At 45.5% G+C, this 288358-nt stretch overlaps 2 protein-coding genes and 1 long non-coding RNA gene across 4 annotated transcripts; 2 read left to right on the plus strand and 1 right to left on the minus strand.

The window, feature by feature from the left end:
- Window positions 1-3455: 3455 nt before the first annotated feature.
- Window positions 3456-84298, plus strand: MAN2C1 (mannosidase alpha class 2C member 1). 2 transcript variants are annotated; one of them, XR_013215675.1, is made up of 27 exons: window positions 3502-3713; window positions 5038-5163; window positions 8218-8341; window positions 11820-11890; window positions 12113-12290; window positions 25258-25447; window positions 27907-28013; window positions 29203-29313; window positions 30259-30351; window positions 30455-30571; window positions 31447-31542; window positions 31823-31968; window positions 32779-32902; window positions 33988-34109; window positions 34523-34608; window positions 46516-46677; window positions 62077-62159; window positions 62772-62866; window positions 63782-63886; window positions 63960-64116; window positions 65241-65384; window positions 74580-74689; window positions 78255-78334; window positions 79123-79268; window positions 81030-81133; window positions 83112-83421; window positions 83793-84298. XR_013215675.1 is itself a non-coding variant. In XM_077263963.1 (26 exons), the coding sequence occupies exons 1-26, from the start codon at window positions 3601-3603 to the stop codon at window positions 83227-83229; spliced, it is 3108 nt and encodes a 1035-aa protein (XP_077120078.1). In that variant the 5' UTR covers window positions 3456-3600; the 3' UTR covers window positions 83230-84298. The 2 variants fall into 2 exon arrangements, 1 of the variants encoding a protein (XP_077120078.1); XM_077263963.1 differs by having other exon boundaries at window positions 3456-3713; window positions 83112-84298.
- On the plus strand, window positions 39374-40542 carry LOC143775624 (uncharacterized). Its single transcript, XR_013215676.1, has 2 exons — window positions 39374-40308; window positions 40383-40542. It is a non-coding gene; the product is annotated as an uncharacterized LOC143775624 (long non-coding RNA).
- Window positions 84287-237556, minus strand: LOC143775620 (long-chain fatty acid transport protein 2-like). Its single transcript, XM_077263964.1, has 10 exons — window positions 236997-237556; window positions 200403-200612; window positions 196421-196579; window positions 194672-194796; window positions 191578-191772; window positions 190948-191038; window positions 188416-188614; window positions 102070-102167; window positions 100718-100848; window positions 84287-84631 (listed from the first exon to the last, which is right to left on the minus strand). Exons 1-10 carry the CDS (start codon window positions 237499-237501, stop codon window positions 84455-84457), a joined length of 1890 nt encoding a protein of 629 aa, XP_077120079.1. The 5' UTR covers window positions 237502-237556; the 3' UTR covers window positions 84287-84454.
- Window positions 237557-288358: the final 50802 nt, after the last annotated feature.

Genomic DNA, 288358 nt, shown 5'->3' on the forward strand with positions numbered 1-288358 from the left:
TTTGACGGTCAGAAGGATTATTGACTGATGAACCGTCGGACAGAGATACGACTGTTTTGGATGTAAGTTGCGATACAGCAGGATCCACAAAGGAGAGAAGCAACTCCATCATCAGATCCTTGGAGAAAAGATATTTAACTTGCGTGGCCTTTTGAGCCGTAAATCGCTTCTCCGGGTGTTCCCTGTGCTTTTGGACAATGTCCTGAAACTCAGGGTGATTAGCAAATATCTTTTGAACGCGTTTAGTCTTTTTAAAAGACACGTGTTCCTAAGTGGATACCGATTCCTCATACACCATTAGTGTTTTGTTGACTGCCTCAATAAGGGAGTCAAGGGTCTCCTGACCGATAGAGTCTTGGGTTAAAGATTCCTCCGAATTGTATTCGGAGTCATGTACGCTGCGACCCTCGGGGGAGCGAGAAGATGAGCTCACAGATACTGAAGCTCGAGCATGGACGGGAGATGAGGGAAGGGTTCTTTTCCTGGCAAAATATCAATCAAAAATTAAATGGAATAGGGACTAATCAGACTCGTTATGTACATGTAATCCCTTTAAAACTAAGCTTTTAATATTATAAATATAAAACCCTGACCCAAAACAAACCTTGGTTAGATACCATATATGATAAAAATACCACCAAATAGGTCACCTGTTAAGGTACTACAATACAACCTACTGCTCACGCCTACCTTGCTGTGGTTGGCACCCTAAGAGACGATTTATTGGCGCCCCCACTCAACGCAGGCTGTCTCTCTCTTCCCTGATATCCCTCTCAGTGTAGGTGGGAAAACACAGAGAGGGATATCATAGGGAAGAGAGGGACCGCCTGCGTTGAGTGGGGGCGCCAATAAATCATCTCTTAGGGTGCCAACCTCCACAGCAAGGCAGGCCTGAGCAGTAAGTTGTATTGTAGTACCTTAACAGGTGACCTATTTGGTGGTATTTTATCATATATGGTATCTAACCAAGGTTTGTTTTGGGTCAGGGTTTTATATTCTTTTCCTGGCACCCCGAGATTCCCGTAGTACGGTACGCCCCCTGTGGTCGGACGGCCCCGCACCGGCTCCAGATTCCGTTGCAGCCGACGGAGGTGAGTTCTGGCTTAAGGAGGACCCTCGGAAAGAGTCCAATGCCTTGACGAAGGAATCCATAGAGCGTGACAAGGACGCGGCCCTCTCAGGAGGGTTAGGCTCGATGGGGTCGGCGGAGACATTGGAGGTGGAGGCAGGAGGCGGCTGCGCACAGGCTGGGTCACAGTTCTGGCACAGAGGAGTATTATGGGCAGTTGTGGGCAGAATTGCAAGTGGCACATGAGGTAAAAAAACACTGTGCTTTTTATTGCCCCTTTTGGCCTCCTTAGATTGAGACATAGTGTATGTCTATTCTCCAGTAAACTGCTAATAGCAGTGCTATGGGTGCAGAGAAGGGGTTAAGCTTTTCCCTATAGAGTGGAGCAGCTTACCCACGGTCCTGTGCTGGTGTCCCCAGGGAGGAAGAGAGGGAAGTAGCGTTTTTGGCTGTATTTCCCTGCAGCAGTGAAGTCCCAAGATGGCGCCTGAGATTTGCAGGGCTCTTCTCGATCAGAGTGAGAAGCGCCTGAGTAGTGGGCGGGGCTCCGACGGGATTTTTGAATTGCGGCCTAGTCCGGCTGAAGAAGCCGGGGACTAAATTAGTGAAGCTGGCCAGCGGAGCGTGCCGGCGGCCGCGCCTAACGATCGCCAGATGCCAGCGGTACCTCTCCCCAGGAACCCGGACCGCATCTTCCCACACCGACAGCGTGAGGAAGATTAGTACTCACTGAGGAGCCACCTCCAGCTCAATCGATCCTCCCTATGCTGGGGGACGGAGAGCCCTATGCCGGGGTTTTCATCCCGCGTCCAGGAGCAGGTTGGTTCATCCATCATATTGGTCTCTTTCCCCCTCTTTATATTGAGACTTTTTCCCTTTTGTCTATGGCTGCAGCTTTCCTTCCTATTATGGTATTTAATTTGCACATGCTGTGACTATATGTCATAATATAGTGAATAATACTCATTACTCAATCCCAGTATATGGAAACTGTGTCTTATATTATGTGCCCCCAGTGAGGTTTTTGGTATAGTGTAGTCGCCACTGTGGCGCTTATTTGTATCACATATATTGCACTATTGGCACTTTATATATGTTTCCATTATCTGATGTTATACATGGATCTGTGATGATATTTTGAACCATTAGTCCACATATAGTATTCCGTTATCTATTTTCATAATTTTTTTGTGGTATAATTTTGAGATGATTTATTTATGTTTATGAGTAGTCCTTATGAAATACGTAGTGGCTAATACTTGAAACCTGTATTGCTGTTTTCCTACACATGGTACTAGGTTGTTGTCCATTTCTTCTATCTTGCGTCCTAACTTTATTATAAATTTGTAATGGTTGTTTGAGTATAACTTTTAGAGTATTCTCAATAAACTTTCTAATATTTTATTAGCTCTAGTGTCCATTTTCTTTTGGGTTCTTACATTGCATTAAAATGAAATAACAGGCGATCAAAAGATCGTATCTGCACTAAAATGGTATCATTAAAAACGTCAGCTCGGCACGCAAAAAATAAACCCTCACCCAACCCCAGATCACGAAAAATGGAGACGCTACGGGTATCGGAAAATTGCGGAATTTATTTTTTTTAAACAAAGTTTGGAATTTTTTTTTCACCACTAAGATAAAAGAGAACCTAGACATGTTTGGTGTCCATGAACTCGCAATGACCTGGAGAATCATAATGACAGGTCAATTTTAGCATTTAGTGAACACAGTAAAAAAGCAAAACAAAAAACAATTGTGGAATTGCACTTTTTCTGCAATTTCACCGTACTTGGAATTGTTTTCCAGTACACGATATGTTAAAACCAATGGTGTCATTCAAAAGAACTTGTAAGGCAAAAAAAACAAGCCCTCACATGGCCACATTGACGGAAAAATAAAAAAGTTATGTCTCTGGTAAGGAGGGGAGCGAAAAACGCAAAACCGAAAATACCTCAGGTAATGAAGGGGTTAATGCCCCCCAGGAGGAACTGTTTGCGACCCGCTCTGGTTTGGGGGCCATAAGGAAACTGGTGAAGGGAAGAGGGCGCTGACCCCAAGGTAGCAGCAGCAGACTAGTGAGAGGTGCTGGTGTTTCACCAGAGTGGTTAGAAGGGACCAGGTGTCCTAAGATGGGGTAAATAACAGGGCGCAGGTGATCCAACTGTTACCTGTCCTCCAGAAGATTTGCACTTGTTTAGTAACTGTACAGCCACGCAACCGACCACATCACTCATCGTCCTACACTAGAACATGACAGCTTGGACCTAATGAGTCGATTGGAAAACAGCACATCCCGCTATTATTACAGAGGGGACTGGGCACATAATCCCAGCACAACTGCCCGGCTTTATTATCCTGCCATCTGACTAGCCGCAGGTGTACACTACAGTGAAGCCCGACAGCATTGCACACCCTGTCAGCAGCGCTATTCCTGCTCCGGCACTTCCGCTTCCGGTGGCTGCGGCAGTGGCTGCTGGCGGTCACGTGATGATGTATAGCTCGGCATTCAGGCAGGCAGCAGCTGAGCTATGGAGGAGCCGTCATCCCGGCTCCTGGTGCAGAAGAACAGGAGGGCGACTCTGGAGCGGGTGGAGAAGTTCATCTCCGAGCTGTACTTCACTGACTGCAACCTGCGGGGGAGGTAACGTGCCATCACTGCTCCCCACCCCCTCCCATGTCTGTGCAGTTTAAAGGGAAAGTTGTAGTTCCTTTTTAATTTAAAGGGATTGTCTGGGTTTATTTAAAGAGCGCATGAAAAGTTTGAAAATATATATACCATTATTCACTTAAAGGGGCGTGCCACTACTTGACCCCCTTGAATAGGTCCAAAATCTTAATAACAATGGCTTTTCCACTATACAGTTTATTACCTGGGCATATCGGTATGGGTCACATGATCCTTTGTTGACATGCAGGCACTGCTTCCTGTCTGATCTGCCCGCCATCTGGGCACAGGGTTCTGATGTGATGACAAGAGTGCGTCATTCTGCTGCAGGCGTTAGATGAAGGGGCCGTCCCTTTAAAGCGTTGTCAGGATCCATAGCAGCTGATCTGAGCTTGCACCTCAGTAATCCACATCAGGAAGCTGCAAATACATCATGTCTATTGGTCACATGACTGCTGCAGCCAATTACGTGCCACAAGGGTTATGTGCATACCATGTAGGCATCCACAAAGAGCACTGATTGGTTGCTGAAGTCACGTGCTAAGTGGGCATGACATTGTGGGCGATCAGTGGGGACCAGCAATTACTGGGTTTATTAGGTGATAGCCGGTGGTCTCCTTGGTTGCCACTTTAGAGGAGCTCAGACAAATACATCTGTCCTCTCAGTCCGGCCGAGCCACCCCATGGGATATTCCAATACATGACAGACCCTTTGTGCTCTCTAGACCTTTATTCAAAAAATCACAAGTTATCCCCTATCAGCAGGAGAACATGCTTATTGCATAAGGGTCTGACTGATGGACACCACTGATCTCGGGAACAGAGCTCTGGAGACCAGAGAACAAAGCTGTGCAGTCTTGAATGGAGCGGAGCTGCACATGTTCTTCTTCCATGTCAGTCATTGCCTATATGACCTGTCGAAACGGCTGAACTCGGTATTCCGCTTTCTCTGGAAGTCCCATAGACAATGGAGTAAAGGGTTGAGCATACAAGACCGGTCCATATACGTCTCTGCGCTATACAAGACAGGGCACTGCAGAGCCACTTTCTCTGATTTCCACAGAAATGGCCTTGACATTGTTGGAATCCTCTATGGGTAAGTTATCGTTGTAATATTCCTCACTTTCTGCTATATTCGCTATGGCCAGGGCTCTTGTAGTCCATATTAAATAGTTTGTAATTCCTTTTTTCATGGGTACAACGTGTTTCACAAGCAGATGTGATACATATACATAATATAGAATATACATATTGTCGCATAATCTCGCATTAGTGACTTTGATTTGGGTGTATTCCACAGGCTGTACGGGTCATCGTGCCCAGTGGATTCTCTCTCTTGCTTCCTAACAGAGAAGAGGATTTCATATGACGATGCGGTGAAGGGTGATTTTCAGACGGCTCATGTTGGACAAACCTTTGGCCCTACGTAAGTATAATAAAATCGTGGACAATGTTTATTGGGGTTAATTATTATCCTGTGTTACAAATAAAGGCACATAAGTCCATGTATATGTAACGGAAGAAAGAAGTTCCAGCATCTATAAAGTATAAAACCTCCGAGCATTAAAAGGCTGCGAGGTCACCACTGACGCTTTTCAGGCAAGTCGTTACACATAGCATTCGACTGAACAGCATGGACAACATAGCAAGGAAACTAATTCAAAAAGCTCATCGACAGTAGAAAAGCAACCCAATGTAACATCAGGAAATGTAAAAAAGCAAATCACAATAAATGTCTGCCACACGGGAACTAATTGATGTTTAAAGGGTATGTTCTCACGACATCTTTCTCAGGCCGGTACCCTCCATAACCCGTCTGAAAAGCTGTAAAGAAGTTAGTTTTCCTGTAGTGTCTTGAGAAACTTGGCGGGTTTGCCCCAGTTTAGAAGATGTCGTGCGCACATACCCAGATACTGTAAGATTGAACTCTGCCTGTGGTCTCCATCACTAGGGGAACAAATTAACGTACTTTTGGTGCCTGGCATTCGGAGTGCTGGTGTGTCTCCATGATGCATTACTGCCACCTGTGTGGGAAAAAAGTGTCCAGCCATCATGTTGTTCGAGTTATGAGATGTTTCATGTATTCTTTTCCAGTATGCTGGATGTTATTAGCTGGCACCTATCTGTTTATAATAGAGACCAATATGCAGATGTGAGCAGGGAATTACCCTGTGAATAGTTTGGCTGCCATGATTTCATTGTGCTAGCCTTACAACTTATTTTTAAGAGTTAAAGAGGTTGTCTTGTCTGAAATGAAAAGTCTGCAGTCACTCTGTGTGACTGCAGATTTGTGAATTCCCCTATCGCACGCAATATGTCCTGCGTTTTCTGGCCCGGGAAGGGCCCAGCTATTGGGTGCATCTTTGCACCCGCCCGCAGAAACTTAGGGTGTCAACCTCCGCTGTCAGGTAGGGACTAGTATTAGGACACCTGACAGGGTAAATTAGTTTGTATTTTGTTCTTTGAGCTGTCTGTATTTTTCTTAATATCATTGTTTCTTATATTGGAGCAAACTGTTTTTAGCTTTAATAATTATTAAAAGTTATATTTTAGGGATCCTTGTTGTTTTTGGTCGTTTCTAGGATTCTAATATTATCTGTTTCGAGTGGTTTCTTTTTTTTCCATACACATGTATTCAGCGAGGCCATGGCCGTCCAGTGGGTGCACCCACCAGACATATTCTGGCCAGGAGTAAGTATAACGCATACATCCCCACCGTCCCCGGCTCAGAAACCGGCGAATCCTCACAGCGTACAGTGATTGCCCTGGGGGGATTCTAAAGTCTGCAGTCACACAAAGTGACTACAGCCTTATCACTTTAGACCGTAGAACCTCTTGAACTCTTAAACCCATTCAAATGGCTTCCTAAGGTGTTTTGTTTTTTTAATTTTTATATACATACAGGTGCGTGCTTCTCACTAAATTAGAATATCATCAAAAAGTTAATTTATTTCAGTTCTTTAATACAAAAAGTGAAACTCATATATTATATAGTCATTACAAACAGAATGATCTATTTCAAGTGTTTATTTCTGTTAATGTTGATGATTATGACTTACAGCCAATGAAAACCCAAAATTCATTCTCGGTAAATTAGAATAATTAACAAAAAACACCTGCAAAGACATCCTAAGTGTTTGAAAAAGCCCCTTAGTCTGTTTCAGTAGGCTCCACAATCATGGGGAAGAGTGCTGACTTGACAAATGTACAGAAGGCTGTCGTTGACACACTCCACAAGGAGAGTAAGCCACAAAAGGTCTGGTAAAGAAGCTGTCTGTTCATAGAGTGCTGCATCCAAGCATAATAGTGGAAAGTTGATTGGAAGGAAAAAGTGTGGTAGAAAAAGTGCACAAGCAACCGGGCCATTCAAAAATTTGGGTAGATTCACAAGTAGTGGACTACAGCTGGAGTCATTGTTTCAAGAGCCACCACACATAGACGTATCCAGGAAATGGGCTACAAGTGTCGCATTCCTTGTGTCAAGCCACTCCTGATCAATAGACTACGCCAGAAGCGTCTTACCTGGGTCAAGGAGAAAAAGAACTGGACTGTTGCTCTGTGGTCCAAGGTGTTGTTTTCAGATGAAAGTAAATTTTGCATTTCATTTAGAAATCAAGGTCCCAGAGTCTGGAGGAAGAGTGGAGAGGCACACAATCCAAGCTGCTTGAGGTCTAGTGTGAAGTTTCCACAATCAGTGATGGTTTGGGGAGCCATGTCATCTGCTGGTGTAGGTCCAATGTGTTTTTTTAAGACCAAAGACAGCACATCCGTCTACCAGGAAATTTTAGAGCACTTCATGCTTCCCTCTGCTAACAAGCATTTTGGAGATAGAAATTTCATTCTCCAGCAGGACTTGGCATCTGTCCATACTGCCAAAAGTACCAATACCTGGTTTAAAAACAACAGTATTACTGTGCTGGATTGGCCAGCAAACTCGCCTGCCCTTAACCCCGTAGAGAATCTATGGGGTATTGTCAAGAAGAAGATGACACACCTGACCCAACAATGCAGATGAGCTGAAGGCTACTATCAAAGCAACCTGGGCTTCCATAACACCTCAGCAGTGCGACAGGCTGAGCGCCTCCATGCCACGCCGCATTGATGCAGTAATTGATGCAAAATGAGCCCCAACCAAGTATTGAGTGCATTAGGATAACATTTCGGATTTTAAAATCATTTTTCAAGCTGGTGTTATAAAGTATTCTAATTTACGGTACTAAGATAATGACTTTTGGGTTTTCATTGGCTGTAAGCCATAATCATCAACATAAACAGAAATAAACACTTGAAATAGATCACTCTGTTCGTAATGACTCTATATAATATATAAGTTCCACTTTTTGTATTGAAGATCTGAAATACACAAAATTAGAATATCAAAAAAATTTTTTATCTGTATAAAAAAAAAAACAAAAAAAAAAAACAAACTTTCTGTGAAAATAATTTACTGTTCCCATTAAATTGGTTTATTCTCTTTAAGATGGTGGACATGCTGGTTTAAAGTCCAGATTCTTATCCCAAGAGAATGGTCGGGACTAGAGGTTCATCTCATATGGGAAAGCGATGGTGAGGGTTTGGTATGGAAGGATGGCATGCCAGTACAGGTAGGAAATGATTCCGGACATGTTCCTAACTTTTTCATATATAAAACCCTTTTCAGTAATCCTAGATGAGCAGATTATTTAATAGAAAAATGAAGGACTTGCCGCCACGGCTGTCATCCAGCACATCCACACTCTTATGACTTGCTTGATTCTCAGCAGATCCGCAGCGTTTTTTGAGGTGCAGAAACGCTGCAGATCTGCAATTGATTTACAGTACAATGTAAATCAATGAGAAAAAAAAATGCTGTGCACACTTTGCGGAAAATCCGCTGCGAAAAAGTCACTTCTTTTTTGTGAATCTGCAGCGTTTTTGTACCCATTCCATTATAGAAAACCGCAGGGGAAAAAACCAGCAAATCCGCAAGAAAACCGCAGCAAAAATGCACAAAAAAACGCTGCGGAACCGCACAAAAAACCGCAGGTGCGTTTTCTGCCAGGAGAGACAGAATCCGCACCAGAAATTCCTAAGCCTAATCCGCAACGTGTGCACATAGCCTAACACTGTGGATTTCTCTCTACTACTTTTACTTCTTTGGAAGGTTTGCCAATAAAAAGCCTCTTTTTCTCCTAAAATGAACATTGCAGCACAGATAAAGTTGCATCTTATTAAACCACAAGATTTCTGTTGCAATGTCCTTTGGACAGACTAGACCAGTGTTCCCCAACTCCGGTCCTCAAGAGCCACCAACAGGTCATGTTTTCAGGATTTCCTCAGTATTTCACAGGTGATGGAATTATTGCCTGTGAAGGTGATGCAATTATCACATGGGCAATACTAAGGAAATCAGTTGGTGGGTCTTGAGGACCAGAGTTGGGGAACACTGGACTAGACCGTGATGGTTAACCTTTTAGAGCCCAAGTGCCCAAACCTGCAACCCAAAACCCACTTATGAATCACAAAGTACCAACACAGTAATTTAACCTGAATACTGAGATTTTAGTTTAGAAAAAACAACTCGTATAGAGAGCAGGCGGGGGCAGCAGAGAGCAGCACAGACAGGAGCAGGGGTACCTTACTGCAGATATAAAGGAATATGCTTCCTATCCTGGTAGATGCTCTCTCCAATCTATGTATATGTACCCACAATTCATGTATATGCCCATCATATGCCCTTCATCCTGATGTATATGCCCCTCCCATCCTTGTAGATGCCCTTTATCCTGGTTTATGCTCCCCCGCCCCCCATTCTGGTATATGTCCCTAATCATTGTATATATGCCTCCATCCTGCCGACGCTGCTTTTTAACGCATAGAAAGACAAAGAAGAAACGCAATAAACATTGCTACTCACCTTTCTTTCTTCCTCTCCTCCGCCGCATCGTCTTCTGAAGCTGGCATCTGACTTCAGCGTCCAAGCAATGGGGGGGGGGTATGATATCACTGCCATGCGCTCAGTCGCATGTATGCTGACTTCAGCTGCTGGCCGAGGACACAGATCCAGCTGAAGTATGGACTGGTGTTGCCGGGCTCTTCACCCGCCGAATCCAGTCCACTTATTCGGAACGGCGATGGCACGCATGCCATAGGTTCGCCACTGCTGGACTAGACCACAGTGGAGATGTTTGACCATAATGCCCTGTGTCACCTTTTGGCCCTAGACACCATCCATGCAGTAATGACGTTCATCATGAACTTCCTTGTGTAAAATGGGCGTGCGCTAGCCATGTGCCATCATTGAGTGACGGACCCTCGGACGCGGGCTGCAGCGTTTCCGGGTCCGTCACCGCTAGCGCAGATAGAGCATCTGCGAGCTCTATCTGCGCTAGCGCGGTCATGTCGACACTTGCGTTATTGCAGCCCGTTTAACGCATGTGTTGAACGAGCTGCTTTAACACAATGTGAACCTAGACTAACAAAGAATCTTAGAGTCAATTGTGAGGCCATCTATTCAAAAGCTAACACTTGGAAAAGCTGGTTCAGGCAACAGAAGATAGATCCATAGCAAATCTACATCAGAATGGCTGCAAGAGAAGAGAATACAATTGTTGTAATGGCCCAATCATAGTCCAGATTTCATCCCATTGAAATGCTGTGGCAGAAGCTTTAATGGAATCTTTTATCACAATTTCACCCCCCATTCTATTTCTCTTCACATGTATCTCGTTCAAAGACAAGTCCAGTAATGTGTTTTACAGGGCCAGTCCTTTCCTCTATTACTCAGAAATTGGCGTTTGAATTCATATGCAAATGAGGTTGAAGGACTACGGTAGATCCTGTCACTCCAGCTCTATTATTTGCCATAGGCTTCTTTCTCCTGCTTGACTGACAGCCTCTATGCTGTTTGACGTCAGGCAAAGGAAAGATATGTAGACTGGTGAAGTCATTCAGAAAATAATTCCTGATCATGCTGGTAAAGGTAGTTCTGCAATCTATTGATTCATGGGGTGTACTACATTTTTTTTTTTTTTTTTTTCACGCACTGCTTTAGCATGTTGGCCTAATATTTCCTAAGTACAGTATATACTCAAGTATAAGCCAAGGCACGGAAAACTGGGTAAGCTTATTGACTTGAGTATAAGCCGGGTATACATTGTCCCTGTCATTGTATGCGTGGCTCCCCCGTCCCTGTCATTGTATGCGTGGCTCCCCCATCCCTGTCATTGTATGCGTGGCTCCCTGTCCCTGTCATTGTATGAGTGGCTCCCCCGTCCCTGTTGTCATATGCAGGCCTCCCCGTCACTGTATGCAGGTCTCCTTATCCTCTATCCCTGTGTGCATGTTTCCTATTGGAAAAAAAAAAGACAAACATCCTACTCGCCTACCTGGGCGCCCTTGGTGCTGGCACTGCATCTCTTTCTGGCCGCCGGCGCCTGCCTGCAGCTCTTCCTGTGCCCAGCGGTCACGTGGCACCGCTCATTAAGGTAATGAATATGCGCTCCATGCCTATGGGAGTGGAGACGCATGCATATTCATTACCTTAATGAGCGGGCCACGTGATCGCTCAGCAGGAAGAGCTGCAGGCATCGGTGGCCGGAACGAGATGCAGTGCCAGCACCGAGGGTGCGCAGGTAGATGTGTATGATGTGTGCTGGAAGCCGTCGGCTAATACCTCTGTGACACGCCCCCTCCCCCGCCGGCTTTCTGGACCGTGACTCGTGTGTAAGCTGAGGGGGGTGTTTTCAGCACAAAAAAATGTGCTGAAAAACTCTGCTTATATGAGTATATACGGTAAATAATATTCTGTTGTAACTTGTCGTGTGTTGCTGTTCATCTGAGAGTATTTACCAAATTGTAAGATTTTCTAAGAATAAGATGTTTTTTTTTTTTGTTTTTTTTTTTGTTGTATCCTGACATGTTAAACCATAGAATTCATAGAGGATGTACTTAGTTTTTAATCACTGTTTGAAACTCCTTACTGTATTGCTGTGTCCTTTTTTGTAAAATTGGGCATGGTGAATGGATACAAGCTATGTATATTGGTATTAGTGGTTAGCATAAGGCAATGAAACCTAATATCTTGAATTTTTCTGTATTCAGGGTTTGACAAAGGAGGGTGAGAAGTCCAGCTTTATATTATCCCGCCATCTGAAAACAGAGGATCCATTAAGGTAAGATACTTTTAAGGAATGTGATTGCAAGTGGTGTCATCAAATGTGACCACCTATCTAGAGGTCATAGGGCGCTATACATGCAGAGCTCTAGACTGGATGTCTCATTGCGTGATCACTTCTTAGATTTTGTATAGTATTGGTAAATCCATTCTGTTTCAAAAATTATATTCATGAAAATTTATCTTTTACACAGTTTTTGTTTTTTTACCTCTTTTTCAGCATGACCCTGTACATTGAGATGGCTTGTAATGGTCTTTTTGGGGCTGGTCAAGGAGGCATGATTGCTCCTGTAGATCCCAAGAAAACATTTACACTACAAAGAGCCGAGCTCGCTGTTTTCAATCGTGATGTACAAGAGCTTCTTCTGGACTTTGAGATTTTGTATGACATGGCCAGGGTAAGATGGACAGAGATATATATGTATATAGCAAATTTGTATTTGTTTTACTATGAGGGCAGGCTCGGGCTGGTCCACAGGGGAACTGGAGAATGCTCCGGTAGGCCCCGGTTAAGGAGTGTTAATGAGCAGTGCTGCTACACTTGATTCACAACTGGCTGAACAAGTTTTATTCTACTCATTCATTAAACAAGCAAAATTAAATGTGTACTAGGATCATGTTATTTTTGCATGTAGCTGAACAGTCGGCCCCAAGAATCATTGTTACTGGTGGGCCTTTGCCAACCCAGTCCTACACTATGGGGGACATCATGACTCATTGTTGCCTGTTGGGAGGGAGTAATGTACAGTGTTGCATAATTTTCAACCAGTGTTATGTCCTTCTCTAGAACTATTAACTGCTTTGCCTGCCCTATGCCAAGCGTCCTGCTGTACTGAAGTGTTACTGTACCACGCCATAAACATAAAGCACGAAGGTGGAGTGGGCTCAGGAGCTGTGCCCCCCTGTACCATCCACAGTAGGAGCTAGCTGCTTAATTCAGCTAGGCTCCCTTTAAAAAAAAAAAAAAAAAAAAATGTTTCTTAAAAAAACAAACAAAAAGCAAGCCACAAATCCCGATTTTAAATAAGTGTTTATTTTTATTTTGGTATTGCTGCATCCATAAGGACCCATTCTATAAGTGATTCATTATCTTTCCCAGATAGTGAACATCACAAAGAAAAATAAATTGAAAACAATGGCAGAATTGCGTTTTATGATGTTTTGCCTCTCAAAAAATGAAGCAAAAAGTAATTAGTCGCGTGCACACCAAATGCTACCAAAAAGAAGTGCAGCTCGTTACACACAAAAAAAATCTCTTATACAGTTCTATAAACAAAAAAAAGAAATGAAAATGACTTGCTGTAAAAAAGAGAATTTCTTCTACAAAAGTAGTAAAAGATAGGAGACAAAATATACCGTATATAAATTCAGGGTCACTAATTCTATGGAAAAGCAGAATACTGCAGGATGAGCACTGTAGGACAAAAAATATATATATTTTTTTTTTATTCATCCAAGGTGATAAAAAAAAAAAAAAAAGTCAGATCCAAAAATGGTTCTAGTATAAACTACACTTTGTCCTGCAAAAAAATAAGTCATATAACCGCTATGTCTACAGAAAAATAAAGTTAAGGAAGGAAATGCTTTTTAATTTTATTTATTTTTTTTTATGTGCAGAAAAAGTAAAAAATAAACTGTGAATTTGGTATCCTCACAATTGTATTGATCAAAAGAATATAGGTTACATGTTAATTATACAAAACATTGAATGGTGTTCAATAAAATAAAAAATGTTTACTATATATACTCGACTATAAGTCGACCCGAATATAAGCCGAGGAACCTAATTTTGCCAGGAAAAACTGGGTATGCTTATTGACTCAAGTGTGGTGTGTGTATGTGTGTGTGTGTGTGTGTGTGTGTGTGTGTGTGTGTGTGTGTGTATATATATATATATATATATATATATATATATATATATATATATATATATATATATATATATATATATATATATATATATATATATATATATATATATATATATATATATCGGTCGTCCATGACAGCACTACGGAGAGAGGGGATCCGCCCTTCAGGAACAGGAAACCTACAGATACATAAGGGCGGCACCTCTCCCACGCATCAGTTGGTTTCCTGTTCCTGGAGGACAGGATTCCCTGCAGATACGACTTCGTTTCTCCTATCAATACCCAGGCCGGCTGTCCGACCCAGGTAGCGAGGGGGTCTCCTACCTCGGGCAGTGCGGGTCCCTGGAAGCGCCACGGTGGGTCCGGGTAGGGCTCCACGACAGTGAGCGGTGCAGTGTGGAGCGACGTCCGGAGGAGGTCCATCCCCAGTGGTCAGCAGGTGAGTATGTCCCCCCCCGGGGTCCGCTCTCCCCCCTGGGCCTCGGTCTTCCCCACTCTGATCCCCGTCGGTGCGGTGCAGCGCGGCGTCCTGTGTGCTCCTTTCGATTCGGGACCGGAGCTGGGGGTCGGACGCCGGCCTCTGCCGCGGTCACCGCTGGGCTGCGGCCGTGGAAGCGGCGGTGGCGTAGCGGGGGGGCGGCTGGATGGTCCGGCGGCACCGTTCCCCGGCTTCCGGGCACGTTTCTGAGCGTTCTGCCCGAAACCGGAAGTGACGCGCAGGGGGCGGGGCCAAAACCGGAAGTCAAACGCCGGCCGGTTTTTTTTCTAAAAACGCCGCTGTCCTGCATGGGGCGGGGGGGGGGGGGCGTTTGGGTGCAGGGGGGGGTGGAGCAGTCACCTGCAAGTCGGGGGGGTGGATTTGGCCACACACCTGCACTGATTCCGGATCCGGGGGAGGGCTATTTATAGCCAAACAGAATGCTGCAGCACTGCTTGTGAGCCCATCTGCAGCTATGGATGAGCCGGAAGCTGCCGTCGGTCTGCTGGAGCAGGAGCAGGATGGATCCTCGGAGAAGTCCCATGCGAACCCCCAGCTGAAGACCCGCGGACGCAGTAACCAGACCAGTCGCAGATCTAAGCAGAAGGATCTGGACCGACCCCCCCCAGTAATCCGGTACCTACCGCTACTGCCTGGGTAAGAGATCTTCGTGAATGTACCCTGATGCAGTCTTTTCCTATGTTTATTTCCGTAGGGGAAAAAAAGCGCTGGTAAATCAAAAAACAAGGAGTGCGCGCTATGCGCTTGCCCTTTGCCAGACGCCTACCCTAAGAGACTTTGTCAGTCGTGTGTACGGCAGACGGTAGGAAATAAATTGATGGGAACACTGATAGCGGTAGCGCCAGATAAATTACATAGCCTTTTTCTCCGCTCCCATAGGTGGCGGAAGAGTCTCCTGATTTCACATCAAGCCTTAGGGAGATTATCAGGAAGGAGGTGAAAGATTCCCTGAAATCCCTGTCCCGGGGGGAGTCTTCAAAAAGAAGAAGGGAGCCTAGCGCCTCAGAGTCGGAGTTGTCCGCTGGCCCTAGTAGGGAGAATGAGTCAGACGCCTCTGTCTCCTCAGCGTCCTCTTCGGAAGAGGAGTCTAACCGGTTCTGTTTCCCATTGGACCAAATGGACAAACTTATTAAGTCAGTTAGATCCACCATGGGGGTGGCTGATGAAAGGCCAGAACTCTCTACACAGGACCTAATGTTTGGCGGTCTAGACCCTAAAAAACGTAGGTCTTTTCCGCTCAATGACAAGGTCCAGAACCTCATCAAAAGGGAATGGAAAAAACCGGAGAAGAAAGGCTCTTTTCCACCTGCCTTTAAACGCAGATATCCCTTTGAGGACCCCATGGTGAATACATGGGATAAGGCGCCGAAATTGGACGCAGCGGTGTCTAAGGCGTCTAAAAAATCATCTATCCCCTTCGACGACATGGCTTCCCTAAAGGACCCTCTCGATAAGAAGGCTGACTCATTCCTTAAAGGGACATGGGAGATGTCGGCGGGTGCCCTGAGACCTGCTGTAGCTGCGACATGTGCAGCCAGATCGATGATGGTCTGGCTGGATCAGCTAGGGTCTAAGTTGGAAGGCGGTGTTTCCAGAGACTCTATGTTGAAATTCCTGCCAACAATTCAGAATGCCGCTGCCTTTCTCGCGGACGCATCTGCGGATTCGGCAAGAATGGCGGCTAGGGCGGCCGGACTATCAAACGCAGCACGCAGGGCCCTATGGCTGAAATGTTGGCCAGGTGACCTTCAATCCAGATCCCGTCTGTGCTCTATCCCATGCGAAGGGGAATACCTGTTTGGTCCAGTCCTAGACGAACTGCTGGAGAAAGCTGGAGACGAGAAGAAAAAGTTTCCCAATCTACCAGCTACCTCTTACAGGCGTCCCTTCACAGGGAAAAGATTCTTTCGGAGGAGACCAGCCAGAGACCAGAGCAGATGGGATGAGAAAAAGAAGAAAGGTACTGGATTTATGTTTGGAGGTGGAGGACGTCAGGAGCCATCCCGTGAGGTCAAAAAACCACCCCAATGACTAGTCGCCCCGGTGGGAGGTAGACTATCTGCCTTCTACCCGGCCTGGTCCAAAATCTCCAGTAGTGATTGGATTTTGGGGTTAATAGCCACGGGTCTGCGGCTAGAGTTCTCCTCCATCCCTCAGAACTTCTTCAGAGTTACCCCACTCAGGTCCTCTCCAGCAGAACAGGCGGCCCTGGAAGCAGAAGTTCACGACCTGCTCAGTAAGAATGTCCTGTCAGAGGTTCCGGAAGGAGAACAGGGTAGAGGATTCTACTCTCCTCTATTTCTAATAAGTAAACCTGATGGCTCCTTCAGAACAATTATTAACCTTAGGGCTCTTAATAATTTCCTGACCGTCCAATCATTTAAGATGGAAACTATTAACACCGCAATAAAGCTGCTGTTTAAAAACTGCTTTATGGTAGTATTGGATTTGAAGGACGCCTATTACCATATCCCCATTTATGCAGGTCACCAACGATACCTGAGGGTGGCGGTAAGGTTGGATGGGGTAATCAGACACTTCCAGTATAGGGCCCTCCCCTTTGGTATATCGGTCGCCCCTCGAGTGTTTACCAAAGTTATGGCGGAGGTTATGGCTCACTTGCATGAGTCCAACATTCTAATAATCCCCTACCTGGACGATCTCCTTATCGTAGGTAAAACGATGGATCACTGTCTGGAACAGTTACATAAAGTGATGTCTGCTCTGGAGCGTCTGGGGTGGATGCTAAATGTCAAAAAATCACGCTTACAGCCCATGACGGTGCAGCGATTTTTAGGCCTGACCCTGGATTCCCAGGTTCAGGAATGCCGTTTGCCTCAAGAGAAAATTGATCGCCTGCACCTTCAGGTGCTGAATGCCTCTAAAAACCCCACCATGTCCCTTAGAAGAGCCATGTCTCTGTTGGGCTCTCTCTCGTCCTGTATTCCAGCGGTCCGATGGGCCCAGTATCATACGAGGATACTTCAGGGCGAGGTGCTGTTACAACAAAAAATGTTGGGGGGATGTCTGGAGAGCCTGATGACCCTATCCCAAGACGCTATTATATCCCTCGGATGGTGGCTAGTCCAAGAGAACCTGTCCACAGGGGTCCCCTGGGAATATAATGTAACTCGTATAGTCACCTCGGACGCTAGCCCTTCTGGATGGGGGGCTCACATGGGGGATACATTGATCCAGGGGCTTTGGGATCAGGATCAGATAGAAATGTCTTCCAACCTAAAGGAGTTAACGGCTGTGGAACAGGCAGTTAAATCACTCCTTATCTATCTACAGGGCCACCACGTGCGGGTATTCTCGGACAATCGGGTCGCCGTGGCATACATAAATCACCAAGGCGGGACTCGTTCCAAATCCCTAATGTGCGTAGCAGATCGTCTATTCCATCTAGCAGAGCAACATCTTCTCTCATTGACGGCTCTTCACATAAGAGGGGCAGAAAACACTACAGCGGATTTCTTAAGCCGCAACACATTGAGGCAGGGGGAGTGGTCCCTGAACGACTCCATCTTCAACCTCATCGTGGAAAGATGGGGTCAACCAGAAATAGACCTGTTTGCCACAAAAGAAAACAGGAAAGTGGCACAATTCTGCTCTCTCAACCCCAGAGAAAATCCTCTGTCAGTAGACGCCCTCCTCATAGACTGGAACTTCAGGCTAGCCTACGCCTTTCCTCCCCTGTCTCTACTTCCTCTGGTGGTGAGGAAAATCAGGAAGGACAAAGCCACAGTGATAATAATTGCCCCCTTCTGGCCCAGAAGGACGTGGTTTCCATGCCTGAGGGCTATGTCGATATCCGACCCATGGGTCTTGCCAGACATCCCGGATCTCCTGTCCCAGGGCCCAGTCTACCATCCTCGGGCGGTTGGCCTTCATCTGACGGCGTGGATTTTGAGCGGGCGCTGTTAAAGGATAGGGGGTTCTCTCCGGGCCTCATTAACACTCTACTGAAGAGCAGAAAAATAATCACCACAAAGATTTATGTTAGGATCTGGAAGAGGTTCCTTCAAAACTCGGGGGTAATAGCTGGTCAGTCAATACCAATAGACCAGATTTTAGAATTCTTACAGAAAGGGTTAGATATGGGGTTATCCCCAAATACACTTAAAGTGCAGGTATCAGCCTTAGGGGCCCTCTTTGGCTGCAACATTGCTGAGAATCACTGGGTCAGCAGATTCATCAGAGCGACAAAACGGTCCAGGCCAATGGTGAAGAATAGGGTCATGCCATGGGACCTGAACCTAGTCCTCTCAGCCATGACAGAGGCCCCATTTGAGCCAATTGCATCAGCCTCTATTAAAAATGTATCACTTAAAGTAGCCTTCCTGGTGGCCCTAACATCGGCGCGTAGGATAGGCGACATCCAAGCATTATCCAGGGTTCCCCCTTACATGCAGCTTAGGGATGATAGAGTGATACTATCCCCTGATCCAGCATATCTTCCTAAAGTAGTGTCCAGGTTCCACAGAACACAGGAAATAGTTCTTCCATCCTTCCTCCCCAATCCTACTAACGATAAGGAAAGGAAACTACACACTTTAGATGTAAAAAGATGTATCCTGGAAAATCTGGCAGTAACTGATCCCTGGAAGATAGATAACGCCCTATTCGTGTCCTATCAGGGTAGTAGGAAGGGTCACAGGGCATCAAAATCTACTTTAGCTAGATGGATCAGGGAGGCTATCTCGCTGGCACACATCTCAAAGGGCAAGCCGGCGCCTGAAGGTCTGAAAGCGCATTCCACTAGAGCTATGGCGGCTTCGTGGGCGGAAAGATTGGAGGTGTCGATCGACCAAATTTGTAAGGCTGCTACTTGGTCTTCTCCACACACATTCTATAACCATTATAGATTGAACTTGGGTGCCTCTTCTGACCTTTCGTTTGGTGTAAGGGTGCTGCAAGCTGTAGTCCCTCCCTAGTTAGTTACTCTCTGTAATTCTCTCCGTAGTGCTGTCATGGACGACCGATAAAGTCTTAGTTACTCACCGGTTAACGGTGTTTTTCGGAGTCCATGACAGCACCTGTACATACCCTCCCGTCTTCTTAAGTTCTGGGTGTATACCTCTTCCTTTATTTATATAATTCACGGGTAGTGAATAGTTAGTTATTTGTATCATTGTTTATTATGCATGCTATTAACCTTGGTGGTCCTCTTGTGCTCTGTAAACCAACTGATGCGTGGGAGAGGTGCCGCCCTTATGTATCTGTAGGTTTCCTGTACCTGAAGGGCGGATCCCCTCTCTCCGTAGTGCTGTCATGGACTCCGAAAAACACCGTTAACCGGTGAGTAACTAAGACTATATATATATATATATATATATATATATATATATATATATATATATATATATATATATATATATATATATATATATATTAATTCTCACGTCACAGCAGAGGCAGGTGATCGGCGCCATCTTTGTGGAGCACACAGTGTATCTGTGAGCTCCCCTATGACTTGAGCTGCGCTGTTATAGGAGGGACAGCTCCATCTGTCTCCCCCTTCACACAGTCAGCAGTGGCTATCTTGTGTGATAGTCTGTTGAGCAGTGTATCTAATCCTATACTGTGATACTGTCTTCTGACCCCTGTATCTAATCCTCCTGTAGAATACTGACTGCTGAGCCGTGTATCTAATCCTCCTGTGTGATACTGACTGCTGAGCCGTGTATCTAATCCTGTGTGATACTGACTGCTGAGCCGTGTATCTAATCCTCTCCTGTGTGATACTGACTGCTGAGCCATGTATCTAATCCTCTCCTGTGTGATACTGTCTGCTGACCCATGTATCTAATCCTCCTGTGGGATGCTGACTGCTGAGCCGTGTATCTAATCCTATCCTGTGTGATACTGTGCTGAGCCGTGTATCTAATCCTCTCCTGTGTGATACTGACTTCTTAGCTGTGTATCTAATCCTCTCCTATGCACTCCTCTCCCCCCTGCATGTCTTTCCCCATTGCACACACAACTCAATGCGTGCGATAACAGGAGCTGCGGGGGTAATGATGTATTATGGCATTATGTGAGATCTATATGACGGTATTATGTGATCTGTGTGGTGGTATTATGCTTGATCAGTATTGTGAGAATTATATGGTGGTATTGTGTGTGTGTGTGTGTGATCTATATGGCAGTATTATGTGAGATCTATGTGGCGGCTTTATGTGAGAAGCATATGGCGGTATCGTGTGATCTATATGGCGGTATTATGTGAGAACACTGTCAGCATTATGTGGGATCTATATGGTGGTATTATGTGAGAACACAATGGTGGTATGAGAGAACACTATGGCGGTATTGTGTGATCTATATGACGGTATTGTGTGATCTATATGGTGGTATGTGACAACTGTATGACAGTATTGTGTGATCTATTTGATAGTATTGTGTGTGATCTATATGGTGGTATTATCTTCAGAAAGGGGACCCAATCTATGGTGGTTCTGGCTGAGCACCTGCACACGGTCTGGGGTACTAGAGGGGGCAGCATGACCTCCAGTTAGGTGCAGTCAGGGGAAGGCTGGTGACGTAGCTGAAGAGAGGGGTCTCATTTTTATCGTTACTATATGGCTACATTTCCTTCCCAGCGTCACCCTGTACTTTGCCTGTCGCCTCGCTTTCACACATCGCCAGGACAGGATGGAGAAGACAGGATCTGAGGAGGGGAATGGGGTCTGCATGCAAAGTCTGGATCAGAACAGGCCATCAATCCACAGAAATATTTCCTGGATTTCTGTGGAGCAGATGGTCCATCCATGTGTATAAAAGACAGTGCTCTATGTATAATCCCTGGCTGCTCCGCACACCAAACAGGGGGCCCCCCATAGACCAGCACACTGCTCTCCTGAAATACTCTGTGCTGCTGTCACCCTGCTCCCTCCACCACATATCTCCCAGAATCCTTGCTGCCTGCCATCCTCGGTGACTGTCTACTTATCAGTATAACTCTGCAGTCACCAACAAAATGGCTGCTCACTGTGTTCCTGAATCCTCTCATCCCTTAGCAAACACATGGAAGGAGAGGAGTGACATCACACACGTCAGCAGACTCCGCCCATAATTACTGCAGTGCTGTAATGTGAGCTAGTTGTACACTAGGTTTTTGTCAAATTTCAGCAGCTGCTCCCCCTAGGTTTAAAAGTGGAAATTCCAAAACTTTTCAAATTATTTTTCATATTTTGTTAAATTATAAACAAATGATAATATTTTTTTATGAAAATGTAAACATTAATTCTTTACATTTTTTTTTTAATTTGCTGTAAAAAAACACTTTTTTTGATGGCACCTTCCCTTTAAGCATTTTTGTAGCGGTCAAGGTTGAGTCAGGAGACTCATGGCCAGTCTGAGCATTACTATCCGTATTTGTACCTTGACACATGGATATGTGAATGCAGCATAAACTGAGGTCTAAGGGTGTGTTTCCACGGTCAGGAAACGCTGCGTGTTTGACGCTGCGTAGAGCCACAGCGTCAAACACGCAGCGTCCAGATGTAACAGCATAGTGTCGGGTATTGCCTGAAATCCCGTCTCCACTATGCGTTAAAACGCATGCGGCAGACCCGTGTAAACGGACATGCAGCACGTCTTTTCAGAATGCAGCATGTCTGTTTACAATGCGGCGTCGCTCCGTCGCCACACCTTAAATTTCCCATAGATAATCATTAGATGCGGCAAAACCGCATCTAATGATTAGTCACGTGTGTAATAACTGCGTAAATGCAGCTTACTACGCATGACTCTTAATTTAAATAAGGTCTTACCTGTCACACCGCCAGAAGTCCGCGTCCACTGCAGTTCTCTCGATAGTTTGGCTTACCGCGAGAACTGCCGTGCATGTGACCATGGGTTATCTCCGGTCACTAGTCTGGTTCTTACGGTCAGCTGATTGGGAGAACACTGCAGTGTAGGTGATCGCTGGAGAGTTATCTCTGGTGGTCATCTGTCAGGCATCCAGATGTAGCAGAGCTGGACTTGTCGTGGGACACTCGTTATTAAGGACTACGTAGGACACAGTGGAGTATACTGTTGGTTTATTATATTTTTTTGAAATATTTTTCCAGATGATCGAGGGCTTCGCTTGGATTACCAGTTTAATAAAACTGTGGTGTTTAATTTCATTAAAATACTTTATTCCATTAAAATACTTTATTCTGCATGTGTGTTTTATTAACCCTTTCACAACTATAGGATTAGTAATGGTAGGTATCTTACTGACGCCTCTCCATTACTAAGCCAGCTTAATGTCACCTTACAAAGGTGACATTAACCCCTTATTACCCCATATGCCACCACTACAGGGTAGTGGGAAGAGAGGCTAAGCGCTGGTATTGATGCTTCTTACAGATGCGCCATTTCTGGGGCGGCCGGGAGCTGGTATTTGTAGCCAGGGGGGGCAATATCCATGGTCCCTTCCTAGGCTATGAATATCAGCCCGCGGCTGTCTGCATAGCCTTTCTGGCTATAAATTATAGGGGGACCCCACGTCATTATTTTATTTTTATTTTTTTTTGGGGGGGGGGGGTCCCCCTATTTTAATAGCCAGAAAAGGCTAAATATACAGCTGCGGGCTGATATTCATAGCCTGGGAAGCTCCATGGGTAATAACCCCTTCCCAGGCTACAAACATCGGTCCCCCAGTCGCTGGCTTTCCCTCTCTGGCGCAGAAAATTGCGCGGGAGCCCACGCCATTTTTTTTTTCTTCAAATTAAACAGTAATTGCATTTAAGGTTGGGGTCACACTTGCGAGAAACTCGCACGAGTCTCTCACCTCAATACCCGGCACTGCCGCCGGCACTCGGACCGGAGGGTTCAGCTACATAGAAATACATGCAGCCGCACACTCCGGTCCCACGTGCAGGCGGCAGTGCCGAGTATTGAGGTGTGAGACTCCATGCAAGTTTCTTGCAAGTGTGACCACGGCCTAACGCAGATTTTGTGTGTATTTGTCTCTATTTAAGGCCGGGATCACACATGCGAGAAACTCGGACGAGTCTCGCATCTTAATACCCGGCACTGCCGCCTGCACTCAGGAGCAGAGCGTTCAGCTGCATAGAAATGCATGCAACCGCACGCTCCGCTCCCGAGTGACGGCAGCAGTGTCGGGTATTAAGATGCGAGACTCGTCCGAGTTTCTCGCATGTGTGATCCCGGCCTAACTCTTTATTACCATTGTATTATGATATTTATTACTAAACAGATAGATATCTATAGATAGATCTATCGTATATCGATAGATCTATCTATCTAGTTTATCTATCGATAGATAATAGATATATATTGATCGATAGATGGATCTATCGTATCTAATCTATCGATATATCTATCTATAGCTACAACTAGCTATGTATCTATCTGCGTGTGTAAAGATTATTTTTCAATGGAGATTGTAAATGAAGAGGTTGGACAAGAAATTACATCACAATTTTTTTTTTTTGTATATTTTTATTGAGCTTGCAAAAACACACACAAATCTGCATTTAAAAACACATCAAAAACGCAGGTGACCTGCCAGTGACCTCAGGTGCAGATTTGGTGCAGATTTTACCTGCGTCAAATCCTGATGCAATCCTGACCGTGGAAACATACCCTGCCGCCACACTATCAGTATTTGGTCAGTATTTTACCTCAGTATGTGTAAGCCAAAACCAGGAGTGGAACAATTAGAGGAAAAGTACAATAGAAACATATGTACCACTTCTGCATTTATTACCCACTCCTGGTTTTGGCTTACACATACTGAGGTAAAATACTGACCAAATACTGATAGTGTGACGGCAGCCTAAGGCAGTGTTCCCCCAACGCCGGGCCTCAAGAGCCACCAACAGGTCATGTTTATAGGATTTCCTTAGTATTGCACAGGTGATTGAATGCTTGCCTGTGTAGGTGATGCAATTATCACCTGGGCAATACTAAGGAAATCCTGAAAGCAAGACCTGTTGGTGGCTCTTGAGGACCGGAGTTGAGGAACACTGCCCTAAGGGATAACGTTTCTCCTTGTGGAGAGTGACATACCACCTCTACCATGCCAATGTAAGGAGACTTGTTCCCTGTGCAATAGTTAAATATACAAATTGTCTCTTCAGAGAGGAAAAAGACTAGAACTCTATAGCCTCACCTGTTGGAAGCAGCGATCCTTCAAGTCACTATCAAACTTTTAACAAGCCTTGCAATATGCCAAAACAGAATCTCAATTTGCAGACACTGAGTTATGGGGTATTGTCCATCGTCAGTGCATAGTATTAGATCTGATTTGGGTAGGTGCGAAGCTTTGGACTGAGCATAGGGAATATGCCTCCTTACATTGATGTGCGAGGGCTGGTATGTCACTCTCCACAAGGAGAAACGTTGCCCCTTAGACCTCAGTCCATAGCCTCTCGCCTAGCCAAAGCAGTTCTCATAATTTGCACTGACGAGGTGCAATACCCCAAAACACTGTGTCTGCAAACTGAGATTCCAATTTGGCTTTTATCGTAAGTCATATTGCAAGTCTCGTTAAAGGGTCGATGGTGACTTGTAGGATCGCTGTTTCCAACAGGTGGCGCTATAATTTTCTAGTCCTCTTCTTCGCTTAAGAGGCAGTTTGCAGTATAAACCTGACACATCCTTAAGTGTACAACCTCTGTATCTTCATTGTATTTTTATGAAACATGTTATTTAACTATTTCACTTTATATTGGAATATTTTCTAGAGCCATTTATATTACATGTAGTTAGCTTAAAGGCTCATTCAGATGTCTGAGATCGGACGGCAGTGCACCGACTGGCTGCTGGTCTCCTGACCCGAGTGCGACAGCTTCAGATATTTTTATGAAGCCATCAGGCTTGCGTTGGAGAGCCACGGCCAGTCTGAGCATTAGCGGTCCGATTGCCACGGACGTCTGAATGAGCCTTTAGAGTGATCCTGGCTGTCTGGCAGGAAATATTTAACCTTTAATACCATTGCAACACATAAAGGCTTTTTTGTGATATGTTTTCCAGTTGCTTGGTGAAGATAACCAAAGAAGCTTCCAGGCTCTTTATGTGGCCAATCAAATGGTTAATTTATGTGATGTCAACGACCCTGGCACCTTTGCCACTGTCCGCAAGTTGTCTGCTAAATTCTTCAGCCAAAGAAATGGTGACAGCCAGCACACTATCCATGCCATGGGGCACTGCCACATTGATTCTGGTAATTCTGACATTATGAACGTGGGCCTGTGCCCTTTTTGCCTTCCTCCTGAAAAATGGCTGTGCTTTTAATTATTAAGATTATTAAGATTATTATTTCAGTTAGCCATTAAAAGGTATCAACCACTGAGGACTCTCAATTCTAATTATTAAGACTGACATTCGACAAGTTCCATTCATTCTGTTAAGCTTCCAGATATGCTTGGTTAAAAGTCCTGTATACTGTTGAAGGTAGGTTTCTGTGTTATTCTTAGGGTATGTGCACATGTTCAGGATTTCTTGCAGAAATTTCCTGACAAAAAACGGACATTTCTGCCAGAAATCCGCATTTTTTTTTTTTTTCCGGAGGTTCCCAATGCATTAAATAGCGGGAAAACTGCGAAAAATCCGCAAAATTAATAAACATGCTGCTTTTTTTTTTACCGCGATGCGTTTTTTCCGCGAATGTGCATGTGCACAAAAATTGCAGAATGCATTAAAAATGATGGGATGCTTATGTATGCGTTTTTTTAAGCGTTTTTCCCACGGAAAACGGCCAAAAAAACTCGAAAAATCCTGTAAGTGTGCACATACCCTTAAAGGGATCCTGTCATGTCAATAAATGCCATTTATCTGCAGATATGGGGTCATTCTACAGGTAAATATTGGTAAAATCATGGCAGCCTTACAGGAAGCACGACTACCTTTAGTCTATTGCTTTCAGTCATTGGAGCGGTTACCGTCACCTCTGACTATACTGAGTGCAGCTGTGATCACTCCGCTGTGAGTGTGTGCAGAGCAGGCTGTCAATCAATATGCCGGGGAGTAATAACAATGTGCTCACTGCATAGTCAGCTGTGAGTGTAACCGCTCCTTGCACCGCCTCAATGATTGAAAGTGAGCGGCTGCTGGGAGAATATAACTTAATTTTCTCCCTGTAAACACTGTACTCTGAGGCAGGCAAGCATGAGTTTGATAATTTATCTGTAGATTTTCCCTATTTATGCAAGTAAATAGCATTTCTCTATGTGACAGGTTACCTTTTTAAAGGTTTATCATCGGTTGCTGCGATCCAAATGAGAGCGTAAACAAGTTGGATTTTCACTGTGTACTCCAATTGGAGTAATATAATATAACTTTTAATGTTTCTATTAAAACAGAACAACAAACTAGGTATAAAATGTCACAGGGCCAATTATGCATATAGTATCTCAGTACAGCCATAGTGTCAGCTAACAGTGTCTCACCATTAACTAGAGTAAGACACAGACTAAGAATTAATGCTTGCTACACTTGATACTTTTTATTATCACTGATTATTATTAGTTTCCCTATTAATACTACTAATATGGATTTGTCATTAACCCCTTTGCGACAGAGCCCTTTTTCGTGTGTTTTTTCGCTCTTTCTTCCCAGAGCCGTGACAGTTGAATGGCCACCAAGGTCTCCCAATCTGACCCCCTTAGACTTATCTTTTGGGGCATCTGAAGGCAATTGTCTATGCTGTAAAGATACGAGATGTGCAGGCTTCTGAAACAATGGATACTGGAAGCCTGTGCTAGCATTTCTTCTGTGGTGTTGCTATCAGTGTGTCAAGAGTGGGAGAAGAGGGTTGCATTGGCAATCCAACACAATGAGCAGCACTTTAAACATATTTTATAAGTGGTCATAAACTTGTAAATAACTCATGAAAGAATAGTCACGTTAAAACCAAGCACACCATTGGTTTTTCTTGTGAAATTCTCAATAAGTTTGATGTGTCACATGACCCTCTTCGCATTGGAAAAAATAAAGTTTGATCCAAAATGACTGACTTCAAAATGGCCGCCATGGTCACCACCCATCTTGAAAAGGCTCCCCCCCCCCAATATACTAATGTGCCACAAACAGTAAGTTGATATCACCAACCAGTCCCATTTTATTTAGGTGTATCCATATAAATGGCCCTCCCTGTACATGAAAGCATAGCCTATATATACATTTGTAACCCTTTCTACTCCGAAATAATGGTTCCAGCAAGCCAAAAATCAGATCAGATACAAATGAAAGCAAAATGAATGGCTAGTTAGTGGATCCATTATCCATAGACTTCAATGTTAAAAAAGCAGATCCAGCAGAGATCAGTTATTTGAAAGCAGACTTAAAAGTTGTCTGCACATCTTTTTTTGTCAACTGATTTCTGCTGGATCCATTCTAGTGGATCACTACTGGACATGTGAACATAGCCTTACTTCTATATATTGGGTCTCTGACTTGTTCTATGGCATTGCTTGATATACTCGAGATCAAAACAACTCTAAGATTAGAAGCGCTACTTCATTTTCTTACATGGATTACATTTATCTCCAGTGAAGAAGCCAAGAGTGCTGTTACAGGGATCGCAGAGTATATTTTATGCTTTGGATTTCTTTAGGTCTGATCTGCACTATGTATGTATCACTTTGCGGTTAACACGGCATTGCTTTTCACATCTTCTTCTAGCTTGGTTGTGGCCTTATGAGGAAACCATAAGAAAATGTGCCCGCAGTTGGGTAACTGCTGTACAGCTGATGACCAAAAACCCCAGTTTCACCTTTACATGCTCTCAGGTACACCTAGTGTCATGATTCTTTAAATCCAAACTACAAAAGTCATTCTCAAGACGCAGTCAGACGGCTGTATAACATGGACGATGATCAGAAGGCAATCCTTGGACTGGCCGGCGGCTCTCCTGACCCCAGCGTGCCAACATGTATTTCTATGCAGCTGTCGCGCTCAGCTTAGGTGACCTGCCGGCCAGTCCGTGCCCTGAGATTGGATAGTCATCCCAGTTACACGGCTGTCTGACTGCGCCCTTAGGGTATGTGCATGCGTTACTTGTTTCCTGTAGACATTTCTGTCTCTTGGCAGGAAAAATGTTACATAAAAAAACACCTTATTTTACATCATAGATATATGTAAGAATATCACATACAGTGATGCTTGAAGGTACGTGACCCCTTCAAAATTTCCCATATCTTTGCATAAATGTTACCTAAAATTACATCAGATTTTCAAACAAGTCCTAAAACAGGATTAAGAGAATGAACTAAAAAATATTAGACCCTGCCATTTTTAACGAAGAAAATTACTCAATATGATTCTGAGGTGGAGGCGGATGTGGTGGCACTTTCTATTTTTATTTCTGACTGTTGCATCTTTATTTACTATTGATTCATTACATTGCACCAAATTTCTATATCTCTGACTTTCACATTTGTATTGTAATTAACTTTGTGGATATACATTCATGCCTCTCATCATGCCTTGGTTTTCTTATCTTCATTATTTTGTTTCTCCTCCCCCTCGTCTTGTTTTCATTGCTTCTTGATCTTAATTTTAAATTTTTTTTATTGTATAGTCGTGTAACTAAAAAAAAAAAAAAATTGTTTATATACGGTAAGTTAATTTTTTTTATTATTATTTCTGATTATTATGGAGTAACACTTCTAATATTTTAATTACTTTTTTGATTTATAGGTTTTTTTCATTTATCGATGATGTATCGGAAGATAATTTTGGTGTGATATAAATAAATGCAGTGATAATTCAGATCTGTGTTCCCATTTTGTGCGGCTACTAAGGTTCTTCTTGTTTAATGCCAAATATCGTAATGTAAAAACTGTGTGATGATTGGGGGAATTTACATATCCGTATCTCTAATGTAGCCTCGCATATAGAGCAGTACACTAGGTTTACTGTGGATTATAAAATCACGTGGTTATAATTGACACTATTTATTAATATTCAATTTCACAGGCTCAGCAACTAGATTGGGTGAAAACGAGGTATCCAGGATTATATTCACAGATTAAAGAGTTTGTGAAACTTGGCCAGTTCATACCGGTTGGTGGAACATGGGTGGAAATGGTAAGGCCATACATTATCTTTAGAAAGTGTAAATCAGAATACGAAGTAATCAGACCTATGTTATTTATTCATGTTGCTTGTACAGCACCAATATATTTCCATCATGCACACTTCTTCATATTCATAGGGGGTTCCATTGGATTTATAAAATACAGGCAGAATATGTTCTAAAATAACAATTCCTTACTTAGTCAATGCCCCATTGGTCCCACAGGGATGATGTGACTTCTGCAGCCTATCGCTTACCTCAAGGATGACTTGCATTTACGGCTTGTGATCACAGAGGCCAGCGATTGACTGCATTGAATGAATTGTGTATGTGATGTCATCGCTGCAGGGACCACCAACGTTTCGGCCCTGGTGTGGCAGGGAAATGATAGTAAAAGTAAGCAAAATCAATACTATTGGGGTTCGTTCACACGAGCGTATAACACGGAGTGTTATCTGATGTTTTACCATATAGCACTTGGCCCATTATTGTAGTATAGGGCAATACCGACTAACGCTCTTTATCTCAGGCCGATTCGGCGTGAAAAAAAATTGCAGCATGCTGCAAATGCATCCGATCGGATCATGCGCACCCATACAAATATAAATAGCTTCATAGGTTTGTCTTAAATACTTATCTTCTTGAGCATGTATTTTTGGCTGAGAGAATCGCATCTTTGTGGAGCAAATCATGATGATGACCATTCTGTTGCCAATGACTGAACAATTGTTTGCTTAGCGCTATTCTAATAAACTTTCAAGCAATCTAGATTTGCAGGTGTGAACCGTAACATCATATTGGTGGATCGCTTTCAGCATGTTCTCTCAGAGAATCTCCTAATGTATACGCCACGTCTCTTATTATAGGCCTGATGTGCTCTGCAAAAGTGTCCTTCTACCATTGTCAAGCAGTAGATATTCCCTTGGATTACAGTTCTGTGTGACTTCTTCTTTTAGGATGGCAACCTTCCTAGTGGTGAGTCTATGGTGCGCCAGTTCCTACAGGGTCAGCTCTTCTTTCAAGAAGAATTTGGAAACTTGTGCTCTGAGGTGAATAGAGAAGCAAGATGATTTAAATTAATGCCTTAAAATTTATTATTTAAATAATTATTTTTCTGGTATAATTTTGTATATATTCTCATCTTTTTCCTAGTTCTGGCTACCGGACACTTTCGGATACTCTGCTCAGCTGCCGCAGTTGATGAATGGATGTGGGATCCATCGTTTCCTCACTCAGAAATTGAGTTGGAGTCTGGTTAATGCTTTTCCTGTAAGTCAGCTGGAGACCAATGTGTGCACCATGTCTCTCCATCTATTTGTTAGATAGTGGATCGTATATAGCATTGTTACAGCTCCTATTGCCTTTATACCTTAGAGGCTGCTTTCTATGGTGCTCATTAAAATGGCTGTCCTTGTAAATCATAACGAAGATGAAAGAGCTTTGTGGGGGCTCCTCTGTGAGCATTGGAGGGTTGTCCTAAGCAGAAATCCTGTAGTTGATGTTCCTGTCTTCTAATAGGACATATGGACTAGGGTAGTATAAATGGAGACAACCCTTACAAGTTGACATTTGTCTGGCATGTCATGGAGGACTTATTTAGGAGCACATGCTCCATAACCTTTTTGATATGAGATGCTCTGAGCTACCTTATACATACACTATGCATTAGCATACCGCGATTAATGAATACATGAACTCCAAGATTGTTGTAAACGTTTAAACATAAAATACTTGATTAGCGTTTTTTATATCAAAAAGAGCAAAAGCCATGCAACCACATCAAGGTGTACCTAAATATGGATGAACCCCATCATTAATGACCTACCTCATTTGAAAGGAGAAATGAAAACTAGGTATAGCTCGCAATTAAATTCTTGTCTCTGAAGGATGGGTACATAAGAATGCTACTATACAAAGGAATGAGATTGTAATGCACCTGCACTTTGGATTTGCTCGATTTAGTGTCTTTCCACCCATTCACGTAAGGTAGGCAAATGTCCGCTGCTTGTAGTCAGGCTTCTTTACACTGAATGAGCACAGCAATGATAGAAAGTGTAGTATTGCATGTGGAGATATAATCCTATGTTTGTAGACATTTCAGGGAATAATCCTTAATTTTATTTTCATTTTTTATTTCCATGCAGCATCATACGTTTCACTGGGTTGGCATTGATGGGTCAAGTGTCCTTGCTCATTTTCCTCCAGGGGACTCTTACGGGATGAAGGGTACAGTGGAAGAGGTCAATGTCTTTATTTTTATCTTGAGTTTATCAACTTATGTGTTAATGTTTACTACATTAATTTAGGACAATTGTGGTTATTTCATGTATTAAAATATGAAAAAAAAATTATCACCATGACTCCTGCTCCCATGTGAACCTCGTGGGTGACAACTTGGCTCTACTGTATACAAACATAGTCCATTGGCAGTGGAGCAGAGGTGCACTGTTATTGTTCCGTTCTACATTCTGCCTTGTCTGGCAAATCAGAAGTGTGATCATTTACTGTATGATTTTTCAGATGCTTAAAACAGTCAAGAATAACAGAGACAAGGGTCGTGTCAACTGCGGTATTGTCCTCTATGGGTATGGTGATGGTGGTGGAGGTCCAACCGAGAAGATGGTGGGAAGACTTGAGCGGATGAAAGACACAGACAGTTTGCCGAGGTCCGTGCATGTCACTAGAATTACTTGTTACAAGGTAGAATTATTAAAAAAAACAACTAAAATTGTTCTGCCGCAGCCGTATTCCAAATCTGTAGTATTGGTTTGGTGTCTTGAACTTCTTACATCATGAGATTATTATACATTTTTACAGGCCTTTGGTTGTAAGGCATATCACACAGGATTACAACTGTACATAATTAAGTGATTCAGAATTGAAAATGATAAAATCCCTTCATGTAGACGCCTGTCATGATGACATGATGGCAGATAGGTTATTTGGTTTAGACAACCCTTAGCCATATGATGTATGGGGGAAATATGGATGTTATAGAAGGGGTCCCTCACTCGGGGGTTTCCCTATTAGTTAGGGTGGAATACCCATAGAAAAAGAGCCGCACCTCTGGAGCACCAAGCTCATCTTTACACAGCCCACTGATCTCATTGTGTGTCAAATAATGTTTCATTTGGCTGCAGAAGAAAAAGAGGACGCGTGTCACAATCAGCTCCTTGTTGGGAGACCTTTGTTATACACCTGTGTTTATGGTTGTTAACCCTATTTTTTAAGTAGGTAATTATTTTGTGCACCCTTGTGCTGGTTGTTACATTTTTCTTTTGACTTATGCAAGGGTCTTGTAAAAAAAAAATACACTGGTTAGTAATGTGAAAGCTGACCTCTATCTATGTGAAAATGCTCCTCAGATGTACTAGGCATACACTATGACATCAGTTTGTGAAAGGGCTTCTCAGAAATATTAGGCATACACTATTACTATTTGTCTCTTAACCGTCTCTCTTGTTTTCACACAACAGAGTTCAGTTTTCAACCCCGGACCGGTTCTTTTCTGCTTTGGAGACGGACACTTCTCAGCTCTGCACTTGGGTTGGAGAACTCTTTCTGGAGCTGCACAATGGCACATACACTACACAGGCTCAGGTAACGGACAGATGTGTAGGACATGTGCCGAGCCTCAGATGAGGATCAGTCACTATTACAAGTATGGTCTAAACCAATTGCTATTATATTTTTAAAAGTTAAAGGGGTATTCCCATTGTCAAGATCCTATCCCAATATGTAGTAGATGTAATAATAACAATATTAGCAAATGGCTCCAATTAAGAATGTATAGTTTTCCTGATTAGCTATGTTGTTTACCTCATGTGTAGCGCATTGTTTTAGCTTGGGTATCCAGGGTTACGACCACTCATATAGTGACAGTAAGTTGCTAGTGGTTGTAACCATGGATATTTAAGCTACTGCAGTGCCCTGCACATGGGATAAGCGACCTAGCTTATCAGGAGAATTATGCTACATTTCAAAATGGAGCTATTTGGTAATATTATTATTACGCCTAATATTGGGATAGGATCTTGGAGATGGGACTACCCCTTTAACTCTTGTTAAAAATAAATTGGACATGAACTCTCTGTAGCCTTGGGCAGGAATTTATTCTAGTTCCTATATGGACTTGCACAGAATGACTGTATGAGCATACTTATTGGCTGGTAACTAATGCATCGCTTATGTATTAATACTCCATTGTGCAAACAGAAATCCAAGAATGTGGTGGATTCTTCGTGCTTGTTCTTGTATCTTGGAACTTCATTTCGAGTGGTGATCTAATTTAACCTTTAGTTTAAAAATTGTTGGCAATTGTTTTTGAGGAGTTGCATATTCTCAGTATCTATCAAAGGGGAACCTGTAGGGTTTCTTGTATTAAAAGGATAGTGCAAAATAAGTTCACTGTGGGAAACTTTTGAGTGGAGATACATGATTTTTGGGGGAGCAATGCACTGAATGAGAGAGTACATGGTAGAGGAACGCCTTTACATGTACTTGTGCCTTTTAGGATATGTGGAGCTTTTCATGCAAGTCTTCATTTGGCGCTTTTTGGGGGATGGATCATTCAGTACAATTGCAGAATTTGCTTTGTTGCAAATATTTGGGCACCATTTAGAACAAAAATGTTATGTAATAAGTTGCTATTAATGGTACTAGTGCAAATATTTGTTTTTCTTTAGATCAAGAAAGGGAACAGACAGTGTGAGCAGTTATTACATGATGTGGAGTTGCTCAGCTCAGTTATTCTGGCCCGGGACAAGAGCTTCATTTACCCAGAGGAGAAGCTTCAGCATCTCTGGAGGTGCAGATCAATTTTTCCTTTCATTCATACCTGGCATTAATTAATCACTGCTGACTGTTGGAGTTTCGTTTTTGTCCAAGGAACCTCCTGGTACAGTAGCAATATATGTAGCACTGTTTTCATGTCTTGTTCGGCACTACAAAAAAAAACACAAGCAATCCTGAAAGTAATGTACTATTACTATTATTTATTTTTAAAGCACCATTAATTACAAGATGCTATACATGACAAAAAGAGAATTAATAAGTCCATCTAATATTTATTTATTCCAGCCAATTCCTGGTATTTTCGTACATTGTTTTTGACCTGAAATACATTCTTATTTTTGTATTACATGTGTAGTGGTTATATCATGTATAGACAATATTACATAGTATCCCAATAGCGTGTGGTTTTCTCCATTCACGCAAAAGGTTATTGCTGTTGAATCAGTTCCATGATGTGCTGCCTGGCAGCTGTATCCAGTTGGTGGTTGAAGATGCTTTGAGATACTATGAAGGTAAGATCGTTTATTTCAGCCTCATAATGTTTAGGTTTTTTTGTTGGGTCACCGTTTTTAGTGAAATTAGATTCACCAATATACCTTTAATAATCTATGTCTACCAATGCTCCGCCAAGTGATTTTGTGCTTTTAATGGGGAGAGTAAGATCATCCAGGTTATTATTCAGGGGAATAAAAATATCAAGCATTTGTAATCGATCTGCCAAACCCTTTTCTCTCCCGACAGAGACCCTATATACATTTAATGCCCCTGAATTTGGCGGGTCTGGGCAATTCCAATCTGATGTGTATCAATGGCTTTACAGACCTTGAAGCTAATACTGGTTATATGTAACAGGATGAGGCTTTGGATATTTCATGACAAGTGTTATAATAATCTGATTAATGAAGTTCAGTGGAATAATTGTTATAATAATTTTCTTTCTCGCTTCATTGGGGGACACAGGTAACCATGGGTGTATGCTGTTGTCACTAGGAGGCTGACACTATGCAAATAAAGAAGTAACTCCTCCCCGGCAGTATTCACCCTCCGACAGGCACCAGGCAACTCAGTTTTTTCTTAGTGTCTGTAGGAGGCGGACCTGGATCTAACCCCAGATCCGCATTTCTTTTACAGGGATTTGTTTTGTTTATTAACCTTTTCCCTTTCTTTTTCAGATTTTTCCTTCAGGGTAACGGTGCAGTTTTCTCACCCTGTTTTCCCCACTTTGAGCGACCGAGAGAGCAGTGTGGTATCACCCACATCGCACCCTCTCTGACCCACTGGGCAGGACTTCGTCCCCTGTCACCTATTCGGGTGTTCAGGGTGACTTTCCTCGGTGGCCAGTCCTGCCCGTTTTCCCCTCCTCATACCTCTCTTCTGCGCCGGAGAGTTCGCGGCGCGGGAAGGAGGACTTTTTCCAGGACCCTCCATCTTCCATCTTCCAGGGATCTTGATGTTTCCTCATCTTCAGGTAGGGAGTCTTCAATCAACAAACCATCCCCTCCCCCCTCCACCACCTGCCCAGCAGTGATCGCCTCTTACCAGACCTCCTTTCTGATAAGGGGACCGAAGAGGGAGAGGGCCGCATTCTCTGCACCGGGACGCGCTATCGCCGCAGGAAGTGGAGCAAAATTGCTAGCATCTTTTTCCCCCTCTTTATGCAAACTTGCAGGCGCGCGCCCGCCATTTCTCCCTGTCTCTCCCGGCTTTTTCTTTCTTTTTGGCGCTTGAGCGCCCTCTTGTGGCGGCCGGCGTTATTGCGGCCGGGACGTTCAGCGTCTCCCTGTCTCAACCTGCTTTTTCTTTTTTTGGCGCTTGAGCGCCCTCTTGTGGCGGCCGGCGCTATTGCGGCCGGAAAAAAAAAAAAAAAAGACCGGATTTTCTCTGGGAACACAGGCACCTGCGGCTACCGCTGTTGCTGTCCGTCAGCAGGCTCAGCGCTACTAAGTTCTCCACCTGGCAGTATTTCTCCTTGGACAAGGTAATATCCACCTATGTCCGACCCCACCCCGGCCTTTGCCCCTTCGGCCATCCATTATGCCTGCGCTCACTGTAAGAAAAAGTGGGCCTCAGGTCAGCCTTCTCCTTTCTGCCCGTCCTGTGTTCCTCCTACCATGTCAGTGCCCCAGGAAGCTTCTAGGTCCCGGGATGAGTGCACCCCCCCTCCCCCGGAGTGGGCTGTTGCAATGTCTCAATCAGTGTCCGACCTGACTAAGGTTTCTCAGTCCCTGGTCCAGGCACTTGAACGTATCCCGCTTCTCTCTAATGCCACCAGTGCCACGAACGCTTCACACGGCGATTCGCTCGCACCTGTCCTAGACCCTCACAGAGGCAGACCGGACAAGAGAGACAGAAAACGGACCTTATCTAGATCCTCTTCCAGTTCCCTGGACGGGATTCCCCTATCTGCCCGTTCCCCCTCCTCGCAGGCGGACGTCGGGTCTGACCCTTCCTCCCAGTCGGAATCTGACTCTGATGCAGATCAGACTTCCGGAACACAGGAGATGGTTTATAGCCTTATTTCAGCTATCATTCAGACGCTTGATCTTAAGGAGGATGAAGCGAGCTCTCAGGACGTCTCCGTTGCGTTTAGACGGATTAAACGTCCCTCTAGGTTTTTCCTAATCACAGGGAGATTGACAACACTACCTCTACACACTGGGAAAACCCTGGCAAGCGTTTCCCTGGCAGGAAACGGCTTGACGTGTTATACCCTTTTCACTCCGACCTTGTCTCCAAATGGTCCGAGTCTCCTAAGGTCGACCCACCTGTGTCTAGGATATCCTCTCAGATAGTTCTGTCTATCCCGGACGCGGCTTCCCTTAAGGACCCCACGGACAGACAGATCGAGGCACTAGCAAAATCGGCATTTGAGGCCTCCGGAGCCTCCCTTTGCCCTAGTTTCGCCTCGTCATGGGTAGCCAAGGCTGTATCAGCCTGGGCCAAGACCCTGCGCAGGGGCATTTTAGCTTTTGCTCCTGCTGAGGAACTGTCTGAATTAGCGGATCAGATTTCGCAGATTTGATGCAGCGGCCTGCTCTACCAGGGCTAACGGCAATATTGTCGCTATTCGCCGGATTCTTTGGCTAAAGGCGTGGAACGCTTCTAACCCCGCTTCTAAGAAATCGCTCACTGGTCTACCTTTCCAGGGTTCCAGACTCTTCGGCACCCAACTAGATCAAATGATTTCGGTCGCTACGGGTGGTAAGAGTACCTCTTTAACCCCAGTCCAAGCCGAAACGTCCCTTCATCAGGAGGGGCCCTCAGTCCTTTCGCCCCTTTCGGTCCTTTGCCTCTTCAGGAAATCCCACCCAGGACCGTTCCTCATCACAAGGGGACAGAAGAAAACCTTCTTTCAGGCCTCCACCGCGTTGGAGAGCCAAGAGCCACCCCGCAAAACAATCGGGATCTCGGGGCCACAGGTTTTCTAATAAATGACGCGTCGCCCCCACCTGGAACTCCTTCCAGGGTGGGAGGCCGCCGCCTTCTGTTCTCAGAAGTTTGGCTTTCAGTAGTCGACGACGCCTGGGTCAGGGAGATCGTCACGTCAGGCTACAAAATAGAATTTTCTTCGTCCCCAGGAAGACGTTTCAGGCTCTCTCGTCCTCCCACTCAGCCCTCTCATCTCTAAGGGCTTCTCCAGGCCGTCGAGTCGCTCCTCACCTCAGGAGTCGTAGTACCTGTGCCTTTTTGCGAACGGTTCTCGGGTTTTTACTCAAACCTGTTCGTGGTTCCAAAAAAGGACGGCTCTCTACGTCTGATTTTGGATCTCAAGCGATTGAACCGCCATCTACGGATTCGGCACTTCAAAACGGAATCTCTGCGCTCGGTAATCGCGTCCATGCAGCCGGGAGAGTTTGTGCTCAGTGGACATTCGGGATGCGTACCTTCACGTTCCGATTTGCGTACAGCATCAGAGGTTCCTCCGGTTCGCGATCCAGGAGCATCATTACCAGTTCACGGCCCTCCCTTTCGGGCTGGCGTCTGCTCCCAGGGTCTTCACGAAGGTCATGGCAGCTGTCATGGCCATTCTGCGCTCAAAGGGGATCCTAGTAATCCCATACCTCGACGACCTCTTGATCAAGGGCTCGTCTCATCTGGATTGCAGCCAGAGCCTCCAGCTTACTCTGGACACGCTAGTTCGCCTCGGCTGGTTAATCAACTACCAGAAGTCTTCCTTGATTCCAACCCAGCGTCTGGAGTCCCTGGGCATGGAATTCGATACCTTTCAGGCTCAGGTCTTCCTCCCCAATGGGAAGTTCCTTTCTCTTCGTCGGGGTGTCAGAGCACTAAAGGGCCCGAATCCTCCGCCTCGCTATGAGGGTTCTGGGGAAAATGGTCGCTTCTATCGAGGCGGTCCCCTATGCCCAGTTCCACTCTCGTCCCCTCCAGCTGGCCCTTCTATCTGCTTGGGACAGGATTCCGTTTTCCCTGGACCGTCCGTTTCGCCTCTCTTACAAGGTGAGGCAGCCCCTCTCTTGGTGGACGCTGTCCACCTCCATTCTGCGCAGGAGATCATTCCTCCCTCCCCACTGGCAGGTGATTACCACCGACGCCAGTCTCCAGGGTTGGGGAGCGGTCTTTCTCCACCTCACAGCCCAGGGCCGCTGGACGGCTCAGGAGGCGTGCCTCCCTATCAACCTCTTGGAAATCAGAGCCATCTTCCTAGCCCTCATCCGCTGGAGCCCCTCCTCTCGGGAAAGCCGGTCCGCATTCAGTCGGACAACGCCACGGCCGTGGCATACATAAACCACCAGGGAGGGACTCGCAGCAGTCAAGTCATGACGGAAGTGGCAAAAATTCTCAGATAGGCAGAGGATCACGTCCCCTCTCTGTCAGCCGTCCACATTCCAGGGGTGGACAATTGGGAGGCCGACTTTCTAAGTCGCCAGGGCATCGTTGCGGGCGAGTGGTCTCTTCTTCCCGCAATCTTCAGCCAGATTTGCCAGTGGTGGGGCGTTCCAGACGTAGACTTGATGGCCTCCCGGGCAAACCACAAGGTTCCCCAGTACGTCTCCAGATCTCGAGATCCGACGGCCGTCGTATGCGACGCTCTCGTGATCTCATGGGCCCAGTTCCGGATGCCCTATCTGTTCCCGCCTCTCCCCTTGATCCCAAGGGTAGTAAAAAAGATCAAGACAGAAGGGGTCCCCGTCCTCTTGGTAGTGCCAGATTGGCCTCGCAGGGCCTGGTACACAGAACTGGTTAACATGCTATCGGACGTTCCGTGGAGGCTTCCGGATCTTCCGGACCTTCTTTCTCTATCCCCATGATGGCACCACGGAGAGAGGGGTCCGCCCCCAGGGACAGGAAACCTACAGGTGAAAAAGGGCGTACCTCTCTCCCACATCAGTTGGTTTCCTGTCCCTGACGGGGAACCTACAGCACGTACCTGAAGGATTCTTCGTGGAGTTCCAGGGGCTGATGCAGTCGACTTTCTAACAGGGGGCGCCCTGTTACGGCTGGATCAAGCGGTTTTTTCCTCTCTTTTTCTCCCTTTCCTGAAGCACCACCACAGGGGTCGGCGGGCCTCATGGGTGAGTGGAGGAAGGCAGTGAAAGGATCCAGTCTGCCTTCCATGAAAAAAAAAAAAAAAAAAGAGAGGGGGGGTAAGGAGCAGGTGACGGCGGTCACCGGAGGACTCTTAATGATAATATGGAGGTAGCGGCGGCTATCTTTCCATAAAAGGCCAAGTAAGACGGGCCAGAGGACACCGGCGTAATTACCGGTAAATCGGTGTGGGCGTCGGTAATGGAGCGCTGGTGCGCTCACCGGCGCCATCATCGCGAAAACGCAGCGCTACTGCGCGCGCGCCGGCGTCCCAGTACATTCATTCCCTCATGTGAAGCTGGCAGAGAACCGGAAGTTGGGCGGGCGCATGCGCAAACAGTCACTTCCGGTTTCGCCGGCACTAATGCATAAAAGCAACGCCAGCACAGGGAAAATGGTGGCAAATTCAAACTCCAAGTGCACCTTACAGTGCGGAGGCCACCATGAGCGAAAGCGAGCAGCAGGTTATGCAGGAAGCCGTCCAGCGATCTCCTGAGCAGGCACAAGTGCAGCGGCGTCTGCACCCACAGCAGCAGCGCAAAGGAAACTCGTCCTCTGTACAGCGCAGCAGCAGCGGACGATCAGAGTCTCAACGCAGTCGGGGGTCTGCAAAAACCACACGGCCGGCGACGATTCCAGCGGATACAGTCACCAGGCCTGAGACGGTATCTCTGATCCACAGGGGGTGAGTGATCTACGTGAAAGTGCTGACTTTAATGTAGGGCTCTTTCTGTTCTAGGGGAGGAAAAGTACAGCCAAAACTAAGCACAGAGAATGTGCCATATGTTCAGACGAGCTGCCTTCCTCCTGGGAGAAGAGACTATGCAGCGTCTGTATAAAAAAGACGATTCAGGAGGAAACCCCATCATTTGCATCCGAATTAAAGTCACTAATAAAAAGCCAGGTGGAAAGTGCCATTAAAGGCATTAAAGCCACAAAGAAAAAACATAAGAAAACACCTGAGTCCCCCGTATCCAGTGCGGACGAGTCAGAGAGTGAACTATCTGACTCGTATAATTCGTCAGATTCTGACACCTCTTCAGTATCCTCTGAGGGGGGGCGCAGTTGCTTCCCTATCGAGGAAACAGACGCTTTAGTGAAAGCGGTCAGAGCAACAATGGGTCTAGTGGAGGAGAGACCTAAAAAAACAGCGCAGGACATAATGTTCAGCGGTCTGGAACAAAAAAGAAAAAGAGCATTTCCAGTAAATGAGAAAATTCACTCTCTAATTAAAAGAGAGTGGAAAAAACCAGACAAAAAAGCTCTCCTCACCCCCAAAAGAAAATACCCGTTTGATGACCCAGCCTGCTCATCCTGGAGTAAGGCACCAAAATTAGATGTGGCCATAGCAAAGGCCTCAAAAAAGTTTGCCCTACCTTTTGAGGACATGGGTACCTTAAAAGATCCGATGGACAAAAAAGCCGAGGTTTTTCTAAAAAACTCTTGGGAAGCGGCAGGAGGCGGACTTAAACCAGCGGTCGCGGCCACCTGCACAGCTCGCGCGCTAATGGTGTGGCTTGAGCACTTGGATTCCCAATTAAAAGGGAAAGTCTCTAGAGACACGATTCAAAAATCAGTGTCCGTAATGAAAGGTGCAGCAGCCTTTTTGGCGGATGCATCTGTAGACTCAGCCAGACTAGCAGCCAGGGCTGCCGCCTTTTCGAACGCCGCAAGACGTGCCCTGTGGCTAAAATGTTGGCCAGGGGACCTTCAGACAAAGACAAAACTATGTTCAATACCCTGTGAGGGGGAATTCTTGTTCGGCACAACGCTAGATGACATCCTCGAGAAAGCCGAGGACAAGAAAAAGTCTTTCCCTGGTTTCCCCAACCAATCATACAGACGTTCCTTTCGGAATAAAAAATTTATGCGGAGAAAACCTCCGAAAGGGAACAAAGAAACATGGGAGGAAAAAAGAAATAAAACCAGAGGGTTCCTATTCAACAAACCCACTCCCGACAACAAGAAAACTCAATGAAGGTGTCCCCCAGGTTGGCGGGAGACTAACAGAGTTCCTCCCAGCCTGGGAAAAAATTTCAAGCAGCCCCTGGATACTAGGCATAGTACGAGAAGGGCTCAAGCTAAAGTTCCGCATTCCCCCCAACAACCTCTTCATGGTGACACCACAGAGACAGTCTCAAGAACAGTCGGCTCTTCAGGAAGAGATTCTAGGCCTAGTCCAGAAGGAAGTCCTACAGGAAGTCCCTCACCAGGAAAGAGGCATGGGCTTCTACTCTCCCCTCTTCCTCCGAAAGAAGCCAGATGGATCATACAGGACAATAATAAATCTCAAAAAGTTAAACAGTTTTCTCGAGATCCCACACTTCAAAATGGAGACAATAAAATCTTGCGTAAAAATACTCTTTCCCAGGTGTTTCATGACTGTTCTAGACCTACGAGATGCATACTATCATGTACCGATCCACAAGGATCATCAAAAGTACCTCCGGCTGGCAGTGAATATCCAGGGGGAGGTGAAACATTATCAGTTTCGGGCCCTCCCTTTTGGGTTAGCTATCGCACCCCGGGTATTCACGAAACTAATGTCGGAAGTGATGGCTCATATACGAGAGCAGAATATCCTGATAGTCCCATACCTGGACGACCTCCTTGTGGCAGGGACATCATTCCATCACTGCAAACAGCAGTTGGATTTGGTTATGACTTCTCTGTCAAGCCTAGGTTGGCTGTTGAACCTTACCAAATCCAAAGTAGTCCCATCACAGGTACAGGAGTACTTGGGGATAGTCCTCGACTCGACCACACAAACGTGTTATCTTCCTCAGGGGAAGATTCAAAAGATGACACAGGCAGCGGTACAGTTGTCATCATCCCCAGTCACCACACTCAGGAAAGCCATGTCCCTGCTGGGCTCCATGACATCCTGTATCCCGGCAGTGCAGTGGGCACAATGCCATTCCCGAGACTTACAATGGGAGACTTTAAGTTCAAGCCTGTGTCTGGGAGGAAATTTAGACGGGCGGTTAAGCATATCACCAACTACGATACACTCCCTACAGTGGTGGGCAGATCCGATAAATCTTACCAAGGGGGTCCCCTGGTCACTACCAACAGAGAAAATCCTAACGACCGATGCAAGCCCCTGGGAGTGGGGTGCTCATATAGACGGTCAGGTGACACAAGGGAACTGGAACAAAAATCAGGAGCTAACCTCATCAAATATGAAAGAACTGCTAGCGGTAAAACTCGCCCTAATACACTTCCAAAACATCATCCGCTCCCACCACGTAAAAGTCTTTTCGGACAATCAGGTAGTGGTAGCATACCTAAACCACCAAGGGGGCACCAGGTCACAAACACTGATGGAAGAAACCCGGTCTATCTTCTACATTGCAGAACACAATCTGAAGTCCCTAACAGCCCTTTACATAAAGGGTTCAGAAAACCAGACCGCAGACTTCCTCAGCAGAACACGCTTGAGACAGGGGGAGTGGGAGCTGAAACAGTCGGTATTCAACCAAATAGTGAAACGTTGGGGAGAGCCAGAAATAGACCTATTTGCGGACTTTCAGAATCGGAAAGTGAGGAAGTTCTGCTCAATCGACCCCCGGGGAGGGCCAGTAGCTCTGGACGCTCTCACAGTCCCCTGGAACTATCGCCTCTCCTACGCGTTCCCTCCAATATCCCTCATTCCCCTAGTCTTGAGGAAAATTCGGGAGGAGGGAGCAACAGTGATAATCATAGCTCCATTCTGGCCTCGCAGGATATGGTTTTCTTGGCTGAGAAAGATGTCCTTAGACAGTCCGTGGGTTCTACCAGACACGCAAAATCTGTTATCCCAGGGCCCAGTGTGTCACCCCAATGTGAAAAGCCTACATATGACAGCCTGGCTTTTGAAAGGAAGCTATTAAGCAGCAAAGGGTTTTCATCCAACCTGGTGTCCACATTACTACAGAGTAGGAAACCCGTAACCACCAAAATATACGGCAAAGTGTGGAAAAAATTCATGTCTGTATCAGGGGTTGACCCAGGGGGGGAAATCCCAATAGATAAGATTCTCGAATTCCTGCAAAAGGGTTTGGAAAAAGGGCTAGCTACGAGTACTCTAAAAGTTCAGGTAGCAGCCTTGGGAGCACTATATAATTATGATCTAGCCAGAAACCGATGGATCGTGAGATTCATCAAAGCCTCGGGTAGATTAAAACCGGTTCCTTTGCATAATGCCCCTCCATGGGATCTAAACCTTGTTCTAAATGCACTAACCAAATCTCCTTTTGAGCCCTTGGCAGACGCACCCCTAAAGATTCTATCTTTAAAAACAACACTCTTAGTGGCCCTAACCTCAGCCCGTCGCGTTAGTGACATACAAGCATTGTCCGCGGGCCCTCCCTTCACTCAAATTCTTGAGGACAGAGTCATTCTAAAAACGGACCCGGCTTACCTCCCAAAAGTCGCGTCTCAATTTCACAGGACACAAGAGGTCTCCCTGCCCTCATTCTGTCCCAACCCCAAGAATGAGGGAGAAAAAACACTACATACCCTTGATGTTAGGAGGTGCCTACTCCAATACTTGTCAGCCACTAGAGAGTGCAGGAAGGATAGGGCTCTGTTTGTCTGCTTCCAGGGTCCACGGAAGGGACAGAAAGCGTCAAAAGCTACGCTAGCGAGGTGGATAAGAGATGCCATCGCCCTATCCTACTCTTCCAGCGGGACGGCCATCCCGGAGAATATAAAGGCGCACTCGACCAGAGCAGTGGCATCATCCTGGGCGGAAAGAGCGGGCGCGTCAATACAACAGATATGTAGAGCGGCCACTTGGTCTTCCCAGTCTACATTTTTCAGACACTACCGCTTAGACTTGACCTCCTCTGATCTCACCTTTGGTCGAAGGGTTCTAGAGGCAGTGGTCCCTCCCTAAAAAATTACAATCTATGTAAATCTCTCCGTGGTGCCATCATGGGGATAGAGAAAATCGTAGTTACTTACCGATAACGGTATTTCTCTGATCCCATGATGGCACCCGTATATTCCCTCCCTTTTCACACACAGGTGTGCACACTATAATGTATAGTTAGTTACCTTTAGCCACGGTGCCTCTGTTAAGTAAAAAATTGTTAAGTTTAATTTGTGTAAATATCAAATTGCAGCTGAAGTTCTGTATAAGGCTCTGTTAACCAACTGATGTGGGAGAGAGGTACGCCCTTTTTCACCTGTAGGTTTCCTGTCCCTGGGGGCGGACCCCTCTCTCCGTGGTGCCATCATGGGATCAGAGAAATACCGTTATCGGTAAGTAACTACGATTTTCGCAGGGGCCCCTCTCCCAACCGAATTCTTGGTCTCTGAATTTAACGGTATGGCCGTTGAGGCCGCGGTCCTGAAGAACGCGGGTTTTTCGCATAGCGTCATCCAGACTATGATAAGAGCGAGGAAACCGGCTTCCTCGCGTATTTACCACAGGTGTTGGAAGGCCTTTTTCCGGTGGTGTCAGGACAACAATCTGTTTCCTATGACCTTTTCCCTTCCTTCCCTTCTCAGCTTCCTTCAAACGGGCCTAGATTCGGGTCTTTCCCTTAGCACCTTGAAGGGTCAGATTTCCGCTCTATCCATTCTTTTTCAAAGAGACCTAGCTTCCCTACCCCAGGTGAGGACCTTCATCCAGGGGGTTGCTCCCCCTTACCGTTCTCCTGTCGAGCCTTGAGATCTGAACCTCGTCTTAGACGCCCTCCAGTGGGCGCCCTTTGAACCGCTTCAGGACGTTTCGTTCTCGCTTCTATCCTGGAAGGTAGCCTTTTTGGTCGCCATCACTTCCATCAGAGGGGTGTCAGAACTGGTGGCATTATCCTGTCGTTCTCCCTTTCTAGTCCTGCATCAGGACAAGGTGGTTCTTCGTCCGGTTCCTTCCTTCTTACCGAAGGTAGTCTCATCCTTTCACATCAACGAGGACATTGTCCTCCCTTCCTTTTGCCCTTCCCCGGTTCATCCCTTGGAGAAATCGCTTCACAAGTTGGATGTGGTCAGGGCTATCCGGATTTACCTTGCCAGAACTGCCTCTTTTCGTCAGGCCGATCCTCTGTTCGTCGTCTCGGATGGGCGTCGAAAGGGACTTCCCGCCTCCAAGCCCACGATTGCTCGTTGGATCCGTTCGGCGGTTCTGGAGGCATACCGTGCCCAGGACAAACAGCCTCCTTCGGGGGTGAGGGCTCACTCTACCCGGGCTGTGGGAGCTTCCTTGGCAGTTCGTCACCAAGCTTCGGCCTCGCAGGTTTGCAAGGCCGCTACGTGGTCATCCATGCACACATTTGTTAAATTCTACGGGGTGCATACTCAGGCTTCCGCGGACGCGAGCCTGGGTAGGAGGATACTGCATGCGGCGGTTTCTCCCCGGCCGACCTAACTCCTCTTTTTCTGCAATACCCGCCCTAGGGACTGCTTTTGGACGTCCCATGGTTACTTGTGTCCCCCAATGAAGCGAGAAAGAAAGAGAGGGATTTTTGGTTCTTACCGTAAAATCTTTCTTGGAGCCTTCATTGGGGGACACAGCACCCTCCCTTGAAGTTGTACCGTGTTGGCTAACGTGCCGTTGTTGTGGGTTGGTACATAGGTTGAGTTTTATACTACCTGTTCCTACTACTGCTTTTGTACCAACTGAGTTGCCTGGTGCCTGTCGGAGGGTGTATACTGCCGGGGAGGAGTTACTTCTTCTTTATTTGCATAGTGTCAGCCTCCTAGTGACAGCAGCATACACCCATGGTTACCTGTGTCCCCCAATGAAGGCTCCAAGAAAGAGATTTTACGGTAAGAACCAAAAATCCCTCTTTTCCACACATTTAGAGGAGTAATGAACCCTGATGGTTAAAGTGATATTTTTTGTATTCATCATTGAGCATTCGGCTTTTTTTTCTTTTTTACAGAAATCAGAATAGACGGCACCAAACTTCTCAGTGACGCAATGCAGACACTACTAAAGACCCCATCCCAACCTGTGAGCAGTCAGTCATTCTGTGTAATAAACACTTTGCCATGGGAGCGCACAGAGGTTGTTTCCATTCCTGGATCAGCGGAGCAGCATTTGGGTACATTTCTCTAAGATATTTTCTAATATACTTTAAAAATTCCCAACCATTCATAACTACACCGTGCATGCTGGGATACTCAAATAGATAGTTAGGAGCAAAACCATCCCTTTAAGCCATATTCATCCTCCCCTATCCTATACAGATAACATTTCAACACTGCCTAGTACCTACTGGCTGGGCCTCCTGGTTTTGTCCGTGACACACCGGAAATGTCTGTTCAGCCAATCACTGGCCAAACCTTTTAACAAACTTTCACCAAAATCCACTGGTACATTCATGTTGACTATTAGTCATATAAGGGAGATTTAGCACACTAAATGTTCCAGAATTCTGATGCAATTTACGACAAATTGTATTTCATAACTTGCACTATAATAAGTGTTTTAAACCCTTTGCAATCTTGGACATATAGTTACATCCAAGGTCGTCACCTTGCTCTTGCAACCTCCGGCGCCTAGTCTTCATCTTTTCCTGGCACAGGACAGCTGATTTGATCAGCTGTCACATGCCTCTAACAGCCACGGGTGGAATGGCAATCCTCGCACTACTCTTAACATGTTAAATGTCAGTGTCAATATTTCACAGCAGCCTGTAACTCGCACGAACCGGAAGTGCGTCATAAGACTCGTCCATTGGCAAACCCTGTCACGTGATTGCAAGGTGCTAGGGGGTTGCAGAAGATCTATCAAAGTATAGCGTAAATTAATCTGATCTGTAAACGGCGTAAAGAAAAACTCTAGAATAAGGTTTTGGTTTTGTTTTTGTTGCATCTACATTGCAATAACAGGCGATCAAAACATTGTATCTACCCCAAAATGGTACCGGTAAAAAATATCAGCTCAGGGTGAAAATAGTTATATGAAAAAGTTTGGGCACCCCTATTAATCTTAAGGTTAATGTTTTATAAAAATTGTTTTTTTTGCAACAGCTATTTCAGTTTCATATATCTAATAACTGTTGGACACAGTAATGTTTCTGCCTTGAAATGAGGTTTATTGTACTAACAGAAAATGTGCAATCTGCATTCAAACTCAATTTGACAGGTGCATAAGTATGGGCACCTCACCAGAAAAGTGACATTAATATTTAGTAGATCCTCCTTTTGCAAAAATAACAGCCTCTAGTCGCTTCCTGTAGCTTTTAATGAGATCCTGGATGAAGGTATTTTTGACCATTCCTCTTTACAAAACAATTCCAGTTCAGTTAAGTTTGATGGTCGCTGAGCATGGACAGCCCTCTTCAAATGATCCCACAGATGTTCAATGATATTCAGGTCTGGGGACTGGGATGGCCATTCCAGAACAGTGTAATTGTTCCTCTGCATGAATGCCTGAGTAGATTTGGAGCGGTGTTTTGGATCATTGTCTTGCTGAAAGATCCATCCCCTGCGTAACTTCAACTTTGTCACTGATTCATGAACATTATTGTCAAGAATCTGCTGATACTGAGAGGAATCCATGCGTCCCTCAACTTTAACAAGATTCCCGGTGCAGGCATTGGCCACACAGCCCCAAAGCATGATGGAACCTCCACCAAATTTTACTGTGGGTAGCAAGTGTTTTTCTTGGAATGCTGTGTTTTTTTGCCGCCATGCATAACGCCTCTTTGCATGACCAAACAACTCAATCTTGGTTTCATCAGTCCACAGGACCTTCTTCCAAAAAGAAATTGGCTTCTCCAAATGTTCTTTTGCATACCTCAGCCAACTCTGTTTGTGGCGTGCTTGCAGAAACGGCTTCTTTCGCATCACTCTCCCATACAGCTTCTCCTTGTGCAAAGTGCGTTGTATAGTTGACCGATACACAGTGACACCATCTGCAAGTTGATGCTGCAGCTCTCTGGAGGTGGTCTGAGGATTGTCCTTGACTGATCTCACCATTCTTCTTCTCTGCTTTTCTGATGTTTTTCTTGGCCTGCCACTTCTGGCCTTAACAAGAACTGTACCTGTGTTCTTCCATTTCCTTACTATGTTCCTCACAGTGGAAATTGACAGGTTAAATCTCTTAGACAGCTTTTTGTATCCTTCCCCTGAACAACTATGTTGAATAATCTTTGTTTTCAGATCATTTGACAGTTGTTTTGAGGAGCCCATGATGCCACTCTTCAGAGGAGATTCAAACAGGGGAACAACTTGCAAGTGGCCACTTTAAGTAGCTTTTCTCATGATTGCATACACCTGGCTATGAAGTTTAAAGCTCAATGAGGTTACAAAACCAAAAAAAGTGCTTTAGAAAGTCAGTAAAAAGTAGGTAGGAGTATTTAAAACAAGAAAATGATAAGGGTGCCCATACTTATGCACCTGTCAAATTTTGTTTGAATGCAGACTGCACATTTTCTGTTAGTACAATAAAATTATTTTCAAGGCAGAAACATTACCGTGTCCAACAGTTATTAGATATATGAAACTGAAATAGCTGTTGCCAAAAACCAATTTTTATAAAACATTAAGCTTAAGATTAATAGGGGTGCCCAAACTTTTTCATATAACTGTAAGCCCTCACTCAGCACCAGATTCCGAAAAATAGAGATGAAATTGGCCCTTTTTGTTTCTTACCAACTTTGGATTTGTTTTTCATCACTGAAATAAAAAATAACCTAGACATGTTTGGTATCTATGAACTCGTACTGATCTGGAGAATCATAATGTCAGGTTAGCTTTAGCATTTAGTGAACATGGGAAATAAAAAAAAAAAAAATTGTGGAATTGCACTTTTTTGATATTTCAACGCACTTGGATTTTTTTACCCATTTTCCAGTACACGATATGGTAAAATCAATGGTGGCATTCAAAAGTACAAGTTGTCCCCCAAAAAACAAGCCCTCCCATGGCTACATTGATGAAAAAATAAAAAAGGTTATGGCTCTGAGAAGAAGGAGAGCAAAAACAAACGAAAATGCAAAAGTGGTGAAGAGGTTAAAAACTTTCTGCTCCTTGTCCAATGTGGGGCATTATCTAAGATGTGACACCACTATCAAGAATGGTGGTGCACATTGCTGGCACAAAGTATGCCAATGTATCTGTAGATATTTATAAAAATGGGAACTATGTATTTGGAATCTGGAATGTAATTGTGCAAAAGACATTACCGTGTTTTCTCCTTCGCCTCATTGGGGGACACAGACCGTGGGTGTATGCTGCTGCCACTAGGAGGCTGACACTAAGTGATACAAAGAAAGTTCGCTCCTCCCCTGCAGTATACGCCCTCCTGCTGGCTCTCAGCTAACCAGTTCTTGCTTAGTGTCCGTAGGAGGCACTTGGGTCTGGTTCAGACCCCAACGTTTTTATTTTATTTTTTTACTTTTCTGTAAATGTTTATTTTTTTAATTAACGGAGTGAAGGGGGCAACGGATACTTTCAAGGTTCCGATCTCCCCCGAATCATCAACACGCGAGAACGCGGAGAGTTTCTCCCCGCACCCTCTCCTGCGACGTGGGAAGCCATGCTCAGCTCACTTCAGGGGCGACGGTTCCTTCAAGTCCCGATCTCCCCACACCAGCAGCAGGCGACCACATGGAGTGTCGCCTCCATGTATTCTCTGCTGGAGCCAGGCCTAATGCCGGACAACTGGCCCTGTCCACCCGGGGGCTGAACTCCGTGGATGTACAGAGGCCCCTCTCTATGGCGTCCGAGCAGCCCCCACTGTCCCACCACGGTTAAAGCGAAGCGGATGGCACAAGGAGTTGGACGGTTCCTCTCCACCCCCTAACAAAGGGATGGTGGATTGAGGTTTATCCCTCTATCCCTGCACCTGCAGCAGAACAATAGCGTGCACGCGCTTTCCTCGGCGCTGAAACCCAGTCATCCGCGGCGGCTCCATGCCGGGACGTGCACCGATGGTGAGTGAATCCAGTCAGCGATGGGCCTCTGCAGTGGGATATTCAGGCAGCCTCAGCTTCCCTGTGGGCCACCTCCCTGAGTTAACGCTCCGGCCGGCTGCAAAAATGTAGCCCCCGGCTTCAGCCGATGTGTAGGCCGCATCCCGGAAGCCACACCCGCACTATGGTGCGCTACGGCGGCTCCGCCCACCTTTTCTGGCGCTTATTCCCTGGCACAGGAGCGAACGCTTCCCTCGGCAACGCTGGTATTGCTCACGCCGGCTGCAGAAATTTAGGCCCCGGCTTGGGCCTATTCATGGAAGTCATGAGGCTCCGCCCACATAGCGTCTGTGGCTCTGCCTCCCAAATTGGCGCCTCTCGCTCTTTGTGAGACTTTACCACCTCTACAACTTCCGGTGGCCATCTTGGTCCACCCTGCCAGCACACACATACACACACGGCTATGGTTTTGCATTAAAAGGGAACAACGACTCTGCAACCGATTAAGGAAGTACTGCATAAAGGTACATGACCCGTATTCCCTGGTCTTAAAGGCACATGACCCGTATTCCCTGGTCTTAAAGGCACATGACCCGTATTCCCTGGTCTTAAAGGCACAGGACCATTATTCCCTAGTCTTAAAGGCACATGACCCGTATTCCCTGGTCTTAAAGGCACATGACCAGTATTACCTTTTCTTTAAAGGCACATGACCAGTCCGAAGCCGGTCACCTTAAATGAGCTCTGGAGCCCTCCGCCTCCTATACCAGAGTACCTAGTTCCCTGAGTGGGCATCGTCACTGCCGAAACCCATGGATTCTCTGACAAGAGATTGAATCCCTCCGTGAACCCTATGTGGCTCAGAGTGCTCGCAGGACCAATATAGATGTCCCTTTCCTTCATGCAAGCCGTCGGCTAGCAGGAGCCACAAGTTTTCTAGAAACGTACAGGCGTCTAGAAGTGTGCACACGCCTAGAAAACGGAAGTTTTATTTCCTGATCCCTCACCAATGATTTGCTGAGAACAAGTCTCTGAATATGGATCGGATATTGCCTTGGTTCTGGACTCACCAGAACTTCAGAAAAGGATGGATTCACCTATTTATATCATCAACCAATCTCTGTAGATTGACGAGGACTTTGGTTCTACTCTAGATCACGCAGCGTCCCTCATGAGGAAACTAAACTCCCTCGCAGAGCATTTGCTATTCACCCAGACAGGGAGCGTCCGGATAAGCGATCCACTAGACAGAAACCTCTGCAAGCGCGGTATCCTTTCTTCAGCCAATATGCAAATGCGGGGTGTCCACTCCACGTATACCCACCTAAGACATGAGATGCCATGCTTGGTCTGATTCTTAAGGGCGACGGGTCCTTTTAAAGGGCACCGATCTCCCCACACCATCCATAGACGAGCACATGGAGTGTCGCCTCCATGTATCCTCTTCTACAGCCAGGCTTAACGCCGGACAACCAGCCCTGTCCACTCTGGGACCTTAACTCTGTGGATGTACAGAGGCTCCCGTTTTGGTGTCCAAGCACACCCTCTGCATCTCCACTATTTAGCAGATGATGAAAGAAGGCGGACGATCCCTCTCCACTTCCCTGTTAAGAGGATGGTGGATCGAGGGTTCATCATTTTATCTCCGTACCGTCAAGAGTGGCAATAGTAAGAGACGGATTTTCCTAAACTTCTGCATGCAGCCGCGCATTCTGCCACTTGGCATATTAACCGGGTAGAATCTCCTGTGGTATACCTACCAGTATCCCTACCCGATGGGTCATCAATTAAAAATACAACACTGTCAGATAGCAAATCTAGTTCGTTCTGTCTTGCGGGCCTCCAGTTAAGCACTCTAGCCTTCCTTAGCCGCCGCATGTGTTGCTAGAGAAACAATGGAGTGCATGTCCATAAATAAATTCACATTTTATTAAGTCACAAGTCACAAGAAGCAAATAGGTACAAGTCAAAATAGACAGACAAAAATACAATTCATTCAGTTATAGAGAGCCGGGTAGCACAGACCAAAAAACTAAGGTGGATCATCCCAGACGTCATATATTGCCATAAAGTGCATAGTGCAAAAATATGTGGGCGTTTACCCGAGGGTATAGTAAGAGCGTGATAAATACGTTTTAATGAGCCCTGTACACAGGCTCAAAAGCGTCATAAATTGCCCACCAGGTTCTTACCCATATGCTAGCGTCAGGCAGGGATCCACACCGTTGCCCCAACGCGTGTTTCGCGTCGGCTTCGTCAGGGGGCGGTGCTGCTGGATATCCGGTGGCATTATTTATAGGTCCCCCACTAATAACTAGTGCTACCACCAGTTGCGGCGCATGTCAGCCGCTAACCCGGCCAGGTGATGTATCACAAACGGCGTCCAAGATGGCGCTGCGTGTTGTGGATTCTGTTTGTGGGCTCCCTCTGGTGGTTACTGCTGGTACTGGGTGACTTTGGTGGGTTGCGGCCTTTGGTTTCCACCTGTCCATCAGAGGCTGGGTGTTTCCTATTTTACCTGGCCTTTCTGTCATTCCCTTGCCGGCTATCAATGTATTCAGATGTGCTCTGTTTGGTTCCTGCCTACCTGCTCCCAGATCTTTCAGGATAAGCTAAGTGCTGATTTTCAGTTGTTTGGTTTTTTGTCCAGCTTGCTTATTATGTCTCTATGCTAGCTGGTAGCTCTAGTGGACTGAGGTTCTCCCCATGTGCCATGAGTTGGCACATGGGTTCTTGTAATCTCAGGATTTTTTTTTTGATTAGGGTTTTTTGCTGACCGCTCAGACCCCTTTTGTATCGTTCTGCTTTCTAGTTTACAGCGGGCCTCAATTTGCTAAACCTATATATATCATCTCTATGTGTGTGCCTTCCTCTCATTTCACCGTCAATACATGTGGGGGGCAACTATACCTTTTGGGGTTCATCCCTCTGGAGGCAAGTGAGGTCTTTATTTTCTCTGCAGTACTAGTTAGCTCTTAGGCTGGTGCGTGGCGTCTAGAACCAACGTAGGCACGCTCCCTGGCTATCTCTAGTTGCGTTTGTCAGGCGTAGGGCAGCGGTCAGCCCAGGTTCCATCACCCTAGAGCTCGTCCGTTATTTATTTTGCTTGTCCTGTGCTATCCCTAGCCATTGGGGATTCATGACAGTATAGCCAGCCCACAAAGTGTTAATTGTTTGGGCTGAAGCAGGAGAAAAAGAAGTGTTTAAGGGAAATTTATTTATTTATTTTTTTTTTTTTCCCTTCAGAGTTTTGCTGCCTAGCCCTTAATTGCTGTCTAGCTGCTTCTTACCTCCTCTTAACCCTTGAATGGCTCTGATCTTAGCTGTTTAACATGGATGTCCAGAGTTTGGCTTCCAGCCTGAGTAATCTCGCGGCAAAAGTTCAAAACATACAGGATTTTGTTGTTCACACTCCCATGTCTGAACCTAGAATTCCTATTCCAGAGTTCTTCTCTGGAGATAGATCTACCTTCCTGAATTTCAGGAACAATTGTTAATTGTTTCTTTCTTTAAAATCTCGCTCCTCTGGAGACCCTGCTCAACAGGTCAGGATTGTAATATCTTTCCTGCGGGGCGACCCTCAGAATTGGGCATTTGCATTGGCACCAGGGGATCCTGCATTGCTCAGTGTGGATGCATTTTTTCTGGCATTGGGATTGCTCTATGAGGAACCCAACCTGGAGATTCAGGCTGAAAAGGCTTTGTTAGCCCTCTCTCAGGGGCATGATGAAGCGGAAATATATTGTCAAAAATTTCGGAAATGGTCGGTGCTTACTCAGTGGAATGAGTGCGCCCTGGCTGCAAACTTCAGAAATGGTCTTTCTGAGGCCATTAAGGATATTATGGTGGGGTTCCCTACGCCTACAGGTCTGAATGAGTCTATGGCTATGGCCATTCAGATTGATCGGCGTTTACGGGAGCGCAAACCCGTGCACCAGTTGGCGGTGTCTTCTGAACAGGCACCTGAGACTATGCAATGTGATAGAATTCAGTCCAGAAGTGAACGGCAAAATTATAGGCGGAAAAATGGATTGTGTTTTTATTGTGGTGATTCAGCTCATGTTATATCAGCATGCTCTAAACGCACAAAAAAGCTTGATAAATCTTTTGCCATTGGTACTCTGCAGCCTAAGTTCATTTTGTCTGTGACTCTGATTTTTTCACTGTCTTCCATTTCCGTTGATGCCTATGTGGATTCGGGCGCTGCCCTGAGTCTTATGGATTGGTCATTTGCTAAACGCTGCGGTTTTAGTCTGGAGCCTCTGGAAGTTCCTATTTCTCTGAAGGGAATTGACTCTACACCATTGGCTATGAATAAACCGCAGTATTGGACACAAGTGACCATGCGCATGACTCCCGTTCATCAGGAGGTGATTCGCTTCCTTGTACTGTATAATTTACATGATGTACTAGTGCTGGGTCTGCCATGGTTACAAACTCATAATCCTGTCCTGGACTGGAAAACAATGTCTGTGTTAAGCTGGGGATGTCAGGGGGTTCATGATCATGCACCTCCGATTTCAATCGCTTCATCTACTCCTTCTGAGATCCCTGCGTTTTTGTCTGACTATAGGGATGTTTTTGAGGAGCCTAAGCTCAATTCGCTCCCTCCTCATAGAGATTGTGACTGTGCTATAGAATTGATTCCTGGCAGTAAGTTTCCTAAGGGTCGTTTATTTAATCTGTCACTGCCAGAGCATACTGCTATGCGGAATTATATTAAGGAGTCCTTGGAAAAGGGACATATTCGTCCATCTTCGTCCCCTCTGGGAGCAGGTTTTTTTTTCGTGGCAAAAAAAGATGGTTCCCTGAGGCCTTGTATAGATTATCGCCTTCTGAATAAGATTACAGTCAAATATCAGTATCCATTGCCATTATTGACTGATTTGTTTGCTCGCATTAAGGGGGCTAGGTGGTTCACTAAGATAGATCTTCGCGGTGCGTATAATCTGGTGCGGATAAAACAGGGTGATGAGTGGAAAACCGCATTTAATACGCCTGAGGGCCATTTTGAGTATTTGGTAATGCCTTTTGGACTCTCCAATGCTCCGTCAGTCTTTCAGTCCTTTATGCACAATATTTTCCGTGAATATCTGGATAAGTTTATGATTGTGTATTTGGATGATATTTTGGTGTTTTCTGATGACTGGGAGTCTCCTGTTCTACAGGTCAGGAAGGTGTTTCAGGTTCTGCGGGCCAATTCTCTGTTTGTGAAGGGCTCAAAGTGTCTCTTCGGAGTCCAGAAGATTTCTTTTTTGGGGTACATTTTTTCTCCTTCTACTATTGAGATGGATCCCGTCAAGGTTCAGGCAATTTGTGACTGGACACAACCTACATCTGTTAAGAGCCTACAGAAGTTCTTGGGGTTTGCTAATTTTTATCGTCGGTTCATTGCTAATTTTTCCAGTATTGTTAAACCTTTGACTGATTTGACTAAAAAGGGTGCTGATGTTGCTGATTGGTCTCCTGCGGCCGTGGGGGCCTTTCAGGAACTTAAGCGCCGGTTTTCTTCTGCTCCTGTGTTGTGTCAACCAGATGTTTCACTTCCTTTCCAGGTTGAGGTTGACGCTTCCGAGATTGGAGCGGGGGCGGTTTTGTCACAGAGAAGTTCTAATGGCTCGGTGATGAAGCCATGTGCATTCTTCTCTAGAAAATTCTCGCCCGCCGAGCGCAATTATGATGTGGGTAATCGGGAGCTTTTGGCCATGAAGTGGGCATTTGAGGAGTGGCGTCATTGGCTTGAGGGTGCTAAACATCGTGTGGTGGTCTTGACTGATCACAAGAATCTCATTTACCTTGAGTCTGCCAGGCGTTTGAATCCTAGACAGGCTCGTTGGTCGTTGTTTTTTTCTCGTTTCAATTTCGTGGTTTCGTACCTGCCAGGTTCAAAGAATGTGAAGGCAGATGCTCTTTCCAGGAGTTTTGTGCCTGACTCTCCTGGAGACTCTGGGCCTACTGGTATCCTTAGGGATGGGGTAATATTGTCCGCCGTATCCCCAGACTTGCGACGTGCATTGCAGGAGTTTCAGGTGGATAAACCGGATCGTTGTCCACCAGAAAGACTGTTTGTTCCGGATGATTGGACCAGTAGAGTCATCTCCGAGGTCCATTCTTCTGTGTTGGCTGGTCATCCTGGAATATTTGGTACTAGAGACTTGGTGGCCAGGTCTTTTTGGTGGCCTTCCTTGTCTAGGGATGTGCGTACCTTTGTGCAGTCTTGTGAGGTATGTGCTCGAGCTAAGCCTTGCTGTTCTCGGGCCAGTGGGTTGTTGTTATCCTTGCCCATCCCGAAGAGGCCTTGGATGCACATTTCCATGGATTTTATTTCTGATCTCCCGGTTTCACAGAAAATGTCCGTTATCTGGGTTGTGTGTGACCGCTTTTCTAAGATGGTTCATTTGGTGCCCTTGCCTAAGTTGCCTTCCTCCTCTGAGTTGGTCCCTTTATTTTTTCAGAACGTGGTTCGTTTGCATGGGATTCCGGAGAATATCGTTTCTGACAGGGGATCCCAGTTTGTGTCTAGATTTTGGCGGACGTTTTGTGCCAAGATGGGCATTGATTTGTCTTTCTCGTCTGCATTCCATCCTCAGACGAATGGCCAGACGGAGCGAACTAATCAGACCTTGGAAACTTATTTGAGGTGTTTTGTTTCTGCTGATCAAGATGACTGGGTTGCTTTTTTGCCACTGGCCGAATTTGCTCTTAATAATCGGGCTAGTTCTGCCACGTTGGTCTCTCCTTTTTTTTGTAATTCGGGGTTTCATCCTCGTTTTTCCTCTGGTCAGGTGGAGTCTTCGGATTGTCCTGGAGTGGACGTGGTGGTGGACAGGCTACATCAGATTTGGAATCAGGTGGTGGACAATTTGAAGTTATCTCAGGAGAAGACTCAGCAGTTTGCTAATCGCCGTCGCCGCGTGGGTCCCCGACTTCTTGTTGGGGATTTGGTGTGGTTGTCTTCTCGTTTTGTCCCTATGAAGGTCTCTTCTCCTAAGTTCAAGCCTCGGTTCATTGGTCCTTATAGGATCTCGGAGATTCTTAACCCGGTATCTTTTCGTTTGGATCTCCCAGCATCGTTTGCTATTCATAATGTGTTCCATCGGTCGTTGTTGCGGAGGTATGAGGTGCCCGTTGTTCCTTCGGTTGAGCCTCCTGCTCCGGTGCTGGTGGAGGGAGAATTGGAGTATGTTGTTGAGAAGATCTTGGATTCTCGTGTTTCCAGACGCAAACTCCAGTATTTGGTTAAGTGGAAGGGTTATGGTCAGGAGGATAATTCCTGGGTGGTCGCCTCCGATGTTCATGCGACTGATTTGGTCCGCGCCTTCCATAGAGCTCACCCTGATCGCCCTGGGGGTTCTCGTGAGGGTTCGGTGACCCCTCCTCAAGGGGGGGGTACTGTTGTGGATTCTGTTTGTGGGCTCCCTCTGGTGGTTACTGCTGGTACTGGGTGACTTTGGTGGGTTGCGGCCTTTGGTTTCCACCTGTCCATCAGAGGCTGGGTGTTTCCTATTTTACCTGGCCTTTCTGTCATTCCCTTGCCGGCTATCAATGTATTCAGATGTGCTCTGTTTGGTTCCTGCCTACCTGCTCCCAGATCTTTCAGGATAAGCTAAGTGCTGATTTTCAGTTGTTTGGTTTTTTGTCCAGCTTGCTTATTATGTCTCTGTGCTAGCTGGTAGCTCTAGTGGACTGAGGTTCTCCCCATGTGCCATGAGTTGGCACATGGGTTCTTGTAATCTCAGGATGGTTTTTTTGATTAGGGTTTTTTGCTGACCGCTCAGACCCCTTTTGTATCGTTCTGCTTTCTAGTTTACAGCGGGCCTCAATTTGCTAAACCTATATATATCATCTCTATGTGTGTGCCTTCCTCTCATTTCACCGTCAATACATGTGGGGGGCAACTATACCTTTTGGGGTTAATTCCTCTGGAGGCAAGTGAGGTCTTTGTTTTCTCTGCAGTACTAGTTAGCTCTTAGGCTGGTGCGTGGCGTCTAGAACCAACGTAGGCACGCTCCCTGGCTATCTCTAGTTGCGTTTGTCAGGCGTAGGGCAGCGGTCAGCCCAGGTTCCATCACCCTAGAGCTCGTCCGTTATTTATTTTGCTTGTCCTGTGCTATCCCTAGCCATTGGGGATTCATGACAGCTGCGGTCCACAGCTCCGTCGCGATGACGTCACTGTACCGCACGCGTCATCACACAGCGCCGCCCACAATACCCCGGGACACGGACAGCAGAGGACATGCGCACTGTGGAGCAAATAGGTAACAAATGCCGAGTGCTCAAAATAGAAAAAGGAGAGAAAAGAAGGATTTACAACCCATACATGGGAGAAATTACGCGATCCCACATGTACTTAAAGGCGCAAAGGAGGGAAACAGGACAAAGGTTGTAAATCCTTCTTTTCTCTCCTTTTTCTATGTTGAGCACTCGGCATTTGTTACCTATTTGCTCCACAGTGCGCATGTCCTCTGCTGTCCGTGTCCCGGGGTATTGTGGGCGGCGTCGTGTGATGACGCGTGCGGTACAGTGACGTCATCGTGATGGAGCTGTGGACCGCAGCGCCATCTTGGACGCCGTTTGTGATACATCACCTGGCCGGGTTAGCGGCTGACATGCGCCGCAACAGGTGGTAGCACTAGTTATTAGTGGGGGACCTATAAATAATGCCACCGGATATCCAGCAGCACCGCCCCCTGACGAAGCCGACGCGAAACACGCATTGGGGCAACGGTGTGGATCCCTGCCTGACGCTAGCATATGGGTAAGAACCTGGTGGGCAATTTATGACATTTATGACGCTTTTGAGCCTGTGTACAGGGCTCATTAAAACGTATTTATCACGCTCTTACTATACCCTCGGGTAAACGCCCACATATTTTTGCACTAAGCACTTTATGGCAATATATGACGTCTGGGATGATCCACATTAGTTTTTTGGTCTGTGCTACCCGGCTCTCTATAACTGAATGAATTGTATTTGTCTGTCTATTTTGACTTGTACCTATTTGCTTCTTGTGACTTTGTGACTTAATAAAATGTGAATTTATTTATGGACATGCACTCCATTGTTTTTGTATGTAATCAGTTTTTGGGAGTGTCCGGAGTACATTTGAGTGCTACCTACCTTTCTCTCTGTATGCTCTCCCCATGGTGGTCTAGAGCATGGTGGATAAATTTAGGAATTTACCTTCCATTTTGGGCTTATTTCTCTATGTGTTGCTAGAGCAATGGTCTCTTGGTCAGAGACCTTAACTATTTTTTGATTTCCTGTAGACTCAACCAGCAGTGGATCAGTTGTCCAGGACGGTCTAGATCTAAGGGATCTTTGTTCCAAAATGGGGACCGAAAAGTAAGACCGACCCTGAACCTCAAACTTCCTCTAAGCTTGACAAGGTCCCCCTTCTTCGGATGGAGTTCCTCCGCTCAGCCATTACTTCAACGGAAAAAGGTGGAGTTTCTGGCATCCACTGACATTCGGGATGCTTACCTTCACATTCCTATGTTTTCCCCTCTCCAAAAATTCCATCGCTTTCCCTTTCGTGAACCTCACTTTCAAATCACGACCTTGTCCTTCAGCCTCGCTGCCGCACCCAGAGTGTTCGCAGGGGTTATAGCGGCTGTCACGTTCCTCTTGCACCCTAGACGCTTGGTCGTACTGCAGTATCTGGTCGACTTTATAGCCGCTCTTCCAGCCCTGCGCTGAGTCGTTTATATCTCTTGCTATACCCTCTCTCTCCTGGTCTGGCAGCTAAACTTAGACAAGTTTTTTCCTCATTTCCAGCCCATCAGATATCCTTTTTTGAGGATGATCCTAGAATCTTCCAGAAGGTTGTTGATTCTCCCTTGAGACAAGACCGTGGCCCTTCAACAGGGAGCTTGAGCACTTGTTCACGCATCCCCCTCATTCCATTCGATTTGCTTGGAGGGTTCTGAGGAAAATTGGTGATGACAATCGAAGCGTTTTCCTTCGCTCTTCTCATTTTCTGCAAGTCAATCAGGCTTTTAGAGGGTAGTCTCTGAGCTCCTTCCTCATCCAGGGGAGAGATCCTTTCTCCCGGTGCAATGGTTATTAGTGACTACCGATGCCAGTCCTCTTCTGATCATTGTTCTGGGGATCCGAACGGTATGGCTAGTTCTACGGCATGTCCACTGCCTTCTGGTGGGTCACCCCATCTTTTTCAGTCGGACAATCTTACGTCTGTCCCATACGTCAATCATCTAGCAGGTACCCACGGTCAGGCGTCATGGCCGAGGTACCTCACATTCTCTGTTGGGCCATGATCTATCATTTGGTGATCTCAGCACTACACATCTCAGGAGTAGAACTCTGGGTGGCAGACGCCGTCAGGGTCCCGCCTCATGTGAGTGGGAACTTCACTCGGAAGTCTTCCATCAGATCTGTTTTCTCTGGAGCACTCCAGATTTAGGTCGGATGGCGTCCAGACTGAACGCCAATGTACTCTAAGTTCATGGTTCGACCTCCCAAGTCCAAAAGCCACCGCAGTGCATGCTCTGGTTCTTCCATGGTACCAGTTTCCTTTCACCCCTCTTCCACTACTTCCGAGATCTTTTCGGAAGCAGGAAAGGCCCCAGTGATCCTGGGAGATCCGCACTGACCATGTCAGGTTTTTCTCGTTTGCTGAACTAGTATTTTTCCATCTTATTACAACAAAACTGCAAATATGAACTTCCTCGCAGGGAGTCTTCACATGTGGTTCTTCCCTATTGCATACCATTAGATCTTTGGGACCTTAATGATCCTGGTGATGATTGATTTTTGATCCGAACAGTATTTACTATCAGGGAAGGTCGCCCCTTTTTTCTTTGTGATCTCCTCATCCTGACGAGTCTTAGGAGCTAGCCGCTCTGTTCTTTCAGGCCTTTTTCACTTATTACCATCAAGGCAAGGTTGCCCTCAGGCCATCCCCGTCCCTTGTTACCAAGGTGGTATTGTATTTGTTGCATTTGTTATGAGGGCATCGTTCTTCCCTCATCTCTTTCCGCACCAGTCCACATAATGGACCGTGGGTGTATGCTGCTGCCACTAGGAGGCTGACACTAAGTGATATAAAGAAAGTTAGCTCCTCCCCTGCAGTATACACCCTCCTGCAGGCTCTCCGCTAACCAGTTCGGTGCAAAAGCAGTAGGATATCAATAAACAATATATGAGCGTATAACATGTCGCATTATATTTGAGAGTATAGCATGTTAAATTATAAAACAAGCACAAGCTAATAATGGGGTAGGAGCTGTGTCCCCCAATGAATGGCTCGGAGAAAAGGATTTTACGGTGAGTACACACAAATCCGTATTTTCAGATTATAAGACGCACCCCAAATTTAGAGGAGAAAAATATGAAAAAAATGTATAATTTTATTTTGATGTGAAAATGGCGGTCTGCCTATGAAGCCTAATGAACTTGGGATGTTTAGAGATGTTGCATGATATGTGGCAAAAATAGGTTTATCAATCAGTCCATAGTTGCCAGTGTTACATCTTATGAAATGTATATTTCCGCTAGCTATCGGGAGGCTGCCATGTCTGAGTCCTATTGATATCGCCATTATATATCTTTATTTTAAGGGCTAGTAAGAGTGCCCAGTATGGGCTATGCTGTGTTACCGGAAGAAGTGAATCCAGAGTGTCCTGTCACGGTTGTCATGCAGGTATGTACAGATCCAATATATTAAACATGCTTAGATAGCAATTATTGTGTGTATATCTATAATATACCCCCACAGCCACCTTCATTTTTATATAAAAAAAATCAAGCAGATATGGATGATACACAATGATTAGTCTATATATTCCTCAAACTAGTGCAAAGAATGTTCTGTTGTACTGATTCAATTAGTAGGCCTCAGCTTGTTTTGCCTTCTTATTCTGTGATTTTAGAAACTGCGCAGCACAAGTCCAGAAGTTGTAAGTGGTATTGATGCTCCCCACTCGATTGGAGTAAATGGGGCAGAGCTGCAGCACCACACTCAGCCTGTGGACAGGTGGACCACTGTTTTTTGGAATAACGTAGCCATGATTTCATATTCCTCTAAAGGATTATACTCTATTTCACTCATTCTATGGTTCAGTGCAAACATTGTTTCCAGTTCTCAATATGAGATCTGTTGATCTTTATTAGGTACTGACAATAGGTTAAAAACAATTGTCTGTCCTATGATGGCTTGCATAGCTGCGGACGTGTTGACTATGGAAACACGAGTGATCTTAGTGGTGGCCTCCATAAATTCAATAAGAATTTAGAGTTATTCACTATTTTTCAGGACGACGGTTCAGTAATTATGGAGAATGGAATCCTTCAGGCCAACATTGATTTGATGGGACGTTTGACCTCTCTAAAGCTCATATCCTCGAACAGGTAATGTAGTTTACAGTGAGTACATTATAAAAGCTGTATAGCCCAAAAGTCATATCGGTGGGCAACTAGAACACTTTCACCATCTGCAATTTAGTGTGCTCCCCACATTGTATCGCTAGTCATTTACACAAGACTACATAAGTAAATTTACCGTTATGGTATTCTTCCCAACTCATCTGGTAGATGCATGTCCATATCTATCTTTAACAAGGCCGCTATTGCAATTTTTGGAACTTCTCTTGCAATTAAATGGAGTGAGACAGTTATTCAAGACAATGTGTGTAGTTCCGCTCTAGAGATAGAAGGGGGTCAAACCACTGAGACCTACTGTACATCTTTCAGACATTTATGGCACACCCTGAGAATATGCCATAAATGTCTGATATGGGTTCCTCCAGTTGAGGCTGGTTCAAATGTGGAGTTCCGCAACAGAATTGCATTTCAAAACTGACTGATTATTAGCAGCCCATAAGTTGGATATGGATTGATACCTGTAGTAATTCTGTTCTGGATTACATTTCCATTGATATGTTCCACACCTGGACCTGCTGTCCTTTGCTGACCAGTTTGGTGCCACTTTTTCAGTAAAACTGAACAAACAACAAGGATATTCTATTGACTTTTTGTCTGTTCTTTTTTAATAGATTACTTCAAATATGTTTGATGAGGAGATGAGCAATTTGCGCTTCCCAATTCCAGTCCGTTCTTCTGTGGCAGATAGTTTTTACTTCTGGGCACCTCTGGTGCTTAGTAGGCCTCGCTATGTCATGAGCTGAAGACTGGCTTCCTTGAAGGACCGGACTGGACTCTGGATTAATGCATGTTGAATTGTTCACCACTAATTGCATCTAGTACTGTATTTCCATAAAACTTTGTATCACTGCATTTTACCTAATATAATGGCTTTTATTTCAGAGAGTGCATTCCCAAAGCTTGTTATGGGAACCAGTTTGTGATGTTTGATGACATTCCCTTATACTGGGATGCTTGGGATGTGATGGACTATCACCTGGAGACCAGGTAACTTTTTTATAAATTTTGCTTGGGCCCAGTAAGGTACTTTTTTCTATATTCTGTCTTGTTCTTATTGTAGGAAACCTGTTATAAGTGTCTTGACTAAAACCAAGATCACAAGTAATGGAGGATTGAGGGGAATTGTGACGTATAGCTTGAAAATCAGCGATCATAGTACAATTGTGCAAAAGATTATCCTTGAGGCTTCAAGTCCATACATCAGATTTAATACTGAGGTAATGTATGTAGCGCAGCAGATCGGCTTGCATTAATTTCTAGACCAATCTTTGTTTAAAAGAGACAACGTGAATGAATCCTCATGGATTAAAATGGATTTTTTAGAATTAATTAATTGACACCTTTTTTTTGGCCGTCATTTAAAGTGACAGATAAATTTGCCACAAAAGGTTATTCTCCTTTTCATTGTGTATATTGTTTCCTTGTGGAAATCGGCATCTTAATCCATGTCTCGATCAGCAACGATTATGTTTATAGGTTTAATGTAATTAATAGTCCATAGGTGATTTTTGTTGTCGTGGCTTTTATTCTAAACATTGAAGTTAATTGGAACCTGTCACCCCCTAGGCGTTTGTAACTAAATGAGCCAATTGTGCAGCACTAATGCTGCATTCTGACAAGGTGGCTCTTCTAGTTCTTGGTGCTGTAACTGCAGAAATAATCGATTTTGCAATTTGTCCAAAATACCTTGAAATAGTCCTGGGGGCAGGTCTTTCCCCCCTAATGCAGACTCATGCCCTCTTGGCGCCTGGCGCCGCCTCCTCAGCGTTGTTTTCAACTGTCCCGGCGCCTGCGCTGTTATCTTATGCCTTGGGCATGCGCAGTTAGCGCTGTCCGTCTTCTGACATCATTTGATGTCTTGCTGACTGCGCCTGTGTGGCCGCGCTGCCCGAGATCCCGCCCCGCAGTGTCTTTTGATTTATTCACACTGCGGGGCGGGATCTCGGGCAGTGCGACCCCACAGGCGCAGTCAGCAAGACATCAAATGATGTCAGAAGACGGGAAGCGCTAATTGCGCATGTCCAAGGCGTAAGATAACAGCACAGGCGCCGGGACAGTTGAAAATAACGCTGAGGAGGCGGCGGCAAGAGGGCATGAGTGACGGCGGTGCTGCGTCTGCATTGGGGGGGAAAGACCTGCCCCCAGGACTATTTCAAGGTATTTTGGACAAATTGCGAAATCGATTATTTCTGCAGTTACAGCACCAAGAACTAGAAGAGCCACCTTGTCAGAATGCAGCATTAGTGCTGCACAAGGTGGCTCTTTTAGTTACAAACGCCAGGGGGGGGTGACAGGTTCCCTTTAATCTGTATTTGATACATGTCTTTGTGCTTCACTACAGGTAACCTGGAATGAGGCTCATAAGTTTCTGAAAGTTGAGTTTCCTACTACAGTTCACAGCACAAATGCGACATATGAGATTCAGTTTGGACATTTACAGAGACCGACTCATCGCAATACTTCTTGGGATTGGGCCAGATATGAGGTGAGGTCTTCAGATAGTTTGTAGTGTATAATATTCATATCATATATTAGCTATTTAATAACCAGATACCGAGCAAAATTAAGAGCAATAATTTATAACCATTACTCAGGTCTGCGACTAAAAAGCTGTTATTTTTATCTAATTTCCATGTATTTTGGTGTGCTGAAAACGAAAAAAAATATTGAAAAAAAATCCTGGGTGTCAGGATTTGCCACAAAATGCAAAATTCTCTTAAAATTTAGTATATTTTTCTCAATTTTTGGTATTTTTTTATCTTGGGGTTTTGAAAGTCAAAATTACTATGAATTAATTCACATCAATGCATTGAAGATATACAATGCCAAAAAATATAACTTTCAAAGAAAAGAACTTTCAAAGTGAGCTAATGAAACTAGCATCAACATGTTGCAAGCTGAACAAGCAGGCTCTGACATGCTCGGGCTTGATTCAATTGTTTTATGTTGGTTCTTGCCTGTTCACACTTTTTTTCGTCTCAGTTCGTGTTAGCTCGTCATATTCAACCGTGTTTCCCAAAATTAGCATTATGGCTCAGCGGATCAAGCTGATCAAGAGTTTATCAATACCATGACGCATCCTCAAAGAGAAGGGTGGTTTGCATTTAAAGAGGTCGTAGAGAAATTTTTAGGCAATAACAAAGACCCTGACTACAAAAAAAAATCGTCGGACGAATGCTGAAAGGATTTCAAGCTTTAGGTTGCCTGATGAGTTTGAAAGTGCATTTCCTCCATTCCCACCTTGACAACTTTCCTGAAAATTTGGGAGCTGTGAGTGAAGAGCAAGGTGAACGATTCCACCAGGATATTAACCCCTTAATCCCATACTATCCCGTCAAGGTGACCTGGGACTTAATTCCCAGTGACGGGATATTACGTCATATCCGATCGGCCGCGCTCACGGGGGGAGCGCGGCCGGGTGTCAGCTGATTATCGCAGCTGACATCCCGCACTATGTGCCAGGAGCGGTCACGGACTGCCCCCGGCACATTAACCCCCGGCACACTGCGATCAAACATGATCACAGTGTACCGGCGGTACAGGGAAGCATCGCGCAGGGAGGGGGCTCCCTGCGTGCTTCCCTGAGATGATCGGTACAAGGCGATGTACTCACCTTGTACCGAGCGTCTCCTCCCTGCAGTCCCTGGATCCAAAATGGCCGCGGGGCTGCATCCGGGTACTGCAGGGAGTACTTCCGGGTCCACAGCAGGCGCTGGTAAGCCTGCAGCCCTGTCAGTCAGATCGCTGATCTGACAGAGTGCTGTGCAAACTGTCAGATCAGCGATCTGTGATGTCCCCCCCCTGGGACAAAGTAAAAAAGTAAAAAAGAAAAAAAAATCCACATGTGTAAAAATAAAAAAAAAATTCCTAAACAAAGAAAAAAAAATATATATATATGTTGTTCCCATGAATAAATTTCTTTATCTAAAAAAAACAAAACAATAAAAGTACACATGTTTAGTATCGCCGCGTCCGTAACGCCCCAACCTATAAAACTGTCCCACTAGTTAACCCCTTCAGTGAACACCGTAAGAAAAAAAAAAAATAAAAAAAAATGAGCCAAAAAACAAAGCTTAATTATCATACCGCTGAACAAAAAGATGGATATAAATAACCATGGTACCGCTGAAAACGTCATCTTGTCCCGCAAAAAAACAAGCCGCCATACAGCATCATAAGCAAAAAATAAAAAAGTTATAGTCCTCAGAATAAAGCGATGCCAAAATAATTATTTTTTCTATAAAATAGCTTTTATCGTATAAAAGCGCCAAAACATAAAAAAATGATATAAATGAGATATCGCTGTAATCATACTGACCCGACGAATAAAACTGCTTTAGCAATTTTACCAAACGTGGAACGGTATAAACGCCTCCCCCCAAAAGAAATTCATGAATAGCTGGTTTTTGGTCATTCTGCCTCACAAAAATCGGAATAAAAAGCGATCAAAAAATGTCATGTGACCGAAAATGTTACCAATAAAAATGTCAACTCGTCCCGCAAAAAACAAGACCTCACATGACTCTGTGGACCAAAATATGGAAAAATTATAGGTCTCAAAATGTGGAGATGCAAAAACTTTTTTGCTGTAAAAAGCGTCTTTTAGTGTGTGACAGCTGCCAATCCTAAAAATCCGATATAAAAAAAAACGCTATAAAAGTAAATCAAACCCCCCTTCATCACCCCCTTAGTTAGGGAAAAATAATAAAATTTAAAAAATGTAGTTATTTCCATTTTCCCATTAGGGTTAGGTTTAGGGTTAGGGCTAGGGTTGGAGCTACAGTTGGGGTTAGGGTTGGGGCTAAAGTTAAGGTTAAGGTTGGGGCTAAAGTTAGGGTTAGGGTTTGGATTACATTTACGGTTGGGATTAGGCTAGGTTCACATTGCGTTAGGGCAATCCGTTTAGCGCTAGCGGATTGCGCTAACGCAATGTTTAGTTAGGGGCCGCGTTAGGGGTCACGTTAACGTCCCCGCTCTCACAGATCCCCGATCTGCGAGAGCGGGGCACGGACCTCGGGCGCGCCGCGGACGCTGCAAGCAGTGTCCGAGGCACGCCACAGAAGAACGGCACATCGCTAGCGCGAGCCGAAAAAGGCACGCGCTAGCGATGCGCTACAGGGAAAATTCACATTGCTGTCAATGGGCGTGCTAACGGACCCGTTGCACGGCGTTAATTGCGACATTTTCGCCGTGCAACGCTGTCCGTTAGCGTGCACACATTAACGCAATGTGAACCTAGCCTTAGGGTTAGGGTTGTGTCAGGGTTAAGGGGTGTGGTTAGGTTTACCATTGGGATTAGGGTTAGGGGTGTGTTTGGATTAGGGTTTCAGGTAGAATTGGGGAGTTTCCACTCTTCAGGCACATCAGGGGCTCTCCAAATGCGACGTGGCGTCCGATCTCAATTCCAGCCAATTCTGCGTTGAAAAGGTATAACCGTGCTCCTTCCCTTCCGAGCTCTCCCGTGCGCCCAAACAGGGGTTTACCCCAACTTATGGGGTATCAGCGTACTCGGGACAAATTGAACAACAACTTTTGGGGTCCAAGTTCTCTTGTTATCCTTGGGAAAATACAAATTTGGGGGGCTAAAAATCATTTTTGTGGGGAAAAAAAAGATTTTTTATTTTCACGGCTCTGCATTGTAAACTGTAGTGAAACGCTTGGGGGTTCAAAGTTCTCACAACATATCTAGATAAGTTCCTTGGGAGGTCTAGTTTCCAATATGGGGTCACTAGTGGGGGGTTTCTACTGTTTGGGTACATCGGGCTCTACATATGCAACGTGACGCCTGCAGACCAATCCATCTAAGTCTGCATTCCAAATGGTGCTCCTTCCCTTCCGAGCTCTGCCATGCGCCCAAACAGTGGTTCCCCCCTACATATGGGGTATCAGCGTACTCAAAACAAAATGGACAACAACTTTTGGGGTCCAATTTCTCCTGTTACCCTTGGGAAAATACAAAACTGGGGGCTAATAAATCATTTTTGTGAAAAAAAAAAAAAAATTATTTTCACGGCTCTGCGTTATAAACTGTAGTGAAACACTTGGGGGTTCAAAGCTCTCAAATCACATCTAGATAAGTTCCTTAGGGGGTCTACTTTCCAAAATGGTGTCACTTGTGGGGGGTTTTAATGTTTAGGCACATCAGGGGCTCTCCAAACGCAACATGGCGTCCCATGTTAATTCCAGTCAATTTTGCATTGAAAAGTAAAATGGCGCTCCTTCCCTTCCGATCTCTGCTATGCGCCCAAACAGTGGTTTACCCCCACATATGGGGTATCGTCGTACTCAGGACAAATTGCACAACAACTTTTGTGGTCTAATTTCTTCTCTTACCCTGGGGAAAATAAAAAATTGGGGGCGAAAAGATCATTTTTGTGAAAAAATATGATTTTTTATTTTTACGGCTCTGCATTATAAACTTCTGTGAAGCACTTGGTGGGTCAAAGTGCTCACCACACATCTAGATAAGTTCCTTAGGGGGTCTACTTTCCAAAATGGTGTCACTTGTGGGGGGTTTCAATGTTTACGCACATCAGGGGCTCTCCAAACGCAACATGGCGTCCCATCTCAATTCTAGTCAATTTTGCATTGAAAAGTAAAATGGGGCTCCTTTCCTTCCGAGCTCTGCCATGCGCCCAAACAGTGGTTTACCCCCACATATGGGGTATCAGCGTACTCAGGACAAATTGTACAACAACTTTTGGGGTTCATTTTCTCCTGTTACCCTTGGTAAAATAAGACAAATTGGAGCTGAAATAAATTTTGTGTGAAAAAAAGTTAAATGTTCATTTTTATTTAAACATTCTAAAAATTCCTGTGAACACCTGAAGGGTTTATAAACTTCTTGAATGTGGTTTTGAGCACCTTGAGGGGTGCAGTTTTTAGAATGGTGTCACACTTGGGTATTTTCCATCATATAGACCCCTCAAAATGACTTCAAATGAGATGTGGTCCCTAAAAAAAAAAAATGGTGTTGTAAAAATGAGAAATTGCTGGTCAACTTTTAACCCTTATAACTCCCTAACAAAAAAAAATTTTGGTTCCAAAATTGTGCTGATGTAAAGTAGACATGTGGGAAATGTTACTTATTAAGAATTTTGCGTGACACATCTCTGTGATTTAAGGGCATAAAAATTCAAAGTTGGAAAATTGCGAAATTTTCTAAATTTTCGCCAAATTTCCATTTTTTTCACAAATAAACGCAAGTTATATCAAATAAATTTTACCACTATCATAAAGTACAATGTGTCACGAGAAAACATTGTCAGAATCGCCAAGATCCGTTTAAGCGTTCCACAGTTATAACCTCATAAAGGGACAGTGGTCAGAATTGTAAAAATTGGCCCGGTCATTAACGCGCAAACCACCCTTGGGGCTTAAGGGGTTAAAGAGATGGAAAGAACATACCAGGGAAGATGGAGCATTACAATGATGGCAGACTGCTGTTGGACGCTTCAGAGAGACATTCCAGATGCTACTCACAAGCGTAAATCTACCAAGAGAAGCCTCACAGGGAAGAAGAATCGATTTTAGTGTGTTAGTGAGCTCATTGCAGTTAAAAAATGATTTTCATGAAACATTTGTAATAAAAAAATTAATGTTATGAGTCTATTTTCATTTATTTTGAGGTATTGTCTTGCTTAACATAGTTACTTAAATTGTCAGAAAACGTGATGTCCTATGACAAAACAGAGGTCATTCTCGGATTCAGCGCACTAAAAAAAAAATAAAGATTACGTGGAATAACCAAAATAGCTCTTGAAAAAATTGTGTAACCTGTGTATAATTATTTATAGAAAATAATTCTGCACATGTTCTTTGTATGGAGCACCAGTTTCTAGCTTTTGCGTTTATCTCTCCCGATTGTGACTCATGCCTTTTTTGAACTAAATAGCAAGGTCCATTATATATCTCTGTACTAAACGATATATGCCATATAGCAACATATTTGTTAAAGCACCACTCTGGCAGGTTTTTTTTCTTATTTCCTTGCTGGAGTTCCATCCCTAATGCATGTACCTTGCCCCTATTAACTTACTTACCCAGTCGCCCTCTTATTCTGTTCTTGGTTCTGCTTTGGTCATCTTCTGCAAGCTGGCGGAGCTGCAGGAGCTGTGCCGGGAACCGCTGAAGACGGCAACTGGTAATTATATTACTCTACTAGGGCCTGGGAACATGCATTATTTATACCACTCTGTGAAATGAAAAATAACGCTGGAGTGCTTGAAAGGGAAACTGTCAGCAGATTCATGCTGCCGAAACCACAGCAAGAATCCAAGGCAGCAAGCACTGCTCCTGGTGATTGACAGGTCTCTTCCATCTATGTACCTCTGAATAGACCTGATAATTACCCAGAGTAGCACTGGGAAAACCGTCCAGGGGCCGCACCAGACATGTCTCTTCTGTCTATTGTCCGGATCTCCTAACTATATTTTTATACCTGACTGTAGTCATGCATTCAGGCTCTGATTCATGTTGCATGTGGTTTGGGCAGCATAAATCAGCTGATAAGTCCTCTTGAAAGGGGCTCTTGATGACAGGAGCGAAGAATTCATACAAATTGAAACTACACTGCTCAAAAAAATAACAGGAACACTTAAACAACAGAATATAACTCCAAGTATATCAAACTTCTGTGAAATCAAACTGTCCACTTAGGAAGCAACACTATTTGACACACATGCTGTTGTGCAAATGGAATAGGCAACAGATGGAAATTGTTGACAATTATCAAGACACCCTCAATAAAGGAGTAGTTCTGCAGGTGGGGACCACAGGCCACATCTCAGTACCAATGCTTTCTGGCTGATGTTTTGGTCACTTTTGAATGTTGGTTGTGCTTTCACACTCGTGGTAGCACGAGACGACTCTACAACCCACACAAGTGGCTCAGGTAGTGCAGCTCATCCAGGATGGCACATCAATGCGAGCTGTGGCAAGAAGGTTTGCTGTGTCTGTCAGTGTAGTGTCCAGAGGCTGGAGGCGTTACCAGGAGACAGGCCAGTACACCAGGAGACGTGGAGGGGGCCGTAAGAGGGCAACAACCCAGCATCAGGACAACTACCTCAGCCTTTGTGCAAGGAGGAATAAGAGGAGCTCTGCCACAGCCCTGCGAAATGATCTCCAGCAGGCCACAAATGTGCATGTGTCTGCACAAACTGTTAGAAACTGACTCAATTAGGATTGTCTGAGTGCCCGACATCCACAAATGGGGGTTGTGCTCACAGCCTAACACCGTGCAGGACGCTTGGCATTTGCACAGAACACCAGGATTGGAGAATTCGCCACTGGCGCCCTGTGCTCTTCACAGATGAAAGCAGGTTCACACTGCGCACATGTGGCAGACGTCACAAAGTCTAGAGACGCCGTGGAGAGTGATCTGCTGTTTGCAACATCCTTCAGCATGACCGGTTTGGCAGTGGGTCAGTAATCGAGTATGGTGGCATTTCTTTGGAGGGCCGCACAGCCCTCCATGTGCTCGCCAGAGGTAGCCTGACTGCTGTTAGGTACCGAGATAAGATCCTCAGACCCCTTGTGAAACCATATGCTGGTGCGGTTGGTCCTGGGTTCCTCCTAATGCAGGACAATGCCAGACCTCATGTGGCTGGAGTGTGTCGGCAGTTCCTGCAAGCTGAAGGCATTGAAGCTATGGACGGACCCGCCTGTTTCGCAGACCTGAATCCGATTCCCAGACCTGAATCCGATTGAACACATCTGGGACATCATGTCTCGCACCATCCACCAACGTCACGTTGCACCACAGACTGTCCAGGAGTTGGCGGATGCTTTAGTCCAGGTCTGGGAGGAGATCCCTCAGGAGATTTTAGTGTTCCCTTTATTTTTTTCAGCAGTGTATATATAATACATATAGGTGCTTCTCATAACATTAGGATATCATCAAAAAGTTAATTTATTTGTTCTGCAATACAAAAAGTGAAACTCCTATTATATAGTCATTACAAACAGAGTGATCCATTTCCAGTGTTTATTTCTGTTAATGTTGATGATTACGGCTTACAACCAGTGAAAACCGAAAAGTCATTATGTCAGTAAATTAGAGTACTTTATAACACCAGCTTGAAAAATGATTTTAAAATCCGAAATGTTTGCCTACTGAAATGCATGTTCAGTAAATTTACTCAATACTTGGTCGGAGCTCCTTTTGCATCAATTACTGCATCAATTCGACATGGCATGGAGGCATTCACCCTGTGTCAGGTTATGCAATTCCAGGTTGCTTTGATAGCAGCCTTCAGCTCGTCTGTATTGTTGGGTCTGGTGTCTCTCCTCTTCCTCTTGACGAGGTCAAGGTTATGGTCAGACAAGTTTGCTGGTCAATCAAGCACGGTGATACTGTTGTTTTTAAACCAGGTATTGGTACTTTTTGCAGCGTGGACAGGAGCCAAGTCCTACTAGAGAATGAAATTTGTCAGCAGAGGGAAGCATGAAGTGCTCTAAAATTTCCTGGTAGATGGCTGCGCTAACTTTGGTCTTGATAAACACAGTGGACCTACACCAGCAGATGACATGGCTCCCCAAACCATCACGGATTGTGGAAACTTCACACCTCAAACAGCTTGGATTGTGTGACTCTCCACTCTTTCTCCAGACTCTGGGACCTTGATCTCCAAATGAAGTGCAAAATTTTCTTTCGTCTGAAAATAACACCTTGGACCACTGGGCAACAGTCCAGTTCTTTTTCTCCATGGCCCAGGTAAGACACTTCTGGCGTTGTGTATTGGTCATGAGTGGCTTGACACATGAACTGCGACACTTGTAGCCCAAGTCATGGATAAGTCTGTGTGTGGTGACTCCAACAGCAGTCCACTCCTTAGGAATCTCTTCCAAATTTTTGAATAGTCTTTTCTTAACAATCCTTTCAAGGCAGTGGCTAGCCCTGTTGCTTGTGCGCCTTTTTCTAGCACACTTTTTCCTTCCACTCGACTTTCCATTAATATGCTTGGATACAGCACTCTGAACAGCCAGCTTCTTTAGCATTGACCTTCTGTGGCTTACCCTCCTTGTGGAGTGTGTCAATGACTGCCTTCTGGACATCTGTCAAGTCAGCAGTCTTCCCCATGATTGTGGAGGCTACTGAAACAGACTAAGGGACTTTGCAGGTGTTTTTGTTAATTATTCTAACTTACGGAGTTGACTTTTGTGTTTTCATTCATAATCATCAACAGTAAAAGAAATAAACACTTGAAATAGATCACTCTGTAATGACTCTATATAATAAGAGTTTCACTTTTTGATATTCTAATTTTCTGAGAAGCAGATATATATGTGTGGACCCGTAGAAGCGCATCCGCGTGAAACGGCCATCGTCCACTTTCTTCTCCCCGCACCCCTCTCTGTCTCCTGCTGCCTCTCCGCAAATGTCTAATGCCGCATAAAGCGAATAAAAGACACTGATTTCTGCAACATTCGGGTGAGTGCCGCATCTGTTTAAACTTTGCATTATGTGGATTTCTATTTTCTTGTTATATGAAGAGCACCTCCCGTACATGCAAGAATAGAGATTTGTGTTAGAAGTCTTTGGAAAAATCTGTCCTCTATAGTCACAGCCTGTGAAGATTATCCACATTACCTGGTGCCGCTCAATTCTGCATCTGTTGTTTGGTGTGTATATGTGTGTGTGTGTTTGTGTAATGCACTCAGTTTCCTTTTACCTTTGCAGGTTTGGGCACATCGATGGATGGATCTATCAGAGCATGGCTTTGGAATTGCTGTGCTAAATGACTGCAAATATGGTTGTTCAGTGCTTGGAAATGTCCTCAGCCTTTCCTTGTGAGTCATTGCCATTATTTTCTCTAATTTTTATTGCAGATTTTGCATTTTAGAAAAATGCCCCAAGTACATAGAAATGCTACTACCCAAGATAAGGCTATGTTCACACTTTGCGGGTTTTGCCGCGGATCCGCAGCGGATTTGACACTGCAGATCCGCAGCAGTTTTCCATGCAGGGTACAGTACAATGTTACCCTATGGAAAACAAAACCCGCTGTGCACATGCTGCGGATTTCCGCGGAAAAAGCCGCGCGGCTTTTCTGCGGAAAAAAAGGAGCATGTCCCTTCTTGGTGCAGAATCGCAGCGATTCTGCACCCATAGAAATGCATTGATCCGCTAACTTCCCGCATGGGGCTGTGCCCACGTTACGGGAAGTTAAGTGGATAATGTGCCGATGGTACCCGGGGTGGAGGAAAGGAGACTCTCCTCCAGGCCCTGGGAACCATATTTTGGTGTAAAAAAAAGAATTAAAATAAAAAATAATGCTATACTCACCTCTCAGCACTGCCTGCGGCGTCCGGTCTCAGTCGCTGTGCCGAACAGGACCTGTGGTGACGTCGCGGTCACATGACCGTGATGACGCCGCGGTCACATGACCGTGACGTCACGAAGGTCCTTGTCGGCACAGTCGCTTGCAGTGCCGAGGAGATCGCGACGTCAGAGGGTGAGTATAGCCAATTTTTATTATTTTTTACATTACTATTGATGCTGCATATTGCTGCATATGCAGCATCAATAGTACAGGAGTAATCCCGCAGCGGAAACCGCGGAACAAACCGCGATAAATCTGCAGGGATAACCGCAGCGGTTTTGCCCTGCAGATTTATCAATTCCGCTGCGGGATTAACCCGCAGAGGAACCCGCAAAGTGTGAACGTGGCCTAACACATGCACTGGACTCTTGCACAGATGTCCTTCATTCTTCATTGTTATGCTTGCTCAGACCTGTCCTATTGCTGCAGTCACGTATTACTTAGATGTATGACATCCCGGTGCCATACATTATATAGGCAGCTACTCCAGGGTACTCCATAATATCTCACCTGGACACATCTTCTGTAGGTGCTAAGATGGATGGATGCAGGGGAAGCCCATAGCGCTGTAATTGTATGACCGCTACTGTGTTGTGCAGAAGATGACTGTGGTCAGTTCTGCAGTGAGAGATGGAACTGGATTCACTGGCCACTGACTGCAGGATTGTTAAGGAGTAAGGCCCCTTTTACACATCAGTTTTTTGCCATCAGTCGCAATCCGTGGAACTTTGAAAAAAACGGATCCGGCGACTGATGCCGCCGTATACATTTTTTTTCACATAACCCTATATTAGCGACGGATGGCCTCACGTTTCATCTGTCGTTCGCCGGATCCGTTGTTTTGGAAAAAAAATTCCGGCCGCCGGAGACAATGGGCAAAGTAACATTTTTTGTGTCCGTCGTTTAATAGAATGGAAGCCTATGGCGCTGGATCCGTCAAATGACAGAATCCGGTGACTTATTCCTTTTTTTTTTTTTTTTTTTTTAACTGAGCACGCTCCGATTTTTTTATTTATTTTTATTTTTCTAAAGGATCCAATTAGCCGGATCAGCTATTAGGATCCAGGGAAAAAATGGATCCGTCGCAGATTGTGAAAAACTGATTTGTTTTTTTTTTTCAAAATTCGACGGATTGTGACTGACGGCAAAAAATAATGCCTAGGCCCCTTTCACACATCAGTTTTTACTGTCAGTCACAATCTGTTGGCTAGACGGATCCGTCGCAGATTGTGAAAAACTGATGCAACGGATTTGTTTTTTCGATGGATCCGAAAGCCATAGGCTTCCATTCCAGCAAACGACAGATGGCGACGGATCCGTCGCTGTCCGTTTTTTTCACCGTATACAAAAAACTTTACTTTGTCCGTTGTCTCCAGCCGCCGGAAAACAATTTTTGACGGATCCAACGAACGATTGATGAAACGTGAGCCCATCCATCGCTAATACAAGTCTTTGAGAAAAAAACTTATACAGCCGGATCAGTTTTTTTCTAAATTCGACAGATTGAGACTGATGGCAAAAAACTGATGTGTGAAAGGGGCCTAACACCCAATTAACAAGAGATATTTTCTAGTCGCTAAAGCACTGTGGGTTTTGTACCATACTGATTTTTACTCCATATGCATGTTTATGAATATACTTTGTAATTTGCCAATCTATAAGATTTAAGACCCTCATTCAGCTTACATGGCTGTCCACCCAACAATGATTTGGCCAATCAGTCAACCAGCAGCTATCTCGCCCATCTTTTCCATGCACAGGAGTGCTCACTCGGCTGAACACTTCTGTGTACTCTACCGAGAGTACAGAAAGATCAGCAGCCTGAAATCAGGCAAGCCGGATCCTTAACTGCCCCGATAGTTATTTATTTTACTCACTTATATAGCACCATTAATTCCGCAGCAGTTTAGACATTATCTGTCCAGCGCCCTCATACACCTTAAACTGTTAGTCTAATATGTATGGGGAGGCGTGACAAGACTACTTTTCATAGTTTTCATGAGCTAAAATGTTGTCTTATGATTGATTAAGTAAGTTTTCACAGAAAAACCTTACGGAATCCTGTTGCAGTATTATACCTATGTGAACAAGCCGTAAGCAAATAAATATTTGACTTGAAGGGGTTGTCCTATGAAAAGTATTTCTTTTAAACTCTGTAGAACATGTCAAAGAAAGCATATTTTCAATATATGCAAAAAAGTTAGTTATACTGTTCTTGTACTGTATATACGTTACATTACCTTTTCATCTGTAGTAGTAGGCTGATACAGTTTCGCTAAAAGAGATGAATCTAATCATGTGCAGTAGATTTAACAAGAGGAGACAGGAAAACGGGAGAGATCTTAGTAGATATATGGTAGATGAATAGATTTATAGATGGAACACCGGCTTGTTAGTGGGATCACTATGGCTGTTTTTAGGGACTAGTGCACTAGGAAGACAAGAGATGAGTTTTAGGCCTTGTTTCCATATATCCATTGTGTCCAGTAGGTTTTTAATGTCAGAAACCACTAATCTAAACGTATGCACTTGGCATACCAGTCTGCAACATTTCCGGATCTAAATCTGGATGCCAAATAGTTTTCTGATCCGGATTTGCTAGATAAATGAGAACTACTCCATAGAAATCCATTTGATCCATTCCTGTACCACTTTCTCTCTGACATTTTATACCTCAGCGGAGGGAAAAACCACTGGTTGGCCATATGAATGGAAACCAGGCCTTTGCAGAAGCTAAATAAAATGCCCTCCTGGGAGAGTCTATTGCATCATGGTCACCTGGAAGGAAACTACATCCCGTCCATAGGAAGAGAAGCAACCAGAGCTGCAGAAACGGGAGTAAAGAGGACCAAATGGTTCTTTATACTGGATAGTGGTGTGTTTTGCATCCCAGTGGCGAAAATAATTGTGTGCATTATTCTAGAGGTTTTTTCTAATTCATGGGACAACACCTATGATAACAGATATGATAAAAATCTGCTATTCTGAGGAGCCACATCACTATGTTCTTATTGTTTTTGATGTTTTATTAGACTGCGAGCGCCAAAGTCCCCTGACGCCACTGCTGATATTGGACATCATGAGTTTTCCTATGCACTTATGCCTCACGAGAGTACGTATGGTTATGGAATATCTAATGGATAATATACCTGTTGTACTTTTTTTTTTATGTATAACTTTTCTGGATAAAGGAACATCTATGACGTTTGTGTGAAATGTATTTTTTCCCATATCAAAATCTGTATTAAAAATAGAAAACTTGCAATTGTCATACTAGTTACTGGAACATTTTTAAACTTTAAGGAAATCTGGAAAAAAAAAAAAAAAACGCAAAAAGAAGGGCAGCACAGCTTACCTGCCCAGGTCTTTGAACAAATGCACTACAGGATTCAGCCAGCCCATATAGCAAATATGTTGCAAAACACAGGTGCAAAATACTAAATAGACAGCCACTCACCACATACCCACTCATGGAGGGGTGACTGCTTAGTATACATGCACAATAGAGGCCTGTATAGGGCGCTGTTCACATGTGGGTAATGCATAGTGTCTGGTCCTCAGCCTATTAGTCACGCCCATACTATTCGATTAGGCGGTTTGGCCAGCACTCTCTCAATGCATCCCATGGGAACACCCCTGTACACAGGACCCAACGTTCTGGGCTTGGCTGCACCCTGAAAAATACAGGGTATCCTATGGTTATGTCATAAATGCTAGTCCTTTTAACTTGGAATATATAGTTTATAACAATGGAAAATGTAGTTTGTCACCGCCTCTTGTAAACTAGACCAGATGCCTTCTTCCTCCAAGACCATGTGCATAAGTTTCTGTTCCCGTGATTTATTGAACTTTTTTCTTCTCTTTTACATGGAGGTAAATTGGCTTTTATGTTCTTATCAGGGTCTTTTCAGGAAGCTGGCGTAATTCAGCATGGATATAACTTCTGCATGCCCCTTCTCACCAGCTCGGCACTATCTGCAGAACAGAAGACCTGGAGCGCTTTTACTCTACTTTCTCCAGCCATAGTGTTAGAGGCGGTTAAACGAGTAAGTACACTTTTGTAAGTGATTTATCAGAAAACTTGTGTAATAAACTTTATAAAGTTGTAAAACTTTTGTGCAATGTAGAGTTGCACAAAAATGTTGTGACTTTTGTCATTTTTCACCCAAAATGGGTGGATCGGGGCAGAAGCCGGAATAGGACGTGGCTATGCCAGCCCGCCAAGTTCATCATTGGTCCCGTCATTTTTTTATGCCAGAGATTTCTTACTCTAGCCCCTGACTGAAGTAGCATTTTTGGGAAGCTCCGAATTCACTAGTATGCGCCACTTAATGAATTGGGCGCTGCTTATTCTTGCACAACACTTAGTAAGACTTGTGTATGAAAGGGCCAGTGTTGGTGAGTCAGCTCCTCTCTCTTTTCATCCGATAATTACTGTGAATTCTTGTCGTCTATATTTGCATGTCCAGGTCTGTTAATACCTTTCTAAACATAATCTTATGGAACTGAGGCGTTCTGCAGAACATTGTACGGTTATAAATCAAATGGATATTAATAGTGCGTGAATTTATTTTCCAATACGGTGCTTTTTTTGCACATTTTTTAAGTTTTAGGAGTGGTTAATGTAAAAAAAAAAAAAAGCATAATTTAATGTGATGAAAGTTGCATCACTGCAGAAATTCGCTGAAATTCTATGTAAAAGTTCCTTAGGCTTGTTTTATACATGTGGCAAAAAATTTAATACCTCAAGAGAATTGTTCTCATGTTGAAAATATCACTAGGATATGTAAAGGAAAGGAAAAAATGGGAAGATGGCCTAACAAGATTGAAAATTTTCTCTAACCCCTTCCCGATCCAGCCAATTTTCAGTTAGGCCTCTTTTTTTTTTTTTTTTTGTTTCTCTTTCTCAAAAAACAACTGTTATATTTTTTTTTGTCCGCATAGACGTGCAGGGACTTATCTTTTGCTGGACGAGTTATACTTTTGAATGACACCATCCATTTTAAGATACCCTTTATTGGAAACACATGATAAAACATGAAAGTATCGTGAAATGCAGAAAACTAGGCAATTCCATCATTGCTTTCTGGGCAATGTGTTTTTGGCGCTCATTTTCTGGTTAAAAAGACCTGGCTTTCTTTTTTTTTCATTTTCATTGCAGCATTGAGGCGACCAAAAAAACTGCAATTTTGACTATTGATTTTATTTTCTCTTTATGGTGTACCGATCTGCGTAATTAATTTTATAATTTTATATGGTCATAGATTTTTATGGATGCAGCAATACAAAATGTGTGTGTGTGTGTATATATATATATATGTGTGTGTGTGTGTGTGTGTGTGTGTGTGTGTGTATATATATGTGTGTGTGTGTGTGTATATGTATATATGTATATATATACATATATATATATATATATATATATATATATACATACATATATATACATATATATATATATATATATATATATATATATATATATATATATATATATATATATATATATATATATATATATCCCCTGTCTATAAAATGGCTTCTGATAGAGGAGCATGTGACCAAGTATCTTCCAATTGGAAAATAATTCACATGGGAACCTGCTTTTCAATTGGAGGAGGCTGATGAACATGTTCTTCTACCAGTAGTCATTTTATGGACAGGAGAGCTGTGCAGGAGGACAACCTGTCATATCTGCATAATAGTAAGTACCATAAAGTCATGTACTCAACACGTGTTTTAGATAAAGATAAAGTTGCAACCACCTCGTGATTCTTTTTTCTTTCAATACTTGGTTGTTCTCACAGGCAGAGAAGCGGCCGGACTCTCTGGTGCTGAGGCTGTACGAGTCTTACGGGAGCACTGTAGATACCTGGCTGCAGACTTCACTCCTGGTTAAAGAGGTTTTCATGTGAGTATATGTTGTACAAAGAAGATACCGTATATATACTCGAGTATAAGCCGAGATTTTCAGCCCACTTTTTTTGGCTGAAAGTGCCCCTCTCGGCTTATACTCGAGTCGTTGTCCCAGGGGGTCGACGGGGGGAGGGGGAGCGGCGGCTGTCCATTATACTCACCTGCTCCTGGCACGGTCCCTGCATGCCCGATGGTCTCCGGGCAGCTCTTCTATGTTCAGCGGTCACGTGGTACCGCTCATTAAAGTAATGAATATAGACGCATATTCATTACTTTAATGAGCGGTACGTGGCAGCTGAACATAGGAAGATGCCGCCGGCTCCCGGAGACCTTCTGACAGTGAGACGCTGCCAGGGACCGCGCCGGGAGTAGGTGAGTATGACGAGGGAGATGAGCATTGCGCGATATTCACCTCTTCCCGTTCCACCGCTGCGCTCCGCTGCGCTCCGCTCTGTCTTCCGTCCTCTGGCTGTGACTGTTCAGGTCAGAGGGCGTGATGACGTAGTTAGTGTGCACGCCGCCCTCTGCCTGAAAAGTCACTGCGGAGGATGGAAGACAGAGCGGCGCGCAGATGTGGAACGGGGAAGGTGAATATCGCAAGTGCCGGGGTCCTGAGCGAAGAGAGGTGAGTATGTGATTTTTTTTTATTTTTATTATTATTATTTTTATTTTAATCGCAACAACAGCATATGGGGCATAATGTGTGGAGCATCTTATGGGGCATAATGTGTGGAGCATCTTATGGGGCATAATGTGTGGAGCATCTTACGGGGCATAATGTGTGGAGCATCTTATGGGGCATAATGTGTGGAGCATCTTACGGGGCATAATGTGTGGAGCATCTTACGGGGCATAATGTGTGGAGCATCTTATGGGGCATAATGTGTGGAGCATCTTATGGGGCATAATGTGTGGAGCATTTTATGGGGCATAATCTATGGAGCATCTTATGGGGCCATCAACCTTTATTCAGCATTGTATGGGGCAAATGTTTCTATGGAGCATCTTATGGGGCCATTATTAACTTTTGTGCAGCATTATATGGGGCATATTTTAATATGGGGCATCTTATGGGGTGTATTTTCTATGGAGCATCTTATGGGGCCCATCATGAACTGTATGGATCATTATATGAGGCTCCTGATTCAATATGGATATTCAAAAACACTTAACCTTCTGATGTCTCAATTATTTTTACTTTTATTGGCATCTATTTTTATTTTTGAAATTTACCCGTAGCTGCTGCATTTCCAACCCTAGGCTTATACTCGAGTCATTAAGTTTTCTCAGTTTTTTTGTGGCAAAATTAGGGGGGTCTGCTTATACTCGGGTCGGCTTATACTAGAGTATATACGGTAATATTTGTACACTTATTATCTCTTTCAAGGTAGATTACACTTTTTGCCTTCTGTGGCCTGCATGCTTGAAGTGCTCCCACCTTTTGCTATTGGTACTGTCCTTTACTAAGCTAGATCTACCTCTTTTAAAACTTTATGGTTGGATTCTAAGAGCAGCTCTTAGGTTCTCAATACTTTTGACACCGAGTTAGAGACTCTGCCCTCTTCTGTTTGGAGCCCTGAAAATTGGGATTCAGATGGAACCCCCAGAGGAACCATTCACTATAACGAGGGAGATAAAGCGAAGTGATAAAGTGACTCCGTCTGCCTCATAGTGAAAGGCTATATTGGGGGATTACATCTGAATCTGTTGATTCCCCAACAGTCATGAACACGTGGCCGAAACGTGATGTGAACCTGATGTAACGTTTATACTGCTTAGCTTTTAGCAGCTGGATTTTAACAGATGGATGAAGAATTAATATCAATGACACTTTAAGTTAAACAACGCATTAATCTCCCCCACATTCACTATACACCCTGCTGCTTGCCAGGCCTGACATCTTATATCACATTATAGCAGGATGTGAAATAATCGACACCAGCATTATAATTGCAAACTATTCTTGCTCTTAGGTGTGACCTCCTGGAGCGTCCATGCAGCAGCAAACCCATTATGTTGGAAGACCAGGGGGTGAAACTTTCCTTTACGCCATTCAAGGTGCTCTCTCTCCTCCTGGTTCTGCAGAGATAGCTTCTAAGTGACCACGAGAATAGTCCAAGCAATTAATGTGGGTTTTTTTTAGATCTTGTATTTTATGCCAACTCCAATTATTCCAATAGATTTCCTCTTGAATGTTTGTAAGAGGATCTACAAGCTCTTATTTACAAAATTCTTTCATGCAATAGCAATTCTTGAGCTTGTTTTCTTAAAAATCTGTATTGGGCTGCTACTCTTGATGTTCCTCCTTGAAATGTATAAGTACATTGACCACTGTGTGTTACCAGTTTTGGGTTTCTTCTTGTACAGTCTGATACGTTTTAATCTGTGCAGACTGTGGTAGGATGTGTGGAGGCTTAGCACCCGATTACTCATAGATTTTATACTAGTACTCTGGCATTAAAAAAAGCTTTGAAACATCACATTATTTTGGTGCAGCTGGAGGCCGCTTTAAAATGATGTGACCTTTCCTGTTCTCAGGCCATTTTCGCCCTGTTCCGAAAATGTAGGCGGAGCTTGGACAGGGGCGTGGTGACTGTGTCTCGTCAAATTCATGACGAGTGGTGATTTTCACTACGCCACAAATCTTACTCCAGCGGTGACCGGAATAGGATTTGTGGCAAGGAGCACGCAGATGTGCATGCCGCTCATCTGGCGCTACTGATTCTTGAAGCATACGCCTCATCATGAATCAAGAGTACCTGACTGCAGCCAATCCTCTCGTCAAGACCTGCATAAACAACGTCGGTTTTGATATATCAGGTAAATGGTAACAGTTATCCATTTATTCAGAAAACAGGAATAAGAGGAACTGCACAATGCAAAGCTATGAAAAATGCTGTCCCGGAATTACTTGTTTATTAGGGATATAGGCATTTTCTACCACAGATTTGTCAGTAGAGCTGACCGCTCCGCTTTAAAGTGGACCAAAGTAATTCTAATCTTTGTGGTGCTAGAAATGTTCTACAATACTGTAAAGGCCTATAAGATCATTATGGGATTATTCTTACTGTAAATGTATCAGGTTGTAACACTAACCTGCATATTAATTTTTTTAATCAATATATTTTTATTCAAATGAATAAAACAAATTTACCACAAATTTCAGACTTTTGATTTGTCATTTTACATTGATTACTACATGAATTTATATACAAAGACTCTTTATCTTTTTTTTTTTTTTTTCTTTTTTTTTTTATAAGCCTAGTTTATCAACACGTTTTTTTTAGTGGTGAAAAAAGCATGACCACCCATTAAACTAGATTTTCAGTTTCTTTTCCAGTATAGCTTTGTAAATGGTCGAATCCATTGGTTTGTATTGTTTGCTTGACTCATCTAAAAAGTACAATGGGTCTTTTATAGTGAGGGGATCAAAACCTTCTTTGACCAATTCCACTTTGCGCTGCTTGTAGGTTCCAGTAACTTCAATGGCATCCTGTAGAGTCAAGCAATACCAGATTACACATCATTATTATTTATTTTATTATGTTTACTTATATAGTGCTATCATATTTCACACTTCTTTAAAGATATTACTATCGCTGTACCCTTTGGGGCTCACTTTCTAAATTCAATTAATAATAAATTAAGTGATTTCACTACAGATTTAAATGAGAGAATACTGATTCAGTCTGAAATTAACCACTAAGCCAAAATGGCATCATGTCTATTAGACGTTATTCCCACTGTTTTATTGGGGTCTTGTTCTGTGTGTAAAAACAAGAGTTTTTAAAGTAATATGTTTTTTTTAATATCATTCTACTTTTTTTAGCCAATTGTCAAGTCCTACAAAGAAATTTATCGGTATGATGGAAAAAAAATCATATCCAAAGCATCCTGGATTTAGAAAAATGAAATTGCTGCAAAAAAATAGCGCAAACCTAAATGCTTTTGTTTTTAATATGTATCCTATTTCAATACAGTCATTACAGTACGGCAAGATGTTAGTGAGAAATCGGCAATCATTCAGCTGACATCTAACTCTCCCGACTCTTCAATACATCGGAAAGCTCGGCATGCACAAGCATTCCCGTGATCTTTATGAGAAAAGTGGTGCCAAAATCATCTTGCAGTAGCTTAATCTCTCCTTTTAGAGGGATTAGGTTATTGAAATCAAGCCACCCGCTCATTATATCCTCCAATATAATCTGTCAGAGTACAATAAGCCGCACCCCATATTTTGGGGTGGAAAATAAGAAACCAACATTTGTGAATAAAATGGTGGTGCACCATCATTTTATCTGTTTTAACAGCAGCTTACTTGGGGGGTGGTAGCGTTGGAGCGGGGTCACAGAAGCCAGGGTCGATGGGAGGTTGGCGGCAGAAATGGGGCAATGCTGCGGGTCCTGTCCTCTCAGAAGATGTCGGCGCTGGTAAGCTGAGGTCCCCTATCCCATACATATCCCTGCATTGTAAAAATGGCTACTAGAGGTGGCGCATGCACAGATCGAGATCTCAATTTGCGCATGTGCAGCGCCCCAGAGTCCTGGTCATTGCAGTACTGTGGCTCCGCCACTAAGGGGAGCTATGGTACGTCTGATGGCACTGAAGGAGTTCATCTGACCAGGTATCACAGACACCAATACATTTCACAGTCGGACCTCCAGGGGGAGCTAAGGGTTCTATTCATTAGGCCACTCCTCACATACTGGTAAAACTGGGGGTCAGGCAGGAAGTTAGGACAGAAAGCTGACTGGGTTGGAACCAGGCAACACCTTGTGGCAGAGGGTGTTGTGGGAGAAGATTCGGTAGGGTCCCTGTCAGGGGTGGGATCCTGACAGAGGCCTGGCAACTTGAGAGAACGTAACTGGACCGTGCCTGCTCAGCATAGCGGCGGTGCCCAAGGAGGGATTGGAAGCGAGATAGATTGTGCTGAGTGAGAAACGAGATCAAAGCAAGAAGGAGAATACCAGTAGGAGTCGTGCTGTGAGACCGAGGCAACATCCAACTGAGGCGCACAACCGGCGGCCGGAACGCCGAGGAAGTATTACTATATTCAGCTTCAGGCAATACTTCAAACCAACGGCAGGACAGTCAGTCATAGGCGGGCTGTCTCACCTAAATCACCTACGAAGACATAGGGGGCAACTTGTGGAGAGGGGCGACTCTAGGGTCCCGGAAGAGCTCCGAGCCTACCCGTCATACGGGTGCCGTCCTAACCGCAACATCAGGGAGGGACGGAAGATTAGCAGAACATCATCTAATCGAGTTGTGAGGGAACTTAAGAAACGGACACAACAGTTGTGGGGACTTTCCGTAAGCACAGCAGGGAAGGACCACAACATATAGCGCTAGCAGGAAGGCACAGATTTCCACCTGCAAAGAGAACTCTGGAGGTGCCATTGGACCGGCCGGACTTGCGCAGCCTGGTTAACCGTATTCCGGATTGAGGACCCAGAGATCTTCAGTAAAGAGACTGCAACCTGGTGTCCTCGTTATTTACTGCACCGCACCACCACCACTATCCACATCTATTACTGTACGCCCCTCAGCAGGGTCACGGACCGGGTCTAGCCACCGTGACAACCCCAGAGCAGAGACTCAGAGGCCCGGTACCGGGTACCCCTCGGCCCTGCGGCAGTGGGGGCGCTACAACTTGGCGTCACGAACAGGATCTACTTACGCCTGAAGAATCAGGTCATGTGTGCCTTGGAACTGTGATTTATTATATTTGGACTGTGATTTATTGCAAAGACTGTGCCGCGCCATTTACCGCCAAAATCCGCCACCATTACAGCGCTGAGGAGAGCGCAGGAGAAGAAGAGGGGCGTGAAGTGGGCGTGAACAAGCTGAAGAGCGCGAAAGACAATGGCCGCCCAGTCTAAATATTGTTGTATCTTAAGGGCGGGCCCGTCAAAAGGGGAGATCCGCCTCCTGGTCTTCTATGGCGGGCGGAGACCGAAGAAATGAAACTATGACCCAGAGGAGGTGGGACTGGAGACTCGAGAAGGCCTGCAGAAAAGGATGGCCCCGCATCGACCCCCGTCACCGGAGGATTACTCTGATATGCCCCCGCTGGAGGATCTGGATCCGTGGGAGCTGTCGTTGGGGCATCCTTTGCCTGCGCGGTCCCCAGCCCGTGTGCCTCCCCCAGGAGAAAGGAGTGACGCTGGAGGGGTTACCCCAGGTAGGGGTACTGAGTGCCGCGACCCCCAGGGGGACCGCCTCACCTCTACACCAGGCCCGGCCGCTGCGGTGGCCACCGGTGCCCCAGCATTCCTGCCGCTGGATCCCAAGGAACCGAGAGGACCAGACATGGGGCCCTTCCCTTGGGGAGAGTACAGGAATCACCTGGTTGCAGAGTTCCAGCGGGAAGTGGAGCGGGAGGCGCGTGGTGAGCTGCTGGAGGTCTCCCTGCCGAAGTGGGGCGTCGTCATTGTTTACCTGCCCCAGACAGGAAAGGGCTTCGTGCAGGAAATCGGGACAGCCCTGAGAGTCCGCATCACCCGGGATGAAGTGGAGCCCTGCCTGTGTGGAGACGGCGCCAAGTCCTTCCTGAAGCCAGGGGATGTGGTCACATACCGCCGGCACCTAAAGGGGAGCAGCTGGTGGGCCCGGGATATGTAGCGCTGCACCGCCGTTCTGGCGGTATCCCGAACCGAGGGGGAGGAGCTAGACGCCGCTGCCGCTGCTACCAGCATCATTCATCGACCCACACAGACCCTCATTGCAGCGCACGACCTGATCGTGCAGAAGACCCAAACCCACGGGGTACACCTGGCCGCGGGAGTGGACTTGGAGTTCAGCCTATCTGGGCCGCAGAAGGCCACCTGCCAGGTAAAGCCTCGGTGGGGGCTGCCTCCTGAGTAATGAGTAAGATATTAATGCTCTGCAAATGTAAATAGTTACTGTTTTGCTGCTAAACCCGTTTAGGGTTAACTCTTAAAGGGATCCCTTTGTTGACCCGGGATCCCTACTGCTTTTTGGTTATTTTCTATTTTTTTTTCTTCCTTATCAAGAACTGCCGCAATCATTAACAGTGCATGATACAAACTGCTTGTAAATAGTTTGCACCTTGTTAAAGGTGCTCCCTACTGGTTTTACTTAAAGAAGGACTCTTTGTGAAGATACCGCACCGGAGCCTTTGCTGAGTATGGACTGGTAGCTTGAGAAGATGTGCTACCTCATAAAGACTTGGTCCCCTCTTAAAGGGGATGTTCACTTGTTGCACTTAAAGAATGGTATTGCTTTAAGACAGATAGATAGCAATAATGTCTTGACAAAAAGAAAGTGATGATGATGCTTACATGTAAGAGTTAAATGTAACTAACTAGTTAATTGTAAGAAAGGTTCAATAATGTTGAAAGAAAAATGAGGACAGAAAGTGAACCCGTATGGGGTTAATCAGTGAGTCCTCTTAGGAGCCATGTAAGGATGGCTCAGTGATTTCAAACTGAAAGTAAATGTTATGTTCTATACTGTGTATAGTAGTTGAAAAGGCAGAAGGCCCGGGCTGAAAGGGGCGGTCCTGTAAAGAAAGGAGAGGCAGTGGGCCTGGAGCAGTTAGGACAGGCGGTCCTGCAGATTTAATGAAGGAGAATGAAAGAGAAAGAGTTCAGAATAATTCTTTAGTGGGTTTAGTCTGTACGCCCTTGAAGAAGAAGTTAGTTTCATAATGTTTTATAAGTAACGTCTTTAGTGGATAGGAAGTGTACGTCCTTAAGGACAATGTTAACTTATTATTCAAAAGTTTGCACTAAGTAGAATACCCGGTTGGGTAACAAGAGTTATTTATAGCCTGTAATTTCTAATGTTTAACCATGTTTGTAACGTTCAAGTGTCCTCACCTCCCATAAAGGGAAGCTCTGTTCAAGCTTACTTATTGTTATTGCATTTTCAAAATTGTACGTCTTTTTGCTAACCTGTATTGTTGTTTTCTTCCCAGTCCAGGAGTACTGGATTTAACCGGGGGGGAGTGCAGCGCCCCAGAGTCCTGGTCGTTGCAGTACTGTGGCTCCGCCACTAAGGGGAGCTATGGTACGTCTGATGGCACTGAAGGAGTTCATCTGACCAGGTATCACAGACACCAATACATTTCACAGTCGGACCTCCAGGGGGAGCTAAGGGTTCTATTCATTAGGCCACTCCTCACATACTGGTAAAACTGGGGGTCAGGCAGGAAGTTAGGACAGAAAGCTGACTGGGTTGGAACCAGGCAACACCTTGTGGCAGAGGGTGTTGTGGGAGAAGATTCGGTAGGGTCCCTGTCAGGGGTGGGATCCTGACAGAGGCCTGGCAACTTGAGAGAACGTAACGGGACCGTGCCTGCTCAGCATAACGGCGGTGCCCAAGGAGGGATTGGAAGCGAGATAGATTGTGCTGAGTGAGAAACGAGATCAAAGCAAGAAGGAGAATACCAGTAGGAGTCGTGCTGTGAGACCGAGGCAACATCCTACTGAGGCGCACAACCGGCGGCCGGAACGCCGAGGAAGTATTACTATATTCAGCTTCAGGCAATACTTCAAACCAACGGCAGGACAGTCAGTCATAGGCGGGCTGTCTCACCTAAATCACCTACGAAGACATAGGGGGCAACTTGTGGAGAGGGGCGACTCTAGGGTCCCGGAAGAGCTCCGAGCCTACCCGTCATACGGGTGCCGTCCTAACCGCAACATCAGGGAGGGACGGAAGATTAGCAGAACATCATCTAATCGAGTTGTGAGGGAACTTAAGAAACGGACACAACAGTTGTGGGGACTTTCCGTAAGCACAGCAGGGAAGGACCACAACACATAGCGCTAGCAGGAAGGCACAGATTTCCACCTGCAAAGAGAACTCTGGAGGTGCCATTGGACCGGCCGGACTTGCGCAGCCTGGTTAACCGTATTCCGGATTGAGGACCCAGAGATCTTCAGTAAAGAGCTAAAGAGACTGCAACCTGGTGTCCTCGTTATTTACTGCACCGCACCACCACCACTATCCACATCTATTACTGTACGCCCCTCAGCAGGGTCACGGACCGGGTCTAGCCACCGTGACAACCCCAGAGCAGAGACTCAGAGGCCCGGTACCGGGTACCCCTCGGCCCTGCGGCAGTGGGGGCGCTACACATGCGCTGCCTCCGTTGGACATTTTCTCAAAGTCCCGAGAGGGGACCTCCGCTCACAGACGCCGATATCTTCAAAGAGGATGGGGCTCACAGTATACCCACTCCTCCTACCACCGCCAACCTCTTGAATCAGTGATCATGGCTCCTGTGACCCCTCTCCCAGGTAAGATACCTTCAGATTATAAGACGCTCCCCTTTTTCGGGGGGAGAAAAAAAAACTTATAATCTGAAAAAAATGGAGCTGCTTCCATAAGGGCTCCATGACGCAATTGCGGGGAACCGATGAGTTACCATGACCCCAAGGGGCCTGCTGAAGGCACTTGACATCAGCTACTGTATATGCTGAGCTTCAAAGGAGACTATGATTTCCACTATACAGGTCCTTCTCAAAAAATTAGCATATAGTGTTAAATTTCATTATTTACCATAATGTAATGATTACAATTAAACTTTCATATACTATAGATTCATTATCCACCAACTGAAATTTGTCAGGTCTTTTATTGTTTTAATACTGATGATTTTGGCATACAACTCCTGATAACCCAAAAAACCTGTCTCAATAAATTAGCATATCAAGAAAAGGTTCTCTAAATGACCTATTACCCTAATCTTCTGAATCAACTAATTAACTGTAAACACATGCAAAAGATACCTGAGGCTTTTAAAAACTCCCTGCCTGGTTCATTACTCAAAACCCCCATCATGGGTAAGACTAGCGACCTGACAGATGTCAAGAAGGCCATCATTGACACCCTCAAGCAAGAGGGTAAGACCCAGAAAGAAATTTCTCAACAAATAGGCTGTTCCCAGAGTGCTGTATCAAGGCACCTCAATGGTAAGTCTGTTGGAAGGAAACAATGTGGCAGAAAACGCTGTACAACGAGAAGAGGTGACCATAACCTGAGGAAGCAGTGGACTGAGTCTGGTGTGGAAACATCCAGAGCCACCGTGCACAGGCGTGTGCAGGAAATGGGCTACAGGTGCCGCATTCCCCAGGTAAAGCCACTTTTGAACCATAAACAGCGGCAGAAGCGCCTGACCTGGGCTACAGAGAAGCAGCACTGGACTGTTGCTAAGTGGTCCCAAGTACTTTTTTCTGATGAAAGCAAATTTTGCATGTCATTCGGAAATCAAGGTGCCAGAGTCTGGAGGAAGACTGGGGAGAAGGAAATGCCAAAATGCCTGAAGTCCAGTGTCAAGTACCCACAGTCAGTGATGGTGTGGGGTGCCATGTCAGCTGCTGGTGTTGGTCCACTGTGTTTCATCAAGGGCAGGGTCAATGCAGCTAGCTATCAGGAGATTTTGGAGCACTTCATGCTTCCATCGGCTGAAATGCTTTATGGAGATGAAGATTTCATTTTTCAGCACGACCTGGCACCTGCTCACAGTGCCAAAACCACTGGTAAATGGTTTACTGACCATGGTATTACTGTGCTCAATTGGCCTGCCAACTCTCCTGACCTGAACCCCATAGAGAATCTGTGGGATATTGTGAAGAGAAAGTTGAGAGACGCAAGACCCAACACTCTGGATGAGCTTAAGGCCGCTATTGAAGCATCCTGGGCCTCCATAACATCTCAGCAGTGTCACAGGCTGATTGCCTCCATGCCACGCCGCATTGAAGCAGTCATTTCTGCCAAAGGATTCCCGACCAAGTATTGAGTGCATAACTGAACATTATTATTTGATGGTTTTTTGGTATTAAAAAACACTTTTATTTGATTGGTCGGGTGAAATATGCTAATTTATTGAGACAGGTTTTTTGGGTTATCAGGAGTTGTATGCCAAAATCATCAGTATTAAAACAATAAAAGACCTGACAAATTTCAGTTGGTGGATAATGAATCTATAGTATATGAAAGTTTAATTGTAATCATTACATTATGGTAAATAATGAAATTTAACACTATATGCTAATTTTTTGAGAAGGACCTGTATACCGCAATTGTATGATATTGCAGTATATAGTATAAACAATCTATCGATCTCAGATTCAAGTTCCCTGTAGAACTAAAAACTGAAGCAAAAAATGTAAAAAAATAAATTAATTAAAAAATCCACAGGATTGCTGTGGGAATAGCGAGTGATGCCCTGGAAGTAGTGCTGCAGAGAATGTGACTGCCGTCGCTGATGCACAGCGTCACACCATCATAGACAGCAATCATTCTGTATAGCTCTACTCTCAGATCACTCACTATTCCCACTGCAATCCGCACCATTCTGATGAAGGTCTGGATTCATGGCCAAATCGTTAATTCTTCTGAACAACTGGATTGCATGAATAAAATATTTCTTCACTTAGCTGCATTTGGATAAAATCACGGTTTTGTTTCCTGAAGATGTACCAGTTCTTGGAAGATTGAGCTCTACATAACTGCATCCACACCACTTATTGGCAGGTTTCTGTGTACAGTGAGCATTGCAGGGATATATCAAAAAGAAACAGTCAGAAAGGAGAAAGAAAAATGAAATAATTGACCCATAGGAGTGTAAAAAGAAAAGCGTGGCAGCAAAGGCCATATGAAACGAAACTTCCCCAATAGGAAAAGAACAAGACCAGAGCAGACTTATGTTTCAATGATAGCCACGGAGGGAACAGAAACTGTTTCAGACACAGTTACAACTTCCTGATGAGAAGCAAATAAAATGTTTAATTGACACGGGGGGTAAGCCGTACTATTATAAGAACTATGTCCTGCTTGAGTTCCGGGTGGCACACTAAAATAACTATTCGTGTGCACATAAAATGTTTTCACGTGATCTTGCCACATCACCACAATGTCCCACCTGGGACCTCCTGTAAGTTTGTCAACAGAAGCAGTAAACCAGAGAGTTCTATATCACTCACTAGTGCTGATGAGAAGGTTACTTTTACACTGAGACGGCGCCGGACTCTCCATTTAGCAATTCTGGCATATGCCAGAAGGGCCTGTTGTCGTGGGCTGCCTTGTCTGCTACGTTGTTAACAGAATTGATGTTCTCAAGACACCCATACTGTTAAGAGTTGTGACAGAGCACAAAGTCGCTGACTCCGTCAGTTACCACAGCAGGCCACGGGTATCATTAGAGATATTGGTCTTGTAAATCTTGCTTTCCTCCATCCAGGGTAATGTTAGTAATATACAGTATCCCATCTGGTACTTGGGGACAGGGGCAGCATGGGCCTGTGTGATTTCAAATGCCAGGGCTGAATTTCAGCCCCAGTCAGTACCAACACTGAGCAAACATCATCTAGTCTCCACACATCACCAGCACTGCTCACCACACCTTGGCACTAGTGATGAGCGAATATACTCGTTACTCGAGATTTCCCAAGCACGCTCGGGTGTCCTCCCGAGTATTTTTTTTAGTGCTCGGAGATTTCGTTTTCATCGCCGCAGCTGAATGATTTACATCTGTTAGCCAGCATAAGTACATGTGGGGATTGCCTGGTTGCTAGGGAATCACCACATGTACTTATGCTAGCTAACAGATGTAAATCGTTCTGCTGCGGCACTGAAAACTAAGTCTCCGAGCACTAAAAAATACTCGGAGGATCCCCGAGCATGCTCGAGAAATCTCGAGTAATGAGTATATTCGCTCATCACTTCTCGGCACTACACAGATTCAGCAATATAATCAGAACAGTTCAGCACAGCACTATCAGCACTATTTATCTATTATAAACTGACAAAGCACCAATAAGCTGGACTAATATAACTCACCAACAAAAACAGGGTAAATGTAACATACACGGAAAGAAACATAGAACAAGTGTAGCAGAGCAGATTCAAGGCAATTTAATTACAGTATTAACAAACACTGTCATTGTTACAAACACAACCAATTGTTGCAGACACGAAAAACAAATGGAAAATAACACTTTTTAAAAGACAAAAATGAAGGAAGCAAAAAAAACTATTGTTGGCATCACTCAGAGAAACCATAGACTGATAAGATATTTTCTACCTGAGGGCTTTCTCGTTAGAAATCCCCACACACTGATCTAGAGAGCCTCGTCTCCCGGAGACAAAAGTGTGTGAGTAATATATCTACTCAATTACCCGGGATCTGGTTTTCTGTTAGGGATTGAGGCAGTCAGTTGTTCAGTCTGAGATGAAAGTCCAAGGGGAATATTATGTCCTGCTGAAGGGTCTCCAAGTTGTCAGAGATGAGGGGGGGGAGAAAGGGAGGAATTTCTTTCCTCTTGGGTACCCAGTCTATGAAGAATCGGACAGTAAGACACGCACGCTGTTGTCTTCCAGAACAGTCTGGTTTATTGTTATATATGCTCATCTTTTATAGGGGTTAGATCAAAGGAAATATAGATATTACACAATGTTCTGGTAGAAATAGAAGTTATACAATTGCTTGTCAAACACCTTTACCAAGATGGATTTAGTTTAAGGAATCCGGGCTGATTTCCTATGTCAAAATGACCCTTATAAAGTTGTAGTAAGCAACAAGGATTTTGGGCTAATCCATAACATCCCATATGTCAAGATAACTTAGAATAAACAACTTGTTCTTGACAGTTTCTAGGAAATAAGATAGGACATTAAGCCAAAGAATGCGTATGTAGACACAGATGATAACCACATGTAGAATAAAGGTTATTTTCTCCTACGCCTCATTGGGGGACACAGGACCATGGGGTGTTATGCTGCTGCCACTAGGAGGACACTAAGTAAACAGAAAGATTAACTCCTCCTCTGCAGTATACACCCCTTCACTGGCTACAATTCAACCAGTTCTTGCTTAGTGTCTGTAGGAGGCACTTGGGTCTGTTTTCAGACCCCAACTTTCTTATTTTAATTTTTATTTTAATTTTTATGTTTTTGTAGATTTTTATTTTTTATTTAACGGAGTGAAGGGGGCGACGGATCCCTTTTATAGGGTCCGCTCTCCCCCGAACCAGCAACAGGCGAGCACGGCGAGTATACCTCCCCGTCCCTCTCCTGCGACGCTGGAGCACGCCAATTTCTAATGAGGCAACGGTTTCCATCTTTGGTCCCGATCTCCCTTCCCCCCCCCTGCTAGACGGCGAGCACATAGAGCCTGGCTCTAATGTACCTCTCCGGGGGCCCGATAGACAAGGCCCACACTGTATGGCGTTGCAGATTCCACTCACAGAAGAGGATGGAGCTGAATGCGACAACGCACAGGATGGATGGATCTATGGCTTCCCTAGTCAGGGCAATTGACTCCCTCCGGGGCCCCCCTTCAGGTCAGACCGTGGAGGATTCGGGCGACGGTACGGATCCGTCCACCAGCAGGGGGCGTACTATGTCACTTTCCACTCGGGGTTCCAGAAAACGTACCAATGTTCCATCCCCTGACCACGGGCCAGTTGGTCTTTCAGCATCGGTGAGCTCCAGACAACCCAAACGACTCTGAATTTGAGTCCGACGATTCCTACGGTCAGGATTCCTCCACCTCCCAAGAGACACTCGATTCTCTCATCGAAGCAGTCAACCAGACCCTGAAGGTGGCCGAAGAATCCATATCTACGCCCGAACACGTGGATTTATTCAAAAAGACTAAATGTGTCCAAAAGGTTTTTGTCACTCATCCTGAGTTCAAGGAGATTGTACAAAAACACAGGGACTGTCCCGATAAACGCTTCATGGGTCAAAAGCCCATCGAGGCCAAATATCCTTTTCCTCAGGAACTATTCAAGGACTGGCTGCAGTCCCCCTCAGTGGACCCTGCTGTGTCACATCTTTCTTCCCAAACCATCCTGTCCTTGTCAGACGGCTCCTCGGTTAAGAACCCCTCTGACCGTCAGATTGATTATCTGGCTCGCTCCGTCTTCTGAGGCCTCAGAAGCCTCTCTTCCCATCTTTCGCTGCCTCTTGGGTGGCTAAGGCCATGGTCGCTTGGGCCGAGACCCTTTCCACGACCATCCAAGTTAGTGACCTACCTCCAGAGGCGATCAACCTGGCTAACCAGATAGCCCAGGCTGGGGATTTCGTAGTCATCACCTCAGTAGACGCAGCCAATTGCGCTGCACAGGCAGCCGCTAATGCAATCTCCATTAGAAGAGCCCTGTGGCTCAGGGATTGGCGAGCAGATTAGGCTTCCAAGCGCTCTTTGACATCTCTGCCCTACCAGGCTGGTCGTTTATTTGGAGAAAAATTAGACCAAATAATCTCGGATGCCCCCGGGGGAAAAAGTAAATTTCTCCCCAACAAAAGCCTACCCGGCTGTTTCGGTATCAACAACAATCCCAATTTCGTCCCTTTCGTAACAATACCAACTCATCATCCACATCCTCTGCCTCCGCATCAGGATGAAGCTCGCGCAGTGACCGAGGTCCCCAGGTCTCTTACAGACCTAACCGTAGCTGGAAACCCAGGCCGAGACCACCAGCGTCTAGGGGATCCAGATCCCTTAGATCCTCCACTCAATGACTCCTTGCAACATCTGGGGGCACCAACAAAGTAGGAGGGCGCCTGCTCTTGTTCCGTCAAGCCTGGCTCTCGGTCGTTTCCGACGAGTGGGTCAGGGAACTGGTGTCCATCGGATACAAAATAGAATTTTCCTCCCCCTTACACGCTTCTTCCAGTCTTGCCCTCCCAAATCAAAGAAAACCGCTTTTCTCCAGGCCATTCGGGCACTACAAAGGGACGGAGTCATCGTTCCGGTTCCCCTAGACGAAAAGTTCAAAGGGTTCTACTCGAACCTATTCGTGGTCCCAAAGAAGGACGGATCGCTGCGTCCGATTCTGGACCTGAAACTTCTAAACAAATTTGTCAAAATTCGACATTTCAGAATGGAATCCCTCCATTCTGTGGTCGCGTCCATGGAAAAAGGAGAATTCCTGGCGTCCATAGACATCAAAGATGCCTACCTCCACATCCCAATCTTCCCTCCGCATCAGCAGTTCCTCCGCTTCGCATTCGCGGAGAACACTTCCAGTTTGTGGCCTTGCCTTTCAGCCTCGCCACCGCTCCCAGAGCCTTCACGAAGGTCATGGCGGCTGCCGTGGCCAATCTTCATTCCAGGGGAGTGGTGGTACTTCCGTACCTGGACGACCTACTGATAAAAGGTCCATCTTACCCAGCCTGCGAAGAGTCCGTCGTTCTCACGGTAGATACTCTTTCTCGCCTGGGTTGGAAGATAAACTTCGAAAAATCCTCTCCAATTCCGGCCCAACGGATCTCTTTTCTTGGGATGACACTGGACACTTCTCACGGTCTGGTCATTCTCCCTCAAGATAAGGCCCTGGCCTTGCAGCAGGGAGCTCAGAGTCTTTCCCGTCCAGTCTCCCACTCCATCCGCTTCAGCATGCGCATTCTCGGGCAGATGGTAGCAGCCATGGAAGCTGTTTCATTCGCGCAATTTCAACCCCGTCCCCTACAGCATGCGCTACTGTCGGCGTGGGACGGCAATCCGTCTTCCCTCGATCGCTGCTTCACTGTCCTCATGGGTCAGGAAGACCCTCAGGTGGTGGACGCTGAAGTCCTCCCTAATCCAGGGAAGGTCTTTTCTCCCAGTGCGGTGGCTGGTGGTGACCACTGATGCCAGCCTCATGGGCTGGGGGGCGGTTTTCAACCATCACGCAGCTCAAGGGCGATGGTCCACTCGAGAGTCTCGCCTGTCCATCAATCTCCTGGAAATACGAGCTATCAGGCTAGCGTTGTTCCAGTTTCACCATCTTCTGGCGGGTCACCCCGTCAGAATCCAGTCCGACAATGCCACGGCCGTGGCGTACATCAACCATCAAGGGGGAACCCGCAGCAAGACGGCTATGCTCGAGGTGTCCCACATCCTGCGTTGGGCCGAGTCCAACCATTCGCCCATCTCGACGATCCACATACCAGGTGTGGAAAATTGGGTGGCGGACTTCCTCAGCCGCCAGGGTCTCGCCTCGAGCGAGTAATCCCTTCACCCGGAGGTTTTCCAGCAGATCTGTCATCGCTGGGGGACCCCGGATGTGGATCTCATGGCATCCAGGTTGAACAACAAGGTTCCACAGTTCTTTGCACGGTCTCTCGATCCACGGGCCATCGGAGTATACTCCCTGGTCCTGCCGTGGCGTCAATACCGCCTCCCGTACATTTTTTCCCCCTCTTCCCCTGCTACCGAGGGTCATCAAGAAGATAAGAGCAGAGGGGGTACCAGTGATTCTCGTCGCGCCAGACTGGCCGCGCCGAGCATGGTACGCGGAACTCGTTCAGCTGGTCGCCGACGTCCCCTGGCGTCTTCCAGATCGCGTGGATCTTCTCTCACAGGGCCCGATTTACCACCAGAACTCAGGGGCCCTGTCTTTGACGGCCTGGCCGTTGAATCCTGGATTCTAGGCCAAGCGGGTTTCACTCCCAAGGTGTCTTCCACCATGATCAGGGCCAGGAAACCTGTATCCATGCGCAGTTACCACCGTACCTGGCGAATTTTCTTCTCATGGTGCGACGCACAAGGGCGTTCTCTGGTATTTTCTATCCCTGCCATATTGGATTTTCTCCAATCTGGACTAGAGTCGGGACTTGCACTTAGCTCTCTAAAGGGTCAGGTTTCGGCATTGTCAGTCCTTTTCCAACGAAAGATTGCCAATAGATTGCCGGTGAAGACTTTTTTCCAGGGAGTTTCCCATGTGGCGCCTCCCTACAAAATGCCTTTGGGTCCGTGGGATCTTAACTTAGTCCTCGGAGCTCTTCAGGAGACTCCCTTCGAACCGCTACAGGACGTTTCCCTAACCTTCCTCTCCTGGAAGGTAGTTTTCCTAGTGGCTTTTACATCCATCAGACGGGTTGCGGAGCTGGCTGCACTCTCCTGCCGCCCTCCGTTTCTAATTTTTCATCCGGACAAGGCAGTATTGAGGACCTCTCCCGACTTTCTGCCCAAGGTCGTCTCTTCTTTCCACCTCAATGAGGAGATTGTTCTGCCTTCGTTCTGTCCGGCACCAGTCCATTTCATTGAAAAGGCTCTGCACACTCTTGATGTGGTAAGGGCTCTTCGACGGTACGTCTCGTGGACGGCTCCCTTCCGCACGTCGGATGTCCTGTTTGTACTTCCAGAGGGACCAAGGAGGGGTTCTCCCGCTTCCAAAGCTACGCTAGCCAAATGGATTCGGTCGGCTATTCAAGAATCCTATCGTGTCAAAGGTGTTCCTATCCCAGCAGGGATCAAGGCCCATTCTACTCGGTCGGTGGGCGCCTCGTGGGCCATTCGGCACCAGACATCAGCACAGCAGGTCTGCAAGGCTGCGACATGGTCCAGTTTGCACACTTTTACCAAACATTACCACATCCATTCTCTCTCTTCTGCAGACGCCACCCTTGGCAGGCGCATTCAGCAATCGGCAGTACCTTAGCCGTAAGCCAGTGGTACATGGGATATTAGCATATGTTGCTCCCCACCCAGGGACTGCTTTAGGACGTCCCATGATCCTGTGTCCCCCAATGAGGCGTAGGAGAAAAGGAGACTTTTGTGTACTCACCGTAAAATCTTTTTCTCCGAGCCAATCATTGGGGGACACAGCACCCACCCTGTTAGCCTGTTTGGCTTGTTGTTACTTCCTTGGTTTTGACATAGTTTGTCATTTGTTCATGCTCCTACTGCTTTACTACCGAACTGGTTGAATTGTAGCCAGTGAAGGGGTGTATACTGCAGAGGAGGAGTTAATCTTTCTGTTTACTTAGTGTCCTCCTAGTGGCAGCAGCATAACACCCCATGGTCCTGTGTCCCCCAATGATTGGCTCGGAGAAAAAGATTTTACGGTGAGTACACAAAAATCTCCTTTTCTCATACTTGAAGGAAAAACAAGTTTTAACTATTTCTTTAACACTGTTCATAGGCCAAAAGCTGCCATTCAGTGATGGGGGGTGGGGTTATACACACTATTGAAGTATTTAAAGGACATTTTAGGCTGTGCGCACACGCTGCGTTTTTCAATGCAGATTGGTCACAAAACCTGTAGGGTTACTGCTGACAGCAAAGTTAATGGGAATCCTGAAATCTCATGCACATTTTACTTATTTGTGACTTGCAGATTTAAATTTACAGTATGTCAATTCTTTCAGTGTTTTTGCTGCAGATTTCACTCATACAAATCTGTAGGTAAAAATCTGTACCAAAAACGTAAATAAAAACAATGCAATTTTGCCGCTGCTTTTTTCCTGCTAAAAGATGCAGAACTTTTGCACCAAATACTTAACATGTGCACATACCTTTTATTAGAGTTTCAGAACTGGTGTTGAGGTTACTGATTGCTTAGTAGACATTCTGCATTTGTATAAACATTCCTATCTGTTTCCCACAACACAGTACCTGTCATCTAGGGCCGGTAAGGAAGACACCCCCCCCCCATGCACATTAGATTGTCAATCTATCACTTACATCTATAATATGACAAGCTGTAGTGATATGATTCTGTTTGGATACTTTTACTAGCTTATATTAAAATCTACAATATTACATTTCAAGGATCACGGATTTATTAATGAGATAAAAGATTAATGGATTAAAAAAGATAAAAAGAGCTATTACCTGTATTCGCACAAAACGAGGTCTGGCATAATTGGGTAAATAATCTGTTACTTTATTGTACAGTTTGTCTCCATCAAATGATTCTCCTTGCTTCAGTTTGATGGATACCATTCCAATTCTTCCTTCATGATCTAAAATTGGGCGAAAAGTCATAATGTAGCAAATGTTGATAATGGCAATTTTAGTTTCGATATCTCATTTTCAAATATGTTTTTGAAAAGATGATCCTTGTTCAGGACGTTCATCTATTAGCAATAGTGAAGAACGGATACTTCAACAGGACAGGCAGTCACAGTTTGATGGCTGATTCAGGGGTGAATAGGGAATTATTTCAAGTAAACGACTTTATTCTGGGCATTCCTTTTTATTTATTTATTTTTTCTACGATTTGACTATGGGGTTAGTAATGGGGATGTTTTATAGACACCACCATTACTAACCTCTAGGCTTGATATCACCTGACAATACAAAGGTTACCCCAACCGCAATACTATCGCCCCACTTGCTACCACACCAGGCCAAGAGGGAAGAGCAAGGCTAAGTGCCAGATTTGGCACATCTTATGGATAAGCAATTTCTTGGTCGCCTGAGAGCTGATGCTTTTATTCTGAGGGGGCCAATATCAGTGGTTCCTTCCTAGACTATTAATAGTCTAGGAAGAAGCTTCATTTTTTTTTTTTGGGGGGGGTGTCCCCCATTTTAATAACCAGGAATGACTAAGTATACAGCTGTAAGCTGATATTAATAGCCTAGGAAGCTCCATGGATAATTACCCCCTTCCTAGGCTATAAACATCTGCCCCATATGTCCTCCCTCACTCTGCTGGTTAATAAAATGTTGGGGGATCCCTTGCCATTTTTTTCAGATATTTATTAATTAAATACATGTACAGTATGCTACACATGCACTATGCTAATTATATGTCACTAACATATTTATATCTCTATTCTATGTGTATATATTCTATTCTATTTTGTCAGGTCATTCTATGAATGTACTCTGGGCGGCTACTGAAATGTCATGTTTTCAAGGACATGGGTGTGTAATAGTCGGATGGCACTCGCATGGTCCGAGTGCTGTGCAGTTCTTTTTTTTTTTTTTGTCACACCCATTGACTTCTAATGGTGAATGCGATCTGATTTTCACAAACAATCGCAGCATGCTGCAATTTTTTTTCCCAGTCCGATCGTGATCCGATCCGGGAAAAAAAAATCACAAATGAACAGTCCTAGAATACCATTGGCCCCAATGCAATCCAATTTTTAATCAGATTGCATTTGTCAGATTTAATCACAAGTGGGAGTGAGCCATTATACTATATACGAGAGATCAAATACAGATTCTTTACTTACAAGGGACTGGAACCCCATACACATTGGCTTCTTCAACGAAGTCAGTCATCCCGACAATATCTGCTACTTCTGTAGTTGCAACATTTTCACCTTTCCATCTGTACGAGAAAAATATATAACCAAAAAGTATTACATCAATGAGGTTTTTGCCTGGAAGAGATAAGCAATGTTTCACCCACATGGAAGTTCATAAAGATGGGATCTTAACTCCTTTAACCCCCAAGCTTGTTTGCACCTTCATAACCAGGCCAAATTTTACAATCCTATCCTGGTGTCAGTCTTCTTTCTGCGCTCCTTAGATTGAGCTTTAATTTTTTGTGTCTGCATCCTCCATTGGAGGTGTTCGGCTGGAGCTGCTGGGGGACTTTGCACTTTCCCCCTTCCTTTGGGGCTACCTTCTTGGCACTCTGGAGCAAACCGCCCACTATTGATTTTATAAATTTTACAATTCTGACCAGTGTCAATTTATGTGGTAATAACTCTACAACACTTCATCGGATCCCACTGGTTATGTGAATGTCTTTTCATAACATATTGTACATCATGTTAGTGGTAAGATTTGTTCAATATGATTTGCATTTATTTGTGAAAAATCAAAAATTTGGCGACAATTTTGAACATTTTGCAATTTTCAAACTTTTAATTTTTATTCCCTTAGTTATTTAACACGAAATAGTTAATGAATAACATTTCCCACTTGTCTCCTTTACATCAGCATCATTTTTTAAACATAATTTTTTTTGTTAGGAAGTTTAAAAGGATTAAAAGTTAACCAGCGATTTCTCATTTTTCCAGGAAAATGTACAAAACCATTTTTTTAGGGACCACATCACCTTTGCAGTGACTTTGTGGGTCTTATATGACAGAAAATAACCAAATGTGACACCATTCTAAAAACTATGCCCCTTAATGTACTCAAAACCACATTCAAGAAGTTAATTAACCTCACAGGTGCTTCACAGGAATTAATGGAATGTGGAAGGATAAAATTTACTCTAGACCTGATTTTTTTTTTTTCACATGAGAAAATGGACCCCAAAATATGTTGTGCAATTTCTCCTGAGTATGCCAATACCCCATTTGTGAGGGAAAACTACTGTTTGGGCACACTGGAAGGCTCAAGATGGAAGGTACACCGTTTGACTTTTTGAACGCAAAATTGTCTGGAATCGAAAGCGGACTCAATGTTGTGTTTGCAGAGCCCACGATGTGCCTAAACAGTGGAAACCCCCTATAAATGATCCTATTTGGAAATTAGACCCCATCAAGGAATGTATCTAGATGTGCAGTGGGCACTTTCAACCCCCAAGTGCTTCACAGAAGTTTATAACGTAGAGCTGTTAAAATAAAAAAAAAACATTTTTCCCACAAAAATGTTTTTAGACCCCCTTTTTTTATTTTCACAAGAGTAACAGGAGAACGTGGACCCCAAAATATTTTGTGTAATTTCTCCTGAGTACGCCGGTACCCCATGCGTGGGGGAAAACTACTGTGGGGAAAACTACGTCCGGGCTCAGAAATGAAGCAGTGACGTTTTGAAACGCAGACTTTTATGGAATGGTCAGCAGGTGTCATGTTGCGTTTGGAGAGCCATTAAAGTATCTTATCAGTGGAAACCTCCCACAATTGACCACATTTTGTAAACTAGACCCCTTAAGGAATTTATCTAGATGTGTGGTGAGCACCTTGAACCTACAGGTGTTCCAGAAAATTTTACAACATTGATCTGTGAAAATTTAAAAAAATTATATTTTTCCCACAAAAATGCTTTAGCCCCAATTTTTTTCATTTTAACAAGGAGAAAATTGACCCCCAAAATTGTGCACTTTCTACTGAATACATAGATACTCCATGTGGTTGAAAACTAGTTTTGAGGCACAGTGCAGTGAAGTGAAGAAGCGCAGTATTGCAGTTCAGATTTTGCTGGAATTGTTTAAGGGTGCTATGTCACATTGCCAGAGCCCCTTAGGTGTCAGAACAGCAGAAACTCCCCATAAGTGACTTCATTTTACAAACTACAGCCCTAATGAATTCATCTAAGGTGCAGTGATCATATTGACACCAAATGTACCTCACAGAATCTTATACCATTGGGCGGAGAAAAAAGAATAATTACATTTTTACCACTAAAATTTTGTTTTAGCCTCAAGTTTTTAATTTTTTTCCTATTATACCTTAAAAAATTATCATCTTTTATTTGTAAAAATTTCTCCTAAGTGCGCCAATACTCTACATGTAATCAGGAAATACTTTTCAGGCACAGTGCAAAGCTCATAAGAGATGGAGCGTCATATTATAGTGCAGATTTTACAGTTATGGTTTGCAGGTGCCGTGACCCACTGCTAGGTGCCAAAACATCAGAACCCCAAATCAGTAACTCCATTTTATAAAGTACGCATCTCAATTAATTCAGGGGTGCAGTGATCATATTGACAGCACTTGTGCCTCAAAGAATTTCATACCATTGGGCAGTGAAGAAAAAAGAATTGCATTTTTAACACTAAAATTTAGTTTTAGTCCGATTTTACATTTTTGAATGGGAAAATGGGTAAAAATTGTACCAAAATTTGTCCCACAATTTCTGCTGAATGTAAAAATGCCCAACATGTGGCTGTACAGTACTGCTTAGCCATACGGCGAGACTCGATGCGACAGAGTGCTATTTATTATTATTTATTTTATATAGCCCCATTAATTCCGTGGTGCTTTTCATGTGAAGGGGTTACATACAAAGTTATAGATATTTACCGTAAGCAAATTTACAGTGACAAACTTGCGGACTTGCATTCTACGGGATAGAAGTGTCAGTGACAGAAGGTCAGGGGTGCAGCAGCTCTGGTGGTGGTGAGGCGGCAGAATGGTTATTGCAGGCTGTAGGCTTTCCTGAAGAGATGGGTTTTCAGGTTCCGTCTGAAGGATCTGAGGGTGGTGGATAATCGGACGTGTTGAGGCGTGGAATTTCAGCGTATAGGGGATATTTGAGAGAAATCTTGGAGGCGGTTGTGTGAGGAACAAATAAGTGTGGAGGAGAGTAGGAGGTCTTGGGACGATCGAAGATTATGTGAGGAGAGATTTTGGGAGATTAGTTCGGAGATATATGAAGGGTACAGATTGTGGATGGCTTTGTAGGTTAGTGTTAGTAGTTTGAGCTGGAATCGTTGGGGAATAGGGAGTCCAGTGGAGGGATTTGGCAAGTGAGTTTGCGGGGAGGCAACAGAGGAGGGTGTTGCGGTAATCGAGGCGGGAGATGATGAGGGCATTCACAAGAGTTTTAGTAGATTGAGGGCTGAGGAAGGGATGGATTCTGGAAATATTTTTGAGTTGGAGGCAACAGGAGGTGGCAAGAGTTTGGATGTGTGGTTTGAAGGACAGGGCAGAGTCGAGAGTTACTCTGAGGCAGCGGATTTCAGGTGTGGGAGAGAGCGTGATGCAGTTTACCACAATAGATCGGGCAGGGAAGATATGTGAGATGGAGGAAAGATGATGAGTTCGGTTTTGTCTACATTGAGTTTTAGGAAGCAAGAGGTGAAGGAGGATATGACTGATAGACACTCCAGGATTCTGGACAGCAGAGAGGTGACATATGGGCCAGAGAGGTAGATCTCAGTGTCGTCTGCATACAGATGGTACTGGAAGCCATGGGACTTTATGAGTTGTCCTAGGCCAAGGGTATAGATGGAAAAAAGTAGGGACCCCATGACAGAGCCTTGAGGGTCTCCAACAGAGAGAGGGCGGGATGAGGAGGTAGTGTGGGAATGGGAAAGGCTAAATGTGTGGTCGGAAAGGTAAGAGGCAATCCAGGACAGGGCAAGGTCTTTGATTCCAAGGGAAGAAAGAATCTGTAGCCGTAGGAAGTGGTCGACTGTCAAAGACAGGACAGCTCAAGAAGGAGGAGGATGTTAAACTGTTAGCTTTGGCTGTAAGTCATTAGTAATTTTGGTCAGGGCAGTTTCGGTGGAGTGGTGGGGCAGAAGCCAGATTGAAGGTTGTCAAGGAGAGAGATGAGGTGGGAGGAAAGTTGAGCATGGACATGCTGTTCAAGGAGTTTGGAAGCAAATGGGAGCATTGATAGCTTGGCATAGCAGTTGGGTCAAGGTTTGTTTTTTAGAGGATGGGTGTGATGGTGGCATGTTTGAAGGCAGAGAGGAAGGTACCACCGATAGGTTGAAGAGATGGGTTAGGGCTGGAATGAGCGTGTGCACAGGTGGTGAGGTATAATTTAGAAAGGAGATGACTAATGTTGGATAGGGAGGCTATTAGGGAAGGGCAGAGGTCTGGTATATGGAGTGGTTGGGGACGTAAAGGATTGGCTTGTTTGGTCAATCTTATTTTTGAAGTAGGTGGCAAGGTCCTCAGCAGAAATGAGGGGATTTGGAGGTGGCAGTGGTGGGTGAAGGAGAGAGTTGAATGTGCTGAACAGTTTTTTGGGGTTGCATGATAATGAAGATACATGGTTTGTGAAATAGGCCTGTTTAGCAGAGGTGAGGGCTAATTTGAAGGCAAGTGTAGCTTGTTTGAAAGCAGTGAAGTAATCTGGCAGGCGTGTTTTCCTCCAACGCCACTCCGCAACCCTGGATGATTGTCATTTTTTTTGTGAGATTGTTGTGCCAGGGTTGTCTATTGATTCGTTTCACTTTGCCATGCGTGAGAGGGGGGACTGATGTGAGGGTGGCATTATAGAAAGCTGTGGCGCTGTCCGTGTCATGGATTGAAGATATGGAGGACAGAGATAGAAGAGAGTTTGAGAGTCTGTGAATGTCTAGGTGTGCGAGGATGTGCTAGTGGCTGGGCATGGGGGGCAGGTGAGGAGGACAGGGATGAGAAGATGAGTGGGTGGTCGTCAGATAGGGGGAGGGGAGAGGTGGTGAGATTAGATAGGGAGCAGAGGCGGGTGAAGATGAGGTCTAATGTATGTCAATCTGTGTGAGTTGCTGTGGAGGACCACTGAATAAGTCCAAAGGATGAAGTAAATGATAGGAGTTTGGAGGCTGATGGCTGGCGGGTGTCCATAGGGATATTAAAGTCGCCCATGATGATGGTGGGGATGTCAGCAGAGAGAAAGTGAAGAAGCCAGGTGGAGAATTGGTCGATGAAGGCAGTGGCTGAGCCCAGTGGTCGGTATATGACAGCCATTTGGAGATTAGAGGGAGAGTCGATATGGACAGAGTGGATCTCGAAAGAAGGGAGGATAAGGGATGGAGGAGGTTGGATAGGGTTGAAGGAGCAGTTTGCCTCCTGGAGTGCAGATTTTCTTCTAACCCCTAGGTGCTAGAAGAGCAGAATCTCCCCTCAAGTGACCCTATTTTGGAAACTATGCACCTTTTTGAATTTATCTACAGGTGTAGTAACGATTTTGACTCCATAAGTGTTTTCCAGAAACAAGCAGCAGTGGATGTTGCTGACTAAATATTGCAAACTAATAATCAAAATAACTTGGCACTCAGAAGATTATTTGCAAGATGATTATTCCATTTTATTTGTGCATCCAGTTAAAGAATAAACGTTTTTGGTCCATACAACAGACCTTCATCAGAAATTCCTTCTTATCAAACTGAAATACAGGCAGATCATAGAATAAAATGAACAACAATATACACAAGGTGCACAATGTTAAGAACAGCGGAATTGCAGTTATATTTTTCAGACCAAATCCATCATGTGAGGAAAAAGATGTGCGCAATCGTGGCGGCTGGAGCAAATCCGGTTTCGTGATCCGTGAACTGTGAGTGCTTCCTATTAGCAGGAGCTTAAAGGGCTATACAGCTGTAGGTAAAGGTAAGGAAAAGAACAGATGGCATGGAAACAAAGGGTTATGGCACAAGATGGTGAATCCTGTAAGAGGACTCCATATATGGTCACGGTCAATGCTACCTCAAAGGATACTAGGTGGAGAAATAATCCGGGTGCCTGAGGAAGGTGCTGTGTACTACAACAAATTAGTGATAACCTATGAAGGAAATGTGACAACATAAGTTAATTAGGAAATTGTTAGTACCCGTTTAGCTATCCGGCTGTAAAGAGAATTTAACATCAATGACTAGTATGCGTGACCCGATATTGGAATCAAGATAGTGGTATAAGGCACAAGAATATAAGGCTGAAAGCAGTAGAAGATAGTATAGGGACCGTGTGACCACCATGCGGTAACACTAAATTGATTAAACCATACTGTGGACTATGGGAATATGACGGGGCCCTAAGATAAATGCTGGAGCAAGTGTAGTAGCATTACCTGGAAAACTGCACGTAGATATATCAAGGCCAGATAGGCCTGCGTTGGGTACCCCGGGATCAAGAGGAGAGAGGCAGAAAGCCTGTGGCATATAAGGGAAAGGTATATCCATGTAATAATCCCAATCTAGGTACAAACTCCCCAAGATCATGATGATTGGTATACCCCCAGTTACCTCTATATTCCTGAAGAGGCTGTGCTGGGTGCTGGCGCAAAACCGCCGCTACGGATGGCGCTGGGAAAAGATACATAGACGAGATTTGCCTAAATATTATATATAATGACTACCAGCGGTGGGCGCTATGCAGTATAGACCAGTAAATTACCTTGTAATGCCAGCTGTGTGGCGTGGAGGCAGAGGTTCCCGGAGACCGCTGTGCTATGGCGGTACTTCCGGGTATAAATGCCCTGTATGACCGGGTCATGTGACCCGCCGCGTCATGCCGGTCATGTGACCGCGGCATGGAACAACTGCGCATGCGTGCCTGGCACTTCATTGAAGCTAAGCAGCGGTTACTGCAGGGGGAACATGTTCTATAGAACTGCGCATGCGTTGGGGCCAGAGCTTGCATAGAGCTCATGCAGAGATGATAATGTGGGCGAAGGCTTGCATGGTGGTTACCAGGGCGACCATGTCGCCCTGAAAGAAGAAAAGCATAGAAAAGTTAGGAGTAAGTAAGCAGATAGTGACGCTTAAGAGGTTAAGAGCCAGTGCTCATATACCCTACCATCTATAGTGCCGTATACGAACGTCAGTGCCATATGTGAGTCGTGAGACTAACGATTCTGAGGAAAAATGGAGAAAATAACAGAATTAGACCAACACATTTACATAATTTAAAAACACTATTAAGAAAACTCTGTAACCATTTTGCCACAATCGAGGAGCTATTTACATATTATTAAGACTAAAGAAATGCTGCCACATCATAGTCCCTGTTAAGTCCCTTAGGTTCTAGGGTCTGCAAGGTAAAGATCCAGAATGCCTCCCGTCTTTTGAGTAAATTTATGCGATTCTGGCCTCTCCTCTGGGGATCTATCTGCTCCAATACCTGAAATCGGAGTTGGGAAATGTTATGATTTTTTTCAATAAAGTGGTGGGGGAGAGGTAAATGTGTTTTCTTACACCGAATAGTGGATTTGTGTTGGGAAACTCTGTCCCGAACAGCTTGCGTGGTTTCCCCCACGTATGCTCGGCCGCAAGGACACTTAATGACATAGATGACGTACGTGGATTCGCAAGTGTAAAAACCCTTGATAGGTAGGGCTTTACCCGTTTGCGGGTGGAAAACTACAGGGCCCTTTTGGACATTACTGCACTGTAGGCAATTGAGGCATGGGAAGGTGCCCTTTCTCTGCGTTTGGAGAAAAGTTTGTCTGGCCACAGTTGTCTCAGGGCCTATATCAGCTTTGACCAACCTGTCTTTTAAATTTTTAGCGCGTCTGAAACATGACAGAAATGGAGATTTAAATTCCGGGATAAGTGGATAACTTTTAGACAAGATGTTCCAATGTCTCCTGATAGTGGATTGTACCAGGCCTGAAAAAGGGTGAAAGGTTGTGACAAAAGGAATTCTTTTTGTACCAATATTGGACCTTCTCTGTGATGTATTTAATTTGGCCTTGGAGAGTATCCCCCATGTCTTCTGATCACTTGGGACGTGAACAGTCTATATACGTCCATAACCCACGAGAAAGGGTTACAGGCCACGGATAGGCTTCTAAGTGAAGCCAAGGTTGACATTAAAATCCGTCATTTTTGCGCTGACCTTTTAGATCTGGTACTGAAGGAAAATTACTTTATGTTTCAAGACTCATTTTATGTTCAACAGCAGGGCACAGCAATGGGCTCGAATGTTGCGCCTCCTTTTGCGGTTGCCTACATGGCAGCCTTTGAAAATTACTTTGTTTTTTCCCACCCTCTGTTTATCAGTCATTGTAAAATCTGGCGGAGATACATTGATGACATCTTTTGTATATGGGATGGACCTATGGAGTCACTCGTGACATTTGACAACCATATAAATAACATATGGCCAGAACTGAAATTTACCATACAGCATGACACCAAGCAAATTATTTTTTTGGACACTTTGGTTTATAAAGAGAGGGATGGTTCTCTTGCCATTGACCTATATACCAAACCCACAGACCGTAACGGCCTACTCCATTTCAGTAGTTGTCACCCTCCCTCAACAAAAAACTCTATCCCCAAGTCCCAATTCCAAAGGGTAGAACGGATTGTCTCGGATAACAGTAGAAAGAAAATCAGACTAACAGAGATGGAAGGGAAATTTTCTAACAGAGGCTATCCACGGGGGATACTCTCCAAGGCCAAATTAAATACATCACAGAGAAGGTCCAATATTGGTACAAAAAGAATTCCTTTTGTCACAACCTTTCACCCTTTTTCAGGCCTGGTACAATCCACTATCAGGAGACATTGGAACATCTTGTCTAAAAGTTATCCACTTATCCCGGAATTTAAATCTCCATTTCTGTCATGTTTCAGACGCGCTAAAAATTTAAAAGACAGGTTGGTCAAAGCTGATATAGGCCCTGAGACAACTGTGGCCAGACAAACTTTTCTCCAAACGCAGAGAAAGGGCACCTTCCCATGCCTCAATTGCCTACAGTGCAGTAATGTCCAAAAGGGCCCTGTAGTTTTCCACCCGCAAACGGGTAAAGCCCTACCTATCAAGGGTTTTTACACTTGCGAATCCACGTACGTCATCTATGTCATTAAGTGTCCTTGCGGCCGAGCATACGTGGGGGAAACCACGCAAGCTGTTCGGGACAGAGTTTCCCAACACAAATCCACTATTCGGTGTAAGAAAACACATTTACCTCTCCCCCACCACTTTATTGAAAAAAATCATAACATTTCCCAACTCCGATTTCAGGTATTGGAGCAGATAGATCCCCAGAGGAGAGGCCAGAATCGCATAAATTTACTCAAAAGACGGGAGGCATTCTGGATCTTTACCTTGCAGACCCTAGAACCTAAGGGACTTAACAGAGACTATGATGTGGCAGCATTTCTTTAGTCTTAATAATATGTAAATAGCTCCTCGATTGTGGCAAAATGGTTATAGAGTTTTCTTAATAGTGTTTTTAAATTATGTAAATGTGTTGGTCTAATTCTGTTATTTTCTCCATTTTTCCTCAGAATCGTTAGTCTCACGACTAGTGTTGAGCATTCCGATACCGCAAGTATTGGGTATCGGCCGATACTTGTGGTATCGGAATTCCGATACCGGGATTCCGATACTTGCCGCGTATCGGATACCGGAATCGGAAGTTCCCAGATTCAAACTGCACAAATTCAGCCAATGACAATGATTCCAAGTGTGGGCACATCCTGTTCAGCATGGAGGGCATGAAACTACTGGCATGGCTGTGATTGGCTGCTGAAATGATGTCATGATGCAGTTTAAAAGTCGCTGGCGCCATTTTGCGCTCACTCTGCTGTGAATTCAGTTAGTGACAGGACGCTGTTTGCTGACTGAGGGCCAGTTTAGAGATAGCGATTTGCTTTTTTGTGCTTTTCAAAGGCTAATTTAGCAACCGCTGTATTCACCTACTATTCACCTTGCTTTTGCCTTGTAGCGCTGTTTTCACAGCGATCTGCAAGGTCTGTGTGTGTGAGTGCAGCCCACTCTCTAGTCTGAGTGCAGCCACATAGGCCATCCATAGCTGGTTGTATTCAGTTCAGGGAGGGTGGTTCATTGCCTCATACTGTTTTTTTTTTTTTTCCAAGTAGTGTAGCCTGCTGCTAATTTTTTCAAAAAAATCCTATTAGTGTCTTTCCACCCGTCTCCAGCTAATTTGTGGAAAAACACTACATAGGATAATGTAGAGGAGGGTTTTTGGGCCTTGCAGCACCGTTTACGGCTGTCTGCATGGTCTCCGTGTGACTGCAGCTCGCCCTGTAGTCTGTGAGCAGCCATAGCCTGGTTGTCTCCAGCTCAGGGTTCTTCACTGTGTCATACCGTAAAATCAATTTTCCTTTTCTTTTAAGTAGTGCAGGCTGCTGCACATTTTTTCAAAAAATTCCTATTAGTGTCTTTCCACCCATCTCCAGCTAATTTGTGGAAAAACACTACATAGGATAACGTAGAGGAGGGTTTTCTGGCCTTGCAGCGCCGTTTACGGCTGTCTGCACGGTCTCCGTGTGACTGCAGCTCTCTCTGTTGTCAGTTCAGCCCCCCCAAAAAAAAATAAATAATAAAGTTCACCAAACACACCAGTGACACCACTTTACATTTGTGTAGGCCACATTAGCTCATATTAAAGTCTAGTCCACACTTTAGAAAATTAGTGTTTCTTATACCTGTTAGGAGTTGTTCAGGAATAAGCACACAAAGCCGTTAGTACTTTTCTGCTTATCTTTATCAGTCAACCAAGATGAAGAAGGCAGTGAGTAAGGCACGTGGGCGTGGGCGCGGAGCAGGGAGGGGACGTGGGGATTCTGTGCCTGCTGCGGGCACCGGTGACTCATCAGCACCCACTTTCACCAGGGAACAGTCATTCATGCGCAGCTTTGTCGCAGAGCGCCGTACACCGCTGCTGCGTGAAGAACAAATTGAAGCCGTTGTCGGATGGATGGCAGCTAATGCATCAACTTCAATTAGTGCCACATCCTCTCAGACACAGAGCACTGGAGAGCAGCCATCTGTCTCTTCACCACCTGCCAAATTGCCCAGGCAGACAGAGAGCCCAGGACAGGAGCCGTCTCTACTTCTGTTCTCTGAATCTCTTGGCTTGGAAACAGGGGGGCCAGCCAAGCAACATTGGAGAAATGGAAGAAGAGGCAGGGTGCAGTGATGCCCAACAGCTTTTTCTCTCTGAGTCTGAAGAGGCGGGTGGGCCAGTGCCTCCGGTCACCACATCGCAGGCCGCATCCGCTGATGATGACACTCAGGTGCCACTTACTGGTGCGTGCTCTGCTGCTGAGACTACCCAGGAGGAGCAGTTGGGGGCAGAGGGTAGTGTAGATGATGAGGTCCTTGACCCATCTTGGCGTGAGAGACAGGAAGGTGGTGGGAGCAGCTCTGAGGAAGAGATTCCCCGTACGGCCCAAAGAGGGAGAGGGAGGGGGAAGACTGCGGATCCTGCAGCCTCCGCTTTGGCACCCGTTAGGAGCATGTCTCTTCCAAAAGCCAAAAAGGGCGCTCCCAAGACTTGCAGTGCCTGGTCCTTTTTTGACACAGTTGCAGATGACATTTGCTATGTCAAATGCAAGGTGTGTCATCACAAAGTAAAAAGAGGTCGAAATGTCAGCAACCTCAATACCTCCAACATGTGGAAACATGTGCACAACAGGCACGCGGCAGAGTTACAAAAACACACTGAAGAGCTAGGCCAACCAACAGCGGCAGCTACCACCTCTTCAGCTCGTGTTGCCTCTTCCTCCAGCTCACACGCAGCTGGTTCGGCTTCCTCCCAGGATCGCCGTGGAAGAACCTCTGGCCCTGTTGTCCAGAGACCCGCTGTAATTCCACCCGCAGCACCACTTTCCCAGTCATCCACACACTCCCAGCCCAGTGTACAGCCATCGGTAGTACAGGCATGGGAGAAAAGGCGGCCTTTCTCGGCAAACCACCCACGAGCACAGGCTCTGACTGCAGGCATTGCCAAACTTCTGTCACTGGAAATGCTGTCATTCAGGCTGGTGGAGACTGACAGCTTCCATGACTTGATGTCATTGGCAGTCCCACAGTACAATGTGCCCAGCCGCTTTTACTTCAGCAGGCAAGCCGTCCCTGCCCTGCACAAGCATGTGGAGGAACACATAAAACACGCGCTACTGAACGCCGTCAGTAGCAAGGTCCACCTCACCACCGATGCGTGGACCAGTCAACATGGACAGGGGCGATACCTTTCCCTCACTGCCCATTGGGTTAATGTCGTTGAGCCGGGTACAGACCGTGCGAGTGGCGCAGGACGTGTCCTGCCCACTCCAAGGATTGCAGGAATCCATTCTGTACGCATTGACTCCTCCTCTTACACCAGTTCCTCAGAATCATCGCTGCAGGAGCCGTCACAGTCCACCTCCACATGGACCCATGATGAATGTTTACCTGTTACGACCGACATGAGCACAGCCATGGCCAAACGTCAACAGGCCGTCTTGAAATTAATTTCTTTGGGGAATCGAAGCCACACAGCGCAGGAGCTCTGGAATGCCATCAAGCAGGAGAGCGATGTGTGGTTTGTGCCAGCGAATCTCCAGCCAGGCATGGTAGTGTGTGATAATGGCCGAAATCTGGTGGCAGCTCTGGGCCTCGGCAACCTCACTCACATCCCTTGTCTGGCACATGTGCTCAATTTGGTCGTGCAGAGTTTTTTGAGGGACTATCCGGATCTTGATGCACTGCTGCACAAGGTCCGCCTAGAGTGTGCTCACTTGCGGCGTTCCAGCACGGCAAAAGCGCGCATTGCGGCTCTGCAGCGCCGACACCACCTGCCGGAACATCGCATCATATGTGACCTACCTACCAGGTGGAATTCCACGTTACATATGTTGGAGCGGTTGTGTGAGCAGCAGCAAGCTGTAATGGAGTACCAGCTGCATCAGGCGCAAAGAAGTCGCACTCAGCGCCGTTCAGACTTCACAACCACAGAGTGGGCCACTATGAATGACGTCTGCCAGGTTTTGCGTCCCTTCGATTATTCCACGCGGATGGCGAGTGCAGATGATGCACTAGTCAGCATGACTGTCCCCTTTATCTGCCTGCTTGAAAAATCACTGCAAGCGCTAAGGGATGATGTTGTGGAAGAGGTGGAGGATGAGGATTCCACAATTCCATCATCTTCTGGACAGTCAGCGCCACGTGGTTCCTCACAAACGCGTAGGCAGGGGACAGTTTGTGAGGAGGATGAGGAGGAGTCAATGGAGGAGGAAGACATCCGTCCAGAGGAGGGAGTTACACAATTGTCCAGTACTCAGTGTGTACAGCGAGGGTGGGGTGATGACGAGCGGGCAGAGATCACGCCTCCAGCAGGGGACAGCGTTTCTTGGGCAGTTGGCAGTCTGCAGCACATGGTGGATTACATGCTGCAGTGCCTGAGAAACGACCGCCGCATCGCCCACATTCTCAACATGTCTGAATATTGGGTGTTCACCCTCCTCGATCCTCGCTACCGGGACAACGTAGAAAGCCTCATCACACCGTTGAACCGGGAGCGAAAAATGCGGGAGTACCAAGACACACTGGTGAATTCCATCATCTTCTCCATTCCAAGTGAGAGAAGTGCTGCTAGTGCATTACAAAGCAGCTCAGTGCGTCCAGGCAGTGGTGGAGGCTCTGCACAAAGAGGGAGCAGAAGCAGTGCCTCTGCCCAAGGCAAGAGCAGTATGGCCCAACTGTGGCACAGTTTTCTATGCCTGCCACAAAAGTCAACACCATCACAGACGGCTCCAGTCAGCAGGAGTCAACGGTTCCGTCAGATGGTGACAGACTACATGTCTTGCCCTCTTGCTGTACTCCCAGACGGCTCTTCCCCTTTCAAGTTTTGGGTCTCAAAGCTGGATACATGGCCAGAGCTTAGCCAGTATGCATTGGAGGTGCTGGCTTGCCCTGCGGCTAGTGTATTATCGGAACGTGTCTTTAGTGCTGCAGGTGGTGTACTAACTGACCGTCGCATGCGACTATCCTCCGATAACGTTGACCGGCTTACTTTCCTGAAAATGAACAAGGCCTGGATCTCGCAGGAATTTGCCACTCCTCTTCCTGATTAAATAATTAGGTGACTGTCTACGTTATCCAGGTCTCCTGTTGTGTTCATCTTTCTACCACCTGAACTTAAATTCCTGGGCTCCAACACCGCCAGTTGAGGCTCAGAAGTGCCGTCTGCACAGTCAAAACATACGACCCAGTGTTATTGGGTTTCAGTAACGTCAGCTGATCCCCAGCTGTGTAGCCGGCAATGTGTCCTGCGACTGCCACGCTGACACAACAACTGAAATGTAAGGGAACCTGTCCCCCCCCCCCCAAGGCGTTTGTTACTGAAAGAGCCACCTTGTGCAGCAGTAATGCTGCACAAGGAAAAGGTAGCTATTTTTGTTTAGCTCCTTGCACACGCAGAACTTAACACTTATAAAATGTGTCCACTGATACCGTAAAACCGTCCAGGAGGTGGGACTTTCCTTCATAATATGACGCAGCACAGCTGTCATTCCTACCCCATTGGCGCCGTGCCCCGGCTCCTCAGCGTTGTTTAAATCTGTCCCGGAGCCTGCGCTGTTATGTTATCCCTTGGCCAGGCACACTTAGCGCTGCCCATCTTCTGACATCAGTTGGTGTCAGGCTGGCTGCGCCTGTGCGGCTGCGCTGGCCGAGAGCCCGCCTCGCATTGTCTTCTGATTTCATCCCACTGGGGGCCTGAGATCCATGGACATGCGCAGTGCATATCTGAACCTCCGCCTCTCACTCATCTCCCTACGCCTTCTTCAGACTGTGCGCCGTCAGCTGATCCCTAATAGCATGCCACAGCCGTGACGCCGCACAGTCTGAAGAAGCCGTAGGGAGGGGAGTGAGAGACGAGGATATGCACTGCGCATGGCCACGGATCCCAGGCCCGCGGTGGGATTACATTAGACGACACTGCGAGGCGGGATCTCGGCCAGCGCGGCCGCACAGGCGCAGCCAGCCTGACACCAAATGATGTCAGAAGATGGGCAGCGCTAAGTGTGCTTGGCCAAGGGATAACATAACAGCGCAGGCTCCGTGACAGATTCAAACAACGCTGAGGAGCCGGGGCACGGCGCCAAGGGTGTAGGAATGACAGCTGTGCTGCGTCACATCACAAAGGAAAGTCCCACCTCCGGGACGGTCTCACGGTTTCAGGGGACACATTTTATAAGTGTTTAGTTCTGTGTTTGCAAGGAGCATAATGAAAAGAGCCACCTTTTCCTTTTGCATCTTTTGTGCTGCACAAGCTGGCTCTTTCAGCTACAAACGCCTTGGGGGGGGGGGGTTAAAGGTTCCCTTTCTCCAATCAGGCTTCGGCCTACATTGTGTTCCTCTGCTTCTCCTGCTGTCCCTGGGCTCCAACACCGCTAGTTGTTGCCTGGTAGTGCTGTACGCACAGTCAACAGTCGCTCCTCTGTTATTGGGGTACAGTAACATCAGCTGTTCCCCTGCTGTGTGTGTGGCAATCCCTCCTATCTCCTCCACCTCCTCCTCCTCCTGTCCCTGGGCTCCAACACCGCTAGTTGCTGTCCAGAAGTGCTGTACGCACAGTCCCAACAGTCCCTCCTCTATTATTGGGGTTCAGTAACGTCAGCTGTTCCCCTGCTGTGTGTGTGGCAATCCCTCCTATCTCCTCCACCTCCTCCTCCTCCTGTCCCTGGGCTCCAACACCGCTAGTTGCTGTCCAGAAGTGCTGTACGCACAGTCCCAACAGTCCCTCCTCTATTATTGGGGTTCAGTAACGTCAGCTGTTCCCCTGCTGTGTGTGTGGCAATCCCTCCTATCTCCTCCACCACCTCCTCCTCCTCCTCCTCCTGTCCCTGGGCTCCAACACCGCTAGTTGTTGCCTGGTAGTGCTGTACGCACAGTCCCAACAGTCCCTCCTCTGTTATTGGGGTTCAGTAACGTCAGCTGTTCCCCTGCTGTGTGTGTGGCAATCCCTCCTATCTCCTCCACCTCCTCCTCCTCCTGTCCCTGGGCTCCAACACCGCTAGTTGTTGCCTGGTAGTGCTGTACGCACAGTCCCAACAGTCCCTCCTCTGTTATTGGGGTTCAGTAACGTCAGCTGTTCCCCTGCTGTGTGTGTGGCAATCCCTCCTATCTCCTCCACCACCTCCTCCTCCTGTCCCTGGGCTCCAACACCGCTAGTTGCTGTCCAGAAGTGCTGTACGCACAGAGCCAAACACCTCGCCAATGTGTTAGTGGGGTTCAGCACCGCCAGCTGTTCCCCTGCTGTGTATACGGCAACGTGTACTGCGACCGCCACGCAGGCACAACAAGTTAAATTTAAGGGAACCTGTCCCCCCCCCCAGGCGTTTGTTACTGAAGGAGCCACCTTGTGCAGCAGTAATGATGCAAAGGGAAAAAGTGCCTCTTTTCGTGGTGCTCCTTGTACATGCTGAACCTAACACTTATGAAAAGTGTCCCCTCCTACCGTGATACCGTCCGGTAGGTGGAACTTTCCTTTGTGATGTGACGCAGCACAGCCGTCATTCTTACCCCCTTGGCGCCGTGCGCCGCCTCCTCAGCGTTGTTTGAATCAGTCCCGGAGCCTGCGCTGTTAGGTTAGCCCTTGGCCATGCACACATTTTGCGCTGCCCGTCTTCTGACATCATTTGGTGTCAGGCTGGCTGAGCCTGTGCGGCCGCGCTGGACGAGATCCCGCCTCGTAGTGTCTTCTGATTTAATCCCACTGGGGGCCTAAGATCCATGGACATGCGCAGTGCATATCTGAACCTCCACCTCTCACTCATCTCCCTACGGCTTCTTCAGACTGTGCGGTGTCAGCTGATCCCTAATAGCATGCCACGGCCGTGACACCGCACAGTCTGAAGAAGCCGTAGGGAGGGGAGTGAGAGGTGAGGATATGCACTGCGCATGGCCACGGATCCCAGGCCCGCGGTGGGATTACATTAGACGACACTGCGAGGCGGGATCTCGGCCAGCATAGCCGCACAGGCGCAGCCAGTCTGACACCAAATGATGTCAGAAGACGGGCAGCGCAAAATGTGTGCATGGCCAAGGGCTAACCTAACAGCGAAGGCTCCGGGACTGATTCATACAACGCTGAGGAGGCGGCGCACGGCGCCAAGGGGGTAAGAATGACGGCTGTGCTGCGTCACATCACAAAGGAAAGTTCCACCTACCGGACTGTATCACGGTAGGAGGGGACACTTTTCATAAGTGTTAGGTTCAGCATGTGCAAGGACCATAATTAAAAGAGCTAAGTTTACCTTTTCCAGCATTAGTGCTGTACACGATGGCTCTTTCAGCTACAAACGCCTGGGGGGGGGGGGGGGTTAAAGGTTCCCTTTCAACTTGCTCCAGTGCAGGCTTCGGCCTACACTCTGCTCCCTCTCCTCCTCCTGCTGACCCTGGGCTCTAACACCGCCAGTTGGGGCCCAGATGTGCTAGCTGCACAGAGAAAAACACCAGCCAATGTGTCAGTGAGGTTCAGCACCGCCAGCTGTTCCCCTGCTGTGCAGCCAGCAATGTGTCCTGCAACAGCCACGCAGACACAAGAACTGAAATTGAAGGAAACCTGTCCCCCATCCCCCAGGTGTTTCTACGTTGTACAGCCACCTTGTACGACAGTAATGCTGCATGTGTGCAAGGTGGCTCAGAAACTTATTCTCCTTGCCCATGTTGAACTGAACACGTCTAAAATGAGTCCTCTGCGACCATTAAAACGTCCCTCAGGTGTGATTTTCCTTTGTATTGACACGCAACAAGCTCCTTGGTAGCGCTGCCCGTCTTCTGGCATCATTGTTTGGCTGCCTGCGCCTCTGCGGCCGCCTTGCCCCACACAACGCCCCTCGGTGTCTTATTTATTTGTACTGCGAGGGTGTGATTGATGGGCATGAACGGTGCATTTCTTCGCCTGTCCCTCATCTCCTTCCGCCTTCTTCGGACTGTGCGGCTTCATGGCCGTGGCATGCGATAAGGGATCAGCTGACGCCGCATAGTCTGAAGCGGGTGTAAGAACCCAAGCGAGAGGCTAACATATGTAATGCGCCAGGCCATGAATCCCAGCCCCGCAGTGTTTTAATAATGTTAAGACACTGCGGGGCTGGGATTCATGGTCATCGCATTTCACAACGGCCGACATTACATGATGTCAGAGGATGGGCAGCGCTAACAGCGCAAGGCCAAGGGATAACACGACAGCGCAGACTCCTGTGCAACAAATAACGATGCTCAGGAGGCCGCGCCAAGCACCAAGGTGGCATTTTTGCCAGCTGTACTACGTCTCTTTACGAAGGGAACTCACGCCTCAAAATCAGTTTGACTGTGTAAGGGCCTAAATGTTATACGTGTTCCTTTCAGCGTGTGCAAGGAGAAAAATTAAAAGAGCAACCTTTGACTTGTGCAGCACTACTGCTGCATAAGGCGTGGCTCTTCTAGTTTGTAACACCTGAGAGGGGGTTAAAGGTTACATTTAAAATTGGTTCAATTAGGCTTCGGCCTACACTCTGCTCCCCCTGCAGAGCCTGGGCTCTAACACCGCCAGTTGGGGCCCGGTAATGCTAGCTGCACAGAGAAAAACACCAGCCAATGTGTCAGTGGGGTTCAGCAACGCCAGCTGTTCCCCTGCTGTGTAGCCGGCAACGTGTCCTGCGACCGCCACGCAGACACAACAGACCCAAAGCTGCCGCCAGTGCAGGCTTCGGCCTACACTCCGCTCCCCCTGCTCCTCCTCCTGCTGACCCTGGGCTATAACACCGCCAGTTGGGGCCCAGATGTGCTAGCTGCACAGAGAAAAACACCAGCCAATGTGTCAGTGGGGTCCAGCACAGCCAGCTGTTCCCCTGCTGTGTAGCCGGCAACGTGTCCTGCGACAGCCACGCAGACACAAGAACTGAAATTGAAGGGAACCTGTCCCCCCTCCCCCAGGTGTTTCTATGTTTTACAGCCACCTTGTACAGCAGTAATGCTGCATGTGTGCAAGGGGGCTCAGAAACTTATTCTCCTTGCCCATGGGGAACTGAACACGTCTAAAATGTGTCCTCTGTGACCATTTAACCGTCCCGGAGGTGTGACTTTCCTTTGTAATGACACGCTGCAACCCCCTTGGTAGCGCTGCCTGTCTTCTGGCATCATTGTTTGGCTGCCTGCGCCTCTGCGGCCGCCCTGACCCACACAACGCCCCTCGGTGTCTTATTTATTTGGACTGCGAGGGTGTGATTGACGGGCATGAGCAGTGCTTATGTTCGCCTGTCCCTCATCTCCTTCCGCCTTCTTCAGACTGTGCGGCTTCATGGCCGCGGCATGCGATAAGGGATCAGCTGACGCCGCACAGTCTGAAGCGGGTCTAAGGACCCGAGTGTGAGAGGCGAACCTATGTACTGCGCCAGGCCATGAATCCCAGCCCCGCAGTGTTTTAACTATGTAAAGACACTGCGTGGCTCGGATTCATGGTCATCGCAAACCGCAACAGCCGACATGAAATGATGTCAGAAGATGGGCAGCGCTAACAGCGCAAGGCCAAGGGATAACACGACAGCGCAGACTCCTGTACAGCAAATAACAATGCTCAGGAGGCTGCGCCCAGCACCAAGGTGGGATTCTTCACATCTGTGCTGCGTCTCATTACGAAGGAAACTCTCGCCTCCAACACAGTTTGACTGTGTAAGGGCCTAAATGTTATACGTGTCCCTTTCAGCATGTGCAAGGAGAAAAATGAAAAGAGCAACCTTTGACTTGTGCAGCACTACTGCTGCATAAGGCGTGGCTCTTCTAGTTTGTAACCCCTGAGGGGGGGTTAAAGGTTACTTTTAAAATCGGTTCAATTAGGCTTCGGCCTACACTCTGCTCCACCTGCAGAGCCCGGGCTCCAACACCGCTAGTTGCTGTCCGGAAGTGCTGGCTGCACAGAGCCAAACACCTCGCCAATGTGTCAGTGGGGTCCAGCACCGCCAGCTGTTCCCCTGCTGTGTAGCCGGCAACGTGTCCTGCGACCGCCACGCAGACACAACAGACCCAAAGCTGCCGCCAGTGCAGGCTTCGGCCTACACTCCGCTCCCCCTGCTCCTCCTCCTGGTGACCCTGGGCTCTAACACCGCCAGTTGGGGCCCAGATGTGCTAGCTGCACAGAGAAAAACACCAGCCAATGTGTCAGTGGGGTCCAGCACCGCCAGCTGTTCCCCTGCTGTGTAGCCGGCAACGTGTCCTGCGACAGCCACGCAGACACAAGAACTGAAATTGAAGGGAACCTGTCCCCCCTCCCCCAGGTGTTTCTATGTTTTACAGCCACCTTGTACAGCAGTAATGCTGCATGTGTGCAAGGGGGCTCAGAAACTTATTCTCCTTGCCCATGGGGAACTGAACACGTCTAAAATGTGTCCTCTGTGACCATTTAACCGTCCCGGAGGTGTGACTTTCCTTTGTAATGACACGCTGCAACCCCCTTGGTAGCGCTGCCCGTCTTCTGGCATTATTGTTTGGCTGCCTGCGCCTCTGCGGCCGCCCTGACCCACACAACGCCCCTCGGTGTCTTATTTATTTGCACTGCGAGGGTGTGATTGACGGGCATGAGCAGTGCTTATGTTCGCCTGTCCCTCATCTCCTTCCGCCTTCTTCAGACTGTGCGGCTTCATGGCCGCGGCATGCGATAAGGGATCAGCTGACGCCGCACAGTCTGAAGCGGGAGTAAGGACCCGAGTGTGAGAGGCGAACCTATGTACTGCGCCAGGCCATGAATCCCAGCCCCGCAGTGTTTTAACTATGTAAAGACACTGCGTGGCTCGGATTCATGGTCATCGCAAACCGCAACAGCCGACATGAAATGATGTCAGAAGATGGGCAGCGCTAACAGCGCAAGGCCAAGGGATAACACAACAGCGCAGACTCCTGTACAGCAAATAACAACGCTCAGGAGGCTGCGCCCAGCACCAAGGTGGGATTCTTCACATCTGTGCTGCGTCTCATTACGAAGGGAACTCTCGCCTCCAACACAGTTTGACTGTATAAAGGGCTAAATGTTCTACGTGTTTCATTCAGCGTGTGCAAGGAGAAAAATAAAAAGAGCAACTTTTGACTTGTGCAGCACTACTGCTGCATAAGCTGTGGCTCTTCTAGTTTGTAACCCCTGAGGGGGGGTTAAAGGTTACTTTTAAAATCGGTTCAATTAGGCTTCGGCCTACACTCTGCTCCACCTGCAGAGCCCGGGCTCCAACACCGCTAGTTGCTGTCCGGAAGTGCTGGCTGCACAGAGAAAAACACCTCGCCAATGTGTCAGTGGGGTTCAGCACCACCAGCTGTTCCCCTGCTGTGTAGCCGGCAACGTGTCCTGCGACAGCCACGCAGACACAACAGACCCAAAGCTGCCGCCAGTGCAGGCTTCGGCCTACACTCCCCTCCCTCTCCTCCTCCTGCTGACCCTGGGCTCTAACACCGCCAGTTGGGGCTCTAGGAAGACAAGCTTGAATAGGTCCCCATCCGGGTTCCAGTACCGTCAGCTGGTTCTCGGCAGTGTCTTTTGCTCTTGTACCTTCTGCTCCCCATCCTGGTTCCAGTACCGTCAGCTGGTTCCGGGCAGAGCCTTTGGCTTAGGTGCCTCCCTCTGGGTATCCGAGTTCCACCAACGTCAGGTGGTCCTTGGTAGTGCTTTCAGGCACAGGTACCTCCTGCTTAGTAACCGGGTTCCAGTAACGTCAGCTGGTCCTCGGTAGTTCCATTGGCTCTTGGACCTTCGGCTACCCATCCGGGTTCCAGTACCGTCAGCTGGTTCTCGGCAGTGTCTTTTGCTCTTGTACCTTCTGCTCCCCATCCTGGTTCCAGTACCGTCAGCTGGTTCCGGGCAGAGCCTTTGGCTTAGGTGCCTCCCTCTGGGTATCTGAGTTCCACCAACGTCAGGTGGTCCTTGGTAGTGCTTTCAGGCACGGGTACCTCCTGCTTAGTAACCGGGTTCCAGTAACGTCAGCTGGTCCACGGTAGCTCCATTGGCTCTTGGACCTTCGGGTAGCCATCCGAGTTCCAGTTCCATCAGCTGTTTCTCTGCATTTTCTCAGCCTTCTTGTACCTTCTGCTACATTTCCAAGTTCAAGACCCTAAACACGATGACCCGGAAGACCACCCCTAAGATGATGACGACACCGGAGACGACAACCACCGAGATGACGACGACCCTGGAGACGATGACCCTGAAGACGACCCCAATGACGACGACCCCGATGACGACGACCCTGGAGACGACGACCCTGGAGACAACGACGACAACCTGGAAGACCGAGAAGAAGAAGAACAAGAGGCTGCAGAACAAAGAGCAGAAGAACATTAAGCATAAGACTAAATATAAGAGCAAAAGATATTATCTAAATTATAAGCAGAAGAAGACTAAGCAGTGTATGGGGGTGAGTCCGTTCCTCCTCATGGTGCCCCTGGATAAAGCCTGATGCTGCAGGCCAAACTGAACGCGGACAAATGTAACTCTTTTGTGACAGGCAGAACGGAAGGTGTAATCTTCAAACTTTTATAGATAACAACTACGGGAATGCCTGCCACAAATAAGAATTTGATGAAGAAGTTGAATATGAAAAAGATAATAGTTAAATGAAAAGAATATGAACAATGTAGAAGAAGAAGAAGATGAATAAGGTGAAGTTAGTTGATGTCAAAGAAGCTGATGATGAGGATAATGAAAAAGAAAGTGTGGGAGAAGTAAAAAAGAAGGTGAAGGACGTGGAAGTAGTGAAACATCAATATCTGACAAAATAAAAAAAAAAAAAATAGTCAAAATCTTTCTAACGCCGAACGTCATAAAAAAAAACAAAAAAACCTGCTATTCTATTTGTTTGGGCTAAACCTCTGTGCCTTTAATGTCTCCGCCACCTCCCCCAATACATCCTACATTATTCTTAGTTGTTTTCCTTCATGTAGAATTAACCTACAAGGAAAGAAAGGGTTTATTTTAATTCCGATATTTTCGTCCCATTGACTTGCATTGGGATCGGGTATCGGTATCGGATTAGATCCCATACTTTGACGGTATCGGCCGATACTTTCCGATACCGATACTTTCCGATATCGGAAGGTATCGCTCAACACTACTCACGACTCACATATGGCACTGACGTTCGTATACGGCACTATAGATGGTAGGGTATATGAGCACTGGCTCTTAACCTCTTAAGCGTCACTATCTGCTTACTTACTCCTAACTTTTCTATGCTTTTCTTCTTTCAGGGCGACATGGTCGCCCTGGTAACCACCATGCAAGCCTTCGCCCACATTATCATCTCTGCATGAGCTCTATGCAAGCTCTGGCCCCAACGCATGCGCAGTTCTATAGAACATGTTCCCCCTGCAGTAACCGCTGCTTAGCTTCAATGAAGTGCCAGGCACGCATGCGCAGTTGTTCCATGCCGCGGTCACATGACCGGCATGACGCGGCGGGTCACATGACCCGGTCATACAGGGCATTTATACCCGGAAGTACCGCCATAGCACAGCGGTCTCCGGGAACCTCTGCCTCCACGCCACACAGCTGGCATTACAAGGTAATTTACTGGTCTATACTGCATAGCGCCCACCGCTGGTAGTCATTATATATAATATTTAGGCAAATCTCGTCTATGTATCTTTTCCCAGCGCCATCCGTAGCGGCGGTTTTGCGCCAGCACCCAGCACAGCCTCTTCAGGAATATAGAGGTAACTGGGGGTATACCAATCATCATGATCTTGGGGAGTTTGTACCTAGATTGGGATTATTACATGGATATACCTTTCCCTTATATGCCACAGGCTTTCTGCCTCTCTCCTCTTGATCCCGGGGTACCCAACGCAGGCCTATCTGGCCTTGATATATCTACGTGCAGTTTTCCAGGTAATGCTACTACACTTGCTCCAGCATTTATCTTAGGGCCCCGTCATATTCCCATAGTCCACAGTATGGTTTAATCAATTTAGTGTTACCGCATGGTGGTCACACGGTCCCTATACTATCTTCTACTGCTTTCAGCCTTATATTCTTGTGCCTTATACCACTATCTTGATTCCAATATCGGGTCACGCATACTAGTCATTGATGTTAAATTCTCTTTACAGCTGGATAGCTAAACGGGTACTAACAATTTCCTAATTAACTTATGTTGTCACATTTCCTTCATAGGTTATCACTAATTTGTTGTAGTACACAGCACCTTCCTCAGGCACCCGGATTATTTCTCCACCTAGTATCCTTTGAGGTAGCATTGACCGTGACCATATATGGAGTCCTCTTACAGGATTCACCATCTTGTGCCATAACCCTTTGTTTCCATGCCATCTGTTCTTTTCCTTACCTTTACCTACAGCTGTATAGCCCTTTAAGCTCCTGCTAATAGGAAGCACTCACAGTTCACGGATCACGAAACCGGATTTGCTCCAGCCGCCACGATTGCGCACATCTTTTTCCTCACATGATGGATTTGGTCTGAAAAATATAACTGCAATTCCGCTGTTCTTAACACTGTGCACCTTGTGTATATTGTTGTTCATTTTATTCTATGATCTGCCTGTATTTCAGTTTGATAAGAAGGAATTTCTGATGAAGGTCTGTTGTATGGACCAAAAACGTTTATTCTTTAACTGGATGCACAAATAAAATGGAATAATCATCTTGCAAATAATCTTCTGAGTGCCAAGTTATTTTGATTATTGGATTGACGGGCTGGAAACCTGACTTGAGCACCACATAGGAACCTTGAGTGTCGTGTGCATTTTCCTTAAATATTGCAAACTGTCATTGAAGTGCCCAGTATGTTGTAGTGCCCAGTGTGTTATGTCTAGCTTTTGTTTCTGGAGGCACACACCCGTAAATTAGGCGGGCTCTCATCGCTACAGAAATGCCAAACATGTGGACGCTAAATGTGGTTTAGACACATGGGCTCAGAAGGAAGGGGGGCATTTTGATTTGAAGTGCAAAATTTGCTGAATTTCTTTGGGGGGGGCAAGGAGCCATTTCAGCTTTCCAGAGCCTTTGTACTACCAGTAATGCGGAAGCGCCTTATATTTACTTTAACAGATGATGGACCTGAGTGGGGACTTGCTTTTTTGTGGAGTAATTTGAAGCTCTTGTTGGGAACAGTTTACATGAATTGTGAACAAAATGTTATATAAACAGAGCACTTTCTTTGGGCTTTCCATCTAAATCTCCAAGTGAGGTGATTCAGATGAACCCCCCCCCCCCGGGATCCATTCACTATAGTGAGGCAGCAGAGTTACTCTGGGTTCCATCTGGCTTCTTTTCAGCAGTGTCCTTCTTTCATAAGTGCACAAAACTGTGGCATACCGTGCTTTTATGCATGCCTAAGTAGATGGACATCGCCAGATCATAGGCCAGATGGTGTCCACAGAGTCTCCTACTTCATTATAGGGGATCTTCCGCTGGGGGTTCCGACTGAATCACATAATTCAGAGATTTACACAAAAACCCAGGTGTAAGCACTCAGCGTTGAGTGTAGGAGAAATGTGAGCCGAGGCAGAATGAGCAAATCAACAACAGGTGATGTAGTGGTTTTATTTACTTTTTACGCCATTCCTCGTGCAGTATAAGTGATTAGATGACTTTATTCTTCGGGTCAGTGCAATTACATCAATACCAGATTTATATATTTTTTTTTTCTGTTTGGATGCCGTCACACACTAAAAAACGCTTTTTATTGGAAAAACAAGCATTTTGAGAGATAAAATTTTCCATATTTCAGCCAATAGTCATGTGACTACTTGTTTTCTCCAGTCACCTTCCTTGACAGCAGCATCGGAGGATGTCTCCATGCCCTAATGGGGGACAGGAAACACAAAGAGGTTAAATACCCTCCCCTTCCTGCAATCACCAGTGTTTTTCCTGTCCCCCTTTGGGGCACGAAGAGGTTCTCTGATGGTGCTGCTGAGGATCAGGAGCACCCATCCTTTCTTACCTACCACCGGGCAGCCTGGGTCAGGGCTCCGCTCTCCTCCTGCTATAGCTGCTCCTGTCTCCATGGCATTCATGTGAGTCGGGACCCCCTTTCACTCATCTCCTCCAAGGGTAAAGCAGGGTGGTGACATGCGGCCAGGGTCCTTGCAGCTCCCCAGCTTCCTCCTCTCCTCTTTGCCGGCAGATTGTGCGGCACACGCGCAGCGGAAGTGACATCATCCCGAACTTCCGGTTCACTTCCTGTGTGTTCCAGCATGGAACGCACGCGCGCCCGGTATCCGCTGTATTGCAGGATCTGCTGCCACATGGGCTTTCGGGGTCCTCCCCACCTGCCAACCTGGGAGAGGAGGAGCACGAGATTTGCTGACATTGAGACCTCGATTATTTAAGACAGGGTTCCTGCCCCTAAGAAGGATAAAGCACCCAGCCACAAGTGTGATGTATGTGCTACCAGGCTTCCCTCATATAAGAAGCTTTGCCAGCCCCGCACTGACGAGGTGTTGCGTACCAAACAACCTTCTCTGTTAAACAGTATCAAGACCCTCATTAAACCGGAGGTCCAGTCTTCTGTATCCACCCTGTCTCAGACCCTGTTACCACAGCTCCCTCCTAAAAAAAAAAAAAAAAAAAAAAGGTTGGCTCCTGTGGAGTGTGATTCAGACTCAGGCGAGGTCTGCACTTCGGACTCTGAGAGAATGAGGGTTCCATTTCCACCCCCATTTCCGATAAGAAGAAATATTATTTTTCTCTCAGGATATACAGGAATTAATCGGTATGGTCAGGAGCACCATGGGGGTTGAGGAGGAAGAGGTAAAACAATCAGTGCAGGATGAAATGTTCGGGGGCCTGAAACCTAGAAAACTTAGGGGTTTTCCCGTTCACGAGAACATCCAGAGCCTTATCCTTCATGAATGGGAATTTCCTTCTGAATTTAAAAATCGGTTTCCCTTAGATGGGGAGATGTTCTCTTTGGGACACCCCCAAAGTTGATGTACAGGTATCAAGAGTGGCGAAAAAAACAGCTCTCCCTTTTGAGGATTCATCCCAACTTAGGGATCCCATGGATCGTAAGATTGAAAGTTTACTGAGGAGATCCTGGGATACCTACACTAACCTAAAAACAAACGTAGCTTCCACCTGCATTCTTAGGTCACTGTTCCGCTGGCTCCGTACTCTCAAGGAACACCTTATCCAGGGAACTTCTAGGGAGGAGATTCTGGACACCCTTCCCCTTCAAAAAGCGACAGGTTTCCTAGCCGAAACTTTGGCAGAATCTGTTCTTGTAGCAGCTAAATCCGTAGTCCTCTCCAACTCTGCTAGGAGGGCTCTGCGGCTGAAATCCTGAAATTCTAATGCTAAACTTTGTGCCATTCCATTTCAGAGTCACTATGTTTTTGGTCTGACCCTCGATGACATCTTAGAGAAGGCTGCAGACAAAAAGAAAGCGCTCCCAGAACAGAGAAACCCTAGGAAACTTTTTATTTGTTCCTCCAGAGATCAGTCTTATCAGAAAGAATACAAGGGCAAAGGCAAAGCAGGCCGTTGGAGCTATCCCAAAGGGGGTAAGGGCAAGAATATCCTTGTCCCCACCATCAACAAACTCCTGATAAACGGTGACTAGGGTTGAGCGAAACGGATCGGTCATTTTCAGAAATCGGCAACTTTTAGGCAAAGTCGGGTTTCATGAAACCCGAACCGATCCTAGTGTAGGATCGGCCATGCGGTACACGATCAGAGCGCCAAAGTCGCATTTCATATGACGCTGTTACCGCCGTTTTTCAGCCAATGAATGAGGACGCAGAGTGTGGGCAGCGTGATGACATAGGTCTCGGTCCCCACCATCTTAGAGAAGGGCATGGCAGTGATTGGCTTGCTGTCTGCAGCGTCACAGGGGCTATAAAGGGGCGTGCACGCCGACCGCCATCTTACTTCTGCCGATCTGAGCATAGGGAGAGTTTGCTGCAGTTAGTCAGAAGCAGGGACAGAGTTAGGGAGGAAATAAAAAAACCCAAACCGCTTGTGCTGGAGCGATTTTCATTGTCCCACACCACCTTTTTGTGCAGGGACAGTGGAGGTCGTATTTTAGTGCAGCCGCTGCATAGCTGTGTGCACGGTGCTGTGCAAACCAACTGCTTTTTTCAAAGCAAAAATCCTGTTGCTCCTTTCTGCACAGTTTCCTGTCTTGTTTATTTGTCTACCAATTTTTCTGTTCAGCTGTCCTTTTTATTGCTGCCGTACTTGCCCTGAGATCATTGTAGGAAGCTTGTTATTGCAGTATTTTTTTTAATTTTTTTTTAATAATAATTACAGCCACTTTCTGCCACGTTCATAGTGTCGTTTTATACCACTGGGCCAGAGTTGTGGTTCAGTGTCTCCCCCCAAAAGTGAGATAGTAATTCTCACACAGTTTATATTCTGCTGTACTGCTAGTGTGTCGTATATCAGGCAGCCACTTTCTGCCACGTTCATAGTGTTGTGTTATACCACTGGGCCAGAGTTGTGGTTCAGTGTCTCCCCCCAAAAGTGAGATAGTAATTCTCACACAGTTTATATTCTGCTGTACTGCTAGTGTGTCGTATATCAGGCAGCCACTTTCTGCCACGTTCATAGTGTTGTGTTATACCACTGGGCCAGAGTTGTGGTTCATTGTCTCCCCCCCAAAAGTGAGATAGTAATTCTCACACAGTTTATATTCTGCTGTACTGCTAGTGTGTCATATATCAGGCTGCCACTTTCTGCCACGTTCATAGTGTTGTGTTATCCCACAGGGCCAGAGTTAGGGTTCAGTGTCTCCCCCCAAAAAATGGAGATTCAAATTCTCACACAGTGTATATTCAGCTGTTCTGCTAGTGCATCGTATATCAGGCAGACACTTTCTTCCACGTTCATAGTGTTGTTATCCCACAGGGCCAGAGTTAGGGTTCAGTGTCTCCCCCCCAAAAATGGAGATTCAAATTCTCACACAGTGTATATTCAGCTGTACTGCTAGTGCGTCGTATATCAGGCAGACATTTTCTTCCACGTTCATAGTGTTGTGTTATACCACAGGGCCAGAGTTGGGGTTCTGTGTCTCCCCCCAAAAGCAAGTCATCTTTCAGGCAACCTACGTGTCAGCAGGGAAAGGTGGGGCAAAAGAATGTGAAATCCATGATTGGTTAATTTAAATGAAGGTTAGCTAATCAACATTTTTGGTAGGCAGACGTGTCCTTTTTTCGGTTAGTATTGAACCAGCAGCACTGAACACTCTTTCTGAAAGCACACTGACAGCAGGGCAATCGAGGTTCTGTAATCCATATTCTGGCAATTCAGGAAAGGTGTCTAGTTTAGATGCCCAGTAATCAAAGGGGAATGACCTGAGAGGAAGAACATCGATAAGGGCGGAAAAGTAGTTTGTAACCATACTGGACAAATGCTGTCTCCTGTCACTTTGAATCGATGCAGCTGTCCCTGTCGTGTCAGCGGTCATTGCAAAATCATTCCACAACCTTGTCGTAAAACCCCTCTGTCCAACGCCACTTCGGATTTCTGCACCTCTAGCACCTCTGCCATGTTGCCCCCTGCAGCTCGTGTGAGACCCATCACCGGCGCTGTGTGCTGGGAATGCCTGAACCAAACGGTCTACAAGAGTTGCTTGTTTGGTAGCCAATATTTGACCTAGGTTCTCATGTGGCATGATATTTTGCAGTTTTCCTTTATATCTTGTATCCAGGAGGCAGGCCAACAGGTTGTCGTCATCGGTCATCATTTTAAAAATGCGGTGATCCCTTTTTAGGATACGCAAGGCATACTCAGCCATGTGGGCCAATGTTCCAGGTGTGAATTAACTGTTTCTGCTGGGTTGAGGCCCACTTTCTTGCAAATCAACATCACAAGTGTCCCGCAATAAATCTGTACCAGACCTTGTAATGCCACCAGTTTCTGTTGCCACCTGAGAATCATCCTCCTCCCATACATATTTATCCCCATCATCCTCCTCCTCATCCTCTTCGTCCACCAATTCGTCCTGGACAGTTCCCTAAGCAGACAATGGCTGACTGTCATCAAGGCTTCCCTCCTCCTCGGCTGCAGACGCCTGCTCCTTAATGTGCGTCAAACTTTGCATCAGCAGACGCATAAGTGGGATGTTAATGCTTATGATGGCGTCGACCACTGCACACCAGACAACTCCATGTCTGCCATCCAAGTGCCTTCCCGTGTATCCTCCCACAAATTTATAACAGCACGCCTCTGTTCGCACAGCCTCTGAATCATGTGGAGTTCCACCTTGTTGCAACGTCGATTATTAGGCGGTGCTGGGGAAGATTCGCTGATGGTTCAGCATACGGCTGGAGTGTATGGGCATCCGGCGGATGTGCGAGCAAAGTCTTCGCACCTTCAGGAGCAGGGCTGGTAACTTTGGATAATTTTTGAGGAAGCCCTGCACCACCAGGTTAAAGGTGTGAGCCAGGCAAGGTATGTGTTTGAGTTCTGAAAGGGCTATGGCAGCCATAAAATTCCTTCCATTATCACTGAATACCTTGCCTGCCTCAAGATGTACACTGCCCAGCCATGACTGAGTTTGTTGCTGCAAGTACTCCACCAGTACTTCCACGGTGTGTCTGTTGTCGCCCAAACACTTCATTTGAAACACAGCCTGCTGACGCTTACCACTAGCTATTCGATAATGGGACACCCCGTGTGCAACACTGGCAGCTGCGGATGGAGTGGTAGGGCGACTGCGCTCTGTGCACGAGCTTTCGCTTATGGAGGAGGAGGAGGAGTGGCGAACGCTGTATGCCAACTTTTTCCGGAGACTGTGGGATAGGCTGAACTGTCGCACTATGGCTGCCCCCTGTGGACCCTGCATCCTACACATTAACCCAGTGCGCCGTGATGGACACGTAACGTCCCCGGCCATGCCTACTGGTCCATGCATCTGTTGTGAGGTGCACCTTTCCACTGACTGATTGCCTCAAGGCATGGACAATGCGGTCTTTAACATGCTGGTGGAGGCCTGGGATGGCTTTTCTCGCAAAGAAGTGTCGACTGGGTAGGTCATAGCGTGGTACTGCGTGGGCCATCAGGTCTTTGAAAGCTTTGCTTTCAACCAAACGGTAGGGCATCATCTGTAATGAGATTAGTATAGCAATGTGGGCATTCAAATATTGTGTACGCGGATGAGAGGATGAGTACTTTCTTTTCCTAACGAGAGTCTCTTGTAGGGTGAGCTGGACTGGAGAGCTGCATATGGTGGAACTAGCGGTGGTGGTGGTGGTGGACATGGCGGATTGAGAGAGAGTTTGTTATGGTATTCTTGTTGTTGGCCTACATAGTCTTTCCTACCAATAACCTTGTGATTCCCTGACTGCTTTGGCCTTACGACGATACCTCCACAATATTTTTTATATTAACCTGCATTTGGCCTACTTGTTGGGTTGGGCCTAGTAACATTGTCTGCTGCCGCCTCTTGTTTTCCTCTACTAAACAAAGCTGAGCTTGAAGCTTCAGGCTTTCGGCCTGTAACAACAATATGAAACTACATTTGGCCTAGTTCTTGGTTTGGGCCTAGTAACGTTGTCTGCTGCTGCCTCTTGTTTTCCTCTACTACACAAAGCTGAGCTTCAATCTTCAGGCTTTCGGCCTATATTTAGAATATGAAACTGCATTTGGCCTACTTGTTTGGTTGGGCCTACTAACGGTGTCTGCCGCTGATTGTTGTTCTCCTCCACTGTACAAAACCAATGCCGCCTGTTTACTCCTGTTACCAATTTTTAACAGCTTTTAGCCTACTTTTTTTTATTTTGGGCCTATATCTGTGTTTCCTCCTCATTCCTGCCCATTGCCCAACCACTGCTAGATGAGTCTGCTGGTACATTGACACAGACCACTACATTCCCCTTGCACTCTACACAGCCTGAATCTGACCCTGCTGAAACTCAGGTTCCCCTTCCCGCATACTATACCACCTTACATGGGGACAAAGAGGAAGGTGCAGATGAAAGTGCAGGTTCCTTCAACAGGTGGGGGGGGCATACTCATTGGCGACGTCTCTGGCACAGGGCCCCTCATAGTACGCAAAAGTGTCTCTGCCGGTGGGAGGCGCCCCCGCGGTCAATCACAACGCCGTACTTTGAGGGGCCCTGTGCCAGTGGCAATGCGAATGAGTGTGCCCCCCCCCTGCTTGCTCAGGATCACAGCACTTGCAAAGTTGAAATACTTACCTCTCCCTGCTCCATCGCCGTGACGTATTCCACCTTTCCTGGGCCCAAGAAAAAATTGAGCCAGCCCTCCCCCCCCCCCACAACTTTAACCAAATGACCCCCAATTTTCAATACCTAACTATTATTATAAGGTTAATTAAGATTGACAAGCTTAAGTAACAATAATTGATGTTTTTGACATTAAAATGGGCTCTGTAGGTGTTTTCCTGTCCTCCACTCACTGCCGACTTTTATTCCCCATTGACTTGCATTGGGTTTCGTGTTTCAGTCGGCCCCCGCCTTTTCGCAATGATCGGCCGATTTCACCCGACCCGACTTTTGACAAAGTCGGGTTTCGCAAAACCCGACTCGATCCTGAAAAAGTAAAAGTCGCTCAACCCTAACGGTGACTACTCGGCCCATCGGGAGTCTACAGGTGGCAGTCCATCTCCACAAACCAGTGGGTGTTGGTGCTCCGTACCTTTTGGGATGGCTTATAGCTAGAGTTCGAAAGTTCTTCCCCTCAATGTCCATACAGAATCTGCATTCCCGGCACTCATTACTATTGGGTCTTTAGGATTTACTCAAGGCAAGGGTGATTTCTCCAGTACCTCAACAGGAGATGGGCAGGGGCCATTAGGGCCCCGTCACACTTAGCGACGCTAAAGCGATCCCGACAACGATACGACCTGTCAGGGATCGTTGCTGCATCGCTATGTGGTCGCTGGTGAGATGTCAAACAGTGAGATCTTCCCAACGACGATGCGGCGACCTGTAGCGACCTGTAGAACGATGTCGTTGGTCGTTGTGACCCTGTCACATGGCAGCTATTATGACGATTCAGACCTCGATGAGGGACGTCCTGTGTGACGTTGTAGTCAACGAGGTCGTTGGTAAGGTGTCAAACACAGCGATGTGTGCTACCCAGCGGGACCTCAACGATCAAAAAAAGGTCCAGGCCATTCCGACACGACCAGCGATCTCACAGCAGGGGCCTGGTCGCTGCTACGTGTCAAACATAGCGAGATCGCTACTGAGGTCGCTGTTGCGTCACAAAACTTGTGACTCAGCAGCAATCTCGCTAGCGACCTCGCTTAGTGTGACGGGGGCTTTATTATTCTCTCCTCTTTCTAGTCAAAATGCCTTCAGGGAAGCACAAGATTATTATCAATCTGAAACCCCTGAATCTCGTGATCATATACAGAAAGTTCAAGATGGACTCAATCAAATTGGCAATTCCCCTTATAGGTCAAAATTGGGTAATGGCTTTGATAGATTTGAGGGATGCCTATTATCATGTTCCCATCCATCCAATTTATCAAAAATTCCTCAGATTTGCAGTTTCCCAGGACTATCGGGCCAGCCATTACCAATTCAATGTCCTCCCATTTGGCATTTCATCAGCACCTCAAGTGTTCACGAAGATCAGGACAGAGGCAGTAATTTTCATTCGCCATCAGGTGATTTGCATCATTCCATACTCGAACAACTTCCTCATTGTCGCTACATCCATCTCCCGTCTGAACTTTGATGTGACAAAGACTGGAAATCCTGGAACCCTCAGGCTGGATCCCAAACCTGGAGAAATCAGATCTTCTCCCATCTGCAAGGAAGAAATTTCTGGGAATCCTTCTGGATTCAGAAATAAGCGCATCCTTTCTGCCCAGAGACCGCCAGCTTGACCTGTTACAGAGGATCTCAGGGTTCAGAGCCCAGAAGACCCCCACCCTCCGACACTCTATGTCCATCCTGGGTTCTTTAACATCATGCATTCAGGCAGTACCCTGGGCCGAGGCCCATACCAGAGTTCTTCAGACCAATGTTCTCTCTTCCTGGGACAGGCAACAAAGTTCTCCGACCAAAAAAGAACTTCCCGGTCATGTCAGGTCATCCCTTGCATGGTGGCTGGATCTCCGGAATCTCCGGTGGGGGGTCAGCTGGGAACAGCTTTCCCTGAAAATACGTCAGATGCCAGTCGAAGGGGATGGGGAGCTGTGGTAGGGAAGACCCACTTCCAGGGTGTATGGTCCTCAGACATCAGAACCAGCTCATTGAATCTCAGGGAACTGAAGGCAGTGGAGGAGGCACTGAAGGCCACGTCTGTCCTTCTCCAGGGTCATCATGTTTGCATTTACTCAGACAGTATGGCCACAGTAGCGTACCTCCGTCATCAGGGGGGAAAATTACAGTCAGTTGCTGCAAGAATTTTTTCTTGGGCTGAAAAACATCTTCTGTCCATCACAGCAGTCCATCTGAAAGGATCTGCCAATATTCAGGCAGACTTCCTCAGCAGGAGGGACGTCCATCTGGGGGAGTGGTGCCTCGAACAGGCAGTCTTTCTTTCACTAGCAGCAAGATGGGGAATTCCGGATGTAGATTTATTCGCCAATGGCCAGAACGCACAGGTGAAAACATATTTTTCCCTGAATACTGCGGACGGGGCATTAGGCGTAGATGCCTTTTCTCACCCCTGGAAGTTCAGCCTTGCTTACGCCTTCCCACCAATCCCAGTACTGGCAAGGACATTACAGAAAATACGGTCCGATCAGGTCACTACAATTCTGATCGCCCCCATGTGGCCGGGAAGGAGTTGATACAGCGCCCTGATGGATATGTCCCAGGACGGTCCATTACCGCTATCCTAGAAGGACGAACTCATTCACCAGGATCCCCTGTTGCATCCGGTTAGTAACTAACGCCATTTATGGCAAAGTCTGGAAGAAATTCTCCTCTTGGTGTTCTCCGAACATTCCTGACCTTTTCCTTCCAAACATTGCTCAAATTCTAGACTTCCTTCAAAAGGGTCTCGACCTAGGGCTTAGACCTAGCTAGTCATCGTTGGGTAAAGAGCTTTATGACCTCAGCAGCTATAATCCGACCTAGAGTTCATAGTCGTATTCCCCCTGGGATCTGAATCTTGTAGTTAATAGCTTAATGCGAGACCCTTTTGAGCCTTTGTCAGCAGCCAGTTTAAGAAACCTTGCTCTTAAAACTGTAGCGATTGGTAGTGATTACTTCTGCCAGACGGGTGGGAGAACTTCAGGCCCTTCCTATGCAGGAACCTTACCTAACAGTTACGGCAGATAGCATTATCCTCCATCTAGATCCTGCATTCATGCCTAAGGTAATTTCGGATTTCCATAGAGGTCAGGATATAGTGTTAACCTCATTCTGCCCAAATCCTTCCAATATAAAGGAAGAGTCCTTTCACACCCCTGATGTCCGAAGGGTGGTTCTCTACTATCTCCAACAGACCAAGAGTTCGAGAATTGACCGGAATGTATTCATTCAGCCCTCAGGACGGAATAAGGGCAAGAATGCGGCTAAGAACACAATTGCCGATTGGATCAGGCAGGCTATCTGTAACACCTTTTCATCCCAGAACTTATCTCCTCCATTATCATTGAAGGCCCATTCTACACACTCAGTATCAACGTCATGGGCAGAGAGAGGGGACGCATCTACTAAGCAGATATGCAGAGCCGCCACCTGGTCTTCTGTCCATACGTTTACCAGACACTACAGACTAGACTTTAGTAGAGATGTAACATTCGGCAGATGAGTTCTGCAGGCTGTCGTCCCTCCCTACGAAATTGTTGTTGGTATTACTCCAATGCTGCTGTTGTGGAAGGTGACTGGAGAAAATAAAATTAGTCTTACTGGTAATTCGGTTTTTAGGAACCTTCCACAACAGCACTAATTTCCCTCCATATCTGATATTGTTATTGGATGATTCCTGCACTTTGGTGGTAACTATTCATGCTAGTAGTCCAGAAAAAACACTGGTGATTGCAGGAAGGGGAGGGTATTTAACCTCTTTGTGTTTCCTGAATCCCATTAGGGCGGGGAGACATCCTCTGATGCTCCTGGCGTGAAAGGTTCCTAGAAACTGAATTATAATAATAATAATAATAATTTTTATTTATATAGCGCCAACATATTCCGCAGCGCTTTACAACTTATAGAAGGGACTTGTACAGACAATAGACATTACAGCATAACAGAAATCACAGTTCAAAATAGATACCAGGAGGAATGAGGGCCCTGCTCGCAAGCTTACAAACTATGAGGAAAAGGGGAGACACGAGAGGTGGATGGTAACAATTGCTTTAGTTATTGGGACCAGCCATAGTGTAAGGCTCGGGTGTTCATGTAAAGCTGCATGAACCAGTTAACAGCCTAAGTATGTAGCAGTACCGACACAGAGTGCTATTGACTGCATAAAGTGTATGAGAACATTATGCGAGGAACCTGATTATGTTTTTTTTTTTTTTTTTTTCTATTTTTAATAGGCCACACAGGGATAGTTAGGTTAATGCGTTGAGGCGGTAGGCCAGTCTGAACAAATGCGTTTTTAGGGCACGCTTAAAACTGTGGGGATTGGGGATTAATCATATTAACCTAGGTAACGCATTCCAAAGAATCGGCGCAGCACGTGTAAAGTCTTGGAGACGGGAATGGGAGGTTCTGATTATTGAGGATGCTAACCTGAGGTCATTAGCGGAGCGGAGGGCACGGGTAGGGTGGTAGACTGAGACCAGAGAGGAGATGTAGGGTGGTGCTGAGCCATGGAGTGCTTTGTGGATGAGGGTAGTAGTTTTGTACTGGATTCTGGAGTGGATGGGTAGCCAGTGTAATGACTGGCACAAGGTAGAGGCGTCGGTGTAACGGTTGGTGAGGAATATGATCCTGGCAGCAGCATTCAGGACAGATTGGAGCGGGGAGAGTTTGGTAAGAGGGAGGCCGATTAGTAGAAAGTTACAATAGTCCAGACGGGAATGAATAAGAGAAACAGTAAGAGTTTTTGCAGAGTCGAAAGTAAGAAAAGGGCGAATTCTAGAAATGTTTTTGAGATGCAGATAAGAAGAGCGAGCCAGTGATCAGATGTGGGGGGTGAATGAAAGCTCGGAATCAAGGATGACCCCAAGGCAGCGGGCATATTGCTTTGGAGTAATGGTGGAACTGCACACGGAGATGGCACTGTCAGGCAAAGGTAGGTTAGTAGAGGGAGAGAACACGAGGAGTTCAGTTTTTGACAGGTTCAGTTTCAGATAGAGGGAGGACATGATGTTAGAGACAGTGGTAAGACAATCACTGGTGTCTTCTAAGAAGGTCGGAGTGAAAGCAGGAGAAGAAGTGAATTACCGGTAAGACTAATTTTATTTTTTTGTGTGATGCCTTGGCATTTTTATTGGTAACATTTTCGGACACAAGGTTTTTAAATCACTTTCTATTACAATTGGGGGGGGGGGGGCAGAATTAACAAAAATCAACAATTTAGGAATTGTTTTTTGGGCTTTTATATATGCCATTAATGCAGCTTTAAGGTATGTGCCCACGATCAGGAAGAGTAGCATTTTGGTCGAATCTCACCTGCGCTGTGTCCAAAACGCTGCATTCTACATTAGAAGCACAGTGGATGGGATTTATAGAAATCCCATGCCCATTGTGCTTCTATTTAACGCTGCGTAAACTCACACTCGGTGCGTGTTTACAAGTCGCAGCCAGAGGGGCAGCTAGGGTTTTGGCTCAGGGGGGGGCAAAGCTTCTGAGTGGGCCCCTAACCAGGTAACCTTGATTACAACTCGGTGATGCGCCCTAATAGTGGAGGAGAACCTCAGCAGATGACCGCGCTGTTACTGAAGATAATCTCTATATAACGACCAATATGGATATTACTGCCATATGGTCAGTGGTAGATACCAGCCCTACAGAACAGATCACAGCACAGTTACAGATAATGACTTACCGCTGACATTCTTTATGATGGAATCGTTCACTTTTCCCGTCTTTTCCATCTGGCCCAGACCGACATGACAACTTCTTCCAGCAACGACTCGGCTGCAGAGATTACAACAAAGACATGTTTCACTTCTCACATTCCAGCTCCTTCACCATCTATTCCCAACCTGCACAAACTCCTCATCCTGCTGACACCCCAATACTGAGCCACTGCTGCCGTATGTGTCCTTATTACTGCCCCTGATACCCCAATACTGAGCCACTTCTGCCGCATGTGTCCCTATTACTGCACCTGATACCCCAATACTGAGCCGCTGCTGCCATATGTGACGCTATTACTGCCCCTTATACCCCAATACTGAGCCGCTGCTGCCGTATGTGTCCCTATTACTGCACCTGATACCCCAATACTGAGCGACTGCTGCCGTATGTGTCCCTGTTACTGCACCTGATACCCCAATACTGAGCTGCTGCTGCCGTATGTGTCCCGATTACTCCACCTGATACCCCAATACTGAGCCGCTGCTGCCGTGTGTCCCTATTACTGCACCTAATACCCCAATACTGAGCCATTGCTGCCGTATGTGTTCCTATTACTTCACCTAATACCCCAATACTGAGCCGCTGCTGCTGTATGTGTCTCTATTACTCCACCTGATACCCCAATACTGAGCCACTGCTGCCATATGTGTCCCGATTGCTGCCCCTGATACCCCAATACTGAGCTGCTGCCGCCATATGTGTCCCTATTACTGCTAGGGTTGAGCGACTTTCATTTTTTTAAGATCGAGTCGGGTTTTGGGAAACCCGATTTTGTCCAGAGTCGAGTCGAGTGAAGTCGGACGATTATCGCTAAAAGTCGGGGATCGACCGAAACACGAAACCCAATGCAAGTCAATGGGGAAGCATAGCCGGCAGTGAGTGGAGGCCAGGAAAACACCTACAGTGCCCATTTTAATGCCAAAAACATCCATTCTTGTTTTCTGAAGCTTGTCAATCTAAATTAACTTTATAATAATAGTTGGGCACTGGAAATTGGGGGTGATTTGGCAAAAGTTGTGGGGGTAGGGCTGGTTCAAGGTTTTAGTGGGCACAGGAAACATGGACTACGTCACGGCGGTGGAGCAGTGAGAGGTAAGTATGTCAAGTTTGCAAGTGCTGTGATCCTAAGCAAGCAGGGGGGCCCACTCGTTGGCATTGGCACTGGCACAGGGCCCCTCAAAGTACAGCGGTGTGTTTGCACGGCGGGGGCGCCTCCCACCAGCAGCGACACTTTTGCGTACTCTGAGGGGCCCTGTGCCAGTGACGTCGCCAACGAGTATGCCCCCCCCACCTGATGAAGGAACCTGTACTTTCATCTGCACCTTCCTCTTTGTCCCTGTGTAAGGTGGTATAACATGCGGGAAGGGGAACCTGACTTTCAGCAGGGTCAGATTCTGGCTGTGTAGAGTGCAAGGGGAATGTAGTGGTCTAGGTCAATGTACCAGCAGACTCATGTAGCAGTGGCTGGGCAGTGGGCAGGATGAGGAGGAAACAGATATAGGGCCAAAGAATAAAGTAGGCTAAATGCAGTTCAAAATTGGTAACAGGACTAAACAGGCGGCATTGCTTTGTTGAGTGGAGTAGCAAACCCAGGAGCAGCAGACACTGTTTTAAGGGCCCAAACACACTAATAGGCCAAATGCAGTTTAATATCTGATACTATAGGCCGAAAGCCATAAGGTTGAAGCTCAGCTTTTTTTAGTTGAGGACAAACACCAGGGAGGAGCAAACAGAGCTATTAGGCCCCATCCAGCAATTTAAAAAAAAAAAAAAGAGCCAGAAGGTGGAAACTCAGCTTTGTTCAGTGGAGGACAACACCAGGCAGGGGCAGACACCGTTAGTAGGCCCTAACCACCAATTTTTAAAAACACAGCACTTAATGAGAGCCAGAAGGTTGAAGCTCAGCTTTATTCAGTTGAGGGCAACACCAGGGAGGGGCAGACACCGTTAGTAGGCCCTAACCACCATTTTGTTTTTTAAAAAACACTTAATGAGAGCCAGAAGGTTGAAGCTCAGCTGTATTCAGTGGAGGACAACACCAGGCAGGGGCAGACACCGTTAGTAGGCCCTAACCACCAATTTTTAAAAACACAGCACTTAATGAGAGCCAGAAGGTTGAAGCTCAGCTTTATTCAGTTGAGGGCAACACCAGGGAGGGGCAGACACCGTTAGTAGGCCCTAACCACCATTTTGTTTTTTAAAAAACACTTAATTAGAGCCAGAAGGTTGAAGCTCAGCTGTATTCAGTTGAGGACAACACCAGGGAGGGGCAGACACCGTTAGTAGGCCGTAACCAAAGTTGAAGGCCAAATGCAGTTTAATATCTGATACTATAGGCCGAAAGCCACAAGGTTGAAGCACAGCTTTATTCAGTTGAGGGCAACACCAGGGAGGGGCAGACACCGTTAGTAGGCCGTAACCAAAGTTGAAGGCCAAATGCAGTTTAATATCTGATACTATAGGCCGAAAGCCACAAGGTTGAAGCACAGCTTTATTCAGTTGAGGGCAACACCAGGGAGGGGCAGACACCGTTAGTAGGCCGTAACCAAAGTTGAAGGCCAAATGCAGTTTAATATCTGATACTATAGGCCGAAAGCCACAAGGTTGAAGCACAGCTTTATTCAGTTGAGGGCAACACCAGGGAGGGGCAGACACCGTTAGTAGGCCGTAACCAAAGTTGAAGGCCAAATGCAGTTTAATATCTGATACTATAGGCCGAAAGCCACAAGGTTGAAGCACAGCTTTATTCAGTTGCAGCTTCTTTGCAATAATATAAGGAAGACGCGACAGGACAACACTCGGTGGATGCCATATCTGTGTTTTCAAAGGAAAAAAACCTTTCAGTTAACTACTTGCAGGAGAAAGTTTTTGTAGCTGGTGGCCAATTTTGGTACTGTACCAGTTTTTGGTTGTATGTGTTTTTGTTTTTAATGTTAAAATGTATGCATTTGATATCTCTCCAGTATTTTCTTTATTATAAGCAAAATACTTATTTTTATATTTTCTGATGTTTTATACCGGAGTGTCCCTCGGGACACGCTTATAAACTTGATAATTGGTTCCAGGGGTACACGGGCAGCAGTGATCTGGTCAGTGGAGGCCTAGTGGAAGGAGGGACCGCAGACAGGCTTCGAAGGCCTAACATGATAAAATGGGCTGGCTGTAGGCACTTTATAATTGGTTCCAGGGGTACACGGGCAGCAGTGGTCTGGTCAGTGGAGGCCTAGTGGAAGGAGGGACCGCAGACAGGCTTCGAAGGCCTAACATAATAAAATGGGCTGGCTGTAGGCACTTTAAAATAGGTTCCAGGGGTACACGGGCAGCAGTGGTCTGGTCAGTGGAGGCCTAGTGGAAGGAAGGACCGCAGACAGGCTTCGAAGGCCTAACATAATAAAATGGGCTGGCTGTAGGCACTTTAAAATAGGTTCCAGGGGTACACGGGCAGCAGTGGTCTGGTCAGTGGAGGCCTAGTGGAAGGAAGGACCGCAGACAGGCTTCGAAGGCCTAACATGATAAAATGGGCTGGCTGTAGGCACTTTATAATTGGTTCCAGGGGTACACGGGCAGCAGTGATCTGGTCAGTGGAGGCCTAGTGGAAGGAGGGACCGCAGACAGGCTTCGAAGGCCTAACATAATAAAATGGGCTGGCTGTAGGCACTTTAAAATAGGTTCCAGGGGTACACGGGCAGCAGTGGTCTGGTCAGTGGAGGCCTAGTGGAAGGAAGGACCGCAGACAGGCTTCGAAGGCCTAACATGATAAAATGGGCTGGCTGTAGGCACTTTATAATTGGTTCCAGGGGTACACGGGCAGCAGTGGTCTGGGCAGTGGAGGCCTAGTGGAAGGAGGGACCGCAGACAGGCTTCGAAGGCCTAACATAATAAAATGGGCTGGCTGTAGGCACTTTATAATTGGTTCCAGGGGTGCACGGGCAGCAGTGGTCTGGTCAGTGGAGGCCTAGTGGAAGGAGGGACCGCAGACAGGCTTCGAAGGCCTAACATAATAAAATGGGCTGGCTGTAGGCACTGTAAAATAGGTTACAGGGGTACACGGGCAGCAGTGGTGTGGTCAACGGAGGCCTAGTGGAAGGAGGGACCGCAGACAGGCTTCGGAGGCCTAACACAATAAAATGGGCTGGCTGTAGGCAATTTAAAATTGGTTCCAGGGGTACACGGGCAGCAGTGGTCTGGTCAGTGGAGGCCTAGTGGAAGGAGGGACCGCAGACAGGCTTCGAAGGCCTAACATGATAAAATGGGCTGGCTGTAGGCACTTTATAATTGGTTCCAGGGGTACACGGGCAGCAGTGGTCTGGTCAGTGGAGGCCTAGTGGAAGGAGGGACCGCAGACAGGCTTCGAAGGCCTAACATAATAAAATGGGCTGGCTGTAGGCACTTTATAATTGGTTCCAGGGGTACACGGGCAGCAGTGGTCTGGTCAGTGGAGGCCTAGTGGAAGGAGGGACCGCAGACAGGCTTCGAAGGCCTAACATAATAAAATGGGCTGGCTGTAGGCACTTTAAAATAGGTTCCAGGGGTACACGGGCAGCAGTGGTCTGGTCAGTGGAGGCCTAGTGGAAGGAAGGACCGCAGACAGGCTTCGAAGGCCTAACATGATAAAATGGGCTGGCTGTAGGCACTTTATAATTGGTTCCAGGGGTACACGGGCAGCAGTGGTCTGGTCAGTGGAGGCCTAGTGGAAGGAGGGACCGCAGACAGGCTTCGAAGGCCTAACATAATAAAATGGGCTGGCTGTAGGCACTTTATAATTGGTTCCAGGGGTACACGGGCAGCAGTGGTCTGGTCAGTGGAGGCCTAGTGGAAGGAGGGACCGCAGACAGGCTTCGAAGGCCTAACATAATAAAATGGGCTGGCTGTAGGCACTGTAAAATAGGTTCCAGGGGTACACGGGCAGCAGTGGTGTGGTCAACGGAGGCCTAGTGGAAGGAGGGACCGCAGACAGGCTTCGGAGGCCTAACACAATGAAATGGGCTGGCTGTAGGCAATTTAAAATTGGTTCCAGGGGTACACGGGCAGCAGTGGTCTGGTCAGTGGAGGCCTAGTGGAAGGAGGGACCGCAGACAGGCTTCGAAGGCCTAACATGATAAAATGGGCTGGCTGTAGGCACTTTATAATTGGTTCCAGGGGTACACGGGCAGCAGTGATCTGGTCAGTGGAGGCCTAGTGGAAGGAGGGACCGCAGACAGGCTTCGAAGGCCTAACATAATAAAATGGGCTGGCTGTAGGCACTTTAAAATAGGTTCCAGGGGTACACGGGCAGCAGTGGTCTGGTCAGTGGAGGCCTAGTGGAAGGAAGGACCGCAGACAGGCTTCGAAGGCCTAACATGATAAAATGGGCTGGCTGTAGGCACTTTATAATTGGTTCCAGGGGTACACGGGCAGCAGTGGTCTGGTCAGTGGAGGCCTAGTGGAAGGAGGGACCGCAGACAGGCTTCGAAGGCCTAACATAATAAAATGGGCTGGCTGTAGGCACTGTAAAATAGGTTCCAGGGGTACACGGGCAGCAGTGGTGTGGTCAACGGAGGCCGATTGTAATGAGTGTCTGCCAGTTAGTAGTCAAAAAACAACAAATAAATGTGAATGTCTCGCATTAAAACAAAGACACTAAAGGGTGCAATCATTAGGTTCAGGGGTGGGATCCTCTGCGTTGTTTCAGACCTACTAATTTAGCGCAAAGTATTTACTGTGGTAAATAGAGGACACTGCCCCTGACTATGTTATGTACCATCATACATGTCAACACAATGGTATTGTCAGTGGCAGGTATGGAAGGATGTCAGCGCATAGACTAAACATTGGTGGAAGTGTGAGAGATAACTGTGGAAGTGGTAGAGCAATGTTTGACCTGGGGGTGGGTGAACTCTCTTGTGGCCGGCGGTACAGGCCCAGGGCCCCTCATGTTACAACAGTGTGTCTGACATTGGGTGCGCACCACCACCGCCAGAGACACTTTATTGTACTATGAGGGACCCAGTACCAATGCCGTCGACCAAAAGCGAGCACACCCACCTCTTCAGGCAAACAGCTGTCTCACGGGTGCTTGCGCCAAGTCGCGATACCACGGCCCCGTGTGGGGAGTTTGGCCATTTAGGGAGGTGTAAACATGTCATATGCCGGACAATCAGCTGCAGAAAATTAGACATTAGAAAAGTAATTCACAGTAGTCCACAGGCAAGAGCTTTTCATAGGAAAGCTAGGTGTCGGCCGGGCAAGGTGGGGCAAAAGATTTTGAAATCCAGTTGTGGTTCATTTTAATGAATGTTAGATCGTCAACATTTTGGGTAGCCAGACGAGTCCTTTTTTCAGATAATATTGAACCTGCAGCACTGAATACTCTTTCTGATAGGACACTTGCTGCCGGGCAAGCAAGCTCCTGCAATGCATATTCTGCCAATTCTGGCCAGGTGTCTAATTTTGAGGCCCAGTAATCAAATGGGAATGACGGTTGGGGGAGAACATCGATAAGGGATGAAAAATAGTTAGTAACCATACTGGACAAATGTTGTCTCCTGTCACTTTCAATTGATGCAGCAGTACCTGTCCTGTCTGCGGTCATAGCAAAATCACTCCACAACCTGGTCAGAAAACCCCTTTGTCCAACGCCACTTCTGATGTGTGCACCCCTAACACTACTAATCTGCTGCCCCCTGGAGCTCGTGTGATAACGATCACGTGCGCTGTGTGCTGGGAATGCCTGAAGCAAACGGTCAACAAGAGTTGATTGTTTGGTTGCTAATATTAGTTCCAAGTTCTCATGTGGCATAATATTTTGCAATTTGCCTTTATAGCGTGGATCAAGGAGGCAGGCCAACCAGTAATCGTCATCGTTCATCATTTTCGTTATGCGTGTGTCCCTTTTTAGGATACGTAAGGCATAATCCGCCATGTGAGCCAAAGTTCCAGTTGTCAAATCTCCGGTTGTGATTGGTTGAGGGGCAGTTTCAGGCAAATCTACGTCACTTGTGTCCCTCAAAAAAACAGAACCCGGCCTTGCCACGCAACCAATTTCCAGTGCCCCCGGGAAAGCTTCCGCATTAAAAATATACTCATCCCCATCATCCTCCTCGTCCTCCACCTCCTCTTCGCCCGCTACCTCGTCCTGTACACTGCCCTGACCAGACAATGGCTGACTGTCATCAAGGCTTTCCTCTTCCTCTGGTGCAGATGCCTGCTCCTTTATGTGCGTCAAACTTTGCATCAGCAGACGCATTAGGGGGATGCTCATGCTTATTACGGCGTTGTCTGCACTAACCAGCCGTGTGCATTCCTCAAAACACTGAAGGACTTGACACATGTCTTGTATCTTGGACCACTGCACACCAGACAACTCCATGTCTGCCATCCTACTGCCTGCCCGTGTATGTGTATCCTCCCACAAAAACATAACAGCCCGCCTCTGTTGGCACAGTCTCTGAAAAATGTGCAGTGTTGAGTTCCACCTTGTTGCAACGTCTATGATTAGGCGATGCTGGGGAAGGTTCAAAGACCGCTGATAGGTCTGCATACGGCTGGAGTGTACAGGCGAACGTCGGATATGTGAGCAAAGTCCACGCACTTTGAGGAGCAGGTCGGAGAACCCAGGATAAGTTTTCAATAAGCACTGCACCACCAGGTTTAAGGTGTGAGCCAGGCAAGGAATGTGTTTCAGTTGGGAAAGGGAGATGGCAGCCATGAAATTCCTTCCGTTATCACTCACTACCTTGCCTGCCTCAAGATCTACTGTGCCCAGCCACGACTGCGTTTCTTGTTGCAAGAACTCGGACAGAACTTCCGCGGTGTGTCTGTTGTCGCCCAAACACTTCATAGCCAATACAGCCTGCTGACGCTTGGCAGTAGCTGGCCCATAATGGGACAATTGGTGTGCAACAGTGTCATCTGCCGATGGAGTGGTTGGCCGACTGTGGTCTGTGGAAGAGCTGTAGCTTCTGTAGGAGGACGAGGAGGAGGAGGAGGAGGAGGTGGTGCGAACGCCTACAGCCAATTGTTTCCTAGACCGTGGGCTAGGCACAACTGTCCCGAAATTGATGTCCCCTGAGGACCCTGCATCCACCACATTCACCCAGTGTGCCGTGATGGACACATAACGTCCCTGGCCATGCCTACTGGTCCATGCATCTGTAGTCAGGTGCACCTTTGTACTCACAGATTGCCTGAGTGCATGGACGATGCGCTGTTTAACATGCTGGTGCAGGGCCGGGATGGCTTTTCTGGAAAAAAAGTGTCGACTGGGTAGCTCGTATCGTGGTTCAGCGTACTCCATCAGGGCTTTGAAAGCTTCGCTTTCAACTAACCGGTAGGGCATCATCTCTAACGATATTAGTCTAGCTATGTGGGCGTTAAAACCCTGTGTACGCGGATGCGAGGATAAGTACTTCCTTTTTCTAACCAGAGTCTCATGTAGTGTGAGCTGAACTGGAGAGATGGAGATCGTGGAACTTGCGGGTGTGCCGGTGGACATGGCAGACTGCGAGACGGTTGGAGATGGTATTGTTTCCGCCGGTGACCTAGATGCAATATTTCCTCCTACAAAACTGGTGATTCCCTGACCCTGAGTGCTTTTGGCTGGCAAAGAAACCTGCACAGATACTGCCGGTGGTGCGGAAAATGGTGGCCTTACAGTGACGGAAGGGATGTTGCGTTGCTGACTAGCTTCATTGGCCGAGGGTGCTACAACCTTAAGGGACGTTTGGTAGTTAGTCCAGGCTTGAAAATGCATGGTGGTTAAGTGTCTATGCATGCAACTAGTATTGAGACATTTCAGATTCTGACCTCTGCTTAAGCTAGTTGAACATTTTTGACAGATGACTTTGCGCTGATCAATTGGATGTTGTTTAAAAAAATGCCAGACTGCACTCTTCCTAGCATCGGATCCCTTTTCAGGTATTGCAGACTGAGCTTTAACCGGATGGCCACGCTGTCCTCCAACAGGTTTTGGCTTTGACACGCGTTTTGGGCCAGATACGGGCCCGGCAGATGGAACCTGTTGCGATGTTGATGCCTGCTGCGGCCCCTCCTCCACCTCCGCTTCTGAACTACTGCCGCCTGCACCCTGTTCCCCCAATGGCTGCCAATCGGGGTCAATAATTGGGCCATCTATTAACTCCTCTTCGAGCTCGTGTGCAACTTCGTCTGTGTCACTGTGTCGGTCGGTGGTATAGCGTTCGTGGCGGGGCAACATAGTCTCATCAGGGTCTGATTGTGGATCAGTACCCTGAGAGGGCAATGTGGTGGTCTGAGTCAAAGGAGCAGCATAGTACTCTGGCTGTGGCTGTGCATCAGTGCACTCCATGTCAGAATCAACTTGTAATGGGCATGGCCTGTTAAGTGTTTCACTTTGTAAGCCAGGGACGGTATGTGTAAAGAGCTCCATGGAGTAACCCGTTGTGTCACCTGCTGCATCCTTCTCTCTTGTTGTAGTTTTTGCTGAAGAGGACAAGGAAGCGACTTGTCCCTGACCGTGGACATCCACAAGCGACGCGCTGCTTTTACATTTACCAGTTTCAGAAGAGGAGGCAAAAGAGCTAGAGGCTGAGTCTGCAATGTAAGCCAAAACTTGCTGTTGCTGCTCCGCCTTTAAAAGCGGTTTTCCTACTCCCAGAAAAGAGAGCGTTCGAGGCCTTGTGTAGCCAGACGACGAAACTGGCTCCACAGCTCCAGACTTACGTGGAATATTTTTATCCCCACGACCACCTGATGCTCCACTGCCACTACCATCATTACCAGCTGACAATGAACGCCCACGGCCACGACCTCTTGCACCAGACTTCCTCATTGTTTTAAAAACTTAACCAAAGTAACTTTATTTGTTGCTGTCAAACAACTTACACGGTTAGCTATAACTTCAGTATGATTTCAATATCCCTTAACAGGTTGGTGAGACCACAAGGAAAATCAGGCACAATGTTACACACTCTGTTTTCTGTGGCACAAAATCACAGAGATGCCACACACGCAGGACTGTCACTCAAGCACAAATGTCAATATTAATCTCCCACCTTTTTTTTTTTTTTTTCCCTCAGGGAGACTTTAGAAACCAAATAAGATAAATTGTTTTTTTCAGGAACAATTTAGAAACCAAATAATAATAATAAAAAAAAAGCTTTCTATGGCCCAGTGCCCACTGAGTGAGAGATGGCACACACAGGAGTCAGGATCAGGAGTGGCACACAAGCCCTGAGGACAGTATTAATCTCCCACTGATGGATGTATTTTTTTTTTTTTCAGGTAGATTTTAGAACCCAAATCAAGCAAAAAAATAAATAGGCTTTCTATGGCCCACTGAGTGAGAGATGGTGCGCACAGGAGTCAGGATCAGGAGTGGCACACAAGCCCTGAGGACAGTATTAATCTCCCACTGATGGATGTAGTTTTTTTTTTTTTTTCAGGTAGATTTTAGAACCCAAATCAAGCAAAAAAATAAATAGGCTTTCTATGGCCCACTGAGTGAGAGATGGTGCGCACAGGAGTCAGGATCAGGAGTGGCACACAAGCCCTGAGGACAGTATTAATCTCCCACTGATGGATGTAGTTTTTTTTTTTTTTCAGGTAGATTTTAGAACCCAAATCAAGCAAAAAAATAAATAGGCTTTCTATGGCCCACTGAGTGAGAGATGGCGCGCACAGGAGTCAGGATCAGGAGTGGCACACAAGCCCTGAGGACAGTATTAATCTCCCAATGATGGATGTAGTGTTTTATTTTTCAGGTAGATTTTAGAACCCAAATCAAGCAAAAAAATAAATAGGCTTTCTATGGCCCACAGAGTGAGAGATGGCGCTCACAGGAGTCAGGATCAGGAGTGGCACACAAGCCCTGAGGACAGTATTAATCTCCCACTGATGGATGTATTTTTTTTTTTTTCAGGTAGATTTTAGAACCCAAATCAAGCAAAAAAATACATAGGCTTTCTATGGCCCACTGAGTGAGAGATGGCGCTCACAGGAGTCAGGATCAGGAGTGGCACACAAGCCCTGAGGACAGTATTAATCTCCCACTGATGGATGTAGTGATTTTTTTTTCAGTTAGATTTTAGAACCCAAATCAAGCAAAAAAATAAATAGGCTTTCTATGGCCCACTGAGTGAGAGATGGCGCTCACAGGAGTCAGGATCAGGAGTGGCACACAAGCCCTGAGGACAGTATTAATCTTCCACTGATGGATGTAGTGATTTTTTTTTCAGTTAGATTTTAGAACCCAAATCAAGCAAAAAAATAAATAGGCTTTCTATGGCCCACAGAGTGAGAGATGGCGCTCACAGGAGTCAGGATCAGGAGTGGCACACAAGCCCTGAGGACAGTATTAATCTCCCACTGATGGATGTAGTTTTTTTTTTCAGGTAGATTTTAGAACCCAAATCAAGCAAAAAAATAAATAGGCTTTCTATGGCCCACAGAGTGAGAGATGGCGCTCACAGGAGTCAGGATCAGGAGTGGCACACAAGCCCTGAGGACAGTATTAATCTCCCACTGATGGATGTAGTTTTTTTTTTTTTTCAGGTAGATTTTAGAACCCAAATCAAGCAAAAAAATAAATAGGCTTTCTATGGCCCACTGAGTGAGAGATGGTGCGCACAGGAGTCAGGATCAGGAGTGGCACACAAGCCCTGAGGACAGTATTAATCTCCCACTGATGGATGTATTTTTTTTTTTTTCAGGTAGATTTTAGAACCCAAATCAAGCAAAAAAATAAATAGGCTTTCTATGGCCCACTGAGTGAGAGATGGCGCGCACAGGAGTCAGGATCAGGAGTGGCACACAAGCCCTGAGGACAGTATTAATCTCCCAATGATGGATGTAGTGTTTTATTTTTCAGGTAGATTTTAGAACCCAAATCAAGCAAAAAAATAAATAGGCTTTCTATGGCCCACAGAGTGAGAGATGGCGCTCACAGGAGTCAGGATCAGGAGTGGCACACAAGCCCTGAGGACAGTATTAATCTCCCACTGATGGATGTATTTTTTTTTTTTTTTCAGGTAGATTTTAGAACCCAAATCAAGCAAAAAAATACATAGGCTTTCTATGGCCCACTGAGTGAGAGATGGCGCTCACAGGAGTCAGGATCAGGAGTGGCACACAAGCCCTGAGGACAGTATTAATCTCCCACTGATGGATGTAGTGATTTTTTTTTTCAGTTAGATTTTAGAACCCAAATCAAGCAAAAAAATAAATAGGCTTTCTATGGCCCACTGAGTGAGAGATGGCGCTCACAGGAGTCAGGATCAGGAGTGGCACACAAGCCCTGAGGACAGTATTAATCTCCCACTGATGGATGTAGTGATTTTTTTTCAGTTAGATTTTAGAACCCAAATCAAGCAAAAAAATAAATAGGCTTTCTATGGCCCACAGAGTGAGAGATGGCGCTCACAGGAGTCAGGATCAGGAGTGGCACACAAGCCCTGAGGACAGTATTAATCTCCCACTGATGGATGTAGTTTTTTTTTTCAGGTAGATTTTAGAACCCAAATCAAGCAAAAAAATAAATAGGCTTTCTATGGCCCACAGAGTGAGAGATGGCGCTCACAGGAGTCAGGATCAGGAGTGGCACACAAGCCCTGAGGACAGTATTAATCTCCCACTGATGGATGTATTTTTATTTTTTTTTCAGGTAGATTTTAGAACCCAAATCAAGCAAAAAAATACATAGGCTTTCTATGGCCCACTGAGTGAGAGATGGCGCTCACAGGAGTCAGGATCAGGAGTGGCACACAAGCCCTGAGGACAGTATTAATCTCCCACTGATGGATGTAGTGATTTTTTTTTCAGTTAGATTTTAGAACCCAAATCAAGCAAAAAAATAAATAGTCTTTCTATGGCCCACTGAGTGAGAGATGGCGCGCACAGGAGTCAGGATCAGGAGTGGCACACAAGCCCTGAGGACAGTATTAATCTCCCACTGATGGATGTAGTGTTTTTTTTTTCAGGTAGATTTTAGAACCCAAATCAAGCAAAAAAATAAATAGGCTTTCTATGGCCCACTGAGTGAGAGATGGCGCGCACAGGAGTCAGGATCAGGAGTGGCACACAAGCCCTGAGGACAGTATTAATCTCCCACTGATGGATGTTGTTGGAGACAACATGGACAATGCATGTATCATAGAAATCACTGAGATATATTGAATTTATGAGTGCTGAATATGTCCAGGACTCTGATAAACCAGTTACAAGACTGTAAACGTATTTTTGCAGTCAGGCCTGAGTTCTTTTGTGTGATGTCCTTTGTTTCAGTGATAAGGCAGAGGTGCATCTACATATGAAATGAATATTGGCCCTAAAGCCTAATGGAAGACACAGGTATACACTGTGGAAATCTTGATTGAATAGCCTCTATCCTGTTTGAGACCTATCATTATCTACATATGTACACAACTCCTGTGGGTTTCCATTATAAGCCAGTGGTCCTGAGATAGACATCCTGTCTTCGGCCTATGGATATGTATATTGATACACAATGCCTGTGGCGTTTGGGTGACAAACCATTGTTCTTTGAACAGACATCTTGGAGCCATCCCATCTGGGGTGCCAAATGTAGAATCTGCTGAGCTTTGGGGTGCCAGTTAATACTAATTAACAAGAACTACTGGATCTTTAAAAGGGGGTTTATTACAAACAAGGTATTTACAATGACATACATAAGGGAAGTCTAACTAAGGGACAAGGGTAAATTAAAGGGAAGGGGTAGTAGGAGAGGGCAGAGGAAACTGGGATGTGGGGGAAGGATGATGCATAACTGATCCTTACATATATATTAAACCAATACATCCACACCCACATACAAGCCATGACTCCACCCTCGCTTCCGGTATCTTCTGTGGCAAATGTCCAATCGTCTTCTGGCAATGTGAACACTGTCATTGGCTGCAGTAGTCATCACATTCCTGCAGATGGCATCCTCGTACTTGGGAAGAAAGTTCTTGTGTAGGACAGTTCAACCCCATTTGGGATGGCTCCAAGATGTCCGAGTAGTCATCCCACTGTGATGACTGTGTATTGTATTTATCTAATGCATGATTGTTTGTTGTGTATGTATGCTCTTTATCTTGTTTCACAGGTAATAGTCTTCAATCAGGACCTGAAGTTGGATGGTTAATTTACATGATAGTGCCAACTAGTGCAAAGCTGAGGTTTCTATATGAAATCTGCAGATTCAGCTTTGGTCATCTTTAGTCATCATGAGACAGATAAAGTTGAGTCGCCCTAATTGTTTTATGTTTGTCTGTTTCATGTCTTCCTGTGCAATGCATTGAATCACAGTATTATTTTTTTCTTCTTTTAAATATTCTTGCTGCTCAGAATTTTTTTTTACATCCAGAATCATTTTTGAAAATTTTCTTACCTCGCATTTAAATTCTATTTTTTTTTTTTTTCTCTCCCTTTCTTTTTGTTTAATACCAAGTTTTGGTATCAAAGGGGCGTAAGTGTAACAATTACCATGCAATACCATAAATGCAATGGTGTTAGAATTTTTGTAATTAAAATTTTATTTTTGGAATTTATTTATTTTTCCACGTTTGATATATTTATTTATTCTTTGATTCTTGTAAAAGAAACAATATATAGATTACAACTGCTAAGAATCTGATACTGCTCTTGTTCTTTATTTCCAGGATCTATGATGGAGCATAAATTTGCATCCTGGATGAGCTATGATTTGATGGCAATTTGATTCATAAACAACTTTTATGGTATATCTTCTTGACATGGATTAACCTGTATCTAAAAACTCGTGGAAGGCCATGTTTTAACCGGGCATTGGATACCCCTTATCTATTGATACCGTGTGCAGCAGCAGAGTCTACATTGGCAGCATGAGTCGCATGTGATATATTGTTGTAAACTATTCATGTTCTGAATGTATTAGATATATTCAAAGCACAAGGGGATTGTCTAAAAGTATGACTAGCAAACATCATGATCAAAATGAATTAAAGGAGGTTACCCATCTATTGGAAAACAATGCTAAGGGTTATTGGTGGGAGGTAATATTTTGTCATTCAAATGCAAGCAAAGGGCATTCTGAATTATCTAATCCATCTGATTTTTTGTACTACTCATTATTTTTCTAATTTTGTCCCTGCTACAAAATATACATGTGCTATGTGACCTGTTACTTATATAAGACAATTCAGATGTTAAATGTGAATGAACAAACCGCTGTTAAAATTGCATCATGTGACACAAATGTACAAGTCCCATTGAGTTAGAGGAAATTGTAGTATGTGAAAACTGTGACAGAAGAGGGCATATTAGGAAAGACTGTATGATTCCAGAATGAAACAAAATAGGAAAATCCTAGTGGGAATAGAAATCAAGCTATAACAAAGTTAATTTTTTTTTCGGAGTGAATGTTGGTAGATGGTGAAGTGAATGTGTCAAGACTAGGGTTGAGCGAAACGGGTCGATCATTTTCAAAAGTCGCCGACTTTTGGCTAAGTCGGCGTCTCATGAAACCCGATCCGACCCCTGTGCTTGTCGGCCATGCGGTACGCGACTTTCGCGCCAAAGTCGCGTTTCAATGACGCGAAAAGCGCCATTTCTCAGCCAATGAAGGTGAACGCAGAGTGTGGGCAGCGTGATGACATAGATCCTGGTCCCCACCATCTTAGAGAAGGGCATTGCAGTGATTGGCTTGCTGTCTGCGGCGTCACAGGGGCTATAAAGGGGCGTTCCCGCCGACCGCCATCTTACTGCTGCTGATCAGAGCTTAGGGACAGGTTGCTGCCGCTTCGTCAGAAGCAGGGAGAGCGTTAGGCAGGGTCCACTAACCACCAAACCGCTTGTGCTGCAGCGATTTCCACTGTCCAACACCACCTTCGGTGTGCAGGGACTGTGGAAGCTATTTTTTTTTTTTTTTCCCCTCAGCGCTGTAGCTCATTGGGCTGCCCTAGAAGGCTCCGTGATAGCTGTATTGCTGTGTGTACGCCACTGTGGAAACCAACTGCTTTTTTCAAAGCACATATCCTCTTGTTCCATCCTTTCTGCACAGCTATCTTTTTTGTTTGTCCACACTTTTTATTTAATTTGTGCATCAGTCCACTCCTATTGCTGCCTGCCATACCTGGCTTAGATTACTGCAGGGATATAGTAATTGTAGGACAGTCCCTGTTTTTTTTTTTTTTTTTTTTTTTTTGTGGGAGATTAAGATTTGCATTTCTGCTACAGTGCCATCCCTGTGTGTGCCATCTCTCACTGAGTGGGCCATAGAAAGCCTATTTATTTTTTCCGTGATTTGTGTTCTAAATTCTACCTCAACACAAAAACACTACATCAATCAGTGGGAGAAAAATATTGGCCTCAGTCAGGGCTTGTGTGCCACTGCTGTGTGTGCTATCTCTCATTCAGTGGGCTATAGAAAGCCTATTTTTTTTTTTTTTTAATATTATTTGGTTTCTAAAGTCTCCCTGAAAAAAAAAAAAAACCTAAAAAAACAGTGGGAGAGTAATATTGCCCTTTCAGCTTGTGTGCCAGTCTTGACTCCTGGGTGTGCCACCTCTCTCCCTCTCATTCAGTGGGCCATAGAAAGCCTATTTATTTTTTTTTTTAAATATTATTGGGTTTCTAAAGTCTCCCTTAAAAAACAAAAAATACATAAAAAAACAGTGGGAGAGTAATATTGCCCTTTCAGCTTGTGTGCCAGGCTTGACTCCTGGGTGTGCCACCTCTCTCTCTCATTCAGTGGGCCATAGAAAGGCTATTTTTTTTTGTGGTTTTTTTAATATTATTTGGTTTCTAAAGTCTCCCTGAAAAAAAAAAAAAAACATAAAAAAACAGTGGGAGAGTAATATTGCCCTTTCAGCTTGTGTGCCAGTCTTGACTCCTGGGTGTGCCACCTCTCTCCCTCTCATTCAGTGGGCCATAGAAAGCCTATTTATTTTTTTTTTTAAATATTATTGGGTTTCTAAAGTCTCCCTTAAAAAACAAAAAATACATAAAAAAACAGTGGGAGAGTAATATTGCCCTTTCAGCTTGTGTGCCAGGCTTGACTCCTGGGTGTGCCACCTCTCTCCCTCTCATTCAGTGGGCCATAGAAAGCCTATTTATTTTTTTTTTTAAATATTATTGGGTTTCTAAAGTCTCCCTTAAAAAACAAAAAATACATAAAAAAACAGTGGGAGAGTAATATTGCCCTTTCAGCTTGTGTGCCAGTCTTGACTCCTGGGTGTGCCACCTCTCTCCCTCTCATTCAGTGGGCCATAGAAAGCCTATTTATTTATTTTTTTAAATATTATTGGGTTTCTAAAGTCTCCCTTAAAAAACAAAAAATACATAAAAAAACAGTGGGAGAGTAATATTGCCCTTTCAGCTTGTGTGCCAGTCTTGACTCCTGGGTGTGCCACCTCTCTCTCTCATTCAGTGGGCCATAGAAAGGCTATTTTTTTTTTGTTTTTTTTAATATTATTTGGTTTCTAAAGTCTCCCTGAAAAAAAAAAAAAACATAAAAAAACAGTGGGAGAGTAATATTGCCCTTTCAGCTTGTGTGCCAGTCTTGACTCCTGGGTGTGCCACCTCTCTCCCTCTCATTCAGTGGGCCATAGAAAGCCTATTTATTTTTTTTTTTAAATATTATTGGGTTTCTAAAGTCTCCCTTAAAAAACAAAAAATACATAAAAAAACAGTGGGAGAGTAATATTGCCCTTTCAGCTTGTGTGCCAGGCTTGACTCCTGGGTGTGCCACCTCTCTCCCTCTCATTCAGTGGGCCATAGAAAGCCTATTTATTTTTTTTTAAATATTATTGGGTTTCTAAAGTCTCCCTTAAAAAACAAAAAATACATAAAAAAAACAGTGGGAGAGTAATATTGCCCTTTCAGCTTGTGTGCCAGTCTTGACTCCTGGGTGTGCCACCTCTCTCCCTCTCATTCAGTGGGCCATAGAAAGCCTATTTATTTTTTTTTTTAAATATTATTGGGTTTCTAAAGTCTCCCTTAAAAAACAAAAAATACATAAAAAAACAGTGGGAGAGTAATATTGCCCTTTCAGCTTGTGTGCCAGGCTTGACTCCTGGGTGTGCCACCTCTCTCCCTCTCATTCAGTGGGCCATAGAAAGCCTATTTATTTATTTTTTTAAATATTATTGGGTTTCTAAAGTCTCCCTTAAAAAACAAAAAATACATAAAAAAACAGTGGGAGAGTAATATTGCCCTTTCAGCTTGTGTGCCAGTCTTGACTCCTGGGTGTGCCACCTCTCTCCCTCTCATTCAGTGGGCCATAGAAAGCCTATTTATTTATTTTTTTAAATATTATTGGGTTTCTAAAGTCTCCCTTAAAAAACAAAAAATACATAAAAAAACAGTGGGAGAGTAATATTGCCCTTTCAGCTTGTGTGCCAGTCTTGACTCCTGGGTGTGCCACCTCTCTCTCTCATTCAGTGGGCTATAGAAAGCCTATTTTTATTTTTTTATTTTTTTAATATTATTTGGTTTCTAAAGTCTCCCTGAAATAAAAAAAAAACTTAAAAAAACAGTGGGAGAGTAATATTGCCCTTTCAGCTTGTGCGCCAGTCTTGACTCCTGGGTGTGCCACCTCTCTCTCTCTAATTGTGGGCCATAGAAAGCCTTTTTTTTTTTTTTTTTTTTTAATATTATTTGGTTTCTAAAGTCTCCCTGAGAAAAAAAAATAAATAAATTAGGTGGGAGATTAATATTGACATTAGTGCTTGAGTGACAGTCCTGCGTGTGTGTCATCTCTGTGATTTTGTGCCACAGAAAACAGAGTGTGTAACATTGTGCCTGATTTTCCTTGTGGTCTCACCAACCTGTTAAGGGATATTGAAATCATACTGAAGTTATAGCTCACCGTGTAAGTTGTTTGACAGCAACAAATAAAGTTACTTTGGTTAAGATTTTAAAACAATGAGGAAGTCTGGTGCAAGAGGTCGTCGTGGGCGTTCATTGTCAGCTGGTAATGATGGTAGTGGTAGTGGAGCATCAGGTGGTCGTGGGGATAAAAATATTCCACCTAAGTCTGGAGCTGTGGAGCCAGTTTCGTCGTCAGGCTACACAAGGCCTCGAACGCTCTCTTTTCTGGGAGTAGGAAAACCGCTTTTAAAGGCGGAGCAGCAACAGCAAGTTTTGGCTTACATTGCAGACTCAGCCTCTAGCTCTTTTGCCTCCTCTTCCGAAACTGGTAAATGTAAAAGCAGCGCGTCGCTTGTGGATGTTCACGGTCAGGGACAAGTCGCTTCCTTGTCCTCCTCAGCAAAAACTACAACAAGAGAGAAGGATGCAGCAGGCGACACAACGGGTCACTCCATGGAGCTCTTTACACATACCGTCCCTGGCTTAGAAAGTGAAACATTTAACAGGCCATGCCCATTACAAGTATATTCTGACATGGAGTGCACTGATGCACAGCCACAGCCAGAGTACTATGCTGCTCCTTTGACTCAGACCACCACATTGCCCTCTCAGGGTACAGATCCACAATCAGACCCTGATGAGACTATGTTGCCCCGCCACGAACGCTATACCACCGACCGACACAGTGACACAGACGAAGTTGCACACGAGCTCGAAGAGGAGGTAATAGATGACCCAGTTATTGACCCCGATTGGCAGCCATTGGGGGAACAGGGTGCAGGCGGCAGTAGTTCAGAAGCGGAGGTGGAGGAGGGGCCGCAGCAGGCATCAACATCGCAACAGGTTCCATCTGCCGGGCCCGTATCTGGCCCAAAACGCGTGTCAAAGCCAAAACCTGTTGGAGCACAGCGTTGCCATCCGGTTAAAGCTCAGTCTGCAATCCCTGAAAAGGGATCCGAGTCTAGGAAGAGTGCAGTCTGGCATTTTTTTAAACAACATCCAACTGATCAGCGCAAAGTCATCTGTCAAAAATATTCAACTAGCTTAAGCAGAGGTCAGAATCTGAAAAGTCTAAATACTAGTTGCATGCATAGACACTTAACCACCATGCATTTTCAAGCCTGGACTAACTACCAAACGTCCCTCAAGGTTGTAGCACCCTCGGCCAATGAAGCTAGTCAGCAACGCAACATCCCTTCCGTCACTGTAAGGCCACCATTTTCCGCACCACCGGCAGTATCTGTGCAGGTTTCTTTGCCAGCCAAAAGCAGTCAGGGTCAGGGAATCACCAGTTTTGTAGGAGGAAATATTGCATCTAGGGCACCGGCGGAAACAATACCGTCTCCAACCGTCTCTCAGTCTGCCATGTACACCGGCACACCCGAAAGTTCCACGATCTCCAGCTCTCCAGTCCAGCTCACCCTACATGAGACTCTGGTTAGAAAAAGGAAGTACTTATCCTCGCATCCGCGTACACAGTGTTTTAACGCCCACATAGCTAGACTAATCTCATTAGAGATGATGCCCTACCGGTTAGTTGAAAGCGAAGCTTTCAAAGCCCTGATGGAGTACGCTGAACCATGATACGAGCTACCCAGTCGACACTTTTTTTCCAGAAAAGCCATCCCAGCCCTGCACCAGCATGTTAAACAGCGCATCGTCCATGCACTCAGGCAATCTGTGAGTACAAAGGTGCACCTGACTACAGATGCATGGACCAGTAGGCATGGCCAGGGACGTTATGTGTCCATCACGGCACACTGGGTGAATGTGGTGGATGCAGGGTCCACAGGCGACATCAATTTAGGGACAGTTGTGCCTAGCCCACGGTCTAGGAAACAGTTGGCTGTAGGCGTTCGCACCCCCTCCTCCTCCTCCTCCTCGTCCTCCTGCAGAAGCTACAGCTCTTCCACAGAACGCAGTCTGCCAACCACTCCATCGGCAGATGACACTGTTGCACACCAGTTGTCCCATTATGGGCCAGCTACTGCCAAGCGTCAGCAGGCTGTATTGGCTATGAAGTGCTTGGGCGACAACAGACACACCGCGGAAGTTCTGTCCGAGTTCTTGCAACAAGAAACGCAGTCGTGGCTGGGCACAGTAGATCTTGAGGCAGGCAAGGTAGTGAGTGATAACGGAAGGAATTTCATGGCTGCCATCTCCCTTTCCCAACTGAAACACATTCCTTGCCTGGCTCACACCTTAAACCTGGTGGTGCAGTGCTTATTGAAAACTTATCCTGGGTTCTCCGACCTGCTCCTCAAAGTGCGTGCACTTTGCTCACATATCCGACGTTCGCCTGTACACGCCAGCCGTATGCAGACCTATCAGCGGTCTTTGAACCTTCCCCAGCATCGCCTAATCATAGACGTTGCAACAAGGTGGAACTCAACACTGCACATGCTTCAGAGACTGTGCGAACAGAGGCGTGCTGTTATTTATTTGTGGGAGGATACACGGGCAGGCAGTAGGATGGCAGACATGGAGTTGTCAGGTGTGCAGTGGTCTAAGATACAAGACATGTGTCAAGTCCTTCAGTGTTTTGAGGAATGCACACGGCTGGTTAGTGCAGACAACGCCGTAATAAGCATGAGCATCCCCCTAATGCGTCTGCTGATGCAAAGTTTGACGCACATAAAGGAGCAGGCGTCTGCACCAGAGGAAGAGGAAAGCCTTGATGACAGTCAGCCATTGTCTGGTCAGGGCAGTGTACAGGACGAGGTAGCGGGCGAAGAGGAGGTGGAGGACGAGGAGGATGATGGGGATGAGTATATTTTTAATGCCGAACCTTTCCCGGGGGCACAGGAAATTGGTTGCGTGTCACGGCCGGGTTCTGGTTTTTTGAGGGACACAAGTGACGTAGATTTGCCTGCAACTGCCCCTCAACCAATCACAACCGGAGATTTGACAACTGGAACTTTGGCCCACATGGCGGATTATGCCTTACGTATCCTAAAAAGGGACACACGCATTACGAAAATGATGAACGATGACGATTACTGGTTGGCCTGCCTCCTTGATCCACGCTATAAAGGCAAATTGCAAAATATTATGCCACATGAGAACTTGGAACTAATATTAGCAACCAAACAATCAACTCTTGTTGACCGTTTGCTTCAGGCATTCCCAGCACACAGCGCACGTGATCGTTCTCACACGAGCTCCAGGGGGCAGCAGACTAGGAGTGTTAGGGGTGCACACATCAGAAGTGGCGTTGGACAGAGGGGTTTTCTGACCAGGTTGTGGAGTGATTTTGCTATGACCGCAGACAGGACAGGTACTGCTGCATCAATTGAAAGTGACAGGAGACAACATTTGTCCAGTATGGTTACTAACTATTTTTCATCCCTTATCGATGTTCTCCCTCAACCGTCATTCCCATTTGATTACTGGGCCTCCAAATTAGACACCTGGCCAGAATTGGCAGAATATGCATTGCAGGAGCTTGCTTGCCCGGCAGCAAGTGTCCTATCAGAAAGAGTATTCAGTGCTGCAGGTTCAATATTAACCGAAAAAAGGACTCGTCTGGCTACCCAAAATGTTGACGATCTAACATTCATTAAAATGAACCACAACTGGATTTCGAAATCTTTTGCCCCACCTTGCCCGGCCGACACCTAGCTTTCCTATGAAAGGCTCTTGCCTGTGAATTACTTTTCTAATGTCTAATTTGCTGCAGCTGATTGTACAGCATACGACATGTTTACACCTCCCTAAATGGCCAAACTCCCCACACGGGGCCGTGGTATCGCGACTTGGCGCAAGCACCCGTGAGACTGCTGTTTGTCTGAAGAGGTGGGTGTGCTCGCTTTTGGTTGACGGCATTGCTACTGGGTCCCTCATAGTACAATGTAGTGTCTCTGGCGGTGGTGGTGCGCACCCAACGTCAGACACACCGTTGTAACATGAGGGGCCCTGGGGCGGTCCCGCCGGCCTCTAGAGAGTTCCCCCCGTACCCCAGCTCAAAATGTGCTCTACCACATGCAAAATTATGTCGCACAGCTCCACCAATCTTTAGTCTATTCGCTGACATCATTCAATGTCTGGCACTGACAATACAAATTTGTAGACATCTATGATGCAACTTAAAGTAGTCTGTGTCTGTGTCCTATATTGGCACCATTAAATAGTTACTGCCAAATTACTATGTCAGAAACTCAGCAGATGAGCCCACCCCTGTACCTAAGTATGCCACCTTTTTTTTTGTTTTGGTTGTTTTGCGAGACATTAACATCTATTTATATTTTGGGAGTACTGGGACAGACACTCCTTGCACTACTCCTCCACTCACCACCAAGCTGCCCGTGTATCCATGTAACTGCTGTAAAACTGCCATGAGCCTATTGTTTGTTATTTTAGGCCTTTGAAGCCTGTCTGCGGTCCCTCCTTCCACTAGTCCTCCACTGACCAGACCACTGCTGCCCGTATACCCCTGGAACCAATTATAAAGTGCCTACAGCCAGCCCATTTTTTTATGTTAGGCCTTTGAAGCCTGTCTGCGGTCCCTCCTTCCACTAGTCCTCCACTGACCAGACCACTGCTGCCCGTGTACCCCTGGAACCAATTATAAAGTGCCTACAGCCAGCCCATTTTTTAATGTTAGGCCTTTGAAGCCTGTCTGCGGTCCCTCCTTCCACTAGTCCTCCACTGACCAGACCACTGCTGCCCGTGTACCCCTGGAACCAATTATAAAGTGCCTACAGCCAGCCCATTTTTTATGTTAGGCCTTTGAAGCCTGTCTGCGGTCCCTCCTTCCACTAGTCCTCCACTGGCCAGACCACTGCTGCCCGTGTACCCCTGGAACCAATTATAAAGTGCCTACAGCCAGCCCATTTTTTTATGTTAGGCCTTTGAAGCCTGTCTGCGGTCCCTCCTTCCACTAGTCCTCCACTGGCCAGACCACTGCTGCCCGTGTACCCCTGGAACCAATTATAAAGTGCCTACAGCCAGCCCATTTTTTTATGTTAGGCCTTTGAAGCCTGTCTGCGGTCCCTCCTTCCACTAGTCCTCCACTGACCAGACCACTGCTGCCCGTGTACCCCTGGAACCAATTATAAAGTGCCTACAGCCAGCCCATTTTTTTATGTTAGGCCTTTGAAGCCTGTCTGCGGTCCCTCCTTCCACTAGTCCTCCACTGGCCAGACCACTGCTGCCCGTGTACCCCTGGAACCAATTATAAAGTCCCTACAGCCAGCCCATTTTTTTATGTTAGGCCTTTGAAGCCTGTCTGCGGTCCCTCCTTCCACTAGTCCTCCACTGGCCAGACCACTGCTGCCCGTGTACCCCTGGAACCAATTATAAAGTGCCTACAGCCAGCCCATTTTTTTATGTTAGGCCTTTGAAGCCTGTCTGCGGTCCCTCCTTCCACTAGTCCTCCACTGACCAGACCACTGCTGCCCGTGTACCCCTGGAACCAATTATAAAGTGCCTACAGCCAGCCCATTTTTTTATGTTAGGCCTTTGAAGCCTGTCTGCGGTCCCTCCTTCCACTAGTCCTCCACTGGCCAGACCACTGCTGCCCGTGTACCCCTGGAACCAATTATAAAGTGCCTACAGCCAGCCCATTTTTTTATGTTAGGCCTTTGAAGCCTGTCTGCGGTCCCTCCTTCCACTAGTCCTCCACTGGCCAGACCACTGCTGCCCGTGTACCCCTGGAACCAATTATAAAGTGCCTACAGCCAGCCCATTTTTTTATGTTAGGCCTTTGAAGCCTGTCTGCGGTCCCTCCTTCCACTAGTCCTCCACTGGCCAGACCACTGCTGCCCGTGTACCCCTGGAACCAATTATAAAGTGCCTACAGCCAGCCCATTTTTTTATGTTAGGCCTTTGAAGCCTGTCTGCGGTCCCTCCTTCCACTAGTCCTCCACTGGCCAGACCACTGCTGCCCGTGTACCCCTGGAACCAATTATAAAGTGCCTACAGCCAGCCCATTTTTTTATGTTAGGCCTTTGAAGCCTGTCTGCGGTCCCTCCTTCCACTAGTCCTCCACTGGCCAGACCACTGCTGCCCGTGTACCCCTGGAACCAATTATAAAGTGCCTACAGCCAGCCCATTTTCTTATGTTAGGCCTTTGAAGCCTGTCTGCGGTCCCTACTTTAAATACTCCTCCACTGACCACCAAGCTGCCTGCCCGTGTATCCATGTAACCGCTGTAAAACTGCCATGAGCCTATTGTTTGTTATGTTAGGCCTTTGATAGCCTGTCTGCGGTCCCTACTTTAAATACTCCTCCACTCACCACCAAGCTGCCTGCCCGTCTATCCATGTAACCGCTGTAAAACTGCAATGAGCCTATTGTTTGTTATTTTAGGCCTTTGATAGCCTGTCTGCGGCCCCTACTTGCAATACTCCTCCACTGACCACAATGCTGCCTGGAGTGCCTGCCTGTGTATCCACGTAACCGATGTAAAACTGCCATGACTGCCTACTGTTTGTTATTTTAGGCCTTTGATAGCCTGTCTGCAGCCCCTACTTGCAATACTCCTCCACTGACCACACCAATGCTGCCCGTGTACCCCTGGAACCTATTTAAAAGTTCATAGAGCCTAGTTATATATTTTATTTACTATTAATAAGGCCATGATGGACTACGCTGTACCACGCTACAAGCTAACCAGTCGACACTTCTTTTGCAAGAAAAGCCATCCCAACCCTCCACCAGCATGTAGAAGACCGCATTGTCCATGCACTCTGGCAATCTGTGAGTACAAAGGTGCACCTGACAACAGACGCATGGACCTGTAGGCATGGCCACGGAAGATTACGTGTCCATTACGGCGCAATGGGTTAATGTGGTGGATGCATGGTCCACAGGGGACAGCCTACTAAGTCTGTCTGCAGTCCCTAATTCAAATTGTCCTCCACTGTCTAAATCGGAGCTTCCACCTTCTGGCTTTCGGCCTATAGTATCAGAAATTAAACTGCATTTGGCCTTCAACTTTGGTTAGGGCCTACTAACGGCTTCTGCCCCTCCCTGGTGTTGTCCTCAACTAAATAAAGCTGAGCTTCAACCTTCTGCTCCAAATTACCATTTTAAAAAATGCAATAGGCTTTTCCGGCCTACTAAAGGTGTCTGTCTGTGTGCCCCTGCCTGGTGTTGTCCTCAACTAAATAAAGCTGAGCTTCAACCTTCTGCTCCAAATTACCATTTTAAAAAATGCAATAGGCTTTTCCGGCCTACTAAAGGTGTCTGTCTGTGTGCCCCTGCCTGGTGTTGTCCTCAACTAAATAAAGCTGAGCTTCAACCTTCCGGCTCTCATTAAGTGGTTTTAAAAAAAAAAAATGGTGGTTAGGGCCTACTAACGGCTTCTGCCCCTCCCTGGTGTTGTCCTCAACTAAATAAAGCTGAGCTTCAACCTTCTGCTCCAAATTACCATTTTAAAAAATGCAATAGGCTTTTCCGGCCTACTAAAGGTGTCTGTCTGTGTGCCCCTGCCTGGTGTTGTCCTCAACTAAATAAAGCTGAGCTTCAACCTTCCGGCTCTCATTAAGTGGTTTTAAAAAAAAAAAATGGTGGTTAGGGCCTACTAACGGCTTCTGCCCCTCCCTGGTGTTGTCCTCAACTAAATAAAGCTGAGCTTCAACCTTCTGCTCCAAATTACCATTTTAAAAAATGCAATAGGCTTTTCCGGCCTACTAAAGGTGTCTGTCTGTGTGCCCCTGCCTGGTGTTGCCCTCAACTAAATAAAGCTGAGCTTCAACCTTCTGCTCCAAATTACCATTTTAAAAAATGCAATAGGCTTTTCCGGCCTACTAAAGGTGTCTGTCTGTGTGCCCCTGCCTGGTGTTGTCCTCAACTAAATAAAGCTGAGCTTCAACCTTCTGCTCCAAATTACCATTTTAAAAAATGCAATAGGCTTTTCCGGCCTACTAAAGGTGTCTGTCTGTGTGCCCCTGCCTGGTGTTGTCCTCAACTAAATAAAGCTGAGCTTCAACCTTCCGGCTCTCATTAAGTGGTTTTAAAAAAAAAAAATGGTGGTTAGGGCCTACTAACGGCTTCTGCCCCTCCCTGGTGTTGTCCTCAACTAAATAAAGCTGAGCTTCAACCTTCTGCTCCAAATTACCATTTTAAAAAATGCAATAGGCTTTTCCGGCCTACTAAAGGTGTCTGTCTGTGTGCCCCTGCCTGGTGTTGTCCTCAACTAAATAAAGCTGAGCTTCAACCTTCCGGCTCTCATTAAGTGGTTTTAAAAAAAAAAAAATGGTGGTTAGGGCCTACTAACGGCTTCTGCCCCTCCCTGGTGTTGTCCTCAACTAAATAAAGCTGAGCTTCAACCTTCTGCTCCAAATTACCATTTTAAAAAATGCAATAGGCTTTTCCGGCCTACTAAAGGTGTCTGTCTGTGTGCCCCTGCCTGGTGTTGTCCTCAACTAAATAAAGCTGAGCTTCAACCTTCTGCTCCAAATTACCATTTTAAAAAATGCAATAGGCTTTTCCGGCCTACTAAAGGTGTCTGTCTGTGTGCCCCTGCCTGGTGTTGTCCTCAACTAAATAAAGCTGAGCTTCAACCTTCCGGCTCTCATTAAGTGGTTTTAAAAAAAAAAAATGGTGGTTAGGGCCTACTAACGGCTTCTGCCCCTCCCTGGTGTTGCCCTCAACTAAATAAAGCTGAGCTTCAACCTTCTGCTCCAAATTACCATTTTAAAAAATGCAATAGGCTTTTCCGGCCTACTAAAGGTGTCTGTCTGTGTGCCCCTGCCTGGTGTTGTCCTCAACTAAATAAAGCTGAGCTTCAACCTTCCGGCTCTCATTAAGTGGTTTTAAAAAAAAAAAATGGTGGTTAGGGCCTACTAACGGCTTCTGCCCCTCCCTGGTGTTGCCCTCAACTAAATAAAGCTGAGCTTCAACCTTCTGCTCCAAATTACCATTTTTAAAAATGCAATAGGCTTTTCCGGCCTACTAAAGGTGTCTGTCTGTGTGCCCCTGCCTGGTGTTGTCCTCAACTAAATAAAGCTGAGCTTCAACCTTCTGCTCCAAATTACCATTTTAAAAAATGCAATAGGCTTTTCCGGCCTACTAAAGGTGTCTGCCCCTCCCTGGTGTTGTCCTCAACTGAACAAAGCTGAGCTTCCACATTCTGGCTTTCGCCCTATACTATCAGATATTAAACTGCATTTGGCCTACTAGTGTGGTTAGGCCCTTGAAACAGTGTCTGCTGCTCTTGGGTTTGCTACTCCACTGAACAAAGCAATGCCGCCTGTTTAGTCCTGTTACCAATTTTGAACTGCATGTAGCCTACTTTATTCTTTGGCCCTATATCTGTTTCCTCCTCATCCTGCCCATTGCCCAGCCACTGCTAAATGAGTCTGCTGGTACATTGACCTAGACCACTACATTCCCCTTGTACTCTACACAGCCAGAATCTGACCCTGCTGAAAGTAAGGTTCCCCTTCCCGCATGTTATACCACCTTACACAGGGACAAAGAGGAAGGTGCAGATGAAAGTGCAGGTTCCTTCATCAGGTGGGGGGGCATACTCGTTGGCGACGTCACTGGCACAGGGCCCCTCAGAGTACGCAAAAGTGTCGCTGCTGGTGGGAGGCGCCCCCGCCATGCAAACACACCGCCGTACTTTGAGGGGCCCTGTGCCAGTGGCAATGCGAACGAGTGGGCCCCCCCCTGCTTGCTCAGGATCACAGCACTTGCAACGTTTAAATACTTACCTTTCCCTGCAACACCGCCGTGATGTAGTCCGCATTTCCTGGGCCCACGAAAAACTTGAGCCAGCCCTACTCCCCCCACAACTTTCCCCCAATTCCCTATGCCCAACTATTATTATACAGTTAATTAAGATTGGCAAGCTTCAGAAACAAGAATGGATGTTTTTGGCATTAAAATGGGCACTGTAGGTGTTTTCCTGGCCTCCACTCACTGCCGACTATGCTTCCCCATTGACTTGCATTGGGTTTCGTGTTTCGGTCGATCCCCGACTTTTAGCGATAATCGGCCGACTACACTCGACTCGACTCTGGACAAAATCGGGTTTCCCAAAACCCTACTCGATCTTAAAAAAATGAAAGTCGCTCAACCCTAGTCAAGACTCCTTGCCCTAAGAAGAATCAACTACAGTGGTGAAGAGGATTATGGATTTGTGGCCCTTTAACAGTTATGTGTCATTCAGACACAAAGGGGCGTATGTTGGAGACAACATGGACAATGCATGTATCATAGAAATCACTGAGATATATTGAATTTATGAGTGCTGAATATGTCCAGGACTCTGATAAACCAGTTACAAGACTGTAAACGTATTTTTGCAGTCAGGCCTGAGTTCTTTTGTGTGATGTCCTTTGTTTCAGTGATAAGGCAGAGGTGCATCTACATACGAAATGAATATTGGCCCTAAAGCCTAATGGAAGACACAGGTATACACTGTGGAAATCTTGATTGAATAGCCTCTATCCTGTTTGAGACCTATCATTATCTACATATGTACACAACTCCTGTGGGTTTCCATTATAAGCCAGTGGTCCTGAGATAGACATCCTGTCTTCGGCCTAAAGGCCCCGTCTCACATAGCGAGATCGCTAGCGAGATCGCTGCTGAGTCACAAGTTTTGTGACGCAACAGCGACCTCCATAGCGATCTCGCTATGTGTGACACGTACCAGCGATCAGGCCCCTGCTGCGAGATCGCTGGTCGTGTCAGAATGGCCTGGACCTTTTTTTGGTCGTTGAGGCCCCGCTGACATCGCTGAATCGGTGTGTGTGACACCGATCCAGCGATGTCTTCACTGGTAACCAGGGTAAACATCGGGTTACTAAGCGCAGGGCCGCGCTTAGTAACCCGATGTTTACCCTGGTTACCAAAAAAAACAAACAGTACATACTCGCCTTTCGGTGTCCCTTGCCGTCTGCTTCCTGCTCTCACTGACTCCCGGCCGTACAGTGAGAAGTGAGAGCGCAGCGGTGACGTCACCGCTGCGCTCTGCTCTCACAGTACGGCGGCTCAGTCAGAGCAGGAAGCAGACGGCAAGGGACCTGGACACCGAAAGGCGAGTATGTAGTGTTTGTTTTTTTTGGTAACCAGGGTAAACATCGGGTTACTAAGCGCGGCCCTGCGCTTAGTAACCCGATGTTTACCCTGGTTACCCGGGTGCTGCAGGGGGACTTCGGCATCGTTGAAGACAGTTTCAACGATGCCGAAGTCGTTCCCCTGATCGTTGGTCGCTGGGGAGAGCTGTCTGTGTGACAGCTCCCCAGCGACCACACAGCGACTTACCAACGATCACGGCCAGGTCATATCGCTGGTCGTGATCGTTGGTAAATCGCTTAGTGAGACGGGGCCTTATGGATATGTATATTGATACACAATGCCTGTGGCGTTTGGGTGACAAACCATTGTTCTTTGAACAGACATCTTGGAGCCATCCCAAATGGGGTTGAACTGTCCTACACAAGAACTTTCTTCCCAAGTACGAGGATGCCATCTGCAGGAAGGTGATGACTACTGCAGCCAATGACAGTGTTCATGCAGCGCCCCAGAGTCCTGGTCGTTGCAGTAGCATGGTTCAGCCACTAAGGGGGGCCATGCTGCGTTCGATGGCACGGAAGGAGTTCTCTGAGCAGGTATCACAGTCACCAATACATTTCACAGCTGGGCCTCCGGGGGGAGCTAAGGGTGCTATTCATTAGGCCACTCCCCACCATAGTGGGTAAACTGGGGGTCAGGCAGGAAGTTAGAGAGAATGCTGACGGGATTGAACGGAGCAACACCCTGTGGCAGGGGGTGTTGTGAAGGGAGAGACTGTAGGGTCTCTGCCAGGGGTGGGATCCTGGCAGAGGCTTGGCATTGAAAGAACGTAACGGGTCCGCGCAGGCTCCTGGAAGCGGCGGGACTCAAGAAAGGACTAGAAGCGAGATAGATTGTGCTGAGTGAGAAACGAAGTCAAGCGAAAGGAGATACCAGTGAGGGTTGTGCTGAAAGAGGCAGCACCTTACTGAGGCGCACTACCGGTGGCCGGAACGCCGAGGAGGTAAAGAGTTTCAAGCCATACCTCAGACCTACGGCAGGGCAGTTAGCTTGAGGCGGACTGTCTCACGCATCACCCAGGAAGGCAAAGGGGGGTACCAACAGGAGAGGGGCGCAGGTAGAGTCCCGGAAGATCTCCGAGCCTCCCCGTCATACGGGTGCGTTCCTACCATAGTATCTGGAGGGACGAGGAAGATCATTGCGAATTAAGTTGTTGTGAGGGAACACGAGAAACAGACACAACAGTTGTGGGGTACTTTCCGTAAGCACAGCAGGGAAGGACTGCAACACATAGCGCTAGAAGGAAGGCACCGATTTCCACCTGCAAGGAGAGCTCTGGAAGTGCCATTGGACCGGCCGGACTTGCGCAGCCTGGTGAACCGTATTCTGGACTGAGGACCCAGAGAGCTTCAGTAAAGAGGTAAAGAGACTGCAACCTGGTGTCCTCGTTATTTACCGCGACCTGCACCCCACAACTGCACCGCTACACCGTTACTACATTACTTATTGCACCGGACGTCCCCCACTGACAGACAGGGCCACGGACCGGGTCTAGCCACCGTGACAACCCCAGGACTGAGACCTAGAGGCCCGGCTCCGGGTACCCCTCGGCCCTGCGGCGGTGTGGGGGCGCTCCAACTTGGCGTCACGAACAGGATCTACTTAAGCCTGAAGAATCAGGTCATGTGTGCCTAGAGACTGTGATTTACTGTGCTTGAACTGTACTTTATTGCAAGATTGTGCTGCGCCATTGGCCGCCAAAAGTTCCCGCCAAAAGGCGCCGCCATTGCTACACCCCAGGAGAAGGAGGGTGTGTTATGGGCGGAGACTCCCAGTGTGGCGCGAGAAATGGCTACCGCCCCCTGCACTTCTGGCTGCAAAGAGATGACCTGCCCCAAAACAGAAGAGAAACACCCTTTGAGATGCAACGGCGGGAAGCGGGTGATGGAGAAGCCCGACCTCAGAGAAATGGCGGAGTCAGGTGCATGCACTGCCACCGACTATCAGGCAGCGATGATGAACGGCGAGTGCCTGAGCGAGGAAGAAGTGGTTCAGGCCTGCCCTTCTTCACCGGAGATGGACCGGAAGCCTGCGGATCCGACAGCGGAGCTATGTCCACCAATCCCGACCTTGGAGTTAGAGGAGGAGGAACCACTGCAGGCGGAGCGGAATCCGAGCATCCCATTGGCGGGGCCCCGGTCCGGGCTGCAGCCGATTCCAGCGTCCTTGTTAACGGACCGGAGCGACACCGATGGAACCACATTAGACGCAGGTATGGCCGACGCCCCTGCTCCCCTTCACGAGCCCGCTTCCATGACCCACCTCTATCGCAGTAGGGAGCGACTTATCTCGGCAGGGCTAATGGTGCTATCCCCCGATGACCTGGGAAGGATGGTGCCACCGCTGTCGACTGGAGTGGGGGAGCCTGTGGATGTGAGCTTAGATGGAGTAGTTCTTCGGTGGGACACCCCCTGGTTTAGAGCAGACGGATCCCGGGAGAACGGGTCCACTCTTGCGGTGCTTACATGGGAACAATATAGACAGTGCTTGATTCTACAGTGGAAAGGCCGGAAAGAGGCCGAGTCGATGGGCCCATCGAAAGTACAACAACCCCCTCCGGCATGGGATGACAGAGATGCGACAAGGCGGGGCACTGTGTTGGCCTACCATGCAAGAAGAGGGTGGGGCCTCATACACGAGCCAGGATTGGATACTGACGTTTTTGTTGCGCATTGTAACGTGAGGGCTCCCTGCTGTGGCCGAAGTGGAGAACCATTGAAAAAGGGGGATTCGGTGACCTACAGCCGCCACCAGAACCCGCTCGGGTGGTATGCACGGAATGTTCGGCGGTGTATGTCTGGAGCCGCGACCCTTACCGCCTCGGACCTGGTCCCAGGAGCACCCGATCTTGTCACCATCGCAACGGTGCGCCTGGTTGCGGCCACCGAGTTGGCCAGTCGAGTTCATCTTCACGTTCGAACCGCGGACGCTGGCACCACGGTGGCTGGGGGGCAGGAGCCCAAGCCACCAGAAAAAGAATAAACCTCGATACCATGGAAAAATGTAAATAGTTAACTGTTCATTCCTTTAACTGTTCCTGTTTGCTACTAAACCCGTCTAGGGTTAAAGGTGACCCCTTTGTTGACCCGGGGCCACTATTGTTGTTCTCAAAATTTTTGCACAAGTTTAAAGAACTGCAGAAATCATGGACTGTGCATGATTCAAACTCTCCCTTGTAAAAAAGTTTGCACCTTCTTAAAGGTGCTCCCTACTGGTTTTAGCCAAGGACACTTTGCGAAGATATTTGCCTTATTTGTTTGAGTTAAAGACACTTTGCGAAGATACCATGCCGGAACCTTTGCATGGGCCGGTAGGCTGAGGAGACGAGCTACCTCAGAAAGACTTGGTCCCCTCTTAAAGGGGATGTGACGAAGTAAATTTGAAAGAGATACTGTTACCGAACAGTAATGTGATAATGATGCCTTGAAAAAGAAAATGTAACTGTTTTACATGCCGAGTTATATGTGTTGAAGTTGTTGAAATGTGAAATCTGAATAATGTTTTGTAGAAAGGAAAGATGCAGAGAGCCCGTAGGGGTAGATGTAGAAGCCTGCATAGTTGAAAGTAAAAGAAGTAATAATGAAGGTGAGGATAGAAGGTAGACCCCGCGTCCCCATTGAAAAGTTACTTTGTTACTAAGGACAGAGAGTGAACCCGTAGGGGTTAGAGAGTGAGTCCTTAAAGGAGCCGAGTAGAGCGGGCTCAGAGTTCTTTAAATGAAAGGAATGTTATGTCTATACTGTGTATAGTAGCGAAAGGCAGAAGGCCCTGGCTGAACAGGGCGGTCCTGTAAAAGAAAGGAGAGGCAGTAGGCCTGGTGCCGTAGGGACAGGCGGTCCTGCAGGTTCACAAGAAGGAGAATGTAAAGTTGAAATGCCTTATAATGTGATTATAGGAAGGCCTTTGATAGACTAAGAGTGTGAGTTTCTTAAAGGCAATGTTAAGTTATTGTTCTAAAAATTGCACTAAGTAGAATACCCGGTTGGGTAACAGAAGTTACTTATGCTCTGTAATTTATAATGTTGATTATGTTTGTAACGTTACAAGTGTCCTCACCTCCCATAAAGGGAAGCCTACTTAAGTATACTTATTGTTATTTGCACTCAACAAAATTGTATGTCTTTTTGCTAACCTGTATTGTTGTTTTTCTTCCCAGTCCCGGAGTACTGTGTTTAACCAGGGGGGAGTGCAGCGCCCCAGAGTCCTGGTCGTTGCAGTAGCATGGTTCAGCCACTAAGGGGGGCCATGCTGCGTTCGATGGCACGGAAGGAGTTCTCTGAGCAGGTATCACAGTCACCAATACATTTCACAGCTGGGCCTCCGGGGGGAGCTAAGGGTGCTATTCATTAGGCCACTCCCCACCATAGTGGGTAAACTGGGGGTCAGGCAGGAAGTTAGAGAGAACGCTGACGGGATTGAACGGAGCAACACCCTGTGGCAGGGGGTGTTGTGAAGGGAGAGACTGTAGGGTCTCTGCCAGGGGTGGGATCCTGGCAGAGGCTTGGCATTGAAAGAACGTAACGGGTCCGCGCAGGCTCCTGGAAGCGGCGGGACTCAAGAAAGGACTAGAAGCGAGATAGATTGTGCTGAGTGAGAAACGAAGTCAAGCGAAAGGAGATACCAGTGAGGGTTGTGCTGAAAGAGGCAGCACCTTACTGAGGCGCACTACCGGTGGCCGGAACGCCGAGGAGGTAAAGAGTTTCAAGCCATACCTCAGACCTACGGCAGGGCAGTTAGCTTGAGGCGGACTGTCTCACGCATCACCCAGGAAGGCAAAGGGGGGTACCAACAGGAGAGGGGCGCAGATAGAGTCCCGGAAGATCTCCGAGCCTCCCCGTCATACGGGTGCGTTCCTACCATAGTATCTGGAGGGACGAGGAAGATCATTGCGAATTAAGTTGTTGTGAGGGAACACGAGAAACAGACACAACAGTTGTGGGGTACTTTCCGTAAGCACAGCAGGGAAGGACTGCAACACATAGCGCTAGAAGGAAGGCACCGATTTCCACCTGCAAGGAGAGCTCTGGAAGTGCCATTGGACCGGCCGGACTTGCGCAGCCTGGTGAACCGTATTCTGGACTGAGGACCCAGAGAGCTTCAGTAAAGAGGTAAAGAGACTGCAACCTGGTGTCCTCGTTATTTACCGCGACCTGCACCCCACAACTGCACCGCTACACCGTTACTACATTACTTATTGCACCGGACGTCCCCCACTGACAGACAGGGCCACGGACCGGGTCTAGCCACCGTGACAACCCCAGGACTGAGACCTAGAGGCCCGGCTCCGGGTACCCCTCGGCCCTGCGGCGGTGTGGGGGCGCTCCATTCACATTGCCAGAAGACGATTGGACATTTGCCACAGAAGATACCGGAAGCGAGGGTGGAGTCATGGCTTGTATGTGGGTGTGGATGTATTGGTTTAATATATATGTAAGGATCAGTTATGCATCATCCTTCCCCCACATCCCAGTTTCCTCTGCCCTCTCCTACTACCCCTTCCCTTTAATTTACCCTTGTCCCTTAGTTAGACTTCCCTTATGTATGTCATTGTAAATACCTTGTTTGTAATAAACCCCCTTTTAAAGATCCAGTAGTTCTTGTTAATTAGTATTAACTGGCACCCCAAAGCTCAGCAGATTCTACAGATGTAGTGATTTTTTTTTCAGTTAGATTTTAGAACCCAAATCAAGCAAAAAAATAAATAGGCTTTCTATGGCCCACTGAGTGAGAGATGGCGCGCACAGGAGTCAGGATCAGGAGTGGCACACAAGCCCTGAGGACAGTATTAATCTCCCACTGATGGATGTAGTGTTTTTTTTTTCAGGTAGATTTTAGAACCCAAATCAAGCAAAAAAATAAATAGGCTTTCTATGGCCCACTGAGTGAGAGATGGCGCGCACAGGAGTCAGGATCAGGAGTGGCACACAAGCCCTGAGGACAATATTAATCTCCCACTGATTGATGTAGTGTTTTTTTTTTAGGTAGATTTTAGAACCCAAATCAAGCAAAAAAATAAATAGGCTTTCTATGGCCCACTGAGTGAGAGATGGCGCACACAGGGATGGCACACACACGGATGGCACTCTAGCAGGAATGCAAATCTTAATCTCCCACAAAAAAAAAAAAAAAAAAAAAAAAAAACAGGGACTGTCCTACAATTACTATCTCCCTGCAGTAATCTCAGCCAGGTATGTCAGGCAGCAATAGGAGTGGACTGATGCACAAATTAAATAAAAAGTGTGGACAAACAAAAAAGATAGCTGTGCAGAAAGGAAGGAACAAGAGGATATGTGCTTTGAAAAAAGCAGTTGGTTTCCACAGTGGCGTACACACAGCAATACAGCTATCATGGAGCCTTCTAGGGCAGCCCAATGAGCTACAGCGCTGAGAGAAAAAAAAAAATGTAGCTTCCAGTGTCCCTGCACGCCGAAGGTGGTGTTGGACAGTGGAAATCGCTACAGCACAAGCGGTTTGGTGGTTAGTGGACCCTGCCTAACGCTCTCCCTGCTTCTGACGAAGCGGCAGCAACCTCTCCCTAAGCTCAGATCAGCAGCAGTGAGATGGCGGTCGGCGGGAACGCCCCTTTATAGCCCCTGTGACGCCGCAGACAGCAAGCCAATCACTGCAATGCCCTTCTCTAAGATGGTGGGGACCAGGACCTATGTCATCACGCTGCCCACACTCTGCGTTCACCTTCATTGGCTGAGAAATGGCGCTTTTCGCGTCATTGAAACGCGACTTTGGCGCGAAAGTCGCGTACCGCATGGCCGACAAGCACAGGGGTCGGATCGGGTTTCATGAGACGCCGACTTAGCCAAAAGTCGGCGACTTTTGAAAATGAACGACCCGTTTCGCTCAACCCTAATTACTGCACCTGATACCCCAATACTGAGCCACTGCTGCTGTATGCATCCCTATTACTGCCCCTGATACCCCAATACTGAGCTGCTGCCGTATGTGTCCTGATTACTGTCCCTGATACCCCAATACTGAGCTGCTGCCGTATGTGTTTCTATTACTGCACCTGATACCCCAATACTGAGCCGCTGCTGCCATACGTGTCCCTATTACTGCCCCTGCTGTGTGGTTCTCTGTGCCCCCTAAATTCTAAGGCACCCCTCTATAATATAGCTATGCCAGGTGCAAGTGCCCTAGAAAACAGAGCCCATATTTTGCCCCCTAGAAAGTAATATTGTCCTGTGTGCCCCTTTGATAGTCACAGTAACCTGAGTTCCCCTATAACAATAAGTGCCCACTTTAGACACTGTCCCGTGTCTCCCCCCTGTACAGCTCCCCTATACACAGCATGATGCTCTCTTATACACAGTATACTAACCCCTTAGTAGCCTTCAAACTGATGGCTCCAACACTGTAATCCCCACACTGTATGATGCCCCTCTAGATAGCCTCCACATAGTATAATGCACCAGATCATCCTCAATATAGTATAATGCACCAGATAGTCCTCAATATAGTATAATGTACCATATAGTCCTCAATATTGTATAATGCACCCCCCATAGGCAGACCCTGTAGTATAAAGCAGCACCCCTATAGGCAGACCCTGTAGTATAAGAGAGCACCCCTATAGGCAGACCCTACGCTATAAGGTAGCACCCCCTATAGGCAGACCCTGTAGTATAAGACAGCACCCCCATAGGCAGACCCTGTACTATAAAGGCAGCAACCCTATAGGCAGACTCTGTAAAATAAGGCAGCACCTCCATAGGCAGACCCTGTAGTATAAGGCAGCACCTCCATAGGCAGACCATGTAGTATAAGGCAGCATCCCCATTGGCAGACCCTGTATTATAAGGCAAATCCCTCCATAGGCAGACCCTGTAGCATTAAGCAGACCCTCCCATAGGCAGACCCTGTAGTGTTAGGCAGACCCCCCATAGGCAGACCCTGTAGTATAAGGCAGACCCCCCCTAAAGGCAGACCCTGTAGTATTAGGCAGACCCCCCATAGGCAGACCCTGTAGTATTAGGCAGACCCCCTCATAGGCAGATCCTGTAGTACTAGGCAGGCCGCCCCTCAGGCAGACCCTGTAGTATTAGGTAGACTCCCCCATTGGCAGACCCTGTAGTATTATGCAGACCCTCTATAGGCAGACCCCCCATAGGCAGATCCTGTAGTATTAGGCAGACTCCCCCCCCATAGGCAGATTGTGTACTATGAGGCAGCACCCTTTAAAAAATAAATAAATACTCACCTCTTCTTCCTGGTTCCTGCGCTGCTCTGTGCTCCCTCTCGCCTCGGCGCCGGGCAGTGATTCATCGCATCCCGTCAGCGTCGCTGAAGTCAGACGTTGACAGGGGAATGATGGGGGAAGGAGCGCAGCGCTCCTTCCCTGATCATTGCGGTCAGCTGTATCGGCTAAATGCCAGTATAGCTGACCCTGCTATGACGGTGGGGGGGCCCACTGCTGGCATCGGGCCCCCCTGCCTGCTCAGAGGCTGCACAGCGGCCGGGCGTCGAGATTGATTCTCCCTGCTCTGCTGCAGAATGCAACTGTATCAGCGCGCGCGCCGATACAGTTACAGTAACGTAGCTCCGGGGGGGGGGCCCACCGGGCCCGGGGAGACCGCACCCTCTGCTCCCCCAGTAGCTATGCTACTGGCCGCAGCATGTTAATTATCTGCATCGGAGATGCTAGTCTCCGCTGCGTAGTTTCACCCATAGCCATTCATTAGATGCAGTAAATCCGCATGGTTCTCTGAACACATGCAGATTTAACTGCGCGAATAGAACGCAGCATTTTGGATGCAGCAAAATTAAGCTGCTATTTCCTGATCGTGGGACATAGCCTTATTTTTGGGATCAGTATGATTACAGCGATTCCATATTTTTATTGATTTTTTATATATTGGCACTTTTACACAATAAAAACTTTCATAGAAAAATAATTATTCTTGCATCAGTTTATGACTTTTTCAGTTGATACCATTTTTATTTATATTCGTCTTTTTGATCGCGTTTCATTTCCCTTTTTTGTTCAGCGGTATTATCAAAAAGCATGTTTTTTAGCTCTGTTTTTTAGCCCCTTTATTTTACAGTGTTCACTGAAGGAGTTAACCAGTGATGGATCGTTCTGGATGCTGTGATACCACATATTTTTTACTTTGTATTTGTATGTAAAGGATAAAAAATATGGGTACAATATATATATATATATATATATATATATATATATATATATATATATATATATATATATATAATTTTGTATTTTTTTTTAATATTAACAATTATTTTTACTTAGTCCCTTTATAGGACTTTCACTTTCATATGAATGATCACTGTTATAGACCATTGCAATACAGCTCTATGTATTGCTGTGCGGCTGCACGCTCCGCTCCGGAGTGCCGGCGCCAGAGCTGGGTTTTTACCTGCGAGACTCGGCCGTATCTCACGTATGTGTGATCCCGGCCTTAGACTGACAGAAGCCCCTTAATCCAGGCTCTGCGCATGGTCTAAGGGGCTTCCCGTAGCTATGCTGTTCTCAGATCAGGTAGCAAAAATCTGCTGATAGTTTCCCTTTATTGCAGAAATGTGGAGATGGATCAGTTCATCCACTCACTTACAAGGCCATTTCAGTAATGGATTGCTCAGGGAGATCCCCAGAATGCCAATAACCTTGTGACCCTGGTGGAGAGGTCCCTGATGATCAAGAACTCTGTTTAGTCAAGGGGCCTTTAGATCACCGTACTGGGGTTCTCAACGAGAAGCGAGACCCCCAAAAATGGAACTAAATCCACACTTTTGAGTCATCCAAATCCTCAGGTGGTGTCTGAGTCACTTCCGAGGGATCGGTCCTGGGCCGTTATCTGTTGGAGGTGTAATACCCTTGGCCATATACAGTCCTGCTCATCGTCACTGGCACCCATGAAGTTTAATTACATAATGTGGAATATCTCCTGAATAAAGAGAATCAAGTGAAACAGTTTTTTTGTGTAGAGAATCATGTGAAAAACAGAAGAGCAATTGATAAACAATATTTTAACCCCTTTACCCCCAAGGGTGGTTTGCACGTTAATGACCGGACCAATTTTTACAATTCTGACCACTGTCCCTTTATGAGGTTATAACTCTGAAACGCTTCAACGAATCCTGATGATTCTAACCCTATTTTCTCAAGACATATTGTACTTCATGATAGTGGTAAAATTTATTTGATATTATCTGCGCTTATTTGTGAAAAAAATGGAAATTTCGCAATTTTCCTACTTTGAATTTTTATGCCCTTAAATCACAGAGTTATGTCACAGAAAATACTTAATGAGTAACATTGCCCACATGTCTACTCTACATCAGCACAATTTTAGAACCAAATTTTTTTTTTTAGTTATGGAGTTATAAGGGTTAAAAGTTGACCAGCAATTTCTCATTTTTACAACACCATTTTTTTTTTTTTTTAGGGACTACATCACATTTGAAGTCACTTCGAGGGATCTATATGATAGAAAATACCCAAGTGTGACACCACTCTAAAAACTGCACCCCTCAACGTGCTCAAAACCACATTCAAGAAGTTTATTTACCCTTCAGGTATTTCACAGGAATTTTTGGAATGTTTAAAAAAAAAATGAATATTTATCTTTTTTCACAAAAAAAATTAACTTTAGCTCTAATTTGTTTTATTTTACCAAGGGTAAAAGGAGAAATTGGAACCTAAAAGTTGTTGTACAATTTGTTCTGAGTATGCTGTTACCCCATATGTGGGGGTAAACCACTGTTTGGGCGCATGGCAGAGCTCAGAAGGGAAGAAGCGCCGTTTGACTTTTCAATGCAAAATTGACTGGAATTGAGATGGGATGCCATGTTGCGTTTGGAGAGCCCCTGATGTGCTTAAACATTGAAACCCCCCACAAGTGACACCATTTTGGAAAGTAGAAAGTAGACCCCCTAAGGAACTTATCTAGATGTGTGGTGAGCACTTTGAACTTTGAAGTGTTTCACTGCAGTTTATAACGCAGAGCCATGAAAATAAAAATTATTTTTTCCACAAAAATTATTTCTTAGCCCCCAGTTTTTCATTTTCCCAAGGGTAACCAGATAAATTGGACCCCAAAAGTTGTTGTCCAATTTGTCCTGGGTACGCAGATACCCCATATGTGGGGGGGAACCACCATTTGGGCGCATGGAAGAGCTTGGAAGGGAAGGAGCGCTGTTTGGAATGCAGACTTAGATGGAATGGTCTGCAGGCGCCACATTGCGTTTGCAGAGCCCCTGATGTATTTAAACAGTAGAAATCCCCCACAAGTGACCCCATATTGGAAACTAGACCCCCCAAGGAACGTATCTAGATGTGTTGTGAGAACTTTGAACCCCGAAGTGTTTCACTACAGTTTATAAGCAGAGCCGTGAAAATAAAAAATATTTTTTTCCCACAAAAATGATTTTTAGCCCCACAAATTTTTATTTTCCCAAGGGTAACCAGATAAATTGGACCCCAAAAGTTGTTGTCCAATTGGTCCTGACTACGTTGATACCCCATATGTGGGAGAAAACTTCTGTTTGGGTGCATGGCAGAGCTCGGAAGGGAAGGAGCGCCGTTTGGAATGCAGACTTAGATGGAATGGTCTGCAGGCATCACATTGTGTTTGCAGAGCCCCAGATGTACCTAAACAGTAGCAATCCCCCACAAGTGACCCCATATTGGAAACTAGACCCCCCAAGGAACTTATCTAGATGTGATTTCAGAACTTTGAACCCCCAAGTGTTTCACTGCAGTTTATAACGCAGAGCCATGAAAATAAAAATTATTTTTTCCACAAAAATTATTTCTTAGCCCCCAGTTTTTTATTTTCCCAAGGGTAACCAGATAAATTGGACCCCAAAAGTTGTTGTCCAATTTGTCCTGAGTACGCTGATACCCCATATGTGGGGGGGAACCACCATTTGGGCACATGGAAGAGCTTGGAAGGGAAGGAGCGCTGTTTGGAATGCAGATTTAGATGGAATGGTCTGCAGGCATCACATTGCATTTGCAGAGCCCCTGATGTACTTAAACAGTAGAAATCCCCCACAAGTGACCCCATATTGGAAACTAGACCCCCGAAGGAACTTATCTAGATGTGTTGTGAGAACTTTGAATTCCGAAGTGTTTCACTACAGTTTATAAGCAGAGCCGTGAAAATAAAAAATCATTTTTTTCCCACAAAAATGATTTTTTAGCCACCCAAATTTTTTTTTTCCCAAGGGTAACCAGATAAATTGGACTCCAAAAGTTGTTGTCCAATTTGTCCTGAGTGCGCTGATACCCCATATGTTGGGGTAAACTTCTGTTTTGGCGCACGGGAGAGCTCTGAATGGAAGGAGCACTGTTTTACCTGTTCATCGCAGAATTGGTTGGAATTGAGATCGGACTCCATGTCGCATTTGGAGAGCCTCTGAAGTGCATAAACAGTGGAACCCCCCAATTCTAACTGAAACCCTAACCAAAGCACATGCCTAACCCTAATCCCAACCCTAACCACAACCCTAACCACACCCCTAACCCGAACATGCCCCTAACCCTAATCCCAACCACACCCCTAACCCCAACACACCCCTAACCCTAATCCCCACCCTAACCACACCCCTAACCCTAATCTGAACCATAACCCTAAACACACCCCTAACCCTGACACGCCCCTAACCCTAATCCCAACCCTAATCCCAACCGTAAATGTAATCCAAATCCTAACCCTAACTTTTGCCCCAGCCCTAACTTTAGCCCCAACCCTAACCCTAACTGTAGCCCCAACCCTAACTGTAGCCGAAACCCTAACTTTAGCCCCAACCCTAACCCTAACTGTAGCCCTGACCCTAACTTTGGCCTCAACCCTAACTTTAGCCCCAAACCTAACCCTAATTTTAGCTCCAACCCTAACCCTAATTTTAGCCCCAACCCTAACCCTAATGGGAAAATGGAAATAAATACATTTTTTAAATGTTATTGTATTTCCCTAACTAAGGGGGAGATGAAGGGGGGTTTGATTTACTTTTATAGCATTTTTTTAGCGGATTTATATGATTGGCAGCTATCACACACTAAAAGACGCTTTTTATTTAACTTTAGCCCCAACCCTAACCCTAATTTTAGCCCCAAACCTAACTGTAGCCCTAACCCTAACTTTAGCCCCAACCCTAACCCCAACCCTAACCCTAATGGGAAAATGGAAATAAATAAATGTTTTAAATTTTATTATATTTCCCCAATTATTTTTGCATCACTTTATTCTGAGGACTATAACTTTTTATTTTTTTGCTGATGATGCTGTATGGTGGCCCGTTTTTTGTGGGACAAGATGACGTTTTCAGCCGTACCATGTTTATTTATATCCGTCTTTTTGATCGCGTGTTATTCCACTTTTTGTTCGGCGGTATGATAATAAAGCGTTGTTTTTTGCCTCTTTTTTTTTATGGTGATCACTGAAGGGGTTACCTAGTGGGACAGTCTTATAGGTCGGATCGTTACGGACGTGGCGAGACTAAATATGTGTACTTTTATTGTTTTTTTTTATTTTTTGCCCCATATGCCGGTTGACAACCTCGGTGGCCCACTTCCGCAGTTCAGTTGGTACCCACACCAATCATAGGGGTCCCATTTGAACCAATAGTCATGGATCTGGTGGGTCCTCTCAAAATCCACCAGAGGACATCAATACATCTTGGTATTGTTATATTATGCTACCAGGTACCCTGAGGCCTTACCTTTGAGAAACCCATCTTCTAAGTGTATTGCTCGAGAGTTGGTACATTGGGGTACCATCCACAGACAGATGGCTTGGTAGAAAGGTTTAACAAAACCTTGAAGGCCATGTTAGAGAAAGTAGTAGAGAAGGAACGTCACGATTGGGACTGTCTCTTACCCTACCTATTTACCCTATTTTCTTACCCTGTCTATCAGATAAGTTCCTCAAACCTATATGGGGTTTTCCCCATTTGAATTATTGTATGATCAACACCCCTTTGGTCATTTTGATGTAGCAAAAGAAAAGTGGGAGACACTACATCCTATAAAAGCATAATAGAATATGTGGCCCAAATGCAGGAGAGGATTGCCAATGTTATGTCCATTGTAAAAGAGCACCTCCCCAAGGTGTAAGAGGCACAATCCAGAGTCTACAAGAGTTTTCTCTTGTAAACTGTGGTGTCTGTTCACATGGGGTGCATTTGGATAGCGCTGGGCAGGCCCGCCTGATCTAATAGAAGGGTGTCACTACTAGGCCTGCCTGGATGCTGTGCATCTCCATTGTGTGAACAGCGCCACATACAAGTTTTTTATGTGCAGCAATGTGCCAAGCAGCCACCCCCTCCATTAGTTTGGTAGGCCGTGAGTGGCTGCCTCATCGGTTATGCTGCACCTGTGTTTTTTTCATCTTGACCACATGGGTCCACTGCATCCTGATAGTGCATTTGTTTGGAGGCCTAGGCAGGTAAGCATCTCTGCCTTGTTTTGCTGTTTTTTCTCATTTTTGGAGGATCTCTGAATCCTCTTTTTGTGCTTTTAACAATCCAGAGTCTACAATAGGTCGGCTTGAGTGTGAGAGTTTAAGCCTGGGGATCGGGTAGTTGTGCTAGTGCCCACTGTAAAGAGCAAGTTACTGGCTAACTGGCAAGGACAATATGAAGTGGAAAAGATGGGTGAGGTCAAATTTAAGATACACCAGCCAAGAAAACGAAAGCCATTCCAAGTATATCATATCAACCTAATTAATACACCATCCACACATATGCAGTCATAAGTCCAAGTATATACAAAATACAAAAAGCTTTATTGATCATAACAGGCTAAAATAACAGCAGATAGGAAAGAAGTCCCCGTGCTGTCCCCAGCACGTACCAACAAAGGACAGGGGTGGGTGCAAATAAGTTATATCAATAGTGACAGCATACGTAATGTCCATATATAATCATCATCAATATGACGATACCATCACATAATGTCAGTGACAGGGATTAGCATAGTCGAACAGATGTATAAAGTATACATACCCAGAAACATAGAAGCACAAGTGTGCAAGCACCTCACACCCGTCCACCCCAACGCGCGTTTCGGCAAATACCTTTCTCAAGGGGTACAATTATTATTGGGAATAAGGGCTATTTGACCAAGAAGGAGAGTGATAGGATGCTATGCAAGATGACCTGGCCTCCACAGTCACCAGACCTGAACCCAATCGAGATGGTTTGGGATGAGCTGGACCGCAGAGTAAAGGCAAAAGGGCCAACAAGTGCTAAGCATCTCTGGGAACTCCTTCAAGATTGTTGGAAGACCATTTCTGGTAACTACCTCTTGAAGCTCATCAAGAGAATGCCAAGAGTGTGCAAAGCAGTCAGCAAAGCAAAAGGTGGCTACTTTGAAGAACCTAGAATATATGACATATTTTCAGTTGTTTCACACTTTTTTGTTAAGTATATAATTCCACACGTGTTAATTCATAGTTTTGATACCTTCAGTGAGAATTTACAATTTTCATAGTCATGAAAATACAGAAAAACCTTTAAATGAGAAGGTGTGTCCAAACTTTTGGTCTGTGATAAGTTGTCTGAGACTTGATTTTAACATTTCGTTTATGTATGGAGTTATAACTTCGTTTATATATACAAATTTGAGAATTACTCATGTTCCAATGTAACGCACCTGTATAAGGCTATTGCCCTTTGTGTTTAATTTGATGGCTAAGCAGCTGCACAGCTCAGGTGCAGTTTGTTGTGTCTTCTACAATTTCCATTAATAACAGGGTCTGATGGCTGAAAATACAATCTTGAAAATGTTCCCAGCTAATTAATCCGATCCACAGAGAGCCTACCGAATGCTAACGTACAGAGAATATATTTTGCTAGGACAGAATATTTAAAATTCAGATAAGTCAGATCCCATGCATTGAATTCCAATCCTGTACTGGAAACATTAATATTGCATGAAGAGAAAAATTGTGCAACCTACAGGTAGCATGTTATAGAGCAGGAGCGACTGACCAGATTAAAGGGAGCCTGTCAGCAGATTCATGCTGCTCGAACAGCAGGCAGCATGAATCAGACACTGATTGCTGCCATGTTTGTTTTACTTTAAAAAGCTGTAGTGTTTCAGAGCAAAGATATTTTTCTAAGCTGCACAGGGATGTGTCTCGGCCTACTAGTGTGATGTGGTTCTCAGCTGCTTCTTCCCCTCCTACTTCCCATGACTGACAGGCAGTGGCGTAACTTGAAACTCATGGGCCCTGATGCAAAAGCTCCAATGGGGCCCCACATATTTTAAATATTTAATAGCAAAAGTCTTTTTCTATAGGCCAATGGGACTTTTAGGGCCCCCGAGCCTCCCGGGCCCGGGTGCGATTGCAACCTCTGCACCTATTGTAGTTACACCCCTGCTGACAGGCATCTCACTATGTGCTCACTTTTTCAGTGACCTGTTAGTAATGAAGAGTGGGGCAGGGTGAAGGTACTGTGGACCAACTCTGGTTTTTTGGCTGACTAGTCAACTTGTATACTCTAGAAAACAAGCATAAAACATTTTGAACTATTGCAAAATGTTTGCACAATGTGGAGTTGTACTAAAATTTTGCACCTTTTCGCGTTTACTCACCAGTTTGAATGAAAAGTACCAGCGTTTCTTATGGCTAGAAATGTTACTCCAGTCAAGGACTGGAGTAACATTTCTGGTGAGGCACATACCACTGATAAATATTTCAGCACATGTTAAGTGGGGTGCGCCTGTTAATAAATTCTGTGCATCGTATTCCTGCATGCCCCTAACTAAGACTGGTGTATGAAATGCCAGTCTTAATGGATCGGGAAATGCCACTTCTGCAAAGTATATTTGATCTGACATGCTGCTGCGTTTTAGAGTTGAACATACATGCCAATGTCTTATTCATGCTGCCCATAGTTTGGATAGCATGAAGTGTTGCCAGGTTCCCTTTAATATACAGGTTTCATTAATTAAAACATTCTGGGTTTAGCAGTCAAGATCAGCCTTAATCCATGATTGTATGCGTACTTTTAAAAGAAGACTGTCTCACAGCTGTGGACATTTCTTCTGGTGTCCTTTAGGTCTTGTTTTTACATTGTTCTCTTTGCCCAATAAACGACTTGATAACTATATTCTGCAGGTTGATTAAAAAATATATAGGTACATGTGGCAATGGTGTAATCATACTTCTACTTTGCACAAAACACTTAAAAAAACCCTGCATTAGTGGAGTTCTCATTAATGCCATTTGGGGAACACACAACAGTTTGATCATCTTTTAGTGCATTGTTGGGGAGTATGAAGAACAGAAATAAGCAATTTAGCTATTTGTTTTAGATTTGTTTTTTCCTACAATGATGGTTAAATAATGTGAATGTTTTGTTGTACAAATTGTTTTGCGACCATACCAAATATATTGTTTTTTTTCTTTAAAATGTAAATTTTTAATTAAAAATGACTATAAAAGTAATTTTCATAATTATTTCTTTTAAGTCTAAGTTGAGGACCATACCATGAGATCCTCAAATTGCTTATATACTACAACACTTCTAAATTTATCTGGGCCTAGAGAATTTTAAATGGCAGGTATAGAGGGCATGGTTAGGACTCCGACTGCCTGGGCAACCCATTGGCCCTTCACATTCACATAACAGGGAGTAATCTGGTATCTTCAATGGTGTTGCAGAAGGATCCCACTCCTGTAAATCTATGTACAGTAGGCACCGTGTTCGGCATTGGCTGTAGCACTTAGGAAGGTAACAGGCTTACGATATTTCTGATTCCAGCTGTTAGAGCAAAGTGTTATATGCCTAGGGTGCTTTCACATTGCTCTTAGGCACCTGTTCAGTGGCACCATCGGGGCTTATGTCCGAACCACTGCAAAACTGGATTCGGAAAAATGCGCTGATGGGGCCATAAATTACAGTGTAATGGTGCCCACAGAGTGAATGTGCGCTCTGACGGGCATCATTTTCAGATGCAATACACTATGTCTGGGTGTCCACCTACACTCCCAAAAATGATGCACGACAGAGCGCACGTTTGCTATCAGCATCAATATAGTCTATGGCCCCGTTGACACATATGTCCGAATTCCAGTTTGCAGGGGTGGGGGGTTCGAATGTATGCTCCGACTGGACTACTGAATTATAGCTTGCACTCGCAACTACCATCAGCAAGCTCTGTTACTCATTTAATCACCAAATCTGCCGTGTATCTTGCTAACTAATATCCAACCATAGGATGCATTGTCACATGCTCATCACAGTTCTAACAACACTTGTCATTTTGTTGTACAAACTGATTTGCTTGCAGAACAGATTTCAACCTTTATTTTTTTTGACAGCCCATAACTAATCATTGCCAGCAATATCACCTCTTATTGAGTTAGTAGAGTGAACCTTGCTCTACTGGCTTTCCCTGGCATTTATGATGCACATTGCTCCCACCCCCACCATTGTGCAGGGACATGCTTGATCAAATCTTGGCTGTGGAGTGTGAAACATGAATTCCACCAATGACCAAGACTATTCTTAAAGGGAACCTGTCAGCAGTAACATAGTAACCTACACAAAAACTGAAAATATAGATTAAGAACAGCCACAAGACAGATTTCATCAACAAAGGTATCATTTTGTTCAGTACAACGACGCCATCCTGACACTGTCTCTAGGCTACTGTGCACAATCATGCTGACAGGTTCCCTTTAACACAGATGGAGCTTTCACAGCTACATGAAGACATACTAGACATCTTACCGAAATGTATCTCCTACACGATCCTGGAAGAAGATGAAGTCTTGTTTGTCTATCATTACCAAATCTCCTGTATTAAAATACACATCTCCCGTTTTAAACACATTTCGAAGCCTCTTCTTTTCAGTCTGTGATTCTTCTCCTGCATATCCCGTGAATGGATTCGTAATTGTAATTTCAGATATGAGCAAACCAGGTTCTCCTATAAGTGGTAATAAGCAAAGCAATGTTTTAGCCAATGTAAACACATGTAAAATAAGAATTGTATCTCTGTTTTAGTGCACTGTTGTAAAATTTTATAGTTAAAAGAAAGTGAAAAAATATAGTATTAAAGATAACTTGTCACTTGCTCCAAAAAATTGTTTTATATAACGTGTAAAACTCCGAGTCCTCTGATTCTGCCATATTCATTTTTGCTTCTTCTGCAGAGCAGTATGTGAAATCTTTGCTTGTAATTCAAATGGGTGTTTCTTCAGAGTCTTCACTGGGTGACTGCTGGATCAGCTGCCGTGCTGTGATTGACAGCATCTGTGAGGGAGGGGTGAAGTTTCATACTCCCACAAAAGACTGTGAAAATACGTACCATTGGACTACAAACAGAGATTTCACATCTTGTGCTCCAGAAGAAAGAGATGAAAATATGTCTGTAATAGAGTGGCGTAGTGGAATGAGTGACACAATTAAGGGAGCTCAGTGATTTTTACAAAGTATTTCACTCTACCTTTTTTTAGCAAGTAATATTTCCTCCTTTATGAAAAAAATTCTAATATTTTTGTCTACAGCAGACCTATGAGTCTTCATGGTTACAAACGTCAAACAAACTCTTGATGACTCATAACAGGGCTGGTAATGGGATGTGGCTTCAGTTTCAGAAAATTATAAGATACCCAACATTCACGATATCTTCGCTCCTGACGATCACAGGCATTCAATATCACCGTCTTATTTTTTTATCAGCATTTTACCTTTTCATAGATAGTGGACAATAGCCATGTCATGCTTCCTATCTGTCCACTATTGATTTGGGGCTGATTGGCATGTCTCACAGTTATGAAAATATATACATATTCTACCCCTATTAGTCCTTAAGTTGAAAATGTATGTCAAATCAATATCTGATCAATACTAAACCCTATATTCATAACTGTACATTGGCGACACAAAGTCTGGGAAGGTTCTTTCGTCATAGCAGCTTATCTCCGAGAAGAGCCTACACCTTTTATTAAACAAACCACAAACGTCATGCCCATTTCCAGCAAATATACCAGTCATAATTACCTGTCAAGACCATGGGGTCCTAACTTCATTGGGTGTTTTAATGAGTTTTTCTCTCCTCATAGTTACACATAATTTTTCTCTCTTTCCCTATGTTAAACGTGCTTCTACTTCAAAAAAAAGCTATTAGATTGCAAACTTTCTTTCTGTAGGTGAATTATGACAGCTATTAACAGTTCAATGGAGATATAAAAAATAAATAAATGCTTTATTTTGTTCTGAAACAACTATTGCACTGTGTATCCAGTTCAACATGAGAAATTTGGTGATTGGTCCTCCTATTTATACGGAATCCTGTACAAAAGAAAATTTACCTTTTACTCTCAATCAGTGCACTGCCATTACAGATAAAAATATGTCCCGCTCTGTACATTTTTGGTATGCCATATAATTGTGAAGTCTCACAAAGGTTGGGTTCACATAAAGTTTTGTCCACACGTCAGTTGCTCCATCGTGCCTTCAAAACAGGATTCAGGTACATACGCCGACGGAACCATTGACTTTAATGAATCTCTGCTGCCACTTGGACTTAAGACTTTGAACGTAATACAGGGACAATAAAATCAGAGTATTTTACAGTGAAATGTACTTCCAGATGTAAGAAAACTATGTGGCAGTTGAACAAAATGGATCCTATAGCAAAATAATGACCCAAAGAACACATCCAAAAGTGCACAAGAAACGTTAAGAAAACAAAATACTTCTTAAACTGGTTGCAATGAGCTCTAATCTCAATCCAATTGAAAATCTTTGGAGAGTGATGAATCTGCAAATGGGGAAAAGAACTGTGCAAACACGGTGGAAGAAACCACCAGCAGACAGGTGAATGGAGCTCACAGATGACTAAAAAGAAAAAAAATTCATGTCACTGTGTTTCTATATTAGATCTTTTTCTTTGAGTCAATTACTACTTGCATGGTGATGGTGACATCTATTTTTTATTGATTGCATTTTAACAGGTTATTAGAAAAAAATGTAATGGTACACACTTGATACATAGCCACTAATTTCTGAAGATAATGGCCGTTCTGTACTAAAGAAAGGTGCCAATAATGTGACCATAAATGCATGTATCATGGTACCAGAAGACACGTTAGCTTATTGTCTAGTATTCTGAGCTAACTTGGGAGACAGTACTAATAAATGCTGCAGAGAAAAATCTTATCTTAAATTCCCCTGGAAAATCCAGATAAAATAGAAGAGTTTAAGCACAATACATTAAGTCATTATTTTAACTAGGAGTATAAGAAGTATTTTTACCCTTTGCAGCACAAATGCAATGTCTTGCAGCATCACGAACTGGTTCATCCTTTTCCACATCATATTTGATCACATGATAAGGTCTAAGGCGCTAAAATACAACAATTTCCAGAATACACTTAGTAAAATTCTTGTCATATTTGACCTAACAAGTTTTCATCAAGTCTGGATATATATGAGATCAGAAGATAACAAACCCTCATACAGCAATAGGACACCACTTTTCTACTTTTTGCATGTTATCACACTTTTAACACTTGGCAACTGAATGCTGTAGCAGCGTTTGTCAAAACCAAAGCACTTTAAATCATTTCTCAAGTCCAAAAGTGGTAGTTTTCCTTGGGGAGTCAGTATCACTGGAATTACCTTACAAAATTAAAATAAGCATTAATTTGAAAATTTTACAAAAATTGACATTTTTGATTTTTCTGTGACCTTTTCTATAACATTTATTAGTTATTCTAGACTGCTAATACAGTAGGAAGTCAGGACTACACAGGAGACTAATATTTTGGAAGACTCTCCTGTCTGCAAACAGATTCGATATTTCAACTTTTCAAAAGTTCTGGCTAATTTTCCTGTTTTCTTAAAATTTAAGACACACAATAACTAAATTTCTATGTTACATACCCGAAATAAGCTGTTGCATCTTCCCATTGCTCCTACTTTTCTAGTGTAGTTGAAAAAGAAAGAGTTTCCTTCTGTTGCAGCATAAAATTCATAGATATGTATATTACCAAAACGATTAATGAATTCCTTCCATACATCTTGCCTTAGTCCATTTCCAACTGCAAACCGCACACGGTGGTCCTTATCATTGTCTTTCTTGAAGGAACAAGAAAAATTGTGAAAGTCATTATGGCCAACAGTGCAGAACTAAAAAGGTTATAAACATTTTTTGGATTAATGCAGTCTAAATATTTATATTTTCTCTTATATCATATAATAACTAAATGTTTTTACCTTTTTTAGGGGACATGGAGACATTTTAAAAGCTCAAAAAGGATCCATGAGTTTTTTTTTTGGTTGACCTCATAAAAGCAAAAATGAAAGATGAAACGAGGGTGGACATTTTACCAAGACAATGATCCCAAACACACAGCCAAGGGAATGCTGAATTGGTTTCAGAGAAAGAAAATACAATTTACGGTAGGAACTAAAGCTCAGAGTTCATAGAAGGAGCACATGGAGCATTCAGGCTTTGAAGAGTGTTTGTGTGGAAGAATAGGACAAAATCACACCTGAGCAATGCATGCAACTAGTTTCTCCATGTAGGAGGCATCTTGAAGCTCTCATAATCAACAAACGCTTTTGGTGCGAAATATTGATTACATTTTAGTAAGTATGTTTCAATACTTTTTCCCTGTGTAATTTCTCATTATTATTACACATAACGTAGTTTATGGACAGCTATGGCTTGTTTATTTGCCTGTGTGGATTGGACAAGTTGTTTCTGACATCTAATGAGAATTTCATGTCAATACCACCTTTAGAAATATATTTACTTAGAAAATTGGTGACATGTTCAATACTTATTTTACCCACTGTTCATGCCCACTGTTTATTTTTCACTTTTACACTGGCAGGTCATGTGGCTGTGCATTATGCAGAGTGGAGTGCTGTGTTGCATAGCTATCCCTCTCTGCCCTGTATTCAGTAAGCATCGCTCGGCTGTCGCAGCTATAGCCAAGCGGTGCTTATCAAATGCAAAAGGTAGGGGGATTGCAATAATAACAGCACAACTCAGCAGTTAATTCTAGGCATACCCACATGTGCACTGAAGATGGGGAGAGCTTGTATAGAAGTAAAAGAATTGCAGGAAGGAGCAAGAGCGCATGCTTGATAATTCAAAACTTACTAGGGGACGGGTCCAGTAACAACACAATGTAAATAAAAGTATGGAAGGCATTTTTTTTTTGTGGAGGGTGGGAGCAGAACTCAAGATTGGGCCATTCACAAACCATATTTGTATTTGCACATATTGATGATTTATTATTTAAAAAAAAAAGCAATACAACCTTGATAATATCCCTATAAGCACACCCCCAAAAAGTTAAAGGAGGAGCAACAAACTGCTATTAGTTATATTAAGTTATATTAAGTTACTTACATTTTTTCGTTGCATTTTTGTATTGTATTGCAGATGCGTAGCTTGTATGATTCTTGAATGTATCTAAGAGCATGTTCATGCATTCAGCATTTGGTCAGTATTTCACATCAGTATTTACAAACCAAAACCAGGAGTGGTACAATCAAAAGAAAATAGAAACACGTCATCACCACTTCTGATTTTTTTGCCCACTCCTAGTTTTGACTTACAAATACTGATGGAAAATACTGACCAAATACTCAACGTGTGAATGTGGTCTAATAGTTCCGAATAGTTCTAATAGTTCTGATGGTGAATAGACAGATAATAATCCAATATTTCAGAAAAAAAAGTTATTTTTCAAGGAATCTGAAGAGAAAATCTGAAAGGAAATCCAGAGCCCCAGCAGAGATATGGGTATAGCAATCCATGAATCAGCTTTGGAGGGGTCAGTTAGTAAGGGGTTAATTAGCCTACGTGTCTTTCCGTGGGTATGTAGTAGGGTCAAAAGTTTAAGAAGTGGAAATATGGGGTGGTTGCAAAAAGTAAAGAAGGGGTGGGAGACTCTCAGTCATTACAGAGGTACCACAGCTAGAGGTCCAGCCCACCCACACCGTAAACCTTGGATAAAAAAAAATGTTTCAAAGCAACAATGGACATAGATAGGGTTATTTTTCTGTGTCATTTCAGCTTGGTGGTCAAAGGGTGTTCTTGGAGTTGGTGAAAAATTTTGGTGAGGGGTTGTACTTCAAGGAGATGGAATTATCCATTTGTGTTTTTGGAATTTGGTGATGGCCTGGGGACTTTTGTGAATCTTCAGAGTGGGGTCCTTGGTGAGTTGGTGGCATGGAAAAGGATTTCTGGAGCCGGAGGTGCCCCCAAGCTTGTGATCACGGCTGGTGATATTGCCTGATGTTTAGAATATTCGGGTTACCTGCAGGATTCTGGAGCTCTAAGAACCTCCTTCAACCAAAATTTATTATTTTGTGTTATGTTTATTATAATAAAGGATGAATTTGTCATTTTAATCCAAATGACAGCTCTGTTTGAATTTATGGAAAATCTTGAGTCAAAAGTGGTGTATTTAATAGAAGAGGCAGTAGTAGAACAGCCTCTACAATACTAGAGAGAAGGACAAATAAAACCAGGTAGGAGAACTGCGAGTCTATGTCTCTAGGTAAGAGCTTATCTGATTATTCACCATCGCAACTATTAAAACACATTCAAGCATCGAACGAGCTTCGCCTCTGCATTTTTGTGCTTCGATTCTCAAACTATTTATTAGCACAAATGCATATGCATGTTCCTTTTTTTTTCCAAATGTGAAGCAATTCTAGGGGTTAAATCCACACCTATAACTCAGCGTACCCACAAACGATATTGACATGTTGTAGATTTGAAACATGCACTGTAGGTCAGTTTACATAGTGTAAAAAGTGCAAAAAAGTAAAAAAGCACAACGTAGGTCATTGGACATGAGATTTCTATAAACCCCATCCACTTTGCTGGAACTGTAAGACACTGAGTATTTTTCACAGTGAAACTATGCAGCATCAACAACTCATTGTGAGAATTTACCCCTGATTGTTTCTGAGCAAATATTTGAAACAAATAATTCATTATAATTATCCATACCTTAGGAGTGTTACATAAGTATCGGAGGATCTCTCCAATATACTGGAAGGCTGTTACATTATATTTCCTGCAGTCATCCCAAAATTGGCTAGCTGAGAATTTGTTCCTTAAAACACAGGTTGCTCCTGGGTAAAAAAAAAAAAAGAGATATTATGAACAAACATATAAGTTGTCTATAACTGGAACTATGTAACGTAAAACACATTTTTGGTAATCACCTATTGCTAGAGTCTGGTGTACAATGTGTTTTATCACTGTTTTTCACAGATAGAACATATACCCATTATAGTGATTATTACGTGATTTCTTACAGACCAAGTGGTCCACAAAAAATCAAAGAGACACATCTGTTTTTTTTATCTGAGTTGCAGATCAAAATTATGTGCTGGCCATGATTTACAGTATATTGTAATTAGCAGAAGAAGCTTTCACTGATGAAACACTGATCGTAATAACTGACAGGTACCAAACACTGATGAAAATCAGATCCGAAACACTGATGAACAACGGTCCATGTTTTACCTATAAGAAAAATCCCGAACATCTGTATGAGGTTCAATGGGGTTGTCCAGCCCAAAATTATTAGTATTTATTTCCAGAGCACCATTGATTCCATGGTGCTGTACATGAGAAGCGGTTACATAATGTAAGATGCAAATATAAAACACGGTGAACAAATTAACAATGACAGACTGGTACAGAAGGGAGAGGGAAAAATTTGCTGGCATTTTATGTGTGCTGAATCATGACAGTATGTCCTGTGCACTGCTACAAGTCCCCTCTATGTCCCAAGCGAGTGGGCGGTCATGTGACTGCATGAATGTGATTTGCATACTTCCAATGAGGTGCCGACAAATATCATCTGACTTCTCTTAATTCTATACTGTTGAGAGAAGCCTAGATGTCTAGTGACCTCAAGTATGTGAATAGTATGCATGTGGACACATGGCTACCCACCCGTAAGGGGCTTACAAGAGAATTGTGACAGAGTGTACATCACACACTGTCAGGATTCAGAAGTCTACAGTCACAGAGTGACTGCATGCTTTTTAGTTCAGCCTGGACAACCCCTTTAAAGGGAACCTGTTACGAGGAAAATGCAGTCCAATTTGCAGGCAGCATGTTATAGAGCAGGTGGAGCTGAGCAGATTGATTTATAGTTTTGTGAGAAAATATTCTGCATATCCAGCGTTTTCATCATTAACCGTATGTTCTGATATTTAAAGGATTTTGGGTCCAATGGGTTGTCCTATCAGTGACTGACAGCTTTCTTTATGTATGTGTTCATACAGAGGTAGGCAGCAGCCAGTGACTGATAGGACCGCCCTCTGAGATGAAAACCCTAGAAGAGCAGAGGTTTAAATAATGAAAACTCAAGATGTACTGAATCTTTTCCCACAAAACTAATGAAATTGATGATGAGCAGTGGTGTTCACTAAGCCACAAATCCTACTCCAGTAGAGGCTAGAATAGGATTTGTAGCAAGGTACACCCAGAAGTGTAAGCCACTCGTCCGATGCTCCTGGTTCATGAATTCCATTTTATGAATCAGGAGCGCTTTACTTCAGTGGATCATGCCAGTCTTGATTAATCTGGCCCCTAATTTAATTGGTCGTGAGGGTGTCAGGTGTTAGATTTCCATCCATCTGATATTGATGACCTATAATAGTCAGCGATGTTATATATCTGGACAACCCCTTATGAGATTAATATATGGATCTGGATAGACAGATTTCTAGATAAAGTTACCTTGCTGGATGCATCCACGAACACCAATCATCAGGCCAGCACTGTGGTATAAAGGCAGTGGAATGTATAAAACATCATTACCCGAAATTCCAGCCAGTGTACTTATTGAAGAACTTAACAAAAGACGTCCTTGATTTATAAGAGCGGCTTTGGGAAGACCTATCAAGAAAAGTGTGCATTTTTATATTATTTATATGTATGAGGCAGAAATATATTATAATATTTGACGATTCCATTTTTTAGAATTCTGGACTAAATTTTCGCTGAAATACAAGGTCTGTATATAAGAAAGAAATATAAAAAATGTATCTTAAGATGTTGCAAATGAAACAAAATATATTAATAATGATAGTACACATACGATGAAGGTATTTTAAATAAAGTTACATTATGCCAGGGACGAATAAAAAAAAAAAATCACACTCCATATCAACACCCAGTTTCCAGCATATACTATTTGCTCACTGAGCTTAGTGCTTCGTACGCTCTACATTGACAAAGCGGCTGAGCTCAGTGATTTATTAAGGTGTTATCAATGTGACGTCACCACTGCATCTAAACAGAATGTACACCACTGGACCTGGGAGGGCAAATAAAGCTCTGTTTTCTTAAGGGTAACTAAGCATATGGGCAATCATTTTTTGAAAGGAGGAAACCGTTTTAAGGAATTTATCTCATAAGTATACCCTGGGTTAGATTGACACAACATTTGATAATTGTATTTAGTGGAAAAAGACCACTAAATCTAGTTTCCAGGCCAATGGAAAGTGTATACATTTGCCTATGTTTGCATAGAATACTTTTATACTTTTACTATTAACAGAAAGTCAAATAAAGTGCAGTCGACTAGACTTTCAATACAATTGAGGCAACTGTGTCCTGAAGTATATTGGCTAAACATACTTCAAATGGGCACTCTTTTGGCACATTTCTGCTTAATTTTTTAGCTGCCGTGTAAGCTATGAGTTTATCACAAGTCTGTGTGTGAATCTAGCCAAAGGGTATATGCACACAATGGCTTTTTCAGGTGGTTTCTGCTCCTGGAACCCACTTGATAAAGCGCTCAACAAACAATAAAAAAAGAACATGCAGATACACAGCATTATCAAAATGATTTGCTGTGCATATTTTCTTTTTTGTTTAAGGTCTTTTAAATCGCTTCAGGCTTTGAAAGCCATGATGCGGCTAAAAGAAGTGACTTGACCATTTTTGAGATGGCTTCTGCATGGAAGCAACCACCAGTTAAAATATAAAATAGAAATAAAAGCTGCAGGTGAATAGACAGTTTTGTCAAATGATGCTATGCTTCCATCATTTATTAATGATCTTTTTTCACACTCCTGCACTTTTAGATATTTTGATCATTTCATTAGTCATTATCCCTTGTGGCTTGGCAAGTGTTGATGTTATATGCATTTATAAGAAGAATTCTTACAACTGCTGTACTCTAGGTTTGTCTAATTCTATACCAGTTTATATAGATGTGCACCTGCATAAGCTAAAAGCTTGAAAACTTAGATATATTTCAGCATACAAAGTACCCAGAGTCCAAAAGTGCAATACAAATACAAAGAATACAAGTTAAACATTAAAAGAAGAAAAAAACTAATTAGAGCAAATTGAGTATTACTCATCTATTAACACAAATATATTAATAACTGGCAGATAAGGAGGAATACTATAGGACCTTATGGAAGTTTCAGAATAGAACATTGAGTTGGAAGACATACATTGTAGAAATGCCCATAATTCTTTTGAGTTGATTGAGGAATGGTAGTGAGCAGTCTGGCTGCTGTAGCTGCTTTTTTTCTGACACCATTAATAACACATTCAAATAATATTTCAGAGATTCAATTACAATCTAAATTATATACTTTTCTGTCGGATTAATTATCGTGACATGTACATAAGCGGCTTGCTAATGCCAAACAAAATGTTTTATTTGTCGTGTCTTTCTTATCCATCACATTCGATGTTAAAAAACAAAATGATGAAGCTAGGGTCATATCTGCTCCCACATTTTATTTTCTCCTTTCCATTAAAGGAAACAAAAAAATTTAATAAAAGCAGTGACAATTGCTAAAGGCGTCTGACGAACCTCATTCACTATGCCCGAGATCCAGAAGTAACAACGCTTTGGACTCGGCGCATGTTCGCTGCGTCCAAAGAACTGATGTCTATTGAACACAGGTAAATTGGCATGTGTTCACTGAACCGTGCGGATTTACCGCATTTCATACATTTCTATTGGATTTCTCAGCAAGAGAAATTGACATGCAGTCTGGAAAGACTTGCCGCATGTCGATCTCCATGGGTGATCTGCGAGCATCTGTGGACACATAGTGGACATGGGAATTCTCTATTCTATCAGAGCTTGCCTCTGTGGGTTTGATGCTGCATAAATACGCAGTGTCTATAATTGTCTGTTAAGGTCTTTGAATAGAAGTTGTTAGGACTCTGAACATTTTTTACCTTTTGTGCATTACTGCCCTTTTCCAAGATGGCGTCTTTGGTCTCATGTGCACTGTGTCTCCTGCTATAAAACGCCACCCCAGCCTTCAGTCTGTGCTAGAGTATTCTGCCTTGCATCCAGCTCCTGACTTCCGATTACTCCCTGGCTATACACCTGCTCCTGTGAACCTGTGTGGTGATCCTGCTACTCTGCTCTGAGTTCCTGCTGCATACACAAGTTTCCAGTAATCCTCCTTCATCTGCTGTTCATGTTTATTTCCATCTGCATTTGCTGGAAATGTAAGCTGTTGCTGCTTTGCAATAACCTGAGACTATTAACCAGGCCTCCCTGGTTGAGCTAAGATATGATTTGAACTGCCTAATAAGCATATCTATCTGTGTCTGGACTAAGACAAGGATTTATTCGTGTCAAGTATCCTCAAGAATAACTGTGCTTCATAGACTTTCTGCTTGATTGCATTTTTCTCTGAAGTTTTCTATAGACTGCTAAGCTGCATTTATTATTTGCACCAAGTGTTGTGGACTTGAGTTTCTCTCTGCACCTTTTTGAATCACCATGTGATAATATAGACTTTACCACTTATAAAACTGTGTCCTGTAGTTGTCTTGTTCCTCGCAAAGAGTCTCCTGAGTTATCCCCTATAATTATTACAGAAGTAGACATATAAAACATTTGCCAACAAAACTTGCAGACATTAAAGTGGAGTCTTTCACCTTATACATTGTCCCTAGACAAAGCAATGAACGCGAAAAACATGTCAGGCAAGGGTGGTTGTCTGCCTAGAAAGTATCAGTTGTATTAGCACTTGCTATTTATCAGTTCTTGATGCCTCCTACCTGTCATCATATATACGGTATATTATTGTGGACTTTTGTGTGAGTCCCATCACAATCCTTATAAGATTTATCCTTTATGAAGTTATTTATCTATATATAAATCCACTTATATTTTATCCCCTTTATGCGGGTAATCTAAAATCACACTTTTCTCGTCATTTGTTTTTCTTCCTAATTTTACTTTCCGTGTTTCTGACTTCTATATATACTCTTAACATTGCACTGTCATGCATTTTTAAATTGATTAATAATTTCACATTTCTATCATTTTTAACAGTCTTGCACCTTATGGCTGTTTTTTTATTTTGTTTTTCATCAATCTTTGAGTTAAACAAAGATTTTACTTTTTGGCTTATTTGTTTGACTGGAGCTTATAATCTGCCCTTTGTAAAGTCAGTATTTTATAGCTATAGGCCCATACTCTCAGAAGCCAAAACTGCAGAATAAACTTGTTCTGTTTGGCCGCACGGGGCGCTGAGCGAATACTTCAGACTACATGGCTTCTTGGGACTATTATAGTCTGCCTATCACCATGACTGTAGTGTGATATGTGTCGTATATGTAATTTATCTGCCTAAAGATGAAATTTTTTTGGATATTCCAGGAATTTGTCATATGCAGTTTGAAATTCGAGATTGGAGGAATTTTACTATAGTCATTAAGCACAATTTACCTGTAGTTCCAGATGTATAAATGTACAGCGCAGGTGTTTTCACCGTTGAGCCGGACCTATAGGATTCAGGAAGGGGGGCTACAGAGGCAGCTTCCACTTTGTCGAGTAAACTTGAAACTCCTTCAGTAGGCGAGTCTCTGCTCAGGTAGAAAACCATCACCCCATCTTCTATCAGAGAGGGCAGCACATCTTCTACAGCAGACTTCAGTTCTTGCAAAAATTAATAAAGAAATGTTATATCAGCCTAATAAGTATATTCATATATAATTATAGAATTTTTTTCTGAGAGGACTATTCTTATGTAAATACCTGGACAAAGCTTGGATGATTAGCATTGTGCCTTTTTGATGATTTTTACATTGGGCACCGTTCAGTAATACAATCCCAGTAGTAATGTAGCTCAGATGGTCCTCTGTATTACAGGGGCCGAGCTGTTATGGATGTGTGTAAACTCTTGGGTATAGTGCAATCTGGGATTTAGGATCGCTATTGCATTTGCAAAGTTACAAATTTTACGTACAGTACATCAAAAATCTTTTAAGGTACCTTTACACTAAAAGACTTACCAACGATCACGACCAGCGATACGACCTGGCCGTGATCGTTGGTAAGTCGTTGTGTGGTCGCTGGGGAGCTGTCACACAGACAGCTCTCTCCAGCGACCAACGATCAGGGGAACGACTTCGGCATCGTTGAAACTGTCTTCAACGATGCCGAAGTCCCCCTGCAGCACCCGGGTAACCAGGGTAAACATCGGGTTACTAAGTGCAGTGCCGCGCTTAGTAACCCAATATTTACCCTGGTTACTATTGTAAAAGTTAAAAAAAAAAAAAACAGTACATACTCACATTCTGATGTCTGTCACGTCCCCCGGCGTCCACAGGGTTAAAACTGCTTTCGGCAGGAGCGCTGGTAATGCACGCGCTGCTGCCGAGAGCTTCCCTGCACTGAATGTGTCAGTGCCGGCCGTAAAGTAGAGCACAGCGGTGATGTCACCGCTGTGCTCTGCTTTACGGCTGGCGCTGACACAGTCAACCCTGTGGACGCCGGGGGACGTGACAGACATCAGAATGTGAGTATGTACTGTTTTTTTTTTTTTAACTTTTACAATGGTAACCAGGGTAAATATCGGGTTACTAAGCGTGGCCCTGCGCTTAGTAAGCCGATATTTACCCTGGTTACAAGTGAACACATCGCTGGATCGGCGTCACACACGCCGATCCAGCGATGACATCGGGTGATCAGCGACCAAAAAAAGGTCCTGATCATTCCCATCGACCAACGATCTCCCAGCAGGGGCCTGATCGTTGGTCGGTCACACATAACGAGATCGTTAGCGGGATCGTTGCTTACGTCACCAAAAGCGTGACGTTGCAACGATATCGTTAACGATATCGTTATGTGTGACTCAGCCTTTAAACTTGCAGATATGATTGCAATCTGCAGGTAAATGGTGTATTAACCATGTTTTGATGTGCTACTGGAAGCATAGTTAAAGGGACTTACTGACATTTTATTCTCCCTGCAGCTGCTCACTTCCAGTTATCGGGGCAGTGCAGGGAACTGTAACAGTCATCGCTCACTATACTGTGAACGCGCTGTTATCGCTCACCTTGCACCTTGACTGACAGCCTGCTTTGCACACGCTGCAGAGCATGCTGTCAATCACTTTCCTGGGGAGAGATTACAGCTGTGTGCACTGTGTCATGGGCTGTGACTGTATCCCAACCCTCACTGCACCACCACAATGACTGGAAGTGAGCAGCTGCTGGGAGAATATAATTTCATTTTTTCACCATACCTGCAGCTTCAGTAAGTCTGCCAAACATGCTTTAAATAGTATTTCCCTGCAGATTATAGCTATATCTGTAGGAAAATAGCACTTTTGGAGGTAACTGGTTCTCTTCAACACAGTATAAAGGTAAACAGTTAAAATCTGAAGCACTTTCTTTGAGTAACATTGTCTAAATAGCTAGCAAGTGTAATGTGGTATAAGTAACATATCTTCATTTTTCTATATTTTACAGCAATGGATTGTATACGGCACTCAAAGTCACTGGAATAGGTGCTCAAGTTGGGTATCCATCCCCAAATCAATATAAGTAAAAAAAACCCGGCACTCAAAATGTATCATGTTGAAGAAAAGGTTCCAATTTATTTTGCATACAGTGATCAATAAACGTTTTCGGTCTGGGTATAGACCTTCATCAGAAACTGTATGCTGCTTGTTTAGGGAACCACGTGTCCTAGCACAGGGAAAGTTACCAGTGCCATGGGTCTGATAAACAGACCGGGTAAATGTAGTCCAGTGTAGCGGTTAGGGTTAGGATAACACGTTGTATACTCTGCTTTCCGCTTGATGAATAAATTGTGTCCTGGCGCAGGGAATATGGCGAGCTGCTTCGCCTGTGTGAAGCTGGTAACTTTCCCGAAAACGTTTATTGATCACTGTATGCAAAATTAATTGGAACCTTTTTTTCAACACAATACATTTTGAGTGCCGAGTTTTTTGCTTATACTAACATATTTTACAGATTTTGTTTATTAAATAGATTGTAGAAAAAAATGTTACTAGAAATCTATCTAAAAATTGCTATTGATTTATTCGTTAAAATTAGTACTTTGGTCTCCTTCTGCCAATTTACTATGGGTTTGAATAGTATTCTGATTATTGTTTTTGTTAACTATAGAGTATAGCAAACAGCATGTAGCTGTCTTGGGGTTTTATTTGTCCCTGGTCTTTCCTTTACTCCCTATATCTGATGACTCACTTGCTAATGTCGCTTGTATCTCAAAAACATTGCATGAACCTTTTTCACCTTTGTCTCAGCAAAAACTTTTACTGGTTCTCTTATTCATTCTAGTCTGGATTACTGAAACCCCATGCTTATCGGACTCTGTTACTAAACTTTCCCCTTTCCAATACATCCTGCATGCAGCAACCAGGGTCATATTTCTGTCCAACCACTACACTGATGTCTTCAACCTCTAACAATCATTACAATAGTTACCTATCCACTACACAGTAGAATATATACTTATTATTTTCACCCAAAAAGCTCTATGCAGTTCTGTACTGCCTTACATCTCCTACCTCATCTCTTTCTAGCACCCTATCCATAATCTCTGTTGCACTAATTACCTTAGACTAATGTCTTCTATAATTCAAACTTTCCACTACTGTCTCCAGAACATCTCTTGGGCTACTCCAGTTCTCTGTAATGCACTACCTCAGACAATCTGGGTAATTCCCATGTTCTAAAAAACATTTTTTTAGACTGGCTTTGATGACACAGCATTTAATCATAATTATCCAAATGTCTATTTTCAGTAGGGCAGGAGACATAGACTGCTTTCTTTATGTTGACTTGAATTTATGTGTTTTTCTTTGGTTGGTCAAGAAACACAGAGTATTGTTTGTACGAGCCCGGATGTTGACTTTTGAGTTGCTCTTTGCTGCAACTCAATGTCTGCTATTTTTAACTACATCGTCCAAGACTTCCACAATCCGGAAGGCATGTGGAAAGACCCAGCAGAGGTATACACAACAGGTTTCAGAGGCCACCATGTCCAACCCCACTAGCTTGGCCTTGGGAAGAGGACCAGAGTGGATGTATAATCGCAACAAGAAACGGCAGCTACAGGAGCTGTGCCAGCTTCGACAGATTGAATACCAGGCCACGACACTCAATTGAAATTAATCCAGGAACCACAGTTCTTTATATAAATAAATAATAATAATTGGGGTAATTAAGTAGTTACCCAGGTCAAGCCGAGGAACAGGATAAGGAAGATCGGAATCATATCACGTCTGGCTAATTAAAATGGGAGAGCAATGTGATGACACAGAATTTAATCTTTATTGCACATTATTATTATTATTATTTTCAGTAGGTCAGGAGACAGACTATTATCTTTATTTTTACTTTTAAATGTATATGTGTTTTTCTTTGGTTGGTCAAGAAACACAGGCTATATTATTCGTAAGAGCATGGATGTTGACTTTTGAGTTGTCGTTTGCTGCAACTCATTATCTGCTATCTTTGAGGAACAGGGACATAGGGTATGTTGATTACACATTGTACCAGGCCAGCTAGTTTGTTGATCTGCCAAACAGAGGAGAACAAACTAGTTAGATTGATTAAACACTTAAACAATGCAAGTTAATCTCATCATACCTTCCTCTTGACCTGTGGATGATGGCTTGAAGGACAGTTGTGAACTATATAAGGGGTGTATGCCTCTGTATCAAGAATGACTTTACAGAACAACAGCCAGGATACCATGACTCCATAAAGGAACACTCTACCAGGACAACATGGCTTCATCGAGGAGGACACAGATTTGTATTTTACAGGCTGCCAGCTTAAGGGACCATGGCCCTTGTTGGAAGAATACAGATCTGCTTCATTGGCTATTACAGAACCCATGGATACGTTTGGAGAAGCCAGGTTGGCTCCATGGAGACAGTCGGAGAATCCAAGTTGTGACCCTCTGGTAACTCATGAATTTTTTCATTTGGGGAAGCTGGGATAGTGCCCCTACCGTCACCTGGCCCCATCCAGATGATTGGGGAAACAAGGTTGGAACCCTCCGGTCACCTGATCACCATGGATACATTTGGAGAAGCCAGGTTGGGACTATCTCATCACCTGGATCTATTGAGATGTTGAGAGAAGTCAGATTTGGACCATACGGTCACCTGGCCAAGTGCCTCAATTGACTGTCAGCTTCCTAAGTTTGGGTGCCTTCCAAAAGCGTGGTGCCACTGGTGGGTGAAGTCGGCCCTGGAAGCACTGAATTCTCAGCTGCTCTGATCCTTGTGAGTCAGCGGAAGGGTGAGACTATGTAATGTTTTAATTGTGCACCATCGTGGGTATTTTGCTGAGACTGTTCTATGTTATTGTCTGTTTGGTAGTTCAGTAAACTTTTGCCATGCTGTTTCACCCTCAACCCGTGTTTTCTAAGTAGTTTTATGCCAATGGGAAAAGGAGAAAGGGTGTTCAGTGGGATGAGCCCTGGTCTATGTGGTCTTGAGCCAGTGGACTAAAGCACCCACTACTCCCCGTGTCTCCACACTGGCCAATCTCCTCATGAATAAAATTATTCACTGCTCTCACTTCCTAACTTTATAATCTGATCCATCCTATCATCTATTTACTAATACTGCATGCACTCAATAGTACTTTGAATCTGTACTTGTACAGATACTGGCTGATGACGGCTTCTTGCAGCATTATTTGAATCCACCTATTTATCATAATGATGGCTGGCCCATACACTACAAGCACTTTTTACCCATTGTGTCACCCAATTTCCTTATAGAATGTAAGCATGTGAGCAGGGCCCTCACTCCTCTTGGTACTTGTTGAATTATGTATTACTCTCTGTTAAATATTAATTATTAATTTTTGACTTATTTTTATTCTCAATTCTGTACTGAGCACATTGTCTGTCGCTAACATTACAAAAGCTATTTCTGTATATTTAGCTCAGAATAAGTTAACACCATATAGAGAGAACGCGTGTTCTATGGGACATATACAATCACGTCTCTTAGGAGGTGAGGGCAGTCACATGAGGCCTGTCACCTTAGGCCTTCTCTCTCCTTCATTCTCCATGGACTTCAGACTACTCACAGAAGAAATGAACAGCTTGTAGCCATGATGACTTCTACTACATGACAAAGAAAGATGCCATTTACCATTCAGAATCGCAAATGGACAATCTCTTTGTAACTAATTCATGTTTGAATTTGTGGCAGCTCTGGTTCCACTGTAATTTAAATGTAGCTTTTTTTCCTTTCAGGTCAGCAAGGGTTAATGTCAATTTCCTTGCTGGCAGCTTCTGTGTTACTGGTCAGCTGATGTGGGTGGTTACCACTCCCACCATCCTTTAAATAGTCACCTGACACATCAGATGACTGTTGGTTATAGAGTTTTCAATGTAGACCAGCCTTGGAGTTGCAGCTCTCTGGTGTCAGCACTGAATCTGCTACTTCTGTTGAGTTAGGGGTCCTGTTTCCATATCCTATGCGGTGTTGAGCTTGACAGCGGAGCCTGGAGCTAAGTTACTTGTGTATTTACCTTGTCTGTCTCGTGCTTGTCACTATCTCCTGTGTTTGTACTATCTGCAATGGTGAGGCTGGCGTCCTTGCCGGCCAGTGCACTAGCCAGGGTATTGTGAAGTGACAGGGATTAAGCACATGATGGTGGGAGAAGGACTCACATAGGGCATTATGGGAGTTTAGGGATAGGTACAGGCTATGTTAGGAGGTGCCCCATCCCTCGTTCCCTATTGTTAGGGCCTTCCTCACCCCTTTACCATCTCATTGTGTGTGTTGTGCCATCCGCTGGACTGACCTCTGTTGGGTCGTGACATTATAACCAACTCGTACCATTTTCAAGTGAACCCTATGGCTTAAGCAGAGGCTTTTATTCGCCTGCTGCAGACCCTTATGGATGAGTTAAAGGAGCTCTGGTCCCAGGTGGTACAACAGCTTCAGCAAGTATCTGGGTTTATGGTCTTGGCTCATGTCCTGGATCAGCTGGAATCCAAAATATCTTTCCCTGACAGGTTCTCTGGAGGGAGAGATAAATTTATCGTATTCAAAGAAGCCTGTAAATTGTATTTCAGGTTTCGCCCTCATTCTTCAGGGAAAGAGGAACAGCATGTGGGGATTATAGTCTCCCTTCTAAAGGGTGATCCCCAATCCTGGGCCTTCTCCCTGCCGACCGATTCACCAGCTTTGCGGTCAATGGACGAGTTTTTTGCGGCATTGGCGCTGGTGTATGGGGATCCTGATGGCATTTCCCTGGCTGAGTTTAGACTCCGTAAAATCAAGCAGGGGGGCCGGCCGGTTGAGGAGTACTACTCAGAGTTTCGGAGATGGGGCTCTAACACGCAGTGGAATAGCCCTGCTCTTAGGAGCCATTTCTGTCAGGGTCTGTCATCTAGGCTTCAGGATACAGTGGTGCAGTATTCTACTCGTGTGTCATTGGAGGCTACCATGGCCCTTGCTATCCGGGTGGATAGATGCTTCAGGAAAAGACATACACTGAACCAACTCCCTGTTGTTCTTTCTGGGGAGGAGGACACACAGGTGCAGACAGGTGAACCCATGCAGGTGGGAGGAGTCTTCTCTCAAACTAGGTTGCCTGCGGTTCACCATGGGACAGGGCATGTTTTTTCTGTGGTCCTCATCCCTTTACCATCCCATTGTATGTGTTGTGCCATCTGCTGGACTGACCTCTGTTGGGTTGTGACATTTATATTGTGTGTGTGTATATGTCACTTCTGAATTGTAAAATTCTGCGGAACATATCAGCATTCAGCACTATAGAAATAAAATTATTAATATCATAGCAAACACAGCAAATGAAATTAGAAATTTGACCAATAACTTATCAAATGCTTGTACAGGCTATTTATAGAATTTGTCAGGAAGTCTAATATGTGGAATCCTAATAAAGTGTAATGTACTTACTGTTAGGATTCTGCTTTTATTACACTCCCAGCACTTGTCAAATAGACATTCATATGCAATTTGCATAATTGCAATGATGTGCCAAATGCTTTATTCCATTGGTAGATGTAAAAAAGAAAGAAATCAGCATACAATTGAAGGTATGCAAATTGTCAATGGGTGGTCATGTGACAAGGTACAAGAGAGTAGATAGAGCAGAACCCCAACAGTGAGCATGTTACACACTGTATGGATTCCATGTTAACATTCTTGTTAAATTATATAAATGTCTGTAAACACTGAAGAACTGTTCAAATCTGCACAAAATGGCATTTCTGCATGGTATCCTAGTACCTTTAGCAGAGAAATTGTCATTTGACACCTCATTACTAGATTATGGGTTAGAGTCTGAGCAGTAGTATCCATAATGAGTCACTGTGACATCCTGTAAACTCTACAGCTACACAATGATCTCAAGCAATAAAAGTGAATATATTGTTATATGTTCACTAATCAACATATTTTCGCTTCATGGTATTTTTGTACTTTCTTATTTTGGATTTGTTTTCACCCCCATCGATGTACCCCAGTGTGTTCATTCATCATCGGTTGTGTCCGCCTGTCTAATGATATTGAACAGGCCACTGTGCTTGATAACAGTGCCAAAGCTATAGGTTTACAGGAGGCGTAGACTGGCAGCACCATGGTCTTGTTATAGAGGGAGGGAATCATAGAAGGTCATATTAGGCAACGAAAGAAAAGGAGAAGGTAGAAATGACAACATGTGGTGCTATAAGGAGTTGTGACAGGTTTGCACCAAAAGAAATAGCATTTCATGAGTATAAAGATCTAAGTAAGAAATGTAAAAAAGAAATCAAGCTAGCAAAGTTATCCACAGAGAAAAAAAATCGCTAGTGACATTAAAATAAATCCCCCAAAAATGTATTCATACATCAATGCCAAAAAGAGAAAAAAAGACTGGTATAGGCCCCTTAAAAGGCAATAATAACAAGATAGTTATAGAAGACAAAGAAAAGGCTGAGATATTAAACAGGCACTTTTGACTGATTCAGGGATCATTTGCAAATTCAGATTATGGTTTGGCTTTTATTCTAAGTCATGTGATAAGGCTCGTTAAAGGGTTGACATTTGACTTTTAGGATTGCTACTTCCAATAGGTGGCACTAGAGTTCTAGTCCTGTTCCTCTCTGAAGAGACTATTTGCATATTTCCCAGAGGAGCATTGTGGCTTTAAGTCTACTCATCCCAGCATGCTTAACATTAGTGATGAGCAAGTGTACTCGTTGCTCGGGTGATCTCCGAGTATTTGTTAGTGTTCAGAGATTTAGTCTTTGTCACCTCAGCTGAATGATTTACGGCTACTAGCCAGGCTGACTACATGTGGGGGTTGACTGGTTACTAGGGAATTCCCACATGTGTTCAAGCAGTGTAGTAGCTGTAAATCATTCAGCTGAGGTGGCAAAAACTAAATCTCCGAGCAGTCATAAATACTCGGAGATCACCCAAGCGTGCTCGGGAAAACCCGAGCAATAAGTATACTCACTCATCACTACTTAACATGTCACCCTCCACAAGGAGAAATGCTACTACTTGGACCATGATTAGGGATCATTCAACCAAGCAAAAATCAAAGTTCACCACCTGTTATAACTAGTTTAACCCCTTCCCGACCCATGACGCCACGTAGGCGTCATGAAAACCCGTGCCAATCCGACCCATGACGCCTATGTGGCGTCATGGAAAGATCGCATCCCTGCAGATCGGGTGAAAGGGTTAACTCCATTTTCACCCGATCTGCAGAGACAGGGGGAGTGGTACTTCAGCCCAGGGGGGGTGGCTTCACCCCCCCGTGGCTACGATCGCTCTGATTGGCTGTTGAAAGTGAAACAGCCAATCAGAGCGATTTGTAATATTTCACCTATGAAAATGGTGAAATATTACAATCCAGCCATGGCCGATGCTGCAATAGCATCTGCCATGGCTGGAGACCCCGATCTGCCCCCCCCCACCCCACCGATCGCCCCCCCAGTCGTCCTTTCTGCCCCGATCTCCTGTCCGCTCCCCTCCTCCCTCCTGTCCGCACCCCCGGCCATCTTGTTCGCTCCCCCGGTCCTCCGATCCCCCCCCGTGTTCCGATCCCACCCCCCCATACTTACCTAGCTTCCATGTCCCTCCCGGTGTCCGGCCGTCTTCTCCATGGGCGCCGCCATCTTGGAAAATGGCGGGCGCATGCGCAGTGCGCCCGCCGAATCTGCCAGCCGGCAGATTCATTACAAGTACATTTTGATCGCTGTGGTAGGTTCTATCACAGCGATCAAAATAAAAAAATAATAAATAACCCCCCCCCTTTATCACCCCCATAGGTAGGGACAATAATAAAATAAAGAAAATATTTTTTTTCTTTTTCCACTAGGATTAGGGTTAGGACTAGGGTTAGAACTAGGGGTAGGGGTAGGGTTAGGGTTACGGGTAGGGTTAGGGGTAGGGTTATGGCATGTGCACACAGAGCGGATCGGCCGCGGATCGGCAGCGGATCGGCCGCGGATCGGCAGCGGATCGGCCGCGGATCGGCAGCGGATCGGCCGCGGATCGGCAGCGGATCGGCCGCGGATCGGCAGCGGATCGGCCGCGGATCCGCAGCGGATCGGCCGCGGATCCGCAGCGGATTGGCCGCGGATCCGCAGCGGATTGGCCGCTGCGAATTCGAAGCAGTTTTCCATCAGGTTTACAGTACCATGTACACCTAAGGAAAACCAAATCCGCTGTGCCCATGGTGCGGAAAATTCCGTGCAGAAACGCTACGTTGTATTTTCCGCAGCATGTCAATTCTTTGTGCGGATTCCGCAGCGTTTTACACCTGTTCCTCAATAGGAATCCGCAGGTGAAATCCGCACAAAAAAACACTGGAAATCTGCTGTAAATCCGCAGGTAAAACGCAGTGCCTTTTACCTGCAGATTTTTCAAAAATCGTGCGGAAAAATCTCACACGAATCCGCAATGTGGGCACATAGCCTTAGGGTTAGGGTTGGAATTAGGGCTAGGGTTTGAAATAGGGTTAAGATTAGGCTTGTGGTTAGGGTTACGGATAGGGTTAGGGGTGTGTTGGGGTTACAGCTGTGGTTAGGGTTGGGATTAGGGTTACGGTTGGGATTAGGGTTAGGATTAGGGTTACGGGTGTGTTGCGGTTAGGGTTGTGGTTAGGGGTGTGTTGGGGTTAGGGTTGTGATTAGGGTTATGGCTACAGTTGGGATTAGGATTAGGGGTGTGTTGGGGTTAGTGTTGAAGTTAGAATTGAGGGGATTCCACTGTTTGGGCACATCAGGGGTCTCCAAACGCAACATGGCGCCACCATTGATTCCAGCCAATCTTGCGTTCAAAAAGTCAAATGGTGCTCCCGCCCTTCCAAGCCCCGACGTGCGCCCAAACAGTGGTTTACCCCCACATTTGGGGTACCAGCGTACTCAGGACAAACTGGGCAACAACTGTTGGGGTCCAATTTCTCCTGTTACCTTTGCAAAAATAAAAAATTACTTGCTAAAACATAATTTTTGAGGAAAGAACAATTATTTTTTATTTTCACGGCTCTGCGTTATAAACTTCTGTGAAGCACGTGGGGGTTGAAAGTGCTCACCACACATCTAGATAAGTTCCTTCGGGGGTCTAGTTTCCAAAATGGGGTCACTTGTGGGGTGTTTCTACTGTTTAGGCACATCAGGGGCTCTGCAAATGCAATGTGACGCCCGCAGACCATTCCATCAAAGTCTGCATTTCAAATGTCATTACTTCCCTTCCGAGCCCTGACGTGTGCCCAAACAGTGGTTTACCCCCACATTTGGGGTACCAGCACACTCACAACAAACTGGGCAACAAATATTGGGGTCCAAATTCTCCTGTTACCCTTGTGAAAATAAAAAATTGCTTGCTAAAACATCTTTTTTGAGGAAAGAAAAATGATTTTTTATTTTCACGGCTCTGCGTTGTAAACTTCTGTGAAGCATTTGGGGGTTGAACGTGCTCACCACACATCTAGATAAGCTCCATGGGGGGTCTAGTTTCCAAAATGGAGTCACTTGTGGGGAGTTCCTACTGTTTAGGCACATCAGGGGCTCTGCAAACGCAACCTGATGCCCGCAGAGCATTCCATCAAAGTCTGCATTTCAAAACGTCACTACTTCCCTTCCGAACCCCGACGTGTGCCAAAACAGTGGTTTACCCCCACATATGGGGTATCAGCGTACTCAGGAGAAACTGGACAACAACATTTGGGGTCCAACTTCTCCTATTACCCTTGGGAAAATAAAAAATTCTGGGCTAAAAATCATTTTTGAGGAAAGAAAAATTATTTTTTTATTTTCACGGCTCTGCGTTATAAACTTCTGTGAAGCATCTGGGGGTTATAAGTGCTCACTATGCATCTAGATAAGTTCCTTGGGGGGTCTAGTTTCCAAAATGGGGTCACTTGTAGGGGAGTTCCAATGTTTAGGCATACAGGGGCTCTCCAAACGCGACATGGTGTCCGCTAACGATTGGAGCTAATTTTCCATTCAAAAAGTCAAATGGCACGCCTCCCCTTCAGAGCCTTGCCGTGCACCCAAACAGTGGTTTACCCCCACATATGAGGTATCGGCATACTCAGGAGAAATTGCCCAACAAATTTTAGGATCCATTTTATCCTGTTGCCCATGTGAAAATGAAAGAATTGAGGCTAAAAGAAATTTTGTGTGAAAAAAAGTACTTTTTCATTTTTGCGGATCAATTTGTGAAGCACCTGGGGGTTTAAAGTGCTCACTATGCCTCTAGATGAGTTCCTTGGGGGGTCTAGTTTCCAAAATGGGGTCACTTGTGGAGGAGCTCCAATGTTTAGGCACACAGGGGCTTTCCAAACGCGACATGGTGTCCGCTAACGATGGAGATAATTTTTCATTCAAAAAGTCAAATGGCGCTCCTTCCCTTCCGAGCCTTACCATGTGCCCAAACAGTGGTTTACCCCCACATGTGAGGTATTGGTGTACTCAGGAGAAATTGCCCAACAAAATTTAGGATCCATTTTATCCTGTTGCCCATGTGAAAATGAAAAAATTGAGGCTAAAATATTTTTTTTGTGGAAAAAAAAATACTTTTTCATTTTTACGGATCAATTTGTGAAGCACCTGGGGGTTTAAAGTGCTCACTATGCTTCTAGATAAGTTCCTTGGGGGGTCTAGTTTCCAAAATGTGGTCACTTGTGGGGGAGCTCCAATGTTTAGGCACACGGGGGCTCTCCAAACACGACATGGTGTCCGCTAAAGATTGGAGCCAATTTTTCATTCAAAAAGTCAAATGGCGCTCCTTCCCTTCCGAGCCCTGCCGTGCGCCCAAACAGTGGTTTACCCCCACATATGAGGTATCAGAGTACTCAGGACAAATTGGACAACAATGTCCCTGGTCCAGTTTCTCCTTTTACCTTTGGGAAAATAAAAAAATTGTTGCTAAAAGATCATTTTTGTGACTAAAAAGTTAAATGTTCATTTTTTACTTCCATGTTGCTTCTGCTGCTGTGAAACACCTGAAGGGTTAATAAACTTCTTGAATGTGGTTTTGAGCACCTTGAGGGGTGCAGTTTTTAGAATGGTGTCACTTTTGGGTATTTTCAGCCATATAGAACCCTCAAAATGACTTCAAATGTGAGGTGGTCCCTAAAAAAAATGGTTTTGTAAATTTTGTTGTAAAAATGAGAAATCACTGGTCAAATTTTAACCCTTATAACTTCCTAGCAAAAAAAAAAATTGTTTCCAAAATTGTGCTGATGTAAAGTAGACATGTGGGAAACGTTATTTATTAACTATATTGTGTCACATAACTCTCTGGTTTAACAGAATAAAAATTCAAAATGTGAAAATTGGATCTCCCGCTGTCATCGCTGGATCGGCATGTGTGACACCGATCCAGCGATGTGTTCGCTTGTAACCAGGGTAAACATCGGATTACTAAGCGCAGGGCTGCGGTTAGTAACCCGATGTTTACCCTGGTTACCATTGTAAATGTAAAAAAAACCAAATACTACATACTTACATTCTGATGTCTGTCATGTCCCCCGCCGGTGGCTTCCCGCACTGACTGTCAGTGCCGGCCGTAAAGCACAGCACAGCAGTGACGTCACCGCTGTGCTCTGCTTTTACTTTACGGCCGGCGCTCACAGTCAGTGCGGGAAGCAGACACCGGGGGACGTGACAGACATCAGAAGGTGAGTGTTTTTTTTTTTTTTTACATTTACAATGGCAACCAGGGTAAACATCGGGTTACTAAGCGCGGCCCTGCGCTTAGTAACCCGATGTTTACCCTGGTTACAAGCGAACACATCGCTGGATCGGTGTCACACATGCCGATCCAGCGATGACAGCGGGAGATCCAGCGACGAAAGAAAGTTTCAAACGATCTGCTACGACGTACGATTCTGATCGGTCCCTGATCGCTGCTGCGTGTCAGACACAGCGATATCGTATGGATATCGCTGGAACGTCACGGATCGTGCCGTCGTAGTGACCAAAGTGCCACTGTGAGACGGTACCCTTACTGTAGGTGATCAATGTGGCGAGACGCTGCAGAGAAGCGAGTGCAGCCCCAGCCTCCTGTGATGCCACGTGTGAGACCACCTCAAATGAAACCGTGCACTCTGAACTACGCAAAACAAATCCACCAAACTATACGGTGGAATTGCTTCCCCACCTTCATTTTACCTCACTGTGAACTTTTTTTTTCCTGGTTTTTCAGGACATTATATGGTAAAATGGGCTCATTCAGAACTAAAACTTGTCCTGTAAAAAAGAAAAACAAAACCCCAAGCCCTTACAAAGGCTCCTGAAAGGTGTGGCAGAAAAAGAACAATAGCTACAACATGAAGGGGTTAATCACCATGATTTGCAGATATTTTGGGTGCATTAAAAAGGTTGCAAAAGTGTAAAGACAAGAAGAGCTGCAGAGTGTCAGATAATTGGAGATGGCACAGAACTGCAGCCGTTATTAGAGGGAGCTGATAATAACAGCATGGCCACCTCTCCAGCACAAGCCTGGCCTGACGGGAGGCTACAGGCTGCACAGCTGCGGTACTTGTGTGAGGTGAATGCCCGGGTGCTGAGGGGAACAATACAGCGACATTTCAACCGCATCGGCTGTGCCTTCCTAGGGAGTGGGGACTGATTTTGTGATCACATCACTGGACTCACAGGCATTTCTTACACTCCACAGACTCACATCTCCCTCTCTCCTGTCTGCTCCTCCCACATGAGTCACAGTCACACTCACTGAGCTCGCTGAATCTGATAGGCTGCAGGCGCCAGACAAGGAAGGAAAAAAAAGAAAAGAGTCGGTTCACTCACGCTGCAGAGCCGGCTCCCGGAACGCTGGCAGATAGAAATTTTAGTAAACGGCTGCCCCGTACCGGGTCGTACCGGCTGAATCCCACCCCTGGCTGTACCTTATATTCTTAGACTTTCTTGTAACAGGGGTGGTGCAACAGGATTGGAGGATGGCTTGATGTGGTACCGATATTTAAGAAAGGTAGAAAGGTGGATCCAGGTAATTACCGTCTGGTAAGCCGGACATCAGTAATGTGCAAAATTTGTGAGAGTATTATAAGAGATGACCTGCAGAAATATATTGCAGATAATAATATAATAACTGACAACCAGCATGGATTCATGAAAAATAGGTTGTGTCTAACTAACAAGTTGGGTTTCTATGAGGAAGTAAGTGAGAATCTCAATGTTGGTAATGCAGATGATGTGATTTATCTGGACTTTGCAAAGGCATTTGATACTGTACCACAAAACAGCCTTATACTGAAGTTACAGAAGCAAGGACTGGGGGAAACTATATGCAGATGTATAAGGAATTGGCTTAATGACAGGAAACAGTTGTCATAAAAGGTACATTCTCTAAATGGGATATAGTCAGCAGTGGAGTACCGCAGGGATCTGTGTTGGACCGATTCTTTTTAACCTCTTTATTAATGACCTAGAGGATGAGATTGAGAGTAAAGTGTCAGTCTTTGCTGACAACATCAAACTACGGTATGTAGGATACTAAAATCTGACCTTGCAGTATGATATTGCAAAACGATCTGGATAAGATGTCTGAATGGGCAAACACTTGGCAAATGAGGTTTAATGTAGATAAATGTAGAATAATGCAGCTAGGACGAAGTAATCTTATTACTGCATATACATTTAGTGTGAGTATACTTGGAACCAGGGGCGGATTATAATAGGGTCAATCTGGGCAGTAGCCCAGGGCCCAGTGGTGTGGGGGGCCCTCGGCTACCGCTCAGATTGCCCGCCGCCAGTCAGGGCAGTAATGCCCGGTGGGCAGAAAGGGGGCCCGCATCGGGCCCCATCTCATCTGCTCACCGAGCACCTACCGGCGCTGCGGCAGTTTCACCTATTGACGTGTGGGCGCGTTAACAACAGCCGCCAGCCAATTGGAGGCTGGCAGCTGAAGTTGGCCGCAGGCACAGTGCACACGTCGCTGGCGTCTGACATCATTGTCAGTCGCTGGCGAGTGCGCGCTGCTGGATGGAGCTTGCCACTGGAGCGCACAGGTCAGGTGAGGAGAACGGGGTTTTTTTTGGGGTTTTTTTTTGCTAACGGCAATCCGGGGGCCCGGGCAGGCCAGAATGCTGGACACACCGGGGCAGATTGCTGGACACCCTGGGGCAATACTGGAGACACTGGGGCAGATTGCTGGAGACAATGGGGCAGATTGCTGGAGTCGGACACACTGGGGGCAATGCTGGAGACACTGGGGCAGATTGCTGGTGGACACACTGTCTGGGGCAATGCTGGAGACACTGGGGCAGATTGCTGGACACACTGGGGGAAATGCTGGACACTGGGGCAGATTGCTGGAGACAATGGGGCAGATTGCTGGAGTCGGACACACTGGGGGCAATGCTGGAGACACTGGGGCAGATTGCTGGACACACTGGGGGAAATGCTGGACACTGGGGCAGATTGCTGGTGGACACACTGTCTGGGGGCAATGCTGGAGACACTGGGGCAGATTTCTGGACACACTGTCTGGGGGCAATGCTGGACACACTGGGGCAGATTGCTGGACACACTGGGGGCAATGCTGGACATACTGGGGCAGATTTCTGGTGGACACACTGTCTGGGGGCAATGCTGGAGACACTAGGGCAGATTGCTGGTGGACACACTGTCTGGGGGCAATGCTGGAGACACTAGGGCAGATTGCTGGTGGACACACTGTCTGGGGGCAATGCTGGACACACTGGGGCAGGTTGCTGGACACTGGGGCAATATGCTGGACATACTGGGGCAGATTGCTGGACACACTGGGGAAGATTGCTGGACACACTGTCTGGGGGCAATGCTGGACACACTGGGGCAGATTGCTGGACACACTGGGGGCAATATGCTGGAGTCAGACACTGGGGCAGATTGCTGGACGCTGGGGCAATATACTGGACATACTGGGGCAGATTGCTGGACACACTGGGGGTAATATGCTGGACACTCTGGGGCAGATTGCTGGACACACTGTCTGGGGGCAATGCTGGACACACTGGGGCAGATTGCTGGACACAATGGGGGCAATATGCTGGAGTCTGACACTGGGGCAGATTGCTGGACACACTGGGGCAATATGCTGGATATACTGGGGCAGATTGCTGGACACACTGGGGGTGATATGTTGGACACTCTGGGGCAGATTGCTGGACACACTGGGGGTAATATGCTGGACACACTGGGGCAGATTGCTGGACACACTGGGGGCAGGACTGGAGGCATGGGCAGAATGTAGATACGGGGCATAATTGGAGACAAGGAGCAGAATGAAAGACATGGGGCAGGATGGATACAATGGAGACAGATGGGGCAGGATGGGGAGATCATATGGGGTAGAATGGATACTCATGAGGGCAGGATGCGAGAAAATATGGCTGGAGCCAGGAATGAGATAAACGGGGCCAGGATGGGGAATATTATTACCATAGGGGCTAATTAAGGGATATTATTACTGCAGTGATGTATTTATTTTATTTTTTGAGTATACTGTTTTAAATGGAGGGGCGGTCCTGTTACTGTGCAGAGTGACACTATATTGCCTTTTTTTATTCATGTGGTGTAATGTAGAAGTTGGGAAAAATTAAGTAATGTGTTCTGCAAGCGGAGCTTGAGATAACTCTGTTTATTTGTTATTTCCTGCAGAAACGAGTCCTGGCTGGAAGAAATGATGGCGGTCTGTGCTGGATGAAAGATGAAGGACTTCAACTAGAGACGTCACTGGTGAGTCAGTGTTACCTATACACTGACACTATACACTGTATACTATGTACAGAGGTCCTGTGTATAATGTCACCAGTGATCACTGTATTACCTGTTATGACCTGGTGGTTAGGAGCACCCGAAATGACCTGATGGTTAAAACAGAAAACCTGGGACAAGCTCTGAGGAGGTGGTAACTCTACTGACCGCAATCCCTAATCCTATCACACACACTAGAAATAGCCGTGGAGCGTGCCTAACTCTCCCTAGACGCCTCTTCACAGCCTAAGAGCTAACTACCCCTAAAGATAAAAATAGCAGCCTACCTTGCCTCAGAGAAATTCCCCAAAGTAAAGGTAGCCCCCCACAAATATTGACTGTGAGTTAAGAGGGAAGTAACAAACAGGAATGAAACAGATTTTAGCAAAGGAGGCCGAATCTTCTCTAGATAGACAGAGGATAGGAAAGGGAACTGTGCGGTCAGTATTAAAAACTACAAAAACCACGCAGAGTGTGCAAAAAGACCTCCACACCGACTCACGGTGTGAAGGTGCAGCTCTGCACCCCCAGAGCTTCCAGCTAGCAAGGAAATATCATAATAGCAAGCTGGACTAGAAACATAGCATATACTGAGAAATATATTCAAAACCAATGAACAGCAAATGAACTAGCAGGGACTTAGCTTCTGCTGGAGTAGACAGGTCATCTGAGAAATCCAAGAGAGATCTGAACCAGTACTGAGACATTGACAGCTGGCATGAACTAACGACCTGGGCAGAGTTAAATAGGGAAGCCAGCAGAAGCAATAAGCGAGGGCAGCTGAGAAAGCCAACCTCAAAGATCAGCAGTTCCACTCAAAGCCACCAGAGGGTGTCCAAGGACAGAACTCACCAAAGTACCATTCAGGACCACAGGAGGGAGCCCGAGAACGGAATTCACAACAATTACCTCTAAACAAACACTGCATACTAAGTACAGATCTCCTGTGAATTCTGGCACTTATGGTGATAGTATTGTGTTTGTTTTTTTATTACTGATCAGTATTGTAGTATTCAGTCAGTATGTGGTGGTAATATGTGGTCTGGAAATGGTGTTGTGGTATTTGTCCCTTGTATGTGCTATTTGGTCACCAAGTGGTGGTAATATGTGGTCTTGACATGGTGTAGCGGTATTTGTTCCTTGTATGTGATATTATTCGATCACTGTGGTTGTAATTTGTGGTCTGGTCATGGTGCGGTGGTATTTGTTCCTTGTATGTGATATTGGTCATTTTAAAAATTGAAAAATAAATCATAATATACCTAAATTGTATTGCATATTTTAACAAATATTTAATAGGTTACAGTAGAGTAGGGCCCGGCCAAAAGTGTCTACTGTGTTATGGTGGCGGCTTACAAAATCTTTGTAACATGACACACACATGACCCCGTCACATGACCCTGTCACATGACCGAGGGGCCCACAGTGTCTGAACAGCCCAGGGCCCTGGCTACCCTTAATCCACCCCTGCTTGGAACTGCAGAACAGGAGAAGGACTTGGGTATTCTGGTTACAAGTAAGCAGAGCAAGCAGCAGTACTCAATGTCAAGCAGCAGCCACAAAAGTAAACAAGATGTTAGGGTGTATTAAAGTGATAACATCCCGCAATCCCAATGCAATGTATTGCTACCCCTTTATAAATCGCTTGTGAGGCCACATCTAGAATATGGGATCCAGTTTTGTGCTCCACATTTGAAAAAGGACATTCAGAATTTAGAGTCAGTTAAAGGGTGGGCAACTTTATTACAAGGGATGGAAGGTCTCTCGTGATGAGAGGTTGGAAAAGTTGGGCTTGTTTAGCTTAGAAAAAAGACGCCTCAGAGGAGATCTCATTTACATGTATAAATATTAGGGATGAACGAATAGCTTCAGATAACTCCTTATCCGAATGGCTATAGCACTTACCCAATAGTTGCATCAGGAACCTGGATAACTGGAGCGCTCCCGATGATCAGCTGTTCGTCACTACAGCTGCATTTGTCACTGCTGTGTGACAGTAACAACACATGCATGGAAAACATGTTTGTTGGGCTCTCCAAGCATGTGTTGTGACTGTCACACGGCCGCGACAAATGCAGCTGTGGCGCCGAACAGCTGATTATTGGGAGCGATCCAGGAAGCCGGGTTCCTGATGCAACTATTGGGTAAGCGCTTTAGCCATTCGGATAAGGAGTTATCTGAAGCTATTCGCTCATCCATCTATGTAATTGTCTAAGGGTCACTTCCGTCTGTCTGTCTTTCTGTCTGTCTGTCTGTCACGGATATTCATTGGTCGCGGCCTCTGTCTGTCATGGAAATCCAAGTCGCTGATTGGTCGCAGCAAAACGGCCATGATCAATCGGCGACGGGCACAGTCCGGCGGCAAAATGGCCGCTCCTTACTCCCCACAGTCAGTGCCCCCTCCATAATCCCCACCAGTCAGCGCTCACACAGGGTTAATGGCAGCGGTAACGGACCGCGTTATGCTGCGGTGTAATGCACTCCGTTACTGCTGCTATTAACCCTGTGTGACCAACTTTTTACTATTGATGCTGCCTATGCGGCATCAATAGTTAAAAGATCTAATGTTAAAAATAATTTAAAAAATTAAAAATCGTTATATACTCACCATCCGTTGGCCCCCGGATCAGGAACAGGCCTTCCCCGCTCCTCGCAACTCTCCGGTGACCGCTCCATGCATTGCGGTCTCGCGAGATGATGTGGTGGTCTCTCGAGACAGTTACATCATCATCTCGCGAGACTGCAATGCACTCTTGGGACTGGAGCGCGCAAGGAGCGTCGGTAACCGCTTCGCTTGGATCCGGGGGCCAACGGAAGGTGAGTATATAACTATTTTTTATTTTAATTCTTTTTTTTAATAGGGATATAATGCCCACATTGCTATATACTGCGTGGGCTGTGCTATATACTACATGGGCTGTGCAATATACTACGTGGGCTGTGCAATATACTACGTGGGCTGTGCAATACACTATGTGGCCTGTGTTATACACTACGTGGCCTGTGTTATGCACTACGTGGCCTGTGTTATGCACTACGTGGGCTGTGTTATACACTACGTGGCCTGTGTTATATACTACATGGGCTGTGTTATATACTACATGGGCTGTGTTATATACTGCGTGCGTGGGCTGTTATATACTACGTGAGCTGTGTTATATGCTACGTTGGCTGTTATAAACTACGTGGCTGTGTTATATGCTATGTGGGCTGTTATACACTCCGTGGGCTGTGCTATATACTATGTGGCTGTGCTATATACTCCGTGGGCTGTGCTATATACTCCGTGGGCTGTGCTATATACTACATGGCTGTGCAATATACTATGTGGCTGTGCAATATACTACGTGGACTGTTATATACTACATGGCCGGCCGCGAACAATCAGCGACAGGCAGAGTCAGGCCGTGAATTGGCGCGGGATTTGAACCACGCTTCGCTAATTGGTCGCGGCTGGCCGAGTCCTGTGTATTCAATGTATTATTCTAAAATCTTCATAAATAAACTACATACATATTCTAGAATACCCGATGCATTAGAATCGGGCTACCATCTAGTCCCTAATAAATATATGTGTTTTCAGTACAAAGAACTGGTGCATGACTTATTCCTTCCAAAGACCATACTAAGGACTAGGTGGCATTCATTATGAGTGGAAGAAAGGCAATTCCGACAGCTAAATAGTAAAAGAGTTCTTTACCGTTAGATCAGTCAGAATGTGAAATGCCATACCACAAGAGGTAGTAAAGGCAGACACTATGACAGCTTTTAATAAAGGACTGGATGATTTCCTCAATATACATAACATTGCGGGTTCTAGTTAATTTAGTGACAAAATGAACAATTGGTGGAGAAAAAGGTTGAACTTGATGGACCTAGATCTTTTTCAACCTATGTAGATATGTAAGAGACAAGTCATTAAGGGAGACAGAAGTGTGCAGCGAGACCTGGCTGGTCAGTATGGCTAGAGAGTATACATGCCTAGACATACACTTCGCAGTGTAGTAAATAAAGTTGTCCTGGAAACAAATACAAAGCCCGCTATGGAAACTACACAGAGAGAGAGAGTAGACAAGTGAGGTGAAAAAACGGTAAAACTGTTAAAAAAAGTTACTGTTATATTATTGCTGCAGTTGAAACTGGCTATGTTCTTTTTAATGAAGCAGTACTCCACTATAAAGGACTGGGACCAATAAAATGTATTTGCCATTGTTTGGCATAGGGATCATTCTTCAAATTGTACAGAGTATATTGCAATGTGCACAGGGTGTGGGAAAAGGCTGTGGCAGTGACTGAACCCTCTGCCCCTTTATGATGTCTCATTTGAGTATCCCAGCATGCATGGTGGGTTCTTAAATAAAGCATCATCAAACAGGAAGTAGATGAAAAGAAGTAAAGCAGTTAGCGTAGCCAGGTAACAATAGGGACTTTTTAATTAAGGTTTGTTAGAAATGAGTTTGGATCACGACATTAAATAGACAGACATTTAGGATTAAAATAACTGTTCATTGTGGACCACCCCTTTTAGTCCAAGTGGGTGTCATCAGATCATTTTCACTGAGGGGCGTGAGCTTTTCCCCCTGTATACCACTGACTAATCATAAGCAGGCAGCGAACACTTAAAGGAAAGAAATGAACATCCCAAAATACCTTGAAGCAGGTTTCTCAGCATGTGATGAAATCACACTTCCATGTGCTGTGTTCAAGCATCTTGTAATCACTCTGCAGTGAAAGCAGAGCAAACTGTCATTATGTCTAAAGGTACCTTCACACGAAACGACATCGCTAGCGATCCGTGACGTTGCAGCGTCCTGGCTAGCGATATCGTTTCGTTTGACACGCAGCAGCGATCAGGATCCTGCTGTGATGTCGCTGGTCGCTGAATAATGTCCAGAACTTTATTTGGTCGTCCGATCGCTGTGTATCGTTGTGTTTGAAAGCAAAAGCAACGATACCAGCGATGTTTTACACTGGTAACCAGGGTAAACATCGGGTTACCAAGCGCAGGGCCGCGCTTAGTAACCCGATGTTTACCCTGGTTACCAGCGTAAAAGTAAAAAAAACAAACAATACATGCTCACCTGCGCGTCCCCCAGCTTCTGCTTCCTGACACTTACTGAGCGCCGGCCCTAAAGTGAAAGTGAAAGCACAGCGGTGACGTCACCGCTGTGCTGTTAGGGCCGGAGCTCAGTCAGTGTCAGGAAGCAGACGCTGGGGGACGCGCAGGTGAGCATGTACTGTTTGTTTTTTTTACTTTTACGCTGGTAACCAGGGTAAACATCGGGTTACTAAGCGCGGCCCTGCGCTTAGCAACCCGATGTTTACCCTGGTTACCCGGGGACCTCGGCATCGTTGGTCGCTGGAGAGCGGTCTGTGTGACAGCTCTCCAGCGATCAAACAGCGACGCTGCAGCGATCGGCATCGTTGTCGCTATCGCTGCAGCGTCGCTTCGTGTGAAGGTACCGTAACACAAGAGCATTGTGTATTTGGCTACTCCTGGGTGAGATGTAATGAGATTTTGTTCTGCTCTCACTACAAGTTTATCACAACACATGTAAGTTTCATTACTGAGATATATTCAGAGAGGCAGTGTGAGGGAAGGTGCAACACTGCAGAGGTGACCGTGCTAAGAGTAAGAGGAGAAGAATGGATAGCGGGGTTGTAATATGACACAACTAAACTCAGCTGCACTGCTGCGCCCTTCATACTGACTCATGCAGAACTTGCAGGGCCGGACTGGCCATAGGGCAGTTCTGGCAAATGCCAGAAGGGCCGGTGGCAGTAGTGGGCCGCTCGAATGTGCCGCTGTCGGCACACTCCCCACGCTGTCGCGGCACACTCCCGGCCCCGCATTCAACTATACCGGCGTCATAGACGCCGGTACAGTTGAATGCAATGATGGAGGAGAGAGCGTCTGCTGACGCCCCCTCTCCCATCATTCCCCGCTCTGCCTGCCGCTGACACCTGCCGCTGACACCTGCTGTGTGACCGGGCGGGCAGACTGCGACTGCTGAGACCAGAGCCAGAGCAGCGTGGGACACGAGGAGAGAGGTGAGTAGAGTGTTTGTTTTTTTTTATCAATGAGTGATGACTGGATTGTGGAGCTATTGGGGGGGGGCTGCCTGCCTGCATTACTTTCTATGGGGGCTGCCTGCCTGCATTACTTTCTATGGGGGCTGCCTGCCTGCATTACTTTTTATGGGGGCTGCCTGCCTGCATTACATTCTATGGGGGCTGCCTGCCTGCATTACATTCTATGGGGGCTGCCTACCTGCATTACATTCTATGGGGGCTGCCTGCCTGCATTACATTCTATGGGGGCTGCCTGCCTGCATTACTTTCTATGGGGGCTGCCTGCCTGCATTACTTTCTATGGGGGCTGCCTGCCTGCATTACATTCTATGGGGGCTGCCTGCCTGCATTACATTCTATGGGGGCTGCCTGCCTGCATTACATTCTATGGGGGCTGCCTGCCTGCATTACTTTCTATGGGGGCTGCCTGCCTGCATTACTTTCTATGGGGGCTGCCTGCCTGCATTACATTCTATGGGGGCTGCCTGCCTGCATTACTTTCTATGGGGGCTGCCTGCCTGCATTACTTTCTATGGGGGCTGCCTGCCTGCATTACTTTCTATGGGGGCTGCCTGCCTGCATTACTTTCTATGGGGGCTGCCTGCCTGCATTACTTTCTATGGGGGCTGCCTGCCTGCATTACATTCTATGGGGGGCTGCCTGCCTGCATTACATTCTATGGGGGGCTGCCTGCCTGCATTACATTCTATGGGGGGCTGCCTGCCTGCATTACATTCTATGGGGGGCTGCCTGCCTGCATTACATTCTATGGGGGCTGCCTGCCTGCATTACATTCTATGGGGGCTACCTGCCTGCAATACATTCTATGGGGCTGCCTGCCTGCATTACATTCTATGGGGGCTACCTGCCTGCAATACATTCTATGGGGCTGCCTGCCTGCATTACATTCTATGGGGGCTGCCTGCCTGCATTACATTCTATGGGGGCTGTGCTGCATTATATTGTATGGTGTCTGCTTGCATTACATTCCATGGGCCTGTGCTGCATTATATTCTATGGGGCTGGCTGCATTCCATTACATGGGCCTGTGCTGCATTATATTCTATGGGGCTGGCTGCATTCCATTACATGGGCCTGTGCTGCATTATATTCTATGGGGCTGGCTGCATTCCATTCCATGGGCCTGTGCTGCATTATATTCTATGGGGCTGGCTGCATTCCATTCCATGGGCCTGTGCTGCATTATATTCTATGGGGCTGGCTGCATTCCATTCTATGGGCCTGTGCTGCATTATATTCTATGGGGCTGTGCTGCATTACATTCTATGGGGCTGTGCTGCATTACATTCTATGGGGGCTGCCTGCATTACATTCTATGGGGGCTGTGCTGCATTATATTGTATGGTGGCTGCCTGCATTACATTCTATGGGGGCTGGCTGCATTCCATTCCATGGGCCTGTGCTGCATTATATTCTATGGGGCTGGCTGCATTACATTGTATGGTGGCTGTGCTGCATTATATTGTATGGGGCTGTGCTGCATTATATTCTATGGGGCTGTGCTGCATTACATTCTATGGGGGCTGTGCTGCATTACATTCTATGGGGCTGGCTGCATTACATTCTATGGGGCTGGCTGCATTACATTCTATGGGGGCTGTGCTGCATTAAATTCTATGGGGCTGTTCTGTATTACATTCTATGGGGCTGGCTGCATTACATTCTATGGGGGCTGTGCTGTATTACATTCTATGGGGGCTGGCTGCATTACATTCTATGGGGGCTGTGCTGTATTACATTCTATGGGGGCTGTGCTGTATTACATTCTATGGGGGCTGTGCTGTATTACATTCTATGGGGGCTATGCTGTATTACATTCTATGGGGGCTGTGCTGTATTATAGTCTATGGGGGCTGTGCTGTATTACAGTCTATGGGGGCTGTGCTGTATTACAGTCTATGGGGACTGAGCTGTAATGCTGGATACAGCTGTAATTATATGTTATATAGTCGTGTTACACTCTCCTCACTTCTTGTAGCCTACAAGTGTACAAAGATATTATACAGTCACCATGCGACAAGTGGGCCTGTGTGACTTCAAATGCCAGGGCTGAATTTTAGTCCCAGTCCGGCCCTGTGCAGAAGTTTAGACCTGGACATCAGAGCTACCGTATTTTCCGGCGTATAAGACGACTGGGCGTATAAGACGACCCCCCAACTTTACCAGTTAAAATATAAAATCTTCTTAAAAGTCGGGGGTCTTCTTATACACCGTATGTCGTCTTATAGGGCCGGTGAATATGTGCCTTTTGGGGGGGGGGGAGTGGTCCTGATGACAACGAGGGGGCGTCTCACAGGAAAGTGAGTATCCCCCATTACCTCATCGTAGCGCTGCAGCGTGGGGTCTCTGCTGGGAGCGGCGGCTGCTGTGCTGTGGGGCGGCTTCTCCTCTTCTGCAGTGTGGGGCCTCTGTGCTGTGGGGCGGCGGCGGCGTATCTGCATGCAGTCGGGGCTCCTCCGGCATCTCTTTAAAGCCCGGAGGCCCCGCTGGCAGCTCGGTACAATGCGGTGGCCTCCGGGAAAATGGCCGCTGCTCAGATTCAGATCTCGTCCTGAGATCTCGGGAGAGGAGATCTGAATCTGAGCAGCGGCCATTTTCCCGGAGGCAGCTCAATAGGTGCGATGCGGTGGCCTCCGGGAAAATGGCCGCTGGGGTCGGCGCATGCTCAGATTCAGATCTCGTCCCGAGATCTCGGGACACGAGATCTGAATCTGAGCAGCGGCCATTTTCCCGGAGATGCCGGAGGAGATGCCGGAGGATGCCGGAGGAGCCCCGACTGCATGAAGATACGCCGCCGCCGCCCCATAGTACAGAGGCCCCACACTGCAGAAGAGGACCCGCCGCCCCACAGCACAGCAGCCGCCGCTCCCAGCAGAGACCCCACGCTGCAGCGCTACGATGAGGTAATGGGGGATACTCACTTTCCTGTGAGACGCCCCCTCGTCGTCATCAGGACCACTCCCCGCCCCCACCCACCATATACACCGGCGTACAAGGCGATACCCGGCGTATAAGACGACCCCCGACTTTTAAGAAGATTTTCAGGGGTTAAAAAGTCGTCTTATACGCCGGAAAATACGGTATATCCTTACATCTCATCCACTGATAAACCTGCTCTAAGCCATGTATAATGGGACATTTTCTTTTTCTAAGGGTATATTTCCACGGTAAGTAAACGCTGCTTGTTTGACGCTGCAGCGTCAAACAAGCAGCGTCCAGATGTTCCAGCATAGTGGAGGGGATTGTATGAAATCCCGTCTCCACTATGCGTGGAAACCCGCACGCGGCGGCCCTGCGACTCCGAACATGCTGCGCGTCTTTTCAGAACGCAGCATGTCCGTACACCTTGCGGGGACGCAGCGTCCCCGCAAGGCATATCACAGGGCCCTATGGCGAGGGGTGCGATGATCCCGGATGTGTACTGTACACATCCAGCACCATCTCGTCCCATTAAGGGGGCGGGGCTTAGCTCCGAGCGGCTTCGCCGCTGCGGCGATACCGCCGCCCCTCCGGACCGTGGAGCCATACCCTTATGTGTTGCTGCCTGCTTATAATTGATCAGCATCTGCAGGGAGAAGAAGTACACGCCTCCAGTGAATACTCTGATAACACGCACTTGGGCATAGTGAAAGGTAACTCATTAGGTGCCAAATACTTTTATTACTAATATTTCTGCAATGGAGAAACAAAATTAAAAATAGACAGCTCTGCAGCCACTATTACATTGTGTATCAAGTTCAACATGAAAATTTTTGTGAATAGACCACTTTAATTAATAAAGTTTCTAGAAGAAAAGCTATGTAATAGGCATATAATGGAGTATTCCATATAAAATATGGAATTAGATGCATAAGGAGGCATACTAAGGCATTAGACATTACAGGGGTTGTCAACTATTGCACTTTACTGATATTAGAACTTCTATATAGCTATGCTAATCCAGAAAAATATCAGAGTGAGAAAAAACAAGCATTAGCGTAAGGGCTAACTCACATGTCAGTTTATCATTTACGTGTGCTGTCAGTGTTTTACACTGACTGCACATTGACATTATGGCCTATAAGAATATTTACATGTCCTATTCTTTTTTTATAACTATTTTTTTATTAAAATAAAATAAAAATACAATTTTACAATCAGAAATAAGACAAAGCAATCACAATTTGGCTTACAAATTAGAGGATCAGAAAGAATGGAGTACAATTAGATTGAACTATTGGAAGATGTTTCCCCTTAGTGGCATCAAAACATGTGCAATAGTACAGAAAAAGGCAGAAAGTCCAACATCAGTTCTATCTGATGACAAGATAAAGGGAAGGTGCCGCATTTTATTTTTTTTATTAAAAATGATTGTTTATATATACAATTATTTTAATACAAATTTACATTTTTTTATTATTAATTATTTTTTCAGCCACTGGGCGCCGCCATTTGTGTAAGTGTAGCTGCACGACACTTACACTCTGCAAATACGGCACAGACATCTGCTGTCAGCATCCGATCCTATACTTTGCATTGAACTGCTCCCTGTAGTGATCTGGCCAAGCCCCCTGAGCCGTCCACATCACAGCAGAGGCAGGAGATCGGCGCCATCTTTCTGGAGCTCACAGTGTGCTGTAAGCTCTAGTTTCCCAGTATAATCGAAGGAGCCCTGTGGTTATAGGAGGAGGAGGAGACCAAGGACGGGAGGGAGACAGGACTCACCAGGCAGCTGTGAAGTAAGTATCGGGGGAGGGGAGAGGTAATCTAATCCTATCCTTTGTGATGCAGAATCTGAGCAGTGTATCTCCTCCCATATGTATTAAGGCCCCGTCACACATAGCGAGATCGCTAGCGAGATCGCTGCTGAGTCACTAGTTTTGTGACGCAACAGCGACCTCAGTAGCGATCTCGCTATGTGTGACACGTACCAGCGATCAGGCCCCTGCTGTGAGATCGCTGGTCGTGTCGGAATGGCCTGGACCTTTTTTTGGTCGTTGAGGTCCCGCTGACATCGCTGAATCGGTGTGTGTGACACCGATCCAGCGATGTCTTCACTGGTAACCAGGGTAAACATCGGGTTACTAAGCGCAGGGCCGCTCTTAGTAACCCGATGTTTACCCTGGTTACCAGTGTAAATGTAAAAAAAAACAAACCGTACATACTCACCATCTGATGTCCGTCAGGTCCCTTGCCGTCTGCTTCCTGCTTTGACTGACTGACGCCGTACAGTGAGAGCACAGCACAGTAGTGACGTCACCGCTGCGCTCTGCTCTCACTGTACGGCGGCACTCAGTCAGAGCAGGAAGCAGACGGCAAGGGACCTGACAGACACCGAAATGTGAGTATGTACTGTTTGTTTTTTTTGGTAACCAGGGTAAACATCGGGTTACTAAGCACGGCCCTGCGCTTAGTAACCCGATGTTTACCCTGGTTACCCGGGTGCTGCAGGGGGACTTCGGCATCTTTGAAGACAGTTTCAATGATGCCGAAGTCGTTCCCCTGATCGTTGGTCGCTGGAGAGAGCTGTCTGTGTGACAGCTCCCCAGCGACCACACAACGACTTACCAACGATCACGGCAGGTCGTATCGCTGGTCGTGATCGTTGGTAAATCGCTATGTGAGACGGGGCCTTTACTGTGCTGAGCCATGTATCTAATCCTACCATGTGATACTGTTTGGACCACCTTTTGCTTTGATGACTGCTTTGCACATTCTTGACATTCTCTTGATGAGCTTCAAGAGGTCGTCACCGGGAATGGTTTTCACTTCACAGGTGTGCCCTGTCAGGTTTAATAAGTGGCATTTCTTGCCTTATAAATGGGGTTGGGACCATTAGTTGTGTTGTGCAGAAGTCTGTTGGATACACAGCTGATAGTCCTACTGAACAGACTGTTAGAATCTGTATTATGGCAAGAAAAAAGCAGCTAAGTAAAGAAAAATGAGTGGCCATCATTACTTTAAGGAATGAAGGTCAGTCAGTCCGAAAAAATGGGAAAACTTTGAAAGTGTCCCCAAGTGCAGTGGCAAAAACCATCAAGCGCTACGAAGAAACTGGCTCACATGAGGACCGTCCCAGGAAAGGAAGACCAAGAGTCACCTCTGCTTCTGAGGATAAGTTTATCCGAGTCATCACCAGCCTCAGAAATCGCAGGTTAACAGCAGCTCAGATTAGAGACCAGGTCAATGCCACACAGAGTTCTAGCAGCAGACACATCTCTACAACTGTTAACAGGAGACTTTGTGCAGCAGGCCTTCATGGTAAAATAGCTGCTAGGAAATGCTGCTAAGGACAGGCAAGAAGCAGAAGAGACTTGTTTGGGCTAAAGAACACAAGGAATGGACATTAGACCAGTGGAAATCTGTGCTTTGGTCTGATGAGTCCAAATTTGAGATCTTTAGTTAGTCTTTGTGCGACGCAGAGAAGGTGAACGGATGGTCTCTACATGCCTGGCTCCCACCGTGAAGCATGGAGGAGGAGGTGTGATGGTGTGGGAGTGCTTTGCTGGTGAAACTCTTGGGGATTTATTCAAAATTGAAGGCATACTAAACCAGCATGGCTACTCTTGCAGCGGCATGCGACTCCATCCTGTTTGCGTTTAGTTGGACCATCATTTATTTTCCATCATTTATTTTTCAAGAGGACAATGACCCCAAACACACCTCCAGGCTGTGTAAGGCTAATTGACCAAGAAGGAGAGTGATGGGTTGCTACGCCAGATGACTTGGCCTCCAGTCACCAGACCCTGAACCCAATCGAGATGGTTTGGGGTGAGCTGGACCGCAGAGAGAAGGCAAAAGGGCCAACAAGTGCTAAGCATCTCTGGGAACTCCTTCAAGATTGTTGGAAGACCATTCCCAGTAAATACTTCTTGAAGCTCATCAAGAGAATGCCAAGAGTGTGCACAGCAGTCATCAAAGCAAAAGGTGGCTACTTTTAAGAACCTAGAATATAAGACATAATTTCAGTTGTTTCACACTTTTTTGTTAAGTATATAATTCCTCATGTGTTAATTCATAGTGTTGATGCCTTCGGTGTGAATGTACAATTTTCATAGTCATGAAAATACAGAAAAATCTTTAAATGAGAATGTGTGTCCAAACTTTTGGTCTGTACTGTATATCTAATCCTCTCCTGTGTGATGCTGTCTGCTGAGCCGTGTATCTAATCCTACCCTGTGTGATACTGTGCTGAGACATGTATCTAATCCTACCCTGTGTGATACTTTGCTGAGACATGTATCTAATCCTATCCTGTGTGATACTGTGCTGAGACGTGTATCTAATCCTCTCCTGTGTGATGCTGTCTGCTGAGCCATGTATCTAATCTTCTCCTGTGTGATACTGACTGAGCTGTGTATCTTATCCTCTCCTGTGTGATGCTGTCTGCTGAGCCATGTATCTAATCCTACCCTGTGTGATACTGTGCTGAGACATGTATCTAATCCTACCCTGTGTGATACTTTGCTGAGACATATATCTAATTCTCCCCTGTGTGATCCTGACTGCTGAGCTGTGTATCTAATGTTATCCTTTGTGATACTGACTGCTGAGCCATGTATCTAATCCTATCCTGTGTGATACTGACTGAGCTGTGTATCTAATACTGTCCTGTATGATACTGACTGCTGAGCTGTGTATCTAATCCTCCTATGTGCGATACTGACTGCTGGGCCATGTATCCAATCCTCTCCTATTCACACCTCTCACACCTGTTATGTGTGATCTATATGGCGGTATTATGTGTGGTCTATATGGCGGTATTATGTGAGAACACTATGGCGCCATTATTTGCGATCTATATGATGGTATTATGCGAGATCTATATGGCGGTATTATGTGAGAAGTATATGGCGGTATTATGTGTGATCTATATGGCGGCATTATGTGAGATCTATATGGCGGTATTATATGAGAACACTATGGCATCGTTATTTGCGATCTATATGTCGGTATTATGTGAGAACTATAGGACAGTATTATGTGTGATCTGTATGGCGGTATTATGTGAGAACACTATGGCAGTATTATCTTCATAAAGGGAACCCATTCTAGGGTTGTTCTGGCTGAGCAGCTGCACACAGGTCTGGGGTAATAGAGGGGGCAGCATGACCTCCAGTTAGGTGCAGTCAGGGGAGGGCTGGTGAGGCAGCTGAAGAGATGGGTCTCATTTTTATCATTACTATATGGCTACATTTCCTTCCCAGCATGTTATATTGGTTTTTCTTATAAAGGGTACAGATAGAGGATTTGACCACCTTTCCCATACAGTCTGCCAGCATTGAGACAGCATCCTTCCCAGGAAAGACTACCATCTAATCATATACGGATGTTTCAAGGGTTGGTCAGTCCGAGGAGAAACCAAGATCCTGTAAATATCTGATATTAACCCTTTAGTTGACGTGCCTTCCTTACAAAGCCTCTCAAATTCAGTTGGCTGAGAAACCGTCAATGAGCAATATAGTGAAGACGCCAGGTGCTTAAAGGGAACCTGTCACCCCGTTTTTTTCGTATGAGATAAAAATACTGTTAAATAGGGCCTGAGCTGTGCATTACAATAGTGTATTTTGTGGACCCCCGATTCCCCAACTATGCTGCCGAAATACATTACCAAAGTAGTCGTTTTCGCCTGTCAATCAGGCTGGTCTGGTCAGATGGGCGTAATGTCTTCCCCCAGATCTTGCTTAGTTTTCCGTGATTGGCGTAGTGGTGTGCGCATGCCCAAGTCCAGAATCCACTGCACAGGGGAGGGAAAAGAGCGCGATCTGCGCTATTCCCCTGGTGATCAGTGGGGGCGGCCATCTTCCTGTGGCCGCGTGTGTGCAGATCGAGCGCTCTGCTGCCCAGGGCTTCAGGAAAATGGCCGCGGCGCAGATGGAGATCGCGGCGGCCATTTTCCTGAAGCAGAGTTCGCATCTCTGGGGGAAGACACCGCCGTGCTCTGCTTTACGGCCGGCGCTGACACAGGATGCAGGAGGAGTGCAGGAAAGCGGACGCAGGCACCGGAATGTGAGTATGTGTTTTTTTTATTTTACATTTACACTGGTAACCAGGGAAAATATCGGGTTACTAAGCGCGGCCCTGCGCTTAGTAACCCGATGTTTACCCTGGTTACCAGTGAAGACATCGCTGGATCGGTGTCACACACACCGATCCAGCGATGTCAGCGGGTGAGCCAGCGACGAAATAAGGTGCTGGCCTTCTAGCTCCGACCAACGATGTCACAGCAGGATCCTGATCGCTGCTGCGTGTCAAACACAACGATATCGCTATCCAGGACGCTGCAACGTCACGGATCGCTAGCGATATCGTTGTTAAGTTGTTCAGTGTGAAGGTACCTTAAGTTAAAGATTTTAGTCATGTGGGGCATCTGCTCCTCTGCAAAAGTTTTATAATAAAGATATGTTAGTCCGTCTGGGCCAGGAGACTTTCCCAAAGGCAAGTTTTTCAAAATTTCAGCTATTTTCCCTTGGGTAACCGCAATATTAAGAGAGTATCGCTTCAGGGGCCAGGACTTTAAAATTTAAATTGGATAAATAATTTTTCAATAGGGAGTCTCTTCAATTTTCGTCCGAAGGAAGTGTATCCTGGAGATTATATAATTTACTATAGAAATTCTAAAATAAATTAGAAATCTCAGATGGATTGTAGTGTATAGTGCGATCTTCATTTCTTATTGCTTTGGGATTTGAGGACAAAGCCCTCTCCTTCAATTCCTTTGCCAATAGTGCCCTTTTCATAATATTTTTGCTTTGTGTCTAAAAGTAGTTTCTCTGCCTTTCACATAGATAGGTCTTTCAACTTATTTCTAATCACTACCACCCTCCTCAAAACCAGCAGAGAAGGAGATGCAGTTAGTTTATGTTCTTCTCTTTTGAGTTGCAAAGAAAGATTATTATATTCAAGTCTGGCATTTTTTTTTTTCAATTTGGACCCTTCTTTAATACAATGACCCCTCATTACTGCCTTATGAGCCTCCCTCCCACAGCATTGAAGGTGAAGAAACCGAGTCCTCATTTAGGTGGAAAAAGTCAGACGGATGCTCAAGTAGAGTTTTCCTAATGTTGAGGTCCTTGACAAGAAACTCATTCAGGCGCCAGTGGCAAATCCATGTTAATGGATGAGAAGACTTCAGGTCCAACAGAACTGGGGCATGGTTGGAGCAAGAGATTTGTCCCATCTCCACCCTTTTCAACATTCTAAGAGTTAAAATATTTTCCCCAAAAAAATCTTTTCTTGTATGTGTGTGGTGAGACGGGGAGAAAAAAAGAGTAGGCCCTCTCCTTACGATGATCTATACTCCATAAATCCAACACTGAGTTGGCCCTAATTAATTTCCTGAATTCCAACGCTAACCTGACTAGGTTTTGTGGAGGCAAACTGCCCCCCCCCCAAACCTCTGAAAAAGGGATGTTTACGCCTCTACCCACTCTTAGGGCCACTAGAGGCATTTTCTGAAGTAAAGAGAAAACTTTTTGTAGAAAACAGATCTGACCCATATTTGTTGCATACATATTACATAAAATAGTTGGCTTACCCTTCAGAAGTGCTTCCAAGACAACAAATCTGCCCCCTGGATTGCTATGAGCTTTAGTCACCTGTAGTGGATGATTTGCAGATAACAAAATCACTACTCAACCCGTCTTACTGTCATTGTAAGCTGAGTAGGCCCAGGGAAAAGAATTTAGTGCAAACTTAAATGTGCCCTGTGGTAGATCGTCTCAGTCGGCTGCACACGGAGGTAGCCACCGGAACAGTGCGGCTTTAAGGATGTACTTGGTTTATTAGATACAGCTTAAACCAAGTTTTAAGCACAAATGAAACAGTAAAACAAAATGGTTGCACTACGTGCAGTCCTTACATTAGTGGGCTCAGCCCACTCAGGGTTAGCAATGTCCTTTAACAAGCACCGCGTCCACAAACACTTTCCTGGAGTCCTTGCTCTCCAGGCACTTCTCATCCAGACTGCCTCTAGGGCCCAGATATTTAAGCTCAGACTATATAACTCTTCACCCATGTGATTGATCACATGATTGTGACATCACGTAGGTCCTGTCAGCACATGGCGGTGCCAGCTCTGCAGATGGAGATAAGGTGGACACCCTCCCACCCATTCTATGGATGTTCACATAAAACCAGCCCATTTATGCAACTTTAGCTTAAGGTACACAACACTTTAGTGTACTGGAGGAAAACACTCTGGCTTTATATCACTGAGGCCATTAAGCAGCTTAAGAAGCTTACACCAGTCGTTTTATTCTTAATAAAAAAAAACCCATGACACAAAATGGTAAAAACTAACATGAATCAAGAATGGATGAAAACCGGATCCAGCATACTGATAGAAAATCAGTTTCTTTTTAGGTGATTAGAAAAAATGTGAGCATTCAACCTTGTTGTTAAAAAGAAATCTAGAAATTAGTCAACTATGGGCAGCATGGTGGCGTAGTGGTTAGCACAGCAGCTAACCTTGCTGCTGTGCTAATTGCCACCTTGCAGTGCTGGAGTCCTGGGTTCTAATCCCACCTTGGACCACATCTGCAAAGAGTTTGTATGTTCTCTCCGTGTTTGCGTGGGTTTCCTCCCACATTCCAAAGACATACTGATAGGGAATTTAGATTGTGAGCCCCATCGGTGACAGCGATGATAATGTGTGCAAAACTGTAAAGCGCTGCGTAATATGTTAGCGCTATATAAAAATAAAGATTATTATTAACTATGTAACTGCTGAATGCCATTCCCTTTCAACTTTCATATGGGTGAAACATGTACAGAAGGGCACAGGTTAGTTCTTAGATTAATTACCAGGGACTAGTGATGAGGAAATGTGCTCGGATTATGGCTTAACTGAGCATGCTACTCATACTCATCGTGTTCGTATATTATGTTGGAGTCCCTGTGGTTGCATGATTTGCGGCTGTTAGACAGCTTCAATACATGTGGGGATTGCTTGTTTGTTAGGGAATCCCCATATGTGTTCAGGCTGTCTAACAGCCACAAGTCATGCAGCCAGATAGACTCGAACATAATATACAAGCATTCCTAAGATACTCGGATAACACCCGAGCATGCTCGGCTAAGACGTTATCCAAGCACATTCGCTCATCACAACCAGGGACTTCATTTTTGCAAATTAATGTATGTAGAAGGTGGCCATTTGGGTTTCCGTAAGGCTACAGATCCCATGTGCTCACCTCTACCCTACAGCTTAGAAGCTGTCCAAACTTATTCAGGAACAGTCTTGCCAGATTCTCTAGTGTATAAATACCATCTTTAGTTTCCCTTTCAAAATAAATATGACATTAGATCAGATCACAGATATCAGATGACATTAACAAAATCTGCAAAATTCATAATGAAATATGTTGGGTGACCTTTCAAATGGATTTCCAAAGTATTCAATTACAAATCTATTGTATTCTAGGAAAAGACAACAGAAAAAAAAAGATATTTTGCAAATAGGGTATATTAAGTGGATTCTTTAAGTAACTTGATAAGTATAAACCGTAGTAAGACTAGGGTTCTCGTTTCCGTCCAGTTAACCCCTTAATCCCAAGGATCTCACATTCATTTCTTTAGAACTATTTAGATATACAGACATTCATCTACATATTCTTAAATACTCAACCAAATAAGATGTAGAAGCCACGTGCATTTGATTCTGCCTGTTGAGCAAATGTAATTGCCACCAATACATTAAAACATAATATGGTTATACTAGATTCTTCTTACCTGGAGCAGCAACTAGCACTTTAGCCCCACAGCACTTGAAGCAATGAAGAAAGGATTTAGAACGTATATTATAATTCATGCAAGCCATTGGGCATCCCAATTTGGCTAGTGCCAGCCAAAGCCAAATATAAGCAGGCTCATTACCCAGGAAGATGGCAACACAATCCCCGGTTTTCACTTTTGCATATTGACTTAAAGCCCACGCTGCTTGGTTGCTTTTCAGATCTATCTCCTTGTATGTGTATGACTGGTCTTGATAGAGAATAAATGTATGGTTTGGTTTTGTGGACACCTGCTTCAAAAACATATCCAGTATACAAAAGAAAGGGCTGCGTTTAACTGCTCGCTCTATCCCCCGTGCATAGCCGATTGCTCGGAAAAAAAACCTTAAGTCCTTCAAGAGGTAGGGGAAAAATATACGTTTCAGCATCCATAGTAGTGAAATTCCGATTAAAGTTTTCTGCACAATAGTCATCCGCAACAACTGGGAAGTGTGAGCCTTCATTGTATGTCAGCCCGGTTACACAATGCAGCTGGGTAGGTGTGTGCTTTACAATCATTAGCAGTGCAGAGACTAGTGCCGTGTACTATGAACTCTGAAAAGATCACATTTCATACCTTTAACCTCTTAACTAAAATAGTAACTCATCCCTATACATTTCATACACAGAAATAATCTGTGTATTATTTTCTGTGAGATATAAATAAATCCTGGATATCCATTTCATTATGCCCCACCATTGCCTGACCTTACTGTCCCCTCCCCCTTGTTATCACTAGCAGGAATGAAGAGTCACATGACCCTCTGGTTGATAGACCATGGACTATGTGGGTAGCTGCAAAGATTACCTGTATATCTTAAATGCCCTAATAAAGGTTGTACCATAGAATAGAGGATAGGAGATAATTTCACAATCATTGGGGGTCCAGCTGCTTGGACCTTCACCGATTCAGAGAATTGGAGCACTGAAGAACCCCATGTTAATGGAGTTGTGGTTGATCATGTGCACCTCTGCTCTATTTATTCTTAAAAGACCACCGGATACTGTATATCCAAACTCTGTTTTTGGAACTCGAAGGTTGCCCAGCAGTCAGACCCCCAGTCGAAACTATTCCCTATACTATAGATGGTAGGCAACTTCCAAACTTTCTACAAACCTTTTAAGAGAGGTATTTGAAAGAAAGATATTTAAAACAATTGACCCACCATCACACCTTGTATATACAGTTAAGCCCATATATATTTGGACAGAGACAACATTTTTCTAATTTTGGTTATAGACATTACCACAATGAATTTTAAACAAAACAATTCAGATTCAGTTGAAGTTCAGACTTTCAGCTTTCATTTGAGGGTATCCACGTTAAAATTGGATGAAGGGTTTAGGAGTTTCAGCTCCTTAACATGTGCAACCCTGTTTTTAAAGGGACCAAAAGTAATTGGACAATTGACTCCAAGGCTATTTCATGGACAGGTGTGGGCAATCCCTTCGTTATGTTATTCTCAATTAAGCAGATAAAAGGCCTGGAGTTGATTTGAGGTGTGGTGCTTGCATTTGGAAGGTTTTGCTGTGAAGTAAACATACAGTCAAAGGAGCACTCCATGCAGGTAAAACAAGCCATCCTTAAGCTGCGAAAACAGAAAAAAACCCATCCGAGAAATTGCTACAATTTTAGGAGTGGCAAAATCTATAGTTTGGTACATCCTGAGAAAGAAAGAAGGCACTGGTGAACTCATCAATGCAAAAAGACCTGGGCGCCCACGGAAGACAACAGTGGTGGATGATCACAGAATAATCTCCATGGTGAAGAGAAACCCCTTCACAACAGCCAACCAAGTGAACAACACTCTCCAGGAGGTCGGCGTATCAATATCCAAATCTACCATAAAGAGAAGACTGCATGAAAGTAAATACAGAGGGTTCACTGCACGGTGCAAGCCACTCATAAGCATCAAGAATAAAAAGGCTAGACTGGACTTTGCTAAAAAAACATCTAAAAAAGCCAGCACAGTTCTGGAAGAACATTCTTTGGACAGATGAAACCAAGATCAACCTCTACCAGAATGATGGAAAGAGAAACGAATGGCGAAGGCGTGGTACAGCTCATGATCCAAAGCATACCACATCATCTGTAAAACACGGCGGAGGCAGTGTGATGGCTTGGGCATGCATGGCTGCCAGTGGCACTGGGTCACTAGTGTTTATTGATGATGTGACACAGGACAGAAGCAGCCGAATGAATTCTGAGGTATTCAGAGCCATACTGTGTGCTCAGATCCAGCCAAATGCAGCCAAACTGATTGGTCCTCGCTTCATACTACAGATGGACAATGACCCAAAACATAAAGCCAAAGCAGCCCAGGAGTTTATTAAAGCAAAGAAGTGGAATATTGAATGACCAAGTCAGTCACCTGATCTCAACCCAATTGAGCATGCATTTCACTTGTTAAAGACTAAACTTCAGACAGAAAGGCCCACAAACAAACAGCAACTGAAAACCACCGCAGTGAAGGCCTCGCGGAGCACCAAAAAGGAGGAAACACAGTGTCTGGTGATGTCCATGAGTTCAAGACTTCAGGCAGTCATTGCCAACAAAGGGTTTTCAACCAAGTACTAGAAATGAACATTTTATTTAAAATTATTTAATCTGTCCAATTACTTTTGGTCCCTTTAAAAACAGGGTGGCACATGTTAAGGAGCTGAAACTCCTAAACCCTTTATCCAATTTTAATGTGGATACCCTCAAATGAAAGCTGAAAGTCTGAACTTCAACTGCATCTGATTTGCTTTGTTTAAAATTCATTGCAGTAATGTCTATAACCAAAGTTAGAAAAATTTTGTCTCTGTCCAAATATATATGGACTTAACTGTAGAGTCTATAAAAATAATCATTTTAATTTACATGCTATAAAAAAACTATCCAGTAAAGAGTTCTGACATCCATTTATACTACTGTGGGTAAAGTGCACAGCAATGTGCATGTCCACATAAGGAGCTGACTGCTGTTGGTCACCCATGCTCAATCACTGTCCCTACTCATAGTTCTCTTCATACTGATCCACTTGTGCACTGCAGAGCAGCCAGTAGAAGTAGTTTGCAGGTCAGAAAGATATCACTATTGACTGCTCTGCAGTGCACACGGGATCACTATGTAGACAACTATCTGTATGGACAGTGACTGCGCATGTGTGATCAGCATCGCTTAGCTCATTATATGGACTTGAACATCGCTATACTCTTTGAACATCAGGTGATGCCATACTATGCTAAAAAAAAGTCAGAACTCTTCATGGGATCATTTCTGCACCACATGCACACTGCAAATATTTTGTTTTTATGTATACATTGGATGTAATATGTAGCGATCCAACTCCTTTAGACAAGTCTGACAGGCAAGTGTATTCACAAGAAGAAGTATGCCCTCTCCTCTCCATTTTTTTCACATTTGAATGATTATGAATATCAGTTAGATAAAATGTTTCAGTGGATTTTAAAATATAAACTGAAAACCTCCTCTAATTGGCACTGCACTAACAATTCGGGAACAGTCTTTTTTTTCTGTGCCCGTTCCGCTGTTTCCTAATGATGCCTGCCAGTATTAAAAAGTTCCCAATATGCTAGTTTTCCCTTCAACCAACTGAGTGTATACCACAGAACTTCTCATGTAGGTGTTTGGTTCATTTCCTCTATGATGCTGGCCAATCAAAATACGGTCATGTTAAAAAGGAGCAAAAGCAAATGCCCATAAAAAACACCACACCTGCATCCAGGGCCGTATTTAGAGTTTCTGCTGCCCTAGGCACTTTTAGCGCTGCCCCCCCATTGGTGAGTATGACACTATCGGCAGTGACTTTGGCAAGAATCGCTGTTGCGAAAATAGCCTTTTGCAGCAGATCGGGCAGTTTTTTTGCATCTGCCACGTAACGGATCACTTACAACGGATCACTTACGGCAACACTGCGCTTGGCTTCATTCATTCCCTATGGGATTTGTGGCACTTGCTGTGATCTGGCAAATGCGGTACCATACCTCCCAACTCTTGAAGGGAAAGAGGTATAAAGGTTGCGGCGCACGTAGTGCGCCGCGGCAAATTTTAGGCCACGCCTCTGACCACACCCATTTCACAACTAGTCACACCCATATCCAACACCCATTTAGCACTGCTGATCACAACTGTTTCATATACAATAATTATAACCAAAAAAATATGGCCACACATGATGCTCCATACACTGTATAATGACCGCACATGATGCTCCATACACTGTATAATGACCGCACATGATGCTCCATACACTGTATAATGACCGCACATGATGCTCCATACACTGTATAATGACCGCACATGATGCTCCATACTGTATAATGGCCACACATGATGCTCCATACTGTATAATGACCGCACATGATGCTCCATACTGTATAATGACCGCACATGATGCTCCATACTGTATAATGACCCCACATGATGCTCCATACACTGTATAATGACCGCACATGATGCTCCATACACTGTATAATGACCGCACATGATGCTCCATACTGTATAATGGCCACACATGATGCTCCATACTGTATGACTGCACATGATGCTCCATACTGTATAATGACCCCACATGATGCTCCATACACTGTATAATGACCGCACATGATGCTCCATACTGTATAATGGCCACAAATGATGTTTAATACTGTATAATGACCGCACATGATGCTCCATACACTGTATAATGACCGCACATGATGCTCCATACACTGTATAATGACCGCACATGATGCTCCATACTGTATAATGACCGCACATGATGCTCCTTACTGTATAATGACCGCACATGATGCTCCATACTGTATAATGACCGCACATGATGCTCCATACTGTATAATGACCGCACATGATGCTCCATACTGTATAATGACCGCACATGATGCTCCATACTGTATAATGACCGCACATGATGCTCCATACTGTATAATGACCGCACATGATGCTCCATACTGTATATTGGCCACACATGATGCTCCATACTGTATAATGACCACACATGATGCTCCATACTGTATAATGACCCCATATGATGCTCAATAGTGTATAATGCCGCCCTCCCATCTTGTATGCATGGCTCACCTTCCTCCCATCCCATATGCATGGCTCATATCCCCCCGCGTATGCATGGCTCATAATTCCCCCCCCCCGTATGCATGGCTCATATCCCCATATGCATGGCTCATAATTCCCCCCCACCTCCTGTATGCATGGCTCATAATTCCCCCCCCCCTGTATGCATGGCTCATATCCGCCCCCCCCGCCCCCCTGGCTGTATGCATGGCTCATAACCCCCCCCACCTCTTGTATGCACGACTCATATTCCCCCTATGCATGGCTCATCACTCCCCCCTCCCCCCCATGCATGGCTCATCATTCCCCCTCCTCCCCCCCATGCATGGCTCATCACTCCCCCTCCTCCCCCCCCATGCATGGCTCATCACTCCCCCTCCTCCCCCCCCATGCATGGCTCATCACTCCCCCTCCTCCCCCCCCATGCATGGCTCATCACTCCCCCTCCTCCCCCCCCATGCATGGCTCATCACTCCCCCTCCTCCCCCCATGCATGGCTCATCACTCCCCCTCCTCCCCCCCCATGCATGGCTCATCACTCCCCCTCCTCCCCCCCCATGCATGGCTCATCACTCCCCCTCCTCCCCTCCCCCCCATGCATGGCTCATCACTCCCCCTCCTCCCCTCCCATGCATGGCTCATCACTCCCCCTCCTCCCCCATGCATGGCTCATCACTCCCCCTCCTCCCCCCCCCATGCATGGCTCATCACTCCCCCTCCTCCTCCCCCCCCCATGCATGGATGGCTCATCACTCCCCCTCCTCCCCCCCCCATGCATGGCTCATCACTCCCCCTCCTCCCCCCCATGCATGGCTCATCACTCCCCCCTCCCCCCTCCGCTCCCCGCTCCGCTCCCCGCTCCTTCTCCCATGGCACGGGCGGCTTACCGTCCTCCTTCAATCCCCCCTGTCCTCTGTCCCTCATACTCACCTGTCAGCTGTCTCACACCAAGCGGGCGCGCCGACGGCGACATCCCTCCGGCTCTCTGTCCCGACTCCCGGCGCACAGGCGCAGGCTCGCAGCTCCTTCTTCCTGCGTGAGCGGTCACGTGATACCGCTTCATTAAGGCTCATGAATATGCGCATATTCATGAGCCTTAATGAGCGGTACCACATGACCGCTCACTCAGGACGCGCTACAGAAGCTGAGACCAGGCATCGCTGGAGCAAGGTGAGTATCGTCTTCAAGGAGGGCGGGGGGAGGCGGGGGGGGCGTCGGTCGGAGGGTGGGTGGGAGGCTGGTCCCGGGGGGGGGGCTGGGGGGGCGGGGGTTGGGGCGGTCGGGAGGTGGGAAAAAAAAAAAAAAAAAAAACCTTGCTCACTTGCTCTGGTGCCGCCCCCCGCATCGTCCCCGCCCTAGGCACGTGCCCTCGGGTGCCTAGTGGCAAATACGGCCCTGCCTGCATCCTATATCATCATGTTCTCCTTCCTCAGTCACTCAGGTCTGGAGCTCGAGAGCACATGGGGAGCAGCAGCGCTCAAGCGCCAGAACGCCGGAGCTGAATTTGTTTGAGGCATTGTTACTTTTCTCCTGTGCTCCAGCTCTTCAGCGCTGCTGTTCTTCTGTGCACCAGCACTCCAATAACAAGAAGGGACACAGTGGAAATCTCATGAGAACACCCTGAGCCAGACCGCTGATGTGACCTTCTCTGTGACCATTTTTCCCTCTCTATATATGGCCATGTTTTGATTGGCCAGTGTCATAGAAGAGAAGAAGCAAATGACCCCAAAGAAGATTTGTGGTTTACATCAAGGAGGTTGAAGGAAAAATTTGGAATGGAGAGGCACAGATAAAAGGAAAAAAATTTCCAGAACCAGAGGAACAGTGCCAACTGGATATGGTACTCTGCTGAAATAAAATTCAACTTTTTTTTATTTTCACAAGGTTAAAAGTAGAAAATGCACAGATAAAGCTGTTGTACAATTTCTCCTGAGTACACTGATACCCTATATGTGGGGGAAAATTACTGTTTGTGTGCATGGCAAAGCTCGGAAAGGAAGGAGCGCCGTTTGACTTTTTCAAACCAAAATTGGCTGGAATTGACGCCATGTCGCGTTTGTAGAGCAATGACCCCATTTTGGAAACTAGACCCCACAAGGAAATTATCTAGATGTGTGGTGAGCACTTTGAACCCCGAAGTGTTTCACTAAAGTTTATAATGACAGGGCGTGAAAATAAAAAATCATATTTTTTCCACAAACATCATCCTTAAAGTCCCTAATTTTTTATTTTCCCAAGGGTAACATGAGAAATTGGACCCCAAAGGTTGTTGTCCAATTTTTTCTGAGTACACTGATACCCCATATGTGGGTAGAACCACTGTGTGGGCGCATGGCACAGCTCGTAAGGGACGGAGTGCCATTTGACTTTTTCAAACCAAAGTTGGCTGGAATTGAGATTGGATGCCATGTCGCGTTTGGAGAGCCGCTGATGTGCCTAAACAGTGGAGACCCCCCACAAATGACCCCATTTTGGAAACTAAACCCCCACAAGGAACTTATCTAGATGTGTGGTGGTGAGCACTTTGAACCCCCTAGTGTTTCACTAAAGTTTATAACGCCCGGGCGTGAAAATAAAAAAAATCATATTTTTTCTACAAACATGATCTTTTTAGTCCCCAATTTTTTATTTTCCCCAGGGTAACGGGAAATTGGACCCTGTCCAATTTGTCCTGAATACGCTGACACCCCACATATGGGGGGGGACCACTGTTTGTGCGCACAGCAGAGCTCAGAAGGGAAGGAGCGCCATTTGACTTTTTGAAACCAAAATTGGTTGGAATTGAGATTGGACGCCATGTCGCGTTTCGAGAGTCCTGATGTGCCTAAACAGTAGAAACCCCCACAAGTGACCCCATTTTTGAAACTAGACCCCCTAAGGAACTTATCTAGATGTATGGTGAGAACTTTGAACCCCCAAGTGATTCACTAAAGTTTATGATGCCCGGCCGTGAAAATAAAAATCCTATTTTTTCCCCACAAAAATGATCTTTTTGTCCCCAATTTTTAATTTTCCCAAGGGTAACAGGAGAAATTGGACCCCAAAAGTTGGCCATATTTGTCCTGAGTATGCTATTACCTCATATGTGGGAAAAAATACTGTTTGGGCACACATCGGGGCTCGGAAAGGAAGTAGTGACTTTTGGAATGCAGACTTTGATGGACTGGTCTGCGGGTATCATGTTCCATTTGAAGAGCCCCTGATGTTCCTAAACAGTAAAAAAATACCCACAAGTGCCCCCTTTGTGGAAACTAGACCCTTAAGGAACTTATCTAGATGTGCCCCTTTTTGGAACTAATCTACTGTTTCCGGTTATGTAAATTTAAGTAAATTAGTAGTGCATGGAGGTGAGGTACAGTTTGAAGCAATCTTTAATACACAGGCCAGGTTTTTCGGGGCAGGTGTCACATTGATAAATGGTGTCCTTTCATATTCCCGTTTTGTAACACACTCGGGAACTTTTTTGCAGCTTACCTTTTTTTCCAATTGGCAGGGCCACCCCTGAGAAATGCTGACCTGGTACAATACGAGCACCTTCAGTTCCGGAAGTACTGGGCACCGCTCCTTCCTGAGTGCTAAATATCAGGGCCTTAACCAATACCTCCTTGAACTGAAGGTACGATGTATCGGTGTGGCCTGCGCATCGTGACAGCAGGAAAGTGTTGAGCATTACCATTTGTACAATGTGCACGGCCAGCTTCTTGTACCACACCTTGGCCTTTCTCAAAGCACTGTACGGTTGGAGGATTTGATCAGAGAGATCAACACCCCCATGTTTTTCTTGTACCCCAGTACACAGTCCAGTTTGCATGAGAAAAAGGTAATACACGTCACTCCGCAATGAAGATAGGTGCACGGAAAGGGGTACCACTCCCTTACATAAATTAGAAAAAATATCCGGCACTCAAATATAGATGCAAATAGAATTTATTTTAATGCAATCCCAGATTTTATGTAACGTTTCGGTCCGTAACTTGGACCTTCTTCAGACTGGAATTGAAAAAGTAAACAAACAATAAGAAACAATATGTATATATATATAAACGCCTCATGCAGATACAACATCATAACAAGTATTAAATTCAAAACATGACGCTGAGAGAGGCTATCAACATATAATCAGAATCAACGGTCATTTACAGATATCTGTCTGTGGAGATCACTTCACTGTGGAAATACATGTCATTAATCAAATCCATAGCGTAGAAATAAATTAACATGAAATTGAATGTAAATATAAATATAAATGGAAAACAAATGCAACATTACAGGCAATTGTCAACCTGGCACAAAGTAACGGAAATCCTGAGCAACAAAACATATAAAGAAAATGATATACTAGAAATATGGGGGCAAAACAACCAGCTGTACTATCCTATTATGTACATTTGTTTATAACTGAAAATGTTTTGGCTCAAGGTTCCGTACGAAAGGAAAAGGTATAGTAATATAGGAAAAAATCTTTTATATTTGAGCAAAATAGCTATACTGCATATGATGTGTGGTCACAGACATATGGATAACATGTCATATACAGACAAAGATAAATAAGAAAAGTCTCAATGCAGCGTGGCCAAAGTCACTATAGAAAAAAGAGTCCACATGGATGAATGTATAGGGGTATATGTAAAAAAATATAATAAAAATAAAAAATAAAAGTATATAAAAAAAAAAAAATTGAGGAAAAAATGAAAATAAAATAGATGGAACAAAAGTTTGATAACCAAAGGGCAATGTCTAATGAAAAACTAGCTGTGCCAGTGTATCTAGATGAGGCAGAAATAATGAATAGTAGGTAAAGAACATTAGGTGAAGGTGAGATTACCGGATTGCTGTGGTTACTCAGAGTCCTGGAAAGGCAGCGCGTGGAAAAAGGATGTGCTCCTGTGTAGAGAAGGCGCCAATGGTACGGGAGTTGTGGCGGCCTTAAAAGCAGTGTCCTAATGATCAAGTGTCCGTGAAAACTGAAAGAAGCGCGCAACCGGAAGCGGAAGTGACGTGGCGCAATGCGGCGTCCTGTATTGGTAAGTGCGCATGTCACTGAACGGAGTGACATAGACTGTGGCGCATAAGAAGTGACGTCCTGGTGAGAGGATGAGTAGCTGAGTGTACCGCCTATATTGGTGGGCGGTGCCAAAGGTGGAACGCACAGTTGGAGCGCACAGTATGTGGAGGTATAGTGCGCATGTCCGGATGGCGCTGAAGTGCAAAACGGTGACAGCGACTGCAAACAGAGAAGAAACAATGGTTAATGGAAAGAAAGACAGACAACCAAACAGAAAAATAGAATTGTGAAGTGTTGAAAAATAAAGAATAAAATAAAGAGTAGAACTAACACTGGTAAAAAACAAAAATTAGAAAAATAAAAAAATAAAAAATGAAAATACGGAATAAAAAATGGAAATAAAAAAGAATTGAAAATGAAAAAAATAAAAAAATAGAAATATACGAAAAATAAGAATATAAGAAAAATATAACAAAACTAGAGAAAAAAGGCTAAACCTAAAATGTATGTGAAAAATTGGAAAGTAATAAAAGAAAGAGAAAAAGGAGAAAAATAAAAAATAAAGATAAAATATAAAATATAAAAAAGAAAGCCAAAATAATAAAAAATAAGTAGAAAAAAAAAAAAAGGGACTCCATACCCCTTCAGTAGGATAATCAGTTATGTGACTGGGCGAACTGCAAGAGAGGGAATAAGGTTAATAAGCGCATACTAATACATATACGGTAAAAAGGTTCTATAAACTCATAATGTCATATTCTCTGTTTAATCCTTTTGGTTCCATACTTTGTAAATGGTGAATCCAAAAAGCCTCCCTTAGTTTGAGTCGTTTGACTTGGTTACCTCCTCGTCTGTTAGAAAGAACCTGTTCCAATACTAAGAACCTTAGTTGTGCTATGGTATGTCCTGCAGAACGGAAATGGTGTGGGATGGGAAGATGATCTCTCCCACACCGTATATCGGATTTATGGTGAGAAATGCGATCTTTCACCTTCTGTGTGGTCTCGCCTACATATACTTTGCCGCAAGGGCACTTAATTGCGTAAACGACAAATTGGGAATCACATGTAAAAAAATCTTTTATGGGAATATCAATACCCGTAAGTGGATGGGAAATTTTAGAGCCCTTAAGTACATTTGCACATTGCGCACATTGTAGGCAGGGAAATGTGCCCTTCCTTTGAGTATGTAAAAAAGTTTGTCTTGGTACCTTCTGGATAGATCCAATGTCAGCTCTCACTAATTTGTTCCGCAGATTACTAGGTCTCCTAAAACAGGGAAAAAAGGGTGCTCTAAACTCCTGTATTTCTGGATAGCTGGTCTGCAACAATGGCCAATGTTTGCGTATCTTCCGATGCAGTTTGTAGGCAAAAGGGTGGAAAGTATGTATAAACGGTATTCTATGTGAAATTTTATCGTCCCCTGTTGAATTAGGCCTGCAACGACAGTCGAGTAACAGTTTACTGGGATAACCTCTTTGTTTAAATTTTACCTCCATCTCATCTAGCCGTGTTGAGCATGTATCCTGGTCGCTGACTATCCTTCTTACTCTTTGAAATTGTGAGATGGGAATTGATTTCTTGGTTGCAGTTGGATGGCAGCTATGGTATAGTAGTAAACTGTTCCTATCGGTGCTTTTTGTGTATAGATCAGAGGTGAGGGACCCATCTGTGCTTTTGATTATGAGAGTATCCAAAAAGTTAATTTGACCATAATCCTGAGTGATAGTAAATGTCAACTCGGGCCATATAGTGTTTATCTGACTAAAGAAATCATTTAGTGTTGCCGGTGACCCTTCCCAAAGGCAGAACACGTCGTCGATGTACCTAAGCCATTTACGACAGTGAGACTGATATAGAGGATTAGTGTATATAAACTGAGCTTCAAAATCGGACATGTACGCATTGGCATAAGGTGGGGCCACATTAGACCCCATGGCTGTACCTTGTACTTGTAGATAGAACATGTCCTCAAATAAAAAGAAATTCTCGGTTAGTACCAACCTCAGTAGTTCCATCAAAAAATCAGTCACCTGCGGGGTCATATTAGTTTGCTGTAATAGGAGTCTAGTTGCTCGTATACCTTTCTCGTGTTCAATAGATGTGTATAAATTGTTCACATCTAACGTAACTAAAATGGTTTCCTTCGTGACCCTGCCAATGTCCCTAATTGTGTTTAAAAATGCCCCTGTGTCCAAAATGAACGATGGCGTGTTTTTTATTAAGGGTGTCAATACCTTCTCCAGTAGTATAGAAAGTGGCGACAAAATAGAATTTGTAGACGCCACTATAGGTCTACCCGGGGGTCTGTCCAACCTTTTATGTATTTTAGGAAGCGTATAAAATACAGGTATCATAGGGTCAGTTTTGGTTAGGAACTCTTGGGTTTTCTTGTCAATAATGTCAGATTGAAGGGCTTCCTCTAAAATGGCTCTAATTTTAGATTCTATTGACTTACTAGGATTATGTGGTAATGGTAAATAAACCGTTCTGTTGTTTAATTGTGTGAGGATTTCATCCCTGTACATGGTGCGGTCCATAATGACCGTGGCACCCCCTTTGTCTGCTGGTTTTATAATTATGTCTTTATCGGACATGAGGGATTGGAGTGCCATACGTTCGTTGTGGTCCAAATTCTCCTGGAAAACAAGTTCACCTCTGGTGACTTGTTTTGAGAACTTTTCTACCTCTTTACCTATTAGTGCAATAAATGTTTCTACAGGTGGACTATTCTGAGGTGGATTAAAATGACTAGGAAGTCTAAGGCCTAGACTGGACAGGTTAATGGGTGTGGTTCTGGTAAGATCTCGTTCTGTTGTAATAGTAGGAACCTGATTATGAAAATATGTTTTCAATCTTAGACTTCTATAAAACCTCTGTAGGTCGAGGTCAAGCTGGAATGTATTGAATTTGTAGGTAGGGCAAAAAGATAAACCTTTTTGCAATAAACGTAATTGTGTATGATTAAGAGTCTTAGAGGAAACATTTACTACTAGATTGGTAGAACTACCTGTGATCTCGTGTTCATCGTGTGACGATTGATGTCTGTGGCATTGACCGCCCCTCCTCGTCCTTTTCTTTGATTGTTCCTCCTGCCTGTGCCTAAAAAAGGAACCCTGTAGGTATCTGTTCTTTCGTTGTCCGAACTGGATGCTGATGAACCCTCGAATCTTGGTCCTCTGTAGTTGTATCTGTAGGAGGTGGTGGAGCCCCGCCATCTATACACCCTATTTTGTAGGTAGTCCTGTGTATCACGAATAAATTTCTGTCGTTTCCTCTTCTCTGTTTCAAGTCGATAAGATTCCAAATTGTCTTTTAAGCGAGTCTTAATGGAATCAAATTCCTCTTTTGTAGATGTATCCTTTAGTTGAGTTTCAATGGTTTGTAGTTTGTCCTGGCTAGTTTTTACTTCCTTATGTAGGTAATCAAGAGTCAAAGTCATCAAATCCAGGGAGCACTTGTTGAGAATCTGTTCAAAACGTAGACAAAAATCGGTATTATCCTGGAATAAGGTGGGACGTAAAGAAACCCTTAGTCCTCTCGGGATCCGCTGGGTCTTGATGTATTCCGCTATAGTTGCACTGTGTAGTTCAAGGCCAGTCAAATGTCGAGATTCCCTCTCCAAATCGCGTGACTTGTATGTATATATATACATATTGTTTCTTATTGTTTGTTTACAGTCCAGTTTGCAGACCTGTGTAGAGGTACCTCATACAGTGCTGATGGCGCTGCCATCACCATGTATGGTGGTCAAGAGAAGGACATCCCTCTTGTCCTTGTACTTGACCACCAGGAGGTGGTCACTACATTAGGCTCTACTGTCAGCCCTTCTGAGCATCTGCCCAAATAGTGTTTTTGGGTGGCTGCGGTACATTGCGCAGAAAGAGATTTGAAGAGTGGGATGCTGGTATAAAAGTTATCGGTGTAGAGATGATAACCTTTATCTAGCAGTTGGTGCACCAAATCCCACACAATTTTCCCCACTCACTCCCAGGACAGGTGGACATTCAGGAGGTTCAATCCTGGTGTTCTTTCCTCCGTAAACTCTAAACCTGTGGGTGTACCCTGGGGAACTTTCACACAGCTTATAGAGTTTAATTCCATACCTGGCCCTCTTGCTGGGCAGGTACTGATGGAATTTGAGCCTTCCCTTAAAATGAATTAAGGACTCATCCACGCAGATGTCCCTTTGGGGCACGTACACCTCAGCAAACTTTTTGATGAAGTGTTCGATGACTGGCCGAACTTTGAAAAGACTGTCAAAGTTCGGGTCATCTCGTGGAGGACACTGTGCATTATCGGTATAATGCAGGAATTTGTGAATGGCCTCAAAACGCATTGGGCCATGACCATTCGGAACACTGGAGTGTTGTATAAAACATCAGCACTCCAATATTGCTGAAGTTCTGGCTTCTTCAGGATCCCCATGTGAAGGACCAGGCCCTAAAACTGCACCATTTCAACTCCGTCTACAGGAGACCAGTTACAAAAGTATGAATCGGGGTTTTGTGGCAAAAATTGATGAGCATATAAATTAGTTTGGCCCACCATAAGGTTAACAAAATCCTTAGAGAAAAAGACTTTGAAAAAGTCTATTTGTGTGAGGCCGGTGGTGTCAAACTTTATTCCTGATTCTGCCACAAAATCAGGAATCAGTGGCTTGTAATTTTTTGGGGGCGAGGTTCATATGGGGTCTGCAATGGAGTGCACTGGTTCATCTTCTGGAATGGTGGGCGCTGCCTCATCTGCTGTCATGGGACGTCTGCGTGGTGGTTCCACAGGACCCGAGGAGGAAGATGAGGAGTGTCACGGCTCCTGGGTATTAATGGTGCGGGGTGAGCTGCACACAGCAGCAAAGGACCTGAGCTAAATGCTGAGTTACTAACCTGGAAACCAAGAGGACCTAAGGGTACCGTCACACATTGAAATTTCCATCGCTACGACGTTACGATTCGTGACGTTCTAGCGATATCGTTACGATATTGCAGTGTCTGACACGCTACTGCGATCAGACACCCTGCTGAGAATCGTACGTCGTAGCAGATCGTTTGGAACTTTCTTTCGTCGCTTGATCACCCGCTGACATCGCTGGATCGTTGTGTGTGACAGCGATCCAGCGATGTCTTCGCTTGTAACCAGGGTAAACATCGGGTAACTAAGCGAGGGCCGCGCTTAGTAACCCGATGTTTACCCTGGTTACAAGCGTAAACGTAAAAAAACAAACCGTACATACTCACCCGTCGGTGTCCTTCAGGTCCCTTGCCGTCTGCTTCCTGCTCTGAGTGCCGGCCGGAAAGTGAGAGCAGAGCGCAGCGGTGCTGCGATCTGCTCTCACTGTACGGCTGCACTCAGAGCAGGAAGCAGACGGCAAGGGACCTGAAGGACACCGACGGGTGAGTATGTACTGTTTGTTTTTTTACGTTTACGCTGGTAACCAGGGTAAACATCGGGTTACTAAGCGCGGCCCTGCGCTTAGTTACCCGATGTTTACCCTGGTTACCCGGGGACTTCGGCATCGCTCCAGCGCCGTGATTGCAACGTGTGACCGCAGTCTACGACGCTGGAGCGATAATCATACGATCGCTGCGACGTCACGAATCGTGCCGTCGCAGCGATGAAAATTTCAATGTGTGACGGTACCCTTAGACATGAGACAAAGTGACCTGATAAGCAACAAGACCTTAAATATGTGACAGAGTGGGAGGAGGTCAGGGGGCAGAGACAGATGCCGGGAAACAGAGAAGGGATAAGCAATAAAGAATTATCAAACAGGCAGAGATCGGAGCCAGGAGATCACGAGGTATCAAAAGGGAGAGACAGCGGATAATCAGAAGCAAAGCCAGAGGTCAGTAGTCCAGACAAATGAACAGAGTAACGCACGGAATGCAAGATAAGCACAATGCAAGCTCGGCACACACTCCAGAGGGTCAAGCACACAGACTGAAGCATAACTAGCTGACAGAGAAACCAAGTTAGGAGTGAGTATAAATTCCCCCCCATCTTGAAAGAGAGGCCAACAATGTTAACCCTGAGAGAACAGGACATTAACCATGTCCTAACCATGACAATACCCCCTTAACGGGGGGCCACTGGACCCCCTGGCTTCTCAGGGTATCTGGCATGAAAAGCCAGCACCAGTCGATCAGCATGTACAGAACTGGCCAGAACACATGACCGATCCTCAATAGAATATCCCTTCCAATTTATTAAGTAGCCTTTGACACACCCACCATGAATCAATGATGCACCCTACCTCGTACTCCAGCTGGCCCTCTACCAATACTGGCAGAACAATGGATAAGGAATCTTCTCTAACTGTCCCCACAGGTTTTAATAGGGACCGGTGGAAGATATTAGATATTTTGAAGGAGGTGGGCAACTGTAATCTATAGGCCACTGGGTTGATCACCTCTATAATCTTGTATGGACCTATAAACCCGGGGCCCAACTTCATGGAGGGTATCTTAAGTTTGATGTTATGAGTAGACAACCACACCTTCTCCCCCACAGTCAGTGTAGGAGCTGACCCCCTCCTCCTGTCTGCAAAATGTTTGTACCTCTTCTGAGCTTTGGAGATATTCCCCTGAACCTCCCTCCAAAGGGTTCTTAACTGTTGCACCAAACCGTCGGCACAAGGACAACCAGAATCCATGCGGGAAAACTCTCCAAACTGCGGAACAAACCCATAATTGACCTGAAAGGGAGATTTGCCAGCAGACTGATTAATACGACAATTGAACTCAAATTCTGCCATAGGTAATACCTCACACCAGTCCTCCTGTCTGGAAGAGGCCAAGCATTTAAAAATTTGTTCCAATGACTGTTTGGTGCGTTCAGTCTCTCCGTTAGATTCCAGGTGATAAGCAGAGGAGAATGACAACGTAACCCCCAAGTTTTTAAAAAAAGTCCTCCAAAACCTCGCCACAAATTGCACACCCCTGTTAGACACCACATTCACAGGGACCCCATGAAACTGAACTATATGTTGAATAAACATGCGAGCTAAGGTTTCAGCAGAAGGTAACACAGGTAATGGCACAAAATGGGCTTGCTTCGAAAACCTATCAACCACTTACCAAACTACTGAGTTGCCCTTGGAAGACAGAAGATTAGTGATAAAATCCATGGACAGGTGTGTCCAAGGTTTATCCGGAATTGGCAAAGGTACCAATTAACCGGCTGGCTGGACCAGAGAGCTCTTAGAATGAGCACATACCCCATAAGTATTCACAAACTTTTTTATATCAGTACCCATAGAGGGCCACCAAAAATTCCTAGACATCCCAGGGTGTGCACTCAACACAGAATCATGAAATTCTTGCAGAAATGTGAGGCAAAAATGATCAGGTACAAACAATTTGCCTGGAGGTTTATTCCTGGGAGCTTGTGATTCCAATATCTGTCTCTGTAACTCAGAAGAGACTTCTGCCACAACCACTCACAGTTGAAGAATGGAGGAAGGAGGTTCTGGAGGGGACACAGAATCAAAACTTCTGGATAAAGCATCCGCCTTTACATTTTTAGACCCTGGTCGGGACATAATGGTAAAATGAAACCGAGAAGAAAAAAGTGCCCACCAAGCCTGTCTGGGGGGTCAATCTCTTAGCGGACTCGATATAGGCCAAATTTTTATGATCAGTGATGACCATAACGGGATGAACAACCACCTCCAGAAAATGCCTCCATTCTTCGAAGGCCAGTTTAATTGCCAACAATTCCCTGTTGCCAACATCATAATTTCTCTTGGCCGAAGAGAATTTTTTAGAGAAAAAGGCACAGGGTTTAAGGTTAGTAAGGGTGGACGAGCCCTGAGACAACACTGCTCCCACCCCCACCTCCGAAGCATCGACCTCCACGATAAAAGGTCTCGACGGATCGGGTTGTATCAACACGGGGGCTGAAGTCAAACATTTCTTCAGTGTCTGGAAGGAATTTTTTGCTGCCATGGACCAATTTTTTACATCCGACGCTTTGAGTGTGAGGTCCGTTAAGGGTTTCACCTCCTGCAAAAACCCTTTAATGAACTTCCTATAATAGTTAGCGAAGCCCAGAAATCATTGCAACCCCTGCAGGTCATGAGGTTGCACCCAATCAGAAATGGCGTGAACCTTCCCTGGATCCATGCGGAATCCCTCCCCTGATATAATTAAACCCAGAAAAGACAGTTCTTGCATAAAGAATGAACCCTTCTCCAGCTTAGCGTATAAATGGTTCTCCCTGAGTCTCACAAGAACCGTATGTACAGTAGATGGTGTAAGTGTGACTGACTGTAATCTGAGTATATCAATATGTCATCCAGGTAAATGACAATAGCGCCCAATCAGGTCATAAAAAAACAACATTAATGAAACTCTGGAAAAGAGCAGGGGCGTTAGTGAGACTGAAGGGCATAACTACATTTTCAAACAAGCCCTCAGTCATCAGAAATGCTGTTTTCCATTCATCCCCCTCTCGGATCCTTATGAGGTTATAAGCCCCTCGTAAGTCAAGCTTAGAAAACCATTTGGCCCATTTTTTACAGTAATCGTATTCAGTTCCCAAAAGTTGAGGCACAGTCACAAACCACCATCTTGTTTTCTTCACAAAGAATAATCCCACTGCCACGGTTGAGACAGAAGGCTGAATATGCCCCTTGCAGAAACGCTCTGTGATGTACTCTTTCATGGCTTGGAGCTCAGGCCCAGACAAATTGTATAACCAAGCCTTGGGTAATTTGGCTCCAGGGATTAAATCAATAGCACAATCACCGGGTCGATATGGTGGAAGCGCCTCAGCCTCACTTTCGGAAAACACGTCTTCTGTCATGATCTCAATGGCATGAGAACATAGCATAAGCATATATAGGAACTAGCTCTTGGAAGATGGGAACTGAGCTGACCATGAACTAAACCTAACGCACAACTAGCAGTGGCCGGGTAGCATGCCTACGTTGATTCTAGATGCCCAGCACCAGCCGGAGGACTAAATAAAGCTAGCAGAGGAAAATATTAGTCCTAGCTCACCTCTAGAGAAATACCCCGAAAGGAGACAGAGGCCCCCCACATGTATTGGCGGTGAGTTGAGATGAAATAACAAACGTAGTATGAAAATAGGTTTAGCAAATTTGAGGTCCACTTACTACATAGCAGAAGACAGAAAGGACACTTTCATGGTCAGCTGAAAACCCTATCAAAAACACCATCCAGAAATTACTTTAAAACTCTGGCATTAACTCATAACACCAGAGTGGCAATTCCTGTTCACAAGAGCTTTCCAGACACAGTAACGAAACTACAGCTGTGAACTGGAACAAAAATGCAAAAACAAACATGGACAAGAGTCCAACTTATCTAGTAGTTGTCTAGGAGCAGGAACAAGCACAGAGAGGCTTCTGATAACATTGTTGACCGGCAAGCAACTAACAGAGCAGCAAGGTTATATAGCGACTCCCACATCTTGATGGGAACAGGTGAACAGAGAAGATGAAGACACCAGTTCAATTCCACCAGTAGCCACCGGGGGAGCCCAGAATCCAAATTCACAACAGTACCCCCCCCTCAAGGAGGGGGCACCGAACCCTCACCAGAACCACCAGGGCGATCAGGATGGGCCCTATGAAAGGCACGAACCAGATCGGAGGCATGAACATCAGATGCATTCACCCAAGAATTATCCTCCTGGCCGTATCCCTTCCACTTGACCAGATACTGGAGTCTCCGTCTGGAAACACGAGAGTCTAAGATTTTCTCCACAACGTACTCCAACTCCCCCTCAACCAACACCGGAGCAGGAGGCTCAACGGAAGGCACAACCGGTACCTCATACCTGCGCAATAATGACCGATGAAAAACGTTATGAATAGAAAAGGATGCAGGGAGGTCCAAACGGAAGGAAACAGGGTTAAGAATCTCCAATATCTTATACGGGCCGATAAACCGAGGCTTAAACTTAGGAGAAGAGACCCTCATAGGGACAAAACGAGAAGACAACCACACCAAATCCCCAACAGAAAGCCGAGGACCAACACGACGGTGGCGGTTGGCAAAAAGCTGAGTCTTCTCCTGGGACAACCTCAAATTGTCCACCACCTGCCCCCAGATCTGATGCAATCTCTCCACCACAGCATCCACTCCAGGACAATCCGAAGATTCCACCTGACCAGAGGAAAATCGAGGATGAAACCCCGAATTACAGAAAAACGGGGACACCAAAGTGGCAGAGCTGGCCCGATTATTGAGAGCGAACTCCGCCAATGGCAAAAAAGCAATCCAATCATCCTGGTCAGCAGACACAAAACACCTCAGATATGTCTCCAGGGTCTGATTAATCCGCTCGGTCTGGCCATTCGTCTGAGGATGGAAAGCGGACGAAAAAGATAAATCTATGCCCATCCTAGCACAGAATGCCCGCCAAAATCTAGACACGAATTGGGTCCCTCTGTCAGAAACGATATTCTCAGGAATACCATGCAAACGAACAACATTTTGAAAAAACAGAGGAACCAACTCGGAAGAAGAAGGTAACTTGGGCAGAGGAACCAAATGGACCATCTTAGAAAAACGGTCACACACCACCCAGATGACAGACATCTTCTGAGAAACAGGCAGATCTGAAATAAAATCCATCGAGATGTGCGTCCAAGGCCTCTTAGGAATAGGCAAGGGCAACAACAATCCACTAGCCCGAGAACAACAAGGCTTGGCCCGAGCACAAACGTCACAAGACTGCACAAAGCCTCGCACATCTCGTGACAGGGAAGGCCACCAGAAGGACCTTGCCACCAAATCCCTGGTACCAAAAATGCCAGGATGACCTGCCAACGCAGAAGAATGAACCTCAGAGATGACTCTACTGGTCCAATCATCAGGAACAAACAGTTTATCAGGTGGGCAACGATCAGGTCTATCCGCCTGAAACTCCTGCAAGGCCCGCCGCAGGTCTGGAGAAACGGCTGACAATACCACTCCATCCTTAAGGATACCTGTGGGCTCAGAGTTACCAGGCGAGTCAGGCTCAAAACTCCTAGAAAGGGCATCCGCCTTAACATTCTTAGAACCCGGTAGGTATGACACCACAAAATTAAACCGAGAGAAAAATAATGACCAGCGCGCCTGTCTAGGATTCAGGCGCCTGGCGGTCTCAAGATAAATCAAATTTTTGTGGTCAGTCAATACCACCACCTGATGTCTGGCCCCCTCAAGCCAATGGCGCCACTCCTCAAAAGCCCACTTCATGGCCAAAAGCTCCCGATTCCCAACATCATAATTCCGCTCAGCGGGCGAAAATTTACGGGAAAAGAAGGCACAAGGCCTCATCACGGAGCAGTCAGAACTTTTCTGCGACAACACTGCCCCAGCTCCGATCTCAGAAGCGTCGACCTCAACCTGAAAAGGTAGAGCAACATCAGGCTGACGCAACACAGGGGCAGAGGAAAAACGGCGCTTAAGCTCCCGAAAGGCCTCCACACACAAAGAATTAGACCGCAAAACCTGAAAAACCCTCCTGACTTGCTGGACATGAGAGTCCCAGTCATCCGAAAAAATCAGAATATCATCCAGATACACAATCATAAATTTATCCAAATAATCGCGAAAAGTATCATGCATAAAGGACTGGAAAACTGACGGAGCATTAGAAAGACCAAAAGGCATCACTAAATACTCAAAGTAGCCCTCGGGCGTATTAAATGCGGTTTTCCACTCATCCCCCTGCCTGATTCGCACCAAATTATACGCCCCACGAAGGTCAATCTTAGAGAACCACTTGGCCCCCTTTATGCGAGCAAACAAATCAGTCAGCAACGGCAATGGGTATTGATATTTAACAGTGATTTTATTCAAAAGCCGATAATCAATACATGGTCTCAAAGAGCCGTCTTTTTTTGGCACAAAGAAAAAACCGGCTCCTAAGGGAGATGACGATGGACGAATATGTCCCTTTTCCAAGGACTCCTTTATATATTCTCGCATAGCAGCGTGTTCAGGCACAGACAGATTAAATAAACGACCCTTTGGGTATTTACTACCCGGGATTAAATCTATGGCACAATCGCACTCTCGGTGCGGAGGTAACGAACCAAGCTTGGATTCTTCAAAGACGTCACGATAGTCAGACAGGAACTCAGGAATTTCAGAGGGAATAGATGATGAAATGGAAACCACAGGTACATCCCCATGAGCCCCCTTACATCCCCAGCTCAACACAGACATAGCTCTCCAGTCGAGGACTGGGTTGTGAGATTGCAGCCAAGGCAATCCTAGCACCAAATCATCATGTAGACTATACAGCACCAGAAAGCGAATAATCTCCTGGTGATCCGGATTAATACGCATAGTTACTTGTGTCCAGTATTGTGGTTTATTATTAGCCAATGGGGTGGAGTCAATCCCCTTCAGAGGAATAGGAGTCTCCAAAGGCTCTAAATCATACCCACAGCGTTTGGCAAAGGACCAATCCATAAGACTCAAAGCGGCGCCAGAGTCGACATAGGCGTCCGTGGTAATAGATGACAAAGAGCAAATCAGGGTCACAGATAGAATAAATTTAGATGGTAAGGTGCAAATGGAAACAGATTTACCAAGCTTTTTAGTGCGCTTAGAGCATGCTGATATAACATGAGTAGAATCACCACAATAGAAACACAACCCATTTTTCCGTCTAAAATTCTGCCGCTCGCTTCGGGACAGAATTCTATCACACTGCATACTCTCTGGCGACTTCTCAGTGGACACCGCCAGATGGTGCACTGGTTTGCGCTCCCGCAAACGCCTATCGATCTGAATAGCCATTGTCATGGACTCATTCAGACCCGCAGGCACAGGGAACCCCACCATAACATCCTTAATGGCATCAGAGAGACCCTCTCTGAAAGTCGCCGCCAGGGCGCACTCATTCCACTGAGTAAGCACAGACCATTTACGGAATCTTTGGCAGTAAATTTCCGCTTCATCTTGCCCCTGAGATAGGGACATCAAAGTTTTTTCTGCCTGAAGCTCCAAATGAGGTTCGTCATAAAGCAACCCCAAGGCCAGAAAAAACGCATCCACATTGAGCAACGCAGGATCCCCTGGTGTCAATGAAAAAGCCCAGTCTTGAGGGTCGCCCCGGAGCAAGGAAATCACAATCCTGACCTGCTGTGCAGGGTCTCCGGCAGAGCGAGATTTCAGGGACAAAAATAATTTGCAATTATTTCGAAAATTCTGAAACCCGGATCTATTTCCCGAGAAAAATTCCGGCAAAGGAATTCTCGGCTCAGATACAGGTGCATGACAAACAAAATCTTGCAAATTTTGTACCTTCGTGGCGAGATTATTCAAACCTGCAGTTACACTCTGAAGATCCATTACAAACAGGTGGACACAGAGCCATTCAAGGGTTAAGAGGAGGTAAGAAGCAGCTAGACAGCAATTAAGGGCTAGGCAGCAAAACTCTGAGGGGGAAAAAAAAAAAAATTTCCCTTCAACACTTCTTTTTCTCCTGCTTCAGCCCAAACAATTAACACTTTGAGGGCCGGTCAAACTGTCATGATCTCAATGGCATGAGAACATAGCATAAGCATATATAGGAACTAGCTCTTGGAAGATGGGAACTGAGCTGACCATGAACTAAACCTAACGCACAACTAGCAGTGGCCGGGTAGCATGCCTACGTTGATTCTAGATGCCCAGCACCAGCCGGAGGACTAAATAAAGCTAGCAGAGGAAAATATTAGTCCTAGCTCACCTCTAGAGAAATACCCCGAAAGGAGACAGAGGCCCCCCACATGTATTGGCGGTGAGTTGAGATGAAATAACAAACGTAGTATGAAAATAGGTTTAGCAAATTTGAGGTCCACTTACTACATAGCAGAAGACAGAAAGGACACTTTCATGGTCAGCTGAAAACCCTATCAAAAACACCATCCAGAAATTACTTTAAAACTCTGGCATTAACTCATAACACCAGAGTGGCAATTCCTGTTCACAAGAGCTTTCCAGACACAGTAACGAAACTACAGCTGTGAACTGGAACAAAAATGCAAAAACAAACATGGACAAGAGTCCAACTTATCTAGTAGTTGTCTAGGAGCAGGAACAAGCACAGAGAGGCTTCTGATAACATTGTTGACCGGCAAGCAACTAACAGAGCAGCAAGGTTATATAGCGACTCCCACATCTTGATGGGAACAGGTGAACAGAGAAGATGAAGACACCAGTTCAATTCCACCAGTAGCCACCGGGGGAGCCCAGAATCCAAATTCACAACAGTACCCCCCCCTCAAGGAGGGGGCACCGAACCCTCACCAGAACCACCAGGGCGATCAGGATGGGCCCTATGAAAGGCACGAACCAGATCGGAGGCATGAACATCAGATGCATTCACCCAAGAATTATCCTCCTGGCCGTATCCCTTCCACTTGACCAGATACTGGAGTCTCCGTCTGGAAACACGAGAGTCTAAGATTTTCTCCACAACGTACTCCAACTCCCCCTCAACCAACACCGGAGCAGGAGGCTCAACGGAAGGCACAACCGGTACCTCATACCTGCGCAATAATGACCGATGAAAAACGTTATGAATAGAAAAGGATGCAGGGAGGTCCAAACGGAAGGAAACAGGGTTAAGAATCTCCAATATCTTATACGGGCCGATAAACCGAGGCTTAAACTTAGGAGAAGAGACCCTCATAGGGACAAAACGAGAAGACAACCACATCAAATCCCCAACAGAAAGCCGAGGACCAACACGACGGTGGCGGTTGGCAAAAAGCTGAGTCTTCTCCTGGGACAACCTCAAATTGTCCACCACCTGCCCCCAGATCTGATGCAATCTCTCCACCACAGCATCCACTCCAGGACAATCCGAAGATTCCACCTGACCAGAGGAAAATCGAGGATGAAACCCCGAATTACAGAAAAACGGGGACACCAAAGTGGCAGAGCTGGCCCGATTATTGAGAGCGAACTCCGCCAATGGCAAAAAAGCAATCCAATCATCCTGGTCAGCAGACACAAAACACCTCAGATATGTCTCCAGGGTCTGATTAATCCGCTCGGTCTGGCCATTCGTCTGAGGATGGAAAGCGGACGAAAAAGATAAATCTATGCCCATCCTAGCACAGAATGCCCGCCAAAATCTAGACACGAATTGGGTCCCTCTGTCAGAAACGATATTCTCAGGAATACCATGCAAACGAACAACATTTTGAAAAAACAGAGGAACCAACTCGGAAGAAGAAGGTAACTTGGGCAGAGGAACCAAATGGACCATCTTAGAAAAACGGTCACACACCACCCAGATGACAGACATCTTCTGAGAAACAGGCAGATCTGAAATAAAATCCATCGAGATGTGCGTCCAAGGCCTCTTAGGAATAGGCAAGGGCAACAACAATCCACTAGCCCGAGAACAACAAGGCTTGGCCCGAGCACAAACGTCACAAGACTGCACAAAGCCTCGCACATCTCGTGACAGGGAAGGCCACCAGAAGGACCTTGCCACCAAATCCCTGGTACCAAAAATGCCAGGATGACCTGCCAACGCAGAAGAATGAACCTCAGAGATGACTCTACTGGTCCAATCATCAGGAACAAACAGTTTATCAGGTGGGCAACGATCAGGTCTATCCGCCTGAAACTCCTGCAAGGCCCGCCGCAGGTCTGGAGAAACGGCTGACAATACCACTCCATCCTTAAGGATACCTGTGGGCTCAGAGTTACCAGGCGAGTCAGGCTCAAAACTCCTAGAAAGGGCATCCGCCTTAACATTCTTAGAACCCGGTAGGTATGACACCACAAAATTAAACCGAGAGAAAAATAATGACCAGCGCGCCTGTCTAGGATTCAGGCGCCTGGCGGTCTCAAGATAAATCAAATTTTTGTGGTCAGTCAATACCACCACCTGATGTCTGGCCCCCTCAAGCCAATGGCGCCACTCCTCAAAAGCCCACTTCATGGCCAAAAGCTCCCGATTCCCAACATCATAATTCCGCTCAGCGGGCGAAAATTTACGGGAAAAGAAGGCACAAGGCCTCATCACGGAGCAGTCAGAACTTTTCTGCGACAACACTGCCCCAGCTCCGATCTCAGAAGCGTCGACCTCAACCTGAAAAGGTAGAGCAACATCAGGCTGACGCAACACAGGGGCAGAGGAAAAACGGCGCTTAAGCTCCCGAAAGGCCTCCACACACAAAGAATTAGACCGCAAAACCTGAAAAACCCTCCTGACTTGCTGGACATGAGAGTCCCAGTCATCCGAAAAAATCAGAATATCATCCAGATACACAATCATAAATTTATCCAAATAATCGCGAAAAATATCATGCATAAAGGACTGGAAAACTGACGGAGCATTAGAAAGACCAAAAGGCATCACTAAATACTCAAAGTGGCCCTCGGGCGTATTAAATGCGGTTTTCCACTCATCCCCCTGCCTGATTCGCACCAAATTATACGCCCCACGAAGGTCAATCTTAGAGAACCACTTGGCCCCCTTTATGCGAGCAAACAAATCAGTCAGCAACGGCAATGGGTATTGATATTTAACAGTGATTTTATTCAAAAGCCGATAATCAATACATGGTCTCAAAGAGCCGTCTTTTTTTGGCACAAAGAAAAAACCGGCTCCTAAGGGAGATGACGATGGACGAATATGTCCCTTTTCCAAGGACTCCTTTATATATTCTCGCATAGCAGCGTGTTCAGGCACAGACAGATTAAATAAACGACCCTTTGGGTATTTACTACCCGGGATTAAATCTATGGCACAATCGCACTCTCGGTGCGGAGGTAACGAACCAAGCTTGGATTCTTCAAAGACGTCACGATAGTCAGACAGGAACTCAGGAATTTCAGAGGGAATAGATGATGAAATGGAAACCACAGGTACATCCCCATGAGCCCCCTTACATCCCCAGCTCAACACAGACATAGCTCTCCAGTCGAGGACTGGGTTGTGAGATTGCAGCCAAGGCAATCCTAGCACCAAATCATCATGTAGACTATACAGCACCAGAAAGCGAATAATCTCCTGGTGATCCGGATTAATACGCATAGTTACTTGTGTCCAGTATTGTGGTTTATTATTAGCCAATGGGGTGGAGTCAATCCCCTTCAGAGGAATAGGAGTCTCCAAAGGCTCTAAATCATACCCACAGCGTTTGGCAAAGGACCAATCCATAAGACTCAAAGCGGCGCCAGAGTCGACATAGGCGTCCGTGGTAATAGATGACAAAGAGCAAATCAGGGTCACAGATAGAATAAATTTAGACGGTAAGGTGCAAATGGAAACAGATTTACCAAGCTTTTTAGTGCGCTTAGAGCATGCTGATATAACATGAGTAGAATCACCACAATAGAAACACAACCCATTTTTCCGTCTAAAATTCTGCCGCTCGCTTCGGGACAGAATTCTATCACACTGCATACTCTCTGGCGACTTCTCAGTGGACACCGCCAGATGGTGCACTGGTTTGCGCTCCCGCAAACGCCTATCGATCTGAATAGCCATTGTCATGGACTCATTCAGACCCGCAGGCACAGGGAACCCCACCATAACATCCTTAATGGCATCAGAGAGACCCTCTCTGAAAGTCGCCGCCAGGGCGCACTCATTCCACTGAGTAAGCACAGACCATTTACGGAATCTTTGGCAGTAAATTTCCGCTTCATCTTGCCCCTGAGATAGGGACATCAAAGTTTTTTCTGCCTGAAGCTCCAAATGAGGTTCGTCATAAAGCAACCCCAAGGCCAGAAAAAATGCATCCACATTGAGCAACGCAGGATCCCCTGGTGTCAATGAAAAAGCCCAGTCTTGAGGGTCGCCCCGGAGCAAGGAAATCACAATCCTGACCTGCTGTGCAGGGTCTCCGGCAGAGCGAGATTTCAGGGACAAAAATAATTTGCAATTATTTCGAAAATTCTGAAACCCGGATCTATTTCCCGAGAAAAATTCCGGCAAAGGAATTCTCGGCTCAGATACAGGTGCATGACAAACAAAATCTTGCAAATTTTGTACCTTCGTGGCGAGATTATTCAAACCTGCAGTTACACTCTGAAGATCCATTACAAACAGGTGGACACAGAGCCATTCAAGGGTTAAGAGGAGGTAAGAAGCAGCTAGACAGCAATTAAGGGCTAGGCAGCAAAACTCTGAGGGGAAAAAAAAAAAAAATTTCCCTTCAACACTTCTTTTTCTCCTGCTTCAGCCCAAACAATTAACACTTTGAGGGCCGGTCAAACTGTCATGATCTCAATGGCATGAGAACATAGCATAAGCATATATAGGAACTAGCTCTTGGAAGATGGGAACTGAGCTGACCATGAACTAAACCTAACGCACAACTAGCAGTGGCCGGGTAGCATGCCTACGTTGATTCTAGATGCCCAGCACCAGCCGGAGGACTAAATAAAGCTAGCAGAGGAAAATATTAGTCCTAGCTCACCTCTAGAGAAATACCCCGAAAGGAGACAGAGGCCCCCCACATGTATTGGCGGTGAGTTGAGATGAAATAACAAACGTAGTATGAAAATAGGTTTAGCAAATTTGAGGTCCACTTACTACATAGCAGAAGACAGAAAGGACACTTTCATGGTCAGCTGAAAACCCTATCAAAAACACCATCCAGAAATTACTTTAAAACTCTGGCATTAACTCATAACACCAGAGTGGCAATTCCTGTTCACAAGAGCTTTCCAGACACAGTAACGAAACTACAGCTGTGAACTGGAACAAAAATGCAAAAACAAACATGGACAAGAGTCCAACTTATCTAGTAGTTGTCTAGGAGCAGGAACAAGCACAGAGAGGCTTCTGATAACATTGTTGACCGGCAAGCAACTAACAGAGCAGCAAGGTTATATAGCGACTCCCACATCTTGATGGGAACAGGTGAACAGAGAAGATGAAGACACCAGTTCAATTCCACCAGTAGCCACCGGGGGAGCCCAGAATCCAAATTCACAACAGTCTTCAAAGTCTTTCAGGTACTCCGGAATACCCTCCAGACCGACAGACGACACAGATACAGACGTTACCGGGTTAACAAAAGGTCCCAGGTTACAACACTGACCATTACCCTTACATCTCCATTGATTGATCTTCCCCACCACCCAATCAGTGACAGGATTGTGGCTTTGCAGCCAGGGCATTCCCAGTACCAGTCCTGCAGGCAGATTATTCATCACAAAACAACTAAAGTTTTCTATGTGAGTGGAACCCACTTTCAGGGAAAAAACATCAGTTCTGAAGCAAATTCCATTCCGGATAAGAGGGGACGAATCAACAGCCACAATCTTAACAGGGTCTTTCAGCCTGACTGTTCCTATCTTATTACGAGTCACAACTTGGGCATCAATCAAATTAATGGAAGAACCGCAGTCAACAAAGGCGGTGGTCACCACAGGACTGCCAGCAAGTTCCAATTCCACCTGGAGCACAGTTTTTGTAAGCAAGAAAAAATGTACCTGGGAGTCTGGACAACCTCCACAATTGTTGCTCAGACTCAGTCTTTTCACAGATGGTTTCACGGAAGAAGGACAGGAGGGGCAGTTCCTTTTCTAATGTCCAGAGGCTCCACAATAAAAGCACAGTTGGTTGTCTCTGCGGTGCCTTCTCACTTTCTCCATAACCAAGACCGACCCAATCTCCATGGGCTCAGATACAGGTGCAGCATCACACAATTTGGAGTACAAGGAAGTCTCTTGTTGCATCACTCCTCCAGCACAGAGTCTCCGGTCCATTCGGACCACCTGTGTAATGGCGTCTTCCAGGGTTTCAGGAGGAGGATGGGGAGCCAGAGCGCCCTTCAGACAGTCACACAGACCCTTGCGGAACAACCCCCTCAGGGCTGTGTCTTTCCAAGAAACTTTGGCTGCCCACCACCTAAACTCTGAGCAGAACCATTCAGTGGAGTGTCTCCCCTGTGTCACACTCATCACCATACCTCCGCCAGACATACTCTATCAGGCTCATCATAAATGTGCCCCAGAGCCACAACAAACAGGTTCACCGACAAGCATTCTGGAGCAGAGGAATTGAGAGAGATAGCCCATGCCTGTGGAGACCCCCTAACAAGGACGTTACTACCCCCACCCTCTGCCTTTCATTACCAGAGGCCCGGGGATGCAACTCAAAAAACAACTTGCATCCCTCCTTAAAAACCCTGAACAACTTTTTATCCCCAGAAAAAGTATCGGGTAACTTTACTGGTGGTTCGGGGTCCTCTAGGGATACATCAGTGGGGTCCCCCTCCCGGAACCCCAATGAAGCAGACATCTGTAAATCACCTACCACATCTCTCTGCACCTGTTGGTGCCAGTGGACAAGGGCTTGCTGCTCCACGGACAGCTTCTGAAAAAGCTGGGAGAACTCATTAATCTGCATGTAGCGAGAGATGTACTGAGAGCATGTACCGGATTCATGGCATATCAACACCCCCCCCAACAGGGAAAAATACTGTATGTTCAGCTATAATATCATGGCTCCCTGTTATTAATGCTGCGGGGTGAGCTGCACACAGCAGCAAAGCAGCTGAGCTAAATGCTAGGTTACTAACCTGGAAACCAACAGGACCTTAGACATGAGACAAAGTGACCTGGTAAGCAACAGGACCTTAAACATGTGACAGGGTGGGAGGAGGTCAGCGGCGGAGCCAGATGCCGGGAAACAGAGAAGGGACAAGCACTAAAGAATTATCAAGCAAGCAGAGATCGGAGCCAGGAGATCACAAGGTACCAAAAGGGAGAGACAGTGGATAATCAGAAGCAAAGCCAGAGGTCAGTAATCCATAAAAATGATCAGATTAATTCATGGAAAGCAAGATAAACACGATGGGCACACTTTCCAAAGGGTCAAGCACACAGACTGAAGCAGAACTAGCTGACAGAGAAACCAGGTTAGGAGTGAGTATAAATACCCCTCCATCTTGAAAGAGAGGCCAACAATATTAAAGGGAACTTGTCACCCCAAAAATCGAAGATGAGCTGCGGCGACCGGCATCAGGGGCTTATCTACAGCCAGGGCCGCCATCAGGGCATGACCGCCATGACTGGCGTATGGGGCCCGGTGGGCAGAGGGGGCCCGCATCGGGCCCCGTCTAATCTGCTCACCGGGCCCCCCCTGCAGGCGCTGCGGCACACTATTGACGTGCGGGCCCGTGCCCGCACGTCAATAGTTAACAGCCGCAGCCAGCCAGTCGGAGGCTGGCAGCTGACTTGAGCGGCCGCAGTACGCAGTCGCACTTCGCCGGCGTCTGACATCATTGCGTCCTGGTCCTTCACCTGCGTGGAGGAACTGAAGTGAGCTTCCCCGCCGCAGGAGCACACGGCCAGGTAAGAACTTGTTTTTTTTTTTTTTTTGAGAGTGGCAATCCCAGGGGGGTGGGGCCCGGGGCAGAACGCTGCACACGCTGGGGCCCAGGGCAGAACGCTGCACACGCTGGGGCCCGGGGCAGAACGCTGGACACGCTGGGGCCCGGGGCAGAACGCTGGACACGCTGGGGCAGAAAGCTGGACACGGGCATTATGCTGGACAAAGGGGCAGTATGCTGGACACAGGGGCAGTATGCTGGACACAGGGGCAGTATGTTGGACACAGGGGCAGTATGTTGGACACAGGGGCAGTATGCTGGAGTCTGGACACAGGGGCAGAACGTTGGACACAGGGGCAGTATGTTGGACACAGGGGCAGTATGTTGGACACAGGGGCAGTATGTTGGACACAGGGGCAGTATGTTGGACACAGGGGCAGTATGCTGGACACAGGGGCAGTATGCTGGACACAGGGGCAGTATGCTGGACACAGGGGCAGAGATGCTGGACACAGGGGCAGTATGTTCGACACAGGGGAAGTATGCTGGACACAGGGGCAGAGATGCTGGACACAGGGGCAGAGATGCTGGACACAGGGGCAGAGATGCTGGACACAGGGGCAGAGATGCTGGACACAGGAGCAGAGATGCTGGACACAGGGGCAGAGATGCTGGACACAGGGGCAGAGATGCTGGACACAGGGGCAGAGATGCTGGACACAGGGGCAGAGATGCTGGACACAGGGGCAGAGATGCTGGACATGGGCAGAATGGAGATACGGGGTATGATGAAAGACATGGGGGCATGACTGGAGACACTGGGGGCAGAATTGGAGACAGATCGTGCAGGATCATGGGGCAGGATGGATACGATGGAGACAAATGGATCAGGATGGGGAGATCATATGGTGCAGAAAGGGTACTCATGAGGGCAGGATGGGAGAACATATGGCTGACGCCAGGAATGAGACACACGGGGGCCAGGATGGGGAATATTATTACCATATGGACTAATTTAGGGATATTTAGGGATATTATTACTGCAGTGATGTATTTATATTATTTTTTGAGGATACTGTTTTAAATGGGGGGGCGGTCCTGTTACTGTGTAGAGTGACACTATGTCGCCTCTTTTTCTTCATGTGGTGTAATGTAGAAGTTGGGAAAAATTAAGTAATGTGTTCTACAAGCGGAGCTCGAGATAACTGTGTTATTTCCTGCAGAGACGAGTCCTGGCTGGAAGACATGATGGCGGTCTGTGCTGGATGAAAGATGAAGGACTTCACCTAGAGACGTCACTCGTGAGTCAGTGTTACCTATACACTGACACTATACACTGTATACTATATACAGAGCTCCTGTGTATAATTTCACTAGTGATCACTGTATTATCTGTACACAGACACTGCATACTAAGTACAGATCTCCTGTGTATAATGGCACTTATGGTGATAGTATGGTGCTTTTTTTTATTACTGATCAGAATTGTAGTATTCAGTCACTATGTGGTGGTAATATGTGGTCTGGACATGGTGTTGCGGTATTTGTTCCTTGTATGTGATATTATTCGATCACTGTGGTGGTAATATGCGGTCTGGTCATGGTGTAACGGTATTTGTTCTTTGTATGTGATATTATTCGATCACTGTGGTGGTAATATGTAATCTGGTCATGGTGTAGCGGTATTTGTTCTTTGTATGTGGTATTATAGGTCATTTTAAAAATTGAAAAATAAATAAAAATATACCTAAATTGTATTGCATATTTTAACAAATATTTAATAGGTTACAGCAGAGTAGGGCCCGGCCAAAAGTGTCTACCGTGTTATGGTAATAAAGAAACAAGACGTGCACTCTGGAAGTCGTATGGTAGGTGCTGGTTGAACCCGGAGGGATAACTTTAGAAGAAAACAACCGCACTCAAAATGTAGATTTGCGTCATAAGTGTAAAGAGTTTAATGGGGACACCACAGTGATACAATCAATTGTTCAAGTATTGCAGAGGTAGGTATTGTAGAGGTAACGTTTCGACCCTTACGTGGGCCTTTGTCAAACCTCACTGAAAGGTACAGAAACAAAAATTAGAAACATGCATGAAACAAAAAAACAGAAACTATATATATGTAACTGGTCAGATAAGAAAATATACAGAAATTAAATACAAAAATATACATGAAACAAAGACATACATATGTGGCTAGTCAAATAAGAAAAATATACACAAGAGAGCCCCATACATTATTGCAATATATACAATATATACATAATATGTACACAAGGAGCCCCGTAGGGTGTGGGAGCAATGGCGGAAAGATACTACACAGCAAGGGGGCAGAAGCCAAGAGGGAGGGCAACGTTGTCAAATAAGATTTATGGATAAACATAATCTGGTGGAGACAATGTAAATCTAAATATAAGACAATACATGATTACATATTCTAGACAGTATAAATGCAGCGTGTAACGCATACCTGACCTTCAGGAAGGAAGAGAAGAGAGCAACGCGGAACGCGATGGCTCCTGAGGAAAGCAAAGAAACTAGTAAGAAAGCAATAATAGTAAGTAGGAAGGGCTAAAAATATGGGTACAGCAGCACAATGATGGAAAAGCTGGATAGCAGAACAGTCAGCGATACACAGTGAAGTGCACATGTCACTGAGGCTGGAGGGCACGGGAATCAGAAAGGAGAAGCAGGGAGGGAAAGGGAGGGATAAAAATAAGGGCACTGCAGCACAATAGTAGAATACTGGATAATAGCAGAGAGTCAAAGTAAACATACCAATGAAACAGGAAAACTTAGAAAATCCGGAACGGCACGGATAAAGGGTAAAGTCCCTGGAAGAGCTGGAGTGCAAAAGAAAAGGGAGGAAGCTGTTGGAAATGGCAATAAACTGGACAGATTGTAGAAAAACGTCTGTGCATATGTGGTACCTGTGGGTCCAACGTCCAGGAGTGACGGCAAGGGTGTGTGCTGAAAGCCAGTGGCTGTGGGTGTTATAGGTCCGGTACAGGAAATGGAAAGGCGTGGGAGGAGGAACGGCAGTGACGTACAGGGCGGCAAACTATGGTGGAGAGCATGGTGGAGCGCAAGACGCGAGCGCATGCGCAGTGCGGTGTAGATAGTGTGTGGTAACTGAGGGAATGACCGGGCAGTGAGGACGCACAGGGGAGGGGCCGAGGTGGAACGTAGAATGGAGCGCAGAAGCATGCGCAGTGCAGCGTAGTGGGAGATGTGCGGCGCCTATGTAACGGTGCTGGGCCAGGCAATGATGACGTATCAGGGGGAGGGGGCCAGCGTTGAAAGCATAGAATGCGTGATGTGGAGAAAGGAAATGGAAGGGGTGAATGGAGTAAAAGTAAATGGAAAAGAATAAGGTGATAGAACTAGAGGATGGGTATGGGGTAGAACGGAGAAAAAAACATGAGGATAAATGTAAAAAGAATAGAGAAGAGAAGAAGAGAGCATAATGGGGAGAGAGAGAAAAGAGAGGGGGGTAAACAAGGAGGAGAGGGGGGTAAAAAAGGGAAAGAGGGGGTATGAAATGTAAGCCATGGAATGAATGAATGAAATTGAAAGGATCAAGATGAGATGGAAGGGGAAGATAAAGGTCCAAAAATGGCCCAAGTAGAAGAAATAGAGGATAAAAAAGGAAATATAGATATCTCAAGAGATGAAGAACAAGAATAAAGAAGTAAAGAGTAAAAAAGTAAAAAGATAAGAATGAAAAGTGATGAAATAAACAGAAAAAAATGAAAAAATATGAAATAAAAATCTAGAATAAAAAATAAAAATAAAAATAAACAGTAAACAAATGAAGAAAAAAAATAATGCATAATAAGGATGCATGATGAAAAATAACTAATGAATGAAAATAAAAATTAAAAATAAGTAATAAATGGCCAACAAAAATAACGTAAAATAAAAAATGGTGGGTGAAAAATATGAGATAACCATGAAATAATGATAATGAAATTACTAATAAAAATAATGAAGAAAAAATAAAAAAATGAATGAAAACAAAAATGAAAAGGTGAAAAGTAAAAAATGATGAAAAAAATAAAATAAAAATGATAATGATGATAAGAAAATAAAAAAATAAAAAAATTAAAAAATAAAATATAAAAAAATATAAAAAATAAAAACAAAAAAATAAAAGTAAAAATGAAAATAAAGAATCTGGGTACTTACCCCAGTAGAATACCGTAGAGCAATATTCAGGCTACCTGCAAGTAGGGGATAGGTTAATGAGGTCAGAATAGAGAAGGTCGGCATACTCACACCTGCAAAAGATAGTTGAACATAGTGAACAAAATGTACAGTATACACAAGTGTCATATAGACCAGCAGAAGACTCAGCAGGTGAACAGGGGGTCACCTTATGCAGAAGTATTGGATGAAACAGGTCAGATTAGATCAAGTTCCCTATTGAGACCTTTAGGTGTTAATGTCTGTAAGGTAAAGATCCAGTAGGATTCACGTTGGCGTAGTAGTTTTATGTGGTCACCACCACGTCTGGGGCGCTCAACCTGCTCTAACACCTGAAAACGTAGCTGGGATACTGAGTGGTTAGCTGCTACGAAGTGATATGGGAGAGGGAGCCAAGTTTTTTTGCACCTAATGGTGGACTTGTGGCTAGAGATACGTTCACGAATATGCTGCGTGGTTTCACCCACGTAGAGAAGACCACATGGGCATTTAACGGTATAAACCACGTTCTTAGATTCACAGGTGAAAAACCCTCTAATAGGGATTTGTTTGCCAGACTGTGGATGGGTGATAGTATTGGATTTAATCACATTAGAGCAGCATGCACAATTAAGGCATGGATACGTGCCACGCCTCTCGGTGCCCAAGAAGGTCTGGCGTGGTGGCCTAAGGGAGCTACCTATGTCTGCCTTTACAACCTGGTCCCTGATATTGTTAGGCCTGCGTTTGCACATAAGTGGCGGTATTTGGAATGCATCGATGTGTGGGTATGCATCGTGCAAGAGGGGCCAGTGGCTGCGAATGATGTAGATCAAGGGCATGACAGGATGGTGGGTGTGTACAAAGGGAACCCGCTCTGGTTTAGTTGTTTTTATAAAATTCAAGGGTGGATCAAGGGCTAACTGTTTCTCTTTGGCAAGTAGACTGCTAGGGTAATGTCTGGCTGCAAACTTGAGGGACATGTCATCCAGACGGGTAGGTAATACATCTGGATTAGACACAATCCGTGCCACTCGTTTAAACTGTGACCGAGGTAGGCTGTTTTTAGTTGATAGTGGGTGACAGCTCTGATAATGTAAAAGGCTGTTGGTATCGGTAGGTTTGGAAAACAGATCCGTGCTGAGTTTACCCGTAGGACTTCTGATTATCATGGTATCTAGAAATGAAATTTGAGATGTGCTGAAGTTCAATGTGAACTGGAGTTCAGCACGGACTGAGTTAAGCTGTTCGGAAAAAGCAATAAGGGAATCCTCGAGCAATCTGCATTTCCACACCACTCTAAACAGCTTTGCATTGACCTATTATCTTTGATTCTACACAACAATTTATTTCTATTTGGTGATCAATTTTATCTCCAAACCCAAGGTACAGCCATGGGTGCCAACGTGGCCCCTGCCTACGCCAACACCTATATGGATTCTTTTGAAAAGGAGTATGTGTACAATAACTTTCTGTTTCAGTCGCACAGTCTCTGCTGGCTCCGTTACATAGATGACGTTTTTTGTCTATGGACTGGCCCACAGGATTCCCTTATTGCTTTTTCCGAACAGCTTAACTCAGTCCGTGCTGAACTCCAGTTCACATTGAACTTCAGCACATCTCAAATTTCATTTCTAGATACCATGATCATCAGAAGTCCTACGGGTAAACTCAGCACGGATCTGTGTACATATTATGTATATATTGTATATATTGCAATAATGTATGGGGCTCTCTTGTGTATATTTTTCTTATTTGACTAGCCACATATGTATGTCTTTGTTTCATGTATATTTTTGTATTTAATTTCTGTATATTTTCTTATCTGACCAGTTACATATATATAGTTTCTGTTTTTTTGTTTCATGCATGTTTCTAATTTTTGTTTCTGTACCTTTCAGTGAGGTTTGACAAAGGCCCACGTAAGGGTCGAAACGTTACCTCTACAATACCTACCTCTGCAATACTTGAACAATTGATTGTATCACTGTGGTGTCCCCATTAAACTCTTTACACTTATGACGCAAATCTACATTTTGAGTGCGGTTGTTTTCTTCTAAAGTTATCCCTCCGGGTTCAACCAGCACCTACCATACGACTTCCAGAGTGCACGTCTTGTTTCTTTATTACCATAACACGGTAGACACTTTTGGCCGGGCCCTACTCTGCTGTAACCTATTAAATATTTGTTAAAATATGCAATACAATTTAGGTATATTTTTATTTATTTTTCAATTTTTAAAATGACCTATAATACCACATACAAAGAACAAATACCGCTACACCATGACCAGATTACATATTACCACCACAGTGATCGAATAATATCACATACAAAGAACAAATACCGTTACACCATGACCAGACCGCATATTACCACCACAGTGATCGAATAATATCACATACAAGGAACAAATACCGCAACACCATGTCCAGACCACATATTACCACCACATAGTGACTGAATACTACAATTCTGATCAGTAATAAAAAAAAGCACCATACTATCACCATAAGTGCCATTATACACAGGAGATCTGTACTTAGTATGCAGTGTCTGTGTACAGATAATACAGTGATCACTAGTGAAATTATACACAGGAGCTCTGTATATAGTATACAGTGTATAGTGTCAGTGTATAGGTAACACTGACTCACGAGTGACGTCTCTAGGTGAAGTCCTTCATCTTTCATCCAGCACAGACCGCCATCATGTCTTCCAGCCAGGACTCGTCTCTGCAGGAAATAACACAGTTATCTCGAGCTCCGCTTGTAGAACACATTACTTAATTTTTCCCAACTCCTACATTACACCACATGAAGAAAAAGAGGCGACATAGTGTCACTCTACACAGTAACAGGACCGCCCCCCCATTTAAAACAGTATCCTCAAAAAATAATATAAATACATCACTGCAGTAATAATATCCCTAAATTAGTCCATATGGTAATAATATTCCCCATCCTGGCCCCCGTGTGTCTCATTCCTGGCGTCAGCCATATGTTCTCCCATCCTGCCCTCATGAGTACCCTTTCTGCACCATATGATCTCCCCATCCTGATCCATTTGTCTCCATCGTATCCATCCTGCCCCATGATATATAGATAGAATATGTAATCATGTATTGTCTTATATTTAGATTTACATTGTCTCCACCAGATTATGTTTATCCATAAATCTTATTTGACAACGTTGCCCTCCCTCTTGGCTTCTGCCCCCTTGCTGTGTAGTATCTTTCAGCCATTGCTCCCACACCCTACGGGGCTCCTTGTGTACATATTATGTATATATTGTATATATTGCAATAATGTATGGGGCTCTCTTGTGTATATTTTTCTTATTTGACTAGCCACATATGTATGTCTTTGTTTCATGTATATTTTTGTATTTAATTTCTGTATATTTTCTTATCTGACCAGTTACATATATATAGTTTCTGTTTTTTTGTTTCATGCATGTTTCCAATTTTTGTTTCTGTACCTTTCAGTGAGGTTTGACAAAGGCCCACTTAAGGGTCGAAACGTTACCTCTACAATACCTACCTCTGCAATACTTGAACAATTGATTGTATCACTGTGGTGTCCCCATTAAACTCTTTACACTTATGACGCAAATCTACATTTTGAGTGCGGTTGTTTTCTTCTAAAGTTACCGTGTTATGGTGGCGGCTTACAAAATCTTTTGGCCAAAACAAAAGCTGCCGGCTATATGTGTGATCTGGTGATGGGAACTGTTAGGGTATGTGTCCACGTTAAGTAAACGCTGCGTGTTTGACGCTGCGTGGGGCCGCAGCGTCAAACACGCAGCGTCCAGATGTTCTAGCATAGTGAAGGGGATTTTATGAAATCCCGTGTCCACTATGCGTGGAAACACGCACGTGGCGGCCCTGCGACTCCAGACATGCGGCGCGTCTTTTAAGATCGCAGCATGTCCGTGTTCCTTGCGGCGCCGCTGCAAGCTATAACACAGGGCCATATGTGTGGGGTGCGATGATCCCGGATGTGTGCAATGAACACATCCGGCATCATCGCGTCACAGTAGGGGGCGGTGCTTAGCGTCGAGCGGGTTTGCCACTCCGACGAAACCGCCGGCCATCCTGAAGGTGGAAACGTACCCTCAATGTGTGATTGCTGAGAAGTGGAGTTTTTCCAAGAGAGAGCGGTGGGACTGTGGACAGTTCGAGGGGTGGAGTGTGGAGGCGGGGCTGGGGTGGAGCCTGGGTGGAGTCTCAAGGGGGCCCCGAAAATTTTGCCAGTATGGGGCCCCAAAATTTTTAGTGGCGGCCCTGTCTACAGCATTCTGTAATGCTGTAGATAAGCCCCTGATGTATCCTGAAAGATGAGAAAAAGAGGTTATATTATACTCACCCACTGGCGGTCCCGCTGTTGTCCGGGTCCGATGGGCGTCGTGGTCCGGTCCGGGGCCTTCTATCTTCTTACGATGACATCCTCTACTTGTCTTCACACTGCATCTCCGGTGCAGGCGTACTTTGTCTGCCCTTTTGAGAGCAGAGCAAAGTACTGCAGTGCGCAGGCACCTGGAAAGGTCAGAGAGACTGGCATTGACAACCATAGATGGACGGATTTCCGACACCATTGCGGAGTTAAATGCCGCTGACTGGGAATCCAAATACGCCGACTCAACAAACTGGGATTCACTGGTTGTCATGGCCACAGTAAGGGTCAAGGGAAGGGAAATGTCTTTTTCATCTAGGGAAGTCTCTCCTACCGACCCTAGATGACAGAGCTTCTCCAGCTTTACCGGACAGACTTGAATGGATTGGCCCATGTCTCTACAATACAGGCACTGGCCTTAAGCACATCGATCCCTCAGTTGCTGTCTAGTAAGGGCAAGGTGATCGATCTGCATGGGTTCAGATGAGTCCTCGACAAGGGAAGGTGAAGGAACAAGCGGCCTTTGAAAAAACGGAGCCAGGCGGTCCTCTTTCAGGTGCCACCTCACAGTCATGCTCATGGAAACGAAGGTCTATACGGATGGCTAGAGAGATCAGGTCGTCGAAGGTAGTTGGTAAGTCTCAACCAGCAAGCTCATTCTTTATGTTTCTAGAGAGGTCCTCTCAGAATGTTGCCACCAACGCTTCATTATTCCAACAGAGCTCGGACGCCAGAGTATGAAAGCATACCACATATTGTCCCACAGGACTGGTGTAAGTGAAGAGCGGAAGCAGAAGAGGTGGTTCGCCCGGGTTCATCGAATACTGTGGGAAAGGCTTCCTAGAATACGGACAAATTGGAGATGATAGGGTCCTCTCTCTCCCATAATGGATTCAACCACGCCAGGGCCTCACCTCCAAGATGTGCCAAAATGCCACCTTTGTTTGGAAGTGATGAGGAAGGAGTTCAAAGTGTAGTCAGCATTGATTGATGAACTCATGGCAGAGCTTCGGATTGCCATCAAAGTATGGTGGAGCTGCGACTTGGGGACCTGGATCTTGAGCTAAGCAAACTGTCTGAGAAGTCTCTGGGAAGGACATGGCTGCTTCAACATGCGGGAAATCTGGGGAGATGTTTAAGGCCTCCAACTTGATGGTTATGGACTGCAACTGTATGGACAGCTCTTCCTTTGCATCTTTCTGTCAGCAAAGCTCCTGGTGTTGTGAATTCCGTTCTCGGACTCCCTCCTGTGGTCATGAATGGTACTTTGGTGAGTTCTGTCCTTGGACTCCCTCTGGTGGCTTTGAGTGGAACTGCTGGTCCTTGAGGTCCAGGTGCTCAGCTGCCCTCGTTTATTGCTATGCTGGCTTTCCTATTTAACTCCACTCAGATCGTTACTTCATGCCAGCTGTCAATGTCTCAGTATTGGTTCAGATCTCTCTTGGACTTCTCAGATGACCTGTCTGCTCCAGCAGAAGCTAAGTTCCTGCTAGTTCATTTGTTGTTACTGCTTCTTGAATATATTTCCTAGTATTGCTATTTCCAGTCCAGCCTGCTATCATGATATTTCCTTGCTAGCTGGAAGCTCTGGGGTGCAGAGTTGCACCTCCACACCGTGAGTCTGTGTGGAGGTCTTTTGCAAACTCTGTGTCGGTTTTGTAGTTTTTTGTGCTGACCGCATAGATCCCTTTTCTATCCTCTGACTATTTAGTGAAGTCTGGCCTCCTTTGCTAAAACCTGTTTCATTCCTGTGTTTGTGACTTTCCTCTAAACTCACAGTCAATATATGTGGGGGGCTGCCTTTTCCTTTGGGGAATTTCTCTGAGGCAAGGTAAGGCTTTTATTTCTATCTTTAGGGGTAGTTAGCTCTTAGGCTGTGAAGAGGCGTCTAGGGAGAGTTAGGTACGCTCCATGGCTATTTCTAGTGTGTGTGATAGGAGTAGGGTTTGCGGTCAGCAGAGTTCCCACTTCCCCAGAGCTTGTCCCAATTACTAGTTTAACCATCAGGTCATTCCGGGTGCTCCTAACCACCAGGTCCATAACAGTACAGCTTGCCCGAAGTGTTAATGCATCTCAAAAGAGGGATAAGAGAAGTTCTGAACCCATTTTTTTTTCTTTGCAGTGTGTTTTGTCTCTCTTGTCCCCTTAACCTCTGGGTGGTTCAGGACTCAGGTGTAGATATGGATATTCAGGGTCTGTCCTCTTGTGTGGATCAACTCGCTGCAAGGGTGCAAAGCATTCAAGATTATGTAGTTCAGAATCCGATGTTAGAGCCTAGAATTCCAATTCCTGATTTGTTTTCTGGGGATAGATCTAAGTTTCTGAATTTCAAAAATAATTGTAGACTTTTTCTTGCTTTGAAACCCCGCTCCTCTGGTGACCCCATTCAGCAAGTCAAAATTATTATTTCTTTGTTACGTGATGACCCTCAAGACTGGGCATTCTCCCTTGCGCCAGGAGATCCTGCATTGCGTAATGTAGATGCGCTTTTTCTGGCGCTGGGATTGCTTTATGACGAACCGAATTCAGTGGATCAGGCAGAGAAAATCTTGCTGGCTTTGTGTCAGGGTCAGGATGAAGCGGAGGTATATTGCCAGAAGTTTAGAAAATGGTCTGTGCATACTCAATGGAATGAGTGTGCCCTGGCAGCAATTTTTAGAAAGGGTCTTTCTGAAGCCCTTAAGGATGTTATGGTGGGGTTCCCCACGCCTGCTGGTTTGAATGAATCAATGTCCTTGGCCATTCAAATTGATCGGCGTTTGCACGAGCGCAAAGTTGTGCACCATTTGGCGGTGTCCTCTGAGCAGAGGCCTGAGCCTATGCAATGTGATAGGACTTTGACCAGAGCTGAACGGCAAGAACATAGACGTCAGAATAGGCTGTGTTTTTACTGTGGTGACTCCACTCATGCTATCTCTGATTGTCCTAAGTGCACTAAGCGGTTTGCTAGGTCTGTCACCATTGGTACTGTACAGCCTAAATTTCTTTTGTCTGTTACTCTTATTTGCTCTTTGTCGTCCTACTCTGTTATGACATTTGTGGATTCGGGCGCTGCCCTGAATTTGATGGACTTGGAGTTTGCCAGGCGCTGTGGTTTTTCCTTGGAGCCTTTGCAGTATCCTATTCCATTAAGGGGATTTGATGCTACGCCTTTGGCCAAGAATAAACCTCAGTACTGGACTCAGTTGACCATGTGCATGGCTCCTGCACATCAGGAAGAAATTCGCTTTTTGGTGTTGCATAATTTGCATGATGTGGTCGTGTTGGGTTTGCCATGGCTACAGGTTCATAATCCAGTATTGGATTGGAAATCAATGTCTGTGTCTAGTTTGGGTTGTCAAGGGGTACATAGCGATATTCCGTTGATGTCAATTTCTTCTTCCACCCCTTCTGAAGTCCCTGAGTTCTTGTCGGATTACCGGGATGTATTTGATGAGCCTAAATCTAGTGCTCTACCTCCTCATAGGGATTGTGATTGTGCTATTAATTTGATTCCTGGTAGTAAGTTTCCTAAGGGCCGACTTTTCAATTTATCTGTGCCAGAACACGCCGCTATGCGGAGTTATATAAATGAGTCCTTGGAGAAAGGGCATATTCGCCCGTATTCGTCACCGTTGGGAGCAGGGTTCTTTTTTGTGGCCAAGAAGGATGGTTCTCTGAGACCCTGTATAGATTACCGCCTTCTCAATAAAATCACGGTCAAATTTCAGTACCCTTTGCCTCTGCTGTCAGATTTGTTTGCTCGGATTAAGGGGTCTAGTTGGTTCACCAAAATATATCTTCGAGGGGCGTATAATCTTGTGCGTATTAAACAGGGCGATGAATTGAAAACAGCATTTAATATGCCCGAGGGCCATTTTGAGTACCTGGTGATGCCTTTTGGGCTTTCTAATGCTCCAACTGTGTTTCAGTCCTTTATGCATGACATCTTCCGAAAGTATCTGGATAGATTCTTGATTGTATATTTGGATGATATTTTGGTCTTTTCGGATGATTGGGAGTCTCATGTTAAGCAGGTCAGAATGGTATTTCAGGTCCTTCGTGCTAATTCCCTGTTTGTGAAGGGGTCTAAATGTCTCTTCGGAGTTCAGAAGGTTTCCTTTTTGGGCTTCATTTTTTCCCCTTCTACTATCGAGATGGATCCTGTTAAAGTTCAGGCCATTTATGATTGGACTCAACCTACATCTGCGAAGAGCCTTCAGAAATTCCTGGGCTTTGCTAATTTTTACCGTCGCTTCATCGCTAACTTTTCTAGTGTGGTTAAACATTTGACTGATTTGACAAAGAAAGGTGCTGATGTGGTGAATTGGTCCTCTGCGGCCGTTGAGGCTTTTCAGGAGTTGAAACGTTGCTTTTCGTCAGCCCCTGTGTTGTGTCAGCCAGATGTTTTGCTCCCTTTTCAGGTCGAGGTTGATGCTTCTGAGATTGGAGCAGGGGCTGTTTTGTCTCAAAGAAGTTCTGATTGCTCTGTGATGAAGCCATGCGCCTTCTTTTCTAGAAAGTTTTCGCCTGCTGAGCGTAATTATGATGTTGGCAATCGGGAGTTGCTGGCTATGAAGTGGGCATTCGAGGAGTGGCGACATTGGCTCGAGGGAGCCAAGCACCGCGTGGTGGTCTTGACGGATCACAAGAATCTGACTTATCTCGAGTCTGCCAAGCGGTTGAATCCTAGACAGGCTCGATGGTCGCTGTTTTTCTCCCGTTTCGATTTTGTGGTCTCCTACCTTCCATGGACTAAGAATGTGAAGGCTGATGCCCTTTCTAGGAGTTTTGTGCCTGATTCTCTGGGAGTCGCTGAGCCGGCTGGTATTCTCAAGGAGGGGGTAATTTTGTCTGCCATCTCCCCTGATTTGCGGCGGGTGCTGCAGGAGTTTTAGGCTGATAGACCTGACCGTTGTCCAGCGGAGAAACTGTTTGTCCCGGATAGATGGACTAGTAGAGTTATCTCTGAGGTTCATTGTTCGGTGTTGGCTGGTCATCCTGGGATTTTTGGTACCAGAGATTTGGTGGCTAGGTCCTTCTGGTGGCCTTCTGTCATGATCTCCATGGCCAGAGAACTAGCATAAGCCTCTATAGGAACAAGCTCTTGGAAGATGTAACTATACTGACCATGAACTAAACCTACCGCATCATCTAGAAGTAGCCAGGTAGCATGTCCTACTTTTTATCCCTATATGCCCAGCGCCGGCCGGAGAACTAAATAATGCTAGCAGAGGGAAATATAAGACCTGACTCACCTCTAGAGAAATGCCCAAAAAAAGGAGACAGAAGCCCCCCACATATATTGGCGGTGATATGAGATGAAACAACAAACGCATCAGGAAAATAGTTTTAGCAAATTTGAGGTCCGCTTTCTAGATAGCAGAAGACAGAAAGCATACTTTCATGGTCAGTAGAAAACCCTAACAAAACACATCCAGAAATTACTTTAGGACTCTGGCATTAACTCATAATACCAGAGTGGCAATTCCTGATCAACAAGAGCTTTCCAGACACAGTAACGAAACTGCAGCTGTGAACTGGAACCAAAATACAAAAACAAAACATGGACGAATGTCCAACTTATCTAGTAGATGTCTGGGAGCAGGAACAAGCACAGAGAGGCTTCTGATAACATTGTTGACCGGCAAGCATCTAACAGAGAAGCCAGGTTATATAGCGACACCCAGATCTAATCAGAACAGGTGAACAGGGAAGATGATGTCAAAAGTTCAATTCCACCAGTAGCCACCGGGGGAGCCCAGAATCCAAATTCACAACAGTACCCCCCCCTCAAGGAGGGGGCACCGAACCCTCACCAGAACCACCAGGGCGATCAGGATGGGCCCTATGAAAGGCACGAACCAGATCAGAGGCATGAACATCAGATGCAGTGACCCAAGAATTATCCTCCTGGCCATATCCCTTCCACTTGACCAGATACTGGAGTCTCCGTCTGGAAACACGGGAGTCTAGGATTTTTTCCACAACGTACTCCAACTCACCCTCAACCAACACCGGAGCAGGAGGCTCAACGGAAGGCACAACCGGTGCCTCATACCTGCGCAATAACGACCGATGAAAAACGTTATGAATAGAAAAGGATGCAGGGAGGTCCAAACGGAAGGAAACAGGGTTAAGAATCTCCAATATTTTATACGGACCGATGAACCGAGGCTTAAACTTAGGAGATGAGACCCTCATAGGGACAAAACGAGAAGACAACCACACCAAATCTCCAACACAAAGCCGAGGACCAACACGACGGTGACGGTTGGCAAAAAGCTGAGTCTTCTCCTGGGACAACTTTAAATTGTCCATCACCTGCCCCCAGATATGATGCAATCTCTCCACCACCGCATCCACTCCAGGACAATCCGAGGATTCCATCTGACCGGAGGAAAATCGAGGATGGAACCCCGAATTACAGAAAAACGGGGAAACCAAGGTGGCAGAGCTGGCCCGATTATTGAGGGCGAACTCCGCCAATGGCAAAAAAGCAACCCAATCATCCTGGTCAGCAGACACAAAACACCTCAGATATGTCTCCAGGGTCTGATTAGTCCGCTCGGTCTGGCCATTAGTCTGAGGGTGAAAAGCAGACGAAAAAGACAAATCTATGCCCATCCTAGCACAAAATGCCCGCCAAAATCTAGACACAAATTGGGTTCCTCTGTCAGAAACGATATTCTCAGGAATACCATGCAAACGAACAACATTTTGAAAAAACAGGGGCACCAACTCGGAAGAAGAAGGCAATTTGGGCAGGGGAACCAAATGAACCATCTTAGAAAAACGGTCACACACCACCCAGATGACAGACATCTTCTGAGAAACAGGCAGATCTGAAATAAAATCCATCGAGATGTGTGTCCAAGGCCTCTTAGGAATAGGCAAGGGCAACAATAATCCACTAGCCCGAGAACAACAAGGCTTGGCCCGAGCACAAACGTCACAAGACTGCACAAAGCCTCGCACATCTCGTGACAGGGAAGGCCACCAGAAGGATCTTGCCACCAAATCCCTGGTACCAAAAATTCCAGGATGACCTGCCAACGCAGAAGAATGCACCTCAGAGATGACTTTACTGGTCCAATCATCAGGAACAAACAGCCTATCAGGCGGACAACGATCCGGTCTATCCGCCTGAAACTCCTGCAAGGCCCGCCGCAGGTCTGGAGAAACGGCTGACAAGATAACTCCCTCCTTAAGAATACCTGTGGGGTCAGAGTTGCCAGGTGAATCAGGCTCAAAACTCCTAGAAAGGGCATCCGCCTTAACATTCTTAGAACCTGGTAGGTACGATACCACAAAATTAAACCGAGAAAAAAATAATGACCAGCGCGCCTGTCTAGGATTCAGGCGCCTGGCGGTCTCAAGATAAATCAAATTTTTGTGGTCAGTCAATACCACCACCTGATGTCTAGCCCCCTCGAGCCAATGGCGCCACTCCTCAAACGCCCACTTCATGGCCAAAAGCTCCCGATTCCCAACATCATAATTCCGCTCAGCGGGCGAAAATTTACGGGAAAAGAAGGCACAAGGCCTCATCACGGCGCAGTCAGAACTTTTCTGCGACAACACTGCCCCAGCTCCGATCTCAGAAGCGTCGACCTCAACCTGAAAAGGAAGAGTCACATCAGGCTGACGCAACACAGGGGCAGAAGAAAAACAGCGCTTAAGCTCCTGAAAGGCCTCCACAGCATCAGGGGACCAATTAGCAACATCAGCACCCTGTCTAGTCAAATCGGTCAATGGCTTAACGACATCCGAAAAACCAGAAATAAATCGACGATAAAAGTTGGCAAAGCCCAAAAATTTCTGAAGACTTTTAAGAGAAGAGGGCTGCGTCCAATCACAAATAGCTTGAACCTTGACAGGATCCATCTCAATGGAAGAGGGAGAAAAAATATATCCCAAAAAGGAAATTCTCTGAACCCCAAAAACGCACTTAGAACCCTTGACACACAGAGAATTAGACCGCAAAACCTGAAAAACCCTCTTAACTTGCCGGACATGAGAGTCCCAGTCATCCGAAAAAAATCAGAATATCATCCAGATACACTATCATAAATTTATCCAAAAAATCGCGGAAAATATCATGCATAAAGGACTGGAAGACTGAAGGGGCATTAGAAAGACCAAAAGGCATCACCAAATACTCAAAGTGGCCCTCGGGCGTATTAAATGCGGTTTTCCACTCATCCCCCTGCCTGATCCGCACCAAATTATACGCCCCACGGAGATCAATCTTAGAGAACCACTTGGCCCCCTTTATGCGAGCAAACAAATCAGTCAGCAACGGCAATGGGTATTGATATTTAACCGTGATTTTATTCAAAAGCCGATAATCAATACATGGTCTCAAAGAGCCGTCTTTTTTTGACACAAAGAAAAAACCGGCTCCTAAGGGAGATGACGATGGACGAATATGTCCCTTTTCCAAGGACTCCTTTATATATTCTCGCATAGCAGTATGTTCAGGCACAGACAGATTAAATAAACGACCCTTTGGGTATTTACTACCCGGAATTAAATCTATAGCACAATCGCACTCACGGTGCGGAGGTAGTGAACCAAGCTTGGGTTCTTCAAAGACGTCACGATAGTCAGACAGGAACTCAGGGATTTCAGAGGGGATAGATGATGAAATGGACACCAAAGGTACGTCCCCATGAGTCCCCTTACATCCCCAGCTCAACACAGACATAGCTCTCCAGTCAAGGACTTTAACCCTTTAGTGGGCCGGTCAAACTGTCATGATCTCCATGGCCAGAGAACTAGCATAAGCCTCTATAGGAACAAGCTCTTGGAAGATGTAACTATACTGACCATGAACTAAACCTACCGCATCATCTAGAAGTAGCCAGGTAGCATGTCCTACTTTTTATCCCTATATGCCCAGCGCCGGCCGGAGAACTAAATAATGCTAGCAGAGGGAAATATAAGACCTGACTCACCTCTAGAGAAATGCCCAAAAAAAGGAGACAGAAGCCCCCCACATATATTGGCGGTGATATGAGATGAAACAACAAACGCAGCAGGAAAATAGTTTTAGCAAATTTGAGGTCCGCTTTCTAGATAGCAGAAGACAGAAAGCATACTTTCATGGTCAGTAGAAAACCCTAACAAAACACATCCAGAAATTACTTTAGGACTCTGGCATTAACTCATAATACCAGAGTGGCAATTCCTGATCAACAAGAGCTTTCCAGACACAGTAACGAAACTGCAGCTGTGAACTGGAACCAAAATACAAAAACAAAACATGGACGAATGTCCAACTTATCTAGTAGATGTCTGGGAGCAGGAACAAGCACAGAGAGGCTTCTGATAACATTGTTGACCGGCAAGCATCTAACAGAGAAGCCAGGTTATATAGCGACACCCAGATCTAATCAGAACAGGTGAACAGGGAAGATGATGTCAAAAGTTCAATTCCACCAGTAGCCACCGGGGGAGCCCAGAATCCAAATTCACAACAGCCTTCCTTGTCACGGGATGTGCGTTCTTTTGTGCAGTCCTGTGGGACTTGTGCTCGGGCCAAGCCCTGCTGTTCTCGTGCCAGTGGGTTACTTTTGCCCTTGCCGGTCCCGAAGAGGCCCTGGACGCATATTTCCATGGATTTTATTTCTGATCTTCCTGTCTCTCAAAGGATGTCTGTCATCTGGGTGGTCTGTGATCGCTTTTCTAAGATGGTCCATTTGGTACCCCTGCCTAAATTACCTTCCTCCTCTGATTTGGTCCCATTATTTTTTCAGCATGTGGTTCGTTTGCATGGCATTCCGGAGAACATTGTGTCGGACAGAGGTTCCCAGTTTGTCTCTAGGTTTTGGCGGTCTTTTTGTGCGAAGATGGGCATTGATTTGTCTTTTTCTTCGGCTTTCCATCCTCAGACAAATGGCCAAACCGAACGAACCAATCAGACTTTGGAAACCTATCTGAGATGCTTTGTTTCTGCTTATCAGGATGATTGGGTGGCCTTCTTGCCTTTGGCTGAGTTCGCCCTTAATAATCGGGCTAGTTCGGCTACTTTGGTTTTGCCTTTTTATTGCAATTCTGGTTTCCATCCTCGTTTTTCTTCAGGGCAGGTTGAGCCTTCTGACTGTCCTGGTGTGGATTCTGTGGTGGACAGGTTGCAGCAAATTTGGACTCACGTAGTGGACAATTTGACGTTGTCCCAGGAGAAGGCTCAACGTTTCGCTAACCGCCGTCGCTGTGTTTGTCCCCGACTTCGTGTTGGGGATTTGGTTTGGTTGTCTTCTCGTTTTGTTCCTATGAAGGTTTCTTCTCCTAAGTTTAAGCCTCGTTTCATTGGTCCTTACAAGATTTCTGAAATTCTCAACCCTGTGTCATTTCGTTTGGTCCTTCCAGCTTCTTTTGCCATCCATAATGTGTTCCATAGGTCGTTGTTGCGGAGATATGTGGCGCCTATGGTTCCCTCCATTGATCCTCCTGCTCCGGTGTTGGTCGAGGGGGAGTTGGAGTATGTGGTAGAGAAGATTTTGGATTCTCGTATTTCAAGACGGAAGCTTCAGTACCTGGTTAAATGGAAGGGCTATGGTCAGGAGGATAATTCCTGGGTTGTTGCCTCCGATGTCCATGCTGCCGATTTAGTTCGTGCCTTTCATTTGGCTCGTCCTGATTGGCCTGGGGGCCCTGGTGAGGGTTCGGTGACCCCTCCTCAAGGGGGGGGGGTACTGTTGTGAATTCCGTTCTCGGACTCCCTCCTGTGGTCATGAATGGTACTTTGGTGAGTTCTGTCCTTGGACTCCCTCTGGTGGCTTTGAGTGGAACTGCTGGTCCTTGAGGTCCGGGTGCTCAGCTGCCCTCGTTTATTGCTATGCTGGCTTTCCTATTTAACTCCACTCAGATCGTTACTTCATGCCAGCTGTCAATGTCTCAGTATTGGTTCAGATCTCTCTTGGACTTCTCAGATGACCTGTCTACTCCAGCAGAAGCTAAGTTCCTGCTAGTTCATTTGTTGTTACTGCTTCTTTTTGTGCTGACTGCATAGATCCCTTTTCTATCCTCTGACTATTTAGTGAAGTCTGGCCTCCTTTGCTAAAACCTGTTTCATTCCTGTGTTTGTGACTTTCCTCTAAACTCACAGTCAATATATGTGGGGGGCTGCCTTTTCCTTTGGGGAATTTCTCTGAGGAAAGGTAAGGCTTCTATTTCTATCTTTAGGGGTAGTTAGCTCTTAGGCTGTGAAGAGGCGTCTAGGGAGAGTTAGGTACGCTCCACGGCTATTTCTAGTGTGTGTGATAGGAGTAGGGTTTGCGGTCAGCAGAGTTCCCACTTCCCCAGAGCTTGTCCCAATTACTAGTTTAACCAGCAGGTCATTCCGGGTGCTCCTAACCACCAGGTCCATAACATCCTGGTACATGGTCCGAACAGGCAGGATCTGGGGTCC

This window comes from Ranitomeya variabilis, chromosome 5, assembly GCF_051348905.1.
Source record: "Ranitomeya variabilis isolate aRanVar5 chromosome 5, aRanVar5.hap1, whole genome shotgun sequence".
Taxonomy (NCBI): domain Eukaryota; kingdom Metazoa; phylum Chordata; class Amphibia; order Anura; family Dendrobatidae; genus Ranitomeya; species Ranitomeya variabilis.

Excerpts from the sequence above, each read along its gene's own strand:
- LOC143775620 (XM_077263964.1), bottom strand. The coding sequence starts at position 237,501 with ATGAAGGCTCACACTTCCCAGTTGTTGCGGATGACTATTGTGCAGAAA. Across the intron at positions 102,168-188,415 it reads CGTGTAGGAGATACATTTCG|ATGGAAAGGTGAAAATGTTG; the intron begins GTAAGATGTCTA and ends TTTCTCGTACAG. Across the intron at positions 84,632-100,717 it reads CTCGTTTTGTGCGAATACAG|GATGCCATTGAAGTTACTGG; the intron begins GTAATAGCTCTT and ends TTGACTCTACAG.
- MAN2C1 (XM_077263963.1), top strand. The coding sequence starts at position 3,601 with ATGGAGGAGCCGTCATCCCGGCTCCTGGTGCAGAAGAACAGGAGGGCG. Across the intron at positions 30,572-31,446 it reads GTCTGGTTAATGCTTTTCCT|CATCATACGTTTCACTGGGT; the intron begins GTAAGTCAGCTG and ends ATTTCCATGCAG. Across the intron at positions 31,969-32,778 it reads GACACAGACAGTTTGCCGAG|AGTTCAGTTTTCAACCCCGG; the intron begins GTCCGTGCATGT and ends TTCACACAACAG.